Raw genomic sequence first — 288358 nt, forward strand, 5'->3', positions numbered from 1 at the left:
AAAACACCAAATCAGAATAGCAAAAAGAAAATACAAAAAAATGAGGATAGTGTAAGAGGCCTTTGGGGAGTTTCAGCCAAGATGGAGGCATAGGTTGTGTGAGAAACCCTTAGCTTTCTCACACAACCAAAAGGAGGATAGAAACCAATCTAAAAACAATAAACAACCAGAAGTGCCAGAAAATCAAGTTGCATGGAACTCTGACAACCAAGGCATTAAAGAAATAGTCAACCAGACCAATAAGACTGGTAGGAGGGAGACAGGCAGACAGGCAGACAGAGAGAACCCCTGGCAAGGCAGCGCACTGTGTGGGTGGGGCTGGCTGAATGGGAAACTGAGACTCAGAGCTGACTATGGACTACAGCAGGGGTCGCCATGGTGGGAGAAACTCCCAGTATCACACAAGAGTTCGTTGGAAAGTGGGGCTAGAGCCCAGCAAGTGAGCTGCATTGTTCTCTCTCTGACCCCTCCCTCATAAACAGTGCCACAACTCAGCAAAGAGTGTTGCCTCCCTGGTGAATAACTAAGGCCCCACCCCCTTACAACATAACAGATGTGCCAAGACAAAGAAATATGGCCCAAATGAAAGAACAGATCAAAACTCCAGAAAAAGAGCTAAACCATGAGGAGATAGCCAACCTATCTGATGTAGAGTTCAAAACACTTGTAATCAAGATGCTCACAGAACTGATTGAACTTGGTGACAAAATGAAAGAACAAATGAAGGATACCCAAAGTGAAATAAAGTAAAATATTCAGGGAACCAACAATGATAGGAAAGAAACCAGGACTCAAAGCAATGATTTAGAACAAAAGGAAGAAAGAAACATCCAACTGGAATAGAATGAAGAAACAAGAATTCAAAAAAATGAGGAGAGGCTTAGGAACCTCTGGGAAAACTTTAAATATTCCAATATCAGAATTATAGGGGTGTCAGAAGGAAAAGAACAAGAGGGAGAAACTGAAAACTTATTTGAACAAATAATGAAGGAAAACTTCCCCAATCTGGTGAAGGAATTAGACTTCCAGGAAGCTCAGAGAATCCCACAGAAGTTGGACCCAAGGAAGCACACACCAAGGCACATCATAAACTGGGACATAATCAATAAAATATACTAAAAAAAAAAAGAAGCCTTTCAGACAACTTTAAGCACACCAGCATTTGCATGATGTGGGTGCTGGAAGAAGAAGACAGAGAGCAAGAAACTGAAAATGTATGTGAAAAAATAATGATAAAAAACTTTCCTATCATGGTGAAGTAAATAGACATATAAGTCCAGGAAGCAAACAGTCCCAAACAAGACCAACCCAAAGAGGCCCACACCAAGGCATGTCATAATTAAAACGTCAAGGTTATAGACAAAGAGAGAATCCTAAAAGAAGAGAAAAGCAGTTAATTTACCTACTAGGGAGCTTCCATAAGATTTTCAGCTGATTTCTCAACAGAAACTTTAGAGAGCAGAAGAGATTGGCACAAAATATTCAAAGTGATGAAAAACAACAAAATTACTTTACCCAGTAAGGCAAGCATTTGGAATGGAAGGACAGATAAAGAGCTCTTCAGACAAGAAACACTTAAAAAAAATTCATCACCGCTAAACCAGTATTATAAGAAATGTTTAAAGATGAAAGAAGAGACTTCCGCCAAGATGGAGGTTTAGCTGTATGTGCCGTGCCTCCTCACACAACCAAGTTTAGGGACAACTAAATATAAGCATCAGAAAACACAACCAGAACACGGAAAACTGAACTTTTCGGAAGTCTGCTAACAACAAATTCTTCAGCCCGACCGGTAAGGGGTGAAACCGGCGTCCGGTGAGGACTTACAAAGGAGGGCTCGGTCGGACCCGCGCGGAATCCAGACGCGCGAATCCAGTCACGCGGGTTCCAAACCCAGGATTGGACCTAGTGAGCCACCGAGCAGCCCACCGGGGGAGCGACTACAGAGGACACAGTGGGGAGGCGGTGGCAGTGAGTTGACTGTGGTTGCCTGGTTGCGCGCGAGTGAGGGAGTGAGCGGTTGGACCGGCCCGGCGGCGGCGGCGGCGCGCCATTTCCCGCTCTGACCACGCCCCCACATACAGCGTCACAACCCAGCGACCTGGGACTCCAAGGCGCCGCTTGTCCCACTTAAAGGGCCAGAACAGACCAAAAATGTCGCAGGCAGAACTCAAAGCCCCAGAGATAAATCTAAATGACGAAGAAATAGCAAAACTCTCAGACGCACAGTTTAAAACACTGGTCATCACCTTCCTCACAGATCTGGTGGATTATAGCCACAAATTAGAGAAACATATGGAGGCTAAATTAAGGGAAATGAATGGAATTCCACAGGAATCCCATAGAGATGAAAAGGAAACTGGGACTCAAATCAATGCAGTGGACCAGAAGAAAGCAAATAATGGACAAACAGAAAAGAGTCAAGGAGCAAGAATTCAAAGAAATGAGGAGAGTCTTAGGAACCTCCAGGACATCTTTAAACGCTCCAATATCCGAATTATAGGGGTACCAGAAGGGGGAAAGTCACAACCACCAGTGGAAAAACTATTTGAACAAATAATAAAAGAAAATTTCCCCAATCTGGCAAAGGAAATAGACTTCCAAGAAATCCAAGAAGCCCAGACAGTACCAAAAAAGTTGGACTCAAGAAGAAACACACCAAGGCATATCATAATTACATTAGCCAAAATTAAAATGAAGGAAAGAATCCTGGAAGCAGCAAGAGCTAAGGGGACAATCACCTACAAAGGAGTCCCCATCAGGCTGTCAGCAGATTTCTCAAAAGAGACCTTACAGGCAAGAAGGGGCTGCAAAGAAATATTCCAAGTCATGAAATCCAAAGACCTACAACCAAGATTGCTCTACCCAGCAAAACTTTCATTTAGAACGGAAGGACAGATAAGGTGCTTCTCAGATAAGACCAAATTCAAGGAGTTCATCATCACCAAGCCCTTATTATATGAAATGTTAAAGGGACTTATCTAAGAAAAAGAAGTTAAAGAAATATGAACAGTGAAAGGACAACAAACTCACAGTTATTAACAACCACACCTAAAACGAAAGCAAACTAAAAGGACAGCTAGATCAGGAGTGGAAACATAGAAATGAAGATCTCAAGGAGGGTTAGCAACAGGGGAGTGGGAGGAAGAGATGGGGGGAGAAGGTACAGAAAACAAGTAGCATAGACAGTAGATAGAAAATAGATGGGGGGGCGAGAATAGTTTGGGAAATATAGAACCTAAAGGACTTGAGACACATGGACATAAACTAAAGGGGGGTAATGGTGGGGTTCGGGGGGCAGGGTGGAGGGGAATGAAGGGGGGAATAGAACAACTGTAACAGCATAATCAATTCAAAAAATAAATAAATTAAAAAAAAAGATGAAAGAAGAAAGAAGAATGAGGTGGAGGAGCAGAATAATAATACTACTAATAATTAATAATAATGGGAGGAGAAGAATCAAAGCTGTGAATTAAAAATGGTAATAAATACATATCTATCAACATTTTTTTCTAAAATAATTTATTCATTTTTAAAGGGAGGGGAAGGGAAGGAGAAAGAGGGAGAGAAACATCAATGTGTGGTTGCCTCTCAAGTGCCCCCGACTGGGGACCTGGCCAACAATCCAGGCATGTGTCCTAGACTGGGAATTGAACTGGTGACCCTTTGGTTTGTAGGCCTGTGCTCAATCCAGAGTCATACCAGCCAGGGCTATCAACAATTATTTAAATGCAAAAACCATCCTGGGCTGGCCAAGATGGAGGCATAGGTAGATACACTTTGCCTCCTCACACAACCAAAGAACAACAAGTTTAAAAACAAAAAATGACCAGAGCTGACAGAAAATCAAACTGTATATGAAGTCCTACAACCAAGGAGTTAAAGAAGACACACTCGTTCAGACTGGTAGGAGGGGTGGAGATGGGCAGTTGGGTGGAGAGGATTTGTGGCAAGGTGGTGGTGGCTAGTGAACTGGGCGAGGTGGCGGCTGGCAGACTGTGCAGTCCCACATTTGCATGTGGATAAACCAGGAGGAACAATGGGGGAGCAAGATAGATTGCGCAATCCAGGGTTCCAGCATAAAGAAATAAAGCCTCAAAACCTCTGACTGAAAAAACCTGTGGAAGGGACTTCCGCCAAGATGGAGGTGTAGGTGGAAACATTGTGCCTTCTCACACAACCAAGTTTAAAAACAACAAAGTTTGAGCAACAAAAATGCAGCCAAACCACAGAAAATTGAACTATACGGAAGTCTGACGACAACAAACCCTTCAGCCAAACCGATAAGAGGGGCAGAGCCAGCAGCAGAGTGGGGTCGGGCAGGCAAGATCCACCGGAACAACATGGGCACGTGACCCAGGAGCGCAGGCAGCTGTTGGCAGATCCCAGGTGTGGAGTAGCAGTGGGCAGACCCACTGAGGGCTGACCACAGTCACACATTCACGCGCAGATAAACCTGCGAAGGAGCAAGCAGTGAAATGGACTGCGCAGGCCCTAGTGTCAGGAAGCGGCAGAGGGGACCACTTTGTCCCTCTCTGACCCCCCACCACATACAGCGTCACAATCCAGTGACCTAGGTGGCCCTGCCCTGGTGAACATATAGGACTCTGCTCCTCATACATAACAGGTGCTAACAGAGCAAAACATTATGGCTCAAGAAGAACTCAAAGCCCCAGAGCCCATAACTCTAAGTGACAAAGAAATAGCCGAACTTTCAGATGCACAGTTCAAAACACTGGTGATCAGGATGCTCACAGAACTGGTTGATTTTAATCACAAATTAGAGGAACATATGAAGGCTAAACTAATTGAAATGAAGGGAAATGCACAGGAAACCAATAGTAATGGAAAGGAAACTGGGACTCAAATCAAGGGAGCAGACCAGAAGGAAGGAAAAAATGACCAAACAGAAAAATATAAAGAAACAAGAATTCAAAAAAATGAGGAGAGGCTTAGGAACCTCCAGGACATCTTTAAACATTCCAACATCCAAATTGTAGGGGTACCAGAAGGAGGAAAGGAACAGCAACAAGTGGAAAACTTATTTGAACAAATAATAAAGGAGAATTTCCCCAATCTGGCAAAGAAAATAGACTTCCAGGAAATCCAGGAAGCTCAGAGAGTCCCAAAGAAGCTGGACCCAAGAAAGAACACACCAAGGCACATCATAATTATATTAGCCAAGATTAAAATGAAGGAGAGAATCCTAGAAGCAGCAAGAGATAAGGGGACAGTCAACTACAAAAGAGTTCCCATCAGACTGTCAGCTGATTTCTCAGAAGAGATCTTCCAGGCAAGAAGGGGCTGGAAAGAAGTATTCCAAGTCATGAAAACCAAAGACCTACAACCAAGACTGATCTATCCAGCAAAGCTTTCATTTAGAATGGAAGGACAGATAAAGTGCTTCTCAGATAAGATCAAATTCAAGGATTTCATCATCACCAGCCCTTATTATATGAAATGTTAAAGGGACTTACCTAAGAAAAAGAAGATAAAGAAGATGAACAGTGAAAGGACAGCAAACTCACAGTTATTAACAACCACACCTAAAACAAAAGCAAACTAAAAGGACAGCTAGATCAGGAGCAGAAACATAGAAATGAAGATCGCATGGAGGGTTAGTAATAGGGGGGTGGGAGAAGGAGAAGTGGGGAGAAGTTACGGAAAATAGGTAGCATAGACGGTAGGTAGAAAATAGATAGGGGGAGGGTAAGAATAGTAGGGTAAATATAGAATCTAAAGATTTTGAGACACGTGGTCATAAACTAAAGGAGGGGAATGGTGGGGGAAGGGGTGTTCAGGGTGGAAGGGAATGAAGGGGGAATAGAACAACTCTAATGGCATAATCAATAAAATATATTTAAAAATTTGAGAAAAACCTGTGGAAGTTGCAGCAGCAGGAGAAACTCACAGCCTCGTAGTAGAGTTCATCGGAGAGACCCCCAGGGTCCTACACAAGCCCACCCACACCAGAATCAGTACCAGAAGGGCCCAATTTGCTCGTGGGAAGTGGAGAAAGTGACTGAAAGCTGGCAGAGAACTGAGCAAGTGGCACTGTTCCCTTTCAGAATCCTCTCCCACATACAGTGCCACAATGGTACAAAGTGGGTTGCCCCGCCCTGGTGAATACCTAAGGCTCTGTGCCTTACAATGTAATAGTCTTGCTGAGACCCTTCAAAATATGGCCCAAATGAAAGAACATATCAAAGATATAAAATATATATATATAAATAAGTGATGAAGAGATAGCTAACCAATCAGATGCAGAGTTCAAAACACTGGTAATCAGGATGCTCACAGAAATGGTTGAGTATGGTCACCAAATAGAGGAAAAAGTGAAGGCTATGGAAAATGAAATAAAGAAAAATGTACAGGGAACCAACAATGACAGGAAAGAAACTGGGATTCAAATCAATGCTTCTGAGTAGAAGGAAGAAATAAGAAGGAAGAAACCTTCTTCCTTCTTAGGAACCTCTGGGAAAACTTTCAATGTTCCAACATCCAAATCATAAGGGGGGCCAGAATGAGAAGAGGAAGAGCAAGAAATTGAAAACTTATTTGAACAAATAATGAAGGAGAACTTCCCCAATCTGGCAAAAGAAATAAATTTCCAGGAAGTCCAGAAAGCTTAGAGAGTCCCGAAGAAGCTGGACCCAAGGAAGCACATACCAAGGAACATCATTATTACATTACCCAAGATTAAAGAGGAGAGAATCTTAAAAGCAGCAAAAGAAAAGGAGACAGTTACCTACAGAGGATTTCCTTAAAAACAGGGGTGTCAAACTCACTTTAACTGAGGACACATCAACCTTGTGATTGTCTTCAAAAGGCCAAATGTAATTTCAGGACTGTATAAATGTAACTACTTTTTAACACTTAAGCAACAGCTCACAGTGCTGCTGGGTAGAAGCAAAGTGCTGGGCCAGATAAAATAAGGTGGAGGGCCAGATTCAGCCTGTGGGCCTTGTGCAAAAGATTAACAGCTAATTTCTCAAAAGAAACCTTGCAAACAAGAAGGGACTGGAAAGAAGTATTCCAAATCATGAAAGGCAAGGACCTACATCCAAGAGTATTCTATGGAGCAAAGTTATAATTTAGAATGTAAGGGCAAATAAAGTGCTTCCCAGATAAGGGGAAGTTAAAGAAGTTCATCCTCACCAAGCTCGTAGTATATGAACTGTTAAAGGGACTTATCTAAGAAAGAAGACAAAGACCAAAACTATGAACATTAAAATAACAACAAACTCACAATTATCAACAACCAATCTTAAAAATAAAAACAAAAAACTAAGCAAAGAACTAGAACGGGAACAAAATCACAGAAATGGAGATCACATGGAGGGTTACAGTGGGGAAAAGGGGAATGGGGAAAAGGTACAGGGAATAAAAAGCATAAATGGTAGGTACAAAATAGGTAGGGGGAGGTTAAGAATAATATAGAAAATGTAGAAGCCAAAGAACTTCTATATATGACCCATGGACAAAAACTAAGGTGGGCAAGAATGCAGGTGGGAGGAGAGGTGCAGGGTAGAAGGGAATAAAAGGGGATAAATGGGACAACTGTAATAGCAAAAAAAACCCCAATTATTTAAATGTAAATGTATTAGATGGTCCAATCAAACGACATATAGAGGCTGAATGGATAATAAAACAATACCCTTATTTATGCTGTCTACAAGTGGCCCACTTCAGATAGAAAGATACAAAATGAAAAACAAAGAGATAAAAAAAGATATTCCATGAACATGGAAACAACTACAACAGCAACAAGTTGGTACAGAAATACTCATACCAGATAAAATAGACTTTAAATCAAAGTCTTTAACAAGACACAAAGAAAGACCCAGCAATTCTACTTCTGAGTATTTATCCAAAGAACACCAAAACACGAAATCAAAAAGATATATACATTCATACATTCATCAGAGCATTATTTACAATAGTGAAGCTATGGAAGCAACTTAAGTGTCCATCAATAGGTGAATGCATAAAGAATAAGTGGTCCATATATACAATGGAATATGACTACATCATAAAAAAGAATGAAATCTTGCCATCTGCAACAACATGGATGAACATAGAGGGCACTGTGTTGATTAAAATAATTCAGGCAGAGAAAGACATGTCATATGATTTCACTTATATGTGTAATCTAAAAAAAATAATAAATGAACAAGTGGAACAGAAAGAGCCTTACAGATACAGAGAACATTTTGACAGTTGACAGATAGGAGGAGGGTTGGTGGGATGGGTGAAAAAGTTGAGGGGAGTTAGAAGTACAAATTGGTAGTTACAGAATAGTCACGAATATATAAAGTACAGTCAATAACATTGTAATAACTATATGGTATCAGATGGGTACTAGATTTTTCAGGGTGATAAATTATATAAATGCCTAATCACAGGTTTGTACACTGAAATATATAATATTGTATGACTATAATTTTAAAATAAAAATATCTTAAAAAAAGAACTGTCAAGGTCATTAAAAACAAAGAAAGTCATAGCCAAGAGAAGCATAAGTAGCCATGATGACTAAACACAATTTGGTATAAAGAAAGGGACTCAGGAACAGAAAAGGTCATAGGTTAAAACTAAGAACATCTGAATAAAAGTATGGACTTTAGTTAAAAATAATGTATCAATATTGGTTCCTTAATTGTCACAAATGCACCATACTAAGCTGTTAATAGGGGAAACTAAGTGTGAGGTATTTGGGTACTCTCTGTACTATCTTCTCAATTTTTCTATAAATATAAAAGTGTTCTAAAATTAAAGTTTATGAGAGGAGACAGAGAGAGAGAGAGAGAGAGAGAGAGAGAGAGGAAGGGAAAGAAAAAATAAAAATTCATGACTCCTTCCTCCTTTCCTCTGTGGAGGGTCAGAGTATTTGGAGATGAAGTAGCCACCTTCTGACTGAAGAGATGACAATTCACAACCCTAACCAACTTTGGATCCATATTTGGATTTTTGTTATTTGAGAAAATAAACCACTGTTTGAGCCATTTGGGGCCAAGTATCTTATTCTCTGCACCTGAATGCATCCCGAGTGACTCTCCTTATATTACCATAGGTATTAGCTAATTATTAATAAGAAGGGGAGCAAAGGAAATTAGACATTAAGCTTAATAACTGGGAAGCTTGAGCCTGTTTGCTTTACCAGTCACATCCCAGGGGATCACAACATTGCTCTGCTAAGGAGATTAACAGTCCTCCCTGCCCTCTCTGCTACTGGATTGTTAGAGGATGTAGGGAGAGGTTACTGACCATAAAGTCCTGTCAGTCTAACTAGAGGGTGGACCTTATCAAAATTCCTTGAAAGCTTAAGGAAGTTTATTGGTTCCTTTGGAAAAGCACCTGGTCCATCCCAAACCCAAAGCTAATATAAGAGTGCACAAGGAAGTGTGCACTCTTGCTCGTGCTCTCTCTCTCTCTCACCCACCTACCCAGTAATGCACTCACCCCATATGTTCACATGTTCTCTCTTGCCTGGAACCACATGACCATATGGATCTAGCAGCTACTGGGGCCCACAGCAGACTGTGTGGGCCCCAGAAGACTAAACTTTAATATGAAGCAGAAGGTCTGGGCACCTGCTTTGTTTTGGTCTTGGTGAGGATGAGATTGTACTTTTTCCATGGTGGGACAGAGGGAGATGGGACATTGGAAACCCAGAGCAGTCTTCCACACAAATAAATCATCTTGCAACTCCACAATCTGCCATGCATGGGTCCTTCAAATGCTTTTCTTACCATCTTGTGAAAGAACTTAACTCTCAATGACAACACTTGTATCACTTGGCTGGCCATTATGATTGTGTAGACCCTCATCTCTTAACTAGACTCTTTAGACTGCTCCGACACCCATTCCTTCCTAATCTGGTTGCTATCTTCTTTATCTGGCTTTACCTGCTACCCATAGTCCCCCCAAAACCTGGAGGCCAGCATCTCTTGTAATTCTCAGGACAAGACATGTTCTCTCACACTTCCAAGATTGTGCACACTTGATTCCCATTGCTTGGAATATCCCTTACTCCACCCTTATTTCTCACAACAAATAACTACCTTTAATTCAAGTTTCAGCTCACCATGTATGGTTGGCAGAATTCTCATATGTCCCTGAAGATCCTTGCCCACTGGTGAACATAGCCTGCATAACCTGGCTACTGTGAATATAGTGAGTTGTACTCCAATAATTACCTTATGTTATACAACACAGATGACTTTAAAAACAGATGATCTGGGTGGGCCTGTTTTAATCCCACAAACTTTAAAAGCAGTGAGTATTCTCTGGCTGGTAGCAAAAAAGGAAGTAAAAGATTCAATGTGTGAGGGGGATTTGATGTGCAAGAAATTGTGTTGCTGGCTTTGAAGATGGTGGGCTTTATCTAGAAGTTGACAGCAGGCCCTGGCTGACAGCCCACAAGGAAATGGGGACCTCAACTCTACTACCACAAGGAACTGAATTCTGCTAACAAGAATAAGATTGGAAGCAGATCTTTCCCAGGCTCTCCAGGTGAGAATAGTCCAGCTGACATCTTGATTGCAGCCTTACGATACCAAATAAATAACTCAGCCTTGATGCTGTGCAAACTTCTGACCTAAAGAACTATGAGCTAACAAATAAGTGTAGTTTTAAGCCACTAAGTCTGTGGAAGTTTGTTATGCAGCAATAGAAAATTAATACAGCTGCATCTCTGAAGTCTTTCCTCTTTTCCTAGGGACACCTGCAAGATCTTCCTGTCTTCTTCTGTGGCATCTCATACACACCTTTGCTACAGGGCATTTACTGGTATACTCTCCTCACAAGTTCTGAGTTCCTGGTAGATAACAGGGACTGCCACTTTACCATTGCAATCTCAGGCACAGAGCAGAAAGGTAAAAGATATGTGTCAAATGAAAATTTTATCAAGAAAAAAAGTCCCAAGATAATTCGTTTGTAATCATATATGCTAAAATAATCAAGAATTCTGGAGACTTAATGTCTAAGCAAGAGTAAAAGTCACCATGAGGTGTTTCTAAGGAATCAGTAGTGAATGAAATCCCCAGGTGTACTAGGTAAAGGAAGGAGTGAGCAGAGCTATGAGGAAAAATCCATTTCTAGATTACTTAGTAAACAGGTAATTATTGAATACTTGCTATGTGGGTCAGGTCAGGAACTGTGGAAAACAAGGTAAATGTTTAATTTAAATCTCACCCTCAAGGATATTGAGATCCTCCCTTCTGTGGCATTCTAGGCTTAGGATGTTAGAATGTAAAGGAATCTTAAAGACCTTGATTTTATGTGTATATAACCTTAAGAATCCTTCACTTTTTAAACAAGCAGGAGCAAACTGATTTTGTATTTATTGATAGCTCTATATTTTCAAGGTCTTTTGGTACTGGTATCTGCTTTTCTTTGCATTGGTTGTCTAATTCTCTGCTGAGCAGAGGGACTATTATTCATCAGCTCAGTCTGACAGTTATTTAGGTGGTATTCAGGTGTTCACAATGACAATCAGCTGTCAATGGACACCTTTGTTCCTGTTCATTTAACATCTCTGCTAAAGAGTCTGTAATAAAAATCCCAGGAAGGAGACCAAAGACATTGTGACATTCCATAGCACCCTCTCCCTCAGTCCCTGCTTTGGAGGTACCAACTCCAGCTCCACTGATGCACTGGGACCCCTGAATCGGGGCATCTCCTTACCTCAGGCTGGAGGGTGCCGCTTCCACCTCTCTCATTTAACTACTAGAGTGAAAACTTGGTTTAGAATAGGTGGAAAGGGGATGGGGTCCATAATGTACTGAGACACCAAAGACACTTTGAATGAGGGAAGGAAGGTATTGGAAGATGGTAGAGGTATTTAGGAAAGGAGACCTGGGGAAGGAAAAGTGCTTTTTGGATCGGAGAAGATGGGGTGAAGACACAGAATGCAGATTAGTCACATCACAGAGCACTTCCTGTGGGTGATGGGGGAGGAAGGCAAAGGAGGGATTTAGTATTAAGAGATTTGGGTTTAGAGACTTCCAGTCAAGATGGCAGCATTGGCGGACATGGCTCACCTCTTTACACAACCACATCAAAATTACAACTAAAATAGAGAACAACCATCACTCAGAACCATCAGAAATTAAGTATAACAGAAGCCTGAAAACTACAGAATTAAGGAAACCACATCTATCCAGACTGGTAGGAGGGATGCAGATGTGGAATGAGCTATTCTCTCAACCATGTGTGGTGGATAAAAATTCAGGAGGGAAATTTCAGGAGCAAGGAATCCCAGACCCACTCCAGGCCCCCCAGCCCAGGATTCTAGTAGAGGAAGATAAGTCCCCACAATTTCTGGCTGCAAAACCCAACAGAGATTGAGTTGATGGAAGAAAATTCTGGAGCCCTAAGCAGTTCCTCTTAAAGAACACACACACAGACTCTCCTACTAAGACTCACTCCCTCTGAGCTCCAGCACTGGGGTTGCAGCTTGAAAGGCACCAGTGGTCTGCTGTGAGAAATTGAAGTGTCTGGCACCAAGGTGAGCAGAGGCCACTGTCCCTTTTCTAGGCCCTCCCACCCGCCCCCACAGAGTTACAGAGCCTTCAAGCTGGTACCATAAATGAGACTCTAACAACCCTGCTAACATTGTTTGACTCACCTTGTTGATCTCCAGATACTATGCCACTCTCAAATTATGGGCCTACCCAAGCTGCATTTTCATATGAATGGCTGGTATAGGCTCATGCTACACAACTTCCTAAATCTTCTGAAACAAGCAACAACCGGTCTCAGTGAGCCCCAGCATGGCACTAGCAATAGCCTGGCTAGATTATGATGTGGCTTTGCCTGGGAATCTCCAAGCCCAGCACAAGTAGCAACCATCTCAGATTGATTTATAACTCAGGCATGATGGTCCCAGGCAAAACACAGGTGGGGGCTGATCTTGGCCTGCATCACCGAGGAAACCCCAGGACCTGCACATCCATTGGACAGCTACAGACTACGTCAGAGCACCACCACCCTGCCCCTGCACAGCTGATTCTCCACGGAGGTTGGTGGTCAATGGTCACAGCCAATCCTTGCAGCTGAGTGGCTTGAGTAAGTCCCTCCCATTGATCTGCCAACAACAATCAAGGCTTATCTACAAGAGGATGGTATACTCAGCCCACACAAAGGATGCACCTTGAATACTCAGCTTCGGTGGTAGGGGAGCCTGTGCCACTGAATGCTACAGGATGCCTACTACATTAGACCACATTACCAAGATATGGAGTCAAAGCAGCTTTACTTAATACATAGAAACAAACATGGGGAGGCTGCCTAAAATGAGGAGACAAAGAAATGGGGCCAAATGACAAAACAAATAAAAACTCCAGAAAAAGAACTAAACAAAATGGAAATAAGCGATCTATTGGATGCAGAGTTCAAAACACTGTTTATAAGGATGCCCAAGGAACTTAGTGAGAACCTCAGTAGCAAAAAAGAGACCCACTCAGAAATGAAGTATACACTAATTGAAATAAAGAACAATTTACAGGGAAAAAACAGTAGAGTGGATGAAGCCAAGAATGAAATCAATGATTTGGAACAGGAGAAAGCAAAAAACAATAAATTAGAACAAGAAGAAAAAAGAATCCAAAAAAAAAAAATGACAGTAGTATAAGCAGCCTCTGGGACAACTTCAAGAGGTCCAACAATCACATCGTAAGGGTACCAGAAGGAGAAGGTACCCCTTCTCTTGTCCCCTTCTTGAAAGAACAAGAAATTGGAAATCTATTTGAAAAAATAATGAAAGAAAACTTTCCTAATTTAGTGAAAGAAATAGACATGCAAGTCCAGGAAGCACAGAAGAGTCCCAAACAAGATGGATGCAAAGAATCTCACTCCAAGACACATAATTAAAATGTCAAAGGTTAAAGATGAAGAGAGAATCTTAAAAGAAGCAAGAGAGAAGTTAGTTATCTACAGGGGAGTTCCCTTAAGACTGTCAGCTGACTTGCAGGCTAGAAGGGATTGGAAAGACATATCCAAAATCATGAAAAGCAGAGATCTATAGCCAAGATTGCTCTACCCAGCAAAAATATCATTCAGAATCAAAGGGCTGATAAAGGGCTTCCCAGACAAGAATAAAACTGAAGGAGTTCATCATGACCAAACCCTTATTATATGAAATGTTAAAGGGACTTATTTAAGAAAGAGAAGATCAAAACTATGAACAATGAAATGGCAAAAAAAATACATAACTATCGATAATTTAAGCTAAAAAACAAACTAAGCAAACAAGAGAAATAGAGACAGAATCATGGAAATGGGGAGCATTTTGATGATTACCAGATGCAAGGGGTTGTAGGGGATCAGGGAAGAGGTGAGGGGATTAAGAAGTGTAACTAGGTAGTTACAGAATAGGTGTGGGGACATAAATCACAGTACAGGAAATGGAGTGGCTAAAGAACTTATATGCATGACCCATGGATATTAACAATGGTATAGGGATTGCCTGAGGGAGTGGGGGGGTGTTGGGTGGAGGTGGGCAAAGGGGGAAATATCAGGACAACTGTAATAGCATAATCAATAACATAATTTAAAAAATCAACGGACATGAAAAGAAAGAGATTTGGGTTTAAACTGTTCCACTAGGTCTGGGGCGGGTGTCTCCCCACTCTCTGAGCCAAGGTTTCCTCATCTATCACCTAAAAGGGTGATAAAGAACTAAATAGAACCACTGTACAAGTCAGGCTGATATCCAGGCAGGTTGGTTTATGGTTAAGTGACAAGCTAACAATAATGTGTAAGTCCTTCAGAGAGAGACCTAAGATGGCAGAGGAGTAAGTGGAAGGTACACTAACCTCTTCCCAGGACCAAGCTTGAACTATTATACAAAAATCACTCTGTAACCAACTGAACACTAACTGGAGAGAAGCCTTATAACCACTGACAGATGGAAGCAGCCACATCACCACTATGACTGGTAGCAAGAGTGGAGGAGGTACAAGAGGGATGGCTGGGCTCCCACAGGTGCAGCTAAAGTTCTGGAGGGATATTTCAACTGCCTGATGGTTCCCCCTGAGATGTGTGGCATCTAAACCCCACGCTGGTCCACACTGTACCACAGGATGGACTTGCACAGGACTTACACATTATTGTTAGCTTGTCACTTAACCATAAACCAATCTGCCTGAATATCAGCCTGACTTGTACAGTGGTTCTATTTAGTTCTTTATCACCCTTTTAGGTGATAGATGGGAAAACCTTGGCTCAGAGAGTGGGGAGACACCCGCCCCAGACCTAGTGGAACAGTTTAAACCCAAATCTCTTTCTTTTCATGTCCGTTGATTTTTTAAATTATGTTATTGATTATGCTATTACAGTTGTCCTGATATTTCCCCCTTTGCCCACCTCCACCCAACACCCCCCCACTCCCTCAGGCAATCCCTATACCATTGTTAATATCCATGGGTCATGCATATAAGTTCTTTAGCCACTCCATTTCCTGTACTGTGATTTATGTCCCCATGCCTATTCTGTAACTACCTAGTCTCCCTAGCTGGTCTCCCTAGCTTATAGCACTAGAACTGGAAAATAAAACCAAATAACATATGGCTATGAAAAGCAGCAGGTTTTCTGTCTGCTAGGGAGAGATGATAGGAGACTCAGACAGCCTCCTAAAGGGCCAATGTACAGAACTCTGATTGTAGCCACTTACCCTGAGCTCTGGCAGAAGAAGGGCAGAATGTACTACAGAAACTTGAGGAGAGTCTGGGGCTGGTGGCTCTGGGGAGAGGGCTGAAAGAATAGCTGCCAGGATCCCTGTACTGAGTCATTCTCCATACTGCAGGAGCCATCTCAGGCAGAGCAATCCCCTCCAAGTGGCATCAGCTTGAGGGGAAGCAATATCTCCATCCTGTGGTGCTTAAGCCCTGTTGCTGAGGAGTACAGCTAGAAGACTTTTACTTTTTTACCCTACAGCAAGCCTACATGCAGAGGCAGATCCTTGGGAACTCTGAGGTTTCAGCTGACCTGTCCCCAGGGACTGGTGCTTGGAAAAGTTGGCCCTGATGTGCAGGCTGGTTCTTTCTGTATACCCAGACCCAGCAGAGGGAGCCACATACTATGGATCGCTGATAGCGCCAAACAGGTTGCCCAGGGACAGTCACAAGGAAGGTGTGACTAAGGCCTACACCAGAGTCTTTGCAGATCTACCTAATATATAAAAATACAAAGAAGCAGACAAAATTGGAAGACAAAGAAACAAACCCCAAATGAAAGAAAAAGAGAATTCTCCAGAAGTAGTAGATGAATGGAGGCAATCAATTTATCAGCTAGTTAGAGTAATGATTATCAGGATACTCAACAGCATGAAAAAAAGACATAGAAACCATAAAAAAAAAGGCCAGTCAGAAATAAAGAATGCTATATTGAAATAAATAAAACACTGGGAAGAAGAAATAGTAGGTCAGATGAAGCAGAGGATCAAATCAGTAATTTGGGAGATAAGGTAGAAAAAAACACCCAGGTAGAGCAAAGAAAAAAAATTTAAAAAGCTGAGGATAGCTTAAGAGACATTTTGGACAACATGAAGTGTATGAAAATCCACTCCATGAGTACATCAGAAAGAGAAGAGAACAAGTGAGGGATTAAGAACCCATTTGAAGAAATAATGACCAAAAACTTCCCTAATCTGGTGAAGGAAAAAGACACACAAGCCTAGTAAGCTGAGAGAGTCCCAAACAAGTTGGACACAAAGAGGCCTATACCCAGATACATCATACTTAAAAGTGTCTAGGCTTAAAGACAAGGAGAGAATCCTAAAAACTGCAAGAGGAAAACAAGTAGTTACTTAAAAGGGAGCACCATTTTAGACTGTCACCTGATTAGTCAACAAAAACATTTCAGGCCAGAAGGGAGTGGCATGAAGTATTCAAGGTGATGAATATCGAGGACCTACAACCAAAGCTTCCTCACCCAGCAAAGTTATTTAAAACTGAAGGAGAAAAATGGACCTTCCCAGACAAAAAAACCTAAAGGAGTTTGATAACACCAAGCTAGCCCTTCAACAAATGTAAAAGGGCTTGGTTAAGAAGAAGAAAAACAAAATTAACAAAAAACAAAGGAAAATAGTCTAACAATAAAATGGTACTAAATACATATCAATAATCATGTTAAATGTAATCTGAACAGAAATAAATAAAATAGAGTCTAAAAATATGATACAAAAGATCAATGAATCCAAGAGCTGGTTCTTTGAAAAGATAAACAAGATGGACAAATTTTTTTTGTTACTATGTTTTTTAAAAATTTTATTGATTATGCCATTACATTTGTTCTATTTCCCCGACTCCATTCCCCTCCACCCTGCACAGCCCTCCCCCACCATTCCCCCCTCTTTAGTTCATGAACACGTGTCTCAAGTTCTTTAGATTCTGTATTTACCATACTATTCTTACCCTCCCCCTATCTATTTTCTATCTACTGTCTATGCTACTTATTTTCTGTACCTTCTCCCCCCCTTCTCCTTCTCCCACTCCCCTGTTGCTAACCCTCCATGTGATCTTCATTTCTATGGTTCACTCCTGATCTAGCTGTCCTCTTAATTTGCTTTTGTTTTAGGTGTGGTTGTTGATAACTGTGAGTTTGCTGTCCTTTCACTGTTCATCTTTTTTATCTTCTTTTCCTTAGGTAAGTCCCTTTAACATTTCATATAATAAGGGCTTGGTGATGATTAATGAAGGAGCCAGGGAAATGAGGAAGTGATTGTTCTCAATTTTAGCTGCTCGCTCGACCATAAGGACAGGGTGCACTTAAAGGAGGTACAGAGCTGATTGTGTTAAGTCAGCTCCTGGAACGCCAAGCAGGGGGGTGGGATAAAAAGACCACAACCACAGCATGAGGTTTAAGAGCCAATCAGCCATACTATCACGAGCTATCCACGAGCTCTAGTAACCAGTCCTTGGTCAGATCACGCACCTTAGTATAGCCCCTGAGCCAATAGCTAACTGCCACCTTCTGCTTCTGGAAGTTACTTGCTTGCTCGCCTCTATAAGAATCCTAGTCTGTAAGCATTAGTCGCGACTCTCATTTGCAGCCATTTTGGCACTCGTGTGTCTCCGGAGACACCGCGAGAGTTCGCCCCTGCGCAGGTAAAACTTTAAAACTTTGGCCAATAAAACACCTCTGACTACCCAGCAGTCTCCGACCCTTCTTGCTCCCGAGGACGGGATGTAACAATTAACTCCTTGAATTTGATCTTATCTGAGAAGCACTTTATCTGTCCTTCCATTCTAAGTGAAAACTTTGCTGGATAGAGCAATCTTGGATGTAGGTCTTTGGTTTTCCTGACTTGGAATACTTCTTTCCAGCCCCTTCCTGCCTGAAAGGTCTCTTTTGAGAAATCAGCTGACAGTCTGATGGGAACTCCTTTGTAGGTGACTGTCCCCTTAGCTCTTGCTGCTTCTAGGATTCTCTCCTTCATTTTAATCTTGGCTAATGTAATGATGATGTGCCTTGGTGTGTTCCTTCTTGGGTCCAACTTTTTTGGTACTCTCTGAGCTTCCTGGATTTCCTGGAAGTCTATTGCCTTTGCCAGATTGGGGAAATTCTTCTTTATTATTTGTTCAAATAAGTTTTCCACTGGTGGCTGTTCCTTTCCCCCTTCTGGTACCCCTATAATTTACATGTTGGAGCATTTAAAGATGTCCTGGAGGTTCCTAAGCCTCTCCTCATTTTTTTGAATTTTTGTTTCTTTATATTTTTCTGTTTGGTCATTTTTTCCTTCCTTCTGGTCTGCTCCCTTGATTTGAGTCCCAGTTTCCTTTCCATTACTATTGGTTTCCTGTGCATTTATCTTCATTTCAATTAGTTTAGCCTTCATATGTTCCTCTAATTTGTGACTAAAATCAACCAATTCTGTGAGCATCCTGATCACCAGTGTTTTGAACTGTGCATCTGAAAAGTTAGCTATCTCTTGGTCACTTAGATTTATTGGCTCTGGGGCTCTGAGTTATTCTTTATCCATGTTTTGATCTGTTTGTGTCTGTTACTTATGAGGAGAGGCACCTTAGATATTCACCTGGGCGGGGCCACCTAGGTCGCTGGATTGTGACACTGTATGTGGGGGTGGGGTCAGAGAGGGAGCACTGGTGGTCTTTTCCGCTCTGCCAGTCCACCTCACTGCTTGCCCCTGCCTGCTTATCTGAGCGCAAATGTGTGAGCCCGCAGCCCTGGGCAGGCTGCTGGGGCTTGCGTGGTCTGTCTCAATGCTCACCTCTTCACTGGTTTACTGTGTGCCAATGCGCGACCAATTGCCGACAGCCAGCTGCGCCTCTTCCCTGGGTTCCGCCCGTAGCTAGCCCGCACCTGGGATCTGCACCCGCGGCTGCCTGTGCACACTGCCTGGGGTTGGGGGATCTTTTTTGCCTGACCCGCTCCGCTGCTGGCTTCGCCCCTCCCACTGGTTTAACTGAGCATTTTGTTGCTTTCGGACTCCGTATTTGATTTTCTGTGTGATATGGTTGAGGTTTTTGTTGTTAAAACTTTGTTGTTTTTAGATTTGGTTGTGTGAGGACACAAAGTGTTCCCACCTACGCCTCCATCTTGGCGGAAGTCCAAGATAGACAAAATTTAATGAGACTCATCAAGCAGAAAAGAGAGAGGAACCAAATAAATACAATCAGAACTGAAAGAGGAGAAGTAACAACTGCCACCAAAGCTATACAAAGGAATGTAAGAAAATATTATGGAGACCTCTATGCCAACAAACTGGACAATATGGATGAAATCATTAAATTTCTAGAAATGTACAACCTTCCAAAACTAAATCAGGAAGAATAAGAAAATGTGAATGGATAGATTACATCTAGTGAAATTGAAGCAGTAATTTAAAAACTCTCAACAAACAAAAACTCTGGACAGGATGGCTCAGGTGAGTTTTACCATACATTTTAGGAGAATTAACACCTCTCCTTCTCAAACTATTTCAAAAATTTCAAGAGTAGGGAAGGTCCCCATTTTATGAGGCCAACATTATCCTAATTCTAAAACCAGATATGGACACCACAAAGTATGAAAATTACAGGCTAATAGCCCTGATTAACATAGATGCTAAAATCCTCAACAAGATATTAGCTAAATGAATACTGCATCTAAAAGATCATACACCATAATTAAGTGTGACTTACTCTGGTAATGCAAGGTTGGTACAATTTGCAAATGTGAGCCACCACATAAACAAAAAGCAGTATAAAAACCACATGATCATATCTATAGATGCAGAAAAAAGCATTTGATAAAACTGAGCATCCACTTATGATAAGAACTCTCGGCAAAAGGACAATAGAAGGAACATACCTATATTTACAAACATAGTGAAGGACCTGTATGACAAACCCACTGCCAGCATCACATTCATTGGACAAAAAGTACAAGCATTCCCCTTAAGATCGGGAGAAAGGCAGGAATGCCTCCTCTCACCTTTCTTATTCAACAGAGTACTAGCCACAGCAATCAGATAAGAAGAAGAAATAAAAGGCATCCAAATTAGAAAGGAAGAAGTAAAACTGTCTTTATTTGCAGATAACAGGATACTGTACATACAGAATCCCAAAGATTCCACCAAGAAACTACTAGAACTGATAAGTGAATTCAGTCATGTAGCAAGATACAAAATTTATATCCAGAAATCAGTTGGATTTTTATATGCCAGTAACAGAATGGAAAATTTAAAAAACAATCACATTTACAAGTGCTTCAAAAAGAATGAAATATCTAGGAATAAATTTAACCAAGGATGCAAAAGAACTGTACTCAGAAAAATATAAGACACTAAAGAAAGAAATTGAAGAAGATACAAATAAGTGGAAGCACACACTGTGTTCATGGATAGGAAGAAGGGACATTATTAAAATGTCCATACTACCCAAAGCAATCTATAAACTCAGTGCAATTCCTATCAAGATTCCAATGATGTATTTCACAGATATAGAACAAACATTTCAGAAATTTATATGGAACTATAAATGACTCTGCATAGCTGCCGCAATTTTGAGAAAGAAGAACAAAGTAGGAGAAATCACAATACCTGATATCAAACTGTATTACAAGGCCACTGTAATCAAAACAGCCTGGTACTGGCATAAAAACAGGCACTTAGACCAATGGAACAGAACAGAGAGCCAAGAAACAAACCCATACCTTTATGGTCTATTAATATTTGGCAGAGGAAGCAAGCACATACAATGCACTAAAGATAGTTTATTCAATAAATAGTGTTGGGAAAACTGGAGAGATAACATGCAGGAAAATGAAACTAGATGACCCTCTTACACCATAGCCAAGAATAAACTCAAAATGGATCAAAGACTTAAATGTTAGACTCCAAACCATAAAAATCATAGAAGAAAAAACATAGGCAGCAAAATCTCAGACATAGCTTGCAGCAATATTTTATCAGATATCTTCCCCAGGCAAGGACAACGAAAGAAAAAATAAACAAATGGGACTGCATTAAACTAAAAAGTTTTTGCACAGCAAAGAAAAACATCAACAAAACAAAAAAACAGCCCGCAGAATGGTAGAACATATTCACTGATACATTGATAAGAGGTTAATACCCAAAATGTATAAAGTACTTACAAAATTCAACACCAAAAAAGCAAACAACCCAATTAAAAAATGGGCAAAGAACCTGAACTTACACTTCTCCAAAGAGGACATACGAATGGCCCATAGACATATGAAAAGATGCTCAACATCAGTAATCATTAGAGAAACACAAATTAAACTACAATGAGACACCATCTGACATGTCAGAATAGCTATTATCAGCAAATCAACAAATAAGTGCTATTGAGGATGTGGGGAAAGGAGAACTCTTCCGCACTGTTGGTGGGAATGCAGATGGGGGCAGCTACTATGGAAAATGGTATGGAGATACCTCAAAAAATTAGAAATTTATCTACTTTTTGACCCAACAATTCCACTTCTGGTACTATAGCTGAAGGAAGCCAAAGCACTAATTTGAAAGAACATAAGCACCCTATGTTCATTGTATTGTTGTTTACAATCACCAAGGCATGAAGCATTTGTGTCCACCAGTAGATGAGTAGATAAAATAACAATGGGACATATTTACACAATGGAATCCTACTGGGCTGTAAAAAAGAAGAAAGTTTCACCCTTTTGGACTATATGGATAGACCTGCAGAACATTATGCTATGTGAAATAAGCCAGTTAAAGAAAGACAAATACCGTATGATCTCACTCAGACGTGGAATCTAATGAACAAACTGTAGTGACAAGCAAAATGGAGACAGACCCAGACCAGATGACACCTAACACTGGGAGCAAGAGTAGGGGTTGGAGGATTCAGCAAAAAGGAAAAAGGACTCAGGGACATGGACAAACTGGTGAATGCAGGGTTTGGGTGAAGGGGGTATAAGGGGACCAAATGGTAATAAAAAATTAAATAAATAAAATAATTTTTAAATTTGAAAAACATTAGAAACAACAAAAAAAGCCCTTTAGAAAAAATTCTGAAACCAGAATAAAAAATTAAGAGGCAGGTGGCTTTTCGCCCGCAAATGGCTTGCCTTGAACTCGGAGTCGATGGCAGAACCTCCAGGCTCTGTACCACCCAGCCAAGACCGCGACCCACTCCGGGCCCTTCTTGAGATTTGATTTGAAGTCTGGGCGCAGAGCAATTCCATAGGGAATAGCAGACCTAGGAGGGGCCAGTGCTTAAGCTTGCGCGCGTGCGCGCTCCGCGCCCGAAAAGGTATCTAGGAGCAACTACCAAGTGCCAGTAATGGGGCTTGTGCTCCGTCTGCAAAAACCAGCCTTGACGAGAAGGGTAGGACAACAGGCGTGCGCAGGCGCGGCCAGCTCTCCTTGCCTGGTTCCGCGCTCAAGCTAAGCGCGCGCCCGTGAGGTTTCCCCGGGCGGGGGCGGGGGCGTGGGGCGCTGCGCGCGCACCAAGTGGGTCTTGACGTATCTGCCCTACGCACGACGTCACCAGTCCGTGAGTAGTGGCGGCTGGGTTGTGCTCCATGGCAGAGCCTGAGTAGGGCGGTGGTGCTGTTGGGCGAGGCTTTCGGTGGTCTCTAGGCTCTCGAAGCGAAAACGAGGACGACTACACGTAGATCCAGCACCCTCAGCCGAGGAGCCCCCCACTACCGTCCTTTCTTCGGCATCTGGCGGCGCCCTGCTCGTGGCTTCCTCTTTTCCTGCCCAGCTTCTCTAGGGCCCGAGAGGCGCCGGCTTCTCGCAACAGATTGCGTGCCTGCTACTCGGTTCGTACGGGGTTGCACTTGAAGAAGGAACAGGCCTGGCCGCCCGGCCCGCGCTGGACTCCTCGCGCGCCCCTCTGGTCCCCAGGGCCCTCTGCCTCCCCTGACGGGGGGCGGGTGCGCGGTGACAGACCGCGCGGGACGGAGGGGTGGGCTAAGAGGCCGGCGGGAGCCATTCTTCGGTCCTGCGGCTTCCCACGTCCCGCGAAACGGCCGGTAAGTGCCCCTGTCCGTCTGTCTGTGTGTCCGTGTGCACGCGCGCGCGCAGACTGCTGGGTTATGTAGCTGTCGGACACGTACTCTGCAAGGATGTTAGAAGAAAGATTGCAATTGGTCCCAGGGAGAAGCAAAAATGTTACATGTAGTAAGCGAAAAAGTGCCTATTTTGCGCTGTCACATTATGGTAATCTATTGATCTGGGTTGATTTCACCTTCTCTCTTTACCGAATATTTATCTGCCCACCTAGCATTTACCTTGTGCCAGGGAGTTGTATTGTTTCACTTCGTCTTCTCAGCCCAATGAGGTGGTACGTGTTTCCCATTTTACAGATGAACATATTGAGTGTCCCGTCCAGGAATTTGACCGAGGTCAAGCAGCTGGTAATCCAGAAAGCTTTGATTCAAATACAATGTCTTTTGTATAGAACTGTATTTCTGCGTCTTTCAAGAATAAATATTTAAGTTAAAAGAATACCTGGAGAGTTTCTTCCTGGGAGTAAATTCTAAATATATATATATAGATGTACTTTACTTGCCCCTAACATAGACTGATGTGTTTCGTTGCAGCCTACCCAAATAATTTCTTGGCTTAAAAATAATGTTATTTTAAAAGATGGCCTCAACACCTTTAACCTTTTTTTTTGCAGTAGGACTGAAGAGAAAGAAATTTCCCCTCTTAAGAAATATATTTTGGAAAATGTCATATTTTTTGAAAAGTTTAATTTTTCTTCTGCAGTTTATTCTTGATGCATACTGGGAACTTGCATTTGGGTTATTTGCTTGATATTTCCTTATTACAAAATTTGCTGGATTATGTGACAGTGGCAACACACTTAGCAATTTGTACATTGTCTTATGCAATATTTCGGAGTTGAGTGTCAAAAATTTAAAGTGTAGAATATTGTAGAAAGTTGTATTTTAATGGTGTGATTTTTTTCCTTTCATTTATGTGTAGCCACCAATCAGTGTTTATAAACAAACCACCAGTTCTCATTTTAGCATTGGCCTGTGCTATTTCTTTGATTGTGGTTAGTGAAAAAGTAAAATCTTTACATTTTTCTTTACAGAGGAAAATGTTGATAAATTTCTTTGAGTAATTGAAGCTTCATGCATAATTGCAAACATTTAAAAAATCTATTAATGCACAATTATAGTACTGTATAATTTTCTCTAGGTTTAAGAAAATTTGTACTTGAATGTTTTTGTAACATTTGTAGAAAAAAAAACAAATTACAGAGTTAACAAGTGGATGGTTCATAGATTGACTTGTTGTTTGGTTAAAATATGAACATGTTGAGCCTTGTTGAATTATGTTGAATATGATACCATTAAAGAATGGTCATCTAGTCATGCTCTCCATGTGCCTCTTTTGAGAGAACTAGCTGTTAAAGGCTTATCTCAAATAATAGGATTACCAGGTAGTTACAGCAATATAGTTACCAGGTAGTTATACCAGGTAGTTATAGCTCACTCTTTTAAGCAGTGTTTTAGGTGGAGCTTTCATTCCTAGTTAACCTTACTGCCACTAAAGGGGTAAACTATATTTAACAGATGCTAAAAATGAAGTCATGTTTGGTTCTTGACAGTTCCCACAGCTTTGGTTTCACGTTGTTGTATTTTTTCCCTTGTAAAATTGTACTTTCTAGCCTCCCCCCTGCCTTTATTATGAAGCAATTCCAGGCATACAGAAAATTGGTAATAGTGATCATCCATATGATGACCCTCTGGAGTCAGCATTTGTTGCTATCTTGCCATATTTGCTTTATAAATATATGTATAGTATTTTTTTTTAAGATTTTATTTATTTATCTTTAGAGGGGAAGGGAAGGAGAGAGGGAGAGAAATATCAATGTATGGTTGCATCTCGTGCATCCCCTGCTGGGAACTGGCCTGCAACCCAGGCATGTGCCCTGACTGGGAATCAAACTGCAATCCTTTGGTTCGCAGGTTTGCACTCAATCCACTGAGCTATACCAGCCAGGGCTTATATGTATAGTATTTTTGACTGAATCATTTGAAACTATGCTGTAGAGGTCATGATACTTCATGCCTAAATATGTAAGCATGCTTCTTCAAAGATGACATTTTTTTACATATCCAAAATATCATTATTGTTGATTTCCTTAGTCAACATTTTATTATTGGTAATTAGTTAATAATTTCTTACTGCTAATTCCTTAATATAATCTAATATTCATCCATATTTAAATCTCCCCATTTGTGCTAAAAGGCTTTTATGGCTTTTTACAACCAACCCCACCAAGCCAGGATCCTGATAAAGGTTTATACACTGCATTTTGTTGTTAAATCTCTGATCTCTTCTGATCTAGAACAGTCTCACCTCCTTCCTTGAAAAATAAGAGTTTTTAAAGTGATCAAGCTATTTGTCTCATATAGTGACTCACACTCTTGATTTGTCTGATTTTTCTTTTCCCTTCATGGTGTCATTTAAAGTGTTCCTCTGTTCCCTTTGTTAGCTAACTGTAAGCTAGGTTTAAAGGGTTGATTAGTTTCAAATTAAATCTTTTTGGAGAAGAATGCTACTAAGTGATGCTGTATACTTCATATTGCTTCCCATCAGGAGACATATTAAGTCCAGTTATTTGTGGTGCTGAATTTGATCAGTTGGTTTTGGGGTAAGGTATTTTTTTGTCTGCTGCAATTAGCATGTAATGTGTGGCATGGTAAATTAGCATGGTAGTGCTGGCCTCCTCTCCATTGAGCTCTCATGTAATAGTTGTAGCATCTATCGCTGATTCTTGTAAGGCTAACTTTTGAATTTCAGTGTTAACAATTGTTTCTTAGTCTACAGATAGAAACAAAATCACAGGATTTTGTAAAGTATTCTGTGCAGCTATATGTATTAATCAGATTCTGATTTTGTGGTTTTTAAGATTTTTAATTATGAATTTAAGTTGTCTCTTGTTATGCATTGAAAAGAAAAAACCTGGCTTGAGAAGAATGGAAAACATGTAATGCTTTTTTTCATGTATTCTCACTCAAGGAATGTGTTTAAGTTTTTGGTTTGTTTTTTTTTAGCCAATATTTGTTGTACAGGGATAGCCAGAAGTATAATAAGGGAAGAGAGCATTTATTAAAAAACCTTTTGAGAAAACTCTCAATTTTCTGGTGTAATGGAAGTAGCACTGGATTAAGAGTCAGAAGATTTAAATTATAGGTGTAATTCTACCACTATGTGAAGTTCAAGAATTAGAATTTTTGCCCTGGCCAGTATGGCTCAGTGGTTGGAGTGTTGTCCTGTAACTGAAAAGTTGTGTGTTCAATTCTTGTCAGGGCACATACCTAGGTTGCACTTGATCCCTGGTCCCTGCACAGGTTCCTGGTCTGAGTGCAAAGGCAACAAATTGATGCTTCTCTCCCATCGACATTTCTCTTTTTCCCTTCCTCTCTCCCTTCCTCTCTTTCTTTAAAAAAGTAAATGAAAATATCCTCAGGTGAGGATTGGGGGAAAAAAAAGCCCTGGCTTGTGTGGCTCAGCAGATTGGGCACCAGCCCCAAAACCATAGGGCTGCTGGTAGGATTCCCCAGTCAGGGCACATGCTGAGGTTGCAGGACAGGTCCCCTACCTAGTAGGGGACACAGGAGAGGCAATCACACATTGATGTTTCCCTCTCTCCCTCCCTTCCCCTCTGTCTAAAAATAAAATAAATAAAATCTTAAAAAAAAGAATTACAAGTTCTTTTAAACTTTGTTCTCATTTCATAGTCATTAAATCAGTAAACGAATTTGATAATGAAATGTGTTGATTACATTTAGAGGCAAACTTCATTTTAATTAAGCCAGATAGAAATAGATCAAATACAGGTAATATAAAGTTTAATTTAGGACTTCCGCCAAGATGGAGGTATAGGTGGATGTGCCGTGCCTTCTCACACAACCAAGTTTAGGGACAACTAAATATTAGCAACAGAAATCACAGCCAGAACACGGAAAATTGAACTTTTCGGAAGTCCGTTAACAACAAATTCTTCAGCCTGACCGGTAAGGGGCGAAACCAGTGGCTGCTGGAGCGGGGTTGCACAGGAGGACTCCGTCAGACGGGCTCAGGAGTGGAATCCAGACGCGGAATCCAGGTGCAGGGTTGGACCTAGTGAGCGACCGAGCGAGTGACTAGGCGAGCGACTGTGGAGGAGACAGCGGGGAAGCGGTGCTGCATGTTGACTGTGGTCGCCTATTTGTGTGGGACCGGACAGGCGAGGGAGTGGGCAGTTGGACCTGGCCGGCGGCAAGCGGCAGTAGAGGGCGCCGCCATTTCCCCGCTCTGACCACGCCCCCACATACAGCATCACAACCCAGCGACCTGGGAGTCCAAGGTGCCGCTTCTCACAGTTAAAGGGCCAGAACAGACCAAAAATGTTGCAAGTTTTCAAAATCCCTGAGCCCATAGACCTAAGCGATGAAGAAATAGCAAAGCTCTCAGACGCACAGTTTAAAACACTGGTCATCAGGATCCTCACAGAACTGGTTGATTATAGCCACAAATTAGAGAAACATATGAAGGCGAAACTAATTGAAATGAATGGAATTGCACAGGAAACCAATAGCGATGAAAAGGAAACTGGGACTCAAATCAATGGAGTGGACCAGAAGAAAGCAAATAATGGCCAAACAGAAAAGAGTCAGGAAGCAAGAATTCAAAGAAATGAGGAGAGTCTTAGGAACCTCCAGGACATCTTTAAACGCTCCAATATCCGAATTATAGGGGTACCAGAAAGGGGAAAGGCACAGCCACCAGTGGAAAACTTATTTGCACAAATAATAAAGGAAAATTTCCCCAATCTGGCAAAGGAAATAGACTTCCAGTAAATCCAGGAAGCTCAGAGAGTCCCAAAGAAGTTGGACCCAAGAAGGAACACACCAAGGCACATCATAATTACATTAGCCAAAATTAAAATGAAGGAGAGAATCCTAGAAGCAGCAAGAGCTAAGGGGACAGTCACCTACAAAGGAGTCCCCATCAGACTGTCAGCGGATTTCTCAAAAGAAACCTTCCAGGCAAGAAGGGGCTCTAAAGAGGTATTCCAAGTCATGAAATCCAAAGACCTACAACCAAGATTGCTCTATCCAGCAAAACTTTCATTTAGAATGGAAGGACAGATAAGGTGCTTCTCAGATAAGATCAAATTCAAGGAGTTCATCATCACCCAGCCTTTATTATATGAAATGTTAAAGGGACTTATCTAAGAAAAAGAAGTTAAAGAAACATGAACAGTGAAAGGACAACAAACTCACAGTTATTAACAACCACACCTAAAACGAAAGCAAACTAAAAGGACAGCTAGATCAGGAGTGGAAACATAGAAATGAAGATCACATGGAGGGTTAGCAACAGGGGAGTGGGAGGAGGAGATGGGGGGAGAAGGTACAGCAAATAAGTAGCATAGACAGTAGATAGAAAATAGATGGGGGGCAAGAATAGCATGGGAGATATAGAATCTAAAGGACTTGAGACACATGGTCATAAACTAAAGGGGGGTAATGGTGGGGATGGGGGGGTAGGGTGGAGGGGAATGAAGGGGGGAATAGAACAACTGTAACAGCATAATCAATTAAAAAAATCAAATGTCTAAATATAAATAAACAAATAACTGAATTTAAAAAAATAAAGTTTAATTTATTTCCCAACTAATTAACTGATACTTGGTAGATGATTTCTAAAAAAATTATTTATTTGAGGGGAAGGGAGGGAGAAAGGGAGGGCAAGAGGCATGGATCAGTTGCCTCTTGAAAGTGCCTCCACCCGCAGGGAAGCAGATGGAACCCACAACCTAGGCATGTGTCCTGACCAGGAATCGAATGGGTGACCTTTAGCTTTTCTGGTAATGGCCAACCATCTGAGCCACACTGGTCAGGGCAGTAGGTGGTTGTTTTAAAGAAGGGTTCATAACAGGATTTACTTTAATACATTCTGTCATTAGGAATAAGATTTAATTAATGAAACAGTTTACATGAAGTTCTTCCACACATCTGTTGTAAAGTAGGATGGACTGTATATGTGAAATAAAAAAATTTTTTTCTTATTCTTAAGTGTTGTGTGAGGTATATGTCTATACATGTACACACATACACACAGCTATAAGAAATGTATTGGTATAACTTTGTCTTTTGTCTGGGATATCCCTGGGATTTGTTTGCAACATTGATTGACTTCCTTTCTCATAGTGGTTAATTACATGATTTCTTTGTAACATCTCAAATTGTTGCCTTTATTACTACTAAATTAATTTTTTGTTGCGCTCTGTCTATCCAATTGACAGGAGAATAGAATTAGAATTTTTGGAGTCCCTCTTGTAACTAGCATGCTGCCTTTCTTAAACTGTGCTTGAGTATTTAGTTTGAGATTCACAGTACCATAGTATAATACCATAAATTGAAAAGTACCGTATGGTTTATTTATCAACTTTGAAGTTGTTTCTATAGATAATTCTTACTACCATTTGTGAAGGTAGTCATTTAGTGTGGACTTAAATAATAATGACAAATCAAAAGAATAGTTGAAGGCGTGATTTTATCAGTATTCATTCTTTAATTTCCAAATTAGGACACCTGGTGGCCAGTACCTCAGGCTGAATGCCCATAGACTATTTTGTACTTGCCTCTGCAATTGTACTCACCACATTGCACGGTAATCATCATCTCTCCTCCACTAGAAAATTAGCTCTTTCAGGGCAAGGCAGTATTTTGTTGATTTTTGTGCTTTAGTGCGTGTAACAATGCTTGGAGCCAAATGTTTTTGTTTTTAATTTTTTTAGAGTATATTTTATCGATTACTCTATTACAGTTATCCCAGTTTTTTCTCCCCTTTAATCCTTTCTGCCCTGTACCACATACACATACCACCATCATTCCCCAACCTTAATTCATGTCCATGGGTCGTACATATACGTTTTTTGGCTTTTCCATTTCTCATACTATTCTTAACACCGCTGTCCCCCCAGCCCCCGGTCTGTTTTTCTACCTACCAATTATGCTTCTTATTTCCTGTACCTTTTCCCCCATTCTCTCCTCTTCTCTCCCTGCTGAAAACCCTCCACCTGATCTCTATTTCTGGGTCCGTTCCTGCTGTAGTTGTTTGCTTAGTTTGTTTTTGTTTTAGGCTCAGTTGATAGTTTTGAGCTTGTTGTCATTTTACTGTTCAAATTTTTGATCATCTTCTTTTTCTTAGATAAGTCCCTTTAACATTTCATATAATAAGGGCTTGGTGATGATGAACTCCTTTAACTTGACCTTATCTGGGAAGCACTTTATTTGCTCTCCAATTCTAAATGATAGCTTTGCTGGATAGAGTAACCTTGGATATAGGTCCTTGCCTTTCATGACTTGGAATACTTCTTTCCAGCCCCATCTTGCCTACAAGGTTTCTTTTGAGAAATCAGCTGGTAGTCTAATGGGAACTCCTTTGTAGGTAACTGTCTCCTTTTTTCTTGCTGCTTTTAAGATTCTCTCCTTCTCTTTAATCTTGGGTAATGTAATGATGATGTGCCTTGGTGTGTGCTTCTTTGGGTCCAACTTCTTTGAGACTCTGAGCTTCCTGGACTTCCTGGAAGTCTATTTCCTTTGCCAGATTGATGAAATTTTTTTTCATTATTTGTTCAAATAAGTTTTTAATTCCTTCCTCTTCCTCTTCTTCTTCTGGCACCCCTATGATTTGGATGTTGAAACATTTAAAGTTTTCCCAGAGATTTCTAAGCCTCTCCTCATTTTTTTTGAATTCTTGTTTCTTCATTCTGTTCTGGTTGAATGTTTTTGTCTCTGCTGCTGTTACGTAGTAAGAGGCAGAGCCTTAGGTATTTGCTAGGGTAGCACAACCCTGTTGCTGCGTTGTGGCGCTGTATCTGGGGGGGGGGGAGTCAGAGGGGAAACAATGCCACTTGCTCAGCTCTCTGCCAGCTTTCAGTCACTTCCTCCACTACCCACAAGCAGATTGAGCCCATGTGATGCTGATTCCTGTGGCGTGTGGTTTTGTGTACATTCTAGGACCCTGTGGGTCTCTCCAACAAACTCTGAGGCTGGGAGTCTCTCCCACCACCTCAACCCCCACAGGTTTTTTCAGTCAGAGGTTTTGAGGCTTTATTTCCCTGCAACCCTGGGTTGTGCGGTCTGTCTCATTCCCTAGTTGTTCCTCCCAGTTTATCCACATGCTAATGTGGGACTGCCCAGTCTGCCAGCCACCGCCTTGCCATGTGTCCTCTACTTCCTGGCTGCCCATCTCTACTGCTTGTACTAGTCTGAATGAATTTTAACTTCTTTTAACTTCTTGGTTGTCAGACTTCCATAGAGTTCAATTTTCTGGCAATTCTGGTTATTTTTGTTTTTAATTTGTTGTCCTTGTGGTTATGTGAGGAGGCAAAGTGTATCTACCTACACCTCTGTCTTGGCTGGAAATTGGAGCCAAATGTTTGTTAACTAGAGAATTGATAAACAGAAGGGACCCCCCTTTATAGTGTCCTAAAATTCTTAAAAGGTGATACCTAGAAACACTAATGATTTACAAAATTAAAAAAATTTTACTAGTGTACTTTGTTCTCTCTGGGTATAATTTATTTTATTTAGCAAATTTAAAACAATTTTTATATTCTACATACTGCTTTAATTATTACTTTGAATATTCCCATTTAATCATTGTTAGCAACCCAGTGAATTAATTACTACTATTATACCCATATTTCAGATGAGGGAACTGGAACATGGAGACAATAAGTAACTTGCCCATGTTCACATTTCTTGTGTGTGATACAGGTGGGACTTGAATTTAGGCAGGCACTCTGGCTGTAGAATTTATGCTCTGAACAATTGCACCATGCAGTCTGTCTTTTTCAGGGCAGCCAGAAAATTTGATTTGCTTTACCAAAGTAATATTACCATTCTTGGAGTACCTGCTCCACGTGTGTATTTGAGTGGGGAGAGCATTTCCAGAAGGCCTTGAAGATGAGGCAGCAGTTAAAGTTAAACTAAGTTAACTGAATTAGCAAACCCTGCACATTAACTGATTGTGATTATAATATTTATTGGGAAAAATACAGAAAAGATAAGGAAGAAAATAAAAGTAGTTAGCAGTTAAGAGTATGAAGTTGGGAGTCAGATCTGAATGTGAGTCTCAGCTCTGCTGTGTAATCTCTCTAAGCCTCATTTTCCTTACCTGTAAAATAGAAATAATTGTATCTAACTTACAGATTTTTATGAGGCTTAAATTAGATAATATACTTAATAATGCCTAGCATATAATTGTTCAGAAAACATTATCAGTTATTACAGAAGTCTCCTGTAGTCTACACAGGTATAAACCAAAATTAATTTTTGACTGAAATGAAAATAAAAAGCTTCTATTTGAGCAAAAGGATCTGCAGCCTAGAATACTGATTTAGATGGCATTCTAAATTGTTCCACCAAGACAAAGTGGAGGCCACCTTTTATAATGAAAGTTTCTGCCTAGGTTCTCAGTTAGGACTGTTGTATGTAAATGAGGTATCCAAATTGTGTAGTTCTCATTAGACAGAGCAGGTCTTGGTCCGTTCATAGAAAGATGAAATCAGAGTTTCCCTGCAGTGGTTGACTTAGATGGCATAAACAAATGGGCATAGTGTGGGAAGGTGAGGGTTCAGTGTGAGGTTCTTCCTGGTATGGAGTAAGTATGTTAAAAGCCCCTGTCAGTTGTTGGCCACTAGGCTCTTATTCATAAAATATGGGCCTTCTGTTAACCATAGACAGTTCATCTCGGCAGATAAATTCTTTCTTGGGGTTTTCATCCAATTCTTATGAAAGTTTCTATAGAAGGTTTCTATAGAAGGGGTCCGTATTTCTCCCTTCTGTAGAAACCTGTTGGTTGATAGCATTGATGATCACTCAGGTTTGTTTCTTAGGTGTGTATTGTTCCATGCTGATAGTTTTGGCTTCCTGCTACAGGTTAATTTAGTCTCCTGGCACTTCTGGGGTTGGACTATAGCCAGTAGAGTGCCTAGGGCCACCTACCTATTTAAGAGGTTCATCAGGTACCTGTTAAATCTGGAAGGTTTTTGAGGTAGATTTAGTCATGAGTCATTGGATTAATGAGGCTTTAGAAAGACCTTTCATCATTGTCCTGTTAATCTCTGGAATAAACAGTATAAACGAAGTTGAAAAAGTAGAACAGGCATTAATTCTGCAAACATTGGATAAATCAAGAGCAATTGTCCAAAGATAATTAGACTTATGAGTCTAGTTACCTTGTATCTTCTTGATCCAGATATATATTCAAACTATTTATAGCAGGAGAAGAGTTCAAATCATTGTAAATTAGAGGGGGTAGTGACTTGGAGTATCATTTCTATTCTTTGTGCAACAATCAACTTGAGTTTTTATAGGGGGTTTTAGGCATCTGGTTTATTCAGAACAACAGTTTGACAGTGAGGTACACAGTAGTACAATTTGCAATCCAGACTTTAAGACAGTGCTGAGCTCAGCTGGGAGTCAACTAAAAAACTTCAGAAAATTTAAGCCCTAACCAGCTAGTGCTACTCATCGTAGAAGTGGAATGATCCTTAAGAGATTTTATGAGTTTAAAGCTTGGTTGTTTTTAATTCTGCCTGGAAAAAGATATTTAACCAGGTACAGCAAGAGGTATTAGGTATGGCACAAAACTTGTTGGGCTGCAAGCAGATAATCTAAGGCAGCTATGTTGTCAAAGTCTACTCAAGCCAGGTGGTCTGAAGATCTTTGAACTCCATAGCTCTGGCAGCTGAGCAGGCTATTCTGTTACTGTTTTGGTTTGGTTTTATATTACATCTGTTGAGCAGTGCCAAAGCCAGTCCATGAGCCTATAGTTCTAAGGAAGCACTTGCTCTCATATTAATCTCAAAATTCTACCTGCAATCATGTTGAAATGATCAAAATTCAGTGATATCTGAGAAGAGTTTAAGGAAGTGGACCTGATGGAAATCAGGAGCTAAAAATTAAAAAAAAAAAACACCCAACCCATAGTCTTACATGCTTTCTTGTCTTTAGATGTCATAGTCTTGATGACATTTAAAATTGTACAACTGGACTTATTGCTACATACATAAGGTACTATTAGAATTAGAAAGTACTAACATCCACAGAAGCACTAGAATCATACTCAGATTTACAGATACATAATTTATTTTTATATAACTAACTGTAAAATTTGTAATGGTTTATAGAACAAGAACAAAATTATTATGAACATAGTACTAAAGTATGCCAGATTATATCAGTTAAGCAAGCAACTCACATTTATAAGGGTAAAGACCCATACTTTCAGGGGCAGAAAAGGAACGATTCAATTTGTCTTTAATTTTTACACATTCCCATGAGTCTGATATTAGTTTCATTGCAATATTTAGTCTAAGATAGGCCAAAAGACCCAATGAATCAACCTTGCTAGGTTCCAGAATATTGTGGTTTGTACAAGAATTCTGTTTACCAGAAAGTCATGTTGAAACATTTTCTTGATCAACAATGGAGAAGTTAAGGCCAGCTGCCATTGAAGACAAACTCTTCCTCATCAGATAATAGTTTGATCTTTTCTACCAAATTAAAATTTCTTAGCCAATAGGATCAGGTCTCATTTCTCTTCTGTATTCTTCATAGCATTTACTAAAGTGTTGTCAACATGAGTACCATTTGGTGGATGTTACCTACAAAAGGATTTTTCTGTGTGTGTGTACCTCAAAGAAAAGATGGATTTATCAAATAGTAATAGGTTTTTTAAAATGTTAGGCTTATTTTTCTGATGTTACTTAAAATGCATAATACTTAAATGTTAACGTGAGGTAAAAGACAAGGAACTCACAAGGGAAGTAATCTTCAAAATACTGAACCTTATTCATTCAATACAATTAGCCCTGAGAGTGAGGTAAGAAAAGTTATATTCTTAACCTGGCAGACTGAATTCTGTTGAGATATTACTTCTATCTGAAAGCAGTTTTCTTATATTTGAAATTACCTCTTTTCAGTTTAAAATATTGAAAAAAGTACACCTTCTAAAATTTTCATTAAGATTATGTACAACAGTTTTTCTTAGCCATCAATTTTATCTTACCATGTTGCTCTAAATCACCTCAATTGAAATACAGGTGTTTTCCACTTGAATAACTGAACAAATATCAATATATGAGTTGAATTTTTTCTAGCAAGATAACAGAAATGATGCACATTAAAAGCTATGTACCTTTCGAATCCTGGCTGGTGTGGCTCAGTTGGTTGGAGTACTGAAAGGTTGCGGTTCAATTCCCAGTCAGGGCACATACCTAAGTTGTGGGTTCGATGCCCAGTCTCAGCGTGTATAGGAGGCAACCACTCATTGCTTGTCTCTTGCATTGCTGTCTCCCTTTCTCTCCCCCCTCCTCCTCTCTCTAAAAGCAATAAAAAAATGTCTTCAGATGAGGATTTAAAAAAATTATGTACCTTTCATACACTAGTAGCACTTCATTCTACCAGGATATTCAAACTTGGCTTCATTGACTTCTTAGAACCAAAGAAAAATGCATATGGGTCCAAAACAGCTCCTTGTACAAGAGAAGTGCAAAGATAAGTTCTTTTAAATAACTCACAGGGTCTCAAGGCAGGTTCATACATTCCTCAATGTAGTCTTACAGGGTTTTTGATAATTATTTTGTAAGGGGACAGTCGACATTTACCAAAGGGAGTAGGTCTCAGGTTAAGTAAAACCGGGGGAAGGGCTTTGGACCAAGGCAGATTAAAGGATTCAACAAGTTTCACCATTTGAATTTTGTCTGTCTTGCTGGTTTGTTTTACAAAACCAGAGGACTGGGAATAAGTGCAATGGAAATGCTGCAATATCGGTCAAATTTTGCCTACCTTGTGTAGAATTTGTCTTGTAAAGTGGGTCCCCCAATTTCTGTGGCACTCTGGAGGAATTTTTCCAGCAGAGAAAATTCTTTCTTGAGGTATTTTGTAACTGCTGTAGCTGTGTCCCTTCCACATAGGGATGCTTCTGCCTTATCAGAATAAATACAAATCATCACTAGTACATTACTATCCTTGGAAAGGGGGCAGTTGGATAAAACACATTTCTAAACCTCAAGCAAGCCATTAGTTTTATTTCCCCTTTTTGTAAAGAGATTTCTGTACTTTAGTTATCCATTTAATTGTGGTAACAAAGACTTTACAAGCAGTTATGAATGGTTAGGGGCAAAATTTAGCTTTATTAAAAATTAAGATTGGGTTTACCTAAGCAATAAAAGGCCTGATAATGCAGAGCACAGGAAATGATTTTAATAAGACAGTAAGACATAAAACCTTTCTTTTTATAGTTTCTTATTAAGAGCATACCTATAGTACAGGAAAGAAGCTACTATAGTACAGGAAAACATTGTCCTTTTGACACAGAAGGAATTAACTTTGTATCAGTTGTGATGTTTAATTTCACTTAACTAAATTCATTTTAATCATATTTTGCTTGACTACACATGAAATTCCTTTCTCAGGATTTCTTTTCCACAAACCTTCTGCAATTTTCCTTGTCCCTTTTAGTTTGTTTCTTCTTACTCATTTAGAAGTAACCAATTTAATTAGGATAAACCATTTTCTTTTAATTCTTTCAAAAATGCGCTTCTGTGCCTTATACCTTCTTTTACTGAAAACACATTATTTCCTGCCATATTAATTAGAATTCTTACACCTTAGAAACCTTAATTTCTAATGATAACTAAAAAGTAAGCAATCTTAGATTGGCAAAAAAGTATCCATTCTTAGATTGGCAAATTTATGAATACATTTAATAATCTCTAAAAATATAGGTCTTTTACTGGCAAATATATTTTATAATTTTTAGAAATATACTTCTTCAACAAAGTATAAAACATTTTCATTAACAGCCAAATTTAGCTTTTAGTTTTTCTGTAATAAGTCAAAAGTAGACTTATTTAACAGGTAATGTTTCCCAATTTGGAAATGATTTAAACATTTAACCTGCGTTTAACCTGACTCATCGTTTAACTTAACTGGGCAAAACATTCAAGTTACCAACAAATTTTGGGAAACTATTTTTAAGTCTACATGCCATACCTACAACATACATCGATGTACACACATAAACACACAGACACAGAGATTTCCTAGCTTTCATTTTAAAATGCTAGCTTTTGTATCTGAGATAAAACAGTACAACACTCAAAAGAAAAACTGGATCCAAATTATGTTTGTCACAGATGCACTAAGTTAATGTTTTGCTCAGATGAAGTTTGCATGCTATAAGAATTTCTTTTTCTAAATATTTTAAATTATTTTATTGTTCAATTACAGTTGTTTGCATTTATACCCCATCACTCCCCCTCCACCCCAGCCAAACCCACCTCCCTCTCTTGCTTTCACCCGCCCTTGGTTTTGTCCCTGTGTCCTTTATAGTAGTTCCTGAAAACCCTTCCCCTCATCCTCTCCCTCCTCCCCTCTGATGACCGTCAGATTGTTCTTAATTTAAATGTCTCTGGTTATATTTTTCTTGCTTTTTTGTTGTACTGATTAGGTTCCACTTAAAGGTGAGTTCATATGGTATTTGTCTTTCACTGCCTGGCTTATTTAACTTAGCATAATGCTCTCCAGTTCTATTCATGCTGTTGCAAAGGATAGAAACTCCTTTCTGCTGTGTAGTATTCCATTGTGTAAATGTACCACAGTTTTTTGATCCACTCATTTATTGATGGGCACTCAGGTTGCTTCCAGCACTTGGCTCTTGTAAATTGTGCTGCTATGAACATTGGAGTTCATAGGTTGTTTTGAATTAGTGTTTTGGGGTTCTTAGGATGTAATCCCAACAGTGGTATTGCTGGGTCAAAAGCAGTTCCATTTTTTGTTTTCTGAGAAAATTCCATACTGTTTTGCACAGTGGCTGCAGCAGTCTGCATTCCTACCAACAGTGCACTAGGGTTCCCTTTCTCCACATCCTCTCCAACACTTATTTGTTGATTTATTTATGATGGGCATTCTGACCTGTGTGAAGTGGTATCTCAGTGGTTTTAATTTGAGTCTCTCTGATGGCTAGTGATGCTGAATATCCTTTCACATGTTTCTGGGCCCTCCGTATGTCCTCTTTGGAGAAGTGTTTGTTCAGGTCTTTTGCCCATTTTTTAATTGGGTTGTTTTTCCTCCTGGAGTTGAGTCATTTGAGTTCTTTGTATATTTTGGAGATCAAACCCTTGTCTGAGGTATTGTTGACAAATATGTTTTTCTAGATATTTGTGTCTCTTTTCATTTTAATGCTGTTTTCTTTAGCCATGCAGACGCCTTTTAATTTGATGAGGGCCCGTTTGTCTCTTCTTTCCTTTATGTCCCTTGCTCTAGGGGGCATATCAGTGAACATATTGCTGTGTGGAAAAACAGATTTTCCTATGTTTTCCTCTAGGAAATATAAGTCATGACACCACAGGGTGTCATGACTTATATTTAAGTCTTTTATCTACCTTGAGTCTATTTTTGTGTATGGTATAAGTGGGTGATCAAGTTTCATTTTTTTTGTATGTAGCTGTCCAGATCTCTCTACGCCATTTGTTGAAGAGGCTATTGTGACTTCATTTTATGCTTCTGCCCCCTTTGTCAAATATTAATTGGCCGTAGAGATTTGGGTTTATTTCTGGCCTCTCTGTTCTATTCCATTGATCTATATATGTGTCTGTTCTTATGGCAGTACCAGGCTGTTAATACAGTGGCCTTGTAATATACTTTGATAACAGGCATTGTGAGCCATCCCACTTTATTCTTCTTTCTCCAAATTGCTGCATTTATAATTTCTGAAATGTTTTTTCTGTATCTGTGAAATATGCCATGGGTACTTTAATAGGGATTGCATTGAACCTATAAATTGCTTTGGGTAGTATGGATATTTTCATGATGCTAATTCTTCCAGTCCATGAACATGGTACATGCTTTCATTTGTTTGTGTCTTCCTTAATTTCTTTCTTCAGTGTTGTGTAGTTTTCTAAGTGCAGGTCTTTTACTTCCTTGGTTAGGTTTATTCCTAGGTTCTTTATTTTTCTTGTTGCTATATCAAGTGGGATTTATTTTTCTGATTTGTGTTTCTGATATTTCATTGTTGGTGTACAAAAATGCCTTTGATTTCTGAATGTTGACTTTATAACCACTTTTTTAAACTCATTTATTAGGTCCAGTCTTTTTTGTGTGTGGAGTCTATAGGATTTTCTGTGTACACTATCACGTTGTCTGCAAAGAATGACAGTTTTATTTCATCCTTTCCAATTTGGATGCCTATTATTTCTTTTTCTTGTCTGATTGCCATGACTAGGACTTCCCATACTATGTTGAATAGGAATGGTGAAAGTGGACATCCTTGTCTTGTTCCTGATCTGAGTAGAAATTGGCAAAATATTTTCCAAAGTGGTTATAGCATTTGACATTCTTTACCAGCAATGTGAATGTTTTAGTTGCATGACATCCTTGCCAACACTCAGATGGCCATTCTTTTGGAATGTTGTGTGTTTTTTTCTGCCCTTTCCTCAAGGTGAAAACTAGAGAAAACAGTTTTAGTTTTACAAAAAACATTGAATTTAAAGTGCAGAATTCCCATATGCCCCTCACCCCATCCTGGTTTCTTTTACTGTTAACATCTTGGGTTAATTATACATTTATTACAATTGATAGGCCTATATTAATTATTAACTTTACCTAAAGTCTGAGTTTACATTAAATTCACTCTTTGTGTTGAATAGCCTATGGATCTTGAGAAATGTATAATGACATGTATCTATCATTACTCTAGTATCATACAGAATAGTTTCATTGCCCTAAAAATCTCCACTGGCCACCTATTCTTCCCTCCCTCCCCTGGATTCCTGGCAGTCGCTGATGTTTTTTACTGTTGCCATAGTTTTGTATATAGAATGTTATACACTTGGAATCATACAGTACATAGCTTTCTTATAATGGGTCCTTTCACTTAGAAATATGCATTTAAGATTCATCCATGTCTTTCTGTGGCTTGATAGTTCAATTCTCTTTATCACTGAATAAATATTTCATTGTCTAGATATCCCTTGGTTTGTTTATTCATTCCTGTGTTTGACTTGTACATCCCTAGAAATCTGTGGCAGATTCTCAAAAGTTTTCTGTTGACATCTCATTCTTCAGCATTTAAAAAAAATTTTTTTAAATCTGTTGTTTTGCCCCCAACTGTTTTCTCCTTCCTTAGACATTTGAAATAATTCAATAACTGCCGGATTGGTTTTGACAAACACTTCAAGCTTTTTACACTGTAAGAGCTTTGAGTCAGAGTAAATAAAGGCTGATTCAGGTGGGGGTCTACCATTCAACCACTAGGTAGGTCAAATAATGATAATTTTGAGAGACTTGGACTTTGACAGTATTTCTGACCCATCTGTCCTCTCTTGTGGCTTCCAGGCTGCTCATTTCCATGGTGCATGTGGGCTGTTGGTTTAACTGCTATTTTGAAGCTATGAGTAAGGGGCAGGGAGATAGGAATAGGAAGGGTCAGAACACCACAAGGCTGTCTCTTTTTATTGAGATAATTAAATGTTGGCTAGATTGCCGCTGCTGCTGCTGCTGCTGCTGCTGCTGCTAGCCTTTGGTTAATTTCAGAGTTCTGATAAAATTGATCCCGACATTTTTTTCTCTTTTTTAAAATATATTTTATTGATTATGTCATTACAGTTGTCCCATTTCCCCCCTTCATTCCCCTCCACCCTGCACACTCTCTCCCTCCCACATTCCCCCCTTTAGTTCAAGTCCATGTGTCTTAAGTTCTTTAGCTTTTATATTTCCTATACTATTGTTGCCCTCCCCCTGTCTATTTTCTGCCTGCCATCTATGCTACTTATTCTCTGTACCTTCCCCCCCTCTCCTCATCCCACTCCCCTGTTGCTAACCCTCCATGTGATCTCCATTTGACATTTTTTTCTCTTATGGAAGGGAGAATTTTGGTAAGTCTTTACTGTTTTTGTTGATGTCCTGGACCCTTTTTACTCATCTCTGCCATTGCCCTGTAGGAATTTGAGTTTATTGGATTATCTCTTAAGGTTTTTGACTTTCAAAAATTCTATTATTTTTAAGCTTTAATAGACAGGAGTGTGACACTGAGTTAAATTTAATATAAAATAATAATGATTGTTTCTTCATTCTCAGTAATTGAGTGGGAAAAATAAAGGACCTGTCCTCAACAAGATGCATGAAATACTAATGTTGTGTTTCTCATTGGCATTTGTGTGTGTGTGTGTGTGTGTGTGTGCACCTCTTTTGTCTCTTCTTATTATTAATGTTTTTTTTTTTAACCTCCTAAGGTAGTAAAGAATGCTGATGGGAGAACCATTTCCGTAATTTTCAGATTGTTGAGCTGGTTTGCCATGATGGGTGAGTTTAATCTAAAAGAATATTTTGTCTATAATTAAAGTATAAAATGGGGGCAATTTTTTTCTTTGTGTGCATGATAAACTTGCAACCATTATGGAAAACAGTATGGAAGGCTTTCAAAATTTTTAAAATGGAACTGCTTTATGACCCAGCATTCTACTTCTGGGTATATATTCAAAGAAACCCCAAACATTAATTTGAAATAATTATATGCACCCCTATGTTCATTGTAGCATTTTTTTACAATAGACAAGCTCTGAAAGTGACCAAGTTCCTATCAATAAACAAGTGGGTAAAAAAGCTGTGGTGTGGGGTTGGCCAAAAAGATGGCTCCAGTAGTGCTTAGTTGTTTTTAACTTCATTCAAAACAATTTTGTTAGATTGTATTGTGACAGCTGTCATGTCAGCATGCATTTTTAAAAAATCAAAATTGGTGAATTTCTGTGTAGCCATTTTAATATTGAAGACAGAAGAAAATAAGATTTTTGGCATATCATTCTTTATCATTTCAAGAAAGGTAAAAATACAACAAATGTAAAGAAAGATTTGTGTCTCTGTTGTGTATGGAGAAGGTGCTATGACTGATTAAACATGTCAGAAGTGGTGTGCAAAGTTTCTTGGTACTATTGACATTTTGGCTAAATAATTCTTCACTATGGGGCTGTCTTACACATTGGAATAAGTTTAGCAGCACACCTGGCCCCTACCCACTAGAAGCCAACAGTGGGAGATAGCCAACATACTCAAAATATCCAAATCAATAAAGTTATAGGTGAAAATGAAAAATGTGTCTTTTATTTTATAGAAAAATACTAAGTGGACTGTTTGGCTAACCCGATACATATATGCAATGGAATATTACTTGGCCATAAAAAATGAAACCTTACCATTTGCAATAGCCTGGATGGACCAAGAGGGTATTATGCTAAGTGAAATAAATCAGTCAGACAAAGCCAAATGCCATATTTTAAAAATATGTATGTGGAATCTAAAGAACAATATAAATGAACAAATAAAAGTTAGAGTCATAAATATAGAAAACAGATTGTTGGCTGCCAGAGGGGAGGGAGGCTGGGGCACTGGGTGTAAAAGGTGAGGAATTGAGAAGTACAGATTGGTAGTTACAAAATAGTCATGGGGATTATAGTATGGCATAGGAACTATAGTCATTAATAATAGTAATAACTATATACAGTGCCAGTTATGTACTGGAAATATCAGGGGGGACACTTTATAAGGTATATGACTCTCTAACTACTATACCTGAAACTAATATAAAAATAATATACATGAAACTAATATAAAATAATATTGAATGTAAACTGTAATTGAAAAAGTAATAATAAAGGTAAAAAAAGAAATTTTATAATAGATTTATGTAATATTTTATATTTACCTACAGATTTTCAGTTAAAACACCTCTTATATTGTTACAGTTATGTAATGACTGTTTAATGCAGGCCATTGAAGAGAAATTCAAAATAAACTGTTAAGATGGATTTTCTTAAGAGTCTGATGGCCAGAAAGATACTTGTAAATAAACCTGACTTTTTTCTTTTTTTAAAAAATTTTAATTGTTCAAATACAGTTTTCTGCCTTTTATTCCCATCCCAGCCCCCTTGCCCTCCCCACCTCCCTCCTGTTTCCACCCCCCTTATTGTCTCTGTGTCCTTTATACTTGATTATGCAAACCCTTTCCCTTTTCCCCTGAACTTCTAAAGATTGAAAGAATGCTGATGAATTTATTGTTCTAATTACCCAACAATAAATAGGCTAAAGAAAATAGCAGCATAAAAATAATAAATTATATAATTTTATAATAGAGCAGCAAATAATTGGTACTCAGAGAGTATATATTTTACAGCTTTTGTGAATATATGATATTATAATGTTATTGGAAAGGCAAGCTAAAGAATGAAAATGGATTGTGGGTGTTTGGTTTACATATCAGTTTCTCTTCTTTACCTTTTTTTTCCCTTTTCTCCTTGGAGTTATGGATTCCATTGTGAGTAAGGGATTGAACAAAGAAGCACTAGAAAGAAACTGAGTTAATGGCCCATCCATCCAAGCAAAGTTTTTAAATTTAGATTTATATCGATATCTTAAGTCAGACAGATACTTACCTGTGTTTGTGTTAGTGACACTTTTCCTACTATTTGCTTAACAAATAGTTAACAAATAGTGAGTATATTACTCACTATTATATATATGTACATAATATTATAGCCAAAGAGCTTAAATTTGTCCATGTTCTTTAATGGAAGTGCTAGCACACTTTCAAAGTGTTTACTTAAGGAAGTATGTAAGCCAAAGTGTCACTTTCCTACTTTTTAAATTTCTACTTTGTCTTTGTACCCATGAATGTAGTACCATCATTGGTCCAAATTCTTCACTTTTGTCAGCTGCAAATTGGGTTTATTTTTTACTGAACTCCTATCAATTTTTTATTTTGGTTACTCTTACTTGCAGTCTGAACTATTAAATTGATTTCCACCATACTTGTCAAACTATACTATAGTAAGTAACAAAACAAAGAACAGCCACTGCTTAAAACATATACCAAAGTAGTCATAGAACATGAATATTGGTGACTTCCGCCAAGATGGAGACATAGGTGGAGACGCCATGCTTTCTCACACAACCAAGTTTAGAAACAACTAAATATTAGCAATAGAAAACACAGCCAGAACACAGAAAATTGAACTTTTTGGAAGTCTGATAACAACAAATTCTTCAGCCTGACCGGTAAGAGGGGCGAAACCAGCAGCTGGTGGAGTGGGGTTGCACAGGAAAACTCGGTCAGATGGACTCGGCTCGCGGAATCCAGGCGCAGGGTTGGACCTGGTGGGCAACTCAGTGAGTGACCGCGGGGAAACAGCGAGGGAGCAGGGCTACGGGTTAACTGTGGTGGCACATTCGAGCGCGGAATCAAACGAGGGAGTGGGCGATTGGATGGGAGCCAGCAGGCCCCAGTGGCAAGCGCCTGCCGTCGTTTCCCCGCTCTGACCCCGCCTCCACATAAGCGTCGTAACCCAGCGACCTAAGTGGCCCTGCCCTGGTGAACCACCTAAGGCTCTGCTCCTCACCCAGCTGGGAAAAACTGCAGCGGGGGCCACCATTTCCCCCTTCTGACCACGCCCCCACATATAGCGTCACAACCCAACCGCCTGGGAGTCCAAGGCTCCGCTCCTCACACTTAACGGGCGAGAACAGAACAGACCAAAAATGGCTCAAGAAGATCTCAAAGCCCCAGAGCCTATAAATCTAAGCGATGAAGAAATAGCACAACTCTTAGACGCACAGTTTAAAACACTGGTGATCAGGATCCTCACAGAACTGGTTGATAATAGTCACAAATCAGAGAAACATATGAAGGCGAAACTAATTGAAATGAATGGAATTGCACAGGAAACCAATAGTGATGAAAAGGAAACTGGGACTCAAATCAATAGAGTGGACCAGAAGAAAGCAAATAATGGCCAAACAGAAAAGAGTGAAGAATCAAGAATTCAAAAAAATAAGGAGAGGCATAGGAACCTTCAGGACATCTTTAAACGCTCCAACATCCGAATTACAGGGGTACCAGAAGGGGGAAAGAAACAGCCACCAGTGGAAAACTTATTTGAACAAATAATAAAGGAGAATTTCCCCAATCTGGCAAAGGAAATAGACTTCCAGTAAATCCAGGAAGCTCAGAGAGTCCCAAAGAAGTTGGACCCAAGAAGAAACACACCAAGGCACATCATCATTACATTAGCCAAAATTAAAATGAAGGAGAGAATCCTAGAAGCAGCAAGAGCTAAGGGGACTGTCACCTACAAAGGAGTTCCCATCAGACTGTCAGCTGATTTCTCAAAAGAGACATTACAGGCAGGAAGGGGCTGGAAAGAAGTATTCCAAGTCATGAAATCCAAAGACCTACACCCAAGATTGCTCTATCCAGCAAAACTTTCATTTAGAATGGAAGGACAGATAAAGTGCTTCTCAGATAAGATCAAATTCAAGGAGTTCATCATCACCCAGCCTTTATTATATGAAATGTTAAAGGGACTTATCTAAGAAAAAGAAGTTAAAAAAAAACATGAGCAGTGAAAGTACAGCAAATTCACAGTTATTAACAACCACACCTAAAACAAAAGCAAACTAAAAGGACAGCTAGATCAGGAGTGGAAACATAGAAATGAAGATCTCAAGGAGGGTTAGCAACAGGGGAGTGGGAGGAGGAGAAGGGGGAGAAGGTACAGAAAATAAGTAGCATAGACAGTAGATAGAATATAGATGGGGGGCAAGAATAGTATGGTAAATACAGAATCTAAAGAACTTGAGACACATGGTCATAAACTAAAGGGGGGGTAATGGTGGGGACGGGGGGTAGGGTGGAGGGGAATGAAGGGGGGAATAGAACAACTGTAATGGCATAATCAATAAATTAATAAAAATTTAAAAACATGAATATTTTAAAATGTAAATCACAGGTATTTGAAATTTTTATTGAGGATGTTCTATAATTATTTTTTAGTATAATGAATAAACATATAAGGCATTAATTAAATGTGTCTAGTAAAATATTTTATTTGAAATTATTTCCCAAATCCTTTCTGACTTTATGCCCAACTAAAAGTCCTTTCAATGTGTGCCAGAAACTCACTGCTTCTTCTGTGTGACTATTGGTTAGACTGTGCAGTCTTCTGGGCATCTCTACTTCCTGTTAAATCAATTATTGATCTTTAGAGCATTTATAATCTGTCTTACCTGCCTAGTATCTTCGACCACCACAGAGATTCTTTTTTTAACTATGTTGATTATGCTGTTACAGTTGTCCCAATTTTTCCTCCCCTTATCCCCCTCTGCCCCCATTCTCTCCAGTATCCCTCACCTTTTAGTTCATGTCCATAGGTTGAACAAATAAGTTCTTTGGTTTCTCCATTTCTTATATTATTCTTAACCTCCTCCTGTCTATTTTGTACCTACCAATTAGTTTCTTATTCTCTGTACCTTTTCCCCCATTCTCCCTCCTCCCACTCCCTGCTGATAACTTTCCATATGATCTCCATTTCTGTGATTCTAGATGTTTGCTTAGTTTGTTTTTGTTTTTTTAGGTTCAGTTGTTGATAGTTGTGAATTTGTTGTCATTTTACTGTTCATAGTTTTTGATCTTCTATTTCTTAGATAAGTCCCTTTCACATTTCCTGTAATAAAGGCGTGGTGATGATGAAGTCCTTTAACTTGACCTTATCTGGGAAGCACTTTATCTGCCCTTCCGTTCTAAATGACAGCTTTGCTGGATAGAGGAATCTTGGATGTAGATCCTTGCATTTCATGACTTGGAATACTTCTTTCCAGCTGCTTCTTGCCTGCAAGGTTTCTTTTGAGAAGTCAGCGATGATAGTCTTATGAGAACTCCTTTGTGGGTAACTGTCTCCTTTTCTTGCTTCTTTTAAGATTCTCTCCTTATCTTTAATCTTCAGTAATTTAATGATGATGTGCCTTGGTGTGTTCTTCTTTGGGTCCAACCTGTTTGGGACACACTGAGTTTCCTGGACTTATATGTTTATTTTCTTCACCAGATTGGGGAAGTTCTCCTTCATTATTTTTTCAAATAAGTTTTCAATTTCTTGCTCTTCCTCATCTTCTTCTGGCGTCCTTATGATTCGGATGTTGGAATGTTTAAAGTTGTACCAGGGGTTCCTAAGCCTGTCCTTGTTTTTCCGAATTCTTATTTCTTTATTCTCTTGGTTGAAAGTTTATTTCTTCCTTTTATTCAGATCATTGATTTGAGTCTTGGTTTCCTTCTCTTCACTGTTGGTTCCCTGTATGTTTTTCTTTATTTCATGTTGTATAGCCTTCACTTGTTTTTTTATTTTGTATCTGTACTCAATCATTTCTGTGTGCATCCTGATTACCAGTGTTTCGAATTCTACATCTGATAGATTGGCTGTCACCTCGTTGCTTAGTTCTTTTTCTGGAATTTTGATCTGTTCTTTCATTTGGGCCATATTTACTTGTCTATGGTGCAGACAGAGCCTTAGGTGTTTGCTAGAGTTGGGCAACCCAGTTTGCTTTGTATGTGGGGGAGCCATCAGAGAAGGAACAATGATGCTTGCTTGGCTCTTGCCCCACTTTCAGTCACTTCCCCCACTATTTACAAGTGAATTGTGACCTTCAAGGGGCTGCCCTGGTGCTGATTCCTGGGCAGGTGGGTTGATATACGTTCTAGGACCTCGTGGACCCCTCCAGTGGGCTCTCTTGTAAGACTGGCAGTTTCTCCTACTTTTGCAATGTCCACAGGTTTTTAAAGCCAGAGATTTTGAGGCTTCATTTTCCCACACTGAAACCCTGTGTTACCCTGTTTGTCTCACTCCCTAGTTGTTCCTCCTGGTGTATCTATATGTGAATGTGGGACCACCCAGTCTGCCAGCTGCTGCCTTGCCCGCCTTGTTCATCAACCACCACCTTACTGTGTCCTCTCCACCCCAAATGCCTGTCTTCACCCCTCCTACCAGCCTGGATGAATGTTTCTTCTTAACTCTGTGGTTGTCAGATTTCCACACAGTTTGATTTTCTGGCAATTCTGGTTGTTTTCATTTTTAAATTGGTTTTCATCCTTCTTTTGGTTTTGTGAGGAAGTGAAGCATATCTGCCTGTGCCTCCATCTTGGCTGGATGAGATTCTTAATAGAATAAAACAGTCTTTAGAAGTGTCAGAATAGTGCTCGTGGTATATCTCAGCTTATCACTTTGCTTGATCTTTTGTGGATTTATTAGCTTACATCTTGTCAGTTCCCTCAAAGTAGGTTTCCCTTTTGGTATTTATCTACCATGTGATTCTTCTTCAAGCCAGAAAAAGAATGAACTCAATTAAATTGTTCTTTATTATTATGTTATCTCTCAGAGGAGTTACTTTTATTCAAATGGTCCTCTTTTGTATATGTACGAGAGATAGAAAATGGTACTTTTTTTTAAACAGGGAAATTACTATATATAAATATGATAAGAGATTTAGGCCAAAGTCTTTCAAGGCATTTATTTATTTTGGCATTGTGATATCAAACATGTGATAATGCCTAAATTCAAGTATTTAAGGTTTTCTAATGAAGAAAATAATTAAAACATAAATATGTTTAAGTATTAGAATTCCCCTCATCTAGTGCAGAATCAAAGATCTTACTTTTCTCAGGAATGTTATGTCAGTTAAGTTTCTTCCAGTTGAGCTCATTTTCAGCTAATTGGTTTTCTAAGGGAAGATTTATTTTTATTAAAAAAATGACATAGTCTGGCTTGGACCCATGAATAGGACACATGTTGTGATTATGTTTTACCCACTGGCTCACTTACTTTTTGGCTAAGCTAACAAAATGAAATTTTATTTTACAAAGGTTACTTATAAAATTTTTTTTTTAGATTTTATTTATTTATCCTTAAAGGGGAAGAGAAAGAGAGAGGGAGAGAAACATCAATGTACGGTTGCCTTTCGTGCATCTCCTGCTGGGAGATGGCCTGCAGGGAACTGGCCTGCAACACATGCATGTGCCCTGACTGGGAATCGAACCGCAATCCTCTGGTTCGCAGGCCCGCACTCAATCCATTGAGCTACACCAGCCAGGGCTAAAATTTTCTTTAAACCCGGAATTTATTATTAAAATCCTTAGAGCCATTAACTTTAATTTTAGTTTCATACATAATAATATATTGAGTGTTACAAAAAAATTAATACATTACAGAAGTCAGCTATTTGTGTGTTTGAAAGACTGATAAAGCCACATTCTTGTTAATGACTTTTTCCTTATAAGATAAAGCTTGTTTTAATTGTTACTCCACTGGAACATAAATTATTACTACTCTGGAACATAAATTTATTACTCACAAAGATGGTTTACTTTTTAAAATATAGGCTGTAAAGTCCTTCAATTCCTTTATTTACCAATTATTGATTATTATTAGTGGAATTAATTCACTATTGAAAGGCAATTACATTTTCTCTGAAGTTTTCCAGAGAGCATATAATTAGCATTTCTAAGGAAGAAATTAAAATTTTGTGGTTTATGATTCTTTCATTCAGTTTTATGGGTTTGGATTTTTTTCCCCTTATGAAAGGATTTTTTGTTGTATCGTTACTATTTGAACTGTTCCTATCTGACACCATTAAATAGTCCTAAATGTTTATAGTTTTATTGAAACTTATGGTGAAGAAGTTCAAGAAAACATTCCATAAAATCAGTAGGCCATTACCCACAGATAAAGCCTTTTATTGTTTCTGACTTGAAGTACTGATGAAAGAGAAAGTTCTAAGAGGAATTTATACTTTGAACATAAATGCTTAAGTAATATTGATATTAATTCCCCATGCCACATTTTTTTAGATTAATATTTTAGATGTCTTGTGATGTTTTGTTCACGTGTCAGAGAAGAGAATTAAACAGGGCTGTTTTAACCCGAATCCTACCTAGGATGTCAAATAATAGAAGAAGCAGAATAACTTTATCTTTTTTTATACAAAAGATTTTATTTTTTTACTTTTAGAGTGAGGAGAGGAGAGGGAGACAGGGAGAAACATTGATGTGAGAAAGAAACATCCATCTGTTGTCCCTTCTATGTACTCTGTACAGGGACCGACCTGAAACCCAAGCATGTTCTCTGCCCGGGACTTGAACTGGTGAACTTTCTACTTTGCAAGATGATGCCCAACCAACTGAACCACACCTGTCTAGGACAGAATGACTTTATCTTGCCTGTAAATGTCTCATGTGTGATATCTGCTATGCTAGTTCTTGAGTCTAGTGCAATTTAATGTCACAAAAATAACAGAAGTATAGTCTTTGAACATGTTTTAGATGCATTTTTTGCATTAAATTTCATTACAAATTTTGTGTTGGATGTTAATAGCAAATACACATTGAAATTACAATTCTGAATGTACTATTTTAAAAATATCTAGATGATCAGCAAGCTTTGAACTCAATCATGCAAGATTTGGCTGTTCTGCATAAGGCAAGTCGACCAGCATTATCCTTACAGGAAACCAGAAAAACAAAATCTTTATCACCAAAAAAGCAGGTATTTGTTTTAATAATATTTTAATAGATCTATATTGTTCTGTGAGTTATTTTTCTTGAATATCCTGATCTTACAGAGGTTTTGCTTAAAGCGTTCAGCTTTTATACTTTTGAATCAATTATTTTGTTAAATATTTTTTTCCACAAAGGGCGTGTATTTAAAAAAAAAGAATGGTAGAGTTTCATTTAACATGGTAACTGCTTGCTAAAGCTGATATTTCATCCATTTGTGTAGACCTTAAGATAAGCAAATTGTTTTTATTTACAGGAATCTGTATATTTCCAAATAAGGATAATTTTCATTTTTACAGATAAAATTTATTTAGGATGGTGACATGAAAAGTGGACATACATTATCCTATATTTCCCTCTTGACAGGATTAGCAAGTGTCTCACACTTATGATGCCATTACTAACAGATCTTGGTGTTCTTTTTTGTTGATCCCAGATTCAGCTACATAATTCTCAACTTGGCTCTGGCAGACCCTGTCAGTTGATTAGAGTCCATTGAAATGTCAGTTGAAATGAAACCTCTTTCCCCTTCTACTCTGCTTTAAATAAGTGACTAAGAAAAAGATTTAGGAATTCTAGAAATTTATTTGACTTCTGAAGTTACCATTTCATTACAGAATGATGTCCGAGTCAAATTTGAACATAGAGGAGAAAAAAGGTAAGGAAAGAAGGAGTGCATTTCAGATTATTGATTTAATTAAGTGCATGTTCTAGTTAAAGCTATTAGAGGTTCTTTCTAGATTTTATTAACGGTTCATGGGCTTACATATTGGGAATGGACTAGTCCTTAGTAATGTGTAACAATATATATAGATTTAAGATAGAAGTTGTCAAAATTCAGGGTAAACATTGGAAATGATAAATGTTTTTATTTTGCAGTATTAGGAAATAAATGATTGCATAATGAAGCCTTTAAATATTACCATTTCTTTTTATTTTTGATCAGTGGAAATTAAATATATTTCTCCTTACCATAATTGTATTATTGCTTCAGATACTATACAGAATTTATGTATGTGGACTTAACATTCACAATTTTGATTATTCTCAAGAGGCCTCAATGATATGACATGGATTTAATTAGTAACTTTGAGAGAAGTGATTTGGAATGATGGCTATAAATTATTTAGCAGAAATGTATGCCTAGTCTTCTTCCAGGTATCTGTGTCTCAGTACAGTAGTGGAGGTGGGTGGTGATGGTTAAGAGTGTTACTGACAAGCTTAATAGGAGTTGCAGAATATGGGATTTCATTTTTGCATTCATGTCTCACTAAATTAATTTAATGAAAGATCTGTCCATTTTAAGGACTTTAAGGTCCCACAAATCATATAACCTAAAATGTAAAAATATTTTACACAGAGATATATTTAAAAAATGGGATATACCAGATAATACCATACAAATGTTGTCCAATGTACTTTTTTTTCTATTTGCAATTCTTTTATGGATATTTTTACAGTCTTTTTTTCCATTCAGGGAGTACTATTCATTCATTTGTTTATTTATTTTATTTTATTTTTTTGTTAATTTATTTTTTTAATTTTTAAAAATTTATTTAATTGTTGTTCAAGTACAGTTTTCTGTCTTTTACTCCCATCCCACCCCACCCCACCCCACCCTTCCAGTGCTCCCCACCTCCCCCCATTTCCACCCCCATTAGTTTTGTCCATGTGTCCTTTATACTAATTCCTGTGAATCCTTCCCCTTTTCCTCTGAAATTCCCTACCCTCTCCCTTCTGGTAACTGTCTGCCTGTTCTCTATTTCAGTGTCTTTGGTTATATTTTGCTTGCTTGTTTGTTTTGTTGTTTAGCTTCCTGTTAAAGGTGAGATCATATGGTATTTGTCTTTCACTGCCTGCCTTATTTCACTCAGCATAATGCTTTCCAGTTCCATCTATACTGTTGCAAAGGGTAGGAGCTCCTTCTTTCTTTCTGCTGCATAGAATTCCATTGTGTAAGTGTACCATAGTTTTTGATCCATTTATTTACTGATGGGCACCTAGGTTGCTTCCAGCTCTATTGTAAATTGTGGTGCTATGAACATTGGGGTGCATAGGTTCTTTTGACTCAGTAATTCCATTGGGTCAAAAGGAATTACTGGGTCAAAAGGCAGCTGCATTTTTATTTTTCTGAGAAAATTCCATACTGTTTTCCATAGTGGTTGTACCAGTCTGCAATCCCACCAACAATGGATTAAGAGTCCCCTTATCTTCACAACCTCTCCAACATTTGTTGTTTATTGCTTTGTTTATGATGGCCATTCTGACTGGTGTGAAATGGTATCTCATTGTGGTTTTAATTTGCATCTCTCTGATAGCTAGTGATATTGAGCATCTTTTCATGTGTCTCTCGATCCTCTGTATGTCCTCCTTGGAGAAATGTCTGTTCAAGCCCTTTGCCCACTTTTTAATTGGGTTGCTTGTCTTCTTAGAGTGGAGTTGTGTAAGTTCTTTGTATATTTTGGAGATTAAACTCTTGTCTGAGGTATCATTGGCAAATAATGTTTTCCCATATAGTTGGTTGTCTTTTTTATTTTAGTGCTGTTTTCTTTAGCCATGCAAAAGCTTTTAATTTTGATGAGATCCTGTTTGTTTATTCTTTCCTTTATGTCCCTTGCTCTAGGGGACATATCAGTAAAAATGTTGCTGCGTGAAATATCTGAGATTTTCCTCCCAATGTTCTCCTCTAGGACTTTAATGGTGCCACAGCTTATATTTAAGTTTTTTATCCACCTTGAATTTGTTTTGGTGTATGGTGTAAGTTGGTGCCCGAGTTTCATTTTTTTGCCTGTACCTGTCCAGTTCTCCCAACAGCATTTGTTGAAGAGGCTGTTTTTACTCCCATTTTATGTAGCTGCCCCCTTTGTTGAATATTAATTGACTGTAGAGAGTTGGGTTTATTTCTGGGCTCTCTGTTCTGTTTCATTGGTGTATGTGCCTGTTTTTATGCCAGTACCAGGCTGTTTTGATTACAGTGGCCTTTTAATACAGTTTGGTATCAGGTATTGTGATCCCTCCTACTTTGTTCTTCTTTCTCAGAACTGCAGCTGCTACTCAGGTTCATTTATGGTTCCATATGAATTTTTGAAGTGTTTGTTCATTGTGATATACTGTGAAGTATGTCATTGGTACTTTAATAGGTATTGCATTGAATCTGTAAATTGCTTTGGGTAGTATGGGCATTTTGATGATGTTAATTCTTCCAATCCATGGACATGGTATATGTTTCCATTTGTTTGTGTCTTCCTTAATTTCTTTCTTCAGTGTTGTGTAATTTTCTGTGTACAGGTCTTTTATGTCCTTGGTTAGGTTTATTCCTAGGTATTTAATTTTTCTTGTTGCTATATCAAATGGGATTTTTTTCTTGATTTCTGCTTCTGCTTTTTCATTGTTGGTATACAAAAATGCCTTTGATTTCTGGATATTGACTTTGTATCTTGCTGTTTCACCAGATTCATTTATTAGGTTGAGCAGTTTTGAGGTAGAGTCTGTAGGATTTTTCATGTAGAGTATCATGTCATCTGCAAACAATGACAGTTTTGTTTCCTCCTTTCCTATTTGGATGCCTTTTATTTCCTTCTTTTGTCTGATCACTGTGGCTAAAACTTCCAATAGTATATTGAATAGAAGTGGTGATAGTGGACAACCTTGTCTTGTTCTTGATCTTAGTTGAAAAGCTTTTCATTTTTGCCCATTGAGTATGATGTTGGCTGTCTGTCTCTCATATATGGCCTTTATTATATTGAGGAATGCTCCCTCTCTTACCGCTTTGCTGAGTGTTTTTATCATAAATGGATGTTGTACATTATCAAAAGCTTTTCCCACATCTCTTGGTATGATCATGTGATTTTTTGTCTTTGCTTTTGTTTATGTGATATATTACATTTATTGATTTGCAAATATTGAACCATCGTTGCATCCCTGGAATGAATCCCACTTGGTCATGGTGTATGATCTTTTTAATGTATGGAGTACTATTTATTGAGTGCATACTATCTGCCGGGCCATAAAGGAATAAAATGAGTGAAACAGATGGTCCTTTCCCTTACAGAGTTGATAGTCCAGTATAGTAATCCTCAGGCTTAGGTGCATGCTCCCCAGGGGCAATACAGGCCAATTTGTCGTGATAATGGAAGGAAATAACTAGAATTAAAAATTTTGAGAGTTTCCTTATTATAATTTTCATTAGCATAGAACAAACTTTAGAGTTTTTGACCTTTATGTTGAGAATCAGTGCACTGGATCAAAAGTAAGCTATTGTAGTGTTCAAGTAAAATAAATGTTTACATTTTTACTTAATTTTAATTTTTCTTTCCAAGAGATAAGTGTTGCAAGTATGTACTTTAACTATGTCTAAGAAAATAAAATATTTTAAAATCCTGTTTATACAGAATCCTTCAGTTCCCCAGACCAGTTAAACTGGAAGATCTGAGGTGTAAAGCTAAAATTGCCTTTGGACAGTCAATGGATCTACATTATACCAATAATGAGGTAAACATATGAAGTTTAACTTTAAGTAGTTCCTATTTTAGAAAATAGTGCATTCATTTCAGAGATTGTGTTAGAACTGTTGTGCTTTTATTTAGGGATTGAAAAGGGTATAGTATATTAGTAGAATGATATAGCATAGGTAAATTTGTAAATTTGAACTAATTAAAATGGATTTTTTCTTTGTCAAAAATATTAAAAGGTACTACTGTGAAAATAATTGAATGGGTATCTATTAAGGGAGGAAATATGTGCAAAGCCTGTCCAGAAAGCATCCAGCCATAAATATGAAAAATAGAGACACTTATTGAAGAAGACACAAGATACAAGAAACATTGTACATAGGATAGTGAAGCCTCAGTCCCCTTCAAAGTAGGCATCTTAGGACCTCACACAGTTCTACCAGCAGCCATCAGCTGTCACATTGTATTTTTCTGAATCTCATTGATGGTCTGAAATTTCTTCCCTTTTAAAGGTAATTTTAGTTTTGGAAAAAGCCAGAAGTGTCAGGGTGCCATATCTGGGCTGTAGGAGGGCTGAGTCACCTCAGTGATTTGATGTTTCACAAAAAAAAAACTGTACAAAATGTGATGCATGAGCAGGAGTGCTGTTATAATGAAACTGCCAATCACAAGTTGCCTATACCTGTGACCTCTTGAATCATCTGAATAGTTTCCACAGAGAAGAGTGCAAGCTTAATGCAAAATTTGATGTAGATTCATTACTTTACTCACTCAGTCATTTTGAATGCAATAGCCACACAGTACACATGCTCACTCAGTGGCGTCTACCACCCCTACTGACGAGTACAGTGATGTCATCATTGTTCATGCATGCTCATTCCTGTCCACTGTCCCTGGCTGCCAGGTTACATTAGATGTCGTATAAACCCTTCTTGTGATTTAACAATGGCTGGAGTTTTCCCAGGCAGACCTTATATGTTACTTAGAAGTTTGCTGCTTATTTATGTTTTATTTTTACTTCATGTACTTTATTGATAAACTTTGTTTTCTCATACTCCATTATTGACTGCAGAGACAATAGAACTTTGGTAGTAAGACAGTTTAGTTAAAACTTACAGTATTGTTTTCATGTTGGTTAAGACATGATTAGATCATGCTTCTATTTGGGGGTCAGTGCAGAATCTTAAAGACTTCCTGTGGCACTGAAGTGCTCTGTGTAGTGGGGAAACTCTTTTTGAACTTTCTGTAAAATTTGTATTGGATTAGATGGTATTTCAGGTTTCATTCAGATGCTGTGAGATCTCAAGATACTGTGTTCTTAAAATTTTTAGGGCACAGTGTTATTAACTTGTTAATTTGTACTGTTTTTGTTTTTTATACCCTCAGAAAATACTTGTTGAATTTGACAGGCATAATGCTATGATTTAGAAATTGCAGCCCCTCATGGAATTTATAGACTTGCAGTAGTAGAAGCAGACGATTGATAAAAGAATAGTTTAACTATATTAAGTTCTTTGAAGGAAATGCGTTAAGTATTGTGATAAAGAAAAAGGGAAGGGCAGTAGGTCTTCTATTTAGATAATACTAAGGAAGAACTAACTCAGGTGGTAGTTTTTAATTACTGAGGCTTGAAGTTTGAAAAGCCAGTGCTGCAAAGAGTTTGAGGGAAAGGACATTCTTGGTAGAGAAAGAAGCTTGAAACCAGTGCAGAGGTCCTGTGCTAGAAAAGACTTTTGTATTTCAGAAATAGAAAAAGTACCAGTGGGAATAGAGTGATAGTGGAAAGCTTAGGAAAAATTAATTTTAGAATATATGTGAAATTGCTTTGTAGATGTTAAAGCATTGTACACATTAAAATATTTGAAAATATTAGATTTTCAAATGAATTAATTTAAAGCAAAAAACATGCTTATGTAGCTTGTCTAAAGAAACACAACCAAAAACAGAAAATATTTTGATTAAAAATCCATATCCAAAAAATAATATACCTGAACAAAGTGTTGAGAACTATAATACCTTAAAATTTTAGTTTTCAAATACCTTTTGGCTGTTCTGTTAGCAACAAACACATCTTTTTGCCTCACTCCTTCTTGGTACTCAGTCTGTTTGGGCTGGCCTGATTTCCCACTGCTGGCTCCTGAGACTCTGATGGCTTTTCAAGGGTATGGATAGGAACTAGGCTGAAGTATATATCAAGGATGGGGTGAGAGCTGGAGATGGATAGGCTGTGCTTACCCACAGTGGTAACTTGCTAGATAATATTCCCTTTTTGGGTCTCTTTCTCTTCCCTGTCTTCCCCACTTCCCTCCAATGTTTCCTGGTGTATCTTTCCATATAACAGCCTTGAACTTGAATTTTTTTCTTATAGCACGATTCTAGGGAAATCCAGATCCATGTTTGTGTTTTTATTTTTTATTCATTTAGTTTTCTTTATAAAAATATTTTATTGATTATGATATTACAGTTGTCCCATTTTTTTCTCTCCTTTATTCCCCTCTGCCTTGTAACCCCTCCCACTATCATTCCCCCACCTTAGTGCATGTCTGTGGGTCAAAGATTTAAGTTTTTTGATTTCTCCATTTCCCATACTATTCTTAATCTCCCCGTCTATTTTATACCTACCATTTATGCTGCTTATTCTGTGTATTCTTTCCCCCATTCTCCCCCAGCCCCATACCCACTGATAACCCTCCATGTGATCTCTATTTCTGTGAATCCATTTCTGTTCTATTTGTTGCTTAATTCGTTGTTTTTTTGGTTTTTGTTTTATTTTTTTTGTTTGTTTGTTTGTTTAGCTGTTGATAGTTGTGTTTGTCATCATTTTACTGTTTGTTTGTATTTTATATCTTCTTTTTCTTGGAGAAGTCACTTTAACATTTCATATAATAAGTGATGATGAACTCCTTTAACTTGACCTATCTGGAAAGCACTTTATCTGCCCTTCCATTCTAAATAATATCTTTGCTGGATAGAGGAGCCTTGGATGTAGGTCATTGCCTTTCATGACTTGGAATACTTCTTTCCAGCCCCTTCTTGCCTGTAACATTTCTTTTCAGAAATCAGCTGATGATAGTCTTATGGAAACTCCTTTGTAGATAACTGTCTCCTTTTCTCTTGCTGCTTTTAAGATTCTCTCCTTCTTTTTAATCTTGGGTAATGTAATGATGATGTGCCTCAGTGTGTGCTTCCTTGGGTCCACCTTCCTTCCTTGGGACTCTCTGAGCTTCCTGGACTTCCTGGAAGTCTATTTTCTTTGCCAGATTGGGGAAGTTTTCCTTCATTATTATTTCAAATAAGTTTTCTGTATCTTGCTCTTCCTGTTATCCTATTGGCACCCCTGTGATTTAGATGTTGGAACATTTAAAGTTGTTCTGGAGGTTCCTAAGACTTTCCTTGTTTTTTTGAATTCTTGTTTCTTCATTCTGTTGGTTGAATGTTTATTTCTGCCTCCTGCTCCAAATTATTGGTTTGAGTGTTGGTATTCTTCCCTTCACTGTTGGTTCCCTGTACATTTTCCATTACTTCACTTTTCATAGCTTTTATGTCTTCCTCTATTTTACGGCCATACTCAACCATTTCTATGAGCATCCCGATTTACCAGTGTTTTGAACTCTGCATCTGTTAGGTTGCCTATCTTTTCATCACTTAGTTGTATGTTTACTAGAGCTTTGATCTGTTCTTTCATTTGGTCCATATGTTTTTGTCTCAGCACACCTGGTATGTAGTAAGGGGTGGAGCCTTAGGTATTTGCCAGGGTGGAGCAACCCACATAGTGGTGTTGTGGCACTATATGTGGAGGAGGGTCAGAGAGGGAACAGTGCTACCTCCTTGGTTCTTGGTTGGCTTCAGTCACTTCCCCCACTTCCAAGAAGCAAATTGGGCCCATCTTGTGCTGGTTCCCCGGGGGGGTGGTTTTGTATATGTTCTAGGACCCTCCGGGTCTCTCCAACCGAACTCTCCTATGAATCTGGGAGTTTCTCCTGCCTCCTGAACCCCCACAGTTTTTTTCAGTCAGAGGTTTTGAGGCTTTATTTCCCTGAGCTGGAACCCTGGGTTGTGTGGTCTGTCTCACTTCCTGGTTGCTATTCCCAGTTTATCCGACAGCTTTGCCAACTGCCTCTTTGCCGCGAGTCCTCTCCTTCCTGGCTGCCTGTCTCCACCTCTCCTACCAGTCTGGATGAATGTTTCTTTAACTCCTTGGTTGCCAGACTTCCACACAGATTGATTTTCTGGCAGTTCTAGTTATTTTTGTTTTTAAATTTTATTGTTGTCCTCCTTTTGGTTGTGTGAGGAAGCAAAGTGTATCTACCTACGTCTTCATCTTGGCTGGAAGTCTACTCATTTAACCTGAGAGAGGGGAAGGGAGGGAGAAAGGGACAGAAACATCCATGTTCCAGAGAAACATTGATTGTTTGCCTTTTGCACGTCCCCAACTGGGGACCTGGCCCACAACTCAGGCTTGTGCTCTGATCAAGGATTGTATCGGTGACCTTTGCTTTATGGGATATGCTAAGCCAGTTGAGCCACACTGGTCAGGGCGTTTTTGTTTGTTCTAAAATCGTATCATAGAGACTTCTAGTATAGATGGAGGTGTAGGCAGGCATGCTTTGCCTCCTTGCCACAACAGTAAGATGGATTACAATTAACCTAAAACACAAAACACCCAGAACAGCCAGAAAATGAACTGTTTGGAAGTCCAGTAACCAAGGATTTAAAGAAGACATGTTCATCCAGATGGGTAGAAGGAGCAGAGACAGAGATCCAGGGATCCAGGGCGGAGAGGACATGGTGTGGTGTGATGACCAGGTGGCAGCAGCAGCCAGCAGAATAAGTGGTCCCAGTTTAGGGATACTTGGGGAGTGAGCCCCAAGCTGGACTGTACAGTTTAGGGTTCCGGTACCAGGAAAATAAAGCCTCATAATTCTTGCTATAAATATCAGTGGGGCTTTGGGCAGTGGAGAAAACTGCCTGTCTCTCAGGAGAGTCCATTTAAAAGGCCTGCAGGGTCCTAGAATGTATATAACTCTGGGAATCACCAACAGAGCAACAGCTAGAGAAGTGCCAGACGAATAAATGACTGGAAGTGGGGCAAGTGCCAGTCAAGCCTCCAGCAGTCAGGCAGTGGCATTGTTCCCTCTCTGACCCCTCCCCCACATACAAAGCCACAAAGCACTGAAGTGGGCTGCCCCTGCTCTGGCAGTTACTTAAGGCTTCACCCTTTAATGGATGCATCAAGACAGGGAGTCAAAGCAGCTCTACCTAATACACAGAAATAAACATAGGGAGACTGCCAAATTGAGGAGACAAAGAACTATGGGTCAAATGAAAGAACAGAACAAAACCCAAGTAAAAGAATTAAGTGAAATGGGTATAGCCAACCTATCAGATGCATAGTTTAAAACTCTGGTGATAAGAATACCTAAAGATCTCATTGAGAATGGCAAAAGTATAAGTGAAGAAATGAAGGCTACACTAAATGAAATGAAGAAAAATTCACAGGGTACCAACAGTGAAGAGAAGGAAGCCAGAGTTCAAATCAACAAATTGGAACATAAGCAAGAAATAAGTATTCAACCAGAACAGAATGAAGAAACAAGTCAAAAAAACAAGGAGAGAATAGGAAGCCTCTGGGACATCTCCAAATGTACCAACATCTGAATAATAGTTATGGCAGAAGGAAAAGAGGAAGAACAAGAAATTGAAAACTTATTTGAAAATGTAATGAAAGAAGACTTTCCTAATTTGGCAAAGGAAATAGACATACAAGTCCAGGAAGTACAGAAAGTCTTAAACAAGTTGGACTCAAGGAGGACCACACCAAGGCACATCATAATCAAAAGGCTAAAGGTTAAAGATAAAGAGAGAATCTTAAAGGCAGCAGGAGAAAAATAGAGAGTTATCTACAAAGGAGTTCCCATGACTATCAGCTGATTTCTCAAAAGAAACCGCAGACAAGAAGGTACTGGCAAGAAGTATTTAAAGTGATGAAAAGCAAGGACCTATAACTTTGCTTTTGCCTACGAGATTGCTCTGTGCAGCAAAGCTATCATTTAGAATTGAAGGACAGATTACATGCTTCCCAGACAAGATAAAGTTAAAGGAATTCATCATCACCAAACCATGATTATATGAAATGTTAAAGGGACTCATTTTAAGAACAAGAAGATGAAAACTATGATCATTAGAATGACAACAGACTCACAACTGTCAACAACTGAATCTAAAAAAAACAAAAACAAACCAAACATCCAGAACAGGAACAGAATCATAGATACGGAGATCACCTGGAGAGTTATTAGGGGGGAGGAGGAAGGAGGAGAATTGGGGTAAAGGTACAGGGAATAAGAAGCATAATTGGTAGGTACAAAATAGGGGGATGTTAAGAACACTATAGGAAATGGAGAAGCCAAAGAATTTATATGTGTGATGCATGGACATACACTTTTGGAAGGGATTGCTGGAGAGAAGGGGGCTGAGTAGGAAAAATTGGGACAAGTGTAATAGCTAATCAATAAAACACACATAAAAATTGTATTATAGAAAATTTCTAATTTTTTAAAAGATTTTATTTATTTATCTTTAGAGGGGAAGGGAAGGAGAGAGGGAGAGCAATATCAATGTATGGTTGCCTCTCAAGCGTCTCCTGCTGGGAACTGGCCTGCAACCCAGGCATGTGCCCTGACTGGGAATCGAACTGCGATACTCTGGTTTGCAGGCCCGCACTCAAGCCACTGAGCTACACCAGCCAGTGCTTATGTGGTAGGTTTTTAAACTCAATTTTAGTTTCCTTTATCGATAATAAGCCAGAGGGAAATCAGTTTCATGAATGAGGCTAAAATTAATTCATGAAGCAGGAAAACATGTGTGATTTGTATGATTTATTTAGTATAATTTAGACAAGCAGGGACTTGTTTTAAAATTTATAATAGGTGACCTTAAAACATATGAGGGATTACATGAAAACCATAGGCAGTAGTAGTCCAAGCCACTGCTCCATGCACTGCTCCAGAATGTCAAGATTTCATGTTTGCAAGTTGAAGAGCAAAATTTGTTTTTTCATAATTTGTTACTGTGATTTAAGCTAGTGTCTTTCCCCCAAAGCAACCTATCTTGGAAGTAACATTACAATTATAAATAAATGTGTAGTAAAAGTAAATAAATATTCAGGCTTTTCCATCAGATAAAAAATTGGTAAAAACAGTCCAGTATTTCTTTAAAATCTTTTCTAGTGCTTAAAATATAATAAAAAATAATATTAAAGATAGGAACATAATGTACCAATATGGTTCTTAATTGATAGAATAATGAAAATAAGTAGATCAGGCTTACTCTTTATCAAACAATTAATTTTTTTATTATTAGAAAATGTCTCAAAAAAGGGTCTGGTTAGTTGATAAGTTGTAATATATAAAATTAGCTACACACAGAAATTGGGAATATAATTTCACGCACAAGTGAAGTAAACATAAGCAGATCATATGATGGAATTCTTATTAGTTCTGCTTGATATGGTGACTTTTCAGCAGTATTGACAGGTTCTGTGACTTCAACAAAACAATATGTAACGCAGCCAGTTTTACAATAGGCTAATTGATATAAACAAGAATTAGGTTCCTATGCATTAGGACCTGCTGTACTTGTGTCTAGTAGACTTTCTTAAAACAAGGAATTTTCTTCCTAAAGAAATCTGTAGAGAATGAATGCACATCATGTCAGCTCATGGGCTTGGGTGCAGATGAAGCTTTCACCCTATCATACTTATTAAACAGCATTTAGCATGTGTTTGCTCTTCAGTGTTCTCTATGTTAATTGCTGGTATGTGGAGTATGTGGGTGGGTGTGTCTGTGTCTTCAAGATATTTATACTGTAGAGGACACAAAACTAAGTAGACCTTTACATTCGAATGGCCCATATACTGTACAGGCTAAATTGGGATATGTTCACTTGTTTTATTGTGTTCTTTTAATGAAATAGAATATATACTTTGAAGGTTATTGAAAATGTCATCTTATGCTACTAAGTTTACATTTTTTAAAAAATAAAAATGTATTTTGATTTTGTAAAATTGGGTGAATCATGCTAGTTCTCATATACCTCCCAGATGGTTTTGTTTTATATAATACAGAAGACTAATGAAAGCAGAGTTCTACATTGAGGATTCACTGTGGGATGGCTGACTGACTTAGCTTGTGTTGTAGTGGTCAGGTCACCAGGGTTAGGGATACAAGCCCCTCCACTGCAGCTGTCACAGATGCTCATTGTATTTGGTATGTTGGTAAGCACACCCAGTGAGAATGTAAATCAGTGGTAACAATTGAAAAAAAAACAACTAGAAGTTCCATCAGTGCAGATGAAAGGTAGCACCTTTTATTTTATATAGCTGTGTGTACTCCTTAATCCTGTTTTTGAGTGATGATACTATAACTTAAGTTTAGCAATATTAGCAGAAATATCCTAGAAAATTGATTTTTAAATGGGTTTTCTAGAAGAATTTAATGATTAATAAAACAAAAAAGTATTTATATTTATTCTGATTTTTGTGGGGTAGGATAAAAAGAGCAAGACTATATATATATATATATATATATATATATACACACACACACACACATATATATATTCATTCAGAATTATACTCACAAATCAAAGAGGAAGGTATTTTGAGAGTTGTGTTGTAACTCCATAGTAATGGAGATGTTCGTGGAAGGACTTGACCTGGTAAGATGGCTGTGTGATTCCTAAATGATTCCTAATATTCCTTTTTGTTTAGTTGGTAATTCCATTAACTACTCAAGATGACTTGGACAAAGCTGTGGAACTACTGGATCGTAGTATTCATATGAAGAGCCTCAAGATATTACTTGTAATAAATGGAAGTACACAGGTATGAATTGGAATTTTTTCCAGTAAGGATTATAGGATTTATGCCTGTAAAAGTCAATATATAAAACATGGCTACATTCTTTAATCATCGATATATTTCAGTATGATTAAATGAAAATTTACTCATTGTAACTATAGTTTGATATCCTTGCTCCTCAAAACTATATAGCTAAAATTACAAGTATAATATATTGTATATATGAAACTCAGGAGAAACTGAGAAGTTGGGGAAATTATGTTAAAATTTCAAAGAGTAGGTTTGATAAGACTCACAAACAACATAGAATATCTAGGTAGTTTTTCATAGGGGAGAGGATTCTATTTAAAGCCTTAAAGGGGAAGAATAGCATTAATCATCCTTTTTCCTCTGTAGGCTACTAATTTAGAACCATTGCCATTATTAGATGATTTGGATAACACAGTATGTGGAGCAGAGAGGAAAAAACGGCTTCCTATAATAGGTAAGAAAGCTAGTATCTGAATCATGAAAATCAATATGGTGATTTCTTAGTGTCTTCTCTATCCTTTTATGTAACCTAAACATACCCCTGAAAAATAGCAGCCTATCTTCATACTCTCTGTAATTGATCTCTGTTAACTCTGTTCTAGTATCTGATATTCTTGAAAAATTATGTCAAGTATTACAGGATTAGTGTTCTCTAATTTAAATATTTTTTCTTTATGTACCCTGAGGGTAATTTCGTGTTGAACAAATTTAAATTGAATTCAAATTCAAAGGAATTTTAACCATACGAATAAACTGAAGAGAAATTTAAAAAAGTATTTTAATACATTAAAATTGATGGATTATGTTCATAAGCCTTTGTCTAAGTTTTTAGTTAATGTCAAGAATGTTATTAAGATCTTCCAGCCAAGCTGGAGGCATAGGTAGAAACACTTTGCTTCCTCGCATAACTGAAAGAAGGATAACAACCAATTTAAAAACAATAAACAACCAGAACTGCCAGAATAGCAACCTGCATGGAACTCCGACAACCAAGGAATTAGAGAAACATTCATCCAGAATGGTAGGAGGGGCAGAGATGGTCAGACAGGCAGTGGGGTGGTTGGAGAGGACCTGTGGTAAGGCGGTGCACCCCCCCTGGGCGAGGAGGGGCTGGCTCACTGGGAAACTAAAGACTCAAAGCCTCTAGATTCAAATACTGTGGCGGTTGTAAAGGTGGAAGAAACTCTTAGTCTCACAGGAGATTGCTTTGGAAAGTGTGGCTAGAGCTGAGTAAGGGAGCAGCATTGTTCCATCTCTGCCTGCTCCCCCACAGAGAGCACCACAGCACAGCAAAAAGGGTTGCCCTACCTTGGTGAATAACTAAGGCCCCACCCGCTAACAACTTAACAAGTGCATTGAGACAAAAAAAATATGGTCCAAATGAAAGAACAGATCAAAACTCCAGAAAAGAGCTAACCAACGAGGAGATAGATAATCTATCTCATGCAAAGTTCAAAACATTGGTAATCAGGATGCTCACAGAACTGATTGAGCTTGGTTGCAAACTGGAGGTGACCCAAAGGGAAATAAAGCAAAATGTACGGGGAACCAACAGTGAAGGGATGGAAACGGAGGCTCAAATCAATGATTTGGAAGAAAAGGAAGAAATAAACGTCTAAGCGTAATAGAATGAAGATACAAGGTTTCAAAAAAAGGAAGAGAGGCTGAGGAACCTCTGGGATAACCTTAAGTACTCCAACATCTGAATCATAGGAATGCCAGAAGGAGAAACTAAAAACTGATTTGAACAAGTAGAGGAGAACTTCCCCAGTGTGGTGAAGGGAGTAGACTTCCAGGAAGTCCAGGAAGCCCAGAGAGTCCCAAAGAAATTGGACCCAAGGAGAAACACACCAAGACAATCATCATTAACTTACCCAAGATTAAAGAGAAGGAGAAAATCTTCAATGCAGCAAGAGGAAAGGAGACAGTTACCTACAAAGGAGTTCCCATAAGATTGTCAGCTGATTTCTCAAAAGAAACATTGCAGGCAAGAAGGGGCTGGAAAGGAGTATTCCAAGTCATGAAAGGCAAGGACCTACATCCAAGGCTCCTCTATCCAGCAAAGCTTTCATTTAGAATGAAAGGACAGATAAAGTGCTTCCCAGATAAGGTCAAGTTAAAAGAGTTCATCATCACCAAGCCCTTATTATGTGAAATGTTAAAGGGATTTATCTAAGAAGTAGAAGATCAAAACTATGAACAGTTAGATAACAACAAACTCACAACTATGAACAACTGAACCTAAAAAACAAAAACAAAGACTAAGCAACCAGCTGGAACAGGAACAGAATCACAGAAATGGAGATCACATGGAAGATTATCAATGGGGAGGGGGAGAATGAGGGTGAAAGCTATAGGGAATAAGAAGCATAATTTGTAGGCATAAAATAGGGGAAAGTTAAGAATAGTATAGGAAGCGGAGAAGCCAAAGAACTTATATGTACAACCCATGGCCATGAACCAAGAGGGGAGTTGTTGGAGAATGGGGGTGTGTGGGATAGAGGGGGATTAAGGGGAGATAAAAATTGGGGCAGCTGTAATAGCAAAATCAATAAAATATACTTAGAAAAAGAATGTTATTAAAGTAAGGAGTGATAAGAATGTCCAGATTATGCTTTACTTATTAGTATCTAGCTTTTATTTCTTATTAATAATATACTATTATAATTAAGCTTGTGGTATAAAGAGAAGTGGATACTGTGTGCTATTGTGTTTTAAAGGAGGCCTACTAAAAGGGCATGGGCTGGGCAGAGGTGCTCTGAACTCCCCAGTGTTCAACTTTTATCAAACATTGATAATCTATTTTTATATTATAAGGCCACTGGTCTAAATCACATTGCTTAAAAGCCACTGGTCTAAATGTTTTTAACAGATTGAGCAGTGAATGTGGTCATTAAAGATAGCATGTAAACATATTTGAGTGATGGGTTTGAAGGTGAGAAGTAGAAGAGGAGGTGACACAGATGAAGAGGGAGGAAGCAGGAGAGTATGACAAAATAAGAGATAAGATTGATAACAGAAGAGATTGTTAATAATGAAAGAAAAGGTTAAATTAACACAGGAGCCACCAAGAAAAATTGGTTATTTATTTTCTGTTTTGATTCCCAGAAAAAGCTATTTGATGACTATTTCCTTCTAAGTGTCAGTCTTTCATGAGACCTAGTTTTGTTTTCAGAAATGCTGAAATTGTGAGCAGTGGAGATAACATACAAGTAAAATAAAAATTGCTTGTCTTCATTCGGATATATTTTTATATAATTTAAAGTTTGGTGAAAGAACAGTAGGGATACCTGAATTCTAATTCCAGCTCTCTAATTAACGTAAGATCATTAACTTTGTCTACATCTTTAAGTCATGGGATAGTTGTAGCAATAAATTGAGAGAATACTTTTAAAGTACATTTCACTTTTCAAACCAGAAAGCATGAGTATTTTTTACTATTATTAATTAACCATTTCCTTTTTCTTTCCTTTTCTTATATTATAATACTTATCATTTTAAAGTAAAAGATTTGTGGTTTGTTTTAGTTGCATTAGACAGACAAGCTAGCACTAGTTAAATTGACATTTTAAATTAATTTTGAGTTAAAATTGTATTGAATATCTCACTATTGTTTGACTTCACTGCTAGCATAAGAAGAAACTAGAAATTGTAAAGTATGCAATTACTAGTTTTTCTTTTTTTTGTTATTTTATTGTTGTTCAGGTACAGTTGTCTGCATTTACCCCCTGCATAGCTCCAACCAATTACTGTTGTTTTTTTTTTGGCATGTCTTTAAACTCAGAATGGCTTTGATAGATATGACCATTATCTTTTTTCTTTACTTACAAACAATTATTTCCTTTAATTATTATCATAAAAGATAGCTAGAGGAAAAACTTATTTTGGGATAGGAACCTATGCTCTGCTGTGATGGAGGTCTTGACCAAGAGTATATTGGCATATCCATTACTAACAAAAGTTAAGAAAAATAAATTATTAAGAAGATGAAGAAAGTTTCATAGTCCTTTTTCTTTCCTATCTCCTTAAGTAATAATATGTTGGTCTTCTTTTATAATCAAGGGTATGTGAAAGGAATAACAATATTAGGGACAATGTGATCATAGTTGATAAAATGCCCAAATGAACCCCTAGCTTACAGTAGAGTTCCTAATCATTTTAGAGTCAAGTGTAAAAAATTCTCTCATTTATGCACATCTGTTGGTAATCATTTTTTCCTCCTATTTCATTAGTAACAAATACTGGCATATACTTAAATGACCCCTTTATGTAAGGCAAAACCTTTTTTTAAAAAAATAAATCTTTTAGCTCTGGCTGGTGTAGCTCAGTGGATTGAGCTCGAGCCTGAGAGCCAAAGGATCCTGGTTCGATTCCCAGTCAGGGCACATGCCTGGGTTGCAGGCCAGTTCCCAGCAGGAGACGCACGACGCATGAGAGGCAACCATACATTGATATTTCTCTCCCCCTCTCCTTCCCTTCCTCTCTAAAGATAAATAAACATTTAAAAAACTAAATCTTTTAATGCTGACATAACTTCCCCATATGTTTTTTATAGTTTAATCTCAAAAAGCTAAGAGCAAAGGAGAAAAACTTTATTTCTATACAACCAAATAAAAATAAATTGGATTATTATCTAATAAAAAATTAAGTGATTAATTAGATGAACTATATTAGTTTGATTTTCTGAACTGTGAAGAAGTGTACATTCAGTAACATGGCTTGCCACAAAAAAAAGTACCTAATTTTAAGTACCCAAGAATTTTATCTAGGACTCCAAATTGAAAACACTCATATGGGCTAACTGGTTAAGAAGTCATCTCATTATATGTTTCTAAATATTGAAGAGAGGGAATGGAAAGAAAATCTTAGAACCAAATGTGTATAGTACATGTTCATTATGAGTAATAATTTTACAATCACAACAGTCCCATGTTTACAGGTGAGGAAACAGGTTTCTGAAGATTAGATAACTTTTGCAAAGATATATAGCTAATAAATAACTAGAACTGACACTTAAACATAGATTTCACTTAAATCCCATATTCTTTCTACCACATCATGACGCCTTCAATAAATTACATTGAGGGGTAATATACAAGTGATGTGGAAATTTAGAAGCAGTGGCATTTACCTAAAAATCCTTATCGTATTATTATCAACCCCACAATACAGTTGTCAGCAGTTGAAAGAACATACCACCTAATAAGTCTAAATTAATAGTACAGTGAGATTAATAGTTATAGTAGGGTGGGAGTTTAGAACAGTATAAACAAACATATTTGAAGTTTTATAGACGAATGTTTTGATAAACTGGGTTTTAGTTGCTAAAATTATTGGTAGTATAGCCCAGAAATTCTGTGTGTATATTTAATTGAAACAAAAATTGATTCCATGCTTATATTTATAAAATCATATAATTTTCTTCTTTGAGGTCCCACTAGTAGAGAGCAAAGCTCCCCTCCCCCAGGATACATTCCAGATGAATTACATCAAGTTGCCCGCAATGGGTCATTCACCAGTATCAACAGTGAAGGAGAGTTTATTCCAGAGAGCATGGATCAAGTAAGCAAAAGTTGGATATGCTTTTTCATTTTATTTAAAAGGATGTTATCAAAGTTGTGGTTTGGCAGGTATTTGTGTATACCCCTCTTCTCTAACCCCATATCTTCCTTAAGTGAACAAGATAGTAAGAAAAATGTAGGAAAATGCCTACTAATTTACATGTGCCTATGTGCATTCAGGCATAAACAAAAGCTGGAATAAGACAGATTATCTTATATTACCCATCCATAAATGTGTGAATGCATGTATTTGTAATCCAGGGGTTAATATTTAGATTTTTCAATTAATGTTTGAAAGATACAGTAAAATTACAAATATTTAACTTTTTGAAGGTGAGGTGTGTCGGCTCTATAAACATTTAAAAATGTTATTAAGTTCTCACTTCATCAATACATACACTAAAATTGGAAACATTGAGAGAAAATTAGCATGGCCCCTGCGTGAGGATAATATGCAAATTTGTGATGCATTTTATATTTTTGTGTATTCTAATGAACAAAATGAACAAAGGAAATAGAAAACATGTTATTACAAGCTTAGTAGTATTGAAGTATTTCCATGGAGTTCCTGTTGTTTCATTAATATTACATTGGCTGCTTACTACTGCAGTTTTCTTTTTCTAATAATGTAGCAGTCATGATGTCATTAGTCTCATTTGGGTGGGGCCTTTGTTCAATTTACAGTAAGAAAAATTATTTGAAATTTTTTAGTTTCTAATGGTTTAGCTAATAGTCCATAGAGAAGCAATATTTTTTTTTTTCTCTTAGGAAATTTTGAAGGAGACCTAAAAGGAACAACTGCATTTTAAACATTTAAAAATCAGAAACTCCGTAGGGTGACTGCTATTGGGTATGGGGTGTCTTTTTGGGGTACTGAAAGTGTTCCAAGATTGTTGTGAAAGTTGCACAATTCTCAGTATACTAAGAACCATTAATTAAATTGTACACTTTAAATGGGTGAATTTTATGTTACATAATTTTTATCTCAATAAAACTATTTCATAAAAAGCAATAACTTTTGGTAATATAACTTCAAATGGTGCAACTCTGTTTTTCTAGATGCTGGACCCATTATTTTTAAGCAGCCCTGAAAATTCTGGCTCAGGAAGTTGTCCATCGCTTGATAGTCCATTGGATGGGTAATATTGGTTATAGTTTTTCTTTTTTACCATATGTGGGTAAATATGCATATATATATATATATACAGTGTGTTGAATTATCAACACTTTTGTGCTACATTTATAAGAATGTAATTGGTATTTATCTATAGTTATGGTACTCAGTATATTATTAGTTAAAATAATACTTGATTATAATATTTTGAGCATTCCTGCTTGCCAAAATTGTGTTTTGGAGCTAAATGCAAACTTAGAATTTAAACAGATTTACTTTTAAAACTGTGTTGTTGAAACTACTATCAAATTTTTTATTAATATGTTTTGGAGATTTTCTGAGTTGTTTCAAATTATAAATAAAATTCTTGGTAGTTGTAGCCCAGTATGTTGGTTGTGATTTAAAATTTAAGTACTCTTGTTTTGTGAACTATAAGGAAGGTCAATTTGCAACTGATTTTTTTTGTTACAAGTGCATCCTCACTCCTGATCTCAGGACAGTGTTTACCTGCGGTGTACAGAGTTATCCTGTACCACACAGAGTCAGTATCTTTATTAGAATCGTATCCTGGCTGGCGTGGCTCAGTTGGTGGGTGTCATCCTACAAAGTGAAAGGTTGCTGGTTCTATTCCTGGTCAGGGCACATGCCTAAGTTGTGGGTTTGCTCCCCAGTTGGGGTGCATATGAAAGACAATTGATCAGTGTTTCTCTCTTCTTTCTCCTTCCCTTACCCTCTATCTAAAAAAAAAAAAAAAAAAAAAAAATCTACCTGTTTTTCTGTCTGGGTGGCTTGGTTGGTTGGAGTGTCATCCCTTACACCAAAAGGTTGAGGTGCAGGTTCAGTTTCCAGTCAGGGCACATACCTAGGATGCAGGTTCAATCTCTGGTTGGGCCAGGTATGGAAGGCAACTGATCAGTGTTTCTCTCAAATCAATAAGCATATCCTCAGGTGAGGATTTAAAAAAATCTTTACCTTTTTAATCTCCTGTGGTATTAATTTGTGAAAGCAAATTATAAAAATATGACTAATATTTTATGGCAATATACACATTGAATTTTTTGTTACCTGTGTACGTGAAGCCTTTGTCTTTGCCCGAATCTACTTCAAGATAGCCATTTAAAACATTACAAAATTCAGGGAAATAATAATTTGAAATATATACTTCGTGAGTTAGAAATTATCTCCTTTTCATAGTTGTGGAAGCAGTCTAGAAAGGTGATTTGCCAAGTTATAAAAGCAAGTTAAGTGGCAGAGCTAGGATTAAAACACAGGAACTTCCAAACACCTGTAATGGTAAAGAGTAATGTTCTTACCACTGTACTCTATGAGTTCAGTTTGTAAGCCAGGCTTTTTGCTTACATGTACCAAATAAGAGTTTAAGAAGTTGTTTCTCTTTTTTCAGTTATGTTAACATTTCAGAGTGAGCTTTTCTCCCTTTCTCTGTCTCTTTTTGTCTCTCTCTCTCTTTGTGTATATAAATATGTATATATATACAGTTTCCACACATACATACAGATATTGATATTATATAAATTTTTTGATATCTTATTTACATGCTGTCAATTTAATGTGACATTTTCTACTTTTAGAGAAAACTATCCAAAATCACGAATGCCAAGGGCACAGAGCTACCCAGATAATCATCAGGAATTTTCAGGTTAGATTATATACATTTGGAATGTTTAACATTTATGTCATTAAATAATATTTTAAGTGGAAGAGAGAGGGAGTTTGTTTTTAAATAAAATAAAAATGTGTAAATGTGTTTTTCATCATTAGAAATATTTCACGTTTTTAGTAATGCTAAGTTTCTTATGTGTCTTAATAGACTTTGATAACCCTATCTTTGAGAAATTTGGAAAAGGAGGAACATATCCAAGGCGGTATCATGTTTCATATCACCATCAAGACTATAATGATGGTAAGTTGCTGGCAACCAGATTACAAGAACAATTTGTGAAGATTCTCAAAAATAATAAAAAATAAAAATTTCGTATTTAAGTAGAATTAGAAATAAACTTGATTCTCCATCATTCAGTTTTCTGCCTAAAATTTTTTAAAGAAATTATATTATAACTAAAACTATAACAACAACTTAGCTATATGCTAACTTACTTTATAATATTTATCTTTTCTTTAGAAGAAAAGGAATAATTCAAAATATTTCAAAAGTTATTCCTTCATGAAGTTCATACTTCAAAAAAATATTGCTACCTATAAACTTTTAAATTTTGGTTTATATTTTAAATCATGATTAGAAATGAGAATAAAAGTATTTTTTCTACTTTTTATCCCAAATTGAGAGCGTTCTATGATTTTATGAATGTGTGCATATATATATTAACATATTATTTGAATTTGTATTCAGATCTTGTTTGTTTTTTCCCTACTTTTCATTTTTGCTTTCACCTTTTTTCTTCCTCATGTTTCATTATTGACTTTATGATTTACTGTTAACAAGGATATTTTCCTGAACTCTTAAAAAAATAATAATCTTAGGTTTAAAGCATATAATCAAATATGATTGCTGTTTCCGTTGTTTTAGGATTGTCACAGGACAGATTTCTGTTCCTTACATCATAAATTTTAAAGACATTTATTTACAACATATTAATAAAAGTTTTAAGGTAATTATATTTTTGTTTTGTAGGTCGAAAAACTTTCCCAAGAGCTAGAAGGACACAGGGGACCAGCTTCCGGTCTCCTGTGAGTTTCAGTCCTACTGATCACTCCTTAAGCACTAGTAGTGGAAGCAGTATCTTTACCCCAGAGTATGATGATAGTCGAATAAGAAGGAGGGGAAGTGACATAGATAATCCTACTTTGACTGTAATGGACATCAGCCCACCTAGTCGCTGTAAGTAGAAATTGGCGTAGTAAAATATTTAACAGAACCTTTGCAGAATTTTATAGTATTCAAAGGACTAGATACCAAGCCAGTCCTTAGAGTGAGACCAACTGCTTAAAATAAATAAAAGTGGTACTTCCAAAATGATTGCAGTGTCAGGTATACGTATGGTATTACTGTTAAATTACTCTAGATGATTTTGTCCTTCACTTGTATTAAGAAATTTTTTATCAATTAGTTATCCATTCATTCATGTCACATTTCCTTGTTGAGTTCCTGCACTGAGATTTCATATATATTCTCGAAGATATAGTCTAATGGGAAGAATGATGTCTGGAACAATAATTATAGTATAGCATTTAATCTACATCTTGAATATGAGTAGGAATTCACCAGTTAAGGAGGTGACATGTGCAGGCATATTCTGAAAGTGGGGAATAGTTTTCTTTTGTCTGAAGTGGTGGATATCTTACTTGAAAGAGTGGGAGTGGGACTAGAATGATAACTAAGACTAGATTGTCAGATATTTGGACTTTATAATGTAAACAACACATACAAAGCTTTGTGCTCACAGACTGCAGTAATATATTCATATTCTGAATACCTTTCTTTTGTATTAATGTTGTCATATTTTACTTTTACATCTGTGACCTCACACTGCATTGCTGCTATTTTTGCTTTAGACAGCTATCTTTTAATGATTAAAAATAAGGGAAGAATGTCTTTTATATATACCTTCAGTTTATTTTTATAGACCTTTGCGTTGTAGATCCAAGATCCCGTCAGGTATCCAATTTTTTCTGCCTGAATAATTACTTTAATCTTTCTTGTGATAGAAGTCTGCTGGTAATAAATTCTTTCAGCTTTTATTTGTTTGTAAAGGTCTTTATTTCTCCTTTATTTTTGAAAGATTTTTCTGGGTGAAGAATTCTGGCCAGTTTTATTTCTTTCAGCATTTTGAAACTATTTCTTCATTAGTTTTTGGCTTTTTTTCCTCATCCAAGGACATATTTTTAAAATTGTTTTATAGAGGGAGGGAGGGAGGGAGGGGACAAGAAAGAGAGAGAGGGGGAGAGAGATTGAAAGGGAAGGAAGGGGGAGGGAGGGGAAGAGAAAAAGAAACACTGATTGGTTGCCTTTTCATACGCTCCCCTACCAGGGACTGAACCCATAACCTGGGTATGTTTCCTGACTGGGAATTGAACCTATGACCTTTCGGTCCAGGGGACAATGTTCCAATCAGCTGAGCCACACTGGCCAGTGCTTTCATACTTTCTGAGAAGTGTTCTATAATTTTTATCTTTGTTCCTCTGCCTGAAATTTGCTTTTTTCTCTGTGGCTGCTTTCAAGATTTTCTCATTAGAATGGGTGGTGTTCTTTTTATCTTTCTACATCATAGGCAGATGGAAAACTAATTGTAAATATTGCTGCAGTAAAGATTAGAAATAGTCTATCTTACAATCAGTGCCATCTTAGATTGAGTGAATGATACTATTACATTTGTAACCAAGAAAGAAAATATCACACTGGAAAAAATGAATTATGGGGTTATGAACCTAGTGTTGGTTTAGAATTCTTAGAAAATTGACTGAAGAGAAAAATTTCCAAAGATGATGATCATTATAAACTTGGATGATCATGATTTTCTCTTACACCCAAGCATATACTAATGCAATACACTTACTTAGTCTTTAACCATTTTCGTACTATCTAGCTATTCCATTTTAAGAAAATGTTCTTTTTTAGCACCTCGTGCTCCAACCAACTGGAGATTGGGCAAACTGCTTGGCCAGGGAGCCTTTGGCAGGGTCTACCTCTGTTATGATGTTGATACAGGAAGAGAGTTGGCTGTTAAGCAAGTTCAATTTGACCCTGATAGACCTGAGACCAGTAAGGTAAGAATCACTGCACAGACTGCACAATCACTTCACACAGGAAAAAAAGCAGTTTCAATAAAATAATCATAACACCTTGGCATTTTAATTTTTTTCTTAATACAGATTATTTGCAAAACAAATAGATAATTAGATATGTTCATCTGCTTTGTACCATGGATTTTTCTCTTTTGATGCTCTGTTATATTCCTGATCTGATTTAATGTTGCTTTAGCACACCTTTGAGGACTGTTATAAAAGTTATTGTTAGTGCTTTAAAATGTTTTTTCCTTAGGAAGTAGAAATTGCAGAATCAAATCACTTTGATGGGCAATGAAATTTGAATTTTTTACTTTTACTAACAGTACTGTAAAGACTTAACAGTGAGTTCTGTCTTTCAGGAAGTAAATGCACTTGAGTGTGAAATTCAGTTGTTGAAAAATTTGCTGCATGAGCGAATTGTTCAGTATTATGGCTGTTTGAGGGATCCCCAGGAAAAAACACTTTCCATATTTATGGAATATATGCCAGGGGTAAGTTAGTATATCCTTTGGAAATAGACATATTCTATTTAAAGGTTCAGTTGAGGAAAGAGAAACAATAGAACTTTGATTATAAAATGTTATACCTAGTTAATGATATTTCGGAAGAGTTTTAAATTAGTAATATAATTTTATTTTCTATCTTCATCTGTCTTTGTCTTTTTTAAATTAATTTTTTAAAATGCTGACATATACTAAAATAGGTTACATACGTAGCAGTCCATACTCAGATTTCTCTAAGAGTCTTAAAAGTACCCATAATTGCTGGTTTATCCAAACCAGGATCTAGTTCAAGGTCACATATTACATTTAGCTGATATATTTCTTACTCCTCTTTACATCTAGAACAATTTTTATATGACGTAGATTTGACAGATAGATCATGCTCTTATTCTGTTCACAGTGTTATCTCGTGGCAGTGTATAATTTGTTTCTTTATTCCCTTATTTTCTATAAACTCCATGTTAGATCTAAAATTTAAATTAGATTCTAATTCAGTGTTTTTTATTAGAATGCCTCATAGATGATGCTGTGTATTTTATGTTGCATCTTATTAGTAGAAATTCTTGGTTGTTCCATGGTTAGTGATTCTAAGGTTGACTACTAGATTAGGGTGCTTGACATCCTGATTCCTCCATTGTAAAGTTTGGTTCTTTTCCTGAAGACCAAAAAGTAATGAGCTATGCAATGGCACTTAGGAGTATCCGGTTCATTTTCAGCCATCCACCTAATGTTTTTAACAGAGATTGAAAATCATTGCCTCAGGCAATAATTTCATTAGGAGCTAAAAAAATGTGATTTTCAAACTCTGTCATTCCTTCTATGTTGTTTTTATAATATGTAGAGTACATTCTAATACTAATGATTTTCAAAGTGGTAGATATATACTCATTTAAAAATACATGCATTTCCATAATTTAATAGGCAGTACATGGTAGAAAAAAGGTTTGATTTATTAGTCTTATTAGAATTATGTATAGCCCTGGCTGGTGTGGCTTAGTGGCTTGAGTGCTGGCCCGTGAACCAAAAAATCACCAATTCGATTTCCCATCAGGGCACATGCCTGGGTTGTGGGCCAAGCCCCCAGCTGGGGGCCTGTGAGAGGCAACCAATCGATGTATCTTGTACATCAATGTTTCTCTCCTTGACTTTCTCCCTCCCTTCCCCTTTCTTGAAAAATAAATAAATAAAATCTTTAAAAAAAAGAGAATTATATGTGTAATGTATAACGTTGCAGTTTAAACTTAATGGATCATAACACTGGATCAGTGTCTAATAGTAATGGTCTTAACCATTCTCATTCTCACATGAACAACAGCAAACTTGACTTTGTTTCTTATCATGGTGAATTATTAATTGTTTATAGTAATACCACTGTTACTCATTATTACTACTCTTTATTTTCAAATATTCTGTTGGCAATGTAAATTAGTTTATTTTTTTTAATCCTCTTTGAAAAACAAATTGGTGGGATGTATTGAAGGCCATAAAAATATTGAAGCTTTTTGATCTGTTAGTCTCACAGAAATTTATACTACAGCAGTAATCCAAAAGAAAGAAAAAGCTGCATATACTTATTTTGTTTATTTTAGTATTATCTGTGATGAAAAAAAAGGAAATTCATTGCCCATGGTGGAAGTAAATTATGATGACATTGTCCGAGAGAATTTATGTTAACAATTAAAATTGTGAAGGCTGTATAGCAAAGTTGGAGGAAGTACTTATATAAGAAAGGAAAAAAGAATGCAGAATGCTTTTTGATAATGATTATGATATTTTAAAAGTATCTGTATTTGGATAAGTCCAGAAGAAAGTTAGAAAATTGGAAATGTGGTGTTATGTTGGCATTGGTTGTTTTTCTTTTATTCAGATTTTCATTACTGTTTGTACAATACATATTTAAAGTAGAAAACAAAATTATGAATAAGTGAATAGAGACCTAGATTGAAGATAAGATTAATTAAAATGCTTAATTGGTTAGAACTGATTTATATCACAAATGGATATGTGTAATCTTTATATAGTTAGTAATCTTAGGACTAAGCTAGGACTGTTCAGGAAGAGGTAATTAGATCATGTTTCTCATTAGCTACACTTGGTTTTGTAAGAGCAGCTGTCTCCTCAAAGTATATATTGTCATTTCTCGAATTTGAAAAGCGTGTTACCAAATTAGTAATAGTTTGTTGGCAACCTAAATGAATTGTACATATGGTAAGCTCATGGTATACATGGGTTGGACATGTTTGTAGACTTTCCTGAATCTCTAAGTTTGTGAATGATGCTATATAATTACTCTCATAAAATGTAGTATGCTGAATTTTTATTCCCTAGATTCAAGATTCTCCAAAATTGTCATTCTGTTTTTCAGTTTTCCCAAATGTACTACTATTCCATTCTGTAGTTTACCTAGAACTACTCTCAGATTAGAACCAAAACTTTCTTTAATTTTAATACCTGCATTAGGAGTTCATTTATCTGTTACCTTTACACCACCCACACACAACACAGGATTTTTAGCTGGCACAGTGGTTCTCAATTCTAGTTGTTCAAACTGAAGAAAGTAACATTTGCTGCTTCTAGCCACAATGGAGGTGTAGGTAGATACACTTTGCCTTCTTGCCCAACCAAAAGAAGGACAACAACAAATTTAAAAGCAAAAATAACCAGAACTGCCAGAAAGTCAAACTGTATGGAAGTCTGACAATCAAGGAATTAAAGAAGAAACATTTATCCAGACTGGTATGAGATATGGACATAGACAGCGGGGGTGGAGAGGACTGCGGCAAGGCAGCAGCTGGAGGACTGAGGTGAGCAAGGTGGCAGCTGGTGGATGAAGCAGTCCCATATTTGAGTGCAGATAAACCAGGAGGAACAACTGGGGAGCGAGAAATACCGTGTAACCCAGGGTTGCAATGCAGAGCAAAAGCCTCAAAACCTCTGACTGAAAAAAACCTGTGGGGGTTGTGGCAGCAGAAGAAACTCCCAGTCTCACAGGAGAGTTCGTTGGAGAGACCCACAGGGTCCTAGAACAACACAAACCCACATACCTGGGAATTAGCACCAGAAGGGCCCAATTTGCTTGTGGTAGCGAGGGGAAGTGACTGAAAGCTGGTCAAGAGCTGTGCAAGTGGTCAAGAGCTGTGCAAGTGGCATAGTTTCCTCTTGGACCCCTCCCCACATACAGCACCACAACACCAGTATGTGGGTTGCCCCACTCTGGTGAATATCTAAGGTTCCTCCCTTACTACCTAATAGGCAATGCAGAGATAAACAAGTATGGCCCAAATGCAAGAACAGATCAAAGTTCCAGAAAAAAATACAACTAAGTGATGAAGAGATAGTGAACCTTTCAGATGCAGCGTTCAAAACACTGGTAAATCAGGATGCTCACAGAAATGGTTGAGTATGGTCTTAAAATAGAGGAAGATGTGAAGGCTATGAAAAGTGAAATACAGGAAAATGTATAGGGAACCAACAGTGAAGGGAAGGAAACCGGGACTCAAATCAATGGTTTGGACAAGAAGAAAGAAGTAAACATTCAACCAGACTAGAATGAAGAAATAATTCAAAAAATACGAGGAGAGGTTTAGGAACCTCTGGGACAACTTTAAATATTCCAACATGTGAATCATAGGAGTGCCAGAAGGATAAGAGGAAGACATTGAAAACTTACTTGAAAACTATGGAGAAATCCCCTAATCTGACAAAGGAAATGGACTTCCGGGAACTCCAGGAAGCTCAGAGGGTCCCAAAGAAGTTGGACCCAAGGAGGAACACACCAAGGCACATCATCATTAAAGAGAAGGAGAGAATCTTAAAAGCATCAAGAGAAAAGGAGACAGTTACCTATGAAGTAGTTCCCATAAGCTATCAGCTGACTTCTCAGAAGAAACCTTACACACAAGAAGCAGCTGGAAAGAAGTATTCGAAGTCATGAAAGGCAAGGACTTACATCCAAAATTCTTCTGTTGAGCAAAGCTGTCATTTAGAATGGAAGGGCAGATAAAGTGCTTCCTAGATAAGGCCAAGTTAAAGTAGTTCATCATCACCAAGCCCTTATTATATGAAATGTTAAAGGGACTTATCTAAGAAAAAGAAGATAAAAATATGAACAGTAAAATGACAACAAACTCACAACTATCAACAATTGAAGCTAACAAAAACAAAAGCAAACTAAGCAAAAAAGTAGAAGAGGGACAGAATCACTGAAATGGAGATCACATGGAGGGTAATGAACAGGGAGGGGTTGGGGAGAGAATGGGGGAAAGGTACAGGGAATAAGTATAAATGGTAGGTTCAGAATAGACGAGGGGAGATTAAGAATAGTATGGGAAATGGAGAAGCCAAAGAACCTGTATGTGTATGATCCATGGACATGAAGTAAGGTGGAAGAATGATGGTGTGAGGGGGGAACAGGACAGAGGCGAATAAAGGGAAGAAAAAAATGAGACAACTGTAATAGCATAATCAATAAACTATATTAAAATTTAAACATAAAAAAGAAAGTAAAATTTTATGGTACACAAGTGTAAAAACACTATACCAATGGATCTGTTAGCTCCTTAGGCCACTGGCCTAGCTGCCTAACAGTTTAGAGGATCCATAAGGCCATCACTTATTTACAGCCTACAAGTGTTTGGGGGCTTACTGTTTGGAAAGTGAAGTTCTAGCTGGGTTATTGTATGTATTACTACAAGTAGAAGCACAATAAGTAGCCTGAAGAAACAAGCTGTATGGAATAATAAGTGTTGATAGTTGGTTGAGCTCACTCATTGCCTGAGACTTTCCACACAGGTCTGCAAATCTAGGCCAGCAGAGTGGCATCTTTCTGTCCTTTCAGAGACTGCTCGTAAATAGTGGAAACAGCGAATGGTTAAACCTGTAAAATTCAAGTATCTACTTTTATATGACAAAGTACATAGTTTACTAAAATGTAAGGAAAGGAAGAAACATTTAAATATACTCTACTGTTTAAAATAAAAGATTTGTCCCTCAGGAAGGAGTTCATTTTCATTTTGTAAAATGGTTGGTCATCAAATTTGTACATTGGAATCAGTAGGGAAGCTTTTGTAAAATTTAGTGTGTTTGTCTCACTTTAGACTGATTCAGCATTCTCATAGGTGGCACCTCATCCTGCCTTAAAAACCACTGATAAGATTGAAATTCTTCTGGATTGAGTGCAGGCCTGCAAACCAGAGTATTGCAGTTCGATTCCCAGCCAGGGCACATGCCTATGTTGCAGGCCAGTTCCCAGCAGGGGACACACAAGAGGCAGCCATATATTGATATTTCTCTCCCTCTCTCTTCCCTTCCCCTCTAAAGATAAAAAATTAAAATCTTTAAAAAAATAAAAGGGATAATAATGATTTAATTTAAAAAATTCTTTAATGTATTTTCTCATGGTTTGAACTAAAATGTTGAGTATATAAAGAAAAAAGTTAAATACCTCATGTATTCTGGTTTTGTAATTATACCCATTCTTTCTAGAAATAAACGAGCAGATGTCAGTAAAACACTTAAAAATAGAGGAAGAAAAAACAAATAAAAAATAAAGTAGGACATAATGTAGAAGGGCAAGTAGGGAAAACCAAATACATTGTGGGCAAAAAAGCAGTATAAAAAGTACTGGAGAATTTTTAAAAACACAGTTGGAAGCTATAGAAGATAATTAGAATCAACGTAGTCATAGAAACAAGAGTATCCATCAAGAAGCATATTCTTCCACAGTTCTAGTCAGGGACTGTAAAGGGTTGTATGTAAATGAGATGACATATGTGTTCTTACTGAGAATTTCTGTGCTCTCCAACTAAAGTCTCCCACTGATGAACAAGGATTCTTTTTAAAAAGAATTTTAATATAGTGGTTTCTGTTTCAAACCACACCATAGTCTTTTGTTTTCTTACAGGGTTCAATTAAGGACCAATTAAAAGCATATGGAGCTCTTACTGAGAATGTGACTAGGAAATACACCCGTCAGATTCTGGAGGGTGTCCATTATTTGCACAGTAATATGATTGTTCATAGAGATATCAAAGGTAAGTAATGAAGTACTTTTTTAAGTATACAGGTTTTGTGTTTTGTGAATGAAATAAGTAATATGGTTAAAAAATATAATATTTAAATTAATAAACTCTCCTTTAAAATATCATAGGAAAACAATTCTCCTTTCTTATGGACTCCATCAGTATTCCAACTAGTCTTGATGTTCAGGTCTCCACAGTGGGTAGCTTCCCTGTGGGGGTTCACTGAATCAAAAAAGTTCAAATGATCATAAAAATGAGTCCATGTTTTTATATAGAGAACATAAGCATTACAATACAGTGATTAAGAAAGGGGGCCCTGACACTAGATGACCTGGTTCAAATTCAGGCTTTCTTTTTCATTAACCATGTGAAACCTTGCACAAGGCACATAACTCTTCTATGCCTGAGTTCCTCATATTTAATGACGGTGATAATAATGTCCAACTTGTAAGATTCTTGAAAGAATTAAATGAGCCCTGGCTAGTGTGGCTCAGTGGATTGAGCACTGGCCTGCCAACAGAAGGCTTGCCAGTTTGATTCCCAGTCAGGGCACACCCTGGGTTGCTGGCCAGGTCCCTACTAGGGGTCACAAAAGAGGCAACCACACATTGATGTTTCTCTCCCTTCCCTCTGTCCAAAAATAAATAAAAAAATACTTTCAAAAGAAAGGATTAAATGAGTTAATGTGTATAATATGCTTAAAATAGTTTGTTATCTAGATAGTATTCAGATAGCTGTAACGATGATGACATTTTTATGTTGAGATCATTTTTAATTAAAGCCATTGGAATGGGTGTTATTATCTAGGGAGAGAATAAGAAGAGGGAGGGAAGAGAGCCTAAGATTGAGCTTTGATGAGCTTCAACTCAGTTAAGCTCATTTTTTAAAATTCAGCTGCTTTCAGGGATCAGGTATGTAAGGTAAATGCATGAAGTGAGACAAAAGTGAGTGGTAGAGATGTGTAAAATTTGAGAGGGCTTAAATTCTGTACTACAAAGTATACCAGAGGTTTGATTCTATAAAAACTGAAGTTTGGTTCTATAAAAATTGGGTGTGACCCCTAATTCAGAGATGACTCTAGTTAATCAACCGATAAGAATAGTAAATACATGCACATATAAGTAATAAATAAAAAGTACATTTTTGACTGGTCTTTCCGAGGGTTCTAATGAGCTACCAGATATTTTTGCCTCCCTGTGGTGATTCACATTCTGAATATGGCCATATTCAGGCTAAAGAAAATGTTCCTAACCAGTTTCTAGTGATATAGTACAATCTGCTGGAGAATGCTGAGCCAAATCATGTGTACTAGAATGGAGGTTATAGTTTGAGAGATTGAGGACACGGCTCATGATCTAAAAGAAATAGGTGCAGTTGTTCAGTAACAAAAACTGAAAGCTTTAAGAACCACATAGGGAAAATATTTGAATGTGAATTTTTCTGATAGGAGTGATCTCTATTCAAGCCAGTTTCATTTTAGCACTCATGATGAGACAAGGTAAAGGAACCAAGGGGAGATACAAGCCCAAGTGGACCTTATCAGAAGGAATGACAAACCATACTGTTAAAATGAGGTTGGAAACAACAAGCTAACTTAAAATCATTATAGGGCAAATGTATTGATAGGAGAAGATATAAAATTAGATATTCAATTTGATCTCAGTTTTTTAAATATGATCTAAAAGAAAAAAATTTTGTGTGATTAACAGTGGTTATTTACACATGGCAGAATGAGTGATAATAATTTTATTTGGCATATTTTTTACTTTTTCTACATTTCCCAAATTTTTATAATGAGCTATTTTCAAATTGTAATGGGAAAAGAAAGATACCTGATGATATTTAAGTTTAAGTGAGTTCATAATGAAACCTAGGAAAAAATAATTGATCATTGTTACTAGGGAACCAATTCATAACAGAGTTCCTTTATTCTGCCTTTCTTTTCCTAATTAAACCATTGAGAACTAAAGAGTAGATGAAAGGAAACTTATCTTTCAGTTATAGAACAGATACATCAGACATATGAACATATTAAATACGACCCCTTGGGATGGAGTCAGCGAAATCTAGTCAGGAAAGCTGCAGGCAAACAACTTAGGTTCTTCATAAATTGCAAAGGAAAAATGGTTAGAGGGAACTTTAGAAAAGACTTAAAAGATACATCATTGAGTCTCAATGTTAGGAACTTACTTGGATTCTGATTTTTAAAAAACTGTAAAATACACTGAGTGTATATTTAACATTATTAAGGCATTGTTTTCCTGTTAGGTGTAATATGACTCCTTATCTTTTAAATCTACATATTGAACTGTTGAGATGATGTCTTGAATTTACTTCAGATAATATGAGGGAAAGAGGGAGTGGCTGGCAGTATGGTTGGGGAAGATTTTCAGATGGTGGGTGAGGTGAGTGATGGGTACATAAACTATTGTACCTGTTTTTGTAGATGTTTGAAAAATCTTTGTAATAGCTTACTTTACTTCAAAAACAACTTCACCCATGGGCATGCTTATTGATTTTAGAGAGAGGGAAGGGAAGGAAGGAAGAGAAACAATGATAAGAGAGACAATGATCAATCACCACTCATACACACCCCAATCCGGGACAGAACATAAAACCTAGGCATGTGGCTTGGCAGGGAATTGAACCCGCAATCTTTCAGTTTATGGGATGATGCTCTAACCAGCTGAGCCACACTGGCCAGGGCAATAGCTGACTCTTAAGGTATACAAAATAAGTTTCAAAAAATTAGGAGACTATATTGGGAATGTGATTACATGTTTTTCTCATGTGTGGGTCGGCATTGGTTCAACATTGATGATTACTCCCCAGCGATGGTTCTTCTTTTCTGTGACTGGCCTGGGACTATTTCTTCCCAGTAAAATATGGTTTGTTTGTTTGGTTAAATATTTTAGAGGAGATTGGGTGCATTCAGGGTGGTATGGCTGTAGACCCTTAGGTAGATATTTTAGGGATAGTGCCTTTCTTTGACAGTGTCTCCTCTTACAGCGAGATGTTAAATAGGGTAGACAGTGCAGTTTTGCACAGTCACTAGTATGTGTATCACTTAGGCTTATGGCGTGCAGAGAATGGAGCCTATGCCTTCCCCTGCAGAGAAACTGCGAAGAGCTATTATCCACTAGGCTGGGGAATTTGATGGGAGAATGATAAGACAAGTACAGAAGCTCAGGGTGGGAATGGGCAGTACACATTCTCTTCACTATTAATTCTCCTTCTTAGAGGCCATTAAAAAAATAAGAAGAAATAAGGATTTTTTAAATGTAAAATATAGGTAGAAGACCTAAAAAACAATGAAGTAAATTTTAAAATGAAAATTAGATAAAATGAACTGCATATTTAAAAACAGACTAGACATTATTTAAAAATGAGACTAGAAATAATTTTTATAAGACAGAAACTAGACTTGTAATCCCAGGGGGAAAAAAAGAGAGTTTTAAAGATGATAAATAAAGGGGAAAATAGAGAATACAAAATAAATGAACTTAGGACCTGGATCTTGGTTTCTGATAACCAGGGCTCCTTGGAGAGAAGGCTGATGTATGACTGGTGCAGGGAATATACAAGTTGAGCATGAAGCACCTAATAGTTCCCCAAAGTAAGAAAAGGCTAAAAACAACCCAAATGGAAAACAGACAACAACACAGTGATCAGTATATGACAAATGGACTCAGGAGCCAATCAGAAGAGTTCCCAATGGCCAAAGCTAGAATGACTTGAGCAAAGAAAAAAAAAGGTTACATTGGTTTATAACCCAAAGTATTCAATAAATATCCACATGTTCATACTGATATAAATGAATGGTTGAATAAATGGAAAAGAGGAGACAAATCTGTGTAGAATAATTCCAAATTTATGTATCTACTCAGCCTGGAGCATAACTCCTGATTCCTTAACTGTGGGCTAGGCTTAGTGAACTTCTCCTAAATATTATAGTATGAGAAGCGGGGAAAATGGAACTTTATAGTAAAGAAGTCAACAAACTACCTCAAACCAGGCAATCAAAGTCAGTTTATAATAAATTAAGTTTATTATCAAAGTAAATGAAATTTTAAAACAAAAAAAGCTCCAACCTTGCTTAGAAGAGACTTAAAATATATAGAAATTGAGAAGTAAAATTAATATAAAGCAAAACCTAATACTTAGGAAAATTGTAAAATGTAAGATAATTAACATTAAGTTACAGCAGAAGGGAAAAAGTGACAGAAGTCTTGATTATGAGACTCCTTCAGGAAGTTCCTTCTCAGGGAAATAAACTTCAGCCATAAGCCTCTTGCTTTGTGATAGAGAGAAACTGTGCCCAAGAGCCTGCTGTTGCTTTTCATCCTTCTCTGAGCCCTTTCCCCTTTCTCTTCTTTTTCATCCTCTTTTCCCTCCACATCAGTTTTTTTTCAGTGGGAGAACCTTCTTAGGTTTTAAAGCGCATTTCTGACTCTAAAAATTCAGTGTTTGTCCTTAATGAGCGCTGTTTGTGTGACTGGCGTTGTGACAGGTAATATTTGGAAGATGAAAAGCAACCTAGTTTTGGAGACAGATTGAAGAGTCAGTTACTAAGTTTAATTCTGCCATTGTTCTTTTATATTATATTCCAAACTGCTGATAAGAGTAATGAAATGAGGATGTTTCTTATTTTTAGGAGCAAATATTCTGCGAGACTCAACAGGCAACGTCAAACTAGGAGATTTTGGAGCCAGTAAACGGCTTCAAAGCATCTGTCTTTCAGGGACAGGAATGAAGTCAGTCACAGGCACACCATACTGGATGAGCCCTGAGGTCATTAGTGGGGAAGGGTACGGCAGAAAAGCTGATATCTGGTAGGTTTGCCTGAAAATACCTGCCTTACTTATTTCCACCCAGGATGGAAATTACTGAGCCAGATTTCAGTTACCTTTTGTACTTTTGAAATGGGATGTTGGGAGTATAAGGATTAATATTTTAATTATGCTTCTTTGAAACTTAATCATCGACTAAATAAATAGAGGTCTTGAACTTATCTTCCATTCTTCAGGAGGAATTTTGTCTTAAGTAGCTTCAGCATGGGAAAACTATCTTTCATTTATTTCCCTGAAGAACTTTAAAAGTAATTAATCTTTATTGTTAGTCTCTTATAATTCACTTAATCTTTAATTGCTTAATAATGTTAAGCTAGAACTTAAAATGAACATTTTTTATTGCCCACCAGAAAAGTTTTTAATACAACAGATATTCATTTTAAGCATCTAAAGGCAAACAAAAGAGCTTTAATGTTTGTATTTGTAAGTAAAGACAAAAAAGTTGTATTTAATATCAGGTTACAAAATTATTTAAAGCAAAAATTATAAAATAAGTATGATTTTTACTTAGCCATGGGAGTCAATCCCTAAATTGTGGTTTATTTTCCTTGATTTTTATATTTAAATTATGTTACATATGATTACAACCTTTTAATGAAACCAGGTCATACTTAAATATATATGGATTTCACTCCTATTTCTAATTATGTAATTAACTAGCTCTTTCATCATGATATTGTTTGTGTAATATAATTTTAAAATTTCTTTTTAGGAGTGTGGGCTGTACTGTGGTAGAAATGCTAACTGAAAAGCCTCCTTGGGCGGAATATGAAGCAATGGCTGCCATATTTAAAATCGCCACTCAGCCAACAAACCCAAAGCTGCCACCTCATGTCTCAGACTATACTCGAGATTTCCTCAAACGGATCTTTATAGAGGCCAAAATGAGACCTTCAGCTGAGGAACTCTTAAGGCATATGTTTGTGCATTATCACTAGTGGCCAATAACCACTCCTGTGCCTCTGCCTGGCTCCCATCTATCCATTCACCTTCTCTCTGACTGCACTTTTCTTTTTTATAAAAAAGAGAGATGGGGGAGAAAAAAAGACAAGAGGGAAAGTGTTTCTCTTGATTCTTGGTTAAATTTGTTTAATAACAGTAACCTAAATTTTTTATATTTAATCTTTTTTTCCCTTATAAGAACTTGAAACTTTTTTTAATTTAATTTTTATAATGTACTGATGTGGTTCAGAGACATAAAGCACTTTAGTACATGGTCACTCTTTCTAGATCAAACAATTCATTTGGAATACCTAAAGATTATAGTCTTTCTCTGTGTCACTGACAAACTGATGGTGGTGGGAAGACATGGAAAACAAGAAGAAAATCATGCCTGATTTGTAGTTTTTAATGATAGTGTTTAAAATAAATTCTCATTTGTGGGTTTGAGCCCTAAACTCTATTTTAGAGTAGGTACTCAACTTAAAGAATATAGGTTCCTTCTTATATATGTATTCTTTAGATCTTAACCTCTGTCTACCAAGTTTTTTGTTCAATAGGAATCTTGACAGAAAATATGAATCTCTAAGAGGTATGTTTATTTGTTAATCCTAGCTAGTATAATAAGCAAATTACTATAAAAGATCCATGTTATTGGAATCTATAAACCTTGAGGGATAGTTTTTTGTTTTAAAAAAGAAAAGATAGTATTTTATTTTAAAACACATATGGGAAGTCAGTGAACAGATCCAAATTAAAAGACAAAAGGAGGTTGCTGTAATTCAATGTGTGAGAAGAGACTAGATTTGCCCATCAACGGAAATAATGAAAAGTAGAACTAGTTGTTATTTAGTGTATTTTATATACACTTGTGTTCTTTGCCTGAGGGAGAAAGTCCCAAAATTAAGGGAAAGGAGAAATAACAAAAATAATGTATATTATATCTTCCTACTTCTAGCTCCTAATTCCCCATAGATCAACATTTCTTAGGAACTAAATGTTTAACCCGGAGTATCCATAAAGCTAGTGTCATGAGATAAAACCCTCATTCTTGGGACTATAGAATGTTAAACCTCAAAAAACAAACAAATAGTAAAACAGTGGTTCTCAGGGGTGGGGTGGGGATAATTTCTCTTGGCATTTGGCAGTGCTTATAGACAGTTTTGGTTGTCACAACTTAGGAGGATGCTAGTGGCATCTAGTGAGCAGAGGCCAGGGATACTGCCAAACAAACTACAGTATGCAAGGGCAAGTACCTCCTGCCTCCCAGTGAAGAATTGTCCTGCTTAAAATTTCAAAAGTGCAATATTGAGAAACCATGTTGCAAAGACCAGCCTCAAGTTATAAACTGGTAACAGCCATTTACAAAGCAGGTGCCTTGCAAAAAGTAAATTTCAAAGAGAAAGTGATGAAATGCATAATGAGGGTTTTACAGTAGAAGATATCACTACTTCAGGTCAAGGGTGAATCATCTGAACAGAAAGTAACAGTCCATTCCTTACCAGCTGCATATTACACCCAAATCAGTAACTTCCATTTTAGAAACAAAATGAATTTAAACAGGGAGCTTTATTGAACTCAGCTATCTGTATCCTTTCCTTAACTCAATTTGTAATTGTGGGGAAAGAAAAGCATATCAAAACAAATATTAACTACTTTGTAGGAAAATTAAAAACTACCACTTATTTCTAGCATAATGTATCCACTAAGACCAAGGACATTAAATGGAAGGAGACAACTAGGAGAATTCTACCCTAAGGGACTTGTGCTACTGAAAAATATGAATGATATTAATAATTTGGTGACTTGCAGTTTTTTCACTATTAAACAAGTGCTAAGTACTTTATTTTTAAAGATCTAGAAAATAGTAGTCTTCCTGGAGATCCATTTAGTGATACCTTTTATGAGTTTTATAGGGGACTCAGGTATTTTATTTTGTGCTAAAAGAGTATGATCTTTAGGGATTCTTTTACTGTTCCTGAAGACTTTGGTTTACTGTAACGAGGTCCTTTCTGACGTTCCCTGTAGGAAATTTGAAATTCTACAGCTAATCTGAGAAGTCAAAGCACAAAGATTCTGCCATACTTTATAAGTGGTGGAAAGGAAGTGGTTCACCAAGAAGAATATACATTAGTGGCCCCTCCCCTGGAAAATCAACTGTCAAATCTTTGTGTTGTAAACATAGCCCCCAAGGATCTGTTATATTTCTTTATTTTTTATGGGTGAAGGTATGTCTCCTACTTGAGCAAGATCATAGTATCTGGAGCAGTGGGCTTTTTCTTTGTTTCTTTGCCTTGTATGGTTGGGATTTCCTTATAGCTCATTTTTGGTCTGTCAGGGTAACCAGTGGTGCAGAATATGAGGCAAATGCTCTTTAAAGAGAAATCTTGGGAGGTTGTGAAACTCAAAGCAAAATTGTTTGCATTTTTGTGTTTTTTAAATGCTATAGAAAATAAATCTGAAAAGAAACTACTACTTTAACACTGCTGCAGAAGACCTTTGTTTTATAATAAGAAAAATATTATTAGCTATGAGGAAATATTGTTCTTTATGTAAAGATGTAAAAGTCTATGTTAGACTAATAGTTTACAAAGTTATCATATATTGTGATGTGAATTGATTTTAAACAAGTTGTAAAGGTACCAAAACTACAATAAACATTAATATATACATAAAAACTACTACAACAAAAAAGCTTGAAGTAGGTGAGGTATGGAAGACCAAAAGTAAATTTAAAAAAGAAAATTTTGAAGCAAAACACCTCTATCAGGGGCAGTTAGATATAACACCCCAACTTATTATTTCTAATGATAGTAGGAATCAACAAATGAAATTTGAAATTTTTAAGATAACTCTAAATATATTTTGTTTTTTAAATGCACAGCTGATTCTTCTATACTGTAATGTTTCTTTGCTGAGGCTGGAAAATGGTCAGACTGCTGACTTTGTGCCTTTAAAATGCATTCTGCTTTGATTGTGGCAGACTTTTTGGTGCTGGAGAAGATTCATTAGCAGTCTCACCTCTGCTTTTCAGGAAGTATCTTTCTACTTAGGCCTTGAGAGATTCAAAATGGCATTACTTAGGTTTGGGCCACATATAAGATCTTTTACATTGCAAACAAAATGTATTGAATAAAAGGGTTGAAAAATATAATGGCTAATGGAAATTTTAATGGTTGGTAATTCTTTAAAATGTATTTAAAAGTACATATAGACTTTGAAATTTTTGGTATGAATATCTTGAATATTTTTCAGTTTTCCTCATTTACATAATATGTTTCTAACTTGAAAAGATGGTTAAAGACTGATGATGCACAGGCTGAAATACAAAAAAAATTAAAGTGTATTTTTGAGTAAATAAAATTGGCTTTCACTTGAGAATCTACATTATCAGTAGAAACTATGTTAAGAAAATGAAATTATTTCTTTAGAGTAACTTTCTGCTACTTTAACTCATACATATGTCAGATCTGATCTGTAGTATTTCTGAGATAGAGTTATGATTAGACACATGAAGTCATTAAGAAAATCAAATATGAATAGTTTATAGGGATGACCAAGCTTGGGTTCAAAAGCCAAGATGTTTTCCACATGCAGACTTCTTGGCTAATGGCAGAGTTCTGAGCTAGTGATTTCATTGGAGTTTACAGATAAACTCCAATGAGATAAAATCACCTGATGTCAATCAAGAATAGTAATCTCAACTTTTTAAAATAGGGTGAATCTTCTTCATTTGCTTATTCAGTAATTCTGACTTATTTTGTCAGATACTAAATTAATTTATTCTCAAGGAGGTCACAGTCTAGAAAGAAACACGGACAAACAATAGGGCGTGCCTTAACTCTGAAAGTTCAGTAATGATGGTTAAAATTGTACTGTTTTTTGTGATGTAAGGGGAGAGCAACTTTAGGAAATTATTGGCAGTTAAAAATTAAAATGTCATTAACAGCATAGATTAAAAGTACCCCCAAATTAGAAAAAACCTCATTGGTCAGGCAGCCTCTCTCTCCCTCAGGACTTCCTCTTACAAAATCCAGCCTCTTCTCTAACAGTTTCAGTGATGGAGGACATTTATTCCATACCATAGTGTTCTTTTCTGCTTCTTAAAAAAGAAAAACCAAATACTTTCTTTCAGTCTGAATAGTTAAAATACCTAAAGAAAGATAGAAATTGAATTCTGTCCATGGTATTAATACTAAGCACAGGACAATTTCTTGAGACCTTACTGTTTCCTGTTGTTTGACCTTTGTTACAAATGTAATTGTTCATATTTATTTGAATTTTAAGATTGGTTAAATGTTGGTGAAAAGCAATTTAATTGTTAATTTTTGGTAGTGCCTTTTTCTGTGTATGCCTTAATTTTATTTTATATCAATAATTTGCCCACCAAACTGAAGGTTTTTTCCAAAATCAGTAATTTTAATAGTTGATTTGACTGTGTATTGGCCCTTAAATATTTCTTAATGCCTGCTTCTTATTCCTACCCTTTTCCACCTTTTTTTTTAATGTTAGAAGACAAACATTAGCATTAGACACATACACTGCAGTCTCTACTAGACGTGAACTTCTAAGGTAATTAGAGGTATTCTAATTCTAAAGAAATGTATAGTAAATTGTGTTCCAGGCTGATTGCTTGATTTTCAATCATACTGACACTGTCCAGATATTCTGTATATCATGATTCAGTTGTGATTTTCATAGCAGAGGTAGAATGGCTGTTTTCGCCCTGAAGAGGTTGTTTAAATAGTTTATAAATGTTAAGGCACCGAGACTTGGGGCAATGTGCAAGAAATCCAGGGATAGCAAATCCTAATCTAACATTTTGATGAAAACTCTCTCTAGCTTACTTTTCTGTGAAGTGTGTGTGTCTGTGTGTGTGTGGAGTTGGGGTGGGGATGGGAAAAGAGGAAAGGTATGAATATTCAGTTAGATTAGTTTCTGTTCTTGAAGGAACAATTCAAATGTTTATGACCTACTGATGATGGATGAGAGTAATTGTCCTTGGGTAGGAATGCCAGCACATTTTCTACAAGTAACTAGTACAAATGATTGTTTAGTAAAAGTATTTATACTAAATTGCCAAGCTCTTGGTTGCTAAAACATTAAAATTAAATTTGTATGTGTATATAATAGGTTATATATAATCCATAAGTAGAAAGTAATTGATTTTCCATAGTTCTTCATAAACTCTTTGGAATAGAAATTTTGCCAGACAATATCAACAGAAACTTCCTTAGCTTATGAAATGTTCAAAAAGAAATCTTCTTATACCTCTCTTTGGTTGGGTAGGGAAGGTATGCTATGAAGCCACTGTTCCTACTTCACAGTTGGGTTTTTTTGGCTTTACCTTGACTTCTGCCTGCATTCTCAACAAGATGCCGTGGTAGGTGTTGGAAGTGTCAGAGTCAACCATTTTCTAGTTAGTACTTGCCTTTCAGAGCTGTAAATGGTAGTGAGCTGTCAGGAGTCTAGAGAATCTTTTCTCAGTGATAGTGAGAGTGGACATGATTTAGTTTCAGAAAATTGAGGGAGGAGTCACAGCTATAGTAAAGACAAGAATAAATTTATCTGTTACCTGCATATAGTCTTTTATATAATTATTCATGTTTTTCATAATTCTGCATTTTAATTAACAGTAATATGATATTTTTGTTAATAATAGCAAAGGCATTAAGTCAGTGAGTACTATTGTTCCCTATGACTGATTACTTTTTTGTTTGTATTCACAATCTGTATTATCAAAATAATTTTAAACCAAAGCTCTTATATTCCCTCACATTGCCAAAATGATTTAACACTGTTACATCTGCCCACCTGTAAGCCTTCAGGGTAAAAACAATGAAGTAGGTACTAGTAGAATTTGTATTTCAATCTACCCTTCAAGAAAAAGGAGAGGTGCTTAGTGCTTGTATTTAGACATGCAGAATTTACTTCAACTATTACAGAACTATATAGGCATTAGAAACTTGAGCTTGCACACGTCAATCTTATTAACATCAGATGACCATACATGCATTGACATATGCCACAGATCAATGGTGTACTTTCTTTCTAGTATCTTATGTTTGACTTGAGGGACATTTCAGGAAAACTGTGAAGAAAAGTAAATTATAGGCAGCAGTCTGCTTTGTGCCATAGACATTTTAGAACATAAGGAAGAGTCTGCATTCCAGTATACATGCAGAATTTGTCCCCAAATAAGGGTATCTGAGTCCCATCATGATAGTTGAGAACAGTAAAGTTTGTGACTATGCTGAAAAAGCACTTTTATGTTCATTTATTTATTTATTTTTAGTTTATCTTTTAAAAGCCTATATAACTGCTAGTGATTTTAGCATTAGTATTACTTAGAAGGGAGAGGTAAGTAACAAAGTTACATCTTAAGTTCTAGTAGGTACTTAGACTCTAAAATGGATTTGACATACTGTCACTTTTCCAAAGATTTTTTCCCCACATGGAATAAGAAGAGAGGACTAGTGGAAACATTTGAGCTGAGAAGGCTTATGGGCAGAAAAAAGTGGGCCAAATCCTTGCAATATATCTTATTCAAGTGAAAATACAGTGTCTAAGGATAAGAATACTTCTTTAGAAAGAAATGATTGTTTTAAAATACAATCTTACTTAGTAAAAGGTTTACATTTTTCTATTGCTGTTTTAAGATTTGCTACCCTGCATTCAGAAATATAAAAGAGTTAATACCAAAAATACTTTTAATGCCTGACATCTCTTACATTTCACATGGTTCTTTTTATTCAAGTATCATTGTAAATAAGAATAAACTTGGATAAATTTGAGAATAAACTTTAATTGTTGCAAAGTATGATTATCAATTTGTAAATTTACCCTTTGGCCTAATGTACACTTTTTAATGTAGTCGTTAAATTCTTTATATTTAATCTATTATTTTATAAACATTTTTAATCTTAGTTGAATGTTGGACAGTTTAATTATGTAAAAAGGGTTTTTTTCCTATCAAGGTTGACTTTTTTGCACATTTTTGGAAATGTTTAATTTGTACACTGATTTACTACTCTGGCCAATAATTGTTGATGGGTGTATGAGCGTTATGAATGTGTGCATTGAACTACTGTCTGTGTCTCTATGTTTTAACTTTGAAGAAGTAGCCATCAGTAACTGCACAGCTATTGCAGACTTAAATTAACATTATTGCTTTTATGAAGTATACTTATCTATGGTTCTATCTTTGTTGAAGAACTCAGGAGTTCAACATCGCTTTCTGATTTTGTGTATTTTGAAATGCATTTAGTTGAAAGTTTGCTTGTAACTGTGTTTCAGGGAATGTGTGTACGGAAATGTCTTTTTTTTGTCTGTAGGCACATTTATGTATTCCAATAATTTCTTGTTTTCATTTATTTCTACATTTTTATGAACATGTTTTAAAGGGTACTACTTAGTTAGAATTAAATATATTTTAAGCTTTCTGAGAGATTATTTACTATGTGAGTGTATTTTCAGCTGGCTGATCAAAATATTTTTAAAATTTTGTTTTTAACCACTCAAAATATGTTCATATTTCCAAAATTGGATACAAATTTACTTAGATATCAAATACTCTTGCAAGGAAGAGCATTAAATTTTCTTTTGAGAATTCTTTGAAATACAAATTAAGAGGAAAAAGAGGTGTTAAGCAGGAGCAGAATTCACTTTCCACTAAAATAGCCTTTGAATTCTGAGAGCTATGAAAAAAATGTAAGAAACTAAATTGTCTTGAAAAGATGCCAAGATTTTTATGTCTCCAGTTTCTCTTGGCTGATCCTACTGTTTTTGAATGTTTCCTTTATTCTACCCCAAAGATTTCAACTTTTGGGTTTTCTTACTGGGCAAGGTCAGACTTTCTTTACAAAACAATGCATTGATATATTGTGATTCTCTGAAATTGACTATAAATTGGTTTAGAAATGTTTAAACATGCATCAAGTGTCTTTATACTCTAATGTGTATGTTAAGTAACTGGCAGAAAAAGAATTGGAAATTAAATTTCCAATCTGACAATGTTATTGTAGTTAAGGAAAACTTAGATTTTAATGTATGGTACCATGTAAAATTACTTGTGTTAGAAATAAAGTCCACTGTTGAAGTTATATGTCAGTCACTAAGCTTATTATGCTGCAAGGAGTCAGTATGATTAGTAAAACCTCCCAGAAGCCAGATACAGTGTGATATGTGCCACGTTTCATTTATATTTTGACTTTGTGTTGTTAAAGTTGTATTTGTAAAAATGTGTAAATATGAGTTTTGTAGTTTTTATGTATTTGTTTTTCTTGCTGGTAAATAGCCATTTAAAAATTTAATGTGAAAGAAACCATGTTTATATTTTGTTAGTGATCAATGACTTTGTTTATATGGAAATTTGTATATTGTTGGCACACATCTTTGTTTAGATTTATTGTGCATGAAGGCCTGCAATAATTAGCACAATGAAAACTGCTTTTTTTTTTACATGTTCTTTTTTTGTTTGTTTTTTTGAAAGATTGTGGTGCAGAGGGTTACTCTTAGTAATGTGGATTATGGAATATAAATGAATGGCACTTTGAGTGTTAATAAAGCTGATATTTATTTCCACTGTGATTTGTCTGTCCAGATCTGTTCTTGTACATATCGTGTTCCCACTTTTCCTTCCTTTGCCTGAGCTGATCACTTTCTAGGAGACCAAGAGCAGACTAATCTAGAAACATTGCAACTAAATCTTTCCAGGATATAAATCTACAGTGTCCTACCCAACATGCTCTGGCATATCTTTTTCAGACACTTTGATTATCCAAAATCAGAAATTAACAGTGACTTAAAAATAGCATGAACAAAGCACTGCTTTTGAACCTGATGTGTCTTGTCTGTAGCTTCATGGACCATGCAACGGTGCTAGACAATAAGGACTTAATATAACTGGGGCTCTTCAACTTTGAACTGCTTTTAAAAAAAATAGCATAAACAAAGCCTATGTCAAAATGTAAGGAATGTATGTTTCTACAGTAATGGAGATAATTTAAATGAGTACTTTGATATAGAGGGCAACTTAGCAATGTAAGTCAAAACCCTCAGAATGTTGTGTTTTATGACTCAGTAATTCTGTATCTAGAGATTAATTCTGTGGAAATGATAGCAAATGTGCTAAGATATAGCTATAGGAGCCCCAAATTGAGGTTCTATGTCCAACATTGAGGGTTATTGTAACAAAGTACCACAAACCGGGTGGTATATAACATCATAAATGTCTCAACTTTAGAGACTTACAAGTCCAAAATCAAGGTGTTGGCTTGGCCATGCTTCTTCTGAAACCTGTAGGGAAATCCTTCGTTGCTGCTACCTAGCCTCTGGTAGCAGCAGATTTTCCTCGGCTCATGGTAACATAACTCCAGTATCTGTCTCTTGTCTTCACAGGGTGTTCCCCCTCTTTGTGTCTATCCCTCTCTGTGTGTTTACCTTTTTAATAAGGACACCACAGTCATAGTGGATTAAGGCCCACTCTGATGACCTAATTTTAACTTCTAAAAACTGTTCCCAAATAATATTTTGAGATACTGGAGATTAGGGCATCAAAACGTCTCTTTTGGGAGAAAACAAACCCATTATAATCTGCTCTGTGGCCCCTAAAATTTCATAGCCTACCCATATGCAAAATTAATTCATCCCACCTTACCATGCCCCAGTCAATCATTTCAGCATCAATGCTAAGTCCAGTATTTCATCTAAACATCATCAATTCAGATCATTCAAATAAATTGTGGGTAACACTTGGTATATAACTCATACTGGAGCAAAGTTTCTTTTCATCTGTGAACCTGTCAAACCAGACTAGTTACTTGCTCTCTCTCCAAGTGGGAGAGATGGAGGATAGACATTTTTATTTTAGAAGGGAGAAATCAAAAGGAAAAAAGGCCTGTGTCCCAAACAAGTCTAAAACCTAATGGGCCAACAGATTGTCTTTTATTCTAATACTTGAACATTTTCATAGGCTCCAGGCTGTCTTGAGGAGCCCCCTGGAGTGGTGGCATTGCTTCCTCATAGCCAAGGAAATGGCCTAAAATCATTGGACCCACACCCTGGGCCTTTGCTTTCCTGGCCCATGGTGGCAGCAGCAGCCCTGCTGGCCTCTGAAATGCCCTCAGGTCACTCTTTTGGAAGTATAACACCTTCAGTTAAACAGCTCTATCAGTCCCTTTCTTGCCCATAGAATTCCAGCCTGCCTTCATTTAGTTCCATCTCTGTCCTCTTCCAAGCTGGCAGGGTTTCTGCTGAGATAGTTGATTGCTTCCATAAGTCTTTAGCAAATAGTTTCTAGCCACACATCCTTGGTATTTTCTGTAGAGCATACTTTCTCATTTACCATATAATTAGGATGAGAATTTTCCAAATCTTCAAGTCGGGCTTCTTTTTCTTTAACAATTCCTTCTTCAGTTTATTTCTTTCCTCACAGTTTAGTATTAGCAAATAGAAGCCAGGCTGAACCTTCAACCTGTGCTTAGAACTTTATTCAGCTAAATAACCAATTTTATTGCTTACAACGTCTTTCCATCCAACAGAAAACAATCCAGCCAAGTTCTCTGCCTCTAGTTTCCAATAACATTCTCATTTCCATATGAGTGCTCTGCAGAATCACGGTTAATATCCACGTTCCTAGTCTCTTCAAGGCAGTTGAGGCTTTTTCTAGTATGCATCTCAAGATTCTTCCATCGTCTACCCCATTACCCAATTGCAAAGCCACTTGTATATTTTTAGGTATGTGGTACAGCAGTGCCTCACTTTTCTTCAATGAAAACTATTTAGTCAGCATTCTTCAGAGAGGCAGAATTTTTGTTTTTCTTGGGAAACCTGTCTTTGCTCTTAAGGCACTCAACTGACTGGATGAGTCCTACCCACACTATTGATGTTATTCCACTTTAAAGTCTACTGATTGTAAATGTTAATTGTATCTAAGAAATATCTTAATGGTAACACCATGATTGGTGTTTGACAGTACAATTAGACATCATAGCCTAGCCAAGTTGATCATCACAAGGATTAAGCAAATAAACTGTAGGAGATCCATTCAATGGAACTCTTACATTATTGACTAAAAGAGAGGAAGTTACATGAGATGTATAGTGTGATCTACTTTTTGTCAAAAAAAAACAGAAAAAAGCATTGGGGTGTTACTCCAAGTTTGGTAGAGTTGTAAGTGGTTATTATTTTTGCTTATCTGTAATTTTTAAACTTTTAGGATAAATGTGGGTGTTTTGCTTAGTACAAAATATTTTTTCTCAGCTTTATTGAGGTATATTGACATATAACACTGTTTAAGTTCAAGGTGTACGATGTGTTGATTTGATACACATATACCGCAGTATGATTACTACTATAGCATTATCCATCATGCCATGTAATTACCATTCTTTTTTTTTTTTGTGGTGAGAACATTAAGATCTACCGTTAGCAACTTTCAAGTATAGAATAGCATCATTAACTATTATCCTATAAATTATATCTCCAGAAGCCACTTGTCTTTTAATTAGAAGTTTTACTCTGACCAACATCTCCCCAATTCCCCCACGCCTCAGACTCAGGTAGCCACCACTCTATTCTGTTCTATGAGTTCAGATTTTTTTAGATTCGTATGTACATTAGATCTGTCTGAGATCTCATTTACACTGTCTTATTCTGCCTAGCATAATGCCCTCAAAGTCCATTCGTACTGTCTCATCAGGATTTTCTTCTTATGGCTGAATACTATTCTATTGTGTGTGTGTGTGTGTGTGTGTGTGTGTCAATTCATCCATTGACAGACACTTAGTTTGTTTCCACATCTTGGTTACAGTGAGTGATGCTGCAATAAACATGTGAGTACAGCTCTCTCTTCAAGATTCTGTTTTCAGTGCGGATGGGGCTAGCTGCAATGAGGTGGCAGACCATGCACGCGGGGCTGACTGAACAGGAAACTGAGAGTCAGAGCTGAGTATGGACTACAGCAGGGGTTGCCACTATGGGAGAAACTCCCATTCTCACATGAGAGTTCATTGGAAAGTGGGGCTAGAGCTGAGCAGGCGAGCTGCATTCTTTCCTCTCTGGCTCCTCCCCCACAGGTAGCACTGCAGCGCAGCAAAGAGGGTTGCCCTGCCTTGGTGAATACCTAAGGCCATGCCCCCTTACAACTTAACAGGTGCACAGAGACAAAGAAATAGGGTCCAATTGAAAGAACAGATCTAAACTCTAGAAATAGAGTAAAGCAAGAAGGAGATAGCCAACCTATCTGGTGGAGAGTTTAAAGCCCTGGTAATCAAAATGTTTACAGAACTGATTGAGCTTGGTTGAAAAATTAAAGTACAAATGAAAGATACCCAAAGTGAAATAAAGCAAAATTTTCAGGGAACCAAAGTGACATGAAGGAAATCAGGACTCAACAATTGGAACAAAAGGAAGAAATTAACATCCAACCAGAACAGAATGAAGAAACAAGAAATCAAAAAAAAAAAAATGAAGAGAGGCTGAGGAACCTCTGGGACAACTTTAAATGTTCCAAATTCTGAATTATAGGGGTGCCAGAGGAGAAGATCAAGAGCAAGAAATTGAAAGCTTAGTTGAACAAATAATGAAGTAAACTTCCCCAATCTGGTGAAGGAAATAGACTTCCGGGAAGTCCAGTAAGCTCAGAGTCTCCCAAAGAAGTTGGACCCTAAGAGGAACACACCAAGGTGCATCATCATTACATTACCCAAGATTAAAGGTAAGGAGAGAATCTTAAAAGCAGCAAGAGGAAAGGAGACAGTTACCTACAAAGGAGTTCCCATCAGACTGTCAGCTGATTTCTCAAAAGAAACCTTGAAGGCAAGAAGGGGCTGGAAAGTATTCCAACTCATGAAAGACAAGGACCTACATTGAAGATTACTCTATGGAGCAAAGCTGTCATTAGAATGGGAGGGCAGATAAAGTGCTTCCCAGATAAGGTCAAGTTAAAGGAGTTTATAATCACCAAGTGCTTATTTTATGAAATGTTAAAGGGATTTATCTAAGAAATTGAAGATCAAAAACTATGAACAGTCAAATGACAACAAACTCAACAACTATCAGCAAATGAATCTAAAAAAAAGGAAAAACAATGAAAACAAAAACTAAGCAAACAACTAGAGCAGGAACAGAATCAGAGACATGTACATCACATGGAAGGTTTTCAGTGGGAGCAGGGGGAGGAATAGCAGGGGGAAAAAAAAGACTGTTTTCATTTCCATTGGTTGTAAAGCCAGGAGTGGAAATGCTGGATCACATGCTAGGTTTACTTTTCCTTTTTTTTGAAGACACCGATACTGTTTTCTGTAATGGCTGCATCAATTATATTTACCACCAACAGTGCACAAGGGTTTCCTTTTCTCCACATCCTTGCTAACGTTTATTATCTCTTTTTGGTGAGAGCCATATCCCATTGTGAGGTATGAGGTGATACCCCATTGTGGTTTTGATTTGCATTTCTCTGATGATTAGTGATGTTGAGTATCTTTTCATGTACCTGCTGGCCATTTGTTTGTTTTCCTTGGAAAAATGCCTTTTTAGTTCTGCCCAATTTTTAGTTGGGATTGTTTGTTTTTGTATTCAAGTGTATGAGTTTTTTTTATATATTTTGGCAATTAACCCCCTATCAGATATGATTTGCAGATTTTTTATGGTATGTTGCCTTTTAATTTTGTTGCTGTTGTGTAGAACCTTTTAATTTTTATGTAGTCCCATTTATTTATTTTTGCATTTATTGCTTGTGCTTTTGTTGTTATATACTAAAAATTGTTGCAAAAACCAATGTCAAGGAGTCTTTTCCCTGTATTTTCTTTCAGGAGTTATATGGTTTCAAGTCTTATATTTCAGTCTTTAATCTATTTTGAATTAATTTTTTTAGTAGTCTAAGATAAGGGTCCAATTTCATTCTTCTGGACATGGTTATCCAGTTTTCCCAATACATTTATTTAAGAGACTGTCTTTTCCCCATTGAGAATTCTTGTCAAATATTAGTTCACAAAATACTTTATTAATTATGAAAATGTTAGATTAGTCATTCTTCCACATTATCATCTTCAGTAAAGTTAACCAGGTTTAGCAGTAAGAGCTTTTAAAAAGGACATATGTTTAACTTACCATTTCTATTTCTCAGAATTTACTTTTAAGAAAACAACCCAAGATGCAGTTAAAGATTTATATCCAATGACATTCATCACAGAGCTACTTACAATAAAATAAACTTGAACAATCCAGGGGTTTGTTCCAGGGCTTGGGTAAGTAAATAATGATATTGCCATACAATGGAAAATTAGTAATTAAACATCCATTTTAATGAGGGGTGAACAAAGCTTATGTTAGGAGGACATAAAATTATATATCTGTCCAAGTAATACTTCCATGTTGTAAAAACATCTGCAGGAAAAAAAGCCTAGAAGAAAATGAGCCAAAACATTGATAACCTTTGCCATGCATTTCTTTGTTTTCCAAGACTTTTGCATGACCAGTATTACTTATCAAAGAAAATATTAAAGTGCAAAAGCCTGTTTTAAAGGTTTTATTATTCCACTTCTTGAGTAAGTGAGATTTATGTAGAGCATGGACCAACAAACCAATTTAGTGAAGGCCATTTAGCTGAGAACTGACCTCTACATTGCAAATCCTGTGGCGGAGTCTCAGTCCTCAATTTGCTCATCCAGTCAGTAGCATCTAAAACACTCAATCAGTTCCTCCACCTTGAAATAAAATTAATTGAAAGCAGGACTTCCAGGACTCCTGATTTTTCTATCTCATTTATTATTCCCCAGTGGGGGTTGCTCAATTCTCCCTCATCATTCAGCCTCTTCACCAAAATGTTCTCAAACCTTTCTTCTATCTACATTCATTCTCTAGGTAACTTCAATTAGTTTTTCAGCTTCAATACAATAGATATGTTGACCGTTCTCAAACTTATATTTCTAAGTCCCAGAACTAAAGACTTATATTCAACTGCCTTCTCGACACATCATTTAATTGTCTAATAGGCCACTTCTATGGACCGAATTGCATCTTACCCATAATTCATATGTTAGCTCTAACCCCTAATATTCCTCTAATAGAGCCTGTGAGGGGGTGATAGAGGTTAAAGGAGTTAATAAGGGTGAGGTTCTAATCCAACAAAGTTGATGCCCTTATGTCATAAGAGGAACAGACACCAGAGAGCTTGCCCTTTCTTCAGTTTCTACGTGAGGATACAGCGAGAAGGCCAGAAGGCAGCCATCTGCAAGCCAGGAGGAGAGCAAGAGCTTGATCATGTTCTTCCGGTCTCTAGAACTTTAAGAAAAGAAATTTCTGTTGTTTAAATCACACAGTCTGTGGTATTCCGTTATTACACTGGATCAGACTAATACAACTACTCATATTCAATATGTCTAAAACTACCCTTCAAATATGTACCTTCCCTAAGGTGTACATTTGCAGTTTTTCAGGCCAAAAATCTTAGGACAGTTATCCTTTACTCTTTCTCTCACTTCCCATATCTAGTCAGTCTGCAAATCAAGCTCTAGCTTCAAAATATATTCAGAAAGGAACCACTTTTTTTTTTTACTTTTACCCTTACCACACTAGTAAAGTCAAAAAAACTTTGAAAAGTTTTCAATTACAGCTGACATTCAATATTATATTAGTTTCAGGTATAGAGCATAGTGGTTAGATACTTATATAAATTAAGAGGTGATCTCTCAGTAAGTCTTGCATCTATGTGACCCCCTATGTAGTTATTACAGTATTACTGACTATATTTTCTATGCTGTACTTTATATCCCTGTGACTATTTTGTAACTAATTTGTAGTTCTTAATCACTTTGCTTTCTTCACTCAGCCTCTGCAAACCCACTTCTAATTGGCAACCATCAGTTTATTCTCTGTGTCTATGAGTCTGTTTTTGTTTTGTTTGTTTATTTGGGTTTTTAGTTTGTACATATAAGTAAAATCATATATTTGTCTTTCTGACATGTCACTTAGCATAACACTGTCTAGGTCCGTCCATATTTTTACAAATGGTAAAGTGTCCTTTTTATGGCTAAATAAAAAATGTATTTGTGTATTTCATTGTATATTATGTACCACATTTTTATCCACTCATCTTTTGGTTGGAGCGTTTAATACATTTACATTTGAAGTATTGATAGGTGAGTAGTTATTCTCCTTTCATTAAATTGTTTTCTGATTGTTTTTATAGTTGTGTTCCTTATTCTTATGCTCTGTTCTCTTGTATGTTGACTTTCTGTGATGGTATCTTTTGGATTCCTTTCTTTTTACTTCTTTTCTATCTATTGTATATTTTTGGTTTGCAGTTACCATGTGCTTTGTATATATACCAGCTGCATTTACAGCAGTCCATTTTAAGTGACAGTGGTTTAAATTTGAATACATTCTAAAATCACTATCATTTTTACTCCCTCCCTCCATATTTATGTTTTTGTCATCATTTTTTTGTTTTGTGTATTTGTATTTCCTTAAGTTTACTGTTGTAATTACACATGATCTTTCTACTTTTGCCTGTTAATCTTTTACTAGCTTTAGTATTGGTTGGTTCACTGCCTTTATTATTTGCCTTTGCCAGTGAGAATTTTTTCCTTGTGATTATTTTCTTATTCATATTTTTAATCCCCCCCCTGTATTTTTAAAGAAGTCCCTTTAACATCTCTTGTAATACTGGTTTAGTGGTGGTAAACTTAAGATTGTTCATGTCTGGGAAGCTCTTTCTTTTCCCTTTGATTCTGAATGATAGCCTTTCTGGATAGAGTTGCCTTGCCTTGGTTGTAGGTCCTTGCTTTTCATCACTTTGAATTGTGGACAAAAAAGGGGGGTTCCATGCAAAGTAACCTCAGAAGATGATCTGATCATAAATTCCTAACTGGACAGGTCATGGTAGGTACTCATGCCCCAGTCATATAACTTTTTAAAAATTCTTATCCAAGGATATGCTTATTGATTTGACAGAGAGAGAGGGGGAGAAACACTGATGTGAGAGAGAAACATCAATTACTTGGCTCCCAAATAGGCCTCGTCCAGGGATCGAACCTGCAACCTAGATATGTCCTCTGACTGGGAGTCAAAACTACACCCTTTGGTGGGTGAGACGATGCTCCAACCAATTGAGCCACCAGGCTAGGGTCCCAGACATACTTTTTAGTAAAAGATTTATTTTTGCCTTTACCAAGCCCTGTGCATTGTTTCTGTGCGTCTAGGTTAACACACTTTTGAAATAAGTGGTAACCACCTTCAAGAAAGCACATAATCTTGTTAACTATCCTGTAAACTACCACCTTGCTTTTCTGTCACCTTCTTGTATCTTCCTTATGTTCCCTTCCCTCCTTAATTTCAAATGTGTAAAAGAAGCTGCAAAACAGTTATTCTTTGGAGCACTTGAGATCCTGCTCCCTGACATTCATCATCAATTTGGCTCAAATAAACTCATAAAAACTCTACAGGGTTGGATGTTTCTTAAATTCACAGAATATGGCAATCCCTTCTGGCCTGCAAAGTTGCTGTTGAGAAATCAGCTGAGTCTTAATGGAAGCTCCCTTTTAAGTAACTGCTTTTCTCTTCCTGTTTTTAAGTTTCTCTCTTTGTCTTTAATCTTTGGCATTTTCATTATGATGTATCTTGGTGTGGGCCTCTTTGAGTTCATAGGCCAGCCATTTCTCACCTGGAGCACTGCAAAAAGAGGCATTTCAAAGGTGTGCTAATTAGATGCACAAAAACAGTGGACAGAGCTGGCTTAAGGTAAATACTGACCTTTTCTAAGCGTACTAAAGGCCTAGGACATGATTGACCATCATGACCTGCCAAGTTAGGAATTTATGATCAGATTGTCCTGGGAGGTTCCTTTCTGTCACTGGACTTGTCAGATTTATTATAGCACCCCATTTTGGTCCATACTCTTACCTGCTAAACCTGTTGTGGGCTCTGAGAAAGAAGATTACCAAAAAAGGGGCTCCCAGTGACTAAGTGGGCTGAAATTAAAGAACAAACAAACAACAAAAAACAGCTTAGCAGCTATTTCCATATAGGGGCCTCTCATGCAAAGTGCACATCAGTGAGAAGCCTGCATTGAGCTGCCTACCTGCACAGTGTTTCTGCCAGCTGAGCCAGCCCTTATAAGGGAGTTCCTGGAAACCTATTTCAAACAATAGGACTGAAGCTTTCCTCTTTCAGTGGAGTTGTGCAGGTGTACCCCCATCAGCTTCTTCACTAACCAAACAGAGCAGCTTCATTCTGACCAATTAGGGACAATGCCTTCTGAACCAATCAAACTGAGGATTTGGACTCCTCATTTGATGAGGACAGATCAGTCAGGGACCAGGAATGAAAGCTTCAGTTTATAAACCCGCCCCACTCTGGATTAAGGAGTGTACCTTCTCTCCTTATTCAATGCAAAACACTGAACTTTCCACAAAAAGTTTTGCTGATTGGAGCTGAAGTTGACACGGCCAAAGACAGCTGCCAGAGCAGAGAGGTGCAGACCTGCGCAGAACCATGAGAGAGCAGAGCAGAGCTGTGTAGCTGGAGAGGGCCTGGCTCCAGAGCCGCCTCAAGAGTACTGCTGCTTCATAATTGGGCTTTGCAATTGTTTTGCATTGAATAAAATTTCCTTTTTCCACCGCTACCCAAATTGGGGATTCCTGTTGGTGTTGAATGGGCACCAACCACCATCTGTTGTTACTTTCCTTCACATTTGTTTTGCGCCAGCCCGCGCCCACCACACAGAACAGTCTCACTTCTTCAGATCTTTTGCACTAACACCACCAGGTCAGAGAGAGGATCTGACCACTGCAGGTAGAATGGCACTACTGCCCTGGCCCTGGGCCCTATTTTATTTCTTCTTGGCGGTTAACAGCAAATTTGTTCACTGCCAACATCTCTAGAGTTTAAGTTCCAGGGGTCCTCCAACAGTGGCTAAAACAGTGCTTGAGGACCATGCAAGGCACTCAGGAAATACACATCACTGACTAGAAGAAAGAATCACACGAACCGCGCAGAGTCACACGAACTGGGTCCGTCGTTCAGCAGCCACCCGCTTGCACCCCCAGCACCACCCACTCCCCTGCTCACAAGCCTACCCCGCCACCAGAGCTCAGAGGCGGGACTTTCCTTGTGGTCGCCGGAAGAGTTTCGGAGTGAACCGGAAGTTACCGGAGAACAGCCGTCCCTTCGGAGGCAGGCAGCCAGTCTCTTCCTGTGGGCGCCATGGGCAAAAGGGACCGGGCGGACCGCGGTGAGGAGTGGTGTGGGCGCGCCCGGCTGTCTGCATTCGCGGTCGCGTGGTTCTCTCCAACTAGTACCCCGAGCCGGGGGTGAGGGCGGCGGGGGGAGGGTAGTGGTGATCCGTGGCCCTTGGGCGGCCCTGTGACCTCGGTCGGGTAGTCAGCGTCTGAGGGAGTGGCGCCCGGTAGCCCTGGACTGTGGGTGGGGAATGTGTGGGCTGCTGCAGCCTGGCTGCGGCCAAGTCCCCGGAAATGCCACTAGGCGCGGCAGAGGGGCCCTTGCTCCTGGGGGGCTCACATCTGTGTCCACATCTGCAGATAAGAAGAAGTCCAAGAAGCGGCACTACGAGGATGAGGAGGAAGATGAAGATGACGCCCCTGGAAACGATTCTCAGGAGGCTGTGCCCTCGGCTGCCGGAAAGCAAGTGGATGAGTCTAGCACAAAATTGGATGAGTATGGAGCCAAGGACTACAGGCTGCAGATGCCGCTGAAGGCCGACCACATCTCCCGGCCCCTCTGGGTGGTGAGCATTCTGACAGCCAGGGCAGGGCCCCCAAGGAATCTTTGGGGCCAAAATAGAAATTCAGGCTACTGCTGGGAGAGTTGGCTGGAGAGAGCTTTCATACCGGTAGCGTGGACAGCCGAGATAGGGATGGTAGGTGTGCACACCTGCGCCAAGCTTCCTTCCTCTCTAGACCCACCTTTTACTCCCCCTTCTCTCCACTTCTGCTGCAAGTTTGGGAATACTTTCATCTATCGAATAGATGGCATTTGTTATGTAACATTTTAATTCCCCACTTGAAAAAATTGTGAAGACATAGTTCTTAGGTTTTTTTCTCAATTTGAAGTAATCAGGGTTCTGCATTCATTTGACCTAGCCAAAAGGTAACTTGAGGATAGGTGGTAAGATGGGTTTTTCCTGTGAAGAATAGTGGGAAGCAGCTACTGACTTTGTAAACCTTTTCTTCTGTTCTTTTCACTCCCTGTATGTGATCAAAGTAAAAGGCCCCACAGTTGGCCGAAGGAGTGCTTACAAAACTATCCCTGGTGTATCACTTTTTGAGCAACTTAATCTTTTATAGATAATGATATGGAAAAAAACCTGATAGTTCTAGGAACTCATTAGTTTCATGTCTGTTTGGTGTTTCTCAGGCTCCTGATGGCCACATTTTTTTAGAAGCCTTCTCTCCAGTTTACAAATATGCTCAAGACTTCTTGGTGGCTATTGCAGAGCCAGTGTGCCGACCAACCCATGTACATGAATACAAACTGACTGCCTACTCCCTATATGCAGCTGTCAGTGTTGGGCTGCAAACCAGTGACATCACTGAATACCTCAGGAAGCTCAGCAAGACTGGAATTCCTGAAGGAATCATTCAGTTTATTAAGGTAAGTGGGGGCAAAGACTGGCACTTTTGTCTTCCTTGTTAATGTAGTAATATTGAGGATAGGTGTGACATATTGTTAATTGTGGCAGTCAAGAAAATGGCCATCCAGATCTAGTGTGGGGAGCATAATAACTGATTATTGTACCAGCTGCTACTCCTGTGAATCCAGCATTGTGTTCTTGCTGAGGCCACACTTCCCATGAGGTGCTCTTAGCCAGTGGGTACTCACACGATGAGGCTAGTAAATCAAGCCCAATTTGGCCAAGGTTATTTGGGAATGTAGCCCAAAGCTAATGGTATTGTGGATGAATTGTGTACTCTCCACAATTCGTATCTTAGCGCCCTAACCACATTTGAAGTAAGGAAGTGATTAAGGTTAAATGAGGTCATAAGCGTGGTTCCCTGTTTGTGGGTAAGAGATTGCTCTCCTGCCTCGGATGAGAAGAAATCTACCAAGACATAATCTGCTTAGGGAGGAAAGGTGGCAATCTCTTTGAGGAGAAGGGCCTAGAGTCTCTTTCTCAATGGGCTTTTATTGAGTTTAGTTTGCATAGGTTGCATAGCATGCATGTAAAGGTCATCAATCAATGTCAGATAGTAATGATCAAAGAAAGGAGATAAGGTTAACAGATAGCATTTTGGGGATCATGGGGGTCCATTTGAGTCAGGGTCTGGTAGACAGGTTGATGCCAATTGGCCATCAAACCTTGGGAAACAAACTTGTTTTGTGCTTGGACCCTAAACATTTAATAGCTGAGGACATTCTTAGCAAAGCAGGTTTTATAGGATTTAATGCATTCTTTCTCAGGTCTGGTTCTCCTGGAAACCACCAGTTCCCACACAGGGCTGCACCCTGCCTCTCATTGTTTCAGGCAGGGGAAGCAAGGCAGCCAAGAGATTAGGAAGCTTCTTGCAGACAGAATGAGGACTCAGGCTATGTCAAAGCTGAAGGGCAAGGGTCCATCACCCCCTTTTTCTATAGCCCCCAAAGTCCTTCTCTTAGGGCCCCTTCGAGACTATGCCTATCTGAAGTCATCTCTCTTTTGAGGAATCTTACCTGTCATTGGCTAACCAGTCATCTTCCCGGGGCCAAGTAGGGTGAGGTAAAGGGGGCAGAGGCTGCACCCCTGCTGGGAAGATAAGTTTTGTCTCCTTAGTGGTTTATGGTCCCAAGGTCTGCTAGCTCTGGGGGCCTTTTTGCCTGTCGGTGAGGTTATAGCTTCTGAAACCAGGCAGGATAGTTCCCATCACCTGATCCAACAGGATTAGTGTCCTTATAAGAAGAGACACCAGAAGGCTTGTTTACTCTTTTTCTCTTTGCATGTATACAAAGAAGAGCTCATGTGAACATAAAATAAGAAAGCTCTCTGTAAGCCAGAGGAGAACCTTCACTAGAAACTGAATCACTGGCACTTTGATTCCAGACTTTTAGAAATAAGTTTCCGTTGTTAAACCACCCAGTCCATGTTGTTTTGCATAACAGCCCACATAGAGTAACACAGATGGTAAACTCCATCTAAAGCTGAATAACCTGCATCAGACAATAGTCAACAGTTTTCATTAGGAAAAGTCAAAAAGAACTTCAAATGTTGAAGTGGGCAGTGTTCCACATGAAGAGCAGTTGAACATGCTTGGGTTTGTTCAAAGAGATAGGTGAAATATGTTTCAGAAGAGATGGACGGTGGCCTTCATTGTCCTCTGCTTATCTAAAGGGAGTTGGATTCAAACCCCAAAATCTGGTGTGGTAGAAGATGAGTGCCACAGGGCTCCAGAACAGTAATGCATCTAACCTCAGAGAAGAATGAGGACTCAGGCTATATCAAAGCTGAGGGGCAAGGGTCCATCACCCCCTTTTTCTATAGCCCCCCAAGTCCTTCTCTTAGGGCCCCTTTGAGACCATGCCTATCTGAAGTCATCCCTCTTTTGAAGAATCTTACCTGTCATTGGCTAACCAGTCATTGTCTAAATAATTTTAAAATTAGTTACCTGTCATTGTCTAACCAATTTTAAAATTAATTAGACAAGAAGAAGGTGTTCTCAAAAAGAAGAGTCTAATAGAAAAAGCTCAATTTAGGGAGCTCTGACCATGTTAGGATTGTACATTGAGTTTTCCTACAGTAACATGAACTCTACACTTGGTTGATAAGTGGTTCTGAGTGAGCTTCATGTTGCTAATTTTGCCTGATTTGTTACTCCTTGCAGTTGTGTACTGTCAGTTATGGAAAAGTCAAGCTGGTCCTGAAACACAACAGGTAAGGGATTTTGCGTGACAGGCCTGTCCCAGGCACTTTCACTCTCTGTGCTTCAGATGTTAAGAAGCCAACATTTGTGGCCTGTCCACTCTGCATCAATACCCACTCCCCTGAGTAATGTGATACAAAGGAATAGATAAAGTAACGTGGCCAAATCTAAAGTTTCTTCACTGGCCACCACGTTCCCCCAAGTGGGGCTGGGGCTCAGATCCTCGTTTATTTGTCTTCATAGTATGGCTTTGTCTACAACTCTCATGTTAAGTAGCTAGTAGTTTATAGGTTAGGTTTGGCAAAGGGTTGTGGGAGAGTGATAAAGAGGAGAGAGGCATGAGGTCACCGTTTTTAGACATCTAACTGAGCAGTGTAACCTTCTGAAAATGGTGTACTGCTCACTTGGCACCTCCTTCCTCTTGTAGGTACTTTGTTGAAAGCTCCCACCCTGATGTCATCCAGCATCTTCTCCAGGACCCAGTGATTCGGGAGTGCCGCCTAAGGAGTTCTGAGGGGGGGGTGACTGAGCTCATCACAGAGACTTTTACAAGCAGATCTGCTGTACGTGAGCTTCTTCTGGGTTACTCTGGGGGTGGGAGCATTTGGTATTACAGCTCTCTCAGGTGCTTCTGTTTCAGTTTTGCAACCTAGTGGCCTTGCTATTTTCTTAGCAACTTAAGTTCTTTCTTGGGGTTAACTGTTGCATGTGAATCCAAATCCTGTCTTTCTCTTACAGATTGCAAAGACTGCTGAAGACAGTGGTGGGCCCTCCACTTCCCAGGTGACAGATCCACAGGGTAAATCTGACATCCCCAAGGACCTATTTGACTTTTATGAGCAAATGGACAAGGATGAAGAAGATGAAGAAGAGACACAGACAGTATCTTTTGAAGTCAAGCAGGTTATTGAACAGATCCCCTCCTGATTCCTTCTCTAAGACAATGTCAGAAGCTGGTCCAGCCCTGCACAGACTCTTTCTGTAGTCTGTGTGAGAGGAAGGAATGCTCATCTGTTCCCAAATTGCTTTCTCCTTCTTGGTGTCTGTGGGCCATAGCATCATTCTTGGTAATGGAGTTGGATCTGGGTGTCCCATTCCTCACACTGGTGGGTCAGTTTTCAGGTGTGAGAAATGGTGCCAGAGGGGCATTTTTGGTGGCTGGTTGGATTTCATTTTGTGTATGTCCTTAGTTTGGGTTGCCTTTCCATGTTTTAATTCAGCTGTTACTTGCAGGATCTAAAGTCGCCAAAGCCTAGATAACTGCTGTCCTTTCGACCACAAGGCCCCTTAAAATATGTGCTGTTTATGAGCATGCCCTGGAGTTAGGAAGGTTATAAAACTTTGTTCTCACTCCCCAGGAGATGATTGAGGAGCTTCAAAAACGTTGCATTCACCTAGAGTACCCTCTGTTGGCAGAATATGACTTTCGGAATGATTCTGTTAACCCTGATATCAACATTGACCTGAAACCCACAGCTGTCCTTAGACCTTATCAGGAGAAGAGCTTGCGGAAGATGTTTGGGAATGGGCGTGCACGTTCAGGGGTCATTGTTCTTCCTTGTGGTGAGTGATACTTAAATGAAGATCTCCAGGCTGCCTCCCACTCTCCTTGTGTACCTTTCTATAAATGTACCTCACACCTGGCCAGGGAACAGCCATGGTCAGACGACTTCCTGATTCAGGACTTGAAAAGTATTTGAGTGCTTGCTGTGTGCAGGACCCTGACCTCCACTCTGGGATGTAATGATGGAGAGAGCAATACTCTGATGTCAAGCTTATTCTGGTGAGGTGGAGACAGATGGTATACAAATCACCTAAGCAATGTGTGAAATCTTGGGCAATGAAGACAAACAACACTGTGCCAGGGTGGTATTATTTTGCATGCTGAGTTGGGCTGGGGTTTTTTTTTGCAGTCAGTCTTGTGAAGCCTGTTTATGTGGAGGTTCCCTGGCACAGACACTGGCTTGTTCCTGGAAAGCAGGTTAGAGTGTGTGCATCCACAAAGTCAGGGGCAGCCCTGGCTTCTATCTGATGTCATTTATCCCAAGTCATGGCAGCTCCTGGCCAACCTTCACAGCCTGTAGTCACAAAGATTCCGCTGTCCTGGACTTAAGCTGTCAGAAGCTATAGGGGAGTGACGTAGGCCTTTAGGTGGTTGTTCTTTTTTAAAAGCTTCATGAGTTATTTTGACGCACATTCCTGGTAAAGGAAGACTTGCTACCTAAAGGAATAGCTTGATTTTTTTATCTTGATCATCAAATGGTTGATGGTAGTAAATGTGGAAGCTCCTGAAATTTTACCTTCTCTGTCTTTACCAGCAGTGTACACACTTACTACATTTTTGACTTCTCAGCCCACTTGGTTGTGTAGTCATGACAGCTGTCTTTTGCTGAGTCTATGGTGCATCTGTGTGCTGAGCACAGTCTACCCCAGAAGCATCATTTTTCCATGGATTTGGGCAAGTTATGCCTTAGCTTTAGTTCTGCCACATGGAAAATGGCAACAATAGAGTCTCTTATCTCTTGTTTGTTTTGAGGTTTCAGCCTTTAAACAAGATACATGTAAAATGCTACAATAGGGGCTGGCACTTGCCTCTTTTACTTCTTACGTTTGTGTAAAGTGAACATGGCTCCATTTTATAAAAAAGAAAACAGACTCCAGAGCAGTAAGTGCTTCGTAATGTCAGCTGTGAAGATGGTTACAAATAATTTGCCCAGATTTGTGTGCTGATGAGTCTGTCTGTCTCTGTCCTTCATTTCAGCTTGGCCTTGGATAGGATTATTCTTTGGTTTCTCGTAGGTGCTGGGAAATCCCTGGTTGGTGTGACAGCTGCATGCACTGTCAGAAAACGCTGTCTGGTGCTAGGCAACTCAGCTGTGTCTGTGGAGCAGTGGAAAGCTCAGTTCAAGATGTGGTCCACCATTGATGACAGCCAGATCTGCCGCTTCACCTCCGATGCCAAGGACAAGCCCATAGGCTGCTCCATTGCCATCAGCACCTACTCCATGCTGGGCCACACCACCAAAAGATCCTGGGAGGCTGAGCGAGTTATGGAGTGGCTGAGAACTCAAGAGTGGGGCCTTATGATCTTGGATGAAGTACACACCATACCAGGTAAGCAGGGTGAGAGCTAAGTTGTGCACTCATTGCATAGACAAAAACTGATTTCCAGCTGTTGGCTTGAGGGAGGGGCTCCTGTGCAGTACAACCATCTTCCTGCAGAGACTTACTGGGTAAAGCTTTTAAATAAATCCTAAGTGTCCTGGATGGGTAGCTCAGTTGGTTAGACATCATCCCACTATGCCAAGGTTGCGGGTTTGATCCCCAGTTAGGGGACATACAAGGATCAACCAATGAATGCATCAGTAAGGAGAACAACAAACAGATGTTTCTCTGTCCCTCTCTTCCTTTCTCTCTGTGAAATCAAATAAAGAAAATAATTAAATAAGTCAGAAGTATTTTGGGTGAGGGTAGGGGTGGATGGTGAATACATTCACAGATTCCTTAATCACTGGCCCAAAGTAGTTGCTTTCTTTTCCAGTCTTACTTCTTTGGTGGAGTTCAGCTTACCCTTAACTCATTTTTTTGTGGTCCTGTGAAAATGACTAGGAACACTGAAAATTCTTGCAGTAGTGTTATTTATTTTATTTGCAGGCTAAAGTATTGATCCTTAATATGTTACAGAAGCCCTACTTCTGGTATTGTAAGAAATTTGTGTTTTAAAAACAGCTATGTTAATATAATTTATATACCATAAAACCCACTCATTATAAGTATATGATTCAAGATTTTTAGTAAACTTACGGAGTTGTGCAAATATCACTATGATCTAGTTTTAGAACTTCTTCACACTCATTTATAGTCTGTTTTCATCCCTATCCCAGGTGACCACTGAATTGCTTTCTATCTCTATAACCTTCCCTTTTCTGGAGACACCATATTAATAGAATCGTACATATCTTTTTGCATCTGGCATCTTTCACTTTGCATAGTGGTTCATCCATATTGTAACATGTACTGATAGTCTGTTCCTTTTATTTCTGTATAGTATTCCAGGCAAAACTTTCTTGATAGAGCAAATTAAGAGCAATTTGATAAATTAAGTATCAGAGATACTCTCAATGAAATTATATCAGAGCCATTTTTACATGGAGTATTCAAAATATTGTCCACATGGCTCTAGCATCTGCTTTTTTTCTGTATAATGAGAGCTACTCCAGCACCTCTTGGTGTCTGAAGATACCTAGATGTTTATGGCAAGCTAGATAGAGATCAGGGGTCTGTCAGGTAGAAGTAACAGGGTGCAAGTCCAGAAAGTACTTGTTATGGCCCAGCAAGGTGGCCATGTGACTAGAGGGCGACAGTTAAGTTGAGGTAGTAGAGGGACAGGCAGGGTAGTTATTAGGGGCAAATCTTGTATGTAGGGCCTTGTAGGTCACAGTAAGGGTTATATTCTTGAGTGGGTAGGAAGCTATTTGAGGAATTTGAGCAGAGGTGTTATGATCTGACTTAACACTAGAAAAGTATCACCCTGGCTGCTGTCCTGACAATAGACTGAAGATGAAAGGATAGAAGCAGCTAAGTGGGGTAGTTTGTGGAATCTCAACAAGAGGCTTGACCTAGTAAGAATAAAGGTAATCACATCCTGCCCAAGTGGTTCACTCAGTTGGACCATCATGCCGTACACCAAAAGGTTGGAGGTTTGATCCCCAGTCAGGGCATGTATTGAGGTTGTGGGTTTGATCCTTAGTCTAGGTGCATGTGGGAGGCAACCTATCAGTGTTTCTCTCTCAGTGATGTGAGAGAGAAACCCTCCCCCCCGCCCCTCCCTCTTTTTCCCCCTTCTCTCTCTCTCTAAAAATCAATAAAACATTCTCAGGTGAGGAGTAAAAAAAAGAATAAAGGTAATCTAATTCTGGATATGTCGTGAAGGTTAAGCTGACAAGTTGGATGTGGGAACTGAGAGAAAGAGAAGTCCAGGATGACTGTTAGGTTTTTGGCTTGAGCACTTAGAAGGATAGAGTGGACATTAATTAAGATAGGAAAAACTGGCCCTGACTGGTGTGGCTCAGTGGATTGAGCACTGGCCTGTGAACCAAAGGGTCACTAGTTCAATTCCTAGTCAGGGTGCATGCCTGGGTTGCCAGCCAGATCGGGCCCCCAGTAGGGGGCATGCAAGAGGCGACCACTTATTGATGCTTCTCTTCCTCTCTTCCCCTTCCCCTCTCTCTAAAAATAAATAAATAAAATATTTTTTAAAAAGGGGGAACATACTAGAAGGAGCAGATTTGGAAAGTGATGATGAGGGGTAGGCTTTAGACATTTTAATTCGATTGCCTGTTAGACATTCAGGCAATAACAAAAATGTTAGAAAATGAGAGGAGACATGAATAGACTTTTCACAAAAGAGAATGCAGAGGTGTCAATAATCATTTGAACACGGAAGTTCCCAATCATTAGCTCTCAAGGAAATTCAGATCAGAAGCATAATAAGACACTGCTGCATACTTGTTAGAGTGATTAAAATAAAACCCTGGCAATACCCAGTGATGGCAGAGTACAGAACAGCTGCAGCTGTCACATGTTGCCTGAGGCAGTATACAGTGTGCAGTCACTCTGGATAAGTTGGGTAATTTATTAGAAAGTTACCATATAACTCAACAGTCTCACCCATGGATGTCCATCCTAGAGAAATGAAAATGTAGTTTCACTCAAAAACCTGCGTGCGAATGTTTATTCTGACTCTAGTCATAATCTCTAAAACCTAGCAACAAGCAACATGCTCATCAGTGGGTGACTGGAAAGACAAACTGGTGCACCTGTCCCATGGAACACTGCTCAGCAGTGAAAAGGGACACACTGTTGCTGTGTGTGATAACCCGGCTGAATCTCAGAGGCTCGTGTTGAGTGAATGGGCCTCTCTCAAAGCTTACATAGTGTGTTAAGCCTTTGACAGCACATTCTTGAAACAAAACTATAATGACGGGGATAGATAGGTGGGTGCCAGGGTGGGGTGGAGTAGGGTGACTATAAAGGGAGGACACAAGGGAGGTTTTTGGGGTGATGGATTGGTCTAATATTCCTGCTTGTGGTAGTTACACAAATCTATACATGGCTTAAAATTTATAGAACTGATCCCACTCACTGCACCCCTAAATCCCACTGGAGAACAATCAGTTTTACTATGTGATCATTTAAAAACTAAAGAAAAAAATTGGAAGAGTATGGGTATTTGGCCTGATCAGATTGGAAATTGATGATACAGAGAACTTATCACCTGCATTTGAAGCTTATGAAGGCTGGAGACTTTCTGTCCAAGTATGTATTTAGTGTGTTGATGTCTTCAACTGCATCCCGGGTCCCTGAGGGTGGCAGCCAGGCTTGGGCCTGATTATCTGGGGGTGAGGTTTTGCCATGTACAGTTCATGCTACCTATGTGTCTGTCTCTCTCTGCTGTGGTTTGCTGCATAACTTACTCTCTGTTTGTGTAGGAGAGTGAAACCTAACAGCTCTAAAGGATTTTGAATTTAGGTTCTCACCAGGGCAAACAGCAGATGTTAAATAAGGAATTTGTAGCAAATCAGAGTAAGTTTTTTGACTGTTAAATTCCACGTTGGATTAAATAGAATAATAAATCTTTGAGATTTATCTAAAAAAAAAAATAGGGCACTTTTGCCCAAAATGGAGGCATAGGTAGATAGATACACTGTGCCTCCTTGTACAACAAAAAAAAGGGCAAAAACAATTTAAAAACAAAAACAACCATAACTGACAGAAAATTGACTGTATGGAAGTCTGACAACCAAGGAGTTAAAGAAGAAACATTCATCCAGATGGGTAGGAGGGGTGGAGACAGGCAGTAGGGAAGACAGGGCTTGCGGCAAGGCAGCAGCTACTGGACCCAGCAATGCCATCGGTTGTGGAACAGGGTGTACAAGTCTGCAGCTGGCTGGCAAGGCAGCGGCAGGTGGACCTGGTGAACTGGCGGATTGCAGACTGTGCAGTTCCACATTTGTGCATAGATAAACTGGGAGAAACTACTAGTGAGTGGGACTGTCTGCACAACCCAGGGCCCTAGCACATGGAAATAAAGCCTCAAACCGCTGATTGAAAACATCTGTAGGGGTTGAGGCATCTGGAGAAACTCCCAGCCTCACAGGAGAGTTTGCTGGAGAGACCCGCAGGATCCTAGAACATAACAAAAGCCCACCCACCTGGATATCAGCACCAGAAGGGCCCAGTTTGCTTGGGGGAAGCGGCAGAAGGGACTGAAATCTGGCAGAGAGCAGAGCAAGCACCATTGTTCCCTCTCTGACCCCGCCCCCACATACAGCATCACAAGGCAGTGACTTGGGTTACCCTGCCCTGATGAACTCCTAAGGCTGCACCCATCAAGACAAAAAAAAAAAAAAAAGGCCCAAAGGAAAGAACAGATCAAAGCTCCAGGAAAAAAAAAACAACAACTAAGCAACAAAGAGATAGCCAATCTATCAGATGCACAATTTAAAACACTGGTAATCAGGATGCTCACTGAATTAATTGGTTGAATTTGGTCACAAATTAGATGAAAAAATGAAAAACAAAAACTAAGTGAAATAAAGGAAAATGTACAGGGAACCAATAGTGGTGGGAAGGAAACTGGGACTCAAATCAATGGGGTGGACCAGAAGGAAGAAAGAAACATCCAACCAGAGAAGAATGAAGGAACAAGAATTTAGAAAGTGAGGAGAGGCTTAGGAACTTCCAGGACATCTTTAAATGTTCCAACATCCAAATTACAGGGGTACAAGAAGGGGAAGAGGAGGAGCAACAAGTGGAAAAGTTCTTTGAACAGATAATAAAGGAGAACTTCCCCAATCTGGCAAAGGAAATAGACTTCCAGAAAGCCTCGAGAGTCCCAAAGAAGTTGAACCCAGAAAGGAACACACCAAGGCACATCATCATTACATTAGCCAAGATTAAAATCAAGGAGAGTCTTCTAGAAGCAGCAAGAGAGAAAGAAACAGTTACCTACAAAGGAGTTCCCATCAGACTGTCAGCGGATTTCTCAAAAGAGACCTTCCAGGCAAGGAGGGGCTGGAAAGAAGTATTCCAAGTCATGAAAGGCAAGGACCTACATCCAAGATTACTCTACCCAGCAAAGCTTTAATTTAGAATGGAAAGGCAGATAAAGTGCTTCTCAGATAAGGTCAAGTTAAAGGAGTTCATCATCACTGAGCCCTTATATGAAATGTTAAAGGGATTTATCTAAGAAAAAGAAGCAGAAAAATATGAACAGTAAAATGACAGCAAACTTACAATCATGGACAACAAAACACCTAAAACAAAAACAAACTAAACAAACAACTAGAACAGGAACAGAACCATAGAAATGGAGATCACGTGGAGGGTTATCAGCAGGGCAGTGGGAGGGGGAAGGAAAAAGTACAGAGAATAAGTAGCATAGATGGTAGGTAGAAAATAGAAAGGGGAAGGGTCAGAATAGTATAGGAAATGTAGAAGTGAAGGAACTTATATGTACGATCCATGGACATGAACTAAAGGGGGGGAATATGGGTGGGAATGGGTATGCAGGGCAGAGGGGAGTGAAGTGGGAAAAATAGGACAACTGATAAAAAAAATAAAGGTTGCAGTGTTCTTTTACAGATCTTCCAAAAGGAGCTCTATTAGGTCATTATGTTAATAAGAAATTCTTACTACAGTACTTGTATATATTGTGTTTATTGCATGGGAGTCACTGTGCCAATTTCATTATTTTTATAACTATTTATTGAAATCCTTTAAGTAGCAGGCACTGTGCTTGTCACTGGAGTCAATGTAGGAGGGACAGAGTCATGCAAATACATGTCAGATAATTGTGATATAATATGCAGTCGAAAAGGAGGCAGATGTCCTATGTGATATATTTGAAGCCAGAGTCAAGGTGCCCTTGAGGTAGAGCTGGTATGGACAGGACAGGTTAGCAGAGAGACTTCTGGGTGCTGTGATCACTAAGATCATGACCGGGGTGGTTCTGCAGGTACCTGCAGGTTTCTGCAGAAACCTAGAGGGATTTGGCTTACAAGGAGAGGTAGATTCTTTAATTTAAAAAAAAAAAAAAAAAAGGATTTAATTAATTTATTTGGGGGGGGAGGGAAGGAGAATAAAAGGGAGAGAAACATCAATGTGTGGTTAACTCTCACACGCCCCCTAACAGGGACCTGGCCTGCAACCCAGGCATGTGTCCTGACTGGGAATCAAACCAGCAACCCTTTAGAAACCTCTGTATAACTTAAATTGGTCTTCTGGATACAGATTTCTGACCTCAGATCGAAAGGACAGTTGACTCTTATGGACCCACACAATTTAAACTTGTTCAAGGGTAAATAAACTATTAGAATTTTTATAATGTGAGCCCATGGAAACCCATAAATTGGGTCTTTTAAAATGAATATTTCATACCCTTTTATGTATTTATTTTATTTAATTTGACAATTCAAAGAATTACAATGTTCAAAAGAAAGGAAGACAGGAAGCTGCTGGTTTACCAGCAATGGGAGGAGTGTGGAAAAGAGAGTTTCTTTTTTTTTAAGATTTTATTTATTTATCTTTAGAGGGGAAGGGAAGGAGAGAGGGAGAGAAATATCAATGTATGGTTGCATCTCGTGCATCCCCTGCTGGGAACTGGCCTGCAACCCAGGCATGTGCCCTGACTGGGAATCAAACTGCAATCCTTTGGTTCGCAGGTTCACGCTCAATCCACTGAGCTATGCCAGGCAGGGCAGAGAGTTTCTTTTACTTTTTTAAAAAAATATATTTTATTGATTATGCCATTTCAGTTGTCCTATTTCCCCCCTCTTCATTCCCCTCCACCCTGCACACCCCCTCCCACCTACATTCCCCACTGTAGTTCATGTCCATGTTTCATAAGTTCTTTAGCTTCTATGTTTCCCACACTACTCTTCCCCTCCCCCTGTCTATTTTCTACCTACCATCTATGCTGCTTATTCTCTGTACCTTCTCCCCCTTCTCCTCCTCCCACTCCCCTTTTGCTAACCCTCCATGTAATCTCTATTTCTATGCTTTTGCTCCTGATCTAGCTGTCCTCTAAGTTTGATTTTGTTTTAGGCATGGTTGTTAAGATCTGTGAGTTTGCTGTCCTTTCACTGTTCATATTTTTTATCACCTTTTTCTTAGATATCTAAGTCCCTTTAACATTTCATGTAAGGGCTTGGTGATGATGAACTCCTGGAATTTGACCTTATCTGAGAAGCACTTTATCTGCCCTTCCATTCTAAATGAAAGCTTTGCTGGATTGAGCAATCTTGGTTGTAGGTCTTTGGATTTCATGACTTGGAATACCTCTTTCCAGCCCCTTCTTGCCTGTAAGGTCTCTTCTGAGAAATCCGCTGACAGTCTGATGGGAACTCCTTTGTAGGTGGCTGTCCCCTTATCTCTTGCTGCTTCTAGGATTCTCTCCTTCATTTGAATCTTGGCTAATGTAATGATGATGTGCCTTGGTGTGTTCCTTTCTGGGTCCACCTTCTCTGGGACTCTTTGAACTTCCTGGATTTCCTGGGAGTCTGTTTTCTTTGCCAGATTAGGGAAGTTTTCCTTTATTATTTGTTCAAATAACTTTTCTGCTTGTTGCTCTTTCTCTTCCCCTTCTGGTACCCCTATAATTTGGATGTTGGAACATTTAAAGATGTCCTGGAGGTTCCTGAGCCTTTCCTCATTTTTTTGAATTCTTGTTTCTTCATTCTTTTCTGGTTGGTTGTTTCTTTCTTCCTTCTGGTCCCCCCATTGATTTGAGTCCCGGTTTCCTTCCCATCACTGTTGGTTCCCTGTGCATTTTCCTTCATTTCAATTAGTGTAGCCTTCATTTTTTCATCTAATTTGCGACCAAGATCAACCAGTTCTGTGAGCATCCTGATCACCAGTGTTTTAAATTGTGCATCTGATAGGTTGGCTATCTCTTGGTTGCTTAAAAGTATTGGATCTGGGGCTTTGATTTGTTCTTGTGTTTGAGCCCCAATATTTTGGTCTGTTTGTGCTTGTTACATGTGAGGGGTGGAGCCTTAGGTGTTCACCAGGGTGGGGCGACACAAGGCACATCATCATTACATTAGCCAAGATTCAAATGAAGGAGAGAATCCTAGAAGCAGCAAGAGATAAGGGGACAGTCACCTACAACGGAGTTCTTATCAGACTGTCAGCTGATTTCTCAAAAGAGACCTTTCAGGCAAGAAGGGGCTGGAAAGAAGTATTCTAAGTCATGAAAACCAAAGACCTACATCCAAGATTGCTGTACCCAGCAAAGCTTTCATTTAGAATGGAAGGGCAGATAAAGTGCTCTCCAAGCCCTTATTATATGAAATATTAAAGAGACTTACCTAAGAGAAAGAAGATAAAAAAGATGAACAGTGAAAGGACAGCAAACTCATAGTTACTAACAACCACACCTAAAACAGAAGCAAACTAAGAGGACAGCTAGATCAGGAACGGAACCATAGAAGTGGAGATCACATGGAGGGTTAGCAATAGGGGAGTGGGAGGAGGAGAAGGGGGAGAAGGTACAGAGAATAAGTAGCATAGATGGTAGGTAGTAAATAGACAGGGGGGAGGGCAAGAATAGTATGGGAAATATAGAATCTATAGAACTTGTGACAGATGGACATAAACTAAAGGGGGGAATGGTGGGGGAGAGGGTATGCAGGGTGGAGGGGAATGAAGGGGGGAAATAGGACAACTGAAATGGCATAATCAATAAAATATATTAAAAAGAAAAAAATAATTGTTATTCTAAAAAAAAAAAAGTTTTTCAAAGTTCTTTAACAGTGTGAATCACCAATTGTTTTCCCAGCCAAGATGTTTCGACGGGTGCTTACCATTGTGCAGGCCCACTGCAAGTTGGGTTTGACTGCAACCCTTGTCCGGGAAGATGATAAAATTGTTGACTTAAATTTTCTGATCGGGCCCAAGCTGTATGAAGCCAACTGGATGGAGCTGCAGAACAACGGCTACATTGCCAAAGTCCAGTGTGCTGAGGTAGCTGTCCCCTTCCTTGCGGTCTCTCAGAAAAAGGCTCTTTCATGATGCAGGGGAAATGGACTGTGTCAGTTTCTTGTGGGTATTTACACAGGTCATGACCTGAGCAGAAGTGCTGGTTCCTCATGCAGTCCTGTCAGTCCCCTGTGAGGTAGGTGGTGTTCTGCCATGTCACAGATGTGTGAAGCAAAATCATTGTCTAGGGACATACCGTAAGTGGTAAAGTGAGGATGCTAGTCCAGGCTGGCTCTGCTCCAAAGTCCACACTGCTCATCCTTTCTGGGAGTGAGTGACTCAGGGTGTTCTTGTGTGGGCGGTCATCCAGGCTGCCCTGCAGTGCCAAAGCCTGTTGGTTTTAATACCCCCAGAAGGCACCTGTGGCCTTGGTCATTTTATTTCTAAGAATACATTTTCTCAATATTGTTCTGTAGGGAAAACTGGCACAGATATATATTTAAAGTACATCTTCAAAAGTAAGTCTTCTCAGAAGGAACAACAACATCTAAAAATGACTGGCATCTAAAACGACTTTCTGGAATCCTTTCTGGCATCTAAAAATGACTGTCATTCAGTGGTTAGAGTGGCCTTTGTCATGAAAGGGTAGAAAGGGGGCTATTGGTTAAAGGTGAGTGTGAGGAGCATGTGCAGAAAGACTTGCAGTGTTGAAAAGCTTCATTACTTTTTAGTTGCATCTTTGTAACCACCACCTATCTTACAAGACAATTGCCAGAACTTTGGAGTACCTATTCCTTTCTAATTGCATCTCCCCTTTCCCTGCCAGAGAACCAGTCTTGGAGCTTAGATTTCTCATTTTCTTGCTTTTCTTTGTTTTACCTCCTGTGTATATTTCCTAAACGTTTTATCTTTATGTGTGTGTGTGTGTGTGTGTGTGTGTGTGTATACAGGTTACATATATTGTATGACTTCTCTCATTTTCTCTATTTTTATTCATGTGATTCATTTTTTAAAAAATTTTATTTATTTATCTTTAGAAGGGAAGGGAAAGAGAGAAGGAGAGAAATATCAATGTATGGTTGCTTCCGGTGCATCCCCTGCTGGGAACTGGTCCCTGCTAGGAACTGGCCTGCAACCCAGGCATGTGTCCTGACGGGTAATTGAACCACCACCATTTGGTTCACAGGCTCATGCTCAATCCACTGAGCTACACCAGCCAGGGTGTGATGCATTATTTTTCTATGATGAATGTAGTTGTAGTTCATCCCTTTGAATTGCTCTATAGTATTCCATCATACAACTATACCACAGTTTGATATGTAATAGGATATTATACAGCAATAAAAAAAAATAGTTAATGTAAAGAGTTGTGTAGCTATCCCCACAATCTAGTGTTAGAATGCTTCCATTACCCCCAAAGTTCCTTCGTGACCATTTGCATTGAATCCTGCTTCTTTGCCCACCCTAGGCAGCCAGTGGTTTATTTTGTCTATAAATGTGGAGCTTAATTTTTTTCTATTATGACAATATTGCTGCAAATGTTTTTGTACCTGTTTCCTTGGTCCCTTGGGTTACAGACTTTTTTTAAGCAGTGGTGTTCATACTGTGAACTGTGATCCCATAGTAGATGGTGACATCATTTTGGTGGGTCACGATCAGGATAGAATAGAATTTACCAGAATGTGTAATATGTAATTGTGTAATGTGTAATTGAGGGTATATCTATATTGTTTCATAAAACTGTGTGTATATATGACTGTTTAGTTTGTGATGTAAAGTAATCCAAGATTGAAGCTGCTGCTCTGGCAGATACACCCAGAAGTAGCATTGCTGGGTCAAATGCTCTGTGAAGGTTCACTTTACTAGTCATGTCATGGCAAACATTTTCTGAAGTGGTTGTACCAGTTAACATTCATCAGGTGCAAGTGAGGTCACTTCACATGTCTTCCAATACTAATATCTAATTGTTTTCTTTAATGTTTGCTAACATGCTAAGTGTGGAATGGTATTCTGTGATGGTATTAATTTGTGTTTTCCTGTTCTCATATATTTATTGGCTATTTGTGTTTCATATTCTGTAAAATGTGGGGTCTTAAACATTTTACTGTTGGAAAAGAATTGCTGTGGTTATAAAGAACTAGAAACTCTGATGAAGTCATAACAGGATATGACTCAGAGGTAACCAGAAAACATTAACAGCAAAACTTACGGATTTGAGCTCAGTATATAGTCTGCCATGTAATGATGATAGCTAGGTCTCCAGTGGTGGCTGCCTGAATAAATGGTTGTGGTGATCACACAGAAATGGCATTGGTCACAGCTGAAAAGTCAGAGTTTGGTTCCAGTGCAAGGCTCCAAGAGGGTCATTTTTATTTGTACACAACCTCGAGAACTTGAGAAGTCATGGCACTTCAAATATTGCCTGAGTTTTCGTTAGCACAGGCACAGGGCCTAGCACAGAGGAGGCCCTCAGGAATGTTACTGTCATTCTTACTTGGATGCTCAGATTGTCCTAGATGTGACCAATAGGATAATATTTAATCTGGCTTTTTTGGCCAGTTGACATTTTCCCCATCATTCTTTCAGCACTTCCTGCTTTCTGGCTCAACAAATATATTTTTTCTTCTTCCTTTTTTTTGGTAGATTTACCAAAAAAAAGGAAGGTGGGTCACGATATATATTTTATTGATTATGCTATTACAGTTGTCCTGTTTTTCTCCCCTTTCTTCCCCTCCATTCTGTACATCCCTTTCACCAGCATTTCCCCACCTTAGTTCATGCCCATGGGTCATACATAGAAGTTCTTTGGCTTCTTCACTTCCCATACTATTCTTAATATCCCCTTGTCTATTTTGTAACTACCATTTATGCTTCTTATTCTCTGTACCTTCTCTCCCATTCTCCCCCCTCCCCCTTCCTACTGATAACCCTCCATGTAATCTCCATTTCTATGATTCTCTTCCTGTTCTAGTTTGCTTAGTTTGTTTTTTAAGGTTTGGTTGTTTATTGTTGTGACTTTGTCATCATTTTACTGTTTGTATTTTTTATCTTTTTCTTAGGTAAGTCTCTTTAACATTTTATATAATAAGGGCTTTTTGGTGATAAACTCCTTTAACTTGACCTTATCCAGGAGCTCTTTATCTGCCCTTCCATTCTAAATGCTAGCTTTACTGGATAGAGCAATCTTGGACTTAGGTCCTTGTCTTTCATGACTTCGAATCTATCTAGCCCCTTCTTGCCTGCAAGGTTTCTTTTTAGAAATCAGCTGATAGTCTTATGGGAATTCCTTTGTAGGTAACTCTCTTTTCTCTTGCTGCTTTTAATGTTCTCTCCTTACCTTTATCTTAAACTTAATTATGTTGTACCTTGGTGTGTACGTCCTTGGGTCCAATTTCTTTGGGACTCTCTGAGTTTCTTGGACTTCCTGGAAGTCTACTTCCTTGTCCAGATTGGGGAAGTTCTCCTTCATTATTTCAAATAAGTTTTCCTTTTCTTCCTTTTCCTCTTTTCTGGTACCCCTATGATTCAGATATTGGAACATTTAAAGTTGTCTTGGAGGATCCTAAGCCACTTCTCATTGTTTTGGTGCTTGTTTCTTTATTCTGTTGTGGTTAAATGTTTATTTCTTTCTTCTGCTCTAAATTGTTGATTTGAGTCCCGGTTTCCTTCCCTTCACTGTTGGTTTCCTGTATATTTTCCTTTCTTTCACTTCTCAGAGACTTCATTTCCTGTATTTTGCTATCATACTCAACCATTTCTGTGAGCATCCTGATTACCAGTGTTTTGAACTCTGCATCTGAAAGGTTGGCTATCTTTTCATCACTTAGTTGTATTTTTTTCTGGAGCTTTGATCTGTTCTTTCATTTGGGCCATACACATTTTTTTTTTTTTTTTTTTTTTGGTCTCAGCATGCCTGTTACATAGTGAGGGGAAGAGCTTTAGGTTTTCACCAGGGCAGGGCAACCTACATCGTTTCATTGTGGCACTGTATGTTGGGGAGGGGTGCGAGAGGGAACAATGCCACTTGCTCAGCTCTCCGTCAACCTTCAGTCACTTTCCCAGCTTCACACAAGTGATTTGGGCCCAGGAATCACTGGGCAGGTGGGTTTGTGTATGTTCTAGGACCCTGGGTCTCTTCAACAAACTCTCCTCTGAGGCTGGAAGGTTCTCCTGCGACCTCAACCCCCATAGTTTTTCTCATTCAGAGGTTTTGAGACTTCATTTCCCCATGCTGGAACCCTGGGTTGCAGGGTCTGTCTTGCTCCCCAGTTGTTCTTCCTGGTTTATCCGTGTGCAATTGTGGGACTGCCCACTCAGTTAGCTGCTACCTCCCCTGGTCCTTGAGCCTCCACCTTGCCCACCCTGGTCTTCCAGATGCTGCCTTTCCAGGCATCCTTTTCACTTTGGCTGCCCACCTCCACCTCTCCTACTGGTCTGAATGAATGTTTCTTCATTAACTCCTTGGTTATCAGACTTCCATACAGTTTGATTTTCTGGCAGTTCTGGTTATTTTTTGCTTTTAAATTTGTTGTTGTTCTTTTGGTTGTGTGAAGAGGCAAAGTGTATCTACTTATACCTCCATCATGGCCACTCAGCAATATATTTCTGATTCATCTGGAACTTGTTCTGGTACTTGCTCTAGCCCTGGAATCAGCCATTCTCCATGGAGCCTTTCAGTGGAAAATATAACTTACAAGCCAAGATCTGGGTATTATGTGTGTTCATTGCTACTAGGATATCATTTCTAGGCTCAGTCAATAGAGCTGGGAAGCGTGTGTGCATTACTCTGTGTCAGCTTAAGGGAAAGTATGATCTAAGGGAGAGGGATCACTTGTATCACATGTTGAAAGTCTGGTGCTTTTCACTTGGAGCTGGTGTTAAAATAATTCCCTGGATATCAACACATTTAAAAATTTTTGTGTAGTGATTAACGTGTTCAAGTGTCCTGGTTCAACCTTAAGTATGAAATCTTGTGTGTATGTGTTTGTTTACAGTTATATTGAAATAAAAGTGACATACCATTGGTTTTGTTTTGATTTGTTTTAGTTAATTGTGCTAAATAAATGATCTTCAAAAGTTTCCAACTGTGTGATGTTTCAACTTGCAAACTGACTCTTGTTTCTTATTGTATCTCAGGTTTGGTGCCCCATGTCTCCTGAGTTTTACAGGGAGTATGTGGCAATCAAAACCAAGAAGCGAATCTTACTGTATACCATGAATCCCAACAAATTCAGAGCTTGCCAGTTCCTGATCAAGTTTCATGAAAGGAGGAATGACAAGATTATTGTCTTTGCTGATAATGTGTTTGCCCTAAAGGAGTATGCAATTCGGCTGAACAAGTAAGAATATCTTCTCTTTGTGAGAGTGCAGAGGTGCCTGTGTGTGTGTGTGTGTGTGTGTGTGTGTGTGTGTGTGTGTGTGTATTTCAAGCTTTCAGAAACTTGCTAGGATCTCAAGGTCTGGTTCTGTGACCCCAGTTCTAGGAACCAGGCCAGACAGGAGCAGCTGCTTGGAGTCAAAGGTTGGAGTGTGTAGAAAAGGAAACATGGTCACCCTGAACCCAGGGAGCAGAGGCTAGAGTCATGTTGCTTTGGAACTGGGCTCCAAAGTTGACATCGGGAGTTTCAGGCTGAGTGAGCACTCTGGGAGTGGGTAATAAGGTCAGACTGTATAGGCTAGGGACCAGGAGGGCAAGGCAGATTGGACCAGCATCCCACAGATGGCCTGGCATTGAAGAGCTTTTTAGGAAAAACACCTAGCAGAGTCATCATCAGCCCATAGCCCCACCCAGATGCCTGTGATTAAAGCCTACTGCAGTGACACACACAGTGCTGTGAGTGTAGAGAAGATAAAGCCCTGTCTGAAGACAGGCCTGAATTTCTTTTGTGGTGGTAGGAATGGAGAGGGAAGTGTGCATGCAGACTAGCTTCTTTTTAGCAAGCTATGATTTAATCCTCACTGTAGCCATATAAGGTCATTTCATTGTTCCCATTTTGTAGATGATAAAACTGAGACACAGAAAGATTAAATTTCTTAAATTTCTAAAATTATAACTTTTTTCAGTGTAGAAAATATTTTATTTTTATCAGAGTAACATTGATTATTATGAAAAATAGCAGTCCCTCTGTGTCTTCCTACTCAACAATTCCTGTTCTCCAGGGACAGCCACTTTCAATTCTTTCTCTATTTACTTTCATACTGCTAAGTAATAATTTACCTAGCAGTTTTTTATTATTAATTATAGAAATTGCCTTTTAACTTTCTACTATAAGAGTTTAGGATTTAGCTTTCTTGCACACACTGCTGTCCTCCCTCATCCTCCTAGTGTGTTTGAGGTTAAGTTAGTATTCAGTGTTAAATTATTTGGACTATATGTATTGTCCACACCAAGGCATATATGTAGTATGATTACATTTTCTTGTAATTTGTTTTTTCTGGCATTAATATTGTCTTGCCATTGCTTTTGCTTGTTTTTTTAAAATACTTAACTGCTGCTCTTCAGACCCTTCCTGCAACCATAATCTCGCTCCCAGGAGGGTCAGACACATTAGTTCTTTTCTTTCTTTCCCTGGTGGGTTCCTAGCGGCACTTCATTCTTCTACTCTGGGACCAGGGATGCTGCTCATCCGTAATTCTCCTGTCAGGAAGATCCTCCTGGCCATCCTTCCCTGTGCCCCTCCCTGTGCTGGAGCCCTTTTCTGTATTCCTAGTCTTCTCTTTCTTGGTCAGTCATTTTGAATGAGCACAGCCTCCAGCAGTTCCTGATGGAAGGTATATAGGAAGAACATTTTTAAAGACTGTTCTTGCAGATGTATTCACTCAGCCTTACACTTGATCATTAGCTAGGCTGGGCCTCAGAATGTTAAAGGCAGGACTCAGTCTTGTTGGGCCTTCCAGTGCAGCACTCAGAAGTCTGATGCCCTTCTGATTCCTCTCTGTATGTGATCTTTTGTAGTCATCTGTTTCCTTCTCTTAGGAAGCTTTCAGGATATTTTTTTTAGATTTCAAAACAATATATTTAGTGTGATTTTCTTTCATTGTAATGTGCACTCATTAGACCCTTTTAATATGGACACTCATGTTTCAACTCTGAGAATTTCTGTTTTTTTCCTTGTTATAACTTCACTGTTTTTCCTGTTTTCTCTCTCTCTCTTTTTTTCTTTTTTTTTTTTTTTTTTTTGAATTCCCTGCTGGTAAGATGTTGGATGTTCTGAACAACTTCTCTAATTTTCTTACCTTTTTTCCTCCTTTTGTCTGCTAACCCTTCTGTTGAAGATTTTGTTTGCAACAGTTCTTTATTGCTGACTGTTTTTATTTCATGCATTGTCTTCTCTGGAGCTCATAAAGCTTTTAAAATTTTCTTCTGTTCCTTACACTGTCTCTCTCTTTTTCAAGTTTTATTGTTTTTGTTATTTCACCTCTGTCTTCGGAGCCCTTCTGATTTTTGGTAATCCTTGGTTGTATTTTCTTGTTTAACAGTCAGTCACTAGAAAGCTGATTGGCCTTTCTGTATAGTTTAGTGGGTTTGCCCACCTGTGAACCTCAGCATGGCATGATTAGTTGGGAACCTGGTGCTTTATTAAGAGATTGCCAAATGCAGTATCTCTAGGTCTTTTATCTTGGGTAGGACATTTCTCCAAAGAGGAATCTTCTGGTCTCCTGTATATCAGCATGTGGTGGGAGAGGGAGAAGGGGAAGAATGATTCCCTTCATTCTTCACTTTCAGTCTTGCCTTTGTCCTTAGCTCTGCCTGAGGTTCCTAAGTGCAGAGCCTCCTTGTAAATCTAGAAAGTAAGCCTCCAGGTTTCTGCCAGGTAGAGGAGGCATGCCTGGCTGCTGGGACTGGGGCTTCACACTGCTCCTCATCCAGATACTTTGCCAGACCTTCTGTCTGCAGTCCTGCCCCACAACCCAGCTTTCAAAGCACCCGGTGACTGTGTTCTGCAAAGAAGAGGGCTTGTATTATATTGACTTTCCCTCCTGCTGGCTTAGGCACCTGCTTCCTCTAGTTACCAGCTCTGTTACCATGCCTGCATCCATCTATGTCTTGACTACCACAATGTGTTCACCCTCTACTGTTACTTCTTCTTTTCTCTTTGTTGTTGTGGGTTTGTGTCTTTTTATTTTAAGATTTTATTTATTTATTTTTAGAGAAAGGGGAAGGGAGGGAAAAAGGGAGGCAGAGAAACATCAATGTGTGGCTGCCTCTCATGTACCTCCCCACTGGGAACCTGGGCCACAACCCGGGCATGTTCCCTGACTGGGAATCGAACCAGTGACCTTTTGGTTTACAGGCTGACACTCAACTCATTGAGCCACACCAGCCAGGGCTGTTTGTATCTTCTTAATCCTTTAATGTCACATTAGTGTCAACTTGATAAGGGCAACAAGACAATGCTTATGTTTATTGTGTCATATTGAACATCTGTCCTTTCCTTACCACCACCCCCCCCACCATTTCAGTACTCCATCTACATTCTTCCTGGAGACTTCTTCAGGTGTCCTCCCTCATGCCTACATTTGAACACACCTGAGGCTTATATTTTGGTTGCAGCCTCCTGAGCATCTTCTGGGTCAGGGACATTCATTGGCCTGGCACTGTGGAATCTGAGCCTGTCTAGCATAATGAAGGGCAACAGCTCATAGTTCTCTTATGGATACTGGAAAGATCATTTCAACTTGTACTTACCTTCTTTTTTGTTCATCTGGCCTTTAAATGTATGCAATGCTTTTGTTTGCCTTGTTTCTTGCTTCAAAATGATCCTATGAATCCTGGGCATTTGCTTCATTCAGTAGGTTAGGACTGATTTGGGGGATGGGGGGAGTCTCCGAGCTTCTGGTTTATCCTAGTCTTAATAAAAAAGGAATAGGTGTACTAAATTACTTCACAGGAGAGACTGTTTGGGTTATTTGTTATGTGAGGTAGCAGAAAGGACAGCCTTGGAGTCTGACATGATGGACCTGACTCCCAGCAACTCTTCTTAATAGCTGTGTGACCTCAAGAGTGTTGTTTATCCCTCTCAACCTTCTCTTTCTCTCTGTCACCTGGACTTACCACTATCCACCTCAGAGGATTCTTGTCCCTGGCAAGACTGGTAGGGGTTCTTCTGAAGGACGGTCACCCTTCCGTTTCATTTCCTGTATAGGAGAATAAATTTTTAGAAACTCAGGTTTACCATCCTGTGACTGTTTTCTTCTGATGAGGAAGGAGAAAAAGAACCACCTAAAAACCTGGGTATTGAGAGACAGGCTATCAAGAGCAGTGTTTTCCCGCCTTTTTCACAACATGGCACACATAGAAAATATGTTTGGTGTTCTGAACACTCTTGTATAACAGGCTCGCAGTGGTTGGGGTGACCAGAGGCCATCAACCTGGAGTATTCTTCTGTCCCAGGCCCTGCCCAGCTTCCCCATGGGCAAGAGTTTTGCTGTTGCAGGTACACCCATTACCACTTTGTGGCACAGGGTTGGGAAGTGTGTGGAGGATCAAAAATTGTGCTTTCTGCCTTCCATGGGCACCTCCCTGGGATGATTAGTGGACCTGAGTGGTGGAATATTAACACTTGGGTTTAGTCACCTCAGACTCTTGCCCCTCAATTATGTGTACCTTGGAAGAATGAAATCTGTCTTGTACAGTTCTGAGGACTGTTGGCAGGGGTGGATGGATTTTTTTCAACATGGTATCCAGCTGTTAAGTGTGGGTGGGACCTATATCTCTTGGTGTTATCATCATCATCATCATCACCACTATACTAAAGCTACAGAGACTAGGTCATTCCATGAATAGTGCAGGAATGGCATTGCCAGATCACAGGAGGTGATGGATGACCACTGAGTCTGTCAGATAGGCTTGTGCCCTTTGGCTGAGAACTGGGAATTAAATAGAAGGGTTTTAAACATAGTGTTACAGGAGGCCAGAAGGAAAAAGTCTAGAGGTGGCTCTTTGCTCCTTTCTACCCCTTCCTTGGAGAATGTTTGTGTCATTAGAAAACAGTTGTTTCCAGACAGCAATGTTTCCTTTTCTATCCCATTGTGCTTCATGAAATCCAGGGGATTCTCTTTGTATAGACACTAAGCTTAGGGCTAGAGACCTTAGTCCAAAACCTGAAGAAAAATTAAAGGAGATCTCCAAGAGAATGGTACCTTGAACCTCAGTTCAATGGGGAAGAGATAAAGTGTGTGTGTGTTTTGGAAGAGGAATAGGGAGGGTGTATTGCCACTCATTTTTATGTTCTTTTCCTGATACTCTTGAATGACAGGGCTTCCTGGGAAAGAGTACTTTGCAGGAGCTCCTACTCTGATGTGCTTTCAGGAAAATTGAGGAATGATTCTGTGGTCTTCCTAATATAGCTTTGTTCTTCTCTAGACCCTATATCTATGGTCCTACATCTCAGGGAGAAAGGATGCAGATTCTCCAGAATTTCAAGCACAACCCCAAAATCAACACCATCTTCATATCCAAGGTCTGTGTGACATGCACGGTGATGGTGAGGTCCCAGCAATCCTAAGGCCTAGGGGTGGGGGCCAGTGCATTAGTATTTGTTGAAGGAACATCATTTGTCAGTTTTCATTTCCACATGTCTGGGTAGTAGAAGAAACAGATATAGGGATTTATTCATTATGTATAACCTGTGTAGTCCTATTGCTTGACAAGTTTTTCCCACCTCTTTTTTGGGATGCAGAATTTTAAGCTGTATTTTCTTTCTTTTTCTTTTAAATTTTATTTATCTATCTTTAGAAGGGAAGGGAAGGAGAGAGGGAGAGAAATATCCATGTATGGTTGCTTCTCATGTGTCCCCTGCTGGGAACTGGCCCCTGCTAGGAACTGGCCTACAACCCAGGCATGTGCCCTGACTGGGAATCGAACCGCAGTCTTTTGGTTCACAGGCCCGTGCTCAATCCACTGAGCTTGTATTTTCTTTATAAAAGAGAAAAAAGTTCATCACCTACTCTGACAAAAGTAGACATTTGGATGAAATTCTCTTTGTGGAATTGGAGAGGCCTGTGGATCACTGGCAGCTTTTGTCCTGACTCCTGTTGTGCCTTGGTGATGGGTGGCGAATATAAACACAATTCAAAGTCAAGTACACTCAAGTTGGTGATGGTTTTAATTTGCAATTAGGAGCTGTGGCCCAACCATTTAGATCAGTCATTCAGATTAGGATAGACCCAGAGCTCTAAAGAAATGAGATTTACCTATGAAGTGATCATGACTAAGTCTGTAAGTACCGAACTTTGATGTCTGTGTGGGAATTTAGATGGTTAGAAGCTCCAAACTGAGGCAGCTACCCTGACTAAGAATCCAGCCCAGTGAAGGCAAATGACACCACTAAGTCACATGTGTGACACAGTACAGCTGGTCTCAGTGGTGTCTGTTTAAGAGTGTGGATGGTTTTAGGCAGACGTATTTGTGTAACAAAAAATAAGAAGAATTGCTTACAGAAAGTATCTGTTGATAGGGCCCTCTTGTCTTTGAGCCCCTAGCTGCCCATACTGGGAATGTGGCTGAGACAGATGGTGAAGACTGAAGACTGTTTTCTAAAGGATGGCTCTCAGGAGAATTCACTGTAGTTCCTAGAGGCCTGCCTACATCTGAAACACCCTGGCACAGAGAGAAGAGAACAGTGATTGTTTTTCTTAATTACCTACAGAGCTTATTTAAATTTGAGACTAGTTGATTTTTTTTTTCTCTGTCTCATATATAAAAACCTTCCCAGACACACAGCTGCTTTATTTCTGTAGGTGGGTGACACATCATTTGATCTGCCAGAAGCAAACGTTCTCATTCAGATTTCATCTCATGGTGGCTCCCGACGGCAGGAGGCCCAGAGACTAGGGCGAGTGCTGCGAGCCAAAAAAGGTAAAGGTGGTCTTCCCCCTTATTCTCTGGGAGGTCTCTCCATTCCAACTACCTTGGATAGGAAGAAGGTAGGGCGGAGCTGCCGGTGTGTTTGTGGTGGTGACCTTGTGCTGCTGGACTACGTATACTTTGAGGGAGGGACTCCCAAAGCAGGACCAAAGTCTTCTTGGCCCTTATTTTTCATGCCTTGAGGGTGGATATGTGTGTGTTTTCAATGGCAGCTGCCTGGAACTCACACAGATGCCCTCTAAGCTGAGCTCTTATATTGGTAGATAGGAAGAGGATCCAGACAGCAGTCTGCATGATGTAGACATAGAAGGGAGAAAGCACAGCTGGGCCACCAGTGCAAGTGTGAGAGCTGGAACTTGTCCCCTGAACCTTAAGTTAGGAGTAAGGGGAGGGCTTAGGGAGCAACTTCAGTAGCCACAAGTGTATGCCTTCCTTATGACCTGTGAATTGTGGTGCCCTAAAGTGGCTACTTGCATCAAGGGAGTCAGAAGCTCAGTGAATGAAGAAGCAAAAGGCTTAGGTACTCTGCATGCAAACTGTGTTAAAAAAACAACAACTTAGGTTTCTTTTTTTTTAAAGATTTTATTCCGCTGGATAAATTGTAGCTTTTATGAAACTGATAAGCATATATAACCTGAGTAGCATGTGTGAAAGTAATTTGTCACTTTCCTTATTCTTCAGCAAAAAAAGAAATTGTATACACACACACACAATTTGAAAACTCCTTGGAATTAGATTTAGAACTTTGTTTTAAAATACTATTTGACTTGCCCTGACCGATGTGGCTCAGTTGATTGGGTGTTGTCTCTCACAGCAAAAGGTCACAGGTGATTCATGGTTAGGGCACATGGCTGGGTTGCAGGTTCAGTCCCTGGTCGGGATGCATAAAAGAGGCACCTGATCAATCACACATTGATGTGTGTGTACCCTGACACACACACACACACACACACACACACACACACACACACACACACAATGTGTGTGTTTCTCTCACACATTGATGTTTCTCTCCCTCTCCTAGTCCCTCCCTTCCCCTCTCTCTGAAAATAAATAAAATCTTAAAAAAGGGTGAGGTGGCAACCCTTATGCCTGCTATTGGTGTGGTTATAAATTAGTACAGCCACTATGGGAAACAGTATGAAGATTTCTCAAAAAATTAAAGATAGAAGTACTATATTGTCCAGTAATTCCACTTCTAGATATATATCTGACAGAACTGAAATCAGTAGGTGAGAGAAAATTGCACCCACAGTTAACTACGGCCTTACTTACAATAGCAAAGACATGCTAACAATCTAAGTGTCTTGACATATGAATGTATAAAGAGAACGTGGTGCATATCTATTAGAAGACTGTTTAGCCATAAAATAAGAAGGAAATCCTGCCATTTGTAACAACATGGATGGACCTTGAGGGCATTATGCTAAGTGAAGTAAGTCATATACTATGTAATCTCACTTATGTGTGAAATATAAAAAAAACCCAAACTGAACTCATAAAAAAAGAGTTTAAATTTGTGGTTACTAGAGACATTGGATGAAGGTGTTCAGAAAGATTAAATTTCCATTTGTAAGGTAAATAATTACTGAGTGTGTGTGTAATGTACAATATGATGACTATAGTTGTAAAAAGAAAGATATAAATGGAGCCACTTTTAATGAAGCTAGAGCTTTCATTCTATAGGAACTGTCTTGCACGTCTTTTTAAACCTTTGGGTGTTAAAACAGGGCAAAATAACCTTTGGACCGGTTTTAAAGCAACCTTATATCCCGAAAAACTTTTCAATGATAACAAGAAAGCATATACGATGACTCCTGGGCTGAATATTGAAAACGTTATTTAGAATTAACATCCCTGTGTTATGTTATTTGCATCTGTAGAAAGGTCTTCCTTCTGTTGGTATAATTGTTCCCCTTCTCTTTCTCATAAACACTCATTGCTTTAGTCTTCTAATCTGAGCACTATTTGGGCTTCTACCTGAGTCAGTGCTTCCTGAAAAGTTATCCTTTTCGATTTAAATAAATGCTTATTGCCTCTCACTTTGGCCTTTTATTTTTAGGTGGACATAGTTAATGCTGCTGTATAGTATATGTGAAAATTGCTAAGGGTAAATCCTAAAAGTTCTTCTCTCAAGGAAAAACATTTTTTGTATCAGTAAAAAATGATGGATGTTAGCCAAATTTTTGTGGTAATTATTTTACAATATATGTAAGTCAAATCATGCTGTGCACCTTAAACTTACATAGTCTGTATATCAATTTTATCTCAATAAAACTGAAAGAAAAAAGAGAAAAAACTATTTGAAGTAGATATTTGGCCTCTTTGCATCTATGAGTTCTTATAAGACTAGGAAACAATTGATTTCAGAAGCAGTATACCAATACATAACCTACTGACATTTGAACTGTCACCAATATCTAAACATAAATGTTTAGATATTCCTGAAAGACCAGGTTTTATAGGCTACAATATTTTCTGTCCAAGTTTCCGTGCTAATTCTATTCCAGGTTTTCTCACTGAGCTGTTTTTTTTTAGCAGCTTTATTGAAATATAATTCATATACCATACAATTGATCTATTTCAAGTGTACAATTCAGTGGTTTTTAGTGTATTCACAAAGTTGCATAATTATCACCACAATGTATATTTAGAATATTATCACCCTCAAAAGAAATCCTTTCCCATTACCAGTAATTCCTCATTTTTTTATTGCTGAATGATGTTCCAGTGTATGGGCATATTACATTTTATTTATTTATTCATCTGATAAATAATCTGGTAAGTGGATATTTGGACCATTTCTACTTTTTTGGCTCACTGAAAATACTATGTAATTTATGTGCAAGTTTTATGTGGACATATGTTTTCAGTCCTCTTGGCTAAGTATCTAGGAATAGAATTGCTGGGTCATGTAGTTACTATGGTTAACATTTTAATAAACTGCCAGGCTGTTTACAAAGTGACTGTACCATTTATGTTCTCACTAGCAATGTACAAGGGTTCCAACATCTCCACATCCTTGACAACAAATGTAATACTCTGTCTTAAAAATTTTATCTATATTAGTGTGTATCTCATTGTGGTTTTGATTTGTGTTTCCCTGATGACTAATAGTGTTGAGCATCTTTTCAAGTGCTGATTGACTATTTGCATATTCTCTTTAGAGAAGTGTCTATTCTGATCCTGGATCCTTTTTGTAATTAAGTTTTGTGTTTTCATTATTGAGTTGTAATAGTTCTTTATATAACCTAGATACAAAATTCTTATCAGGTATATGTTATGTAAATATTTTTTCTCATTATGTGTTGTTTTTTTTCCAATTTTTTCGATGGTGTTCTTTGAAGCACAAAAGTTTTTAACTTTGATGAAGTCCCCATACAAAATCAGGGCAATCAACTCCTGACCTCAAAGCTCTCCCATTGCATTACTTGCTTCTGAGCCCTGGAACCTTAGTTCCTGCATTCTCATGGCTATGTTATTCTTTTTCCTGCCTTCTTCCCAGGAATGGTTGCAGAGGAGTACAATGCCTTCTTCTACTCACTGGTATCTCAAGACACACAGGAAATGGCTTATTCAACCAAGCGGCAGAGATTCTTGGTAGATCAGGGTTACAGCTTTAAGGTATGTTTCAGTTTGGTCTCTGGTCATAGTAGGACCACAGCTTTTTTTGTACTCAGGCCTCCAGGAAAAGTGGGGCCATGGTTAGTACCAGCATGGGACAGAGCTCAGGCAGACATGGAGCATTAGGGGACTGAAGGCCCTGCCTGCCACAGACTCCCTTTGTCTTTGCCCGAATTGCAGGGTCTATGAGGGAAAACATTGTGCAGGATCTCCTCATTCCCCCAGCTTCCTACAGTGAATGGTCAAAGAATGGGAGCTTTGAAGCAAGAGGCTAAAATCTGCTTATTAACATTTTATAGTTGTCTTATTCAAAAAACATTAGATGTTGGTGGGGAAATATATAAGGCTAACAGGACTTGAGGTACCCACAAACTGTGGCCCTCAGTATGTTAGTGTGAGACCCTAGGGTAACTTTCTTAAGGGGTACTACTCCAGGTGGCCTGCACAGCTCTTCCCATAGTTAGCCGGTGAGCCTGGGCCTTAGGGGGCCTCACAGACATGATAGCCATCCAGTGTACTACAAATCAGTTATTTTTATTTTTTTTTATTTATTTATTGAATTGTTGTTCAAGTACAGTTTTCTGTCTCTTACTCCCATCCCAGCCCTCCCCGCCCAGTGCACCTCACCTCTTTCCCATTTCCACCCCCCTTAGTTTTTGTCCATGTGTCCTTTTTACTAGTTTCTGTAAATCCTTCCCCCTTTCCCTTGAAATTCCCTCCTCCTTCCCCTCTGGTCACTGTCAGCCTGTTCTCTATTTCAGTGTCTTTGGTTATATTTTGCTTGCTTGTTTGTTTTGTTGTTTAGCTTCCTGTTAAAGGTGAGATCATATGGTATTTGTCTTTTACCGCCTGGCTTATTTCACTCAGCATGATGCTTTCCAGTTCCATCCATGCTGTTGCAAAGGGTAGGAGCTCCTTCTTTCTTTCCACTGCATAGAATTCCATTGTATAAATGTACCATAGTTTTTGGATCCATTCATTTAGTGATGGGCATCTAGGTTGCTTCCAGCTCTTGGCTATTGTAAATTGTGCTGCTATGAACATTGGGGTGCATAGGTTCTTTTGGATTGGTGTTTCAGGGTTCTTAGGATATAATCCTATCAGTGGAATTACTGGGTCAAAAAGCAGCTGCATTTTTAGTTTTCTGAGAAAATTCCATACTGTTTTTCATAGTGGTTGTACCAGTCTGCAATCCCACCAACAGTGAACTAGAGTCCCCTTTTCTCCACACCCTCTCCAACACTTGTTGTTTGTTGCTTTGTTTATGATGGCCATTCTGACCGGTGTAAAGTGGTATCTCATTGTGGTTTTAATTTGCATCTCTCTGATAGCTAGCGATATTGAGCATCTTTTCACGTGTCTCTGGATCCTCTCTATGTCCTCCTTGGAGAAGTATCTGTTCAAGTCCTTCGCCCACTTTTTAATTGGGTTGTTTGTCTTCTTAGAGTGGAGTTGTGTAAGTTCATTGTATATTTTGGAGATTAACCCCTTGTCTGAGGTATCATTGGCAAATATGTTTTTCCCATACAGTTGGTTGTCTTTTTATTTTAACACTGTTTTCTTTAGCCGTGCAGAAACTCTTAATTTTGATGAGATCCTGTTTGTTTATTCTTTCCTTTATGTCCCTTGCTCTAGGGGACATATCAGTAAAAATGTTGCTGCGTGAAATATCTGAGATTTTCCTGCCAATGTTCTCCTCTAGGACTTTAATTGTGTCACGGCTTATATTAAAGTCTTTTGTCCACCTTGAATTTGTTTTGGTGTATGGTGTAAGTTGGTGCTCGAGTTTATTTTTTTGCACGTAGCTGTCCAGTTCTCCCAACACCATTTGTTGAAGAGGCTATCTTTACTCCATTTTATGTTACTGCCCCCTTTGTCAAATATTAATTGACTGTAGAGAGTTGGGTTGATTTCTGGGCTCTCTGTTCTGTTCCATTGGTCTATGTGCCTGTTTTGATGTCAGTGCCAGGCTGTTTTGATTACAGTGGCCTTTTAATACAGTTTGGTATCAGGTATTGTGATCCTTCCTACTTTGTTCTTCTTTCTCAAAATTGCAGCTGCTCAAATGATCCCATATCTGTAATCCAGATCTGGCCACCAGAAGGGATCAGCCAGGTCCTTGCTTTATGAATTTTCTTTTAATTAAAATTATGAGAATTGGAAAAAAGTCTAAGCTTTTTCCCTAATAAATTAGTCTAAGCTTACTGCAGGGCTAGGTAGGCCTTGTAGTAAGTTACCCCCAAAGAAATGAAAACCAAATCTCCATCAGGCTGTCATCTTGCTCTTTAGGAAAAATCTTGTAAGTCCATTCTTGGCATTTTGTGTTTTGAAAGTGTTCCCCCTGCTGGAAACCTTGGGTCCAGGCCAGGAGGTTGAAGGCCTTCTCAGGGACAGCAGGTAGACAGTGCCTTTCAGTCTCTGGTCTCTTTTTGTCACCTGGTACAAGATGTTTCAACATCACCAAGATCCCTGTTGATCTTTTGTTAAGGGATCATTTAGCTGTTATGTGTTGGGAGCAGATTTCTGTGGAATTTTCTTAACCTGTCCTGCTTTACAGTCATTGATTACATTCCTATTGAAGGTGACTGCTAAAGCTGGTCTCCAGAGTACCCGGAGGAGCTCTCCACTGTTAGCCACCTACGCTGCTGGGCAAGGGAGGTGACCAGAGCAAGTGAACCAGAGAGAAGACAGTAGGGAAGGTGAGGGGAAGGAAAGCAAAGGGAGTGTGTTGCCTGCTGGTTTTGGCCTTACAGGTGATCACAAAGCTTGCTGGCATGGAGGAGGAAGAGCTGGCATTTTCGACGAAAGAAGAACAGCAGCAGCTCTTGCAGAAAGTCCTGGCAGCCACTGACCTGGATGCTGAGGAAGAGGTGGTGGCAGGAGAGGCTGGTTTCAGATCCAGTCAGGTGAGTGTTAGGCAAGAGTTGCTCAAGAAACCAGACAGACTCAGCGAGCTAAGGAGCAGGGTTTATTAGCGGGGAATAAGAAGGAGAATAAGAGCTACCAAGGGAGGTTAAGACTCACTTGGTTGTCCTTAGGGCAGGGTTTTTAAATGCAAAAACCCTCAAAAGGTAACTGGTTAAGTTGTCAGAGTCTGATTAGCAAGAGCTGGTTGCTGGGTGCCATTTCTGCTGACCATTGTTCTTGATATATCTTGTCAGGCTCAAGTTAAAGCTGCATCCTGTTATACTGGACAGGCTGACCCCAGACCCCAATCTTATCCAGGCATCTTTTTCCTGGGTAGCGTCTACAGGCAGTTCCCACGATACAGTTTCCCCCAGTGCCATTTTCTTGCCTGGTGATTTTCTATTCCTCCTAGGCCTACCTAGGTCTGTCAGTGAGTGCATGTGTGAGGCTCCTGAAGGACCGAGTTCTTAGACTTACATATTCACAGTTGTGTGTATGTGTCTATGCAATCTTCTGAAAAACTTGTAGAGAAGAGAATATTAACAACCCATTAAGCTGTTGGTATGTATCTTTCCTTCTATACATGCTGTTTTACATGGCTGAACCCACAGTGGCTGTAATCGGTCTCTTGCTATACAAGTATTAGTATTTTTATGTTGAAGCCTAGGATGGCAGACATGACCTCAGGCTCTTACTAGGGTAGCTGTAGAAAGGAGTGTGAAGGGCCTGGGGCTGGTACTCTTGGCCTTGGGCAAGTCACTTCATCTCTGGTTTCCTCCCTAGTCCCTAGCTGAGCCTTCCAGCCTATAAAATGGATCTGAGGATCAACTAACTCATTTTGTAGTTTCAATACTTACTTAGAAAAAAGTTTAGTTTTCTGAAAATACTCAGCTTTTTATTCTGCAGATACTTATTGAATGCCTACTGTGTGTCAGGTATGGCATAATTAACAAAAGTATCATTATGGGGAATTCTTAATCAGGCCTTCTGTGGGAGTGACTTTCTCACAAGTTCCCCCGAGTGCCACAAATGAGAATGAATATGACAGAGATATGACATGATCTGCTTGGGGAGGAGGGATGGCCAGTTCCTCAGGGGAGACAAAGGCCAGCAGTGGCCAGTTTCTACGAGGAAAAAAAGGCCTTGAGCCCCCACCTCCAGGGCTTTTATTGGGTTCTAATACACAGGAATACAGGGTGGCAAGGATCAGACAGTAGATAACATTTCAAAGAAATCTGAGGGCTTAGTGTGATTCCGAGTCTGTCAGGAACAGAGTTTTAGGGTTTCCTGCTCGAACCCTTAACATATGATTGAAAGCACTCTTAGCAGAGCAGATTTCACAGGTTTATCAGGAAGTCTTTGTGATTTTTCCCCAGGACATGCTATAGCAAGGCAAGGAGCTGCACCTCTCCCCAACATTCAGGCTTAAGGGGATTAGAGCCAGGAAGCACTTCTCTCAGAGGACATGGGGACTTGGGATATGTCAAAGCTGGGGGGCGAGAGTCTATTGCTTTTTGTTGCAGCCCCCAAGTCCTTCCATGAAGGCCTCCCAAGTGATGGAGTCTGGCTTAGGTTGCCCCCCTGCTGTGAGGCGTCTTACCTGTCATTGACTTCCGACCAAGCTCTGGGGGCAGGGAGAGGAAACGGAGGCAGCATTTGCTACTAGAGACAAGCTGTATCTTCTGCGGCTCACATTCCAGAGGTCGTCCCTGGCCCTTAGCCACAAGGGATCGAGATACAATTCCTAAAACCAGGCAGAGTGGTCTATAACAGCCTTCTAAGGAAAGAAGCAAGTTTGGTGCTTTTGAAACTAAATTGGTATAAGAGCCAAAAGGAGAGTAATGACTAGAACAAGGAAAGAGAGAAGCAACATCACCAGGAGAGGGAAACTTCCTGCGGCCAGAGACCTTGTTCCCCTCAGATCTGGGGTTTGAGGGCTGGCTCTCTGGCGCTGTCCATGGAGGTCCCAGGGAAACCCCTTGCGTCTGACCACATAATGGGCGACTTTGGGTCAGTCCTGCCTCACAGTGGGCTCCCTGAGGCCAGGCTGTTACAAGCATTACTTTAGGGCCTATCTGTATGTATGGTTGCCATTTGGTCCCTGTGATGCCAGGCTCTGGGACATACTCTGGACTTGAGTGGTTTCTGTTCATGACACCTATGTCTAGGCAGGTATGGTTATTCCTATCTAACAGATGACTTCATTGACATGCAGGCATTCAGTATGTGCCCAAGGTCACCCAATGAGACGCAAAGACAAGATTCAAACCTAGGATTTGTGGCTTTCCACTTGATTCAAAGCCTTGTGTGGAGTCTTGGGAAATTTTGAGGGACTTCTGCTCTCACTGATAAAAAATTCTCTTCAAAAATTGTCACTAAGAAAGGTCGTGTAGCATTACATTGAAATATAGGGAGGCTGAAGCAAGACTGCCTGTGTTCAAGTCCCGTCTCTTTAAGAGCTGTATGATCTTATACAAGTTACTTACCCTGTCTGTATTTCAGTTTTCTCTTCTATAAAGTGGAGATTACAGTGTTTGTGGGAATTAGATGAATTAATACATGTAAGTGTGTATACTGCTTAGAACCATGCCTGAGACGTGGTAAGTGGTTAATAAATGTTATTTAAATATCATAAAAATTTGTTAAACTTAAAAATTTATGAAACTTATTATAAATGTTACAAAAGGAGTGTCTTTCCCCCTTGGAAACTAACAGTGGGCTGGGTCTCCCACAGGTATCTCGGCGCTTCGGCACAATGAGCTCCATGTCTGGGGCTGATGACACTGTATACATGGAGTACCACTCAGCGCGCAGCAAGGCTTCCACCAAGCATGTACACCCCCTTTTCAAGCGCTTTCGGAAATGACACCCATGGGGCTACGTACACAAATCATGTTCTCCCTCCAGCGTTGGCCAACCTGATGCTATGTTGAAGAAAATATATTAAGAATTTGTTTCTGTCTCCATGGATCATCCAGGGTTTAAAAAAGTAGTGGGGGGGTCTATACTTTTTTGCTCTTCTCAGACCACTTTTCAAACTTGTTTGGCAGTGGTTGGTCATTCCTGTATAAAATTTGTAATATTTAAGGTGTATTTATCCTACTGTTTTCCTGAATAAACTAATGGACAGTAACCACTTTTCATTATAGATGCCCTTCCTTTGTCATAGGCATGTGTCATGACTGTATGACAGCCCCACATCAAGTCCACACTTTGTAGCAGTCAGTGAGGTGGAGCCCATTCTGAGGGAGCTACTGGGGTGACGAGAAGAGACTTGCTACTTGGCACTGAAGTGTTGACAGGGGATAGGCCCCAGTAGCTGGGGATAGGGTGTGGTCCAGGCAGAGGGAAGGGCTTGAAGCAGTTTGCAGTGTTACCTGCTCCTATTTATCTCAGGTGCATTCAACAGAGGGAACCTGCAGTGTGTTGATCCTCTAGATCACCTGAAGGCCATCACCGCCTTAGGAAGCCACAGTGCACATAGCTCCTGATGGTTGATATTCTCTAAGAGAAAGACCTCTATTTCTCCCCCAGATACATTTCTGATATTCCTGGGAGGCTGGATTCCTCTCCTAATAGTAGCTTATTACCCTTAAGTCTTTAGTAGCTCGTTCCTTTATTCTGAAAAAATGTCTTTGGGCTTTTTTTCTCTTGTTCTGGAATGAAAGAAAGGCTGTTGTTAAGGAAAAGACAAGACAGAATTGCTCCCTGAAATAAAGGTACACATAGGCATAGATCATGAAGAAAAACTTATTTTGAGGTAGAGGCTCATTGTAATGGAAAATAGCATCCACACCTGGGGATTATTGAAAGCCTGTCAGTAAGGCTCTAAATTTGGAGTCCCAGCCTATCCTGTAGCTGTGCATCAGCCTTCTGCTTCTCAGTAGTTAGTATTTTCACTCCTGTCCAGTTCCATGAAGCAGCGACTTGGCAGCCCTGGGGAGGTGACAGTGTCTACTGTAGCAGGAGTGCTTTGAAGCAATATCTACCTTCTCTGAATTCTGCTTCTCTGAGCTGGCCTTTTGGGGACACAACACACTTTTATAAGCTGGCCAGTAGTTGGTGCTAACACGCAACTGGGCACTTTGTCAGTGCAAACCCCAGAAATGGCCCTGACCAGCCAGCCCTGAGGCCTGTGCCCAGGCACGTAAGTGGTAAGGCCTGCAGACCTGCATGTCACTTCTTAGTGGGCTGGCACCTGCAATTTTTTTGTTCCCTAACCTCTCTCCTGGCAGTGTTGAATTTTAAGTGAGTCTTGTGATCTTTTGCGTTCTGGAAAACAGCTTACTGCAAAGAACCACCCTTCACATACAACTTAGATAAGAGTCATGAATGCCCAGTTGATTGATTACCTATGACAAGGCCAGACATAGACCTTCCAAATACCAGTTCTTTGCCTCAGATGATTAGTTGAATTGCTTTTCCCCAATGTTCAATTGGAGCAAAATGCTTGTTACCCAATCTTGGTTAAGATTCTCTCCTGGATTTCAACTTACCTTTAGCTGACAGCTGCCTCCAGAGAACAGGCTAGACTCAGGGTCAAATATTGTCTGACCTACTGTCTGACCATGCTACTCTCATTCATCCTGCTTCCCAACACCCTGTTTCTACTTTTTTCCCCTCACCATAAAAGAAAAACTTTTGTCTAACCCTTTAGACACAGATCTTATGGTCAGCACATTCTTCCTATTGCAATAGCTGTCCCCCACCCCCTTTGAAATAATTCTTTCAAATAAAGTTTCTTTACCAAGTCTGCATTTGGTTTTTGTTTGACACCATGAAACAAATTCCTATTCTCTAAAAGTAAGTTGGGAGACTACCCCCAGGAAGCTTAACTCCTACCCCTAATAGTATACTCTACTGTGCTGTGTTCTTTATGCTTTGTTTGTTTTATTTTCACATGTGTATCTTATTAGTCTGATTCTGCGTGTATCCCAATATCTGACATTACAGTAGGTACCCAGTGACTCAAATTGGGCACTTTTCAAAGCTTACGGATTTAAAAGAAGTAAAATAACCTTGCCTATTTATTTCTTCAGGGAAGTTATGAGTGAACTGTTTACTGATGACAGTCTATCCTGTTTTCCTCCTGCCTTTTCCTTGAGTCAGCCCTTACACCCCATGGCAGTGGAATTTGCAAGGGCAAAAATACCAAAATAGGAGAGCTGCACAAAGAACTGTAGAGAGGTGCTTAGGGTCTCTCTAGCTTTCCACTGAGCACTGGTTAGCACATGTGCATATAGAAGCTACATAAAAGGATTAGGGAGAGCTTACCCAAGCCCTTGACCATTCCTGTTTCCACCAGCCAGAGTGGAAAAACCTCATCGTAGGGCATCTGATAGAATTTTCAGTGAGTTCTTGCCCCGGTAGTGTGTAAAGTTAGACCTCAACTAATTCTGCATTGGTTCTGTTGAACAAAGTTTAAAAGCAACCCCTGAAAGGATAAAACTATTTTCAAGTATCTTAACACATCCCCAAAAAAGAAAAAAAAAAAATCACTGTGCCACAGAATTATCCAGCAACCGTACAGTAACAATGTCTGACACTCAATCAGAGATCACCAGGCAAGCAAAGGGCCTGAAAAGTAGGGGGACTTCCGCCAAGATGGAAGCATAGGTGGAAACACCTTGCGTCCTCGCACAACCAAATCTAAAAACAACAAAGTTTTAACAACAATAAACGCAATCAAACCACACAAAATCGACAATACGGAGTCTGAAAACAATGAAATGCTGAGCTAAACCGGTAAGGGGCGAAGCCAGCAGTGGAGCGGGTTGGCCAAAAAGATCCCCGACCGGGTGGTGCACAAGCAGCCGAAGGTGCAGATCCCAGGTGTGGGCTAGCTATGGATGGACACAGGGAAGAGGCGTGGCTGGCTGTCGGTTGGGCAATTGCGTGCAGATAAACCAGTGAAGAGGTGAGCATTGAGACCGCAGGGCGGCGGGCTCGCACATTTCCGCTGGGATAAACAGGCCGGAGAGGGGGGGAGTGTCGGGACGGACTGGGCGAGCAGAGAGGACTACCATTGCTCCCTCTCTGACCCCGTCCCCACATACAGTGTCACAAACCAGCTGCCTGGGTGGCCCCACCCTAGTAAACAACTAAGGCTCCGCTACTCGTACGTAACAGGCACAAACAGATTAAAACATGGCTCAAGGGCAACTCAGAGCCCCAGAGCCAATAAATCTAAGTGATGAAGAAATAGCCAAACTTTCAGATGCACAGTTCAAAACACTGGTGATCAGGATGCTCACAGAACTGGTTGATTTTAGTCACAAATTAGAGGAACATATGAAGGCAAAACTAATTGAAATGAATGGTAATGCACAGGAAACCAATAGTAATGAAAAGGAAACTGGGACTCAAATCAAGGGAGTAGACCAGAAGGAAGGGAAAAATGACCAAACAGAAAAATATGAAGAAACAAGAATTCAGAAAAATGAGGAGAGGCTTAGTAACCTCCAGGACAACTTTAAACGTTCCAACATTCTGATTATAGGGGTACCAGAAGGGGAAGAGGAACAGTCACAAGTGGAAACCTTATTTGAACAAATAATAAAAGAGAACTTCCCCATTCTGGCAAAGAAAATAGACTTCCAGGAAATCCAGGAAGCTCAGAGAGTCCCAAAGAAGTTGGGCCCAAGAAGAAACACACCAAGGCACATCATCATTACATTAGCCAAGATTAAAATGAAGGAGAGAATCCTAGAAGCAGGAAGAGATAAGGGGACAGTCACCTACAAAGGAGTTCCCATCAGAGTGTCAGTGGATTTCTCAAAAGAGACCTTACAGGCAAGAAGGGGCTGGAAAGAAGTATTTCAAGTCATGAAAACCAAAGACCTACAACCAAGATTGCTCTATCCAGCAAATTTTTATTTAGAATGGAAAGACAGATAAAGTGCTTGTCAGATAAGACCAAATTCAAGGAGTTCATCATCACCAAGCCCTTATTACATGAAATGTTAAAGGGACTTACCTAAGAAAAAGAAGATAAAAAAGATGAACAGTGAAAGGACAACAAACTCACAGTTATCAACAACCACACCTATACAAAAGCAAATTAAGAGGACAGCTAGATCAGGAGTGAACCATAGAAATGAAGATCACATGGAGGGTTAGCAACAGGGAAGTGGAAGAAGGAGAAGGGGGGAGAAGGTACAAAAAATAAGTAGCATAGACAGTAGATAGAAAATAGATAGGGGGAGGGTAAGAATAGTAGGGGAAATACAGTATCTAAAGAACTTGAGACACGTGTTCATAAACTAAAGGGGGGGAAGGGTAGGGGAGGGATGTGCAGGGTGGAGGGAAATGGAGGGGGGAAATAGAAAAAATGTAATGGTATAATCAATAAAAAATATTTTAAAAAAATTTTAAAGACTTTCTTTTTTATTTTTGAGAGAGAGAAAGGGAGGGAGAATGAGACAGAGAGAATTATCAAAGTGTGGTTGCCTCTCATGCATCCCCGACTGGGGAATTGGCCTACAACCCAGGAATATGCCCTGACTGGGAATTGGACTGGCAACCCTTTGGTTTGCAGGCTATCACTCAATCCACTGAGCCACACCAACCAGGGCTTTTTATCCATCTTGAGTTCATTTTTGTGTATGGTGTAAGTTGGTGATCAAGTTTCATTTTTTTTGCATGTACCTATCCAGATCTCCCAACAGCATTTGCTAAAGAGGCTATTTTAGTCCCTTTTATGCTTCTTCCCCCTTTGTCAAATATTAATTGACATTAGAGACTTGGGTTGATTTCTGGGCTCTCTGTTCTGTTTCATTGGTCTATGTGCCTGTTTTGATGCCAGTTCCAGGCTGTTTTGATTACAGTGACCTTGTAATACAGTTTGGTATCAGGTATTGTGATCCCTCCTACTTTGTACCTCTTTCTCAAAATTGCTGTGGCTATTTGGGGTCATTTATAGTTCCATAAAAATTTCTGAAATGTTTGTACTATATCTGAAAAATATGCCATTAGTATTTTAATAAGGATTGCATTGAACCCATAAATTGCTTTCGGTAATATGGACAGTTGGAGGATGTTAATTTTTCTAATCCATGAATATAGTATATGTTTGCATTTGTTAGTGTCTTCCTTAATTTCTTGCTTCAGTGTTGTGTAGTTTTCTGAGAACAGGTCTTTTACCTCCTTGGTAAGGTTTATTCCTACATACTTTACTTTTCTTGTTGCTATATCAAATGGGATTTTCCCCCTGATTTCTGTTTCTGCTGTCTCATTGTTGGTATACAAAAATGCCCCTAATTTTTTGGTATAGACTTTCAACCCTGCTATTTTCCCAAATTCACTTATTAGGTAGAGTAGTTTTTGGTGGAGTCTTTAGGGCTTACTATGTACACTGTCATGTCATCTGCAAATAATGACAGTTTTGCTTCCTCCTGTCCGATATGGATGCCTTTTATTTCTCTCTCTTCTCTGATTGCTGTGGCTAGTACTTCCAACACTATGTTGAATAGAAGTGAAAGCAGACATCCTTGTCTTCTTCCTGATCTTAGTGGGAAAGCTTTTAGTTTTTCGTCACTGAGTATGATGTTGGCTGCGGATCTCTCTTATATGGCCTTTATTATTTTGAGGAATGCTCCATTTACTCCCACTTTGATGAATATTTCTTTTTATCATAAATGGGTACTGTATCTTATCAAATGCTTTTCCTTATCTATTGATTGACATGTGATTTATGTATTTCCTTTTGTTTATGTGATGTATTACATGTATTGATTTGTGAATGTTGTACCATCTTTGCATCCCTGGGATGAATGTCACTTGATCATAATGTACAATCTTTTTAATGTATTGCTGGTTGTAGTTTGCCAATATTTTGCTGAGGATTTTAGCATCTATATTCATCAGTGATTTTGGACTGTAATTTTCTTTCTTTGTTGTGTCTTTGTCTTGTTTTGGAATTAGGATGATGCTGACTGCATAAAGAGTTTGGGAGTCTTTCCTCTTCTTGGATTTTTTGGAATAATCTGTGAAGGATAGGGGTTAGCTCTTCTTTAAATGTTTTGTAAAATTGTCTTGTGAAACTGTCCAGTCTAGGACTTAAGTGTGCCAGGAGTTTTTTTTTTTTAAGATTTTATTTATTTATCTTTAGAGGGGAAGGGAAGGAGAGTGGGAGAGAAATATCGATGCATGGTTGCCTCTCATGCATCCCCTACTGGGAACTGGCCCGCAACCCAGGCATGTGCCCTGACTCGGAATCGAACTGCAATCCTTTGGTTCGCAGGTTCGTGTTCAATCCACTGAGCTACACCAGCCAGGGCATATTATAGAAAAAATTTAAATGCCAAGATACATTAAGACCACAATATTGTCTTGATTTACTAGCCAAGTAGGTCAAGAAAAATGATGTTAGTTTGACATTTATTCATACTGTATCTGTTCTTGTTCCTAGAAATACTGTTTCTTTTTGGAGATCTCAGTTCATATAATTTTTGTAGGGTATTCTTGAGGATTGATTACATCAAGCTAATTGACCTTTAGGAGTAACTAAACTTTAGGAGTTTTTTATTACAGCTTTGATTTCATCACCTGTTATTAGTCTGTTAAGGCTTTCTGCTTCTACATTCGGTTTTGGAAGATCATGTTTTTCTAGAAATTTGTTCATTTCACCTTAGTTTTTAAGTTACTTGGCATATAGTTGTTCAATTCTTTGGCTTACAATCCTTCGTATCTCTGTGGTATCAGTTGCAATCTCTCCTCTTTCATTTCTGATTGTGTTTATTTGGGTCTTCTCTCTTTTTTCTTGATGAATCTGCTTAAAGGCTTGTTGATTTTGTTTATCTTTTCAAGAACCATGTCCTTGATTTATTAATTGTTTGGACTGTTGTTTTAGTCTCTATGACCTTTAATTCTGCTCTGATCTTGGTTACTTTCTTCCTTCTATTCACTTTGGGCTTTGTTTTTTTGTGGTTCCTCCAGTTCTTATTGAGGTAGGGTTATGTTGTTTATTTGAAATGTTTCTATGTTTTTTACATAGGCCTGTGTCACTATGAACTTCCCTCTCAGGACTGCCTTTGCTCTGTCCCATAAGTTTTGGACTGTTGTGGGTTCACTTGCATTTTTTCTAGAAACTTTTGATTTCTTCACTGATATTATTATTCACCCATTCATTGTTTAACAGCATATGATTCAATCTCCATGAATTTGAGTGTTTTTGAGTTTTTTTCTTGAGGTTAGTTTCTGGTTTCAGCCCTTTATGGTCAGAGAAAATGCTTGATATGATTCTAATTTCCTTAGAATCAGAGGGTCCCAATCAAGATGAATCCAAAGAGGTCTACTCCAAGACACATCATAATTAAAACACCAAGTTTTAAAGACAAAGAGAGAATCTTAAAAGCAGCAAGAAAGAAACAAAAAGTAACATACAAAGGAACTCCAGTAAGGCTAGCAGCTGAGTTCTCAACAGACACAATACAGAAGAGAGTAGCAAGAAATGTTGGAAATAATAAAAAGCAAAGACCTGCAACCAAGACTACTCTACCCAGAGAGGCTCTTAATTAAAATGGAAGGTGAAATAAAAAGTTTCCCAGACAAAAGAAGGCTGAAAGAATATATCTCCACGAAACCAGTGCTGCAAGACATGCTAAAAGGACTGCTATAAGAAGAGGAAGACGCCCTGGCTGGTGTAGTTCAGTAGATTGAGTGCCAGCCTGCAAACCAAAGGGTTGCCAGTTTGATTCCCAGTCAGGGCACATGCCTGGGTTGTGGGCCTGTTCCCTGGTAGGGGTACATAAGAAGCAACCACACATTGGTGTTTCTTTCCTCATCTTTCTCCTTCCCATCCCCTGTCTCTAAAATTAAATAAATAAAATCTTTCAAAGAAGAAGAAGAGGAAGAAAAAGAGTGACAGAGAAGAACACATCTACAAAGTGGGTAAAATGACAATGAATAAATACCTACCAATAATAACCTTAACTGTTAATGGATTAAATGATCCAGTCAAAAGACAAAGGGTAGCTGAATGAATAAGGACAAATAACCCACACATATGCTGCCTACCAGAGTCCCACCTCAGAAAAAAATGCCTACACAGACTGAAAGTGACAGCTTGGAAAAAAATATTCCAAGCAATGGACAGGAAAAAAAAGGTAGGGTAGCAATACATATCTCAGACAATATATACTTCAAGTCAAAAGCCATAAAGAGACACTGAAGGATGTTTCATAATACTCAAGACATAAACATTGTAAACATATATGCACCCAACATAGGAGCACCCAAATATTCAACAAAATCTTGGGAGACTTCAAGGAGGATATACACAGCAACACACATATACTAGGGGATTTTAACACCCCACTATCAAATGGATACATCTTCCAAAATATCAACAAGGATATTGCAGCACTGATCAATGCCTTAACAGATATATATAGAGAGAATGTTCCATCCCAAAGAAGCAAAGAACACATTCTTGTCAAATGCAGATGGAACATTTTCAAAGATAGATCACAATAGGACACAAAACCAGCCTCAACAAATTCAAATTTTTGAGTCTTTTTGTGCAGCTGCTCTACCTGGGTTTTTCTTTTTACCTGGTCTTCCAGCTCACTAATTCAGTCCTCTGCTTCATCCAGCCTGCTTGTAATTCCTTCTAGTGTTTTTTTTTTATTTCAGAAATTGTATTCTTTCTGGTTCTTGTTTATAGTTTCTATTTTCTTTTTCATACTGTTGTAGTTCTTACATAGTTCCTTGTACTTGTCTGTGAGTTCCTTGAGCATACTTATAACCATTCTTTTGAATTCTATATCTGATAGTTTGCTTGCCGCCACTTCATTTAGTTCTGGTAGTGTGAAGTCTTCCATTCCTTTTGGTTGCAGGTTCTTTCGTCTCCCCATTTTAGGTGAATCTTTTGTGTTTGTTTCTGTGATTCCCGATGCTCTGCTTTGCTAGTTGTCCTTTGTAGGGTGAATTTCTATATAGGAATTCCGTGGGATTCAATGGTATGCTCTCTTTGATCTCTTTGAGTGGATGCTCTAGGGTTGTTCTTTCTTCAGTTTGTGTGGGCTCTCTTGTACTTGGTACAAGTTGGTAGTTCCTTTGTTTGTGGGTTCTCTCCTCCAGGGGGTTTACTGGTGTTCACAACTCCCACCTTATCTTGTATGTGATCAGTGGCAGGTGGAAGACAAAACTGATTAAGACATTGGAAAAGAATTCTATGGGATTTAAAGTACCAACAAGTAGAGAACAGATAGGAGATCCTCTGGAGAAGTACAGTGATAACCCTGATATTTCACCCAACTAGCCACTTTTTATAAAAGGTGAAAAGTGATAAGACTCTTATTAGAGGGGAGAAAGAATATGAGCTGAATTCAGAAAACAGGGCACTACTGTGAGTTTATATGGTGATATATAGTGAAAGTAAGGGATAGAAACTAGGCATAATGTATGAAAGAATAAAGTTAACCACAACAGTAATAAAGCTCAGGAAGACTGTGAAAGGGGCCAAGACTAGGGAGGAGTGCTGTGTAGGACTGACATAATATGGAACAACAAATATTTACAATAATACAGGAACAACAATAATGTGACAAATATTTGATCTGAATTAAAAAATAGAAAGTAAAAGACCAAGAGTAGTGTGTTATTGGAATACAAGTGAAGTGAGAGTAGAAGAATTTAAATGGAATGTGAAAGGGAGAACAAAGAAAACCAAACAATGCGATTAAACAAAGAAAGTGAAGAAAACTAAACAGGAAGATAAAAAAGTAATAAAAGAAATAAAAATAATGAAAGAAATAAGAAAAATAGAAAATAAAATGCAAGTTCTGTAGGGATAGCAAATGAAATTTGTCTCAGTTTCTCAGTTGTTGGCATCAGTCTTCTGATCTCTCTCTGGATCTGTATTTGGTCCTTTCACACCTCCTTGGCTTATTGTCTCACACTTGGGAAGAAGAAAGATGCTTTCTGCTGACTTTAAACCCACCAAGCATGTTCTTCCGGTTTTCCTGGATGCTGAAAGCAGGGGAGGGCTGGGCTTCAATTTTTTCCTTTCCTGTGGTTTTGCCCTGCACCCACTGTCCATCTGCATTAGGCCAGTGCCTTTAATCCACCATGCTGTACCTCCTGTGAGGTGCATTGATTAGAAGCAACTTGCACTCATCCTCCTTCCTCTTTGCTGGGCTGGGTGCTGTGCAATCTCAAAGTCCTTTCGGGGCTGTTTAGTTCCCCTATTAAATTAAGTCTCTCTGGGGACTGCTATACCACTGAGCCCCTGCTGCCCTCCTCTGATCAGTCAGTGTAGACACCCCTTTTCTTCCATCTCGCTGAATATGACCATTTTAACAATGTTGATTCTTCCAATCTATTAACATGGAATATATATGTATTCCTTTGTGTCTTCTTCAATTTCTTTCAATAAGGCCTTGTAGTTTTCAGAGTACAGGTCCTTTACCTCCCTTGTTAAGTACCTTTTCAGGTATTTTATTATTTTTGTTGGGATTGTAAATGGGATTATTTATTTCTCTTTCTGATATTTCATTGTTGCTATATAGGAATGCAACCAAATTTTTATATTCATTTTGTATCCAGCAAATTTGTATCTGTTTATTTTTTCTAATAGTCTTAATGTGGAGCCTTGAGGGTTTTCTATATATGAAATCATGACATCTACAAATAGTGATGGTTGTACTTCTTTATTCTCATTTAAATGCCTTTTATTTCTTATTCTCCACTGATCGCTCTGACCAGGACTTCCAGTGCCCTGTTAACAATGGCAAGTGTAGGCATCCTTTCTCTGAGATCTCCTGATCTCAGAGAAAAAGTTTTCAGTTTTTCAGCATTGAATATATTAGTGGAGGGTTTGCCCTATATGCCCATTACTGAGTTGAGATACTTCCTTCTATCTCTATTTTATTGAGTGTTTTCATCATAAATGGATGTTGTGCCTTGAGAAATGCTTTTTCTGCATCTATTGATATAATAATATGATTTTTATCTTTTATTTGGTAATGTTGAATGATTTGTGGATGTTGATCCATTCTAACATCCCTCAAATGACCCCTGATTAATTGTGATGTATGATCCTTTTAATGCATTTGATTTGCTAGGATTTTTTAAAGAGTTTTTGCATCTATGTTCAGAGATAGTGGCCTGTAATTTTCTTTTCTGTGTGTGTAGTCCTTGCTGGGTTTTGGTATCAGGGTAATGTTCGCTTATTAAAATGAATTAGGAAGTAGTCCTTTTTCTTCAATTTTTTTGGAAGAGGTTGAGAAGTATAGGTGACACAGGTGGGCACACGTAGCCAGGTGTTCTTGGTGATTGTGGACAAAGAATTGAACTGAACACAGAGTTAATAGTAGAAAAAGAGAGAGAGCAGACTTATTAAGCAATGGTACACTCCATAGAACATGGGAGCAGGCCAACTCCCTGTAGAGATTGACCTCAGGGGCTGAAGGGATTGTACTCTTACAGAGTGGATATTTCCTGGCTAGTTCTGATGGGCTTTTATTGCACATGTACAAGTAGTTGTATTACTTGAAAGCTACTGTGCATGTGGTCTCTCATGATTTTTCTTGACTGGCCACCAGGGAAGGGGGTCACACAATGTTAATTTATTATAATACTATTATAATGAAGCAGGGGTCATGGAGCATCATCTGTTCAGGTGCATTCATGAGTCACCATGATCCAGCACTTTCCCAGAAAGCAGGAACAACTGGTCTTAGAACAGGGTCTCTGTCCTGTATCAATGTCCTTTATCTTAGCCCTGCGGCACCTCCTGAGTTTCCTGTTTCCTGCCTCAACTTCCCCCCTGAGAGACATGGTTCTCAAAAATCTTTTGGGGGTTGTTGAAGGGTGAAGATCATTCTTCTGTAACTTCTTCTGGCTTAGATTGGGCAGTTGTCCCTGCCTATCAAGAACCAAGAACTCTCACCTTATTCTATCTAGAGGTTGAAGAAGACCTCCTGATGCTACCACAGATGCTGTATGTTGGTCAGCTTCAACATCACTGTCAGGGATTGGTTGGAAACCCTGGAGCATTATCAAGTTGATGTGGAACTGCTTAAGTCTAGAAGATATAAATTTAACAAGTAAATTAAATAAGGTCCTAAAAGTAGTAAGAGCAGCAATGTTATTACAGGACTTAAGATGGGTAATAGCCACACCAAGCTATTAGTGCCAGGGGGTCAGTGTATCCCTGATTCCTTGACCCTGTTGATTATATTTATGTAGCCACTCTGCCTGTTCATAAATTTTCCTTATGTTAGTTTCAACGATCCCAGAATTATTTACATAGGTATGGCAGGTTTTATTGATAACAGTGCATACCCCAACTTGTTCTGCTAGAAGATAGTCAAAGGTGAGGTGGTTATCCATCACTATATTTGCCAGTGAGTCTACTGATCTCGAGAGTCCAGCTAGAGTATCAGCAATGTCTCTGGAGACTTTGTCTGTAATCTTAGTGAGTTCCCTTAGAGTGGCCTCATGGTAGACAAAGTCTCCCTAGGGTGCTGCAGGGGCTATAGTGGCAGAAGCTCCAGCCACTACTAGACCAAAAACGTATTTATTTTGCTGAGAAATAGACTTTCAGAACCCTGGGTTATATTTATAATGGTAAGGTCTTGGGGTGCCAAGGTCTCTAAAGTGAGTCATGTTTAGAGTTGCTAAGGTATGTATAAGCAATAGCTTCTTGAAGTTCTGAGTGATCTGTTAGCCAGTTATTGGGAGTCCCACAAAGCCACATGAGGCCCAGGGGTGCTACAATGACTGTGGCATTGGTGGAATTATATTTGTTAAGGAGGGCATATGGCAAAGGGGAAAGGTAGTCCTTAAGGGGGCCTAGTTATTTCCCTGATCTCCTGCAGGAATTGATAGAAATTTTGCTAATACCCCTTGAAAAGATTGGTCTAGCAAGTCAGTCTTGCTGGAGTGAATAAGATTAATAATGTCTGAGCAGGAATGGGTCAAATTGGGGGATGATTCTGTAGGCATTAAGGAGGCTGGATTTAAGGTATTACAGGTCTTTACAGTTACTTCAGGAATGTTCAGAAGAAGGGCCTGATATTTGGTCAGTCTGTTTCCTGTTAGCCAGAGGTGCCCTTTCATTTCTAATACTCCTTGTACTTGATGGGGAGTTAAGACCTCTAACTTCTGCCCGAGGATTAGTTTGGCAGCTTCCTCAGTTAGCATGGCTGTGGTTGCAACTGCTCTTGGACACAGAGGCTACCCATTTGCTACAGTGTCCAGTTTCTTTTGAGAAATATGCAGCCAGTTGAGGTTCATTCCCTAGTTATTGGACTAAGACCCCTAAAGCTATTCTTTGCTTCTCTGCTATGTAGAGACAGAAAGGCTTGTTCAAGTTAGGGATGCCTAAGGCTGGGGCCTCGACTATGGCCTGCTTGATTTTATTAATAACCCGATCACATTCCTTTCCCTATATAATGGGTTCAGTGTCTGACCCCTTAGTAGCTTCATACAAAGGTTTGGCAATTAGCCCAAAATTGGGTATCCAAATCTACAGAATCCTGCCATTCATAAAAAGGAGTGAAGCTGCTGTTTAGTAGCAGGTGGAATTAATTCAGTAATGACTTTAATTCTCTCTTGTGATAATTGCCTAGACCCAGGGGTCAAAATATACTCTAAATAATTTACTTTTTGTTTGGTAATCTGAGCCTTCTTCTTTAATATCCGATATCCTCTTTCAGCTAGGAAATTGGGAGTCTGGATGGTATTTTGACCAGAAGCCTCCTTTGTGGGGCTGCAGATTAGTATGTCATCTACATATTGTAAAATAGCACCTCCTTGTAACTGTAAATCTCTAAGATCCTTTTCTAATACCCTAGCAAAGAGGCGGGGACTGTCCCTGAACATTTGCAGCAATACAGTTCAAGTGTATTGCTGATGTGTCATCGTCTTTGGATCAGTCCACTCAAAAGCAAACAAATACTGAGAGGTCGCAAAGGAATGCAGAAGAGGGCATCTTTCAAATCTAACACTGAATACCACTGAGCATCATCAAGTACCTGCAAGAGCAAGGTGTAAGTGTTAGCTACTGTTGGATGTAAAGTGACTACTGCTTCATCGACTAACCTTAGATCCTGGACTAGCCTATAATCTCCCGTAGATTTTATCCCTGGTAAAATGGGAGTATCACAAGGAGATTGACAAGGAATTATGAACCCATGTTGTGTAAATTTAATTATGATAGGCTGTAATCCCTCCAAAGCCTCTTGTTTAATAGGATATTGCTTCCTGTTAGGATAATCTGACCTGAGTTTTAATTGCATTTTAACTGATAATATAGTCTTTACTCTTCCTGGAATCCCTGACTCCCAAACTAGTGGGCTTACTACATCCAGAAGTGAACTTGGGATTTCCTCCTAGTTTTGGTTACTACTGATTATAATGACCTTACTTAACTCAAGTGGCTCTTCAGAGAACAAGATGGTTCCCATACGGCTAAAAGGTGCTGGCCTAACAGAGAAATAGGGCACTGAGGAACATTCAAAGAGGAGTGTTTGAATATTTGACTCTCAAATTGGCAAATGATAGGGAGTATATAGAAATAGGTCTTAAGGTTTCCTTTGACCCCTATTACCTTACCTGATTTGGAGAAAAGAGGTCCAGAGTAAGAGTTAAGGACAGAGTAAGTGGCCCCAGTATCAACAAGAAAGTTGTTTTTCTTACCTGCCACATCCAAAGTTACCTGGGGCTCCTTGGTAGAGATGGGAATATGAGTATTCCTTGGGGCTGACCTGTTCCCTGGGCACCCACAGTCCTCAAGAGTAGCCATGACCTTGGGTGATGGCCTATTTCTACTCTGGGGACTGTCCAGTGCCAGGGACCAGAACTGATGTTCTTGCATAGAGGACAGGGTCCTACAAGTGGTCGAATGCAGTTCTTTGCCCAGTGTCCGGGGTGCTTGCACTTGTAACAGGTCTGATCCTTTTGCCCCTGATTCTTTTGAGGCCTCCCTGAGCTCCCCTGATGGGGCTGGTTTCCACCAATAGCACTACTAAAGGCTAGTGCAAGTAGCTCAGCTTGCTTCTCCCTTTCCTTCTTTCCCTGTTTTCTTTCCTCTAAATCCCTATTGTTAGAGAACGAAAGGGCTGTATCCATGAGCTGGTCTGGGGGGGTCTGTGAGCCCATTTGTAATTTCTGAAGCTTCCTGTGAATATCAGGGGCAGACTGACTTATAAAATGCTAAGATTCCTGTTCTATCAAGATTCGACCCTCCAGGGATGATGGATCCAAGTTCATATATTTTTGGAAGACTTCTATTAGTCTGTTTCTGAAGAGAGCTGGGTTCTCTTCCTTGCCCTGGGTGATTTCCCTAATCTTTTTATAATTTACAGGTTTCTTCATGCAGTTTCTCATTCCCACCAGTAGGCAATCTATCGTTGCATGCCTACTCTGGATCCCTGCCTGAGTATTGTATCCCCAGTCAGGTTCCTGGTCTGGGACAGCTTGGGCAGCTGGCTGGTTAGTGCCAGGGTTCTGGGTTGCAGCTGGTCTGCATGTTTACTGGCTCCTCCCAGATCTGCTGTTTCTCAGCTGGGGAGTAGCAGCTTGTCAGAATTATGTACAAATCCCTCCATGACATACTAAAGGCTAAAGTAAGAGTCTGGAAATTACTAGTGAAATGTGACGGGTCCTCTGAAAAACTCTCTAGCCTGTCTTTATATTGTTGTAAATCAGTTATAGAGAAAGCACACTTGTACCCTTATAGTGCCTTTGGCACCTGCTACCTCCCTCAAGGATAGGAGTGTAGGAGTGGTAGGGAGATAAGAAGTGCCATTCCTAGCACGTCCTGCTGGGCTGAGTTTTTCCTCTGCTCTAAGTTGTCTGTAGCATAAGGTGGTGGAGAGATTGATCCCTCTAAGGTAGGGGCAGAGACTCTGGAACTCTGGGGCCCCCTTAATCTCCCTTGAGAGATGGGTGGGGAACTGAGGAGGTTATCTTCTAACTGACCAACTATTGACCTGTAGGTTCTACCAGGGTGGGGCTGGAGCAGAATGAAGGATCTCAGTACAGAGCCATAAATGCCTGCATCTAAGGGATTTTGGACCATTTGCCTTCCCTCCAGCAGAACAGATCTAACTGTAGTATTGTATTATAATTCCTGCTCCCATTTTCAGGCCATGTGTCTCCACCCCCTAATTTATATTGGGGCCAAACAGTGTTACAAAAGAAAACTAATCTCTTCCTTTTTAAAATTTTAGGGTCAAATATCCCAATTGCTAAGAATTCAACCCAATGGCGATTTGGAAGGGATGGAAGGTGTGATTCTCATCTCAACTGAGGTGATCCTAAAGAGAAGAAAAAAACCTCAAAGACACTTCTTTGCAGTCTAGAGGCATCCCTCTTTGCTTGCCTCAGGAGCTTTCCTAGTGGGCCACAGGGCATCCCCCTGGGACCCACTGACCTACCAGATGTCTCTGGCTAAAGAAATACTAGTGAGTGTCAGCCGACAGAAATCTAAAAGACTTAAGGGGATCACCACAGTCTAGTTTTGTTTTTTTTTCCTGTGTTTAATTCAAAGGTTTTGAGTTCCCTGGACACCATTGGCATAATTTATGGTCCTACTAAGTGTCCAGGCTGCAAAAAACTGTTGGGAAGGAACAACTCCAGCATCCTTGAGCAGTTGCCTATAATCCTACACCACTAGACCCACTGCTCTAGCTAGGTAGCCCGAGTACCTTTCCATTTCTGTATTCTCCATCTGCAAGACCCTCATTTCCTGTAAGCCTTCAGGTTTGGGGCAAAGAAAGTGTCTTACTAGCAAAATAGTTTCTAGCCCCATAAAACTATTGGGGTGTCCCAAGAGGGACACCAAGATGATCTTATTATAAAATGATTCTTTTCCAAATCACAAAGAAGACCTTCAGGTATTCTAATTTTCCAGAGCTTTAAGAAATTTTACCTGAGGAGAGAAGGAGGCAAGATGGTGATGGAGTAGGACGGAGCAGATTCCAGTTCCTTGTACACAAGGGAGAGAGTCCTGTCTGATAGGCGGAGGAGAAGTGCAGGCAGCCAGCAATTACTCAGCATATATGAAAATAAGGGACCAGAAATCTTGATGGTCGCAGAGGATCCAGATGGTAGGGAGACAGCAGCGGTACAGTAGAGTCTCAGGGATGGAGTAAAGACAGGAACAGCAGGGAATTCGGGGGGTGCACAGGCTGTGGACCAGTGCCCCGTGCGCAGCGCGCCTTGGCGGGTGCCCAACATGCCTGAGTTGGCACCCAGCGCTCTGGACAGGCTCCTGGTGCATCTCCCTCAGACTCATTGGGAGGCTTGGGCCTGCCGAAGGGACTGGAACAAAGACAGGAGCAGAAGGGTCTTTAGCCAGTGCACAGTCAGGGGACCAGTGCCTGGCGTGCAGCGTGCCTTGACGGACAGCACATCCAGCACGTCTAGGTTGGCGCCCAGCGCTTAGACCGGCTTCCGGCTTCCGGTGCATCTCCCTCGGATTTTGTCAGGAGGCCTTGGCCTGCCGAAGGGTCCTTGGGAGAGAGCTGGGACCCTCAGCTCCCTCCCTTTCTGGCCAAGCAAGGTTAGGCGCTGGGAGAGACTTGCTTGCTAGAGTTTGCAGAAAGGGTGCTAAGGACAAAGGGCCTCAACCACGGACTCTGTGGTCGCCTGCCCGGAAAACTGAGGTACAGTGTGAGGCTCTGACTTTGATAGACACAGCCACCCGGTCTGCTCCCCACCCAGCCTGGCAGGGAACCTGAGGTTGGGCAGAGGGCCTGGAGTTGTTCCCCCACAGAACTGCGGCAGGTCTGTGCTGGACCCTGTGGGAACCAGGCAGCCGGGCCAGTGCAGGCGCCCGTGCACCCCACAACCCAACCCAACCCACGGCGGTAACTCCTGGGAAAAGAGTGCTGTGAGGAAGTCCTAGATCCCCAGCTCCTATGAGAGGGCTTACAGAAAAAACACTAATCAACCCTCAGCCAGCTGCAGCCAGAAAAACCAGTTTGGCCAGTTTGAAACCAACAAGCGACTTTTCTTTCTTTCTTTTTTCCTTTCCTTTTCTTTTTCTTTTTCCCCCCTTTTTAAGTAATCTGTTATTTTTTAAATTTTATTATTGTTTTATCTTTCAATACTTTTTTCTCATCTTTCTGTTTTATTCCTTCCTCCTTTCTTTCCAAACTTATCACTCTCTCCTCCATTCTTCTGGTTTTTTTTTCTTTTCTTTCTTTTACGCACAAGAGACACAAACAACTTGAAAATGCGAAAAGACTAGAGCTGGAAACAAAGAGGAGGCTTCCCAACAGTAAAGTCAGAGACAAATTTCACTTTGCTGTAGGAGAGAAGCCACAAGTTGCTGCATATTTGTATAATTATTAATTTTTCCCATTATTCTCACATCTTTTATATATTAATAATATCTTTGTATTCCTTCTCTGTATAGGCTTCTTTGCCTTGGCTGGTTATATTTTATCATTTGACAGATTTCCCCTGTTCTCTCTTACACAGTGTATTGCTAATTTTCTATTCTTCATGTCACTTGTGTTCCTTTAGCACACTACCCAAAGTTCCATAACCCTTATTCAGACAGAACACATAGAAGCATTCATGTGATTGTCGCTCTAATATTATTGTAAATAATAGCTGTTCTATACAACTGTAAATACTTCACAACACATCTCCCGGATCTTAGTCCACCTCACAATTTCCTGAATTCTATTACTGGAGTAATTAATTCTATTTGCTCATACACTACACCTATTTATTATCATTTACTCTCATCTTACCCCAGAATCTAACCGACCACAAACTCACTGCTTTCTAGATCCAACTCACTAGCCTTTCCTCTTCAACAAGAGACTTGACTTTTGTCCATCCTCTCTTAAAAGTGGCAAGTTGGGTGGAAGATTACAGTTAACACTATATACAGCCTAAAGATCTTCTATCTCTTTTCTCCTGGCTGTGACTTTAAATATCATAAAATACTCTCTCACTGTCATAAACAAATTTGTTTCCTCCTCCAACTGACCACACGCACACAAAAAAAAGTAAGTGGAAGCTGAGAATGACAGGATAACTGAACGTGACTGCACCACTGACTTTCACAGGCATTCCACCACAGAAGTTCACACCATAAACCCAGGGAGTGAGAACAGATCAATTTAAGAAGCTGAGGCTAACAAGAAGACTCTCACAAACAATGGAAAGACAAAGAAACAATCCCCAAATGAAAGAAAAAGCAGAAACTTCAGAAAGAATGTTAGATTAAATAGAGGCTAATAAACTATCAGAAAGTGAATTCAAAACACTGGTTATCAGGAAGTTCAAAGAGCTCACTATGAGCTACCAGAAACTACAGGGTAGCTACAAAAATCTCACCACAAACTATATGAACATGAAAGAGGAAATAGAAAACTATCAGCAAGGGACAAGATGAAATGAAGAATACAATTTCTGAATTGAAGAACACAGTGAAGGAAATAAAAGTAGAATCAATGAAGCAGAAGATCGGATCAGTGAGTTGGAGGACAAGGTAGAACAAAACTCCCAGAAAGAGCAAGAAAATAAAAAGAGACTCAGAAAGAATGAAGAGGGATTGAGAGAAATGCAAGACAATATGAAATGTAATAATATCCAAATAATAGGGATACCAGAAGAAGAAGAACAAGGGATAGAAAACTTATTTGACACAATAATGAGGGAAATCTTCCCTACTTTGATGAGAGAAAAAGTCAAACAAATCCAGGAATCACAGAGAATCCCAATCAAGAGGAACCCAAAAAGACCCATGTCAAGACACATCATCATTAAAATGGCAAAATTCCAAGACAAAGAGACAATCTTAAAGGCAGCAAGGGAGAAAAATGAAGTAACATACAAGGGAGCCCCAATAAGGTTAGCTACTAACTTCTCAATAAAAACATTCTAAGTAAGAAGATAATGGCAAGAAATATTCCAAGTAATGAGAACCAAAGGCCTGCAACCAAGGCTACTTTACCCAGCAAGGCTCTCAATAAGATAGAAGGCCAAATAAAGAGCTTCCAAGACAAAAGAAGTCTAAAAGAATACAGCTCCACGAAACCAGCTCTGCAAGAGATGCTAAAAGAAGTGCTTTAAGAAAAGGAAGAAAGAGAGAAAGACAGAGAGGAACAAAGGTACAAAAATGGCAATTAATACATGGCAATCAATGCCAATCAATAATAACCTTAAATGTAAGTGGATTAAATGCTCCAATCAAAAGACATAGAAGCTGAATGGATAAGAAAGAATGACCAACACATATGCTACCTACAAGAGACCCACCTCAGGACAAAAGACCTTCACAGACTAAAAATGAAGGGCTGGAAACAAATTTTCCATGCAAATGGACAAGAAAAAAAATTGGGGTAGCAATACTCATATCAGACTAAATAGACTTCAAAAAAAGGACTATAAAGAGAGACCCAGAAGGTCACTTCATAATACTCAAGGGAAGAATCCACCAAGAAGACATTAACATCATATATATATGCACCCAACATAGGAGCACCCAAATATATAAAGAAGATCTTAGAGGACTTCAAGAAAGATATTGACAGCAACACAATTATAGTAGGGGATTTTAACACGCCACTATCAAAAATAAACAGGTCTTCCAAACAAAATATCAACAAAGATATTGTGGCATTGAACAATGCCCTAGATGAAATGGACTTAACTGATACATATAGAGCCTTTCATCCCAAAGAAGCTAAATACACATTCTTTTCAAATGTACATGGAACATTTTCAAAGATAGACCACACACTAGGACACAAAAGGAGTCTCAACAAATTAAAGACACTTGAAATCATCCCAAGCATTTTCTCTGACCACAAGGGACTGAAACTGGAAACCAACCCTGAAGGAAGAAAAAAAACTCAAACACTCAAAATCATGGAGATTGAATGGCATGCTATTAAACAATGAATGGGTCAAGAATGAAATTAGGGAAGAAATCAAAACGTTTCTGGAAACAAATGAAAATGAACTCACAACAACCAAAAACTTATGGGACACAGTGAAGGCAATCTCGAGAGGGAAGTTTATAGCAATACAGGCTCACCTAAAGAAGATAGAAACATTTCAAACAAACAATTTAACCCTACACCTGCAAGAACTCAAGGAACAACAACAAAGACAGCCCAGAGCAAGTAGAAGGAAGGAAATAACCAAGATTAGAGCAGAATTAAATGACATAGAGACTAAAAGCAAAATTCTTAGAAACAATGAATCCAGGAGCTGGTTGTTTGAAAAGATAAACAAAATAGACAAGCCTTTAAGTAGGCTCATCAAGAAAAGAAGAGAGAGGACACAAATAAACACAATCAGAAATGAAAGAGGAGAGATTACAACTGATACCACAGAAATAGAAGGGGTTGTAAGAAATTACTATGAAGAACTGTATGCCAAGAAATTTGAAAACCTAGGGGAAATGGACAAATTTCTAGAAAAATATAATCTTCCAAAACTCAATGCAGAAGAAGCAGAAAACCTGAATAGACCAATAACAGTAGATGAAATTGAAGCAGTAATCAAAAAACTCCCATCATACAAAAGCCCTGGGCCAGATGGTTTCATAGGAGAATTCTACAAAGCCTTTAAGGAAGAGCTAACCCCTATTCTTCACAGACTATTCCAAAAAATCCAAAATGCTGGAAAACTTCCAAACTCTTTTGAAGCCAGCATCATCCTAATTCCAAAACCAGATACAGACACAACAAAGAAAGAAAACTTCAGGCCAATATCACTGATGAACATAGATGCTAAAATCCTCAACAAAATGTTGACAAATTACATCCAATAATACATTAAAAGGATCATACACCATGATCAAGTGGGATTCATCCCAGGGATGCAAGGATGGTTCAATACTCGCAAATCAGTAAATGTAATACATCACATAAATAAATGCAAAGACAAAAATTGCATGATCATATCAATAGATGGGGAAAAAGCTTTTGGTGCATGATCATATCAATAGATGGGAAAAAAGCTCTTGATAAGATACAACATTCATTTATGATAAAAACACTCAGCAAAGTGGGAATAGAGGGAGCATCCCTCAATATAATAAAGGCCACAGATGAGAGACCTACAGCCAACATCATACTCAATGGGCAAAAACTAAAATCTTTTCCACTAAGATCAGGAACAAGACAAGGATGTCCACTTTCACCACTTCTATTCAATATAGTTTTGGAAGTTTTAGCCACAGCAATCAGGCAAGAAAAGAAAAGAAAAGGCATACAAATAGGAAAGGATGAATCAAAACTGTCATTGTTTGCAGCTGACATGATAGTGTACATGGAAAACCCTATAGACTCTACCAAAAAACTGCTCGAACTAATTAATGAATTTGGCAAAATGGCGGGTTACACAGTCAATATCCAGAAATCAAAGGCATTTTTGTATACTAACAATAAATCAGCAGAAGCAGGAATCAAGAAAAAAAATTCCATTCGATATAGCAAAAAGAAAAATAAAGTATCTGTTAATAAACCTAACCAAGGAGGTAAACGACCTGTATGCAGAAAAGTACACCATACTAAAGAAAGAAATCAAGGAAGACACAAACAAATGGAAACATATACCTTGTTCATGGATTGGAAGAATTAACATCATCAAAATGTCCATACTACCCAAAGTAATATACAGATTCAGTGCAATACCTATTAAAGTACTAATGGCATATTTCACAGACATAGAACAAACACTTCAAAAATTTATATGAAACCATACACGACCCCAAATATCAGCTGCTCTTTTGAGAAAGAAGAACAAAGTAGGAGGAATCACAATACCTGATATCAAATTACAATACATCAGATTATGTATTACAAGGCCACTGTAATTAAAACAGCATGGTACTGGCATAAAAACAGGCACATAGACCAATGGAGCAGAACAGAGAGCCCAGAAATAAACCCAACTCCCTACAGTCAATTAATATTTGACAAAGGGGAGAGTAACATAAAATGGAGTAAACATAGCCTCTTCAACAAATGGTGTTGGGAGAACTGGACAGCTATGTGCAAAAAAAAACAAAACAAAACAAAACTTGAGCACCAACTTACATGATACACCAAAATCAATTCAAGGTGGTTAAAAGACTTAAATATAAGCCTTGAAACCCTTAAAGTCCTAGAGGAGAACATCAGCAAGAAAATCTCAGATATTTCAAACAGCAACTTTTTTACTGATATGTCCCCTAGAGCAAGGGACATAAAGGAGAGAATAAACAAACAGGATCTCATTAAAATAAAAAGCTTCTGTGTGACTAAAGAAAACAGTGTTAAAATTAAAAGACAAGCAACTGTATGGGAAAGCATAATTGCCAATGATACCTCAGACAAGGGTTTAATCTCTAAAATATACAAAGAACTTACACAACTCCACTCTAAGAAGACAAATAACCCAATTAAAAAATGGAAAAAGGACTTGAACAGACACTTCTCCAAGGAGGACATACAGAAGATCCAGAGACACATGAAGAGATGCTCAATATCGTTAGCTATCAGAGAGATGCAAATTAAAACCACAATGAGATACCACTTTACATCAGTCGGAATGGATAAACAAAGCAACAATCAACAAGTTTTCGAGAGGTTGTGGGAAAAAGGGGTCCCTATTTCACTGTTGGTGGGATTGTAGACTGGTACAACCATTATGGAAAACGGTATGGAATTTTTCTCCGAAAAATAAAAATGGACCTGCCTTTTGACCCAGCAATTCCACTGCTAGGATTATATCCTAAGAACCCTAAAACACCAGTCTCAAAGAACCTATGCACCACGATGTTCATAGCAGCACAATTTACAATAGCCAAGAGCTGGAAGCAACCTAGGTGCCCATCAGTAAATGAATGGATCAAAAAATTATGGTACATATATACAATGCAATTCTATGCAGCAGAAAGAAAGAAGGAGCTCCTACCCTTTGCAACAAATTGGATGAAAGTAGAAAACATTATGCTGAGTGAAATAAGCCAGGCAGTGAAAGACAAATACCATATGACTCCACCTTTAACAGGAAGCTGAACAACAGAACAAATGAGCAAGCAAAATAGAAACAATGACACTGAAATAGAGAACAGGGGGACAGTGAACAGAGGAGAGAGGGGAGGGAATTTCAGGGGGAAAATGGGGAAAATTTATGGGAACTAGTATGAAGGACACATGGACAATAACTAAAGGGGGTGGAAATGGGAGGGAGGTGGGGAGCACGGGAGGGGGTGGGCTGGGATGGAAGTAAAAGACAGAAAACTGCACTTGAAAAATAATTAAATAAAAAAAAGAAATTGTGCCTGAGTCTGAAATTTCTTTTGAAGGGACCTCAAGATGTGTCTAAAGGCTTCCCCACTTCATACTGGAGGTGGATCTCATAGAGGGATGACAGGCCAAGAGGGGTAATTAAAATACCCCTATAGGGGCAAATAAACCACCTTAGAATTCCAAATTCAACTAATTGGGTAAGAGTGGCTCCACATGGCCATTCTGGTAGCAAATGACCAGCAGGCATCTGTTAAGCAGTGCTGGGCGATGTTGCTGCTTACAATGAATGACAGTACATACATGCAGAAGATGGGAGTGGATCATTCCTACAACTATACTTAGTGATGGGACAATTAATGACCCTGAGATAGATATTTTGGGTACAAAGACAGCAGGAACCCTTTCTACAGAAAAGGTAAGTGGGGTACGAGTGCAGGTATCAAGGCCAAAAGTCAACTGGGGAGGACAAGCATAAAAGACTATCTGTGGGCCTGATGAAGAGACTGCAAAAGGAAGTCATAGCACAGGCGAGGTGGTGACTGATATCCTGAATGGAAGGTCAAACTATGCCTATGAGGGAGTGGCTGAGAGGTGGGGCTGTGTCTTGTCATTTTCACAGTGTGCCTGACAGATGTGCAGACATTTTCTTGCACCAGACAGGGGCTAAGGCTAAACCCGTTCTTTGCCCAGGTTATCCTATCACGGGTGTCTTCAAGTGTTGGGCACCCTTGTGGCATTTAACTGCCCAACCAATGCCAGCAATTTAGTGGCCAACCTTCCATCAGGGAAAATCAGACTTACCAAAACAGAATAGATGACAATGGAAAGGGCTTACCACTCCGGCATCTTCTCCTAGCTGGCTTGCCAAAAACTGTCACAGGTGGGCACTAGTAAACAGGTTTTTGGTGATCATGGACAAAGAATTGAACTGAACACACAGAGTTTATAGCAGAAATAGAGAGAGCTGACTTATTAAGTGATAGTATACTCCACAGAACATGGGAGCAGGCTAACTCCCTGCAGAGATTCACCTCAGGGGCTGGAGGGATTTTATGCTTTTTACAGAGTGGATATTTCCTGGCTAGTTTTGGTGGGATTTTATTGCGCATGTAGAAATAGTTGTATTATTTTAAAGCTATTACACATGTGATGTCCCATGATTTTCCTTGGTTGGCCACTGTAGAAGGGGGTCTCACAATGTTAATTTATTATAATGCTGTTATAATGAAGCAGGGGTCATGCAGCATCTTCTGTGCAGGTGCATTCATGAGTCACCATGATTCAGTGCTTTTCCAGAAAGCAGGAACAATTGGTCTTGGTACAGGGTCTCTGTCCTATAACAATGTCCTTTATCTTAGACCTGGGGCACCTCAGATTTTCCTCCTTCCTATCTCCTGCCTCATAGTTATTTTAAATCTTTTTTTTTTTTTGTATGTGTGGTAGAATTCACCAGAGGAGCTATCTGGTGCCGGACTTTTATTTGTTTTAAGAGGTTTTTTATTGCTCTTTCAATTTCCTATTAGTGATCAGTGTATTCAGGCTTTCCAGTTCTTCCTGGTTTAATCTAAAAAAGTTGCAGTTTTCTTGGAATTTGTCTATATCTTCTAGGTTATTGAATTTGGTCGCATATAGCCTTTCACAGTATTCTTGTGTAATCATTTGTATTTCTATGGTGCCCATTTTAGCTTCTCATTTTTCTTTTAGTATTTTCCCTTTTTTTCTTAGAGAGGTTAGCCAGAGGTTCTTCAATTTTATTTTCCTAAAGAGTCAGCTGTTTGTTTTATTAATTTTTTCTATTGTTTTTTTGCTTTATATTTAATTTCTGCTCTGATATTTTTCTTTCTTTTTACTGTACTTCAGGCATAATTTGTTCTTATTTTTTTAGTTATTTAAGGTTTAATATTAGATTGTTTATATGAGATTGTTAAATGTTATTGTTTATAACATTTTTATTGTTTATTGAGGTAAGCCTGTAATGTTATAAACTTCCCTTTTAGTGCCACTTTTGCTGTGTCCCACAAATTTTGTATTTTCATTTTCATTTCTATGTATCTGTTTTTTATGTTAATATATTTTATTGATTATACTATTACAGTTCTTCAATTTTCTCCCCTTCATTCCCCTCCAGTCTGCACACCCTCTCCCACCCATATTCCCCACTTTAATTCATATCCATGTGTCATGAGTTCTTTAGCTTCTACATTCCCCACACTACTCTTGCCCTCCCCCTGTTTATTTTCTGCCTATCATCTATGCTGCTTATTCTCTGTACCTTCTCCCCCTCCCTCCTCCTCCCACTCCCCTGTTGCTAACCCTCCATGTGATCTCCATTTCTGTGATTCTGTTCTAGTTCTAGTTGTTTGCTTTTGTTTTTGTTTTAGGTGTGGTTGTTAATAATTGTGAGTTTGCTGTCATTTCACTATACATGCTTTTTATCTTCTTTTTCTTAAATAAGTCCCTTTAACATTTCATATAATAAGGGCTGGGTGATGATGAACTCCTTAACTTGACCTTATCTGAGAAGCTCTTTATCTGCCTTTCCATTCTAAATGAAAGCTTTGCTGGATAGAGCAATCTTGGATGTAGGTCCTTGCCTTTCATGACTTGGAATACTTCTTTCCAGCCCCTTCTTGCCTGGAAGGTCTCTTTTGAGAAAATCAGCTGACAGTCTGATGGGAACTCCTTTGTAGGTGACTATCCCCTTATCTCCTTCTGCTTCTAGGATTCTCTCCTTCATTTTAGTCTTGGGTAATGTAATTATGATGTGCCCTGGAATGTTCCTCCTTGGGTTGAACTTCTTTGGGACTCTCTGAGCTTCCTGAACTTCTTGGAAGTCTATTTTCCTTTGCCAGACTGGGGAAGTTCTCCTTTATTATTTGTTCAAATAACTTTTCTACTTGTTGCTCTTTCTCTTCCCCTTCTGGGACCCATATAATTTGGATGTTGGAACATCAACAGATGTCCTGGAGGTTCCTAAGCCTCTCCTCATTTTGTTGAATTCTTGTTCCTTCATTCTGTTCTGTTTGGTTGTTTCTCTCTTCCTTCTGGTCCACTTCATTGATTTGACCTCCAATTTCCTTCCCATCACTATTGGTTCTCTTTGCATTCTCCTTTATTTCACTTAGTTTAGCCTTCATTTTTTCATCTAATTTGTGACCAAATTCAACCAATTCAGTGAGCATCCTGATCACCAGTGCTTTGAACTGTGCATCTAATAGGTTGCTTAGTTGTATTTGTTCTGGAGCTTTGATCTGTTCTTACATTTGGGTTTTTTTTGGGGGGGGATCTTGATGCACCTTATGTAGTGAGGGATGGAGCCTTGGAGCCTTAGGTGTTCACCAGGGCGGGGCAACATAGTGGCTGGGTTATGATGCTGTTTGTGGGAAAGGGGTCAGAGAGTGAACAATGGTACTTGTTCCACTCTCTGCTGGATTTCAGTCCCTCTCACTGCTTCCCCCAAGCAAACTGGGCCCTTCTGGTGCTGATTTCCATGCGTGTGGACTTGTGTATGTTCTAGGACCCTGTGGATCTCTCCAATGAACTGTCCTGTGAGGCTCGGAGTCTCTCCCGGCACCTCAACCCCCACAGGTGTTTTCAATAGGTGTTTTGAGGCTTTATTTCCCCACACTGGAGCCCTGGGTTGTGCGGTCTTGCTACCCAGTCTCGCCTGTTTTATCTAGGTGCGAATGTGGAACGGCATGGTCAGCTGTGGCCTTGTGCACTCTGCGCCTCCACAATCCACAGCCTCAGTGGGTCTACCCACTTCCACCTTGCGCCCAGGGTCTGCCAGTCACCGTCTGTGTGCCAGTTGTCTTCCCACTGCTGTCTCGTACACCTGGGGTCCACAAGCCACCACTATTTTGCCATGACCGTCTCTGCCTGGTGGTCCGAATCCACCCCTCCTACCAGTCTGGATGAATTGTCTATTTTAACTCCTGGGTTGTCAGACTTCTGTACAGTTCAATTTTCTGTCAGTCAGTACTGACAGAAAACAACAAAAATTGTTTTTTTGTTTCTAAATTTTTGTTGTCCTTATTTTGGCTGTGCAAGGAGGCACAGTGTGTCGATCTATGCCTCCATCTTGGCCAGAAGTCCCCAAATCTTTCTTTGAATGATTTTTAATTTATTTTGGTAATGGAACATAAGCTTATGACTTGTATCATTTTAAATTTATTTTTAAAGTCTTTTTAAAATTTTTATTTATTTTTAGAGAGGGGGGGAAGGAGGGAGAGAAACATCACTGAGTGAGAGACTCATTAATCAGTTGCCCCTCACATTCCCCCAGCTGGAGACCTGGCCCACAACCCAGGCATGTGTCCTGACTGGGAATGGAACCAATGAACTTTCAGTTCTGAGGCTGGTGCTCAATGCACTGAACCATACCAGCCAGGGCTCATTTTAAATTTATTAGGACTTATCATATGGCTCAAAATTGAATGTCATAGCAAATATTCTGTATGAACTTAAAAAGAATGTGTATTGTGCTGTTACTGGGTGGTATTCTAAATGTCAATTAATTCAAGTTGGATGATCATGTTAAGCCTATATATGCACTGGTTTTGAGTCTACTTATTCTATCAATTATTGAAAAAAAGGTAATAAAATCTCTGAATATAATTGTAAATTTATCTATTCTTTCAATTCTGTCAGCTTTTTTCATGTGTCTCTAAATTGTTATTAGGGATGTTATTAGGGAACCCAATAGTATACTAGTGTTCCCTTTTCTCCACAACCTCTCTAACACTTGTTTGTTGCTTCGTTTATGATGGCCATTCTGACCGGTGTGAAGTGGTATCTCATTGTGGCTTTAATTTTCATCTCTCTGTTTGACTAGTGATGTTGAGCATTTTTTCATGTGTCTATGTACCCTCGTATGTCCTCCTTATAGACGTATTTGTTTAGGTCCTTTGCTCATTTGTATTGTCCTTTTCTTAAAGGGCTTCTTTTATCATGACTTACAGTGCAAGTCTGTTAATGATGAATTCTTTCAGAATTCCTATATCTGAAAAAGAATCTCATTTTTGTTTTTAAAAGATCTTTTTGCTGGTCGTATAATTCTAGGGCATTAAAAAATATTTCTTAGACATGTTGTTCCACTTCTTCTGGCTTGCCTGGTTCTTAACAAGAAATCTGCTGTTATATTCCTCTGCATTCCCTGTATACACTGTGCTCTCTTGTTCCTTTGTAAAGATTTTCTGATTGTTTTTTTTATCACTTGTTTTAAGCAATTAGATTATATGATGTACCTTGGAATAGTTTCCATTATAATTCCTGTGCTTGGGGCTCATGGAGTTTGTTGGAAATAGAGGTTGATTGTTTTTTATCAAGTTTAGAAAAATTATAGCCATTATTTCTTTAAATTCTTTTTTTCTTTGTTTGTTTCTATCCTCCCTTCTCTTTCTTATGCTTCATGAACTCTGAAGACACACCTATTAAACTACTTGAACTTATCCCACAGCTCACTAATGCTCTGCTCATTAGTTTCAGTGTTTTTTCTGTGTTTTATTTTAGACAGTTATACTGATGTGTGTTTTAGTTTACTGTTCTTTTCTTTTACAAAATTTACTCTCCAATATTCCCAGTTTTAGTTATCAGTTGTTGTTGGAAGAGGCTGAGAATTTTTTTAAACCCTCAAGAACTATTTTTTTTTTTAAGTTTGGCTTTGGCTTTTCCTCTCTCCTTTCATATTTCACCATTTAAGCAGCATATAAATTAGATGGCACCTTCAATACTTCGCTTGCAAATCTAGATTGCAAAATTTATTAGACATGCTCTGCTTTCCACATAACTGCAGATGATAGTACTACCATCCATTAGACTAAATGGACTTACTCAAAATTGTGGAACTTTCCATTCCCCTAAAACAGGATACACATTCTTCTCAAGTGAACATGAAACATTCTCAAGGATAGATCATATGCTGGGGCAAAAACTGATCTCAACAAATTTAAGATAATTGTTTTCAGACTAAATATTTTCTGACCACAATGGTGTACAACTGAAAATTAAATACAAAACTAAATCTGAAAAATAAACCCACAAATATGTGCAGTTTACACAACATGCTACTGAAAAGTTACGGGTCAAAATCAAAACAAAAGGAGAGATCAAGAGATACATACACAGAATTGCAGCCAACATGGAGATGTAGGTGGACCCAATGTGCATCCTCACACAACCAAAATAAGGACAACAAAAAAATTAGGAAAAAACCGAACAACCAGTACTGACAGAAAATTAAACTGTGTGGAAGTCTGACAACCAAGGAGTTTAAATAGACACATTCATCCGGACTGGTAGGAGGTTGGGAGTCAGGTGGCCGAATTGAGAGGAGTCACAGCAAAAAAAAAAATGGTGCCTGGCAGACACTGGGTGCAGAGTGGCAGCCGGCGAACTCAGCAAGGTGCAGATTGTGGAGGGGCGTGGTACACAAGGTGGCTGTCTGACCATCCAGTGCCACATTTGCACCTAGATAAAACAGGCGAGACTAGAGGGCGAGACTAGAGAGTGAGACTGACCACACAACCCAGGGCTTCAGCGTGGGGAAATAAAGCCTCAAAACACCTATTGAAAACACCTGTGGGGGTTGAGGTGCCGGGAGAGACTGCGAGCCTCACAGGACAGTTCATTGGAGAGATCCACAGGGTCCTAGAACATACACAAGTCCACACGCATGGAAATCAGCACCAGAAGGGCCCAGTTTGCTTGGGGGAAGCAGTGAGAGGGACTGAAATCCAGCAGAGAGTGGAACAAGTACCATTGTTCACTCTCTGACCCCTTTCCCACAAACAGCATCACAACCCAGCCACTGGGTTGTCCTGCCCTGGTGAACACCTAAGGCTCCAAGGCTCCACCCCTCACTTCATAACAGGTGCATCAAGACCCCCCCCAAAAAAAACCCAAATGTAAGAACAGATCAAAGCTCCAGAACAAATACAATTAAGCAACAAAGAGATAGCCAACCTACTGGATGCACAGTTCAAAGCACTGGTGATCAGGATGCTCACTGAATTGGTTGAATTTGGTCACAAATTAGATGAAAAAATGAAGGCTAAACTGTTGTAGACCACTCTGCTTGATTTTAGAAATTGTATCTCTACCCCTTGTAGATAAGGGCGAGAGACGACCTCTAGAATGCCATCCACAGGAGACAAAGCTTGTCTCTGGTAGCAAATGCTGCCTCAGTTCCTCTCCCTGCCCCCAGAGCTTGATCGGAAGTCAATGACGGGTAAGACCCCTCACAGCAGGGGGCAACCTAAGCCAGACTCGATCACCTGGGAGACCTTCATGGAAGGACTCTGGGGGCTGCAACAGAGAGCAATGGACTCTCGCCCCCCAGCTTTGTCAAAGCCTGAGTCCCCATGTTCTCTGGGAGAAGCACTCCTGGCTCTAATCCTCTTAAGCCTGAATACCTGTTGGGGCAAGGTGCAGCTCCTTGCCTGGCCAGAGCATGCCCTGGGGGGAAATCTGGCACCACAAAGACTTGCTGATAAACCTGTGAAATCTGCTCTGCTAAGAGTGCTTTAATTCATATGACAAGGGTCCAAGAGGAAATTAGTATGTCTCCCAAAGTTTCTGCAACTCTCTGCCTGACAGACACTCACTCAGACTGAAACCCTCAGACCTCTTTGAAATGTTATCTACTGTTTGATCCTTGTCACCCTGTATTCCTGTGTATTACAACCCAATAAAAGGCTATGGAAGAGGGTGCTCGAGGCCTTTTTCTCCTTGGAGAAACTGGCCATTGCTGGCCTCTTTCTCCCCAGAGAAACTGGCCACAGCCCACTCCTCTATCCCCAAACAGATCTTATCTTGTCTCGGCCATATTTACTCATTCACGCATGTCCGTGGCACCGGAGGGACTCTGGAGAAGTAGTCGCCCCCACACTAAACTAAGTGTAATAAAGAAAAATGCAAAGGGAACCAATAGTGATGGGAAGGAAATTGGAGCTCAAATCAATGAAGTGGACCAGAAGGAAGAAAGAAACAACCAAACAGAAAAGAATGAAGGAACAAGAATTCAACAAAATGAGGAGAGGCTTAGGAACCTCCAGGACATCTGTTGATGTTCCAACATCCAAATTATAGGGGTACCAGAAAGGGAAGAGGAAGAGCAACGAGTGAAAACCTTATTTGAACAAATAATAAAGGAGAACTTCCCCAGTCTGGCAAAGGAAAATAGACTTCCAAGAAGTTCAGGAAGCTCAGAGAGTCCCAAAGAAGTTCAACCCAAGGAGGAACATTCCAGGGCACATCATAATTACATTACCCAAGACTAAAATGAAGGAGAGAATCCTAGAAGCAGAAGGAGATAAGGGGATAGTCACCTACAAAGGAGTTCCCATCAGACTGTCAGCTGATTTTCTCAAAAGAGACCTTCCAGGCAAGAAGGGGCTGGAAAGAAGTATTCCAAGTCATGAAAGGCAAGGACCTACATCCAAGATTGCTCTATCCAGCAAAGCTTTCATTTAGAATGGAAAGGCAGATAAAGAGCTTCTCAGATAAGGTCAAGTTAAGGAGTTCATCATCACCCAGCCCTTATTATATGAAATGTTAAAGGGACTTATTTAAGAAAAAGAAGATAAAAAGCATGTATAGTGAAATGACAGCAAACTCACAATTATTAACAACCACACCTAAAACAAAAACAAAAGCAAACTAAGCAAACAACTAGAACTAGAACAGAATCACAGAAATGGAGATCACATGGAGGGTTAGCAACAGGGGAGTGGGAGGAGGAGGGAGGGGGAGAAGGTACAGAGAATAAGCAGCATAGATGATAGGCAGAAAATAAACAGGGGGAGGGAAAGAGTAGTGTGGGGAATGTAGAAGCTAAAGAACTTGTGACATATGGATATGAACTAGCGGGGGAAATGTAAGTGGGAGAGTGTGTGCAGGATAGAAGGGTATGAAGGGGGAAAAATTGAAGAACTGTAATAGCATAATTAATAAAATATAATACAAAGAAAAGTTTGGGGAAGAAAGATTCAGGAAACTCCCAAATATTTGAAAAGTAAGAAACCAATTCTAAAATTAAAAACAAAGGAAATTAGTATTTTAAATTGGCTAAAAATAAAAACTGACTTGCTTATACATTTACAAATTTCTGTATATTATGATTTTACATCTTAAAAAACTCTCTAACTTGGGAGAGACACCCATTCCTGAACTAGCCAGTTCTTAAAATAACGAAGCACTTAGCCAGGAGCAATTTTTGTTTGCAAACTAACCAATCCATTGCCACACCTCCTCTATTTTACACTTATCTGGGAGGTAATATTCCTCTGCAGTAATCATCCCAGGGCCAGGTGCTAAGCAACTAGATACCACTTTTATAGTTTAGGGCCCATTGAAATTATTCAAACTAGCTTAGGATAAACTGTTTATCCTGCTTTGCCTTCCCTTTCACATGGAGACTGCAAAAAAATTTTTAGCCTCAGCTTTCCCCTTGCTCCCACTTTCTGCCTGCTGATCACCCTGAGGCTTCCCTCATGTGGCCCTGCATGGTGTAGTGTGATGTGTCTCCCATCTCTAGAAACTCTGAGCATAATAAACTTTTGTTTTCTTAAGCCTGTGCTGTGTTTCCTTTTGTGTTTGCACCTGACTCACCATTACAGAGAAGAACACAGAACAAAAACCAACATATCAAAATTGGGGGGATGCAATCAATTCAGTATTTAGAGGGAAATGTATAGAATTAGGCAATATTATAAAAGAAGAAAGAGCTAAAATTAATGACCTTGGCTTCAAATTTAAGAAAAAGCAGAGCAAATAAAACAGAAAAGAAACAAAGGAAAAATGATAAAAACCAAAGCAGAAGAATCAATGAGGTAAGAAACAAAACACAACAGAGAAAGCCAATAAAACTGAAAACTGGTCTTTTAAAAAAATCAATAAAGTCGATAAACTTTTAGTCAGAGAGATCAGGAAAAAAAGAAAAAAGACACAAATTACCAATATCAAGAATGAGAGAGGTGCCCTGGCTGGCATAGCTCAGTGGATTGAGTGTGGGCTGCAAACCAAAGGGTTGTGGTTCGATTCCCAGTCAGGATACATGCCTGGGTTGCTGGTCAGGTCCCCAATAGGTGGGGTGTGAGAGGGAACCACACATTGATGTTTCTCTCTCTTTTTCCCTCCCTTCTCCTCTCTAAAAATAAATTTTAAAAATCTTTAAAAAAAAGGAAGAAGGAGTCCATTCAAAAGAAAAAAGAATGAGAGGTGACAGTACTACAAATTCTACAGATATTAAAACAACAGTAAGTGAATATTATGAAAGACCATATACACCCTTACCTCTAAAATAATTGTCTGAAGAAAATTACTTTGTTAATAAAAACAAAGACAGTTCAAGAAAAAACAGATCAGGATGCTGGGAAGATGGCGACGGAGTAAGACTGAGCTGATGCTAGCTCCTGTACTCATGGGTGAAAATCCTGGCAGATCTATAGAGAAACAGCACAATAAACCATCAGTTACCCAGCATTTATGAAATTAAAGGACCAGAGATTGTGACCGACGCTGAAACACCAGACGGCGGCAGAGTCAGCTACTGGAGCTGGGGCTCACGTGGCCACTGTGCTGCCACCAGAGCAACAGGCCTGGGAGCCCGGGAGTCAAGTATGGGAGCCGGACACTCCAAGCCCCTGTGACGGTCCTGGGAGACAGAGGAGTCAGGAACCAGAGCTGGGACATTCTCGGCCCCTGTGCCGATGCCATAGCTACCGGCCTGGGCAACAGAAGGGTCAGTTGCAGGAGCTGGGACACCAAAGGCCCCTGTGACACTGCCATAGAGATAGGCCTGGGCCCTAAGGAGCCAGCTACAGAAGCCGGGATGTTCTCAGCCTCGGTGCTGCTGCCATAGCGACTGGACTGGACGCCAGGGAGTCAGGTACGGGAGCCGGGACACTCCAGACCCCTGTGACGACCCTGGGCGGCAGAGGAGCCAGCTACAGGAGGGAAACATTCTCAGGCCCTGTGCCGCTGCCATAGCGACGGGACTGGACACCGGGGAGTCAGGTATGGGAGCCGGGACATTCTGAGCCTCTGTGCCACTGCCCTAGTAATGGGCCTGGGTGCTTGAGGAGGCGGCTACTAGAGCCAGGACATTCAGCAGTGGTAGGTGACCAACGCAGGGACCAGCGCGAGGACCACCGTGAGAGTAGGTGGAGTCGAAGAACATCAAGAAACTTCAAGGAGTCTGCACCTCTGAACTTCACAAGGATCATACCACAGAAGTTCACACCATAAAACCAGGGTTTCAGAACAGATCAATTTTAGAAGCAGAGACTAACAAGAAGAGTCTCAAACAATGGGAAGACAAAGAAACAATCCCCAAATGAAAGAAAAAGCAGAGGCTTCAGAAAGAATGTTAGATGAAATAGAGGCTGATCAACTATCTGACAGTGAATTCAAAGCACTGGTTATTATGAAGTTCAAAGAGCTCACAGTGAACTACCAGAAACTACAGGGGAACTACAATGATCTCTTTGCAACTACAGCAACATGAAAAAGGAAATGGAAACTATCAGCAAGAGATAAGAGGAAATGAAGAATACAATTTCTGAATTGAAGAACACAGGAGAAAGTTTCAAAAGTAGGATAGATGAAGCAGAGGATAGGATTAGTGAGTTGGAGGACAAGGTAGAAAGCATCTCACAGAAAGAGCAAGAACATGAAAAGAGGCTCAGAAAGATTGAAGAGGGATTAAGAGAAATGCAAGACAATATGAAACATAATAATATCTGAATAATAGGAATACCAGAAGGAGAAGAAGAAGAACAAGGGATAGAAAACGTATTTGAACGAGTAATGAGAGAAAATTTCCCTAATTTGATAAGAGAAAAAGTCTCACAAATCCAGGAATTACAGAGAGTCCCAATCAAGAGGAATCCAAGGAGGCCCACTTCAAGACACATCATCATCAAAATGGCAAAATTCCAAGGCAAAGAGACAATCTTAAAGGCAGCAAGGGAGAAAAAACAAGTAACATACAAGGGAGTCCCAATAAGGTTAGCTACTAACTTCTCAATGGAAACACTTCAAGCAAGAAGAGAATGGCAAGAAATATTTCAAGTAATGAGAACCAGAGGCCTACAACCAAGGCTACTTTACCCAGCAAGGCTCTCAATCAAGATAGATGGCCAAATAAAGAGCTTCCAAGACAAAAGAAGCCTAAAAGAATACGCCTCCACCAAACCAGCTCTACAAGAAATACTAAAAGGACTGCTTTAAGGGAAGGAAGGATAAGAGGGAGACAGAGAGGGACACAGGTACAAAAATGTCAATGAATAAGTACCTATCAACAATAACCTTAAATGTAAATGGATTAAATGCTCCAATCAAAAGACACAGAATAGCTCAATGGATAAGAAAGAATGACCCACACATATGCTGCCTACAAGAGACCCACCTCAGGACAAAAGACTATCACAGACTAAAAGTGAAAGGCTGGAAACAAGTTTTCCAAGCAAACGGACAAGAAAAAAAAGCTGGGGTAGCAATTCTCATATCGGACAAAATAGACTTCAAAAAAAAGGCCATAAAGAGAGACCCAGAAGGTCACTTCATTATACTCAAGGTAAGAATCCACCAAGAAGACATTAACATTGTAAACATGTATGCACCAAACATAGGGGCACCCAAATATATCAAGAAAATCTTAGAGGACTTCAAGAAAGATATTGACAGCAACACAATTATAGTAGGGGATTTTAACACCCCTCTGTAAAAATCTGACAGATCTTCCAAACAAATTATCAACAAAGATATTGTGGCATTAAACAACACCTTAGATGAAATGAACTTAACTGATATATATAGAGCCCTTCATCCCAAAGAAACTAAATACACATTCTTTTCAAATGCACATTTTTAAAAAGTATTTTATTGGAGAGAGGAACACAGGTATGAAAAAATAGCAATGAACAATTACCTATCAAAAATAACCTTAAATGTAAGTGGATTAAATGCTCCAATCAAAAGACATACAATAGCCGAATGAGTAAGAAATGACCCACGCATACAAGAGACCCACCTCAGAACAAAAGACATACACACACTGAAGGTGAAGGGCTGGAAACAAATATTCCAAGTAAATGGGCAAGAAAAAAAAGCCAGTTTAGCACTACTCATATCAGACAAAGTAGACTTCAAAATGAAAACCAGAAAAAGAGACCCAGAAAGTCACTTCATAATGCTCAAGGGAAGAATCCATGAAGGAGACATAAACATTATAAATATATATGCACCCAACATAGGAGCACCCAAATATATAAAGAATATCTTAGAGGACTTCAAGAAAGATATTGACAGCAACACAACTACACTAGGGGATTTTAACACCCCACTATCAAAAATAGACAAATCTTTCAAACAAAATACAACAAAGATACTGCAGCATTTAACAATGCCCTAGATGAAATGGACTTAACTGATATATATAGAGCCCTTCATCCCAAAGAAACTAAATACACATTCTTTTCAAATGCACATGGAACATTTTCAAAGATAGACCACATGATACAAAACGAGTCTCAACAAATTTAAGAAAATCGAAATCATATCAAGTATTTTCTCTGACCAGAAGGGACTGAAACTAGAAACCAACCTCAAGGACAACACCTCAAGACACTCAAACTCATGAAGATTGAATAGCATGCTATTAAACAATGAATGGGTCAAGAATGAGATTAAGGAAGAAATCAAAAGTTTCTGGAAACAAGTGAAAATGAACTCACAACAACCAAAAACTTATGGGACACAGCGAAGGCAGTCCTGAGAGGGAAGTTCATAGTGATACAGGCCTACCTAAAGAAGATAGAAATATTTTGAATAAACAACTGAATCCTACAGCTACAAGACTTAAGAAGAAGAAGAAGAAGAAGAAGAAGAAGAAGAAGAAGAAGAAGAAGAAGAAGAAGAACAACAACAACAACAACAACAACAACAACAACAACAACAACAACAACAACAACAAAAGGACAGCCCAGAGCAAGTAGAAAGGAGAAAATAACCAATATCAGAGCAGAATTAAATGACATAGAGACTAAAGGCACAATTCTAGGGATCAATGAATCCAGGACCTGCTTCTTTGAAAAGATAAAAGATTTCAACAAGCCTTTAAACAGACTCATCAAGGAAAAAAGAGGACCCAAATAATCACAATCAGAAATGAAAGAGGAGAGATTACAACTGATACCTCAGAAATAGAAAGGATTGTGAGAAATTACTATGAAGAACTATATGCCAAGAAATTTGAAAACCTAGGTGAAATGAACAAATTTCTAGAAAAACATAATCTTGTAAAACTGAACAAAGAAGCAGTAAGCCTGAACAGGCCAATAACAGCTGATGAAATTGAAACAGTAATCAAAAAACTCCTGACACACAAAAGCTTTGAACCAGATGGCTTCACAGGAGAATTTTACAAAACATTTAAGGAAGAACTAGCCCTTATCTTTTAGAGAATATTTCAAAAAGTTCAAGAAGATGGAAGACTTGCAAACACTTTTTATGAAGCCAGTGTCATCCTAATCCCAAAAGCAGATAAAGACATAACAAAGAAAACTACAGTCCAATATTGCTGATGAACATAGACACTAAAATTCTCAACAAAATATTGGCAAACTACTTCCAGCACTGTGTTTGAAAGAAAATACACCATGATCAAGGGGGATTGGTCCCAGGGATGCAAGGATGGTACAATATTTGCAAATCAATAAATGTTATACATCACATAAACAAAACAAAAGGTAAAAATCACATGATTATATCAATAGCTGCAGAAAAAGCGTTTGATAAGTTACAGCACTTGTTTATAATAAAAACACTCAGCAAAGTGGGAATAGAGGGAGCATACCTCAACATAATGAAGTCTACATATGAGAGACCTACAGTCAACATCATACTCAATGGGAAAAAAATTAGAGCTTTTCCACAAAGATTAGGAACAAGATGAGGATACCTGCTTTCACCACTCCTGTTCAACTTAGTATTGGAAGTCCTAGCCAAGGCAATCAGACAAGAAAAAGAAATAAAAGGCATGGAAATTGGAGAGGAAGAAGCAAAACTGTCATTGTTTGCAGATGACATGATATTGTATATAGAAAACCCTGTAGACTCCATAAAAAAACTACTTGACTTAATAAGTGAATCTGGCAGAACAGCAGGATACAAAGTTAATATTCAGGAATCAAAGGCATTTTTGTACACCAACAATGAAATATCAGAAACACAAATCAGGGAAAAAATCCCATTTGATATAGCAACAAGAAAAAGAAAGTATCTAGGAATAAACCTAACCACGGAGTTAAAGGCCTGTACTCAGAAAACTAAACAACACTGAAGAAAAAAATTAAGGAAGACACAAACACATGGAAAAATGTGCTCATGGATTAGAAGAATTAACTTCATCAAAATGTCCATACTACCCAAAGAAATTTATAGAGTCAATGCAATACCTATGAAAGTACCAATGGCATATTTCAGAGATATAGAAAAAACATTTCAGAAAATTTTTAAACATATTTTATTGATTATGCCATTACAGTTGTTCTATTCCCCCTTCATTCCCCTCCACCCTACCGCCCCATCCCCACCATTACCCCCTTTAGTTTATGACCATGTGCCTCAAGTTCTTTAGATTCTGTATTTACCCTACTATTCTTGCCCCCCATCTATTTTCTATCTACTGTCTATGCTACTTATTTTCTGTACCTTCTCCCCCCTTCTCCTCCTCCCACTCCCCTGTTGCTAACCCTCCTTGAGATTTTCATTTCTATGTTTCCACTCCTGATCTAGCTGTCTTTTCAGTTTGCTTTTGTTTTAGGTGTGGTTGTTAATAACTGTGAGTTTGTTGTCCTTTCACCGTTCATGTTTTTTTAACTTCTTTTTCTTAGATAAGTCCCTTTAACATTTCATATAATAAGGGCTTGGTGATGATGAACTCTTGAATTTGATCTTTTCTGAGAAGCATTTTATCTGTCCTTCCATTCTAAATGAAAGTTTTGCTGGATAGAGCAATTTTGGTTGTAGGTCTCTGGATTTCATGATTTGGAATACCTCTTTCCATCCCCTTCTTGCCTGTAAAGTCTCTTTTGAGAAATCTGCTGACAGTCTGATGGGGACTGCTTTGTAGGTGACTGTCCCCTTATCTCTTGCTGCTTCTAGGATTCTCTCCTTCATTTCAGTCTTGGCTAATATAATTATGATGTGCCTTGGTGTGTTCCTTCTTGGGTCCAACTTCTTTGGGACTCTCTGAGCTTCCTGGATTTCCTGGAAGTCTATTTTCTTTGCCAGATTGGGGAAATTCTTCTTTATTATTCATTCAAATAAGTTTTCCACTTGTGGCTGTTCCTCTTTCCCTTCTGGTACTCCTATAATTCTGATGTTGGAGTGTTTAAAGATGTCCTGGAGGTTCCTAAGACTCTCCTCATTTTTTTGAATTCTTGTTTCTACATTCTTTTCTGTTTGGTCATTTTTTTCCTCTTTCTGGTCCACTCCTTTGATTTGAGTCCCAGTTTTTTTTCCATTACAATCGGTTTCCTGTGCATTTCCCTTCATTTCAGTTAGTTTCGCCTTCATATGTTCCTCTAATTTGTGACTAAAACCAACCAGTTCTGTGAGCATCCTGATCACCAGTGTTTTGAACTGTGCATCTGAAAATTTGGCTATTTCTTCATCACTTAGATTTATCGGCTCTGGGGCTGTAAGTTCTTCTTGAGCTATGTTTTGATCTTTTCGTGCCTGTTAGGTATGAGGAGCAGAGCCTTAGTTGTTCACCAGGGCGGGGGCACCCAGGTGGCTGGTTTGTGATGCTGTATGTGGGGGCGGGGTCAGAGAGGGACAATGGCGGTCCCCTCTGCCGCTTTCTGCCACTGGGACTTGCACGGTCTGTCTCACCGCTCCCTCCTTCACTGGTTTATCTGTGTGCAAATGTGTGACCATGGTCAGCCTTCAGTGAGTCTACCGCCTTGCACCCTCAGTGGGTCTGCCTGCTTTTCCACACCTGGAATCCACCTACGGCTGCTGGCATGCCTGGGTTGCGTGCCCAGGTCGGTCTGGTGGATCTTTCCTGCCCGACCCTGCTCTGCTGCTGGCTCTGCCCCTCTTACTGGTTTGGCTGAAGGTTTCATTGTTGTCAGACTTCCATGAAGTTCAATTTTCTGTGGTTTTGGCTGAATTTTTGTTGCTAACACTTTGTTGTTTTTAAACTTGGTTGTGGGAGGAGGCACAGTGCTTCCACCTACACCTCCATTTTGGCAGAAGTCTTCGGAAATTCTTATGAAACCATAAACGACCCTGAATGGCTGCAGCAGTTTTAAGAAAGAAGAACAAAGTAGGAGGGATCACATTACCTGATATCAACCTGTATTACAAGGCCACTGTAATCAAAGCAGCCTGGTCTGGCATAAGAACAGACACATAGACCAATGGAACAGAACAGAGAGCCCAGAAATAAATCCAAGTCTTTATGGTCAGTTAATATATGACGAAGGGAGAAGAGGCATACAATCAAGCAAATATAGCTTCTTCAACAAATGGTTTTGGGAGATCTGGACAGATACATGCAAAAAAATGCAATTTGATCACCAAGTTGCACCATACAGAAATATAAATTCAAGGTAGATAAAAGACTTAAATATAAGTCATATCGCCATAAAAGTCCTAGAAGAAAACATTGGCAGGAAAATCTCAGACATTCCATGTGGCAACATCTTCATGGATATGTCCCCAAAAGCAAAGATTATAAACAAGAGAATAAAAAAAAGGGGCCTCATCAAATTAAAAAGCTTCTGCATGGCTAAAGAAAACAGCATTAAGGTGAAAAGAGAACCAACAATGTGGGAAAACATATTTTCCCATGGTACCTCAGGCAAGGGTTTGATCTCTAAAATATGTAAAGAACTCACACAACTCCACTCCAGGTAGATAAACAACCCAATTTAAAAATGGGCAAAGACTTGAACAGACAATTCTCCAAGGACAGACAGAGGGCCTAGAGACATATGAAAAGATGCCCAGCCATCACTAGCCATCAGAGAGGTGCAAATTAAAAACACAAGGAATACCACTTCACACCAGTGAAAATGTCCATCATAAACAAATCAAGACAAATCATCATGAAGAAAAACAAGTGTTGGAGATGATGTGGAGGAAAAGGAACCCTATTACACTGTTATTGGGAATGCAGACTGGTGCAGCCACTACGGAGAACATTATGGAATTTCCTCAGAAAACTAAAAATGGAACTTCCTTTTGACCCAGCAATTTCACTGCTGGGATTTTATCCTAAGAACCCTGAAACACCCATCCAAAAGGACCTATGCACCCCAATGTTCACAGCAGCACAATTTGCAATAGCCAAGTGCTGGAAACAACTTAAGTGCCCATCAGTAAATGAAGAGAAAAACTATGGTACGTTTACCCAGTGGAATACTACGTAGCAGAAAGAATGGCACTGGAGAGAATTATGGTAAGGTAAATAATCCAGGCAGTGGGGGACAAATATTGTATGATCTCACGTTTAACTGGAACATAATCAAAAAAGAAAAAAGAAAGCAAAATATAACCAGAGACATCGAAAGCAAGAACAATCTGACAGTAACTAGAGGAGAGGTGGGAGGGGTAATGAGGGGAAGGAATTTGAGGAACTAATGTGGAGGACACATGGATAAAACCAAGGGGGAGGGTGAAAGTAAGGGAGGGAGGGGTGTTTGTCTGGGTTGGGGGTGAGCATTGGGGGGAAAGTGCGGACAACTGTAATGGAACAGCAAAATAATGAATAAATAAAGGTATTTTATTGATCATGTTTTCCCAGTTTTCCACCTTTATTCCTCATCTGCCCTGCATTTCCAACACTTCAGCATTACCCACACCCCTACTTCATGTCCATGGGTAATACATATAAGTTATTTGATTTCTGTGTTTTCTTAACCTCTCCCTGTCTATTTTATGCCTAACAATTATGCTTCTTCTTCCCTGTACCTTCCTCCCTATTCTTCCCATCCCTTTCCCTACTGAAAACCCTCCATGTGGTGTACATTTCTCTGATTCTGTTCCTGTTGTAGTTGTTTCCTTAGTTTTTGCTTTCATTGTTTTTCTTTTCTTTCCTTTTTTTTTGATGCTTCGTTGTTGTTAGTTGTGAGTTTGCTGTCATTTTACTGTTTATAATTTTTGATCTTCTATTTCTTAGATAAGTCCCTTTAACATTCCTTTGTTTGTTTGTTTGTTTGTTTGTTTTTAGAGAGAGGGGAAGAGAGGGAGAAAGTGAGGGAGAGAAGCATCGTCTGGTTGCCTCTCACATGGCCCCCACTGGAGATCTGGCCCACAACCCATGCATGTGTCTTGATTGGGAATCAAACTGCACTGAATTCACTGAGCTACACCAGCCAGGGATCTTTAACATTTCATATAATAAGGGCTTGTTGATGATGAACTCCTTTAACTTTACCTTATCTAGGAAGTACTTTATCTGTCCTTCTATTCTAAATGATAGGTTTGCTGGATTGAGTAATCTTGGATGTACCATATTGTTCAGACCATAAGACACACCTAGGTTTTAGATGAGGAAAGTAGGAAAAATATTTTTGTAGCAAAAAATGTGGTAAAAGATTTAATAACATAAATAACATAATATTTCACCAATGTAAATAGAAACAGAACTCAACAGCAGCATTAACAACCATTATTCCTCCCAAATTTATGGTGGGGGGAGTGTGTGTTGCAGTGTAAAAAATATGGTAGGTCCTTGCCTTTCATTACTTAGAATACTTCTTTCCAGTCCCTTCTTGCCTGCAAGATTTCTTTTGAGAAATCAGATGATAGTCTTATGGGAACTCCTTTGGTGGTAACTCTCTCCTGTTCTTTTGCTACCTTTAAGATTCTCTCTTTAGCTTTAATCTTGGGTAACTTAATGATGGTGTACATTGGTATGTTCCTCTTTGGTCCAATTTCTTTGGGAATCTCTGGGTTTCCTGGACTTCCTGGAAGTCTATTTTCTTTGCCAGAGTGGGGAAGTTTTCCTTCATTATCGTTCAAATAAGGTTTCAACTTCTTGCTCTTCTTCTTCTGGCACCCGTATGATTTGGATGTTAAAATATTTAAAGCTGTCCTAGAGGTTCAAAGACTCTCTTCATTTTTTTGAATTCTTGTTTCTTTATTCTGTTCTGGTTGGATGTTTAGTTTTGTTTTTGTTCCAAATTATTGATGTGTGTCCTTGTTTCTTTCCTATTACTGTTGATTCCCTGAATATTTTGCTTTATTTCACTTTGAGTATCCTTCATTTCATGACCATTCTCAACCATTTCTGTGAGCATGTTGATTACCAAAGTTTTGGAGTCTCCATCAGATAGGTTGGCTTTCTCCTCATTGCTTAGCTTTTTCTCTGGAGCTTTGCTTTGTTCTTTCATTTGGGCCATATTTCTTTGTCTCAGCATACCTGTTATATTGCAAGGGGTCAGGGCCCTAGGTATTTATCAGGGCAGGGCAACAATCTTTTTGGCGTTGTGTCACTGTCTGTGGGGATCAGAGAGGGAACAATGCTGTTCACTTGTTCGGCTCTTTCTCATTTCCCATGAACTCTCATATGAGACTGGGATTTTCTCCCACTCTTGCCATAGTTTACCACTAGCTTTTAGTCTTAGTTTCCTGTTCAGCCAGCCCTGCCTTGCTTGTGAGGTCAGCTTCCTTGCCATGGATCTCCTCTGCCCACCCAGCTGTGCTCTTGATTCCTACCAGTCTGTTTGAATGTTTCCTTAAATCTTTCATTGTCGGAGTTCCATGCAGTCTGATTTTCTGGCACTTCTGGTTGTTTATTGTTTTAGATTGGTTGTTATCCTCCTTTTAAGTGTGTGAGGAAGCAAAGGGTTTCTACCTATGCCTCCATCTTGGCTGGAACTCTAAACTAATTTTAGGTGCTTGAAATTGCATTGTAGGCTTTGCCAAAATAATAACAACAGCAACAATAATAATACCCATAATAACAAATAATTATAATGATGTTCTATTTGTATACCTTTTGCCTTCATCTGGGAAGGTTAAAAGTTTACTTGGACAGTAATGCTCCAAGGATATGCAAAGAGTCCCCCCTATTGCTTTAGATAATAAAAGCTGATTTAAATGATGTTAAATTTTCTAGACATTCCACACTAATTCAATAGTGTGGATAATTTATGCAGATAATTTAGTTTATGCTCTAGGAAATTACTAGACTCTTCAAAAGACATGATTTATTTATTACAACTGCCAGTTATAAAGGGATATAGGAGATAAAAAAAAAAACCAAAACCAAGCTCTGATTCTGTTTACCCCAGGTAAAATACTTTGGTTATGTAGTATTTCAAGATGGGCTACTGCCCTGATGGTGTGGCTCACTTGGTTGGGCATCATGATACAAAGCAAAAGGTCAATTCCCAGTCAGGGCACATGCCTGGGTTGCAGGCCCAGTCCCTGGATGGGGGCTCATGAGTGAATCTATCAATGTTTCTCTTGCATGTTAATGTTTCTCCCTCTCTTTTTCTTTCTTCCTTCTCCTCTCTCTAAAAATAAACAAATAAGTCTTTAAAAAAATAAAGATGGGCAACTAATTAACCATGAAAGACTCAGAGGAATCCCATCTTTTCCTTTTCCAAAACCAAGAAAGCAGCTTAGAGGATTCCTGGGTTTGACTGGATATTGTTGCAATTGGATTTCAAATTTTCATTAATGGCCCAGCCTCTATATGTTTTATTAACCTGACCACCATTTTCTTCCTAGGAATAGTTTATAGGAAACTTCTTAATATTGCTGAATAAGTGTAACAGGGCGCAGCCAAGACTGGGGCCCCAGAAAAGGATTTGGGATGGGGTCCAGAGCTCAGGGTGTCCAGAAAATATTAAAATGTCCTCAACCCACCAGGGGGAAGAAACAAATGGAGCCAGGGTCATTGAGAGCAGTTTTGCATAGCAACAGTTTTGCAGCTAACCTCTGAAATGATTATTTAACATATCTATAACCTTTAACTGGTTTCGTAGATATGTTAAATAGTTGTGGCCAAGTTTTGAGCCAGGGAGAAGGGAGTGGCTTCTACCCAGGGTATAACTGGGGGCTGGTACCCTGAGTTACAGCGCCTGCATAAGAGCTTGGAGAAGATTGGCTCCAAGTCATGGGGCCATACCTTCCCAGACTAATGATGGCAGCCCAGTAAAGCTGTGAGGATACAGGAGTCCTGGCAGGTGTAACTGATTGTAGGAGGAGTCAGAAATGGGGCCGCAAAGGAGGATGGGTGTAGAGATTTAAACCCAGACGTGGCAGCCATTGAAAAAGAGAGCCACGCGGTTTCAGCAGAATTAAGACCTCCTCTTGCCAAGGTGAAGAGGAGAGAGAACCATGCGGTTTTGACCAGAATGCAGGCCCCTGCAGCTAGGTGAAAGGGACAGTCACTTGGTTTCAGCATCTTGGTGAGGTGAAAGGGAGAGCCACGTGGTTTTAGCAGAGTGAAAGTGTACCACTCAGCTTTGTCAGAATGGGGACCCCTGCTGCCAGGTGAAGAAGAAAGCTACACGCTTTTGGTCAGAGTGCTGACCCCTGCAGCTTTAGTAGAAGAGGCCCACATGGCTTTGGGGTGCCCCCTTTGGCCGTATGGCCTGGAAAGCAGGAGAGACTTTGCCTGGAACTTGGTAGAAAGAACTCTTGCCAGTGGACCATGAGAAGGTGCCACATGACTTTGGATTAACTACAGATCCTGCACGGTGACACAGCTGATGGTGCCAGAGGCCTGAAAAAGGGACTTGTGCTCTTTTCCTGATTTACGGTACCCGAAGTTGGGACAGTGGGGAAGGGAGTGCTGTGTGGGTGTAGGTGTATATCCTAAAGGACTTTGATATTTTAGTGGAGGCGTTAGGCCTGAATAGCATTAAATAAACATTTCGTTTCCTTTTCACAAATTTCTGGCATTGAGAGATACCTTTCCAATTGGCAGCAGACAGAAGAGCACAGTAGATATTAGGATTCCATCCTTGGGAAGGACCCCTATTCTGTAGCAGTTTTTGGCATCCCTAAGTGGGCCAAATATTGCCTTCCCCCCAGACTTCTTGTTCGGTAACATAAGTTTGGCTTACAGATGAATCTTTGAAAGATAGAAATGTTATCAAGATGAATGTAATGACTTTCATGGTGGACATAATTAAAAGTACTTTTTCTCCTGAATAAGATCTGCCCAACAAATTTAATTAATTTTTCTGACCCAGTCTTGTCATTTGTCCAAAGCTCAAATAGCCAATATTTACACTGATAATGGCTACACCTTTGGTGTAGCTCACAACCTTAGAATACTGTTGAAGGAATGAAGCTTCTTAATTGTCTTGGAGAAGCTCATAAATAATGGAAAGTAGATTGCAAAATTATTAGATGTCATACAGTATGGGGGCGACTTCTCCGCGAGTCCCCCCAGTGCCACGGACACATGTGAATGAGTAAATATTGGTGAGACATGCTGAGATCTGTTTAGGGAAGGAGGAGTGGGCTGTGGCCAGTTTCTCAGGGGAGAAGAAGGCCAGCAGTGGCCAGTTTCTGTGAGGAGAAAAAGGCCCTGAGCGCCCTCTTCCATTGCCTTTTATAGGGTTGTAATACACAGGAATACAGGGTGGCAAGGATCAAACAGTAGATAACATTACAAAGAAATCTGAGGGCTTCAGAGTCTGAGTCAGTGTCTGTCAGGAAGAGAGTTGCAGAAACTTTGGGAGACATACTAATTTCCTCTTGGACCCTTATCATATGAATGAAAGCACTCTTAGCAGAGCAGATTTTACAGGTTTATCAGCAAGTCTTTGTGATGCCAGATTTTTCCCCAGGGCACGCTCTGGCAAGGCAAGAAGTTTTACCTCTCTCCATCAGGTATTCAGGCTTAAGGGGATTAGAGCCAGGAAGTACCTCTCCCAGGAGACATGGGGACTCGGGCTTTATCAAAGCGGGGGGTGGGGGTGGGTAGAGTTCATTGCTCTTTGTTGCAGCCCCCCAAGTCCTTCCATGAAGGCCTCCCAGGTGATCAAGTCTGGCTTAGGTTGCCCCCCGCTGTGAGGGGTCTTACCCGTCATTGACTTCCAACCAAGCTTTGGGGGCAGGGAAAGGTACTGAGGCAGCGTTTGCTACCAGAGACGAGCTTGGTCTCCTTTAAACCTGGTCTCCTTGGAGACTTTAAAAGTCTCTCGCCTTTAGCCACAAGGGGTAGAGATACAATTCCTAAAACTAGGCAGAGTGGTCTACTACAATACAGAAATTGAAACAATTGGCAATTATCAAATTTCAAGGTTTTCTAAATCTGCCACCATTGAAGCAAAAGGAAATTATTTAGCTGATGCTGCAGCTAGACAGGCAACATTAAATAGGCAAATTATCCAGACCTGATAATGCTCCTTGCTTCATATTAAAGCAATATAATAGTTCTGATGGACAGCTGAAGAGGAAAAAGAGAATATGGCAAGAAAAAGGGGGAATCTCTATCCCAGACAAACCGATATGACTTGGAACCAACATTATCAATCAGAAACCATTACCTACAGGAGGTTAATTACGTATACTTTAACATGTACATGAGCTAAATCATTAGGCTCCTAAAAGATGATTTTATGGAGTAAACAGTATTTTTCCTGCTGTAGCTCATAAAGTGTATAGCATATACTATGTCCAAATATAAACCATTCCATGGGTCCCAAGGATATTTCCCACTTCATTTATATCCAATGAATATTCAATAAGTTGATATTCATTTATATCCATTTATATACCTGTGGATATTATTTATTTATTTATTATAAATAAAAAATGTACTAGTTATAATTTTGCATGGGTTGAGGCATTCCCTTGCCTCAATATAGCAGTACAGAATAACAATAGCTCTTATGGTAGGTAAATTATTTAAAAAATTAATTCTCAATTGGGGAGTTTCCTTCTGAGTTTGTGACTGAGAAACACATTTACTATCAAACAATGTAATCCATTAGTAATATCTGGCCTATTATACAGTATTTTTATTGTGCTTATTGAAAGGATAAATCGGGTACTATTTGCGATCGTGGCACCATTTGCCTAGGAGGCCTATGACCTTGTTGAATGTGACTACCAATTTACTCTTTAAGCTTATGTCCTCAGGACTGGAATTCGTGGAAAGCAAGAGCAGGACATTCTGCCCACAGCCGCAGGCATGATAACATTGGAGCAAACTTCAGCTGATGCAAAGCCACCCAAAACCTCCTCTGTTACAACACCCCCAAAAACCCAGGGACCACACAACAGCAATCCTTTTTTTAATCCAATTATAATCCAATAAAAATTTAAAGCTTTCACCCCTCAGTGCTAGCATATTGCCCTACACCATTGCCTCTCTCCTTTCTTAGAGAGTGAATAAAATCTTTACTCTCTATACTTTGTTCTCTTTGTGAATTCTTTCACAGCCTGTGTCACTGACCACACTAACGCCTATCACTCCTAGTTTTCTAGATTGGTAGAACATAGAGATAGTACAATTAAAACTCAAGTAGGTGACTTTTGAGAAGTTTTTAATCTCCTTTGGCCAAAACTCTCCTGATAGTACTGATATAGAGAAATCTGATCAAATCACTGGGTAGAATTAGGAAGGTGCTATAGGAGGAGTTTTCCAAGGCAACAGCAAACAGCCTAGGATGGGATTGGCTGGGAAGCTGAATGCCTCCAGAGTGCATGGAAATAAAAGAGGGCTGGCTCTCTGGCTCACTTGTGGGCTCTCTTCCTTGAGGATGCTTGGATGTTCATGCTGCAGTTGCCTACATTTCCAAACAGAAGGTGTTTTGAATGGGAAGGAACTCTGGGTGCATCTTGGGATCAGTCTGACCTGTCACACGGTGGCAGTGTTATCCTTCTTTGGGTGTTCTAGAGGGTATGACCTCTAGGCAGAAGTCTGCCATTCCAAAATTGTGTAGCTTTTGTATCATATGTTGTTTTAGTTTGTAAACTAACCCTATAGAAATAGGATAATTAAAAACTAACAGGGGCAATGATAGAATTTTCATTCTCACAAGGTGATAGGAGACACCTTATGTCTCACGTGTTAGTTTAGCCTTCATTGATAGGTTTGACTGACTAATGCATGTAGAAAGCTGTTATTCGAAAACTGAAGTTTTTGAATAGACTCCTTTCCCTTATCACCAAATATTTGCTTCTGGAATTTTGCTTGGAGAGTGGCAGCAGGCAGCAGTACCCCAATTGCTGTTTGCTAACAGTATTCCTCAACCTGAAACCTATGGGAAATGTAGCATTTCTCCCTATGAAATAGGCTGCACTATGAATCTAGATGAAAGGACATATGAATCAACTTTCCAAAAAGAGACATTCTGCATTATTATCAAGGGCTCATTAACCAGCTTATAGGGACTAATAAATTAGTAACACTTCACGGTGTGCTCCTGGGAGAAAGAGACTTCAACCACAACTTACAACCAGAAGATTTTGTCTATTGGAAAATATGTTAATTAGAGACTCTCTTTCTGACATTGTTGGAAGAGACTTTAACAGGTGTTTAACTGCAAATGGACATTTACTCCTATTTCTGACACTCTCCTCCATCTACAGTGGAGACCAAAGAGTCCCCAAGGATGAGAAGCCACTGAATCCAGAAATAGGTAGCTATCCGAAAACATCAAGGCTGGTGTACTTACAAATTAATGTAAAACTTTATTTGTTTTTTTTTAATTTTTATTTAATTATTTTTCAAGTACATTTTTTTTTGTCTATTTCTCCCATCCCAGCCCCCCCGCCCCGTCTCCCCCCCTCCCTCCCATTCCCCCCCCCCCCAGTCCTCATCCCTGTGTCTTTCATACTTGTTCCTCAAAATCCCTCCCCATTTTTCCCCTTAAATTCCCTTCCCTCTCCCCTCTGGTCACTGCCCACTTGTTGATTATCTTTACCTGTCTGGTAATATTAACAATAGTAACTGTTGTACTTTCTTTAGACTTTTCTCAAACCTTGTGTCTGCAGCCCAGCTGTTAATTGTTGAAGATGTATAAGATAACTTCCTCTTTTATATAATACTCTTTTATAACTTGCTTTGAAATATAGAAGAAATGCTATTGTAAGAGGAAGGTAGGATACATATGTATTTTTAGGAAGAGTTAAAAAGAGACAGTTTGTCCTGAATGTACTTACCCCAAAACCAACCAAGACTACTATCTACATTAATTCAGATAGAAGCTAAAATGACTAAAAACCATGACCTTCTAAACTTTTATTAAGTTTAGCTTGCATAGGGATGCATATCAAAGAAAGGAGGTATGGTTTACAGATAACATTTCTGGGATCATGAGGGGTCCTACTGAGTCAGGGTCTGGTAGACAGGGTGATGCCAATTGGCTATAAAACCTTGTGAAATAAACTTATTTTGTGCTTGGATCCTTGACATTTAAATTGAGGGCATTCTTAGCAAAGCAGGTTTCACAGGACTTTATGAATTGTTTCTTAGGGCTAATTGCCTCCCCTTCGAGGGACTGCTGGTTCCAGCAGAGGGCTGCACCTCCCTTCGGCACTGTTTCAGGCCTCAATCAGGTGGGGGAAGCAAGGCAGCCAAGAGATTAGGAGACTTTTTACAGATAGAATGAGGACTCAGGCTATGAAGAAGTTAAGGGGTGAGGGTCTTTTGTCTCTCCTCTACAATCCCCTGAGTCCTTCCCTGATGGCCCCTTCATGACTGTGCCTGTCTTAGGTTGTTCCTTTCTCGAGGAATCTTACCCATTATTGACTATCCAACCATCCTCCAGCTGCCAAGCAGGGTGAAGTAAAAAGGGCAGAGGCTGTGCCCTCGCTGAGAGGATAAGTTTTGTCTTCTTAGTGGCTTATTTTCCCAAGGTCCCCTAGCTGTGGGGCCTTTTAGCCTGTTGGTGGGGTTACAGCTCCTGAAACCAGGTAGGACGGTTCCCAACACATAGTGTCACAGGTGGGCATAGGTAACTGGCTTCTTGGTGATCGTGGACAAAGAATTAAACCAAACATACAGAGTTTATAGCAGAAAAAGTGAGATGTATTAAGCAATAGAACACTCCACAGAACATGGGAGCAGGCTGACTAGCAGCAGAGACTGGCTTCAGGGACTGGAGGGATTCTATTCTTATAGGGTGGATATTTCCTGGGTAGTTTTGGCAGGCTTTTATTACACATGCATAAGTAGTTGTATTATTTTAAAGCTACTGCACATGTGGTCTCCCATTATTTTCCTTGACTGACCACTGGAGAAGGGGGTCTCACAGTGTTACTTTATTATAATGCTATTATAATGAAGCAGGGGTCATATAGCATCTTCTGTGCAGGTGCATTCATGATTCACCAGGATTCAGTGCTTTTCCAGAAAGTGGGAACAACCAGTCTTAGAACAGGGTCTCTGTCCTGTATGGATGTCCTTTATCTTAACCCTGGGGTACCTCCAGAGTTTCCTCCTTCCTGATTATCTCCTGCCTCAAGAGTAAACAGAAATCCATATCATGGTCAGATTATGAAACTGTAAATGAATGTTATACTAGATGCAAAATATAGAAAAGTGAGACAGGCAACAAAGTCTGGATTGTGATAGCTTATAAGTTAGAAGGGATCCAGAATATTTTTCTTAATAAAGGCCCATAAGAACTGACTATTTTCCATTTCCATGCCTTTCATTTTGGAGAAAATTTAGCCTAGACTTCTATCTAAGGTTACTGTTTTGCCCCATCCCCAATGGTCCATTATTCAGCAAAATGAATGCTGACTTCCTAGAAATGAGCCTTTCTAGCACTGTGAGACCTCATTATCCAACAAAAAGTTTGGTTATCAGTGCATCCTTTGGATTAACTTATGAACAAAAGGGGGATGGATGGACAGAATGGGGCCTCATACCAAACTGTACAAGCTGAGAGGAAGTCTGTGTGATGACTTTACAAACTCAGATATCTAAAGTAACCACACAGAATTATCTAAAATTAAAAATTTTCCAACTAAAAGCAGGTCATGGCAGGAAGTCATTGTCCCAGGGCAGAATCTTCCTTGACAAAAGTTAATCCTTACCTTAATTGAACTTATCTATTGTCCTTTTTCATTTATTATAACATACCTTGGTATGTCAAGGTAACTTTGCTTTTTTCAAACCCCTGAGGCACAACCACTGCACCAAAGCAGAGGCCACAAATCCCCTCGTTGTTATTTTTGTCATGTTAATAGTTGACTGTTAACTACTCTGTACCCACCTATGTAAAGGGTGTATGTACCCACTATTTTCCCCTCTTATCCAATCCCCAGAGGTTTCCCTGCTTTGCTTTCTCCCTTCTCCCCAACTTTCACAAGTGAATTTTATGTAACCCATTTACATTTAATCTTTTTAATATAATGCATAAAATAAGGTGCACAACTATCATTTTTCTGGATCATTTAAAAAATCTGTTGATGTTTTGCTTCCTGGCAATTGTAGTTTGGTTCAAATAAACATATAAACATTTCTAAGGTTCAGACATTTCTCACGTTGACATATCTGTCTATCTATCTGCCTATCATCATCTAGCTATTCAACACCCTATGAGTTTGTAACAGGGTGAAGCCAGGGCCTTCCCCTCCAAAGAGGAATTTGTAATGGGGTCCAGTGTGAGATTGGAACCCCCAAGAAACCATGAGAAGACAACAAGCTAATAGCAAAGCGAGGTGTTTATCCAAAGCAGGGTCTCTCCACAGCAAGAGAGGGTGAGTAGCGTAGCTGAGATTAGTTCCCGCCTGGGTGACTCTGCAGGGTTTTTTAAAGAAAAACCCCCACGCACTGTGGGGAAGTAGTCTTGTAATTGGTTACCTTGAACTGCTCTCCTTTTCTCTTATTGTGTTTCCATCCCACAGCTCTCTAGTTTCTGGGACTCATTTCCATGCCTTTCTAGCTCTAGTTCCTGGAACTATCCTGTACCTGACCAATCGGTTACTTGTGTGCTGTACCACCCTGGTCTGTTTGTTTCAATATCCTGTCTTGCTTGCTGAGGTGCCTCTATGCAAAGTCAGACCAGAATGTCATTCCTACCTTAATGTTTTTATTAAAAAAAGAAAAGTAGGGGTGAGTGGAATGGGGACGTCAAGGGTCTTCTGGCTGCTTCCTGTTGAGGGGGAGCATAAATTTTATAAGCACAGGGCAAGGGACTTCCTCTTCTTGTGCTGGATTATGGTGTAGAGTATGGTACCCTCTTAGTAGCAGAATAGTCCTCATGGTTTCTGTCACAGTGGCTCCAATTGTTCTTCTTATGAAGTTAATTAACAGCTTAATTAAGCAGGGTCCTACTAAGAGAAATAGTAATAAAATGAGGAAAGGGGCAATTAGGGGCAATAGAAGTGCCTTCAGTGATGGGAAAAGATAAGAAAGAGTTGAGAGCCAGTTTCCACTAGTGTAGGCCCTTTCCTTGGCCCTTTGTATTATGCCAATATTTCTCTTCAGTACCTTTAATTTTCCCTCGACTATACCCATGTTATTAATATAGAAACAGCAGGTTTCACTAAATGTAGCACCGGTGTCTCCTACCTTGTCATTAAGATATCCAAAGCCTGTCTATTCTGCAGGACTACATCAGCTAGACTATTGAGTAACTCTTGCTGCTTCTCTATCATGTTGATGGTGGCATTTCAGGTTTGTTGGAGGGTAATAGATATGTTTAAGATGGATCTTTCCAGTAGTGGTATTCCTGCAAACCAAAAGAAGCCACAAGTGATTGGAGTGGCCCAAACCAGCTCTTTCTAGGATTGGGTTATCGTGTGCATGATAGCCCGAGTTAGAATTTGATAGAGATCTCTTTGGCCTAGTGTATGGTTTGGGCCATGACTGAAGAGAAATGCTTAAAAAAGAGCTAAAGTTTGGGACACTCTTGGAAGAGGCCATTTTTTGCTAAGTGAGTATGCCTGAATCAGGAACAAGTTTTACTATGGTGCAGGTTCCGGACCAGTACCTAGGGAGGACTTAATATAATTTGGTTCCCACATGAAATAAAATTCTGTCTCTCTTAGTGTCCAGACAGTTGTCCAATAGCCTCTATTTTTTGATTTTCTGAAATCAGGAGTATCCTGGGGAGCAGAGAGGGTCCTCCTATTTTTCTTGGTACATTTGTCATTGGACAGGGGAGCTCTTGAGAGGTTATGTGGGTGTTGGCAAACTCCATGAAGGATAAATCTAGTAATGAAGGTGTATGAGGATTTCCCTTTTGTGACATTTTTGGAGGTCATATTTATTTGTGTGTATACTATGCCTGTTCTGTCCCCTATTCCCCAGGTGCTATGGGTAAAAGTGAGCACTCGTTCTTCAACAGTGGAGTTGTGATAGGTGGTGTTGAGACACACCCCCAGGGGGGTTTTAGGGGGTGAGAAGATTGCTTTGTTGTGCCAAGACATGTGTTATTGCATAGTTGTGCATGGTTAAATGTGCCTAAGTAGATTGCCTATACTGTTGAAGTTTTGGAAGCAGAAACCAGCTTTGCCGTAGAATTAGTGTCTGCCCTACGCTTTCCTTGCTATTGGGGTTGGTTATATTTTTTTTCCCTGAGGTGGAATAGTCAGGGTTGGAGTATTAATAACTCAGATATGGTTGCTGGGAAAGTGATGAGCTTACTGCTCATAGTGGAGGAGGTACTGGAGCATATCCAACAATTGTTTTTATGAATAATGTTGGCTATATGTTGAGTTACAGGGGTGATGGGATGTCTAAAGGTCAAGACAGAAAAGATAAGAGGGAAAAGGAGTAGGAAATTGATTTTCCTATTGAGATTAGTGCAGGAGGTCGGCAAAAAGCAGAGTAAGGATGAAAGTACTGAACTATATTTCCTGGGGGTTAAAATCCTGTAGCCCCCCTTGTAGCCAAAGGTCTCTGATAACTTCTGGGAGTTCAGAAATGGACTCTGGGGGTTTATGGTATAAAGAGAGTTCCTGAACAATAATATGGAGGAACAATATTATTATCTATACCTGTAAAATGTATTATACCTGTAAAATGGAGGTCTTGCAGCATAGATTGGTGTGTTTACCCTGGCCAGGTGATTTTTACCTTAAGGTCTCCAGTGGGGATACAGGTATATGATGGTTTGGAGGAGGAGGTCTCCTCATCCTCTGGAATGGGAGCAAGTGGCACAGAAGTTGGTACTCCAGCTCCTGATGTGTCTAAGGGTTGTGCCTGTGTTATGAGTTTGAGATGAGAAAAATGTATCCATTGCCCAACCTCTTGAAGTTTAGCTGCCATGGGGGTGGTGAGGAGGACTAGGTACAGGCCTGACCACATAGGGGAAAGAGGCTTTGGGGTTAAAGTTTTTATATAAAATAGTCTCCTGGGATGATTGGGGTGGCAGGGGGCAGGGGAGAGTATTTCCCTTGATGTGCTGGAAAGAGAATAATTGGCATAGTTTCTAGGGGTGTTCCTGGTATGTGTTAGGATGGGAAAATAGTCTTCATATGATGTATGGCTGGGAGGAATGTGCTGAGGGTGAGAGGGCACCTATACATAAGCTCAAAAGGGATTAATATGTATGACTTGTGTGGAGCTGCCCTGACTTTCAGGAGGGCTAGGAGTAGGAGTGTGTCCTAGGTCAGATGAGTCTGGGTGATAAGTTGCACTAAGTGAGTCTTGAGGATGCCATTCATCCTCTCGACTTTCCCAGATGACTGGAGCCTGTAGGGTGTGTGAAACTTCCACATGATACCTAGTGGCTGGGATACCTGCTGGGTAATTTGGGAGATAAATGCTGGGCCATTATCCGATTGGAAGGATGTTGGGAGACCAAAATGTGGAATGATCTTAATGAGTAATTCTTCTGTTACCTATGAGGCTTTTTTTTGAGGAAGTGGGAAATGTCTCTGTTCATCCACTGAAGGTATCTATGAATACTAGGAGATATCTGAGCTTCTGTATTGGTGGCATGTGTGTGAAGTTGACCTGCCAATCCTGGCCAGGGACTTGTCTCATAACTTGGTGAGTCAGGAAAGGGGGAGATCTCAATCCCCCTTGTGGTGTTGGCAGATGACACATTGCTTGGTTATTTTTTCTAGGGTAGAGAGTAGGGAATAGTGTAGGAGGGTCTGAGAAAGAAGAGAGGTGAGCAGTCTTGCACTGATGTGAAATCGGTCGTGCAGGTCAGTAAGGATTTGGGTGGCATGTTGTTCTGGTGAAATTACTTTATTTTTAAGAGTATACCACCCATTGGAAAAGGTCTCTCCCCATTTGGGGAGATTTAGATGTTCCTTATTGGTATATGGTGGTGCTTTAGAGGGTGTAATTAACAGTTGGGTAAGTGGTTGAGTGTTCTGGGGCTTGCCTTTTGGCCTCAGTGTCTGCTTTATTGTTTCCTGAGGCAAACTTTAGCCAGCAAGGTTCCCCAGGGCTGCCGCAGATGGAAATAGAGTCTTCCTGGATGCAATCCTGTTGTTCCAGTGGGAAAAGGGGTGGTGATTCCCTCTAGAGGAGAATGCCCAGAGCCGTTTTCTGACATGGCTTTTTATTAGGGTTGGGAAGTACAGGGGGATTCAGCACACATGCATAGCTTATCAATCAATGTCCAACAGGCTATAGTCATAAAAAGCTAACACTATCTATAGATAAGAATTAAAGAAACACAGAAATCTTTTCAGATTGGGGTCTTCAAGACATGCAGGCACCAGATGGCTGTAAAGGTGTATATCATGAAGTAGGGAGTTTCACTCCTTATGCCTTGAACACAAACATCTGGGTTTTACTGACAGGGCTTATTGCTGAGCAGAGCCAGCTTCAGGGGACAAAAATGTAAATTTCAGGCCTGATTTCCACGGGATACTTGGTGTTAGAATGGAGATATGCCTGCAATCTGCGTTATGACCTGGTTTTCCAGGGAGATTTACCAACCCCTTTCAGAGCTTGCTCTCACAGGGCTTCAATCTCTGAAAGCACACAGAGTGGTCTCCAACAGTTTCCTATGGAGATGTGATCTCTCTTATGTTGATGTGCATTATAATGAATTACAGCAGCATGTCTGGGTAATGAGGCTGTCTGGAAGAGCTTGAGGATGAGGTTTCTGTTAATGATGGGGGGAATGTTTAGAGGTGAGTTATCCTCTCTCCCTCCATATGGGATATGTGAATGTATGATATAAAAAGTATACTTGAAGTTGGTATATATGTTCACTGTCTGTCCCGTGGAGAGAGTTAGTGCCCTAGTTAGAGCTATAAGCTCTGCCTGTTGAGAGGTTGTTCCTGGAGGGAGGGACTTACATTCTAGAATATTGTCAAGGGTGATGATAGCATAGCCCACTCCCTGCTTGGGGGACTTAAAAGAACTCCCATCTATGAACCAATTGGGTATAGGTGGTGGGAGAGGGCTATCCTGGAGATTAGAGAAGGGATGTAAAAAGTGGTGAATGATCTCACTACAATGGGGTGAGGCTTCTCTGTAGACAAGTTAAAGAGAGGCAGCAAGAAAGCTGGATTAAGACTTTGAGGGGAGGGATGGATTTAAACTTGAGGGTTTTGTAGGATCTGAGCATGAAAAAATTGTAGCTGGGAGGGAGAAGCATTAGATATAGCCAAGTGTGTGATGAGAGGATTTATGGAGTGGGAGGAATACACTGTCAGGTTGGGATATGGAACTAGCTTAAGAACCTCTTGAATAAGGATGGTTACTGCTGCCAGAGCCCTCAGGCAAGGTGGCCAGCCTAGAAATGGAGCATCTAGTGGTTTAGAGAAATAAATTATGGACCTTAGGTCAGGCCCATAGTGTTGAGCTAAGAGGCCCAAGGCATAGCCATCTTGGGTGTCCATATATAGTACAAATGGTCACTGGGGGTCTGGGAGAACTAAGGTGGGGGTCTGCCCAAGGGAGTCAATTTCTGGAAAGCATTATGACTTCTGTAAGTCACTGGTAGTGGCCTAGTATAAAGGATTGGCTATTAGGCCAAAGTTGGGAATCCAGGTCCTAAAGAAGTTGGCTAACCCCAGGATGGAAAGTAACTCCTGCTTGGTCTGAGGTAGAGGGGTGTTAGTAATGAGACTTCAGCACTGTTGTATGATGGCCTTATGGGTGGGAGTTAGTAAAAGTCCTGGGGAGGTGACCAGAGTCTGAAAACTGCCCCTTTGCCTTGGAGACCTAATAGCCCTTCTTAAATAGGAAGTTAAGAAGGGTAATGGTGTGCTTCTGCGGGATTTCTTCAGATGAACTGCAGAGTAAAAGGTCATCTACATATTGGAGCAGAGTGCCAAGGGCTAGGTCTATCTCTTGTAGGTTAGTGGCCAGTCCTGATGAAAGAGATGGGGGCTATTCCTAAGGCCCTGAAGGAGGACAGTCCATGTCAATTGTTTGGTTAAGTTTGTAGTTGGATCTGTACAAGTGAAAGCAAAGAGGTCCTGTGATTAGGAGGAAAGGGGAATGGTAAAAATGCATCTTTTAGGTCTAGGACAGTGTAATGAGTGGTTCCTATGGGTATTTGGGAGAGAAGGGGGTATGAGTTGGGCACTCTGTGGGTAATGAGAATGGTTGCCTCATTTACCACTTGTGACATTTGGGAGGGACAGGGCAGGTAGGTGTAACTAAGAAAGAGTGAGCAAAGGTGTTTTCCTCTACATGGCAGAAGAGCTGAGAAGTGGCCCATGGTTTTGTTAGTTTTCCATCTATTCCTACAACAGAGGCTAAAGAGAGGGTTAAAGGCCCCAAATATTCTGGCACAACTGAGAATGTGGCTCCCATATCTAGGATAAAGGAGATGGACTTACCTGCCACTCACTGAACCTAGGTTACCCTAGGTTCAGTGGTGGTGATGGCAACAGTCAGGGCTCTTGAACCTGGGCCTTATCAGTCTTCTGTGGCTAGACTGAGTAGGTTAGGGACTGTGAACTTGCGGGCCACTTCTCCCACAGAGGAAGGAAGTCTGGTCCCTCAGCTAGAGGTCGGCAGACAGTCAACCTTCCAATGTCCTGTCTTCTTGCAGAGAGGACAGGGTCTGAGAGGTGGCAGGGCCTCACCCAATGTTTCTTCTTTCCACACCTGAAACAAGAATCCTGGAGAGCCCCTGCCTGGGTAGATTTCTTCCCTTTCCCACGACCCCTGGGGGTTTGTCCCTGGAGGGCAGTGCTGAGCATTAGATATTTCAAGTTCTCTCTCTCCTGACTCTCCTTTTCCTTGGCACTTTCTCTTTCTTCTCTCTCTCCTTTTCTGTTCTAGTTTTTTCTCCTCCTCTCTGTTGTTGAACATGTGGAAAGCCATCTTAATGAGGTCTCTTTGGGGTGTTTGTGGGCCATCCTCTAATTTTTGGAGCTTTTTCTGAATATTGGGTGCAGATTGACTTATAAAATAAGTGTGAAGGTATAAGCTCTCTTCTGCAGAGCCTGAGTCCAGATTGGTGTATTTGAGAACTGCCTCATTGAGATGGCTCATGAGAAGCCATCAGAATCTTCATCTTGGCCCTTGGTGATTTCTAGAATTTTATCATAATTTATAACCTTAAAGCTAGCCTTCTTTATGCCCTCAATAATGCAGGTCAGAAAGGGTGAAATTTTTCTTATATTGAAACGTTCAGTTTCAATATAAGGGTGAATCTGGTTGATAATCCCAGTTCCTATTACCCCTAACTGGAGGGGTAGGAACCACAACCATGCCCTGGGGGTGGATTGTGTCCTTAAAGTATAGTCCATCTGCATGGGTTGCAGCTGCCTTTCTCTTCTGGGCCCATGGGTTGAAGTGAGGATGACATTAACATCCTGATATGTAAGATCATAAGTTTGAAAATTCCTTAACATAATTTGTGGGGTCCTCAGTAAAAAAGCTAAGCCTGTGCTCTATTTGTGCTAAGTATGAGCATGAAAAAGGAACATGAACCCGCATTACTTTCTCTCATCCTGCTACTTCCCTGAGAGAAAATATCCCCAAGGAAGCCACAGTGGGGACAGATATTGAGGGATTTGAGATAGGCCCATGAGAACGAGTGTGAAGAAGAAAATAACAGGTGGGTATAAGTATCACAGGTAACCAGGTTCTTGGTTATTGGGACAAAGATTTAAACCAAACACCCAGAGTTTATAGCAGAGAACATGAGAGCAGGCCAACTCTGAGCAGAGATTGACCTCATGGGCTGGAGGGATTCTATTCTTATAGGGCAGATCCTTCCTGGCTAGTTTTGGCAGGCTTTTACTGTGATAAGTAGTTGTAAAGCTGTTGCACATGTGGTCTCCCATGTTTTTCCCAGATTGGCTGCCAGGGAAGGGCGTTCCACAATGTTACCTAGTTGACCCCCCCTTCTCCTGGGCTCCCCCTGTACTAGGTTTGCCTTTCCCTTTGCCAGAGAATTATAGCTCTCCACGTTAGAGATTGGTGAAAAGGAAAGAGATTATTTATTCAAGTTATACAGACTTAAGAGTAATGACTTAATGTCTTCATCAAAATCCCAAAGTCCCTTAAAACACCCACAAACTTACACAATCCTTCTTTCCCCCTTTGCCCAGTCCAAGGTACCATATCTCAGGAAAATAAATAGAAAGCTGCGTGGTGATTGTCTTGCAAAGCTGTGTGGTGGTTCTCCGCTAAAGCTGCATGATGATTCTTCTCATGGCTGCAGAGGGCGTGGGGAGAGGGAGTGTGGTTCCCCCACTCTGGCCAAAGCCATGTGGTTCTCTTTGCTAAAGCTACATGGTGATTCTCTCTCACGTGGCTATGAGAGTCCCCATTCTGGCCAAAAGCGTGTGGTTCTCTCCCCAATGGCTATCACGTCTGCATTTAAATCCCTGTGCCCATCTTCCTCTGCAGTCCCATTTCCGACTCCTCTCACAATCGGCTACACCTGCCAGGATTCCCATATCCTCCCAGCTTTACTGGGCTGCCATTGTGAGTCTGGACAGGCATGGCCCCATGGCATGGAGCCGATCATCTCCAAGCACTCACACAGGTGCTGTAACAGGGGCTGGGGAGTTGCCTCCCAGTTGCATTTTGAGTGGAAGTCACTCTCTTCTCTCTGGCTCAAAGCATGGCCACAGCTATTTAACATATCTATGAGACCAGTTAAAGGATATAGATATGTTAAATGACCATTCTAGAGGTTATCTGCAACACTGTTGCTATGCAAAACAACTCAATGGCCCTGCTCCATGTATCCCATCCCCCCAGCTCAGACTTGTGCAGGTGAGGACATTCCATATTTTTAATATTTCCTGGACACCCTGAGTTCTGGGCCCCATTGCAAATTCTTTTTTTGGAGGCCTCCAGGTTGCACCCTCCTACATGAGGGCTTTGTTCTGGGGGTAGAGGAGTCAGGGCTGGGAGGCTGTGAGGGTTCTGAGTTCCCTGAAGGAGATGAGTTGTCTAAGGATGGGGGATCTTCATAGGGCAGAGGATGATCAGCGGGATCAAAGGAGGTGGCTGAAGAAGAGTGGGGGGGGGGAGGTGTGGAAGGGGTAGGCTTAGATCCCTTTTCCTTACAGAGATAGCGTTTGCGGAGAGGGTGTGGAGGACAAAGGGCCCCAACCAAGGACTCTGTGGTTGCCAGCCCAAGAGAACTCAGAGGTGCAGTCTGGGGCTCTGAATCCAGTAGACACGGCAGCCTGGTCTGCTTCACACCCAGCTTGGCAGCGAGCCCAGGATTGGGCAGAGGGCCTGGAGCTTCCCAACTGAACGGGGGCAGGTCTGTGCTCAATCCCGAGGGAACTAGGCAACTAAGCCGGTTCAGGTGCCTGCAAACACAGCAAACCAGCCTATGGCAGTAACCCCTGGGAGGGAAGCGCTGCGAGAAAGTCCTAGCTCCCCATTGTAGGGAGCTGGGGAGAGGTGCCAAGTGTCTGGATCCTGAGAGGGGCTGGCTGAAAAAAAATCACAACAATCGACCCTTAGCCAACTGCAGCCAGAAAAACCAGTTCGGCTAGTTTGAAGCCAACAAGTGACATTTCCTTTTCTGATGTTGTTTTTGAGAGATTATTTTTGTTTGTGCCTTTTTTGTTTTTTGGTTTATTTATTTATTTACTTTACTTTATTTTATTTTTATTCTTTCTTTTTTTTTACCTTTCTTCCTTCTCCATTCCTTTTCTTTATCTTTTTGCTTTTTTAAAGTAATCTGTTATTTCTTTTAAATTTTATTACTGTTTCATCTTTCCATACTTTTGTCCTCTTTTCCCGGATTTTCTGTTTTATTTCTCTTTCTTTTCTTTCTAAACTTACTGTTCTTTCTTCCATTCACCTACCATTTTTTTCTTTCTTCCTTTTATTTCTTTCCTTGTCATTTCTTTCTTTTACCCGCAAGAGACACAATCAACTTGAAAATATGAAAAGACCAGAGCTGGACCCATAGAAGAGGCCTCCCAATAGTAGAGTCAGAGAGGCAAATTACACATTGCTGTAGGAGAGAAGCCAAAAGTTGCTGCATATTTGAGTAGGTGGAAGCAGAGAACAACAGGATAACCAAAAGAGACTGCGCCACTGAAATTCACAGGCATTCCACCACAAAAGTTCACACCATAAATCCAGGGTGTCAAAACAATTACTCTAAGAAGCTGAGGCTAACAAGAAGAGTCTCACAAACAATGGGAAGACAAAAAAACAATCCCCAAATGAAAGGAAAGGAGGAACCCTCAGAAAGAATGTTAAATGAAATAGAGGCAAGTCAACTATCAGATACTGAATTCAAAGCACTGGTTATCAGGAAGTTCAAAGAGCTCACAATGAGCTACCAGAAACTACAGGGGAACTATAACGATCTCACCACAAACTATATCAACATGAAAAAGGAAATGGAAATTATTAGCAAGGGCCAAGAGGAAATGAAGAATACAATTTCTGAATTAAAAAACACAGTGGAAAGCATTAAAAATAGGGTAGATGAAACAGAAGATCGGATTAGTGAATTGGAGGACAAAGTAGAAAGCATCTCACAGAAAGAACAGGAAAGGGAAAAGAGGCTCCGAAAGAATGAAGAGAAATTAAGAGAAATGCAAGAAAATATGAAACGTAATAATATCCGAATAATAGGAATACCAGAAGGAGAAGAAGAAGAACAAGGGATAGAAAACATATTTGAAAGAGTAATGAGAGAAAATTTCCCTAATTTGACAAAAGAAAAAGTCACACAAATCCAGGAATCTCACAGAGTCCCATTCAAGAGGAACCCAAAGAGGCCCACTTCAAGACACATCATCATTAAAATGGCAAAATTCCAAGACAAAGAGAGAATCTTAAAGGCAGCAAGGGAGAAAAAAGAAATAACATACAAGGGCGTCCCAATAAGGTTAGCCACTGACTTCTCAATGGAAACACTCCAAGCAAGAAGAGAATGGCAAGAAATATTCCAAGTAATGAGAAACAGAGGCCTACAACCAAGGCTACTTTACCCAGCAAGGCTCTCAATCAAGATAGAAGGCCAAATAAAGAGCTTCCAAGACAAAAGAAGTCTAAAAGAATTTGCTGCCACCAAGCCAGCTCTACAAGAAAGACTAAAAGGTCTGCTTTAAGGAAAGGAAGGAAAAGAGACAGACAGAGAGGAACACAGGTACAAAAATGGCAATGAATAAGTACCTATCAGTAATAACCTTAAATGTAAATGGATTAAATGCTCCAGTCAAAAGACACAGAATAGCGTCATGGATAAGAAAGTATGACCCAACACATATGCTGCCTACAAGAGACCCACCTCAGGACAAAAGACCATCACAGACTAAAAGTGAAAGGCTGGAAACAAATTTTTCAAGCAAATGGACAAGAAAAAAAAGCTGGGGTAGCAATTCTCATATCAGACAAAATAGACTTCAAAAAAAGAGCCATAAAGAGTGACCCAGAAGGTCACTTCATAATACTCAAGGGAAGAATCCACCAAGAAGACATTAACATCATAAATACATATGCACCCAACATAGGAGCACCAAAATATATAAAGAAAATCTTAGAGGAATTCAAGAAAGATATAGACAGCAACACAATTATAGTAGGGGATTTTAACACCCCACTATCAAAAATGGACAGATCTTCCAAACAAAATATCAACAAAGACATTGCGGCATTAAACAACACCCTTGATGAAACGGACCTAACTGACATATACAGAGCTCTTCACCCCAAAGAAGCTAAATACACATTATTTTCAAATGCACATGGAACACTCTCAAAGATAGACCACATGATAGGACACAAAATGAGCCTCAACAAGTTCAAGAATATTGAAATCATACCAAGCATTTTCTCTGACCACAAGGGACTGAAACTGGAAACCAACCCCAAAGGAAAAAACCCAAAACACCCAAAATCATGGATACTGAATGGTATGCTATTAAACAATGAATGGGTCAAGAATGAAATTAGGGAAGAAATCAAAAAGTTTCTGGAAACAAATGAAAATGATCTCACAACAACCCAAAACTTATGGGACACAGCCAAGGCAGTCCTGAGAGGGAAGTTTATAGCAATACAGGCCTACCTAAAGAAAACAGAAACATTTCAAACAAATGACCTTACTCTACGCCTGCAAGAACTCGAGGAACAACAACAAAAACAGCCCAAAGCAAGTAGAAGGAAGGAAATAACTAAGATCAGAGCAGAACTAAATGACATAGAGACTACAAGTACAATTCTAAAGATCAATGAATCCAGGAGTTGGTTCTTTGAAAAGATAAACAAAATAGACAAGCCTTTAAGTAGGCTCATCAAGAAAAGAAGGGAACGGACACACATAAACACAATCAGAAATGAAAGAGGAGAGATTACAACTGATACCACAGAAATAGAAAGGATTGTAAGAAATTACTATGAAGAACTGTATGCCAAGAAATTTGAGAACCTAGGGGAAATGGACACATTTCTAGAAAAATATAATCTTCCAAAACTCAATGAAAAAGAAGTAGAACACCTGAATAGACCAAACAGAAAAAGAAATTGAAGCAGTAATCAAAAAACTCCCATCACACAGAAGCCCCGGACCAGATGGGTTCACAGGAGAATTCTACAAAGCATTTAAGGAAGAGCTAACCCCCATTCTTCACAGACTATTCCAAACAATCCAAAAGGATGGAAAACTCCCAAACTCCTTTTATGAAGCCAGCATCATCCTAATTCCAAAACCAGATAGAGACACAACAAAGAAAGAGAACTTCAGGCCAATATCGCTGATGAACATAGATGCTAAAATCCTCAACAAAATATTGGCAAATCGCATCCAACAATATATCCAAAAGATTATACACCATGACCAAGTAGGATTCATACCAGGGATGCAAACATGGTTCAACATTCGCAAAACAGTAAATGTAATTCATCACATAAACAAAAGCAAAGACAAAAACCACATGATCATATCAATAGATGCAGAAAAAGCTTTTGGTAAGGTACAACACCCATTTATGATAAAAACACTCAGCAAAGTGGGAATAGAGGGAGCATTCCTCAATATAATAAAGGCCATTTATGAGAGACCTACAGCCAATATCATACTCAATGGAAAAAAACTAAAAGCTTTTCCACTAAGATCAGGAACAAGACAAGGATGTCCACTTTCACCACTTCTATTCAATATAGTATTAGAAGTTTTGGCCACAGTGATCAGGCAGGAAAAGGAAATAAAAGGCATCCAAATTGAAAAGGAGGAAACAAAACTGTCACTGTTTGCAGATGACATGAGAGTGTACATGGAAAATCCTATAGACTCTACCCCAAAACTGCTCAAACTAATTAATGAATTTGGCAAAACAGCAGGATACAAAGTCAATAACCAGAAATCAAAGACATTTTTGTATACAAACAATGAATCAGCAGAAGCAGAAATCAAGGAAAAAATCCCATTCGATATAGCAAAAACAAAAATAAAATATGTGGGAATAAACCTAACCAAGGAGGTAAAAGACCTGTATGCAGAAAACTACACAGCCCTGAAGAAAGAAATCAGGGAAGACGCACACAAATGAAAACATATACCTTGTTCATGGATTGGAAGAATGAACATCATCAAAATGTCCATACTACCCAAAGCAATTTACAGATTCAATGCAATACCTATTAAAGTACCAATGGTGTATTTCACAGACATAGAGCAAACACTTCAAAAATTTATATGGAACCATAAACGAGCCCGAATAGCAGCTGCTCTTTTGAGAAAGAAGAACAAAGTAGGGGGGATCACAATACCTGATATCAAACTGTATTACAAAGCCACTGTAATCAAAACAGCCTGGTACTGGCATAAAAACAGGCACATAGACCAATGGAACAGAACAGAGAGCCCAGAAATCAACCCAACTCTCTACAGTAAATTAATATTTGACGAAGGGGGTAGTAACATAAAATGGAGTAAAGATAGCCTCTTCAGCAAATGGTGTTGGGAGAACTGGACAGCTACGTGCAAAAAAATGAAACTTGAGCACCAACTTACACCATACACTAAAATAAATTCAAGGTGGATAAAAGACTTAAATATTAGCCGTGACACCCTTAAAGTCCTTGAGGAGAACATTGGCAAGAAAATCTCAGATATTTCAAACAGCAACATTTTTACGGATATGTCCCCTAGAGCAAGGAATATAAAGGAAAGAATAAACAAATGGGATCTCATCAAAATAAAAAGCTTCTGCAGGGCTAAAGAAAACAGTATTAAATTAGCGAGACAACCAACTGTATGGGAAAACATATTTGCCAATGATACCTCAGACAAAGGTTTAATCTCCAAAATATACAAAGAACTTACATGACTCCACTCTAGGAAGACATTGAACCCAATTAAAAAATGGGAAAAGGACGTGAACAGACACTTCTCCAAGGAGGACATACAGAATATCCAGAGACACATGAAGAGATGCTCAATATTGTTAGCTATCAGAGAGATGCAAATTAAAACCACAATGAGATACCACTTTACACCAGTCAGGATGGCTATCATAAACAAAGCAACAAACAACAAATGTTGGAGAGGTTGTGGGGAAAAGGGGTCCTTAGTCCACTGTTGGTGGGATTGCAGACTGGTACAACCATTATGGAAAACAGTATGGAATTTTCTCAGAAAAATAAAAATCGACCTGCCTTTTGACCCAGCAATTCCACTGCTAGGATTTTACCCCAAGAATCCTAAAACATCAATTTCAAAGAACCTATGCACCACAATGTTCATAGCAGCACAATTTACAATAGTCAAGAGCTGGGAGCAACCTAGGTGCCCATCAGTAAACATGGATCCAAAAATTGTGGTACATATACACAATGGAATTCTATGCAGCAGAGAGAAAGAAGGAGCTACTACCCTTTGCAACAACATGGATGGAACTTGAAAAGCATTATGCTGAGTGAAATAGGTCAGGCATTGAAGGACAAATACCATATGATCTCACCTTTGACAGGAAGCTAAAGAATAAAACAAACAAGCAAACAGAATCAAAACAAAGACACTGAAATAGAGAACAAGTGGACAGCGACCAGAGGGGAGAGGGAAGGGAATTTAAGGGGGAAAAAGGGGGGAGGGATTTTGAGGAACAAGTATGAAAGACACAGGGATGAGGACGGGGGGAGGGGAAATTGGAGGGAGGGGGGAGACGGGGCGGGTGGTATGGGAGAAATAGATAAAAAAATGTACTTGAAAAGTAACTAAATAAAATTTATTATAAATAAATAGTTTTTAGAAATCATTGATTTAATTAGGATTTTTGTGCTAGGATTTGAGTGATCTGTGAGACAGTGGTATCTATCCTTTAGAACTGAGGACAAATCCAGGCATATTAGTAAGGAAAGAATGCTACCAAGGAGGGGGCTTAAATGGATAAAATTACTGGTGTAATACAATAGAGAATGGTGGGGTCTGCATAGTGTGCTCCCTGCTTGAAGGTTTTCAAACTCCATTTCTAAAAATGTACTTCTGAAATCCAAGAGGTCAGAATTGGCCAGGTCTTAGAGATGGCCAATGCCCAGAGTGAACCAGTGAGAATCTGGGCCTAGTATAGGCAGGTGCCCAGCATGATGCTGCTCCACATGCCTCTGGCAGCCAAGGCAGCCATACCCATGGGAACTGTAAGGGTATAAAGTATAGACAGACATGGGATTTTTGCCAAAATGAAGAAAAGCTGAACAACCCAACACCGGGAAGGATGGTCCAAAGGCCTGGGCTACAGGGTCTTTAGCATCTACCTTCCCCAGCTTGAGGTTCACATCCCAAGAAGCATTCTGCTGGGTTGGCCTGTGATTGACAGATGTCCTAACCAGAAGAGGGGGGGTTGGGATGCTGGGATGGTGAAACCAGAGCTGCCACCTAGGGATTCCCACCTAGGGATTCTAGCTAGGCAAGAATCCCTAGCTAGGCAGAGTGTGCAGGATCAGACTGAAAATGACATATCCTTTCTCACTGTTGTCTCTGAACCTGCTCTGTGGTAATTTCTAACCTATAGGCTGAGAGTGCCAGGATGGGAAGGCTGCTCCTGACTGAGAAGGTCTGGCATTAGGCTCTCTGGCCTGGGTGGAAATGTGAAGCTGATTTCCCCACTTTGTAATTTTTCTAAATGAAGAAATTCTTAGCTGTACTTTGCAGGAAACAGGTAGTGGCCCTCCTGCAGGTGGCTTCTCATGACTGCCCCATCACTCATGGGCAACCAGATCCGCTTCTTCTGCTTGGGTCCCATGGCCCCTCCATCACTCCTCTGAGACAGAGTCTAACTCCCTGTGTTCCCCTCTTGACGGGTTCAGTTTCTTCCCCATGTGTCCAGTCCCAAGTGAGGACTCTTTCTGGTGTGAATGGGCACCAGTTTCTGTGCCCCAGGGACTCTAGCAGCACAGGTCAGGTTTCCTCTGAGTGGCTCTTTGAAAGCCCTTTTCATTCAGTTTGGGGTGAGGAGTGTAGGGGACTTGCCACTCACTGCTGTAGTCACAGCCTTTGCAATCCGAGCTGAAAGACAGAGTCTCATGTGAACGTCCCATTTCTTCAGTCACAGCTGTACCCCACAGAATTTGTAGTTCTTCATTGGAGCCCCGGGGAGCCACACAGATGGCTGGAGCTGACACCAAGGCCAGGACAGGCCCACACTGGACCCCAGCAGTGAACATGGGGGGCTTCATCAGGGCTTGATCACCCTTTCAGACAAGTATCAGAGCTGAGGGTGACCCAAACCCTGCCTGGAATGGCATGGGTGGCAGGGGGTTGGGGTGGCAGTTCCTGACAGCCACTTAGATCACCTGCTTTTTAAATTGCTAACTTAATCATACTGAGATCTGTATATTGTTGAGACTTATTTTGTGCCCTTGTACAGGATTAATTTTTAAAAATGTTGCATGTATGCTTGTTGGGTACAGAGCTTATGGTATTCAACAGCACAATTATGGTATAGTGCTTTTGAAAACATCTATATACTTACTAATGTTTCCTTAGCAATTATTAAAATTGGTATGTTAACAGTTTTCACTATAATATGGATTTATCATGGATAGATGACTGATATATTTTGAATTCAGGTTATTTATTAGGTGTATTGAAGTTAAGTATTGTTTTGTGTTCCTGGTGAACTATTCCACTTGTCATCATGAGATAAGTCTGTTGAGTCCTCCAAGTACTTATGTTTGCACAATAAAAATATTTTATTAAATATTTCATATAACTATGAAATCCTAAGGAATATATGCTAATGCTATAAATTTGTTAGAAGATTTATGCCAAACCTAATATCGTTATAACAGCTTTGCTGAATCACTTAGAAAAAGTATACAGTTTTCTGCATCACTAGCCATTACAGATGCAAGTTAAAAACACAGTGAGATACCACTTCACACCAGTCAGAATGGCCATCATAACCAATTCAACAAACAAGTGCTGATGAAGTTGTGGAGAAAAGGGAACCCTAGTGCACTGATAGTGGGAATGCAGACTGGTACAGCCACTGTGGAAAACAGCATGGAATTTTCTCAGAAAACTAAGGATGGACCTGCCTTTTGGCCCAGCAATACCACAGCTGGAATTATACCCCAAGAATCCTGGAACAGCAATTCAAAAGAACCCATGTACCCCAATGTTCACAGAAGCACAATTTACACTAGCCAAGTGCTGGAAGCACTCCTAAGCCTGTTAGTAAATGAGTGGATCAACAACTGTGGTACATTTACACAATGGAATATTACACAGAAGAAAGAAAAAGCTCCTTTCCTTCATGACAGCATGGATGTATTATGCTAAGTGAATAAGCCAGGTGCTGAAAGGCAAATACCATATGGTTTCACCTGTAAGTGGAACCTAATCAACAAAACAAACAAACAAACAAACAAACAAACAAACAAAAGCAAAATATAACCAGAGTCATTGAAATAAGGAATAAACCAACATTAAAACCAGTGGTGAAGGGTGAGAAAAGTAATGGGGGAAAATTGGGGAAGGGTCATCAAGGAACATGTAAAAAGAACACATAGACAAAGCCAAAAGAAGGTAGGTTTGAGGGTGGAAGGTGGGGATTGGTGGGGCAGGGGGTTGTGGAGAGGGTGAAATGGAGACAACTGTACTTGAAGAACAATAAAAATAAACAAATAAATAACAATAATAAAAAAGAAAAAGTATACAATTTTTAAATGGTTATCCTCTGAAAAACCAAATACTCAAACATAAGTGGTTATTCAACTTGAAGGTTGTGAAACAAATGCAAAGTTTAGAATCCAACTTTTTTTTATTTTAAGATTTTATTTATTTTTAGACAGAAGGGAAGGGAGTGAGAAAGAGAGGGAGAAAAACATCAATGTGTGGTTGCCTCTCATTCATCTCCTACTGGGGACCTAGTCAGCAACCCAGGCATATACCCTGACTGGGAATATGAACTAGTCACCCTTTGATTCACAGGCTGGTGCTCAACCCACTGAGCCACACTAGTCATGGTTGGAATACATACATCAAATGAACATAATAAAGCTCCCTTCCAGGTGCTCCTGACAAATATTCAAGTTTTCTCTTAGAGTAAAGTCACTGTGGTAAATGACCCATGGGTTAATGTAACCAGGCAAGATGATAAGAGTCTAGTGGTTACACAAATGGCTTTTCCTTTTTGACAATACCATTTGCCATTTAAGGAACATAAAAACTTAGTGAAGTTGCATAAGGGGTGGGAATTGCCAAGAAGTAACACAAAATCTCCTCTTCAATTGATCCTAGGTGATTTGCCACACTTGCTGAGCTCCACTGGGAGAAGGCTTCCTGACAGAACATTTGTGTAAACAACTCACCAACCACAGTCAGTATGATGATGACAGAGTCAGCCAGAATATAGGTATCCAAAAACACAAATATATATCTGTGTGTGTGTTTATAAAATAATGGTAAATATATAAGTATAAAAACATCCAATAAATAATTTAAAATTAAAAAATTTTTAATTGTTCAAGTACAGTTGTCTTTATTATCCCCCCACCATTCCCACCCCATCCCAGGCATCCCTAGCTCTCACCCTCAATCTTGTCCCTCTTTGGCTTTGTCCATGTGTCCTTTATACATGTTCCTTGACAACCCTTCCCCCTTTTTCCCACTATTCCCTTCCACCTCCCCTCTGATTACTGTCAGTTTGTTCTTAATATCAACATCTCTGGTTATATTTTGCTTTCTTGTTTGCTTTGTTGATTAGTAATACTATGCAGCAGAAAGAAAGAAGGAGCTCCTACCCTTCGTGACAGCTTGGATGAATCTGGAGAGCATTATGCTAAGTGAAATAAACCAACAAATATAGTTTTTAAACCCATGGAGAAAACTCAGACTATTTTATAGAAAGTCTAGTTCAAGCTAACACATTGTAACAAATTTAAAGTAATGGTTTAAGTAGAGGAATCATTTACTATACCAATTTATATATGTCACCTACAGGATACGTATAGTGATACTTGCTGCTTTGAGAAATAAAATTTTGTTTTGAAAAAAATTACAGATCTATATTTACTAAAATGTAGGCTTTCTAGTGTTCAGTGAAGAGGTGATGTTAAAACCTCTTCAGTGGCTTCCCAATTTTCTTAGGATAAAGTTGCCTCTTTGTTTTTATTCAGGCTCAAGCCAGCATGGTTTGTTTGGTTTCTTGGACACACTAAGCTACTTCCTCCACATACTTTTCTGTCCTCTACCTCACTTCTGGTCTGAAGCTACCACACTCACTTTTTATCTTACCAAACTCCATTAGTTCCTTGTTATGGTACCTTATACTTCTCTTTCACAGTACTTATCATCGTAATTGTTTGCGTGGTTACTTACTGTCTTTTTTCCCACTAATGCGTAGCTTTTGAAGGTGCAGTATATATCTCTTTTTTCATCTCCAAATCTGCATTATCTCTCACAGTCCCTGTGACATTGTCCTTGTGACATTGTAGGTATTCAGTAGAAGCACTTCACACCACTGAGTTGTGTTAAGGGGGACAATCCTATTTGGTGATCTCTGTCATTTAACTCTTAACATTTTTGTGTGATCACTGGCACATTTGGGTTTATTTTGGCCATTTGATTTTGTATTTCCTTTTATCTTTTCCTCCTCTATCTTCTCTCCCTCCTTTTTGGTTCTATTTTCTGACTTCTTTCCTTTTCTTTTGTGAACTCACTTGGAAATTTTGCATTCTATTTCCACTCTTTAAATGATCACCTTTAAAATTTGAACACACATACTTAACAAAATATGAAATGAACCGGCATCTCTATCTTCCTGAAATGTAATGAATTTGGCAGAATTTCATTCTGACTACCTGCTTCTGTCTGATGTGCTTTGTTGTCTTGGAGTTTAGCTTTATCCTTCCTGCCCTTCACATTACTCATTATTGTAATTATTGCTTTATATAGTAAATATTCATTTAGAGTTATCCACATATTTAGTGTCTCCTTGCCATCTACTTGTTGTTTGCATTTCAGATATTCCTTCTGGGTTAAATTTCTTTCTTCCAGGTAGCAGTTTTAGCAATAAGATTCTGTTGTCGGTATAATAGAAATGTAAGGTGTGACATGATAACTAAGTAACACTGCTGTGTAGTATATTGGAAAGTTGTGAAGATAGTAGATCCTAGGAGTTCTCATCATAAAAAGATATGAGAACTCTTTTTATTTTATATCTATATGAAGTGATGGATATTAACCGAACTTTTGTGGTAATCATTTCACAACATCTATAAGTCAAATGATGATGCTCTGTACCTTAAACTCACACAGTGCTATATATCAATTATTCATCAGTAAAAGTGAAAAAATTTTGAAAAAAATCCCAAAACAAAACAAGACAAATCTGTTGGTAGCAAACTCAGTTTTTACCTGGACATGTCATTGTTTTATGCTCGTTTTTATGTTTTCAAATCTTATGTAGACAGTGTCATGCTATGTCACTTCAGACTCTGCTCTTTTCTCTCAAGGTTGTTTTAAGTGACTCACTCATGTAGTTACATGTAGCTGTTTCTTTAATTTCAGTTTTCCACAGTATTTCATTATATTTATACATTTTATCCACAGACTTAGAACTTTTTTTCAAAATAACATTTTATTTTAACTATTATTATTGTGAAAAATTTCAAACAACTAAAAAAACAGAATAATGAACCCTCATCTACCCAACCTAAACAATTATCAACTGATAGCCAATCTGGTTTTATGTATATCGCCACCTACTATGATATGTAGGTAAATACTACATATCATATTATTACATTTATTAATAGTTCAGTGTGCATCTCTAAACATAAAGATTATTTAAAAATAATAGCCATAAACACTAAACACTTAACAATGATTAATTATTAGTATTAAATAGTCAATGTTAAAAGTTTAAGTTGTCTCATGAATATAATTTTTAAAATAGTTTGAATCAATTCAAGTAAGTCCCATTCATTGGGACTGACTGACTAGTCCCTTAACTATCTTTCAGGAATTCTTAGTTAGGAGGTATTCAAAATGTTACAGAGGTGGGACCCTTGGGGACCTGGATACCTGGGCCTGCAGAGCATCTTGGAAAAACAACTCTTGGCTTGATATGAGAAATGGCTGGGGGCTGTGGAGTGTGAAAATGTAGCCCATTGTGTCCTAGTACTTCTGAGATTTCCTTTCTGAGCCCCAGTCAAAGCTGACTTTATTTCTATTTATGCTGGTGCTCCTATGTCTCATGAGTTTACCTGGTGTGTCTCTCTCTTCCCAGCATTTCACTGACCCCTGTGCATGGCAAAGTCAGCACCGAAAGGCTTGAACAGCAAGCTTTGGTTTATGGCTTGAAATCCTTGGTCAAGTAAATTAGGCAATGCCAAAGGCTATCAGTGGTTCTTGAAGAATATGTGAACCTTAATATGAGAAAGGAATTCCAGAGGGCTTTATTTAAAAAATAAAATATCTTTTGTATCTTTCTGCCCTGGGGCCCTTCATTTTCTTTTTAAAAAATTATATAATTTTTATTATACTATTACAATTGTCCCAATTTTTTCTTCTTTGCCCCCCTCCACCCAGAATCCTGACTCCCTCAGGCAATACCCACACCATTGTTTATGTCCATTGGTCACAAATATAAGTTCTTTGGCAACTCCATTTCCTGTACTGTGCTTTATATCCTCTTAGATACGCCGTAACTACTTATTTGTGCTTCTCTGTTTTTTTTGTGCTTCTTTTTTATATATATTATTTTATTGTTGTTCAATTACAGTCGTCTGCATTTACCCCCTACAACTTACCCCACCCCCAACAAACCCACCTCCCTTGCTTGCTTCCACCCTCCCATCTTGGTTTTTCCCATGTGTCCTCTGGGGTTGTTCCTGAAAATGCTTCCCTACATTATCTCCTCCCACCTCCCCTCTGGTTACTGTCAGATTGTTCTTAATTTCAATGTCTCTGGTTACATTTTGCTTGCTTGTTTGTTTTGTTGATTATGTTCCAGTTAAAGGAGAGATCATATAGTATTTGTCTTTCATTGCTTGACTTTTTCCACTTAGCATAACGCTCTCCAGATCCATCCATGCTGCTGCAAAGGCCTGGAGCTCCTTCTTTCTTTCTGCTGTGTAATATTCCATTGTATAAATATACCACAGTGTTCTGATCCACTCATTTACTGATTGGCACTTAGGGTGCTTCCAGCACTTGGCTCTTGTAAATTGTGCTATTATGAACATTGGGGTGCATAGGTTCTTTTGGATTTGTGTTTCAGGGTTCTTAGGCTATCATACCAGCAGTGGAATTGCTGGGTCACAAGGCAGTTCCATGTTTAGTTTTCTGAGGAAATTCCATACTGTTTTCCAAGGTAGTTACAACAGTCTGCATTTTCACCAACAGTGCAGTAGGGTTCCCTTTTCTCTACACCCTCTCTAACATTTGTTGTTTGTTGCTTTGTTTGTGATGGTCATTCTCACTAATGTGAAATGGTATCTCATTTTGGTTTTAATTTGCATCTCTTTGATGGCTAGTGATGCTGAGCATCTTTTCATATGTCTCTGGGCCCTCTGTCTTTCCTCCTTGAAGAAGTGTCTGTTCATGTCTTTTTAGGCAGCATATTTGTGGGTCATGATTTCTTATCCATTCAGCTATTCTATATCTTTTGATTGGAGTATTTAATCCATTTATGTTTAAGATTATTATTGTTAAGTACTCATTCACTGCCAATTTTTTTGTGCCTGTTTTTCTCTCTCTCTCTCACTGTTTTCCTTCTTGTTCTTAAAGCAAACTTTTTAGCATCTCTCGCAGAGCTGACTTGGAGGAGTTCATTTTTTGAGGCTTCTTTTGTCTGGGAAACTCTTTATTTCACCCTCCATTTTCACTGAGAGACTTTCTGGATAGAGTGGCCTTGGTTGCAGGTCTTTGGTTTTCATTACTTGGAATATTTGTTGCCATTCTCTTCTGGCTTAGAGCATTTCCATTTTTAAGTCAGCTGCTAGTCTTATTAGGGCTCCCTTATATGTTACTTCCTATTTCTCCCGTTCTGCCTTTAAAATTCTCTCTTTGTCTTGGAGTTTTGCCATTTTAATGATGATGTATCTTGAAGTGAGACTCTTTGGGGTTCTGTGTTTCCTGGATTTGTGTGACTTTTTCTCTCATCAAATTAGGGGAGTTTTCCATCATTACTTTCTAAAACAGGTTTCCTATTTCCCCTTCCCCTTCCCCTTCTTCTTCTTCTTCTTCTTCTTCTTCTTCTTCTTCTTCTTCTTCTTCTTCTTCTTCTTCTTCTTCTTCTTCTTCTTCTTCTTCTTCTTCTTTCTTCCTCTTCCCCATCCCTACTATATGAATATTATTCTGTTTAATGTTGTCTTGCATTTCCCTTTCATTCTTTCTGAGACTCTTTTCTTTTTCTTGCTCTTCGAGGTTTTTTTCTACCTTGTCCTCCAGCTCACTGACTCATTCCTTGCTTCATCTAGCCTGCTTTTGATTCTTTCTACTGTGTTCTTTAGTTTAGAAATTGTATTTTTTATTTCCTCTTGGCCTTGTTGAAGTAACAACCAAAACCAAAGAAACACAATGGATTGTAAGAAAGTATTAGAAACAATTATATGCCATCAAACTGGACAACCTGAATAAAATGGATAAATTCCAGAAACATGCAGTCTCCCATTACTAAGTCAGGAAGAATTGATCATCTAAATAGAAAGATTATACCTAGTGAAATTGAAGCAGTCATCAAAAATCTCCCAAAAAACAAAAGCCCAGGAGTGTATGACTTCACAGATGAATTTTCCAAACATTCCAGGAAGAACTAACACCTCTTTTTTTTCAAACTATTTCAAAAAACTCAAGAGGTGAGAAGTCTCCCAAACTTATTCTACAAGGTCAGCATTATCTTTATTCCAAAACCAGATAAATACACTACAAAAATGAAAATTATAGGCCAATATCTCTGATGAACATAGATGCTAACATCCTCAATGACATATTAGCAAACTGACTACAGCAATGCATCAGAAAGATCTTACACCATGATCAACTGGGATTTATTCTTGGAATGCAAGCTTGGTACAACATTCACAAATCAATAAATGTGATTCACCACAGAAAGAAAATGAAGGATAAAAGCCACAAGATTGTATCAATAGATGCTGAAAAGGCATTTGATAAAACCCAGAGCCCGCTTATGATAAAGTCTCAGCAAAGTGGGAATGGAGGGAACACACCTAAACGTAATAAAGGCCAGATATAACAAACCCATTGCCAGTATTATATTCAGTGGGCAAAAACTACAAGTGTTCTCCCTAAGATTAGGAACAAGACAACTATGTCTGTTTTCACCTCTTTTAATCAACAAGTACTTGAGTCCTAGCCATAGCGATCAAACAAGAAAAAGAAATAAAAGGCATTCAAATTAGGAAGACATAGAATTATCATTACTTGGAGATGACATAATACTATACATAGAGATTCCACTGAGAAGCTATTAGAACTGATAAATAAATTCAGCAAGGTAGCAGGATACAAAATTAATATTCAGAAATCAGTTGCACTTTTATATGCCAATAATAAACTACCAGAAAGGGAAATTAGGAAAACAATCCCATTTACAATTGATTCAAATGAATAAAATCCTAGGAGTAAACTTAAGGATGCAAAAGACCTGTACTTAGAAAGTTATATGATGCTGAAGAAAGAAATTAAAGAAGATACAGCCCTGGCTGGTGTAGCTCAGTGGATTGAGCACAGGCCTGTGAAGCAAAGGATTGCTGGTTCAATTCCCAGTCAGGGCACATGCCTGGGTTGCAGGCCAGGTCCCCAGTGGGGGACACATGAGAGGCAACCACACATTGATGTTTCTCTCCCACTCTTTCTGCTTCCCATCCCCTTTCTCTAAAAATAAGTAAATAAAATATTTTTAAAAAAGAGAAGATACAAATAGGTGGAAGGGTATACTGTGTTCATAAAGGATGCAAAAGACCTGTACATGGAAAACTATAATATGCTGAAGAAAAAAATTAAAGAAGATACCAGTAAGTGGAAGGATATACTGTGTTCAGAAAGAAGTAATATCATAAAAATGTCCACACTACACAAAGCAATCTATAGATTCAACCCAATTCCCATCAAGATTCTAATATATGCACATAACTAGGACAAATATTTTAAAAGTTTATATGGAATCACAACAGGACCCACATAGCAACAGCAATCCTGAGAAAGAAGATTGAAGTTGAAGGAATGATGCTACCTAACATGGAACTACACTATAAACCCAAGTAATAAAAACAGCATGGTAATGGCATAAACACAGAAACAGAGGTCAATGGAACAGAATAGAGAGCCCAGAAATAAACCCACACTTTTATAGCTCATTAATATTTGACAGAGGAAACAAGCAAACACAAAGTGGTAAAGATAGTTTATTCAATAAATGGTGTTGGGAAAATTGGACAGATACATGCAGAACACTGAAACAAGACCATCTTGTTACACTGCACACAAGAATAACCTCAAAATGAATTGAAGACCTAAATGGACTCAAAAACATAAAAATCATAAAAGAAATCATAGGGAGCAAAATTGTTCATATCAATATTTTATTTGATATATCTCCAAGATAAGGAAAAGGAAAGCAAAAATGAACAAAGGGATTACATCAAACTAAAAAGTTTTTGTACAGCAAAGTAAAATGCAATGCAATATAGACAACACAGAAAATGGGAGGACATTTTCACTGATACATCTGATAAGTGGTTAGTATCCAAAATTTATAAAGAACTCATACAACTAAACACCAAAGTAACAATCCAATTAAAAACTGGGCAAATGACCTGAATAGACACTTCTCCAAAGAGGGCATACAGGTGGCCAACAGACATATGAAAAGATGCTCAATGTGACTAATCATCGGAGAAATGCAAATTAAAACCACAATGATCACCTTTAACAGGAAGCTAAACAACAAAACTAAGCAAGCAGAATAAAAACCAAGACACTGAAATAGAGAACAAGGGGACAGTAACCAGAGGGGAGAGGGAAGGGAATTTAAGGGGGAAAAAGGGGAGGGATTTGGAGGAACAAGTTTGAAGGACACAGGGACAAGGACTAGGGGGGAGGAAATGGGAGGGAGGTGGGGAGCACGGGGGAGGGGGGGGGCTGGGATGGGAGAAATAGACAAAAAACTGTACTTGAAAAATAACTAAATAAAACAAACAAACAAACAAACAAATAAATAAATAAATAAATAAAAAGTGGTTACATGCCAAAAAACAAACAAACAAACAAAACCCACAAGGAGATACCATCTTATACCTGTCAGAATGGCTACAATCAATAAATCAACAAATAACAAAGAGTGGTGATGATGTGGAGAAAAGGGAACACTTGTCCAGTGTTGGTGGGAATGCAGATTGGTCCAGCCACTGTGGAACAAAGTATGGAGATAAATAAAAAAATTAAGAATGGATTTGCCTTTTGACCCAGTGATCCCACTTCTGAGAATATATTCAAAGGAACTCAAAACACTAATATGAAAGTAAATAAGCACCCTATGTTCATTGCAGTGTTATTTACAATTGCCAAGATATGGAAACAGCCTGAGCATCCTTCAGTGGATGAGGGGATAAAACTATCAGACATTTACACAATGAGATACCACTCAGCAATAAAAATGAAGACAATGTTATCCTTTGTAACAGTATGGATGAACCTGGACAGTATGATGCTAAATAAAATAACCCCATAAAGACAAATACCATATGGTTTCACTCATGTGTGGAATTTAATGAACAAAGAGAATTAAGAAGCAAAATAGAGACAGACTAAAAAATGTAGAGCAAGATGACAGCTAAGAGATGGGAGGATATTTTGGGGTGAATGGATTAAGCAAGAAGTAAAAAGGACTCATGGACTTGGATGAGAGTATGGTAATTGTTGGGGTTAGAAGGACATGAGGGTACTAAATGGTAATGGAAAAAATAGAATAAAAAATTAAAGAAAAAAATAAAATCTTGCCCCAAAGATGAGTACACCAGAAAAAAAAGGAAAGAAAAAAATTGCAAATATATACTAAAAAAAGAACTAAGGGAATGTAAGTGGTAAACTAAGAAATATCTCTTCAATATAAAAGAAGGCAGTAGCAGAGAACAGAGGAACAAAAATATGTAAAAATATAAAAAACAAAAAATAAACGGCAGACAAAATTCAAACAATATCAATAATAACAAGGTGTAAATATATAATTCTCTGATAAAATTTAAAAAAGAAAAAACAGGAACTAGTATAAAGGACACATGGACAACAACTAAGGAGGTTGGAAATGGGAGGGAGGTGGGGAGCACTGGGGGGTTGGCTGGGATGGGAGTAAAAGACAGAAAACTGTACTTGAACAACAATTAAATAAATTAAAAAAAAAGAAAAGATCCAACTATATGCTAGCTATAGGAGACAAGCATTATATTTTCAGATATAAGTGATTAAAAGTAAAAGGATGGCAAAAGATATATGATACAATCAGCAAAAATAGAAAAAATAGTGGCTATATATCAGAAAAAACTTTTAAAAAGTACTACTACAGACATTTTTTCTTTCTTCTTTCTTCTTTCTTTCTTTCTTTCTTTCTTTCTTTCTTTCTTTCTTTCTTTCTTTCTCTCTCTCTCTCTCTCTCTTTCTCTCTCTCTCTTTCTTTCTTGCTTTCTTTTATTGTTCAAGTACAGTTTTCTGTCTTTTTCTCCTATCACAGCCCACCCACCCAGTGCTCCCCACCTCCCTCCCATTTTCACCCCCCTTAGTTGTCCATGTGTCCTTTATACTAGTTCCTGTAAATCCTTCCCCCTTTTCCCCTGAAATTTCCTCCCCTCTCCCCTCTGGTCACTGTCCCTCTGTACTCTATTTCAGTGTCTGTGGTTATATTTTGCTTGCTTGTTTATTTTGTTGTTTAGGTTCCTGTTAAAGGTGAGATCATATGGTATTTGTCTTTTACCATCTGGCTTATTTCACTCGGCATAATGTATTCTAGTTCCATCCATGCTGTTGCAAAGGGTAGAAGCTCCTTCTTTCTTTCTGCTGCATAGAATTCCATTGTGTATATGTACCACAATTTTTTGATCCATTCATTTACTGATGGGCACCTAGGTTGCTTCCAGGTCTTGGCTATTGTAAATTGTGCTGCTATGAACATTGTGGTGCATAGGTTCTTTTGGATTAGTGTTTTAGGGTTCTTAGGATATAATTCCAGCAGTGGAATTGCTGGGTCAAAAGGCACGTCAATTTTTATTTTTCTGAGAAAATTCCATACTGTTTTCCATAATGGTTGTACCAGTCTGCAATCCCACCAACAGTGAACTAAGGACCCCTTTTCTCCACACCCTCTCCAACATTTGTTGTTTGTTGCTTTATTTATGATAGCCATCCTGACTGGTGTAAAGTGGTATCTCATTGTGGTTTTAATTTGCATCTCTCTGATAGCTAACGATATTGAGCATCTCTTCATGTGTCTCTGGATCTTCTGTATGTCCTCCTTGGAGAGTGTCTGTTTAAGTCCTTTTCCCATTTTTTAATTGGGTTGTTTGTCTTCATAATTGGCGTTCTTTGTATATTTTGGAGATTAAACCCTTGTCTGAGGTATCACTGGCAAATATGTTTTCCCATATAGTTGGTTCTCTTTTTATTTTAGTGCTGTTTTCTTTAGCCATGCAGAAGCTTTTAATTTTGATGAGATCCCATTTGTTTATTCTTTCCTTTATGTCCCTTGCTCTAGGGGAGATATCAGTGAAAATGTTGCTGTGTGAAATATCTTAGATTTCCTTGCCAATGTTCTCCTCTAGGACTTTAATAGTGTCACAACTTATATTTAAGTCTTTTATCCACCTTGAATTTATTTTGCTGTATGATGTAAGTTGGTGCTCAAGTTTCTTTTTTTTTATGCATGTAGGTGTCCAGTTCTCCTAACACCATTTGTTGAAGAGGTTATTTTTTTACTCCATTTCAGGTTGCTGCCTTCATTGTCAAATATTAATTGACTCTAGAGACTTCAGCTTATTTCTGGGCTCTCTGTTTTGTTCCATTGGTGTATATGCCTGTTTTCATGCCAGTCTGTTTTGATTACAGTGGCCTTGTAATACAGTTTTGTATCAGGTATTGTGATCCCTCCCACTTTGCTCTTCTTTTTCAAAATTGCAGCTGCTATTTGGGGTTGTTTATGGTTCCATATAAATTTTTGAAGTGTTTGTTCTATGTCTGTGAAGTATGTTATTAGTACTTTAATAGGTATTGCATTGAATCTGTAAATTGCTGTGGGTAATATGGACATTTTGATGATGTTAATTCTTCCAATCATGATCATGGTATATGTTTCCATTTGTTTGTGTCTACCTTGATTTCTTTCTTCAGTGTTGTGTAGTTTCCTGTATACAGGTCTTTAATTTCTTTGGTTAAGTATATTTCTAGGTATTTAATTTTTCTTTTTGATATATGAAATGGGATTTTTGTCTTTATTTCTGCTTCTGCTGTTTCATTGTTGGTATACAAAAATACCTTTGATTTCTGGATATTGACTTTTATCCTGCTGTTTTGCCAAATTCATTAATTAGTTTGAGCACTTAGAGTCTATAGGATTTTCCATGTACACTATCATGTCATCTTCAAACAGTGATGGTTTTGTTTCCTCTTTTCCTATTTGAATGCCTTTTATTTTCTTTTTTTTTGTCTGATTGCTGTGGCTCAAACTTCCAATACTATATTGAATAGAAGTGGTGAAAATTGACAACCTTGTCTTGTTCCTGATTTTAGTGGAAAAGATTGTAGTTTTAGACCATTGAGTATGATGTTGGCTTTAGGTCTCTCATATATGGCCTTTATTATATTGAGGAATGCTCTCTCTCTCCCCACTTTGCTGAGTGTTTTTATCATGAATGGGTGCTGAACCTTATCAAAAGCTTTTTCCACATCTATTGATATAATCATGTGATTTTTGTCTTTGCTTTTGTTGATATGATGTATTACATTGACTGATTTGTGAATATTGAACCATCCTTGCATCCCTGGGATGAATCCCACTTGGTCATGGTGAATGATCTTTTTAATGTATTGTTAGATGCAGTTTGCCAATATTGTGTTGAGGATTTTAGCATCTATGTTCATCAGCGATATTGGCCTGAAGTTTTCTTTCTTTGTTGTACCTTTATCTGGTTTGGGGATTAGGGTGATGTTGGCTTCATAAAAAGAATTTGGGAGTTTTCCATCCTTCTGGATTTTTTGGAATAGCCTGTGAAGAATAGGAGTTAGCTCTTCCTTAAATGCTTTGTAGAATTCTCCTTTTAAATAACTTGGTCCAGGGCTTATGTGCTTTGGGAGCTTTTTGATTACTGCTAGAATTTCATTTGCTGTTATTGGTCTATTCAGGCTTTCTGCTTTGTCTTCATTGAGTTTTGGAAGATTATATTTTTCTAGAAATTTGTCCATTTCACCTAACTTTTCAAATTTCTTGGCATACAGTTCTTCATAGTAATTTCTTACAACCCCTTGTATTTCTGTGGTGTCAGTTGTAATCTCTTCTTTCATTTCTGATTGTGTTTATTTGGGCACTCTTTCTTTTTTGTTGATGAGCCTGCTTAAAGGCTTGTCAATTTTATCATAAAAAAAAGCCCCTGTATTCATCGATCCTTAAAATTGTGCTTTTAGTCTTTATGTCACTTAACTCTGTTCTGATCTTCGTTATTTCCTTTGTTTTACTTGCTGTGGGCTGTGTTTGTTGTTGTTCCTCCAGTTCTTTTAGGCATAGGGTTAGGTTGTTTGTTTGAAATGTTTCTATGTTTTTTAGGTAGGCATGTATTGCTATGAAGTTCCCTCTCAGGACTGCCTTCGCTGTGTCCCACAGGTTTGGGGTTGTTTTGAGTTCATTTTCATTTGTTTCCAGAAACTTTGATTTCTTCCCTAATTTCGTTCTTGACCCATTCAGTGTTTAATAGCATGCGATTTAATCTCCATGATTTTGAATGTTTTTGGTCTTTTCCCTTGGGGTTGGTTTCCAGTTTCAGTCCCTGTGATCAGAGAAAATTCTCAGGATGACTTCAATTTTCTTGAATTTGTCGAGGCTTGTTTTGTGTCCTATTGTGTGGTCTATGTTTAAAAATATTCCATGTGCATTTAAAAAGAATGTGTATTTAGCTTCTTTGGGATGAAGGGTTCTATATATATCTGTTAAGTCCATTTCATCTAGGGCATTGTTAAATGCCGCAGTATCTTTGTTGATATTTTGTTTGGAAGATTTGTCTATTTTTGACAGTGGGGTGTTAAAATCCCCTACTGTAGTTGTGTTGCTGTCAATATCTTTCTTGAAGTCTCTAAGATATTCTTTATATATTTGGGTGCTCCTATGTTGGGTGCATATATATATGATGTTAATGTCTTCTTGGTGGATTCTTCCCTTGAGTATTATGAAATGACCTTCTGGGTCTCTCTTTATGGCCCTTTTTTTGAAGTCTATTTTGTCCGATATGAGAATTGCTACCCCAGCTTTTTTTTTCTTGTCTGTTTGCTTGGAAAACTTGTTTCCAGCCTTTCACTTTTAGTCTGTGATGGTCTTTTGTCCTGAGGTGAGTCTCTTGTAGGCAGCATATCTGTGGGTCATGCTTTGTTACCCATGTAGCTATTCTGTGTCTTTTGATTGGAGCATTTAATTCATTTACATTTAAGGTTATTATTGATAGGTACTTATTCATTGCCATTTTTTTTACATGTGTTCCTCTCTGTCTCCCTCTCTTCCTTCCTTCCCCTAAAGCAGTTCTTTTAGTATTTCTTGTAGAGCTGGTTTGGTGGAGGCATATTCTTTTAGACTATTGTCTTGGAAGCTCTTTATTTGGCCTTCTATCTTGATTGAGAGCCTTGCTGGGTAAAATAACCTTGGTTGTAGACCTCTAGTTCTCACTACTAGGAACATTTCTTACCATTCTCTTCTTGCTTGGAGCATTTTCATTGAGAAGTCAGCAGGTAATATTATTGGAGCTCCCTTGTATGTTATTTCCTTTTTCTTTCTTGCTGCTTTTAAGATTCTCTCTTTGTCTTGGAATTTTGCCACTTTAATGATGATGTGTCTTGAAGTGGGTCTCTGGGTTTCTATTGATTGGAAGTCTCTGTAATTCCTGGATTCGTGTGACTTTTTGTGTCATCAACTTAGGCAAGTTTTCCATCATTACTTTTTCAAATAGATTTTTTTATCCCTTGCTCCTTCTCCTCCTCCTCTTCTTCTTCTTGTTTCTTTCTTCTTCTTCTTTATTCTGGTATTGCTATCATTCGGATATTATTATGTTTCATATTGTCATTCATTTCTCTTAATCCCTCTTAATTCTTCCTGAGCCTCTTTTCCTTTTCTTGTTCTTTCTGAGAGTTTTTTTCTACTTTGTCTTCCAACTCACTGATCCAATCTTCTGCTTCATTGATCCTGCTTTTTATTTCTTCCACAGAAATTGTATTCTTCATTTCCTCTTGGCCCTTGCTGATAATTTCTTTTTTTTTCATGTTGATATTGTTTGCAGTGAGTTCACTGTAATTCCTCTGTAGTTTCTGGTAGCTTATTGTGAGCTCTTTGAACTCCCTGATAACTAGTGCTTTAAATTCAAGATCTTATAGTTGACTTGCCTCTATTTCATCTAGCATTCTTTCTGAGACTTCCTCCTTTCCCTTCATTTGGGGATTGTTTCTTTGTGTTCCCATCTTTGTGAGTCTCTTCTTGTTAGCTTCAGCTTCTTAAACTGATCTGTTCTGGCTCCCTGTGTTTATGGTGTGAACTTCTGTGGTATAATAACTGTGAGATTCAGTGGTGCAGTTTTCTTTGTGTATCCTGGTGTTCTCAGCTCCTACCTATTCTTTTTGTAATCAGCTTGAGGGGTAAGGCAAAATGGTTTAAGACAGCAGGAGAGTATTCTATAATATTTACAGTTGCAGCTGGTAGAGAAGAGATAGGAGATCCCCTGGCTATGTAGAGCAATAACCGTGATCTTCCACCCAACTAGCCACTTTTAAGAAGGGATGGAAAGAAGATAAGACTCTTGTTGGGGAAGGAAGGATTGTGAGTTGGATCTAGAAAGCTTTGAGGTTGTGGGAGATCAGACTCTGAGGTAAGGTGAGAGTGAAGGATAGTAAATAGGTGTAGTTTGTGAGAGCATAGAGTTAACCACTACAGTAATATAGTTCAGGAAACTATGAAGTCATTTAAGATCTGGGAGGGGTGTTGTATAGTATTTACCATGGTATGTAACAGCTATTATTTACAATAATATTAGAGCAACAACCATATGACAGAATGCATGCAATCTAAATAAGAAGAGTAGGGTTTTTTTTAGGACTTCCGCCAAGATGGAGGCATAGGTGGATGTGCCGTGCCTTCTCACACAACCAAGTTTAGAGACAACTAAATATTAGCAACAGAAAACACAGCCAGAACACGGAAAATTGAACTTTTCGGAAGTCCGTTAACAACAAATTCTTCAGTCTGACCGGTAAGGGGCGAAACCAGCGGCTGGTAAAGCGGGATTGCACAGGAGGTCTCGGTCAGCCAGACTCAGGCGCGGAATCCAGACGCGCGGAATCCAGGCACAGGGTTGGACCTAGTGAGCGACCGAGCGAGCCACCAGGCGAGCGACCGCGGGGGAGACAGCGGGGGAGCAATGCTGCATGTTGACTGTGGTCGCGCATATGTGCGCGGGCGGACAGGCGAGGGAGTGGGAGGTTGGATCGGGGCCCGGCGGGTCCCCGCGGCTAGCGGCAGTGGAGGGCGCCGCCATTTCCCTGCTCTGACCACGCCCCCACATACAGCATCACAACCCAGCGACCTGGTAGTCCAAGGCTCCTCTCCTCACACTTAAAGGACGCGAACAGACCAAAAATGGCTCAAGAAGATCTTAAAGCCCCAGAGCCTATAGATCTAAGCAATGAAGAAATAGCAAAACTCTCAGACGCACAGTTTAAAACACTGGTCATCAGGATCCTCACAGAACTGGTTGATTATACCCACAAATTAGACAAATATATGAAGGCGAAACTAATTGAAATGAATGGAATTGCACAGGACACCAATAGCAATGAAAAGGAAACTGGGACTCAAATCAATGGAGTGGACCAGAAGAAAGCAAATAATGGCCAAACAGAAAAGAGTCAAGAAGCAAGAATTCAAAGAAATGAGGAGAGTCTTAGGAACCTCCAGGACATCTTTAAACACTCTGACATCCGAATTATAGGGGTACCAGAATGGGGAAAGGCACAGCCACCAGTGGAAAACTTATTTGAACAAATAATAAAGGAGAATTTCCCCAATCTGGCAAAGGAAATAGACTTCCAAGAAATCCAGGAAGCTCAGAGAGTCCCAAAGAAGTTGGACCCAAGAAGGAACACACCAAGGCACATCATGATTACATTAGCCAAAATTAAAATGAAGGAGAGAATCCTAAAAGCTGCAAGAGCTAAGGAGACAGTCACCTACAAAGGAGTCCCCATCAGACTGTCAGCAGATTTCTCAAAAGAGACCTTCCAGGCAAGAAGGGGCTGCAAAGAGGTATTCCAAGTCATGAAATCCAAAGACCTACAACCAAGATTGCTCTATCCAGCAAAACTTTCATTTAGAATGGAAGGACAGATAAGGTGCTTCTCAGAGAAGATCAAATTCAAGGAGTTCATCATCACCAAGCCCTTATTATATGAAATGTTAAAGGGGCTTATCTAAGAAAAAGAAGTTAAAGAAACATGAACAGTGAAAGGTTATTAACAACCACAGTTATTAACAACCACACCTAAAACGAAAGCAAACTAAAAGGACAGCTAGATCAGGAGTGGAAACATAGAAATGAAGATCTCAAGGAGGGTTAGCAACAGGGGAGTGGGAGGAGGAGAAGGGGGGAGAAGGTACAGAAAATAAGTAGCATAGACAGTAGATAGAAAATAGATGGGGGGCAAGAATAGCATGGGAAATATAGAATCTAAAGGACTTGAGACACATGGTCATAAACTAAAGGGGGGGTAATGGTGGGGATGGGGGCTAGGGTGGAGGGGAATGAAGGGGGGAATAGAACAACTGTAACAGCATAATCAATTAAAAAATTAAAAAAATTAAAAAAAAGAAATTTTTTTTATCTTGGAGGACAATAAACATTATCATCAGACTTCTTTATAACAAAAAAAAAAAAAAGAAGAGTAGGGAGTGTAGGCCCTTAAGTAGTGTGCTAATGAAACACAAGTGAAGGACAGTAAATTACAATATACCATGAATGAGAAGACAGGGGAAACCTGTCAAATGATACAATATAACCAGCCAAGCAAAGAAGACTATACAGAAAGAAGAGGTATACAAAAATACTATTAAAATAAAAGATGTAAGAATAATAAAAAAATATTACAAATATGCAATAACTTGCAGGTTCTCTGTCATATCAAAGTGAAATTTGTCTGACTGTCTTAGCTGTTGAGTTGACTCCTCTTTGGGTCCAACTCTGGTATTTTCACAGTTCTAGGGTTTTTTGTCTCACTTGTGGGTGTTTAAAAAGGAAAAGAAAAAATGCGGAAGGAAGGAAGAAGAGATAAAATTGGGGAAAAAAGAAGAAGTAATAAAACTAGAAAGAAGAAAAAAGAAGCCAAAGAAATTGAGAGATATAAAAATAATAATTAAAAAGTAAAAAATTACTTTAAAAACTAAATCAAACAAACAAAAACCTCTTCCTGGTTTCAAACTGGCCACACCGTTTTTCTCATCTTGCTGCCTGCAGCAGGCTGAGGGGTGATTGGTATTGCTTTTCTGTCTTCTTTTTTTTTTTAAATTTTATTTAGTTATTTTTCAAGTACAATTTTTTGTCAATTTTTCCCATTCCAGCCTCCCCCGCCCCTTGTTCCCCATCTCCCTCCCTTTTCCACCCCTCTTAGTTCTCGTCCCTGTGTCCTTCCTATTTGTTCCTCCAAATCCCTCTCCCTTTTTCCCCTTAACTTCCCTTCCTTCTCCCCTCTGGTCACTATCCCCTTGTTCTCTATTTCAGTGTCTTCGTTTGTTTTTTTTTTTCTGCTTGCTTGTTTGTTTTGTTGTTTAGCTTCCTGTTAAAGGTGAGATCATATGGTATTTGTCTTTCAGCACCTGGCCTATTTCACTCAGCATAATGCTTTCCAGTTCCATCCATGTTGTTGCAAAAGGGTAGTAGCTCCTTCTTTCTCTCTGCTGCATAGAATTCCATTGTGTATATGTACCACAATTTTTTGATCCATTCATTTACTGATGGGCACCTAGGTTGCTTCCAACTCTTGGCTATTGTAAATTGTGCTGCTATGAACATTGTGGTGCATAGGTTCTTTGATATTGATGTTTTAGGATTCTTAGGATATAATCCCAGCAGTGGAATTGCTGGGTCAAAAGGCAGGTCGACTTTTATTTTTCTGAGAAAATTCCATACTGTTTTCCATAATGGTTGTACCAGTCTGCAATCCCACCAACAGTGAACTAAGGACCCCTTTTCCCCACAACCTCTCCAACATTTGTTATTTGTTGCTTTGTTTATGACAGCCATCCTGACTGGTGTAAAGTGGTATCTCATTGTGGTTTTAATTTGCATCTCTCTGATAGCTAACGATATTGAGCATCTCTTCATGTGTCTCTGAATGTTCTGTATGTCCTCCTTGGAGAAGTGTTTGTTCAAGTCCTTTTCCCATTTTTTAATTGGGTTGGGTGTCTTCTTAGAGTGGAGTCGTGTAAGTTCTTTGTATATTTTGGAGATTAAACCTTTGTCTGAGGTATCATTGGCAAATATGTTTTCCCATACAGTTGGTTGTCTCGCTAATTTAATACTGTTTTCTTTAGCCCTGCAGAAGCTTTTTATTTTGATGAGATCCCATTTGTTTATTCTTTCCTTTACATTCCTTACTCCAGGGGACATATCAGTAAAGAAGTTGCTGCGTGAAATATCTGAGATTTTCTTGCCAATGTTCTCCTCTAGCTAGGACTTTAATGATGTCACGACTTACATTTAAGTCTTTTATCCACCTTGAATTTATTTTGGTGTATGGTGTAAGTCTTTGCTCAAGTTTCATTTTTTTGCATGTGGCTGTCCAGTTCTCCCAACACCATTTGTTGAAGAGGCTATCTTTACTCCATTTTATGTTATTTTCCCCTTTGTCGAATATTAATTGACTGTAGAGAGTTGGGTTGATTTCTGGGCTCTCTGTTCTGTTCCATTGGTCTATGTGACTGTTTTTATGCCAGTACCAGGCTGTTTTGATTACAGTGGCCTTGTAATACAGTTTGATATCAGGTATTGTGATCCCCCCTACTTTGTTCTTCTTTCTCAAAAGAGCAGCTGCTATTCGGGCTCGTTTATGGTTCCATATAAATTTTCGAAGTGTTTGTTCTATGTCTGTGAAATACGCCATTGGTACTTTAATAGGTATTGCATTGAATCTGTATATTGCTTTGGGTAGTATGGACATTTTGATGATGTTAATTCTTCCAATCCATGAACAAGGTATATGTTTCCATTTGTTTGTGTCTTCCTTGATTTAATTCTTCAGGGCTGTGTAGTTTTCTGCATACAGGTTTTTTACCTCCCTAGTTAAGTTTATTCCCAGATATTTTATTTTTGTTTTTGCTATATCAAATGGGATTTTTTTCTTTATTTCTGCTTCTGCTGATTCACTGTTGGTATACAAAAATGCCATTGATTTCTGGATATTGACTTTGTAACCAGCTGTTTTGCCAAACTCATTAATTAGTTTGAGCAGTTTTTGGGTAGAGTCTATAGGATTTTCCATGTACACTATCTTGTCATCTGCAAACAGTGACAGTTTTGCTTCCTCCTTTCCTATTTGAATGCCTTTTATTTCCTTTTCTTGCCTGATCGCTGTGGCTAAAACTTCCAATACTATATTGAATAGAAGTGGTGAAAGTGGACAACCTTGTCTTGTTCCTGATCTTAGTGGAAAAGCTTTTAGTTTTTTCCCATTGAGTATGATATTGGCTGTAGGTCTCTCATATATGGCCTTTATTATTTTGAGAAATGCTCCCTGTATTCCCACTTTGCTGAGTGTTTTTATCATAAATGGGTGTTGTACCTTATCGAAAGCTTTTTCTGCATCTATTGATATGATCATGTGATTTTTGTCTTTGCTTTTGTTTATGTGATGTATTACATTTACTGATTTGCGAATATTGAACCATCCTTGCATTCCTGGGATGAATCCTACCTGATCATGGTGTATGATCTTTTTGATATATTGTTGGATGCGATTTGCCAATATTTTGTTGAGGATTTTAGCATCTATGTTCATCAGCGATATTGGCCTGAAGTTTTCTTTCTTTGTTGTGTCTCTATCTGGTTTTGGAATTAGGATGATGCTGGCTTCATAAAAAGAATTTGGGAGTTTTCCATCCTTCTGAATTTTTTGAAATAGTCTGTGGAGAATAGGGGTTAGCTCTTCCTTAAATGCTTTGTAGAATTCTCCTGTGAAACCATCTGGTCCGGGGCTTTTGTGTGATGGGAGTTTTTTGATTACTGCTTCAATTTCTTTTGCTGTTATTGGTGTATTTAGATTTTCTGCTTCTTTTTCACTGAGTTTTGGAAGATTGTATTTTTCTAGAAATGTGTCCATTTCCCCTAGGTTTTCAAATTTCTTGGCATACAGTTCTTCATAGTAATTTCTTACAATCTCTTCTATTTCTGTGGTATCAGTTGTAATCTCTCCTTTTTCATTTCTGATTGTGTTTATTTGTGTCCTCTCTCTTCTTTTCTTGATGAGCCTACTTAAAGCCTTGTCTATTTTGTTTATCTTCTCAAAGAACCAACTCCTGGATTCATTGATCCTTAAAATTGTGCTTTTAGTTTCTATGTCATTTAATTCTGCTCTAATCTTGGTTATTTCCTTCCTTCTGCTTGCTCTGGGCTGTCTTTGTTGTTGTTCCTCAAGTTCTTGCAGGCGTAGGGTTAGGTTGTTTGTTTGAAATGTTTCTATATTCTTTAGGTAGGCCTGTATTGCTATAAACTTCCCTCTCAGGACTGCCTTCGCTGTGTCCCATAAGTTTTGGGTTGTTGTGCAATCATTTTCATTTGTTTCCAGAAATGTTTTGATTTCTTCCCTAATTTCATTCTTGACCCATTCATTGTTTAATAGCATACCATTCAGTCTCCATGTTTTTGGGTGCTTTGGGTTTTTTTCTTTGGGGTTGGTTTCTAATTTCAGTGCCTTGTGGTCAGAGAAGATGCTTGGTATGATTTCAATTTTCTTGAATTTGTTGAGGCTCAGTTTGTGTCCTATCATGTGGTCTATCTTTGAGAATGTTCCATGTACATTTGAAAAGAATGTGTATTTAGTTTCTTTGGGATGAAGGGCTCTATATATATCAGTTAAGTCCATTTCATCTAGGGTGTTGTTTAATGCCACAATATCTTTTTTGATAATTTGTTTGGAAGATCTGTCCATTTTTGATAGTGGGGTGTTCAAATCCCCTACTATGATTGTGTTGCTGTCAATATCTTTCTTGAAGTCCTCTAAGATTTTCTTGATATATTTGGGTGCCCCTATGTTTGGTGCATATATGTTTACAATGTTAATGTCTTCTTGGTGGATTCTTCCCTTGAGTATAATGAAATGACCTTCTGGGTCTCTCTTTACAGCCTTTTTTTTGAAGTCTATTTTGTCTGATATGAGAATTGCTACCCCAGCTTTTTTTTCTTGTCCGTTTGCTTGGAAAACTTGTTTCCAGCCTTTCACTTTTAGTCTGTGATGGTCTTTTGTCCTGAGGTGAGTCTCTTGTAGGCAGCATATGTGTGGGTCATGCTTTCTTATCCATTGAGCTATTCTGTGTCTTTTGATTGGAGCATTTAATCCATTTACATTTAAGGTTATTATTGATAGGTACTTATTCATTGCCATTTTTGTACCTGTGTTCCTCTCTGTCTCCCTCTTATCCTTCCTTCCCTTAAAGCAGTCCTTTTAGTATTTCTTGTAGAGCTGGTTTGGTGGAGGCATATTCTTTTAGACTTCTTTTGTCTTGGAAGCTCTTTATTTGGCCTTCTATCTTGATTGAGAGCCTTGCTGGGTAAAGTAGCCTTGGTTGTAGGCCTCTGGTTCTCATTACTTGAAATATTTCTTGCCATTCTCTTCTTGCTTGAAGTGTTTCCATTGAGAAGTCGGTAGCTAACCTTATTGGGGCTCCCTTGTATGTTATTTCTTTTTTCTCCCTTGCTGCCTTTAAGATTCTCTCTTTGTCTTGGAATTTTGCCATTTTGATGATGATGTGTCTTGAGGTGGGCCTCCTTGGGTTCCTCTTGATTGGGACTCTCTGTGATTCCTGGATTTGTGAGACTTTTTCTCTTATCAAATTAGGGAAATTTTCTCTCATTACTCGTTCAAATACGTTTTCTATCCCTTGTTCTTCTTCTTCTCCTTCTGGTATTCCTATTATTCGTATATTATTACGTTTCATATTGTCCTGCATTTCTCTTAATCCCTCTTCATTCTTTCTGAGCCTCTTTTCATTTTCTTGCTCTTTCTGTGAGATGCTTTCTACCCTGTCCTCCAACTCACTAATCCTATCCTCTGCTTCATCTATCCTACTTTGGAAACTTTCTACTGTGTACTTCAATTCGGAAATTGTATTCTTCATTTCCTCTTGTCTCTTGCTGATGGTTTCCATTTCCTTTTTGATGTTGCTGTAGTTTGCAGAGAGATCATTATAATTTCCCTGTAGTTTCTGGTAGCTCACTGTGAGCTCTTTGAGCTCTTTGAACTTCATAATAACCAGTGCTTTGAATTCACTGTCTGATAGTTGATCAGCGTCTATTTCATTTAACATTCTTTCTGAAGTTTCTGCTTTTTCTTTCATTTGGGGATTGTTTCTTTGTCTTCCCATTGTTTGAGACTCTTCTTGTTAGTCTCTGCTTCCAAAATTGATCTGTTCTGAAACACTGGTTTTATGGTGTAAACTTCTGTGGTATGTTCCTTGTGAAGTTCAGTGGTACAGACTCCTTGAAGTTTCTTGATGTTCTTCGTCTCCACCTACACTCACGCTGGTCCTCGCACTGGTCTCTGCATTGGTCGCCTACCACTGCTGAATGTCCCGGCTCTAGTAGCCGCCTCCTCAAGCACCCAGGCCCGTTACTAGGTCAGTGGCACAGAGGCTGGGAATGTCCTGGCTCCCGTATCTGGCTCTCTCTGCCACCAGGGCCGTCACAGGGGCTTGGAGTGTCCTGGTTTCCGTACCTGACTCCCCGGCGTCTAGTCCTGTCTCTATGGCAGTGGCACAGAGGCTTAGAAAGTCCCAACTCCCGTACCTGATTCCCCAGTGTCCAATCCCCTTGCTATGGCAGCAGCACAGGGGTTGTGACCCTCCCAGTTCCCGTAGAGGGATCCTCTGCCACCCTGGGCTGTCTCAGGGGTTTGGAGTGTCCAGGCTTCCGTACCTGACTCCCCGGCGTCCAGTCCCATCGCAATGGCAGCGGCACAGGATTTGAGATCTTCCCGGCTCCCGGAGCTGTCTCCTCAGCTGCGTCACAGGGGTTTGGAGAGTCCCGTCTTCCGTACCTGACTCCCCGGCGTCCAGTCCCGTCGCTATGGCAGCGGCATAGGATTTGAGATCTTCCCGGCTCCCGTAGCTGGCTCCTCAGCTGCGTCACAGGGGTTTGGAGAGTCCCAGCTTCTGTACCTGACTCCCCGGCGTCCAGTCCCGTCGCTATGGCAGCGGCACAGGATTTGAGAGCTTCCCGGCTCCCGTAGCTGGCTCCTCAGCTGCGTCACAGGGGTTTGGAGAGTCCCGGCTTCCGTACCTGACTCCCCGGCGTCCAGTCCTGTCGCTATCCCTCTTTCATTTCTGATTGTGTTTATGTGTGTCCATTCCCTTCTTTTCTTGATGAGCCTACTTAAAGGCTTGTCTATTTTGTTTATCTTTTCAAAGAACCAACTCCTGGATTCATTGATCCTTAGAATTGTACTTTTAGTCTCTATGTCATTTAGTTCTGCTCTGATCTTAGTTATTTCCTTCCTTCTACTTGCTTTGGGCTGTTTTTGTTGTTGTTCCTCGAGTTCTTGCAGGCGTAGAGTAAGGTCGTTTGTTTGAAATGTTTCTGTTTTCTTTAGGTAGGCCTGTATTGCTATAAACTTCCCTCTCAGGACTGCCTTGGCTGTGTCCCATAAGTTTTGGGTTGTTGTGAGATCATTTTCATTTGTTTCCAGAAATTTTTTGATTTCTTCCCTAATTTCATTCTTGACCCATTCATTGTTTAATAGCATACCATTCAGTCTCCATGTTTTTTGGGTGCTTTGGTTTTTTTCTTTGGGGTCGGTTTCTAATTTCAGTCCCTCATGGTCAGAGAAGATGCTTGCTATGATTTCAATTTTCTTGAATTTATTGAGGCTCATTTTGTGTCCTATCATGTGGTCTATCTTTGAGAGTGTTCCATGTGCATTTGAAAAGAATGAGTATTTAGCTTCTTTGGGGTGAAGAGCTCTGTATATATCAGTGAGGTCCATTGCATCTAGGGTGTTGTTTAAAATGCCACAATATCTTTGTTGATAATTTGTTTGGAAGATCTGTCCATTTTTGATAGTGGGGTGTTAAAATCCCCTACTATAATTGTGTTGCTGTCAATATCTTTCTGGCAGTACTCTAAGATTTTCTTGATATATTTGGGTGCCCCTATGTTGGGTGCATATGTATTTATTATGTTAATGTCTTCTTGGTGGATTCTTCCCTTGAGTATAATGAAGTGACCTTCTGGGTCTCTCTTTATAGCCTTTTTTTTTTGAAGTCTATTTTGTCAGATATGAGAATTGCTACCCCAGTTTTTTTTTCTTGTCCATTTGCTTGGAAAACTTGTTTCCAGCCTTTCACTTTTAGTCTGTGATGGTCTTTTGTCCTGAGGTGGGTCTCTTGTAGGCAGCATATGTGTGGGTCATTCTTTCTTATCCATTCAGCTATTCTGTGTCTTTTGATTGGAGAATTTAATCCATTTACATTTAAGGTTATTATTGATAGGTACTTATTCATTGCCATTTTTGTACCTGTGTTCCTCTCTGTCTCCCTCTTATCCTTCCTTCCATTAAAGCAGTCCTTTTAGTATTTCTTGTAGAGCTGGTTTGGTGGAGGCATATTCTTTTAGACTTCTTTTGTCTTGGAAGCTCTTTATTTGGCCATCTATCTTGATTGAGAGCCTTGCTGGGTAAAGTAGCCTTGGTTGTAGGCCTCTGGTTCTCATTACTTGAAATATTTCTTGCCATTCTCTTCTTGCTTGGAGTGTTTCCATTGAGTAGTCAGTAGCTAACCTTATTGGGGCTCCCTTTTATGTTATTTCTTTTTTCTCCCTTGCTGCCTTTAAGATTCTCTCTTTGTCTTGGAATTTTGCCATTTTGATGATGATGTGTCTTGAAATGGGCCTCCTTGGGTTCCTCTTGATTGGGACTCTGTGTGATTCCTGGATTTGTGCCACTTTTTCTCTTATCAAATTAGGGAAATTTTCTCTCATTACTCGTTCAAATACGTTTTCTATCCCTTGTTCTTCTTCTTCTCCTTCTGGTATTCCTATTATTCGGATATTATTAGGTTTCATATTGTCCTGCATTTCTCTTAATCCCTCTTCATTCTTTCTGAGCCTCTTTTCATTTTCTTGCTCTTTCTGTGAGATGCTTTCTACCTTGTCCTCTAACTCACTAATCCTATCCTCCGCTTCATCTATCCTACTTTGGAACCTTTCTACTGTGTACTTCAATTCGGAAATTGTGTTCTTCATTTCCTCTTGACTCTCACTGATAGTTTCCATTTCCTTTTTGATGTTGCTGTAGTTTGCAGAGAGATCATTATAGTTCCCCTGTAGTTTCTGGTAGTTCACTGTGAGCTCTTTGAACTTCATAATAACCAGTGCTTTGAATTCACTGTCAGATAGTTGATCAGCCTCTATTTCATCTAACATTCTTTCTGAAGTTTCTGCTTTTTCTTTCATTTGGGGATTGTTTCTTTGTCTTCCCATTGTTTGAGACTCTTCTTGTTAGTCTCTGCTTCTAAAATTGATCTGTTCTAAAACCCTGGTTTTATGGTGTGAACTTCTGTGGTATGATCCTTGTGAAGTTCAGAGGTGCAGACTCCTTGAAGTTTCTTGATGTTCTTCGTCTCCACCTACACTCACGCTGGTCCTCGCGCTGGTCCCTGCGTTGGTCACCTACCACTGCTGAATGTCCCGGCTCTAGTAGTCGCCTCCTCAAGCACCCAGGCCCGTTACTACGGCAGCGGCACAGAGGCTGGGAATATACCGGCTCCCATAGCTGGCTCCTCTGCTGCTGCGTCACAGGGGTTTGGAGAGTCCCGGCTTCCGTACCTGACTCCCTGGCGTCCTGTCCCGTCGCTATGGCAGAGGCACAGGAACTGAGAACTTCCCGACTCCCGTAGCTGGCTCCTCAGGGCCCAGGCCTGTCTCTATGGCAGCGTAAAAGTACTGTGGGTTTGGTTCCAGACCATAATAAAGTGCTTATCACAATAAAGTGACATGTTTTGGTTTCCCAGTGTGTGTGTGTTCACAACTATACTGTATTAAGTGTGCAATAGCATTGTCTTAAAAACAGTGAACAAAAAAATGAACACACCTTAATTAAAATACTTTATTGCTAAGAAATGCTAACCATCACTTGAACCTTCAGTGAGTCACAATCTTTTTGTTGCTAGGTATTTGTTTTCAATGACTTTAATATGATTTCAATGTTAATGAAAAGATGTCTGTGAAGCACAGCAAAGTGAAGCACAATAAAAGTGATATATGCTTGTACAGTATTAGCTTTCAAAATGCTTCAAGCCTTCACGTCTCAGGTTCATTACCACCATGAAAGAGGTGTAGCTACGTTGCTGAAATGTGGGTTGTTTGAAATGTTCTAATTTCCTCTAGCTAATTTGGGCCCATGGGAGTCTCCTAAGTGGCTATAACTAAATGCTGTTGGAAGACAAAGGGTCTAGTGTGTGGCTTCTTCTTGGGCTACTACAGACTCTAGCTTTCAGATACCCTAAATTAACATAGGACCTTCAAATCTTATTCTTGTTCTTAAACTATACTAAAAGTCTCCATCTATATAGAACTTGGAAGCAAACTAAGCAGACAGCTAGATCAGGAGTGGAGACACAGAAATGGAGATCACATGGAGGGTTAGCAACGGGGGAGTGGGAGGAGGAGAAGGGGGGAGAAGCTACAGAGAATAAGTAGCATAGACAGTGGGGAGAAAATAGGGGGAGGGCAACTGTGGGAAATGTAGAAGCTTAAGAACTTAGGACACATGAACATGAACTAAAATGGGGGAGGGGTGTGCAGGGTGGAGGGGAATGAAGGGGGGAAATGAGACAACTGTAATGGCATAATCAATAAAATATATTAAAAAAGAAAAACTGAAAAAATAAACAACACACACACACAATTAAACAGACCTTGGGAAACAAAATTCTGAAAAGGCTATGCAGTCACTCCCATATTTTTCTATTGCACTCCCCAACCCTTAACAAGTGGGTGACACTACATGAGTGTTATCCGGTGGCAGACTTGGGGTTCTTAAATAGAGATAGCAGTGGCCAGAAGAGCGGTGCTTCATCCCTGATTTGTTGCAGGGTAGTGAGAATGCAAAGATTTTTTTGGCTGGAGTGGCCCTTGGTACTCCCCCCACTTAGCACCTGCAATGCTTGACACATAGCAGGTACTTAATACATATTTGCCAGCTGTTTGTAGGTAGTGGGAGTGATATAAAGGCTGCCTTTGGGAACCAAAGACAGATAGGAAAGAATATTTACATCCTATTTATCTGTAGTTCTTGGTTCCAGTTCAGGGTACTTGGCCCACTCCACCCCACCCTCCTGTAGCCCCTCACTCTTACTTTCTGGGGGAGGGACTGGGCCTACATCATCCCAGCACCCTGACCCCTTTGCGGGGTTTCATCTTCTCCATGTGGAAGATGACAGTTGTGAGTGGGCATACACTCATTTTGGGAGGGACGCTATATTTCCAACTATCTACTTTAGGGTCTCAGAGAACTTTAAAGTCTGGAGAACTTAGAGACGGTCACTTCCTGGGTACGTACTCACTTTTAGAATCCCACCCTGCTATTAGCCTTCTACTTTTGACCTTCCCTTACTGCATTTAAAGTTATTACTCGGTGCGATGGGGCATCCCCAGGCAACTCGAGATCCCCTATCCCGGGGCCGAAGTAAGGCAAGGTGGAATGGGAGTGTTGGAAGAGGGACCGCAGGCTCTCAGGGCTACCCAGTCGCAGGGCCAGTCAACTGAGGCCACACCCTCGCTCCAGGATCTTCCTTGCACAACTACAGGGTTGGGCTGCGGCCCAGGCACGCCTACGGAAAACAGCCCGCCACGGGGCGGACCTCCTCTGGATTCTCGTTTCGATTGGCTTTGGCACTGCGAGTAGGGCCCGCCCTCATGCGCGGCCAAGTCTACCAACAAAGTCCGGTTTTGCAGACTTGCCCCGCGCCCGCGCGGGCCTACTGCAGCGTCCGGCTGCGCAACAGAGCCGGATCCCTGCGCGACGGGACGCTTCCCGACCCAGTCCGCGCACGCGCGAAGGCTCTCTGCCCGCCCCGCCCCTTGAAGCAGTGTCAGCAGATCCCAGTGGTTGCGCTGGCGGGAGATGTCCGCGGGCGCTAGTCCAGTCTGATTCGTCTGTCCTCTGGTCGCCCCCAGCCCTAGCAGCAGCTGGACTACCTCCACCGCCCCTTCTTGCGCCGCCAGAAACAGTGGCGTCTGCTCCTGCGTGGGAGGAAACCGCCAGGAGCTAGGTCAGGGAAGGCCACACCCACAGGACTGGCCCTTCAGGACTCCACCTACTTGACAGCTGGTCTCTTCCCCCTCTGGTTGGGGGAGTTTCTGAGCTTTCCACCTCTTCCGCACCTCCCTTTCTTTTTTTTTTTTTTTCTGTAAGGAGTCTTCCACTTGCTCTAACCTTGCCGTCCTGGGCGTCTTTATCGGCTCCGGCTTGGAGAGGGGAGCGGGCGGCTTGGGCATTGTTCACGGCGCCTGCCCAGTGCAGAGCAGTTTTTCCTGGGGAACGACATGGGAGGTTGTCACCCTGAATGTGGGGTCAGACACCTGGGTTCCCTTTTCCCAAAGATTCTGGTCTTGGGGGACGGCCTATTCGGCTCCGTGGGGTCCGGGGTTCCTCAAATGCGGAAGCGTTGTCCGGGTGACCCGACCGGCAAGAATTATCCCTGGTTACGTCACCGGTGTGTGGACTGGACAATGGGTCATTGTTCTGGGGTCGTGGGGACAGGGAGAGCCCTCCCTCTTCTCACCCGACACTATCTCCCCATCCTAGTTTACAGTGGGCTAGGATGGTGTGTATTGTTGAGGTGATGGGGGAAGACACGTGCTCCACTCTGTCACAGCATCCACGCAGATTTACCACTCTGACAACAGCGTGGGAGGGAATCCCCCAGCCTCCATTTGCTCCTCTGCTGTTCCCTTTTTTTCACATTTTACCTCACATCCCATCTGCTTAACTTCTCTGTAGCTCATTAGCCCCCAGATAAATACCCCATTTATCTCCGGCTCGTACATCTGCTTGAACTGCAATCAGTTCTTCAACCAGGTCCTCCACTGCCAGCCTGGCAGCCAGCATCAGCGCCCGGGTTCCATCCTCTGTCCTTGTATCCAGCGTGGTCTTTCTGCTGTGGAGTAGAAGCTGGGGGGGGGCAGACCGGGCCAGTGACCCCTGGTATGTCCTGGGCTGCTAGATCAGGGCCCTCACACTCTTAACCACCTCCCAATCCATATTCAGCTATCTGTTCTTGTTTCTCTTTCAGGTCCCCATCTCTTAATCACCTTCCTCTTTGCCAAGCCCTAGAGATTGTTTTTGCCTAGCTTTGATTCCAAATTGGCTCCCCATTCTGTTCAGTGACTCCAGTGTGCACTGACCTGGCAGACCTCCCGAGCATCAGCAGCCACAGCAGTGTGAAGGGGGGTGCGCCCTCCTCTGTCTGGCTGGTTGGGGTCAGCTCCAGTCTCAAGGAGGTGGCGAGCAGCAGCTGGCTGGGAAAATCGGGCAGCCAGGTGCAGAGGGGTCTCCCCAGTCTCCACAGTATGAGCCTGGGGACAGACCCCTTCATCTAATGGAGGGTCCCAGGACTCAGAGCTTCCCGGGCACACCCCCTGGAAGGTCCTGGACTCTACTCCCCCAAAGTAGACTGCTGACATCAGGGGTGACACTCCATCTGTGGGTGGGAGACAGGGAATGGGAGACATCAATAAAAACGACATAAAGGGGATGGAGAACATGGGGGCTCAGGGAGAATCATAGCCTGAGGTGTCAGGAAGCCCAAATCTGGCTCTTGATTTTGCTTGGCTTTAGTCAAGTGACTTCTAGTCTTTGGGCCTCAGTTTCCTCATTTCTAAAAGGAATCAGCAGGCCTTAATTCTCTAGCATTCTAGGGCAGTGGTTCTCAAACTTGAGTCTGATTAGACTCACCTGGAGGGCTTTGTGCAAAGAATGCCCAATATCTGAATCAGGAGCTCTGGTATGGAGCCTGAGAATGCTTATTTTTTTCTTTCCTTTTCTCTTTTTCTTCCTTTCTTTCTCCTTCTCCCCCTTCCTTACTTCTTTCTCTCCCTTAAAAAAAAGATTTTATTTATTGACCTTACTAGTGTGGCTGAGTTGGTTGAGCATCATCCTGCAAAATGAAAGGTCGCTGATTTGATTCCTGGTCAGGGCACATTCCTGGGTTGTGGCCTGGTCCCCCATTGGATCATGTGTGGGAGGCAACTGATTGAAATGTCTCTCCCTCTCTTTCTCCCTAAAATCTGTTTTTAGAGAGAGAGGAAGGGAGAGAAACATCAATGTGAGAGAAACATTGATCGATTGCCTCTTGCCTCAATGGGGGATCGAACCTACAACCCAGGCAAGTACCGTGACTGGGAATTGAACTGGCGACCTTTCACTTTGTGGGATGACGCCCAACCAATTAAGCCACACTGATTGGGGCCTGAGAATTTCTGACAATTTCCCTGTTGATACTGATTCTTCTGTCCTGGAACCACACTTTGAAAATCACCATTCTAAGGCACTAACTCTAACATTTGCTTCTCCAGGTCTGATATCAAAAGATTTTCTGATTCTAAGGGTCAAAGGATTTTTTTGGTCTGGGTTGGCTCACATACTAGGTCCATGGGTATCCACATCAGGTATGTCCATCTCAGATTTCTGGGGAGAAGTCAGCATGGCTGCCTGGGGGAGCTCCTGACAGTCACCACTCAGATGCCAGAGCTGGCACTTGAAGGGCGCGGCCGTTTCTTCAGCCTTGGCATCAGAAAAACAATCAGCGAAGGAAGGTTGACTTGTCCCTTCAACCCTTCCATCTGCTTCAGTGCTTTCACCAGGCCCACTTCCTCTCCTTCCTCAGGGCCCGAGTACTTCACAACTCCGTCCTCATCAACTTCTGCCTCCGGTCTCAGTGCCCTGGAAGAGGGTGCGTGGGTAAAGGGCCTTCAGGGTCCACAAGGTTTCCAGTAGCCTTGTTACACCTTTCCCCTTCCTGTTTTCAGCTTCTGTAATGGCATCTCTCTCTCTTTTTTTTAAAAGATCTTATTTATTTATCTTTAGAGGGGAAGAGAAGGAGAGAGGGAGATAAACATCAATGTATGGTTGCCTTTTGTGTGTCCCCTGCTGGGAACTGGCCTGCAGGGAACTGGCCCGCAACCCTGGTATGTGCCCTGACTGGGAATCGAACCTCGATTGTCTGGTTCACAGGCCCGTGCTCAATCCACTGAGCTATACCAGCCAGGGCTTGTAATGGCATCTCTTATATCTTCAGAGGTAAGGGTCCCCCCCCCCCCCCGCCCAGAGCCCCGGTTCTTCCTCTTCTCACTTGAGACTGATGCTGTCCTCGCCCAGTGGGGGCCGGTGTTGGCGAGGAGCTGGCTGAGTCCGAGGCCTTTGAGTGAACCCAGGGGGCAGCCAGAGGGGCCCATGCTCTTGCCGCTGCTGCCGCCGCTGCTGGATGAGCTGGAGGACAAGAAGAGCCCTGAGGGCCAAGCCCTGAGGGCCAGGAGAAACACCCCAGCTCCCAGTGAGCACAGCACAGGCCAGGGAAGCTGGTTGGCAGGGGGCGCTGGTGGGAGAGACATAGTCAAAAAAAGGCCATTGTAGGTGAGTTGGGGTACTACTGTGAGACCTTTGGGCCTCAGTTTCCTCATCTGTAAAATAGGAACATCAATAGCACCTTCTCAGTGGTGGTGTTGGGAGGATGAAAGGAGTTAGTATTGTGAAGCACTTAGAGCACAGCATGGCATAGTGAGTGCATTGTAAAAGTTCTTATTCTTTCATGAGCTCTGAACAGATACAGGATTGCCTGGGTGCTCTCCATCTAGTAGAGAGGATGGACCAAAGCCTGAGGTTTGTAGGAGATCTATGATAGAGGTTAGGATTAAAGTCCTTAGGAAAACCAGGAATGGGCCATGAGGAGACCCAGTTAGAGAAAGAGAGGTTCACAAGGGTAAGTCCTCACAAAGAGCACCTGAGACCCAGTGGTCCCATTTCATTCGACCTTCATAGCTGGTTGATGGCATGAAAGCTGGCCTGGAAGCAAAGTCAGAAGGGATGAGGTCACCTACCAGTGCCTGCACGAGGGTGGGCAGCCAGCAGTGGTCCTGGCAGTAGGGGCTCCAGGGCCTCCACAGCAGCTATGGCAGCAAGGAAGTGGAGCAGAAACCCAGGGTCCCATGGACAGCGGGATGCAGGGTGGTCAGGGCCACAGTGGGACAAATCCACACCCATCACCACCACAAACCTGCAGGGAATGCACCTCAGAGACCCTTGTGCTGGTCCCTCCCTGTTTCCCTTTCCTTTGCCTACTTACCCTGTACTGAGGGAGTCTGTCTCCTTGCCCACTGTTCAAGGTTGTGCTTGAACAGTTCCTGTCTCCTGATGAGAGGGGTCCGGGATTCCTCCTAGCTCCTGTTCAGCCTGGGCCCCAGGGTAGGGGTACACCATGTCCCTGCCATCACTATCCTTCCTTACCCAGAGCCCCACCCTCAGAGTCAGGGACAGTACCCGGGCCGGGGAAAGCAGCTGCTGGTCCAGGGCTGGGGGGCTAAGCACCACCAGCAGGGCCAGGGAGGGCCCCCACTTGGAATTCCCATCTTCAGGGGGCCTGCAGTCGCCCCCATCCCAGCCACATTCTGGAGTGTTGTAGCCTTTCTCACAGTGCCCACTGTGGAAGTGATCATGGCAGAACTGGTCATAGGCTGGACTGTGGGGTGAGTAGAGGGGGGACTCAGGACCCCGAGAGCAACCTGATTCCCTCCATCCCAGAGAGGATTCTTGACATCCCACAGTCTGTACGGCACTGGTTGCTTAGTGGGGGCAGCTCCAGAGAAAGGGGCTTAGTCAGGACCTGGATGGTAGGTAGCCCAGACACCCCAATGTCTACTAACACCCTGGTTTCCTACCCTCCGAAGCCCTCCTGTCTCCCTGAAGGGGGAGAGTCTGAGGCCCTTTTCTGTCAGGTGTGCAGGTTGATACTCTACAGCAGTGGGGCTTAGGGGCTTGAAGCCAGAGCTCTCAGCAAGGAGCCCAGGCAGAGGTAGTGCCTGTTCTTGGTCCCACATTAAATTGATGCTTCCCCGGCCCCTGTCCCTCCTTGGGGTTGGAGTCTAGGGCCTTCTGTCCCTTCTTAGCAATCATTATGAGTGGAAACTGCCTGGAGCTTGAGGCTGTGGTCACACTGTAACTCAGAGACAACTGTGTCTCTCCCACCCTTGTGGTGCCTCCCAACCTAGGGTTTCAGGCTTACGTGCAGGCTGGAGGAGTCTCACAGTCATAGCCATCAAACAAACATTCTTCAGAGTCACACTGGGGGTGGCACTGCCCATCCCGGAAGAGAAGCCAGCAGCAGGAGTGGGAGGGGCAGCCCTTCCAGGGGTCCAGGACCCCCAGGGAGCAGTCCCCCCATCCCAGTTTCCTCCTGGGCCACTGCAGCCAGTATCACAGGCCCCATCTCCACCTCTGCCTTCACATCCTTTTGCTCTGGGGCTCTGACACCGGGGCCCTGGGGAGCTGGAAGGGCAGGAGCATCGAAAGCTTGAGCCCCCCAGCTTGGAGGTCTCTGAGCAGCTGCCATTGTGGAGGCAAGGAGAAGGAGGGCCGCAGCCTGGAGCAGGCAGAAGCAGGCAGTCAGGGCCCCTGTAGCCATTGAGGCAGGCGCAGTGGGGTGGGGTGCCAGACCTGGGGAAGGGCAGGCACAGGCCGTGGTGGCAGTGGTGGAGGCCACAGGAGGGGGCTCTGTGGCTGTAGGTGGGGACTTCAAAACCCCGCAGAGAGAAAAGATATTGGGGAAGGACCTTGCATTATTCTTCCTACTTGCCCCAAGCAAGCTCTTGGGTTAAGATAACTAACGGACCTGGAGTCTCATATCAGGAAGGGGCCTCAGAGAACTTCACGTTAATCACTTTATAGATGCTGAAACCATGTCCCATGTTTTTGTCACATAGGGACGTCACGTAGTGGTGAGAGTGGGTGAGCCACGGCTGTGTGCAACAACCTGGGTAGACTGTAGTGTTGCAAGGCAAGTCCTGGCGCACTAAGCAGTTAATAGAGTAATGTTAATTGAACTAATCTTATCTTAATCTTTAGAAATGAAATTATATACTTATTCTTCTCTGGTAGGGAAACAGGACAGAGGACCTAAGTACATGTAAGTTATTAATCTTGTAATTCTTGGGTTTGATTCATGGGTGTTATATTGTAAAAATAATAAGAAAAGGTCATGCAAAAACCAATGATGTTAGTGTATTATGAACCAAGAGTAAAATTAACCCAGTTGGCCCTGGCTGGTATTCGATTCACAGTCAGGGCACTGGGGACCTGGCTTGCGGCCTAGGAGAGAGGCAACCACACATTGATGTTTCTCTCCCTCTCTTTCTCCCTTCCCTCTCCTTCTCTCTAAAAAAAAATAAATAAAATCTTAAAAACAATTAACCCAATTGTACCCATCTGAGGCCCATAGTACGTGTGCACATACATGTATATACACAAATAGTTAAAATAACTAAGAACTTATCCAAGGTCACCCAGCTTGACCTGGGGGGGGGCTTCCCTTGGGCAATGCCCATAATTTCTGAAAATTCCATTTGTGCTACTACCTGATTCCGCCCCCCACTCTCCTCTCACGTTTGCTTCTGAGAGGCGCTCACCTCTGTGAACAAGGGATGGGTTTCTCCAGTAGTTCCCACCAGTGCTCCCAGGCTCCCTTCTAGGATCTGAGTTCAGATTTTCGTACCTGGTGTCAGCGTTGGGGGCAATGGAGAAGGCAGCTTTGCAGTCACTCACCTTGTGGCAGTGGCAGGTGAGACCCAGGGGTGGTCCTGCTGTGGCTTCACAAGACCGTCCATGGGAGCAGGGCTGGCTCTGGCAGGGGTCTATCTTCGCTTCACACCACTGGCCTGTGGTGGGGATGGGATTCGATGTCACACACTGCTTTGGTCACTGCCTCCTTTCTAGCTCATTCCTGGGAGATGGCCCAGCACTAACTGCATAGGCAAAGGGATCCTGGGGCATATTCTCTGGACTAGGGTGTGGGGCTGGACAAGATGACTAGGCTGACTTGAAGGAGGGGATTGTGTGGGTTTTCATGGTCAGCTCAGCTGTGCCACAGAGACGCCTGCATCCCACCTCAGCCCCATCCTAGACCTCACCTGTGGAACCAGGCAGACACTGGCAGTAGAAGGCATTGGCTAGAGAGTGGCAGGCTGCACTTTGGGGTGGCAGCGCTGGTCCGCACACTCATTCACAACCCTCTCACAGTGCAGCCCCACCAAGCCTGGAGGGCAGACACAGTGGAAGCCCCCAGGTTTCAGGGTGCAGGTCCCATGGTTGTGACAGGGCTGCGGTTGACAAGCGTCAGGTTCCTTTGAACAGTTCTGTCCACTGTAGCCTGGGGCACACTGTGGGCAAAGAGTCAGTTGGGGAACCAGGAAGAGAGCCCATCCCAGCACTACAGGGCACCCAGCGCAAGACAGTCTGCCCAGGTCTCACCTTCTGGCGCCATGGCATCACTCAACTCACCAGCCACCACAGCCACGTTAGCTTCACCCATATCCACCCCACAAGACACACAATTGTTCAATAACACACAACCTTCCACCACCCCAGTCCCAAACAATCTTTAGGACATACTGCCACTAAACATAGCTCCAATTTTGGGACAACTTCTCTCCCCGCCCTCACACCCACCAGGCTGTGTCAGGCTTTATTGATTGGTAGGCATTTATTGAATGCCTACTTTGTGCCATCCACCATTTTATGCAGTAGGAATACAATGAAAACCAGAACTCATCCCTGCTTCCATGAAGTTTCCAGGCAACTAGAAGAGACAGCTAGTACTTCTTGCATAATTTATATGCACAACCCCATAAAGCCCTCCTAAAAACCCTCTATCTGGATTATCTTATTTGATTCTCACTTTACGGAAGTGGAAACTGACTCCTTGAAAGATTAAGTGATGTGTACAAGTTACACAGCTAGTAGGTGGCAGAGCTGGGGTTCAGTGCAACTCTATGACTCCATAACTGAAGCCCGTAACCATTTTCTGACTGTTTCATTTCATTCTGCCGGAGTGGAGTCATCGATGACGTCTATGCCATGTGCTGAATACCTGCAAGAGGAAGGTGAGCATGCAAGAAGGAAATACCAGGAAGGCTTCAGAAAGGTGGAGAAAAAGGCATTCACAAAGAAGTGGCCAGAGCCCTGGCTAGAAACTTGATTGGTTAGAGTGTCGTCCCGATACACCAAGGTTGCGCGTTTGATCTCTGGTCAAGGCACATACAAGAACCAACTAAATCAATGTTTCTCTCTCTCCTTTTCTCTCTGTCTCTAAAAATCAATCAATAAAAAGAAACTACTAAATTGTTAAAAAAAAAAACCCAAAACAAAGTGGCCAGAGGGCTGGAAGAAGCAGGTGAGGGGAGTGTTTTGGAAACTTCTGGAGGGAGTTTCATAAAAGAGGAAGTAAAGCTGAGTAACAGATGTGAGGGGATTTCTACTAGTCAGTACACTGGCTTTGTGTGTGTGTGAAAATGCTCACAAAAAAGTTAAGGTTAAGGTTAGGTTAAGTGCATGGGGCCTTCTACCCGGACTTGTAGTTCTGAATACAGAAATCAGGCAGCTCAGACTGGGATCTCAGCTTTGCTTCTCTTGCTCAGTGACTTGACCCAAGGAGAGACCTGAACCCAGCCTGGAGGGAAGTTCAGGGCATCATCCCGAGGAAGGCAATTCCTGGGCATCGTGCAGTGGAAGAGGGGTGGGGAGGGCCATCAGGAAGCCAGAGTGGGTTGTGCAGGGAAGCCAGCAGCAGTTTCGTGTTGCTGGAGCAGAGACTAGGAGAGTGGGATGAAGATGCATGAGGCCTGAGAGGCAGGCAGGGCTGGGTCTTGCAGGGTCCTGGACTTCCCTGTGAAAGATGTGGGCAGCCACTGAAGGGTTTTAAGCAGGGGAGTGACCAGTCAGCTCAACACTTCCAACAGGGCACGCTGGTAGCAGAGTAAAGGCTGGGCCTCCAGGAGGACAAGTGTGGAGGCAGGGACAATGGGAGGCTGATGCAGGTGTCCAGGTGGAATGCAACAAAGGCCTGGTCTAAGGCAGTGGACAAAGGGTGAAGGGATGAGGATATGAGTTGAGAAATATTTAGGAGGTAAAATGGCAATGGCTGGGTGGTTGGCTGGGTGTGTGGGGTAAAGTAAAGTGAAATGGACATAGTACTGCCCCCCGCCCCCTGACTACTTTTTCCCATATCCAGCCCACCTTTGTCGCCTTTACCCATTCACTCCCTTCTAGGCCTGCTTACCTGGCAGAGATACCCATTGGGTTGGGCCAGGCAGGTGGCCCCATGTTGGCAGGGCCTGGACTGGCATGGGTTCACCCTGTCCTGGCACATACTGCCTTGGAATCCAGCAGGACAGTGACAGAAATAGGAGGGGCCACTGTTAATGCAGAGGCCTCCATTCTGGCACAAGAAAGAGACTTCAGTGCCTGCGGAGAGAGACAAACAGGGACCAATAAAGCTAAGTGGAGTGGAAGGATGCTCAGGTCCCAGACAATGAGCGGACAGGCCTATGGGGACTTACTAGCATTCCTCCGGGTGGTGGAGACCTGAGGAGTCAGTGCCTCCTGACATAGAAGAGGTTAAAACATCAAGTTTCCCCTCCTGTCTATTCTGCCAGGATGGAGGTCTCTTTTCTCAGGCTTATCAGAGAATGAGTTCTGTATCACCATTGTTTTCATTGTTATTCCCATATCCACCCCTAACCCCACAAATCTCCTTCCCGACATTTTCTCACATCAAACCATTTGAACAAAGGGCTATTCTTTCACAAGGGGGTTGGTTCTTGACATCGCATCAGTGGGGCGCACCAAAATGTGTTGCGTGTAGTTGGGTTAAATGTGGTCCACTCTAGCTGAGATGATAATGAGGACAGAGTCGAGTTGCTCCATGCTGAGTTAGGTCCCTAGTGATTGTGGGAAACTGCAGTCTTGACTCAGGTGGCTTGTGTTTCCTGGGTTGCACTGAAGGTGGTGCTGGGAGCTGAGCTGTGTGAGGATGCCCTGGGTGTTGTTGAGCTGTAGAATCAGTCACTATGGTTGGTCTGTGTTGTTTGGACCCTCAGTTGGTTGTTTTGGCTGAATGTGTGGATTCCCTTAGCAATGGAATAGAGGAGGGCACATTTTTTCCCTTCACCTGTTCCCCAGTCGGTCCTTGGGTTGGTACCTTGGCTCGGCAGCCTTCTGACAGGAGGATAGCGGGACTTTGCAGAGAGGCCCGGTCCATCCCTGGAGGCACGGGCACTGGAAGGAGGGCCCAGTCTGGAGGCAGTGGGAATTGCGTGGACAGGGCTTCTGAGCACATAAGTCTATCAGAGTCTGAGGGTTTGGAGAGAGCACGAGGCAGGACAGAGCATCAGGTTCCCAGGCCCAGAGATGGTCCTCTGCCAAGTGCAGCTCCTTGAAATTTTTTACCTCTGAATCACGCCCCTCCCTGGTTTCCTTTGACACCCACAGCCCAGCACAGTGCTGGGCTCAGACACCCTTTCAGTCCTTCTCTTCCACACAGACCACAGTGCCTAGACTTCCAAACCTCTCTTCATTGTGGGTGCCTTGCCCAAACTTCCCTGCTGCCCACCTTTTAGTACCCGAGACCTTCTCGCCAGAGCTCCGCAGCCCCTCCCCTCAGCACACCTGGCTCAGTGCCCCTCACCTGACAGCTGCTTCCTGTGGGGCAGAGGCAGCGGGGACCCTGGGGTCCATCTTGGCAGGTAGCCCAGTTTCTGCAGGGGCTGGACAAGAGAGATGGGACACGGAGCAGGAAATAAAGGGGAGGGAGTGTGATATGGTGGAAAAGCAACCATGGGGTAGATGGGAAACTGAAAGGAAGCCAAGTAAAGGACATGGGATGTGGGATGGGAGGCAGCTGGGGCCCCAGAGGAGATGGAGAAGGAGGGGACAAAGGCTGAGGGACTTCCTTCCCCTTCTTTCCTTCAAGGGTATTTCCACCCTGTTCACCTGTCTGCACAGCTGGGATGGATCCTTCCCTCACAGCGTGGGCCCTGGAAGCCAGTGGCACAGAAGCAGGAGGAGGTGCCAAGCCTTTTCACACAGGTACCGCCATTGAGGCGTGGCGCTGGAGAGAGGAGGCTGTGAGGGGTTGCATTTCTTGCCTATAATGTGGCCTTAATCTCAGTCATACCACACACAGGACATTAGCCTCCACCCCCAGACCCTCATCAAACACAAGCTCAGTGTTCGGTTTCTTTTTATTTAAATACAGCACAAGCACACCCTGCCCATATTGAGGCCCAACCCAGGACATGGTGGGTGCTCACTGGAGGCACAGTGGTCAGTGTTGGTCTGGCAGTGGGGCCCAGTGTGGTTTGGAGGACAGGTGCAGGAGTAGCCCTCAGGGCTGGGGCTGCAGGAGCCACCATTGAGACACGGTCCTGAGTGACAAGCTGTTACCTCTTTGGTGCAGGTGGGCCCTGAAGGAAGCAGGTGAGGACTGAGAAAGGGAACCCCCCTTTTCTCCTCTCCTCTCATTCCTCTTTTCTTTCCCTTCCATTCATCCCCACCTCTACTGTCCTCTACCCAACAGCTTTTCCTTTCTTACCATCTCCACACATCACCTGTGTCCCCTGCAGCTTGTTCTGTTTTTCTTGGTGGTGACAGACCGAGAGCTCTTTGTCACTTATCTTCACTGGCCTTACCCTTTATTTAGAGGGTGGCCAGCCCAGGGTGTATATAGTTCAGGGAATACCTCACCTGTGTAGCCTGTGGGGCACGTGCAGTTGTGGCCAGAGGGCTGGGGGTGGCAGGTTCCCCCGTGGGTGCGGGGCATGGAGATGCAGCCCCCCAGCTCTGCCTCACACTCTGGTCCTGTCCAACCCATGTCACACACACATGGGGATCTGGTTATTAAGGGAAAGGGGAGAATTTTCTCTTCTTCCTTTCCCATTGGCCAGACCCCTATGACCTCTTCATTTTTTTTTTTTTTTTTGTCCCTGAGACTCTGGCCCTTTTCTTCAGTGTTTTTGCTCTTAGTATTGTCCCCACTTTGCCTTCCCTGTGCTCAGTCTTTCCGACTAGATAGATATATTCCTTCTGTGCTGTTTACCATTAGTTTTTCCTATTAGAATGAAAGCTCCTCGAGAGCACTTTGTCTTCTTTGTTCTATGCTGCTCTCCCAGACCCTAGAACAGTACCCACATATAGCAGATGCTCAATAAATGTTTGTCTAACGAATGATGAATTGACCCTGGGATTTAATGCTCCTTTTTCTGCTCTGACCCTCTATTCCTTTGTTTCCCCCATTATTTATGAACTATCCCCTCACTGGATAACACTCACCAATCCAGCCCTCCCATTGGCTGTGACCTCAGTCAGAACTTTGCCATCTCCTTGCTATTCCTTATTGGTCATTTTCCATAGACTTGCCCTTTGTTGGCTGTCTTCTCCTGCCCTAGTTGAAGATCTAGAGGTCATTGCAAATGCAAAGGGTCTGGAAGATGTTACCTCTGGCAATGCCGATGCTGGCAGCTGCAGTTGTCCTCAGCAGGGGCACAGCCAGGGCTTCCATGGGGGCAGAGGCAGTGGCCCTTGTCCTCCTGATGCTGGCATTTTTGCTTGGGCTGGCAGAGGTTGGGGGCACACAGGAGAACCTCACAGAGCTGACCTGGTGGGGAGATAGGTCGGAGAGAAAGCAGGGTCCCTCCATGTCCTTGATGGGGTCAGAGGCCGCTTCTTACACACATGCTCACTGCTCATGAACTTGTCCTTCAGTTTTTCCCTATTGCCTCAGGATACTGTCTGACTTCCTCAGAATGGCACACAGGATCCTGCAGTACAGGTCCTTCCTACAACTTCTGTGTTTCTCTCCTCAGCCCCAATGCATCATAAGCTCTGAGTGTCCTATAGCTCCGAAAGTGGGGTGTCCTTTTCCTCCCTCTGCACCTTTGCATGTGTGGTATCTGCAGCTAAAACATGCTATCTGGCCTTCTATCTTGACAAACTCACTCATTCTTTAAGACTCAGCTCATGAAACCTTCTAATCTCTAGTGTGGGTTAGTGGGTCCTTTGTGCTCCTAGCATCCTGTGCATTCCACTCTTAGAGCACCTCTCAGGGCCATGATGAACAAGAGACTTGCTGGTCTTTCTGCTCAAGATTTAAAGTCACCTGAGGCAACTCTCTTACTCAATGCTGTGTCTGTGCCTGGTATAGTCAATACTTAATGAATGCTCGCTAGCCATCATGTTGGGCCATACAATAACTCCACCCTCAGCCCATGGTTGTATAGTCATGCAAGTCTTTCACTGAATAAGAGGTTTTGTTGTAATTTGAGTCTCACATCCCAACTTTCAAACACACACAAATGACCACTGCCCCACCCCAAAAGGACTCAATTATTCCCACCAGTCTTTGCCAACACCTCCCTTGCTGACCTGTGAAGCCAGAGGGGCAGAGGCAAAAGAAGGCTCCTGGGAGATCAAGACAGCTGGTGCCCGTGGGGCATGGGCCACTCAAACACTCGTCTACCTCCGCCTGGCAGTGTGGGCTTTCAAAGCCTGTGGCACAGCAGCAGGCTCAGGGTCTGGGAAATCTGCCTCTGGCCCCCACTCTCCTTCCGGTGTCTGAGCCCCAGTTTACCTGGAAGACATTTGCAATGGAAGGACCCAGGCTGGTCCTGGCACTGCCCACCGTTGGCACAGGGAGAGCTGCCACACTCGTTGATATCCTCCTCACATCCGGAACCCGTGAATCCTGCTGGGGCGGCGTGGATGGGACAGATGGTGAAGGGCATCTCCATTTTTCTCTGCATTTATTACAGAGTTTCTTTAAAATGTTTGACTGAGCTTTACAGACATGACTTCATGGATTTGAGGAAGAAACTAAGAGTTTACACTGATGCTTAGCCCCTTTCTACATACACAGGTGACATTAACACAGGTCAAAGGGCTTGGTGTGGGGCTTTGTCGCGATTTGTCATTGTACAATGAAAACACCAATTTGAGAGCTTTTGAAATAGTGATTTGAGTTTCAGGATGTAACATAGCATAGTTTGGGACTTTATTTTTCATGTAAATAAGTCATCACTGGATATATTTATTAATCCTGAAAGTATATTTTCTCAAAACCATAAATACCAGTCCTGGCCCTTCCCTTGGCCAGGGAAGGTGAACCTGGAGGGCTTCCCGGAGAAGACTCCTGGGGCAGGTGGGGATGATGGGAGGGTGATGTAGGAAGGTGAAGCTCAAGCCACCCTCTAGCTGGGTGACTTTGGGAAGCTACTGGACCCTTAATAAATGGAGCCCCTCTGGGTTCCAGTTTCCTCCCCTGTAGATGACAAATAATGGAATTGACCTCAGGGTACAATTAAAAGGAGTAAACAAAATAATGCCTAAAAAGTAGAGCCAAGTGTGTGGCCCAGAGTAAATATTCCATAAACACCAGAGATTAGCATAGCAGAGAACAGGTGTCCGATGCAGTGAGGGCAGGCCCGGCACCTCTCCCCGAGTACTTGATGGGTGGTGCCCAGATCAGCCTGAGACCCTGATGTGCAGAGGTGCATATAGTGGACTCTGAGACAGGCCTGGAAAGGAGGGTTTTGGGGTGATTTGACAACACAGAGATGAAGGTGGGTGGGTAAGCAAGAGAAGGAGGATTTGGGGGATGTAGCAGAGGAGAGTTTGGAGAGCAAAATAGCTGGAGAAATGGGGAGTCCTTGGTAGTCTCAGGAGAGCTTCAAGAGGCCTCAGGCCTGGACTGTGGAGGCTCAGAGGCCTGGGGAGCAGGCTGCAGTGGAGTCTGCACTCACCGGGCAGGCACGTGCACTGGAAGCTGTTGAGCTGGTTGCGGCAGTCTGTCTGGTTCAAGCAAGGAGCCGAGGCACACTCATCTGTCTCCATCTCACAGAGCCACCCTTCTATGCCTGAGGACAGGGAATGGTGGTGAGGGCTGAGGCTCAGTCAGGCTTCTGCCCAAGAGGCCAGGGTTCTAGAACCAGCCTGCCCCCCTGCCACGCATCCCATCAGGCAGCCCCTCTCGGGGAGCTGTGTGCATGTAGGCTGCAGAGATGAACACACAGCCCTGCTGCTTTGCTGTGTGGCTCTGCTCTCTCCCGTGAGAAAGCTGTAAGAGCAGGGCACCTGCGGGGACCTGTGGGAGGGGCTGCGAGGATGTACCATTCCTCTGTGCACGGAAGGCAGGCTGATCAGCCTGGAGGTCTCCAAGAGACAAATGAGACAAGTAGGCATCTGCTTGGAGGTGGCCCGCTCCTGTTCTGTTTGGGCAGGCCTCTGTGCTGGGGAGACCAGGCTCCTCAACAGGGGCATTTGGAGGCCACTGGGGAGGCTGTGTCACTCCCAGATTTGTGCTGTTTCTTCAGGCTTGTCCTGGTGTCCACTGTCTCATCCTGACCGAAAGCTGGGTTGACCTCTGGACCACAGCCACCCTCCCTCTTCTTGCCTGGGAAGCCTGCCTCTGAAGCTCCTTGATGTCCACAGCCTTGTCCCTTGGATTATGGAACAGCTTTAGAAAGGCAGCGTTGTGGACTAGCTAACACCATTGGAGCCCTGGGTTTGAATCCTGGCTCTGCCACTTACAAGCCGGGTGACCTTGGACAGGTCACTTAAGCTGTCTGTGCTTCAGTTTCTTCATTTATAAAGTGCATATAGTAACAATGCTGACCTCGAAGGCTTATTGTAAAAATTAGATAAGGCGTGTAAGCTGCCCAGGTGGTACCTAGCACAAAGTAAGTTATTCTATTATTGTTCTGGTTTCATCCCACTCCCTGATACTGTTGGCTCTGTCATTGTCTCCTTGGGGAGACTTTCCTCTTTGCACCTGGTGTGGAGGTGGGTGCAGCCTTGCAGCATCCTTTTCCTGTCGCACCAAATTCAAGCAATTGAGGTTCGAGGGCTTTACTGCCAAGAAACTCTCAGAGGAGAATTTCTGTGTTAGGAAGAACATTCTGGATTGCCATGAAGTCTATCAATTGCTGCTCTGCTCTCCCTCGATGGGCCTCTGTGTACAGTGGACCAGGCTGTATACTCTACAAAGACCATGGAGTGAGTGTTCCCACTCACACCCAGAGGTGAGCAGCGCACAACCTTGCTGCCATCTGTGGTCCTTCTCCTGGAGCCAGGAGCCTCCTCATCTCGGGTGAGGAGAAGAAGGGAAGCATTCTTAGGTAACTGACCTCAGCTGGCCTGAGGCTCCCTGCGCTCTGGAGGGGCAATGGCCTGTGGGTGCAGGACTAGTCCTCTCTCTTCTACTAAGGGCCCCCACCCAGCCGGCACCTGGTGGGCAGAGGCAGTGGAAGGTGGCAAGCAGGTCCAGGCAGGTGCTGCCCGGGTGGCAGGGCTGGGACAGGCACTTGTTGTGACTGGCCTCGCAGCGGGAGCCCGTGTAGCCAAAGGAGCCGGGGTGTTGAGGCAGGAGCCCCCGTGTTCACGGGGTCCAGAGCCTTGTGGCGCTGGGAGGAGAGAAGAGCGGGGTCCACAGGGGCCAGTGGGGGACGGCCACAAGGCCAGCCTGCCTGTGGGGCACAGGGGCCTGTGTGTGGCAGATGAGACCATATTAGGGGAGGCCTGTGTCTTTAAGATGGAGAAGAACTAAATGGGGCCTGAAGGACTGAGCATCAGTGCTAAGACCATGTGGTGGGGAGATGTCAGATGCGGACAAATTCGGGAAAAAGAGTTATTTATGTTTTTTAATTTGGAAAACAATGTCTCCTGTGCAGATGCTGTCTGGGGGCTCAGAGAAGATCCACTATGGGGGTGCCTCACCCATCTGGCACTCATCCAGGTCCTGGTGGCAGGTGGGCCCTGCGTAGCCAGGCTGACACAGGCAGAGTGTGGCACCTGTCAGGGGGTTGGTGCTGCACTGGGCTTCCTTGTGGCATGGCTGGCTCAGGCACATGTCCTCCATGTGACACAGGAGGCCCACAGGATGGGGGCCGGGTGAGGCTCTCAGGGGCCATTTGAAGCTCCCAGCTACTCCTCTGCTTCTCTCATAGGCCCTCTACTCCCGCCACCTCCTAGGACCCTGTGCCCCTCACCTGTGCGGCCAGGTGGGCAGAAGCGGGAGAAGGAGCCCACGTGGTCAATGCAGGTGGATCCTGGGGCACAGTTGGCAGCAGCACAGTCATCCAGGCTCTCCTTGCAGCCTGTGCCTCCCCAGCCACTTAACAGTCACTCCACAAACACAGTGGAAGCCACCAGCCGAGTTCTGGCAGGTATCCCCATTTCTGCAGCGAGGCGGATGCTGGGGCTCACATTCATCCACATCTTCAGAGCAGTCCCAGCCTGCAGGAGGACAGAGGCACAAGCTGGAGCTGGGGGCCCTGTGGGAGGGCAGGTCAGGGACTGACCGTCTGGGCCATTGGTGCCATGAACTTGGCTTAAACGACTCACCAGTCCAGGCCTCTGAGCAGAGGCAGGTGTAGGTGCCCATCCCAACCTGGCAAGTGCCCCCATTCTGACACTGGTGCCTGACACAGTCATCTGGATTCACCTCACAGCCTGGGCCTGTGAGACCTGATAGGGTCATGGGATCAGCTGAGGGCAGGAGACAATGCGCCTGCCCAGGGATGGGGCTTCAGGAGGCCCCCTGTGAGGACACACCTGGGAGGCAGAGGCAGAGGTGGAAGGTGTAGTCTCACCCCCGGAACCAGCTGGCAGGTGCCCCATTGGGACAGCCTGTTGGGGGACAGCATCCTGGCCACAGCTCACAGCGTAGATCTTCCTGCCCAGCGGGGCAGAGACAGTGGAAGGACCCCAGGGTGTTATGGCAGGTGGTGCCCTTGGGGCAGGGTTCTGGGTCCTGAAAACACTCGTTGACATTGTGTTCGCAGGCATGGCCCTCAAAGCCAGGTAGGCAGTGGCACTGGATCTGGGGGTGGGGGGTCAGACACACCCCTCCATTCGTGCAGGGGTTGGCCGAGCAGAAGTCCCGAAGCTGGCACTGCTCACCTAAGGCAGAGGGCAGCGGGGCCAGTCGGCACTGCACACATCCCACCGCCTGAGAGCAGCCAGCTCTCATTGCATTCTCGAATTTTCCTTCCCATTCCCCCTGTACCCTATCTGCCCTGTCCTAGCACCTTTGCCTCAGTTTTGCCTTTTTCTTGGGAGGGTTAAATCTGGAGTGACTATATTTTCTAAGCTAAAAACAGGACATGTAGTTGTTGGTGAGGTGTTGCCAATCAGCCCTGCCCAGGAAGATCTGGGACACAGGGTCCCTTCAGGGGTGACCTTGCGGGGGAGGAGTGTGGAAAGTAGCAGGCCTCTGCAGGCGGGAGGCTTGGAGCCTTGCTGCTCCACAACTGGCTGTCTGCCTCTGGGCAGTCGTCTGGTCTCTCTGGCCGGATTTCTTGATCTTTAGGTGGGTGTATTGATCTGTCAGTGATAAGAGACTCCCCTCACAGCTGTGTGTACCAGCGGAGTGGGCAGCAGTCCTGGTGGCCACCTCTCAGGGCACGCTGGCCATGTGGCAGCTGCTGGGCTAAGTAAGCATCTCCTGAGCATCCCGGTCCCCCTTGGAACAGCCATTTGAAGTGTGCATGTCAGGGGACAACTGAGGACAAGTGAGCTCAAATATCTCTTGCAGGATCACATGACTAGTCAGTGGCAGAGCTGACGCGGATCTGGGGGAGGCGCTGCTCCAGAGCCCCGACTCCCACACAGGCCCGGCAAGTTGCCAGTGACCGTCCTCATCACACATGCTGGTCTCTCACCCCCAGTCTCAGGCCCAGTTTCCTCAGCACTACCCGGGCAGCTCAAACATCTTCGTGCCACAGGCCCACCCCAGACCCACTAAATCACTCTCTGGGATGGTGCCCTGGTATTTTTAAGACATTCCAGGTGATTGCTGTGCCTCAGTAAGTTTGAGAAGCCTTGCCTCTAGCCTGCCCCACACAGAGCCACCACATTTCAGGAACTTTCTTATCTACGTGGCCTTTTGCTGCCCAGTCCAGCCCCTCCACCCTGATGTGGGCTGTGGGCCCTTCCTCTCTCCCAGGCCCCTCAGCTCTGTTTATGCCCCTGACCGTCTCCTCAGAGTAGCATGCCCTTCCCATCACACGTCCTGCTCTCTTGCCTCATACCTCTTCTTGGGTCAGATCACTTCCGGCCCACCTCACTGCCCCATCACACCTGCCCCACAGAGGTCTTTCCAAGTGATCTGATGGGCACCCACTGGGGGTTGGAGGCTGCGGAGGTACTCAGAATGCAGAGGTTCCCCATTGCACCGTATTAATCCTCTAGCTGCTGGGTAGGGGGGAGCTTGAGAGGGCTGGGAAAGGGGTCACTGTGGTACCCTAAGGGGGCTATGGCAGTAGCTGTTTACCAACTGGTTTGGAAATATTTCATCATTTTAATAATCAGTACAACTATGCTGGTGAATGTCAATCTTGGGTAAATGTGTCACCAAGAATCATCTTATTGATTCTCACCGTCTCTGTCCTCATGGGGCTCAGTCATCTTTTCTACCCCACAGCCCAGCTTGCTGCTCCTGCCATTCCCCTCTTCCCCACCCCCATCAGTGCTCACCTGTCCATCCAGGCAAGCAGGAGCGTTGTGGGAGTCCTGACGCCTGGATGTGGCAGTGGCCCATTTTGGAACAGAAGGAAGAACAGGGGTCCTTGAGCTGGGCCTGGCACCTCTCACCAGTGAAGCCAGAGGGACAGATGCAGAGGAAGCTGGTGGTTACAGAAGAGGGGGTATCGGGGGAGCCTGGGAGGGCCGGAAGCAGGGCTTGGCAGCTGCCCCCATTCTGGCAGAGCTGGGCATCCTGGCAGGGGTCCGGAAACTGGCACGTCTCACCCAGGAAGCCAGGAGCACACCTGGGCAGGGGGGAGCGGAACACTCACATCACCGGATGCTTTCGACGTCTCGCCCACCTCCCTCCCTCTTTTGCCTTCATTTGTTTCCTTTTATCTCCTTCCCCCTCTCCTTCCCTTCTCTCGTGCTCTCTCTCCCACTTTCCGCCCTCCCAGACACACTCACTGGCAGATGTTTCAGCCCTGAGATAGGCTCAGGCAGGTTCCTCCATTGGCACAGGGTTCTGAGAAACTCCTGCAAGGCAGCCCTAGGGATGGAGACAGGGATGAGCTGGGAGCGGGAACAGGAGCATGGCGCTCCACCTGTTTGTTCTCCAGGTGCTCCAGGGGAACTGCCTGCAGCAGCCCTGCACTCACATGTGTGGGTGTGTGTACGCTCTTAACCACCACCAGCCTCCACACCCCTGTTCCTAGTCCCCATGTGGCGCCCGTCCTAGCCTCCTAGGTCTCAGGCCTCTTACTAATCCTCACCCCCCTTTCCTGTTCTTTTCTTTGGTCTCCCAACTCCAGTCTCATGCTCTGTCCTCAGAAGCAAGTCAACAGGGATCAGGAAGCGGGGTTGAGGGGACTCCTGGAGGTCAATGGCTGAGACAGAGAAAGGATTTCCTCCTGGAAGGGCACAGCATTGAGTCATGGAGGCATGGGGTGGGGTGGGGGGTGGCCGGACGGGGAATGGGACTTGATAGGCCCTTGACCTTTCCGTGTCTCCATCTCCTACTCCCCTCGCATCTCTTTCCCTACCAGGTGGTCAGTCTGTTCCTTTTCCCCCCTGCTGGCCCCCAGCTCCAGGGCTGACTGGGTTCTTCCTGAGGGTGGGCACCCTGTTGTCCACCCCCCCACAGTGGCCCCCTGGCATCAGGCCCACAGCCTCTGTCTGTGCAGATACAGCAGCAGAGGCTGTCCTGATCAATGGGGTGAGACTCTCTTCCATCCAGTGTCACCTCTGGGTGCTGTGTCCTCTGCCCCCAGTGCACCAGTCACCTCCTAAGGGAGATGGGTTCCCCCACCTCTTCCACCCTGTGCCTTACCTCTTCTTGTCTTCACCACAGAGCAGCAGCAGCAGCAGTGAAGGGGGCTGCATTCCAGAGCCTGGCCCCACAGAGCCCTCACTAAGTCAGGAGCCACCTCCTCTGCTCCCACAGGCCCTCTTCTTCCTCCTTGGCCTGCCTGCAAGTCTCACAACTGAGCTGTTTTCTGAGCCACACAATGTCCTCCTGGACACCCTAGTGATGGAGGAGGGGGAGGAAGTTTGAGGGGGATGAGGGAGGGGCCTTGCATCCCTGACAGCTCCCAGGAATAGGACAGAGTGGCTGGAGCACAGGTGATGGGAGGGGAGTACCGGTCTGTGGGGCCCCTGGACACAGTCTCAGCCCTTCTGTTGATGGGCTCTTTCCTTTCTAGAGATGGGAGTAGTGAGGTGGCTGCCTCTGCTTTGGGACGATCAGGACCTGGAAACAGATGTGTGGGGTGAAGGGAGCTCTGCTAGTCCTCTTCCCAGGGGAGGATGCTTGTTTTTGGAGGTCACTACAGAGGCTTCTCAGAGATTCTGCAACTTTGTATAACTTACAACTACGCTTGGCAGAGGAAACCCAGGGGACTTCTGGGCTTTACCTTGGCACTTGCTGGGGCTTCTCTCCTTTTGGGGAAAGGGCGACATGTCAGCTGGTTTTGGGGGAAATCCTGGCCTTCCTTTGGAGGGGAACATATAACACCATCATCAATAATAAATGACATCTTCTACACTCAGTTTTGCAGTCTGTATTATTTAAAGCAAACACTGCATTTGGGTTGTTCTCCTTCCCCCATGCCTCCCTCCTTCTGCTGAAGAGGTCCCTGTGATGCAAGGAATGCCAGTCATTGATTTTAAAATCAGAGTAAAAAAAATCACCAAAGAGAATCCATTGCCCTGACTTATCTTACTGAGTAACCCTGGACTTTGGGGTTGCCACACCTGGACTTCCTGTGCTGGCACAGGGCTGAGCGTCAGGGTGGCTGCAGGTGTGGCAGCAGCTATGAGGACGAGCCCTCCTGCAACCCGGCGTGCCCTTAGCAGATTTGCTCTGCGTGGAATATACTTTGCCAGAACTAGTAAAAAATTTTTTTAAATCATCACCTGAGGATATGTTTATTGATTTGAGAGAGAGAGAGAGAGAGAGAGAGAGAGAGATCAACATGAAAGAGAAACATCGATTGGTTGCCTGCAGTACACACCCCAACTGGGGGATTGAACCTTCAACCTAGGTATGTACCCTGACCAGAGTGTGAACCCTTAGACTTTTGGTGTATAAGATGATGTTCCAACCAACTGAGCCACTCGGCCAGGGCGCCAGCACCATTAAAATTTTTTTTTTACTTTAATTAATTTATTTATTTTAGGAGAGAGGGGAAGGGAAAGAGAGAGGGAGAGAAATATCAGTGTGTGGTTGCCTCTTGCATGTCCCCTACTGGGGACCTGGCCCACAATCCAGGCATGTGCCCTGATTGGGAATCAAACTGGTGACCCTTTGGTTCACAGCCCATGCTCAATCCACTGGGCCACACCAGCCAGGGCTAAATTTTTTTTCAATTTTACATAATTTAAAACTCAAAGAAAAAGGGAAATAATACTAAAAATAATTCCAGGATACTTTTCACTCAGATTCACCAGTTATATCATCTAACCACATTTGTTTTTATCATTATTTCTCTAAATACACATTAGAATTTTTTTCTGAACCATTTAGAGTAAGTTGCACTCAAGATGCCCCTCTATTGGTAAACACATTGGTGTGAATTTCATGTAAATTCACAATTTCATGATGACATTCCTTTACATAACCACAGTACAAATATCAACATCAAAAAGGCGTTAAAGAAAAAATGTTAATGTCCATAGCTGGAAGTCTTTTTATTTTTTGAAGAATTTATTTATTTATTTTATAGAGAGAGGGGAAGAGAGGGAGAAAGAGAGGGAGAGAAACATCAATGTGTGGTTGCCTCTCCACTGCCCCCTACTGGAGACCTGGCCTGCAACCCAAGCAGGTATACTAACTGGGAGTCAAACCAGTGACCCTTTGGTTCACAGGCTGGCACTCAATCCACCCAGCCACACTAGCCACCGCAAAGTGGTTGCCTTCTTGTATGTGCCCTGACAGGGGACTAAACCTGAAACCCAGGCATGGGCCCCTGGAGACTCCTCGCCCTTTGGAATGATGTCCAACAAACAAAGCTACATTGGTCAGGACCCAAAAGTCTTTCTTCCCGGTACACCAAGGTTGCTGGTTTGATCCTGGGTTCGGCACATTTTTCTTTCTGTCTCTCTCAACTCAATAATTTTTTTTTTAAAGAAAGGTTTATTAGGCCATTGATAGTAGAAAAAAAAAAAAAGAAAAGCCTTGAGATCTGGAGCCTAAACCCCCAGCAGCATGGCTAGGTGGTGTGGTTGAAAAGGGAACACATTCTAAATATGACAAGCTCAGGAGAGGCCTCTGTGATGGCCTCACAAACTCAAAAGTAACCTAAAGTAACCTTATAGGATGGTCTGAAATTAAAACTTTCTAGCCCTGGCTGGTGTAGCTCAGTGGATTGAGCGCAGGCCTGTGAACCAAAGCATCGCTGGTTTGGTTCCCAGTCAGGGCACATGCCTGGGTTGCAGACCATATCCCCAGTATGGGGTATGCTAGAAGCAATCACACATTGATGTTTCACTCCCTCTCTTTCTCTCTTCTTTCCACATTTCTCTAAAATAAATAAATAAAATCTAAAAAAAAAACCTTTCTAACTAAAAGCAGGTCACTGGGGGATGGTCATTTCCTAGGCTAGACTCTTCCCTAAAAAACTCTTTGTCTTTACAGACTTCGGCCAAGATAGAGGCATAGGTGAAAACACTGCCTTCTTGCACAACCAAGTTTAAAAACAACAAAGTTTTAGCAACAAAAATGCAGCCAAACCACAGAAAATTGAACTATACGGAAGTCTGACAACAACGAACCATTCAGCCAAACCAGTAGGAGGGGCAGAGCCAGTAGCAGAGCGGGGTCGGGCAAGAAAGATCCACCCGACAGACCGGGGCACACGACCCAGACTCGCAGGCAGCCATGGGAAGATCCCAGGTGTGGAGTAGCAGCCGGCAGACCCACTGAGGGCTGACCGCAGTCACACATTTGCACGCAGATAAACCTGTGAAGGAGGGAGCAGTGAGAAAGACTGTGCAGGCCCCAGCAGCAGGAAGCAGCAGAGGGGACCACCCATCATTGTCTGCCTCTTACCCCACCCCCACATATAGCATCACAAACCAGCGACCTGGGTGGCCCCGCTCTGATGAACATCTAAGGTTCCACTCCTCATACATAACAGGCACGAACAGAGCAAAATATTATAGCTCAAGAAGAACCCCAGAGCCCATAACTCTAAGTGATGAAAAAATAGCAAAACTTTCAGATGCACAGTTCAAAACACTTGTGATCAGGATGCTCACAGAACTGGTTGAGTTTAGTCACAAATTAGATGAAAAAAATGAAGGCTACACTAAGTAAAACGAAGGGAAATGCACAGGAAATCAATAGTGATGGAAAGGAAACTGGGACTCAAGTCAAGGGAGTGGACCAGAAGGAAGAAAAAAAATGACCAAACAGAAAAGAATGAAGAAACAAGAATTCAAAAAAGTGAGGAGAGGCTTAGGAACCTCCAGGACTTCTTTAAACATTCCAACATCTGAATTATAGGGGTACCAGAAGGGGAGGAGGAACAGCAACAAGTGGAAAACTTATTCTAACAAATAATAAAGGAGAACTTTCCTAACCTGGCAAAGGAAATAGACTTCCAGGAAATCCAGGAAGCTCAGGGTCCCAAAGAAGTTGGACCCAAGAAGGAACACACCAAGGCACATCATCATTACATTAGCCAAGATTAAAATGAAGGAGAAAATCCTAGAAGCAGCAAAAGCTAAGGGGACAGTCACCTACAAAGGAGTTCCCATCAGACTGTCAGTGGATTTCTCAAAAGAAACCTTCCAGGCAAGAAGGGGTTGGAAAGAAGTATTCCAAGTCATGAAATCCAAAAACCTACAGCCAAGATTGCTTTATCCAGCAAAACTTTAATTTAGAATGGAAGGGCACATAAAGTGCTTCTCAGATAAGATCAAATTCAAGGAGTTCATCATCACCAAGCCCTTATTATATAAACTGTTAAAGGGACTTACCTAAGAAAAAGAAGATAAAAAAGATGAACAGTGAAAGGACAGCAAACTCACAGTTATTAACAACCACACCTAAAACAAAAGCAAACTAAGAGGACAGCTAGATCAGGAGTGAACCATAAAAATGATCACATGGAGGGTTAGCAACAGGGGATTGGGAGGAGGAGAAGGGGGAGAAGGTACAGAGAATAAGTAACTGCCTCGGCCCGTGAGGCAGTCAACGGGGTCTGCCGATATACCTGTAACGGATGAAGGGGGATGGGACAGGAGGCGCGAAGAATGGCAGCAAGACAAAGGATTCTGATCAAGCTGCAAATTTTATTTCAGAATGGAGGGAGTTATATAGAGGAGGGCAGTGGAGGAAGTGCAGTGGATAGGTGGCTTCAAAGCGTGCTCTAGCCTGCGATTGGCCGGGGGGTGCATGGCGGGGCGCGTGATCAAGGCACTGATTGGTGTGCCACCCGCATGTCCAGGAGGGGGAGTTCTATGGCTCCTAACCGCAGCATCCTGTTATTCAGGTGCAACCTTCAGGTCGGATTGTATCAGCCTGTTTCAGGCTTATCCCAGCCCCCAACAAGTAACATAGATGGTAGGTAGAAAATAGAGAGGGGGGAGGGCAAGAATAGTAGGGGAAATACAGAATCTAAAGAACTTGAGACATGTGATCATAAACTAAAGGGGGAGAATGGCGGGGGAGGGAATGTGCAGGGTGGAAGGGAATGAAGGGGGGAATAGAACAACTGTAATGGCATAATCAATAAAATATATTTTAAAAAAAACCCTCCATCTTTTCCTTAACTGAGCCTGTCTTGTCCTTTTTTATCTATAATAATATTATTTTGACTGTCAAGGTAACTTTTTTCAGATCTCTCTGGGCACAGCAACCACACCATCCCCTCTTCTATTGTTATGTTAGTCGTTGACTTAACTATCCTGTACCTGTAACAAAGCTGGGTCTGGACAAACTCCAAAACCCTGTCAGAAGTGAGCATGTCCTTCCAAAAGTGAAGGTGTTGCAGGAATGCTGACAGCTGCAGATCGGAAACAGCAGACAGCACTTAACATGCCCCCTGGGCAACAGTAAACAATGCCAACATTAATTAAACCAGCTCTGTGCATGGCTAAAGACTCCCTCCACCCCTTCCCCCAGGTCCAGGCTGTTGTGGCTCAGTGGATTGAGTGCCAGCCTGTGAACCAAAGGGTTGGTTCAATTCCTGATCAGGCACATGGCTGGGTTGCAGGCCAGGTTTCCAGTAGGGAACACTCGAGAGGAAATCACACATTGATGTTTTTCTCCCTCTCTCTCTCTAAAAAAAAACAAAAACAAAAACAAAAAACAAACTCTGTCCCCTTTCAGAAAACATGGGCAGCCAGATAGCAGCAAAGACACTCTGTAGCTGAGGAACATGGCAGACATTAGCCCACATTAGTGAAAGCCAGATGCAGGAGATCCAAGATGGCAGAAGAGTGAGTGGAAGCTACCTTTACCTCCTCCCAGAACCAATCTGGAATTACAGCTAAATTGTAGAAAAACCATGCTGAATAACCAACTGAACACTAGCTGGAGAAAGCCTTATAATCATGGACAGATAGAATATCACACCAGTATTGTTCTGGTAGGGAGAGTGGAGGAGGCATGAGAGGGCTGGCTGGGTTCCTGTGAGCAGCAGCTGATGTTCCCCCTGAGAAGTGTGGGGTCTAAACTGCAAGCTGGGCTCCCCAGCCTACACATCACAGCCAGAAGGGAACCCAGATAACATCCAGCTGTGAAAAGCAGCAGGGTTTATGTCTGCCAGGGAGAGATGGCTAGAGACCCAGAGAGCCTCTTAAAGGGCCAATGCACAAAAATCTCATCTGCAGCCGTTTATCCTCGGTGTTGACAAAGATGCTTGAAGAGACTCGGGTTGGTGGCTCTGCAGAGAACTGGAGGAACAGCTTCCAATATCTCTGTGCTGAGTCATTCCCCATACTGCACAAGCCATCTTTCTCAGGCAGAGCATTCCTCTCCAAATGACGTCAGCCTGAGTGGAAGCAAGAACCCCCCACCATCCCCACAGTAATTACTTTGTTCTACACTGTGACCCTGGCTGTTGATTAGAGCTTAAGTCTACAACACTGATCAGTTTAACAGCTAAGGCAGATCTCTGGAGCTCTATGAGACTTTAGTCAACCCACTCCTGGGCCTGGCACTGACAAAAGCTGGCCTTTGTGCGCAGTCTGGTTCTTTCTGCAAACAGACAAGTCCCTCAGAGGGAGCCATATGCTGTGGTTCGCTGATAGCTCCACACAGGTTTACCAGGGCTAGTCACAAGCTATGTCTTACAAAGGCTTACACCAGAGTCTTTACAGATCTACCTAATACATATAAACAAATACAAAGAAGAAGCCATGATCGAAAGACAAAGAAACAGACCTCAAATGAGAGAACAAGAGAATCCTCTAGAAAAAGAGCTAGATGAAATGGAGGCAAGCAATTTATCAGAGAGTTTAGAGTAATGATTATAAGGGTACTTAACAGTAAGAAAAAAGACATAGAAACTATATAAAAAAAGGCCCAGTCAGAAATAAAGAATGCAATATCTGAGATAAATAATACACTGGAAGGAATAAACAGTAGGTTAGATGAAGTAGGTGACCAAATCAGTGATTTGGAAGACAAGGTAGGAAAAAAAAAACAATCCCAGGCAAAGGAGCTAAAACAAAAAAGTATTAAAAAAGTGAGAGAAGCTTAAGAAACATTTTGGACAACGTGAAGCATAGCAACATCTGCATCATGGGAACACCAAGAGGAGAAGGGAATGAGCAAGACATTGAAAACATATTTGAAGAAGTACTGACTAAAAACTTCCCTAATCTGGTGAAGGAAAGAGACCCACAAGTCCAGGAAGCTCAGAGAGTCCAAAATAAATTGGATTTAAATAAACCTACCTGAGTCACAATATAATTAAAATGACAAGGCTTAAAGATAAGGAGAGAATCCTAAAAGCCACAAGAGAAAATCAGGTAGTTACCTACAAGGGAATACCAATTGGACTGTCATCTGATTTCTCAACAGAAACATTTCAGGCCAGAAAGGAGTGGTGTGAAATATTCAAGATGATTAGAAGCAAGAACCAACAACCAAGGCTACATTACCCAGCATAGATATTGGGGACCACTTTGTGTAGTTTTGGAGACTGTAGCCTTACGCAAGCAAGGCCTTGAAAGAGGCCTGCTAGTCTTGACTGGAAAGCTGGGAATGCAGGAGGCAGGCATGACCTGATACTAATACTGAGGATTCCTGTGGGAAATCAGGCCTGAAAAATACATTGTACCCTTTGAAGCTTGCTTTGCTTTGCCATAGCCCTGTTGATATTAGCCAGATGTTGAACCTCAAAGCATAAGGAGTCAACTCCTTATCTCATGAACAATGCCTTAACAACTATCTGGCATCAGCATGTCTGACAGTCCCTGACTTGAGGCAGATCTCTGTGTTTCTTCAATTGTTACTATAAACAATAACTGTTTTCTATCACTATAGCCTGTTGACATTGATTGACATAGCCTGTATACAGTTATGCATGCATGCTGTATACCCCTGCACACACTGATCCCAATAAAAGCCATTTTGGAGAAGGGCTCAGGGCATTCTCCACTAGAGGGAATTGCTATCCCCTTTCCCACAGGAACAGATTATGTCTGGGATGACTCATTTCATCCATGACGAGGAAAACTCCCTGGGACGGGGTACCCTTCACAAAGATATCATTTAAACTGGAAGGAGGCCCTGGCTGGTGTGGCTCAGTGGATTGAGTGAGGGCCTGCAAAACAAAAGGTTGCTGGTTGGATTCCCACTCAGGGAACATGCCTGGGTTGTGAGCCAGGTCCCCAGTGGGGGCATGGGAGAGGCAACCACACACTGATGTTTCTCTCCCTCTCTCACCCTCCCTCCCCCTGTCTCTAAAAATAAATAAAATATTAAAAAAATAAAATGGAAAGAGAAATAAGGAGCTTCCCAGACAAAAACCTAAAAGAGCTTGTTAACATCATACCAGTACTGCAAAAAATGTTAAAGGGCTTGTTTTAAGAAGAGAAAGGAGAAAAAGAGAAAGACAAAAACCCCAGAGGAAAATAGTGTGAAAATAAAATGGCACTACATACATATCTATCAATAATCACCTTAAATGTAAATGTCTTAAATGCTCCAACCAAAAGACTTTAGAAACTGAATGTATAAGAAAAGAAGACCCATATATATACTGCCTCCAAGAGACATATCTCAGATTGAAAGATAAACACAGACTAAGAGTAAAGGATGGAAAAAATATTTCATAAAAATGGACAGGAAAAAAAGCTGGGGTAGCAGTACTTATATCTGACAAAACAGATTTAAAGTCAAGGCTATATATAATAAGAGACAAAGAAGGACACTACATAATGATAAAGTGAACAATCCAACAAGAGCAAGAGGATATAACCCTAGTAAACATTTATGCTCCCAACACAGGAGCACCTAAATATGGGAAGCAAATCTTGATGGACATGAAGGGAGAGGTTGAAAAAAAAAATACAGTCATAGTAAGGGATTTTAACATCCCGTTGACTTCAGTGGGTAGATCTTCCAGACAGAAAATCATCAAGGAGACAGTGGCCTTAAACAACACACTAGATCAAATGGATTTAATTAATATCTTCAGAGCATTTCACCCCAAAGCAGATGATACATACTTTCCAGTGTACATGAAACATTTTCTAGGGTAGACCACATGTTAAGACATAAAACAAGTCTCAATAAATTTAAGAAGATTGAAATCAGCTCTGATTGGTGTGTCTCAGTGGATTGAGTGCCAGCCTGCAAACCAGAGGGTCACCAGTTCAATTCCTAGTCAAGGTACATGAGTGGGTTATTGACCAGGTTCCTGGTGGGAGGCATGTGAGAGGCAACCACACATTGATATTTCTTTCCCTCTCTTTCTCCTTCCTTTCCCCTCTCTCTAAAAATAAATAAATAAAATCTAAAAAAAAAAGGCTGTTTTCTTCTTGTCAGCTGGGCCTCTTCTAAAAAAAAAGAAGATTGAGCCCTGGTTGGTGTAGCACAGTGGGTTGAACATGGGCCTGTGAACTAAAGCGTTGCGGTTTGATTCCCAATCAGGGCACATACCTGGGTTGCAGGCCAGTTCCCAGCAGGGGACACAAGAGAGGCAACCATACATTGATTTAAAAAAAAAAGATTGAAATCTTATCAGGCATCTCTTCTGATAACAATGATATGAAATTAGAAATCAATCTGAAAAAGAACACTGGAAAATATGCAAAGACTTGGAAGCTAAATAATATATTATTAAGCAATGAATGGGTCAACAAGATCAAGAAAAAAAATCAAAAGATACTTTGAAACAAATGAAAACGAGGACATAACAATCCAAAATTTCTGGAATACTGGGAAAGCAATACTAAGAGGTAAATTTATAGCATTACAGGCCTATCTAAAACAAACAAAACAAAACCAAAACCAAAATAAAAAATAAGCTCAAATAAACTATCTAACTTTACAATTAAAGGAACTTGAAAAAGAACAACAGACAAAGCCCAAAGTGGATAGAAGGAAGTAATAAAGATCAGAGCAGAAATAAATGAAATAGAGCCTAAAAAATGATGCAAAAGATCAATGAATCCAAGAGTTGGCTCTTTGAAAAGATAAATAAGATTGACAAACTTTGACCTAGACTCATCAAGAAAAAAAGAGAGACAGGCTAAATAAATAAAACCAGAAATGAAAGGGGAGAAAAAGCAGATACCAAAGAAACACAAAGGACTGCAAGAAAATATTATGAACAACTATATGCCAATAAAGTAGACAACCTGGATTAACTAGATGAAATGGATACATTTCTAGAAACATACAATCTTCCAAAACTAAATCAGGAAGAATGAGAGAATCTGAGTAGACATATTATACCAAGTGAAATTGAAGCAGTAATAAAAAACCTCACAACAATCATAAGCCCTGGAACTGGATGGTTTCACAGGTGAGTTTTACCAAACATTCTGAGAACTGATACCTCTCTTTCTCAAACTATTTCATAAAATTCAAGAGGGGGGAAAGCTCCCAAACTCATTTTATGAGGAAAGCATTATCCTAATTCCAAAACCAGATAAAGTCACTACAAAGAGCCCTGGCTGGTGTGGCTCAGTGGATAGAGTGCTGGCCTGTGAACTAAATGGTCGTTGGTTCCATTCCCAATCAGGGTGCATGCCTGGATTGTGGGCCCAGTGTCCAGTGGGGATTATGTGAGAATCAATGACACATTAATGTTTTTCTCCCTCTCTTTCCTTCTGTCTAAAAAGAAAATAAATAAATCTTTTTAAAAAACTTTGAAAAAAGAATACGCCATGATCAAGTGGGATTTATTCTGGGAATGCAAGATTGGTACAATACTCACAAATCAATAAATGAGATTCATCACATAAACAAAATGAAGGATAAGAACCACACAACCATATCAATAGACTCAGAGAAAGCATTTGATAAAATCCAGCACCCATTTATAATAAAAAATTCAGCAAAGTGGGATTAGAGGGAACATACCTAAACATAATAGAGGCCATATACAACAAACCTTCTACCAGCATCATACTCAATGGGCAAAAACTACAGGCTTTCCTTTAAGATTGGGAACAAGACAGGGATGTCTGCTTTCATCTCTCTTTTTCAACATAGTACTGGAAAACCTAGCCATAACAATCAGACAGGAAGAAGAAATAAAAGGCATCCAGATTGGAAAGAAAGAAGTAAAACTCTCATTATTTGCATATGACATGATACTGTATGTAGAGAATCCCAAAGATTCCACCAAGAAACTGCTAGAACTGATAAATGAGTTCAGCAAAGTAGCAGGATACAAAATTAATATCCAGAAATCAGTTGTATTTTTATATGCCAATAATGAACTAACAGAAAGAGAAATTAAGAAAATAATCCCATTCACAATTGCTACAAAAAGAATAAAATACCTAGGAATAAGCCTAGCTAAGGATGTTAAGATCTGTACTAGTAAAATTTTAAGACATTGAAAAAAGAAATTAAAGATATAAGTAAGTGGAAGCACAACCATGTCATGAATAGGAAGAATCATCATCATTAAAACATTCATGCTGCCCAAAGCAATCTATAGATTAAGTGCAGTTCCTATCAATATTCCAATAATGTATTTCACAGAATGAGAAGAAATATGTCAAAAATTTATATGGAACCACAAAAGGCCCTCACAGCCGTAGTGATTCTGAGAAAGAAGAACAAAGTTGGAAGAATCACGCTACCTAATATCAAAGTATACTGTAAGACCATAGTAATCAAACCAGATGGTGCTGGCAAAAAATAGACACATAGATCAATTGAACAGAATAGAGAACCCAGAAATAAACCCATACCTTTATAGTCAATTAATATTTGACAGAGGAAGCAAGCACATACAATGGGCTAAAGATAGTTTATTCAATAAATGCCATTGATAAAATTGGACAAATATAAGAAGAAAAAATGAAACTAGACAACCTTCTTATATCACACACAATAATAAATTCAAAATGGATCAAAGACTTAAATGTTAGACCCAAAACAATAAAAATTATACAAAAAACATAGGTAGCGAAATCTAGGACCTTGCTCATAGCAATATTTTATTGGCTATATCTCCCTAAGCAAGGGAAAGAAAAGAAAAAAATAAACAGATGGGACTACATCAAACTAAAAAGTGTTTTCACAGCAAAAGAAATCATCAACAAAATAAAAAGACAACCTGCAGAGTAGGAGAACATATTCACCGATACATCCGACAAGGGGTTAATATCCAAAAATATGTAAAGAACTTACAAAACTCAACACCAAACCACCCACCCCCAACAAACAACCAATTAGAAAAAGGGGCAAAGGACTTGAACAGACATTTTCAAAGAGGATATATAGATGGCCAATGGTATGAAGAGATGCTATTGTCACTATTCATCAGAGAAATGTAAATTAAAACCACAGGGAGATATCATCTCACACCTGTAAGAATTGCTGTCATCAAAAATCAATAAGCAACAAATGCTGAGCATGTGGAGAAAGGGGAACCCTTTTGCACTGTTTGGGAATGTTGATTGGTGCAGACACTGTGGAAAACAGTATGGAGATAACTCAAAAAAGTGAAAATGGATCTGCCTTTTGACCCAGCAACCTACCTGGGATTGTATCTGAAGGAATCCCAAACATGAATTCAAAATACCATAAGCTCCCCTATGTTCATTGCAGCATTACTTGCAGTCACCAAGATATGGAGAAGCTCAAGTATCCACCGGTAGATAAGTGGACAAAACAACAATAGGACACTCACACAATGGAATACTATTTAACTATAAAAAAGAAGAAAACTTTACCCTTTGTGACAGTATGGGTGGATCTGGAGAATTTGCTAAATGAAATAAGCCAGTCAGAGATACAAATTCTATGTGATTTCACTTATATGTGCAGTAAAATGAACAAAGTTAACTAAGAAGGGAATGGGGACATATTCTTAGATGGAAAGCAGGATGACATTGGGGGTGGGGAAATTATGTGGTTTAGGTATTGAGCAAAAAGGAGAAAAGACATGGACATGGACAACAGTGTGGTGTTGTGGGGGTATGGTGTTAAGGGGACCATATAGTAATGTAAAAAGTACAAAAAAGATAAAATAAAAAGAAGAAAAGAAAAGCTAGATGCTCCATCACACATGGTTTTTTGGACTAAGACTTTAAAAATGGAATGTGAGCGGAAATATGCACTTTTCCCCTGTGGCCTGGTCAGTGGTAGGGGCCAAAGTTTCCCCAGCTGGTGGGCCCTGGAGGCCACATGATCTGGGAGTGTTTCCAGTGCCCCACACTCACAGAAAGTGGTGGCAGTGCACCTGTAGTGCAGCTGTGACCCTCCAGCTGTGCACAGACTCCAAGAGATGCCCAAAGCTGAACTGTGACTGGGAACCTGCCAAACTGCCTGAATGATCGTCTACAGCCACCAACATTTGCCAAAGGATGGTTGGTACTTCTCAGTGGGAGAGAAGGGATTTCAGACACATCCTTTAACTGGTGTGGCTTGACAGAGGGTGGCAGGGCTATTTGTTTTTGGGTATTTTAAAGGGCGCAGAGCTCTGAGGCAGAAATCTGTTGTCATTCCAAAACTGTATAGCCTTTAAACAAACAACACCTTTCCTTTTTCACCAAACCTCTGACTCCAGAGTTTGCCTGTTGGTGATAGCAGAGAGCCCCACTGTCTGTCCTGTATATACCCACCGTGTAGAAGAAGAACATCTATAATTTTATTTTTTATCCAATCCCAGAGGTTCCTCCCTCCCTTGCTTTGCTTTCTTTGCCTCTATAACTTGTCACCAATGGATTTCATGTAATCCACTTACTTTTCTTTTGATCACAATATATAAAATAAGGTGCCTAACTGCTATTCTCTGGAGTATTTTCTGTATTCATTGTGGTTTTGCTTCCTGACAAATGTTGTCAGTTTGGCTTAAACAGACTCATAACAATTCGTACAGGTTTAGACATTTCCTACAGTGGGAAAGAAAATATATGTGTAGTCTAGAAATTTTGTGACCTTTTTTATACATCAGGTAGGGTGAAGAGAGAGCAAGTCATTCTGAAAGGACTCACATTAGTTGTAGACAAAGGGGATGTGGGAAGATGAAGCAGGGGCCAGTTGGGACAGGCACAGAGTCAGCAAGGAAGAAGTATCTGCTCCTGGGGATTGCTGTTGGCAGCAGGTTGGAAAGTTCATGTTAAATGAGAAGCAGAAGCCCTGGGGCCCAACTGGCTTTTCTCTCTTTGAATCTCAGAAATGTCCACCTGCAAAATAATCCTAAATTCCAACCAATATAAAAGAACATGAGCAGTCTTTTGTCAGAGCCAGTCCACAGCTAGTAACAGGCTAACTCTTCTGTCTCTTTTGCTCTCTGGCTACTGTAGTTTTAATTTAGAGTGTCTTGGATTTTTTTCTTCTCAATACCTAGGTTAATATAATACTACTATCTAATTCACAGTCCATATTACAAATTCACCAATTGCTACATAATGTTTTTTATAATGCTTTTTCTTGGTTCAGGATCCAGGATCATGCATTCTATTTGGTTGCCATGTCTTTTCAGTCTGCTTTAGTATGAGTACAGTTCTTAGACTTACTTTGTCTTTCATTATATTGACATTTTTGAAGAATATAGGTCAGTTATTTTAAACTGTTCCTAAATTCAGGTAAGCCTGGTGCTCAGTTTATATATTTTTGATCAGGCATACCTCAGAAGTGACGTGTCTTTCTCACACCAGGAGAACCATGAGCTCACACATGCTAATGGTTGGCTAGTATTCCACTGTTTGGTGGACCCCTAGTTCATTGAAACACATTTCCTGTTGTAGGGCATTTAGGTGGGTATCAGTCTTTAAAAATATGAAAATAGCTCTGGCCAGGTGGCTAAGTTGATTGGAGTGTTGTACCATGCACAAAAGACTGTGGGCTCAATTTCTGTTCAGGGCGCATACCTAAGTTATAGGTTTGGTCCTCTAGTTGGGGCATGTAAAGAGGCAACTGAATAATGTCTCGTATTAATGTTTCTGTTTCTCTCTCTCTCTTTCTTCTCTATTTAAAAGCGATAAACATTTTCAGGTTGATGGGGGAACCCAAGAGTTAAAGCTTTTAGCAGCAAGTTGAAGGCGAAGTGATTAATGCATGTGAAACTGGAATGCATGATCATGTGACTCCAGGAGGTCCACAAGCACTTCAACCTTTGTGTCCCAGGAGATCTGCAAGTGCTTGGAGATGGTATCTGAGCCATTGTGTTCCAGGTATGAAACTTCCATGGTGCAGGTAAAGAATTGTTGATCAACAGATAAAGAAGCACTAGGAAAATCACCTCTGGACTGCAACTCATTCCATGAACATTTTTTCCAAACCTCTTACCATTTCCTCTCCTTTTAAAAAAAATTAAAAAAAATTATTTATCTTTAGAAGGGAAGGGAAGAAGAGAGGGAGAGAAATATTAATGTTTGGTTGCTTTTGTGCATCCCCTGTTGGGAACTGTCCCTGCTGGGAACGACCTGCAACCCAGGATGTGCCTGACTGGGAATGAACTGTAATCTTTTGGTTCGCAGGCCATGCTCAATCCATGAGCCACACCAGCCAGGGACTCTTCTCCTTATAAAAATGTTAGTTTGAGGTGAGATGTTAAGATAGTTTTGAGGGTGTTGACAGCATTTGAATAAAGTGCCCACAAAGAACAGTTTTGTATCTACTATTGGTCTGGTAGTTAAGAAGTACAAGTGTCTACTCTTCCAGTTTTAGGGTGAGTATTAAAAATATGATAAACTCTGCTTTAATAAATATTTTTTATTTAAAAAATTTTATCGATTATGCTATTAGAGTTATTCCAATTTCCTCCTTTGTACTCTCACCCAGCATTCCCTATCCCCCAGGCAATCCCTACAATATTGTTCATGTTCACGGGTCAGATGTAAGTTCTTTGGCTACTGCATTTCATATACTGTCTTACATCCCCATAGTTATTCTGTAATACCAATCTATATATCTTAATCCCCTCACCTCTTCACCCAAGTCCCCACACCTGTTCCCATCTGGCAAAAACGAAATGCTTTCCATATCCATGATTCTGTCTCTGTTCTCCTTTTTGCTTAGTTTGTTTTTTAGATTCAATTGTTGATAGATATGTATTTATTGCCATTTTATTGTTCATGGTTTTGATCTTTTCTTAAATAAGTCACTTTAACATTTCATGTACGGTTGGTGTGATGAACTTTTAGTTTTTTCTTATCTGGGAAGTCTTATCTCCCTTTGATCTAAATGATAGCTTTACTGAATAGAGCAATCTTGGCTGTAGGTCCTGCTTTTATGATTTTGAATATTTCTTGCCAATCCTTTTTAGCCTGCAAAGTTTCTTTTGAGAAATTGGCTGACAGTCTTATGGGAACTCCCCTGTAGGTAACTAACTTCTTTTCTCTTGTTGCTTTAACATTCTCTTTTTAAAAATTTATTTATTTTTAGAGTGAGGGGAATGGAAGGAACAAAAAGGGGAGTGAACCATTATTGTGAGGTTGCCTCTTGCACACCCTCTTCTGGGGACATGGCTTGTAACCCAGGCAGGTGCTCTGACGGGAATGAAGTGACCCTTGTTGGCAGGTTAGCACCCAATCCATGAGCATACCAGCAGGGTTCATTTTTTTTTTAGATTCTTTTTCTTCTTGTTGTTCTGATTATTTCATTTTGCTTACTTATGTTCCAAATCATTGATCTGAGTCTCACTTTCATCACCTCTACTGTTATTTCCTATAAATTGTTCTTTATTTCAATAGTATATGCTTTGTTTCTAAGTGGATCCTTTTTATGTTGCTGAGGTCCTCACTGAGTTCCTTGATAATCCTTATAACCACTGTTTTGAACTTTGCACCTGATAGATTGCTTATCTCTTTTTTGTTTAGTTCTTTTTGTGAGTTTTGATATGTTCTTTCATTTGAGCCATGTTTCTTTGTCTCCTCATTTTGGAGCTCCCTGTGTTTGTTTCTAGGAGTGTGGCCTTGTGTAGAAGTTCTGTAAGGTCCAGTGGCACAAACTCTGCTATCAGCCAAACTGGGCACTTGAGATGTGCTTTTAAGTGGGCTGAGTACATCCTCTTGTTGTGGTTGAGCCTAGAGTGCTGTTGGCAGATCAATGTGGAGGAATTTACCCAGGCAGTCAGCGAGGACTGGCTGTGACCACAGACTACCAACCCCTGCCCTCTGTGAGGATCAGATGCAGGGGAGGGTGGTGGTGGTCTTACATAGTCTGTAGCTGTCCACTGGATGTGCAGTCTCTGAGGTTTTGGCATTGAGGCCAAGTCAGTGCCTTCTGTGTTCTGTATGGGCCACACTGCTTGAAGTATAAAGAAATCTGCAGAAGGCTGCTACTTGTGCTGGGTTTTGAGGATCACAGGCAAAGCCAAGCTATGGACCTAGGCTGGCTGCTGCTAGTGCCAGGTTTGGGGACATTTATCAGGAGGTACAGGGGCTGGGGGCTCACTGAGGCTGGTTGTTGCTTGATTGATGGATTTGGAAGATGTGAAGCATAAGCCCAGAGCAGCTATTCATGTAGAAAAGCCAGTTAATAGCTTGGGTGGGCTTATAGTTGGGTGGGGGAGCTCAGTGGATCTCCAGGGGGTAAACAATTTAGCCAGGTCGATGGAGTCTTAGATATGTCAATGCTTTTACCAGCTCTGTGGTTCTGGTGGGGGAATGTTCGGAAAGGGACAATGGCCTCTGCCTGTTTTCCCATCTGGGAAAAACCTGTCTCCTAGTTTTTCCTTGATGCTGAACTTCAGTTCCTCCCTGTATGCCACTGCTGCTTCAAGTTGCTACTTCAGTGCTGGAGGGCAGGTAGAGTGAGTCTGAGTAGTTGTGTGTGGGTTCTTTAAGAGGAACAGCTTGGGACTCCAGATGTTTCTTCCATTGACTCAATCACCCTGAGTATTGCAAACAGAAATTATGGGGACTTATGTCCTTGGCACTGGAACCTGGGCTAGAGGCCTGGTGTTGTGTTGGGACATCTCGCTCCTGAATTTTTATCAACCATATATTGTTGTGGGACTCGCTTTCCATGCTTTCCCTGCCAATCTGAAGGATTTTTTCTTTAGTCTGTACTTGTCATACTTCTGTTCAACCAGTTTCTGATAGTTCTGAGGATGGTTGTTCTATAGTTTAGTTGTAATTTTAATGTGGTTGTGTGAGGTGAGCCAGACTTACCATGCTCCATCTTGATCATAAGTTCCTGCATAAATATTCTTTAACATGACATGTTTGGATCGGCCAAGTGGAGGTGTAGGTAGACATGCTGCGCCTCCTGGCCCAACCAAAATAAGAACAACAACAATTTAGAAACAAAATAACAACTAGAACGACAGAAAATTGAACGTATGGAAGTCTACAACCAACGAGTTAAAATAGACACATTCATCCAGACTGGTAGGAGGGGCACAGAGGAGTCACGGCAAAAAAAAAGTGTTGGCACTGGACATGCGAGGCAGCAGCGGACAAACCCCGGGCACACAAGCAGAGGTGGATCCGGCTGCACCCCTGGGTGCAGGGTGGCAATGGCAGAACGAGAGAAGCGAGATTGTAAAGCAGGTCACAGTGTGCAAGGTGGTTGGCTGAGGGCTGCCCCACATTCATGCACAGAAAACCAGGGAGAATGGGAAATGAGACAGACTGTCTCAGACTGCAACCAGGGTCCCAGCATGGGGAAACAAAGTCTCAAAACACCAATTGAAAACACCCGTGGAAGTTGAGGTGCTGGGATAGAATCCCAGCATAGGAGAGTTCGATGGAGAGACCCACAGGGTCCTAGAATTACACAAACCCACCCACCCAGGAATCAGCACCAGAAGGGCCAGTTTGCTTGTGGGAATTGGCGGAAGTGACTGAAATACGGCAGAGAGCGAGAGCAAGCGCCATTGTTCCCTCCTCAGATCCCTGCCCCACAACAGTGTCACAACACAGTTACTGGCTTACCCCACCCTGGTGAACACCCAAGGCTCTTCCCCTCATATGTAACAGATGTATCAAGACAAAAAAATGGCCCAAACCGAAGAACAGATCTAAGCTCCACAGCAAATACAGCTAAGCAATGAAGAGCTAGCCAACCTATCAGATGTACAGTTCAAAGCACTGGTAATCAGGATGTTCACAGAGTTGTGAATTTGGTTGCAAATTAGATAAAAATGAAGGCTACACTAAGTGAAAGGAAGGAAAATGCACAGGCAACCAATAGTGATGGAAAGGAAACTGGGACAAATCAATGGAATGGACCAGAAAGAAGAAAAAATGACCAAACAGAAAAGGATGAAGAAACAAGAATTCAAAAAATGAGGAGAGGCTTAGGAACCTCAAAGACATCTTTAAACGTTCCAACATCTGAATTATAGGGGTACCAGAAGGTGAAGAGGAACAGCCACCAGTGGAAAACTTATTTGAACAAATAATAAGGGAGAACTTTCCTAATCTGGCAAAGGAAAAGATCCAGGAAGTCCAGGAAGCTCAGAGAGTCCCAAAGAAGTTGGACCCAAGAAGGAACACACCAAGGCACATCATCATTACATCAGCCAAGATAAAATGAAGGAGAGAATCCCCAGAAGCAGCAAGAGAAAGGCACAGACAGTACACAAAGGAGTTCCCATCAGACTGTCAGCTCATTTCTCAAAAGAGACCTGCAGGCAAGAAGGGGTTAAAGAAGTATCTCCAAGTCATGAAAGGCAAGGTCCTCCATCCAAGATTGCTCTATCCAGCAAAGCTTTCATTTAGAATGGAAGGGCAGATAAGGTGTTCTCAGATAAGATAAAGTTCAAGAGAGTTCATCATGACCAAGCTCTTGTTATATGAAATGTTAAAGAGACTCATGTAAGAAAAAGCAGGCAAAAAAATATGAAGAGGAAGGGACAGCAAACTCACAGTTATTAACAACCACACCTAAAACAAAAGCAAAAACAAAAACAAACTAAGAAACAACTAGAACAGGAACAGAAACACAGAAATGGAGATTACATGGAGGGTTAGCAACTAGGAATGGAAGGAGGAGAGGGGTAAAAGGTAACAGAGAATAAATAGCATAGATGGTAGGTAGAAAAAGAGACAGGTGGAAGGCAAGACAGTATGGGAAATGTATGCAGTGAAGAAAGGACAAGAAAGGAACAAAGGGGAGGAATGTGGGTGGGAGGGGTGTGCAGGGTGGAGGGGAGTGAAGGGGGAAAATGGGACAGCATATCATAAAATGTATAAATAATTTAAAATAAAAATAAAAAAATAGAAGCAAAACCCCTTTATGTTTGTCAGTGTAATTCTCTCCAATATTATTGTTGTTGAAGTACATTGTCTCCTTTTCCTTCTACCACTCCCTCCACCCTTGATTTTACCCCCCGCTTGGCTTTGTCCATGTGTCTTTTATACATGTTCCTGAAAACCTTCCCATCTATCTCCATTATCCCCTCCCACTCTTTCTGGGTAGTCAGTTTGTTCTTACTTTCAATGTCTCTGGTTATATTTTATTTGTTTGTTTGTTTTGTTGATCAGGTTCCACTTATAGGTGAGGATTGTATGGTATTTGTCTTTCACCTGGTTTTTCACTTACCATAATGCTCTCTGAGATCCATCCAAGCTGTTGCAAAGGGTATGACCCGTGCATAGTATTCCATCATGTATACAATTTTATTTTATTTAGTATTTTTAAGTACAGTTTTTTGTCTATTTTTCCCATCCCAGCCTCCCCCACCCCTTGCTCCCCAAGTACCATAGTTTTTGATCCACTCATTTACCAAAGGGCACTTAGGTTGCTTCCAGCACCTGGCACTATTCCAGCACTATTGTAAATTGTGGTGCTATGAACATTGGGGTGCATAGGTTGTTTGAATTGGTGTTTCAGGTTTCTTAGGGAATAATCCCAGCAGTAGAATTGCTGGGTCAAAAGGCAGTTCCATTTTTGGTTTTCTGAGGAAATTCAGCTGTTTTCCAAGTGGTTGCACCAGTCTGCATTCCCAACAATGTGTACTACAATTCCCTTTTCTGCACAACTTGTCATCACTTGTTGTTTGTTGATTTATGATAGCCATTCTGATTGGTTGAAGTGGTATCTCACTGTGGTTTTAATTTGCATCTCTCTCTGATGGCAGTATGCTGAGCATCCTTTAAAAATTTCTTGTACCATAATATGTTGAAAAATAAATGCTAAAATTCCTTTATAATACAAAAACAAGTATTTAAATATAAATAAATAAAAATTGTATTAAAAAATTAAAATGAAAAAAATTTTTTTCTCAGAGTTTTGGCCCAAACATGGGTGTGTGATTATACAAGGCAATGGGATATCCCACATATAGGAAATTATGTGGTTCTTAGCTTTTTCCACATGATTTGAGTTCCTTAAATAATTTCTCAAGTCTATCTGTAGCTGCAAATGGGAATATTTCATCTTTTCTTTAATGTGAGCAGTATTCCAATGTACCAATCTTTATTGTCTTCAATGTTTGGCCACTATAAATACTGCTGCAATGAACAAGGAGTGCACATATCTTTGTGAAAAGTTGTTGAGTTTTTTGGGTAGGGAACCCAGAGAGGAATTGTGGAATTGGAACTATTACTATTTGAGGAACCTCCATATTGTTCTCCATGTGGTTGTACCAGTCTACATTCCCACCAACAATGAATGAAGGTTCTGTTTTCTTCACATCCACAATTGTTTTGGGGATAACAGCAATTCTAACATGTGTGGTATCTCGTTATAGTTTTGACTGAATTTTCCTAATAGCTAGTGTAGAACATCTTCTCATTCTATCTTGGTCATTTGTATATTCCCGGCAGAGGTGTCTGTTCAGATCCTCTGCCCATTTTAAATTGGATTGTTTGTTTAGTGTTGAGTTTTATGAGTTCTTTATATATTTGAGATATTAACACCTTATTGGAGCTGTTTGCAAATATAATTCTTATTTGGTCCGGTGCTTTTTGTTGTGCTGTCAGTTTCTTTTGCTGTGCAGAAGTTTTAGTTTGATATAGTCACATCCATTTATTTTTGTTTTTACTTTTCTTGCCTTTGGAGTCAAACTCAAACATGTTCTCACAACAAGGTCCATAAGTTTAGTGCTTACGTTTTCTTCTGTGTAATTTGTTGTTTCCTATCTTATATTTAGGTCTTTGATTCATTTTGAATTAATTTTTGCACATGGGTACAAACTGAATCTAGTTTCATTCTTTTGGGTGGCTTTTCAATTTTCCCAGCACCATTTATCAAAGGTGATTTTTCCCTCCTTGTGTGTTTTTGGCTCCTTTGTTGAAAGTTATCTGCCCATATGCAAGGTCTGTCTGGAAAAAGCCAACCAGTATATAATGAGAATGGTTTGCATGACATCAATGTAACCTGGGAGCCAAGGAGAGGTGGATTGGAATGAACAAGTCAGTGGGGCTGTAGATGCCAGTGAGTGAGCACGTGTTTTGTGGTCATCACATTAAAAAATGACTGAGTGAATGGAGAACCATATCTGCATCAAATTTTGTTTAAGTTGAACATTTCTCCACGGAAGTATTTGGATGATTCAGAAGGCTGCAGCATGGGCAGCTGGTGATTGGCAGCTTCATATGACCATGCAACCACCAGGTATCATGGGTTGTGCAGAGTTCTTTGGTGAAGCATCAAATCACCCAGGTGACAGCTCTACAGTCCAGATTTGGTGCCCTGTGACTTGGTTTACCAAAACTAAGATCACCTTGAAAGGGAATAGATTTCAGATTGCCTGTGAGATTTAGGAAAATAGGATAAGGTAGCTAATGGTGATTGGAAGAACTGTTGAGGTCCCAAGGTGTCTACTTTGAAGGGGACTGAGGTGTCATTGTCCTATGTAAAATGTTGCTTGTATCTTGTATCTTCTTGAATAAATATCTCTTGTTTCTTCATGGTACATGGCTGGATATGTTCTGGACAAAGTTACATGTGGTTATATTTTATTTCTGGCCTCTCAGTTCTGTTCCATTGATCCATGTGCCCATTTTTCTGTCAATACATGTGATTTAATTATCATAGATCTATAATATAATTT

The 288358-nt window shown here is 40.5% G+C and overlaps 3 protein-coding genes and 2 non-coding genes across 12 annotated transcripts; 4 read left to right on the forward strand and 1 right to left on the reverse strand.

The window, feature by feature from the left end:
• The first annotated feature begins 22957 nt into the window (after positions 1–22957).
• MAP3K2 (mitogen-activated protein kinase kinase kinase 2) lies at positions 22958–96571 on the forward strand. Of its 7 annotated transcripts, none has more exons than XR_005081749.2 (18): positions 22958–23469; positions 41757–41826; positions 50761–50879; positions 51508–51548; positions 55282–55381; positions 64112–64225; positions 64598–64685; positions 69663–69793; positions 70852–70931; positions 72496–72563; positions 72735–72827; positions 73557–73763; positions 75501–75649; positions 76030–76161; positions 82076–82205; positions 86848–87025; positions 87756–88574; positions 90011–96571. XR_005081749.2 is itself a non-coding variant. In XM_037139853.2 (18 exons), the coding sequence occupies exons 4-18, from the start codon at positions 50787–50789 to the stop codon at positions 87979–87981; spliced, it is 1830 nt and encodes a 609-aa protein (XP_036995748.1). In that variant the 5' UTR covers positions 22958–23469; positions 41757–41826; positions 50432–50556; positions 50761–50786; the 3' UTR covers positions 87982–96571. The 7 variants fall into 7 exon arrangements, 6 of the variants coding, with proteins under 6 accessions (XP_036995748.1, XP_036995747.1, XP_053523381.1 ...); XM_037139853.2 differs by adding an exon at positions 50432–50556 and having other exon boundaries at positions 87756–96571; XM_037139852.2 differs by having other exon boundaries at positions 87756–96571.
• Positions 70168–70274, forward strand: LOC119045212 (U6 spliceosomal RNA). The gene has a single exon (XR_005081750.1). It is a non-coding gene; the product is annotated as a U6 spliceosomal RNA (small nuclear RNA).
• A 232-nt stretch (positions 96572–96803) lies between the features above and the next one.
• LOC119045214 (small nucleolar RNA SNORA50) lies at positions 96804–96934 on the forward strand. The gene has a single exon (XR_005081752.2). It is a non-coding gene; the product is annotated as a small nucleolar RNA SNORA50 (small nucleolar RNA).
• A 10182-nt stretch (positions 96935–107116) lies between these two features.
• ERCC3 (ERCC excision repair 3, TFIIH core complex helicase subunit) lies at positions 107117–144358 on the forward strand. 2 transcript variants are annotated; one of them, XM_037139850.2, is made up of 15 exons: positions 107117–107216; positions 107524–107729; positions 108359–108595; positions 110797–110846; positions 111263–111398; positions 111574–111738; positions 112194–112398; positions 113635–113949; positions 122678–122862; positions 127954–128156; positions 133184–133280; positions 134560–134677; positions 138192–138310; positions 141064–141216; positions 143952–144358. In XM_037139850.2, the coding sequence occupies exons 1-15, from the start codon at positions 107189–107191 to the stop codon at positions 144081–144083; spliced, it is 2349 nt and encodes a 782-aa protein (XP_036995745.2). In that variant the 5' UTR covers positions 107117–107188; the 3' UTR covers positions 144084–144358. The 2 variants fall into 2 exon arrangements, with proteins under 2 accessions (XP_036995745.2, XP_053523444.1); XM_053667469.1 differs by lacking the exons at positions 141064–141216; positions 143952–144358 and adding an exon at positions 138914–141057.
• A 99921-nt stretch (positions 144359–244279) lies between these two features.
• LOC119053744 (neurogenic locus notch homolog protein 4) lies at positions 244280–266222 on the reverse strand. The gene is given in 39 exon segments (XM_053667441.1): positions 244280–244380; positions 244382–244686; positions 244689–244768; positions 244770–244945; positions 245139–245236; positions 245729–245876; positions 246110–246405; positions 247349–247487; positions 247565–247646; positions 248056–248222; positions 248225–248298; positions 248801–248976; positions 249046–249438; positions 249982–250138; positions 250141–250499; positions 251518–251629; positions 251882–251941; positions 251944–252130; positions 254029–254225; positions 254960–255101; positions 255436–255514; positions 255741–255858; positions 256061–256213; positions 256494–256639; positions 257244–257403; positions 258171–258293; positions 258376–258489; positions 259544–259657; positions 261027–261155; positions 261158–261202; positions 261516–261695; positions 261788–261917; positions 261919–262034; positions 262143–262265; positions 262353–262700; positions 264276–264568; positions 264732–264813; positions 265594–265732; positions 266133–266222. Coding segments are annotated over 39 exon segments (6123 nt in total). The 3' UTR covers positions 244280–244287.
• Positions 266223–288358: the final 22136 nt, after the last annotated feature.

Source organism: Artibeus jamaicensis, unplaced genomic scaffold, assembly GCF_021234435.1.
Source record: "Artibeus jamaicensis isolate MK-2021 breed Jamaican fruit bat unplaced genomic scaffold, CSHL_Jam_final contig_469, whole genome shotgun sequence".
NCBI lineage: Eukaryota > Metazoa > Chordata > Mammalia > Chiroptera > Phyllostomidae > Artibeus > Artibeus jamaicensis.

What these genes read in the sequence shown, in the direction of transcription:
- MAP3K2 (XM_037139852.2), top strand. An exon ending in TGTTCATAGAGATATCAAAG is followed by an intron (nt 82,206 to 86,847) that starts GTAAGTAATGAA and finishes TCTTATTTTTAG; the next exon opens with GAGCAAATATTCTGCGAGAC. An exon ending in GGCAGAAAAGCTGATATCTG is followed by an intron (nt 87,026 to 87,755) that starts GTAGGTTTGCCT and finishes ATTTCTTTTTAG; the next exon opens with GAGTGTGGGCTGTACTGTGG.
- ERCC3 (XM_037139850.2), top strand. Translation starts at nt 107,189, where the DNA reads ATGGGCAAAAGGGACCGGGCGGACCGCG. An exon ending in GAATCATTCAGTTTATTAAG is followed by an intron (nt 108,596 to 110,796) that starts GTAAGTGGGGGC and finishes TACTCCTTGCAG; the next exon opens with TTGTGTACTGTCAGTTATGG. An exon ending in ACACCATCTTCATATCCAAG is followed by an intron (nt 133,281 to 134,559) that starts GTCTGTGTGACA and finishes TTATTTCTGTAG; the next exon opens with GTGGGTGACACATCATTTGA.